Consider the following 288,358-nt stretch of genomic DNA (forward strand, 5'->3'; position numbering starts at 1 on the left):
ATTTACACATTATTTTTTTGTTTTGTGGATCATGGGATAATTTCGTCGTGTGCAGATTGAGACATTATGAGCAGATGAGGGGCTGGGAGGCTTGTAATTTGCAGCGCAAAGCGGCCAGCTGTGGAACAAGAGGATCCATTTGCAGCAGAGACTGTATCCATCAACCACAGACTCACTTAACGATTACACCTGTAGTTGACCGTGTCGGTCCCATATCTGTACAGCAGAGACTCGACCTATCATGGACTTTTCTTCAGCCGGGACAACGAATTCAATTATTTTCAGACGTTTTCATCAGACAAAAGATGATCTCAATGAAACGGACAGGTAAGACTATATTATTTACTCCTTGTGTGAATGGTTTTAATATTTGATAATAACGTGTTACGCTACCAACATACAGTACACTAACTGTATTCAAGAAGGAAACAATATTTTTTTATAAAGCTGATATTTTCAGTCCCTCGTGACATTTTTCAGATTTGAAATGTATGTACCTGTTTCTCAGAAAAAAAAAAACAAAAATAAAAAAAATCTACACTTCCTCATCACTTTTTTCAGATATCACAGATAGTAAAACAATTTATTTATTTATTTATTTTTAATCAGTTGATTACAACCAAAGACCTGGCACAAAAAAGAGAAAAAATTATCATCTCCACCTGCATGCCGGAATCGCCCGCATTATTTATTTATTTATTTAATTATAATCACCATTCTGTGTTCTGAACTCTGCCAGTATCATCACTGTTGTCAGACTGAAGGTTTTCCTCTCCCTCAAGGATTCTTCTCCCTCATTGTCATCTAAATAAGGCTCAAAACGATAAGGCTGTGTCCCCGCAGCTTCTGCAAACACACCTTCAGAAAAAAATTATCCGAAAACAGCTTGACCTCCGCCATGTTTACAATTGATTTGGGTTGAATCAGCAGGTAGCAACAATATGGCTGCGGCTGAGGTCTGAAATAGAGTGCAGGCTTCAGACAGCTGTTGTTTATCCTTCACCTGCAAACTTATCATCGACTTTTATTGTTCAGGATTTTTTTAAATATCAACATTTCATCATATTTAGTGATTATTTGTGCACATTTTTTGGTGTCACCTACACTTTAAGGTTTCTTTTAGGGACTTTTACAAACGTTTGATGAATATTATTAAGAGACGGGTGTAAACGGGGATAAGTGACAGGCTGATTTGCAAAGTTCAATGAGTGTGGTAAAAGGACTGCTCTGAGCGCTTTACAGTGATGCCTCACATTCACCCATTCACACACACTGGGAGCAACTTGGGGATTAAGGACCTTGCCGAAGGGTCCCTAGTGACTTTCATGTCAGGCTGAGGTTTGAATCAAGGATCCTCTGGTCTCAAGGCCAATGCTTAACCACTAGATCATCACCTATCAATTTTACACTGCATCAGGGAAGTATTCAATGTTATGTTCACAATTTATGTTACAGCCTTATTCCAAAATGGAGAAAATTTATTTTTCCCCCTCAACCTTCTGCTCACAACACCCCATAATGACAACATGATTTTTTTTTTTTTTTTAATTTTGCAAAGGTACAATCACATGTACCTAAGTCAGGGGTGGGCAACCAGGGCCGAGACACTGCATGTTTTCCTTGCAACCAATCACCTCAGCAGGTGATTTCATTAATGTTCAGGTGTTTCAGTAGGTGATTTCATTGACAACCAGGTGTTTATGTTCAAGGGAGAAGCTCATCAGCAACCCACCTGCTGAGGTGATTGGTAGCAAGGAAAACCTGCTTCGGCCCTTCATGGCACATGATTGCCCACCCCTGACCTAAGTATTCACACCCTTTGCTCAATACTTTGTTGATGCACCTTTGCCAGCCTCAATTTTTCTTGAATGTGATGCCACAAGCTTGATGCACCTCTCTTTGGGCAGTTTTGCCCATTCCTCTTTGCAGCATCTCCAGCTCCATCAGGTTGGATGGGGAGCGTCGCTGCACAGCCATTTTCACATCTCTTCAGAGGTGTTCAATCAACTTCAGGTCTGGGCTCTGGCTCGGCCACTCAAGGGCATTCACAGAGTTGTCCTGAAGCCACGTCTTTGATATCTTGGCTGTGGGCTTAAGGTCATTGACCTACTGAAAGATCCAGGATGTCTCTGTACATTGCTGCATTCATCTCTCTCTCAATCTTGACTAGTCTCCCAGTTCCTGCCGCTACAAAACATCATCACAGCATGATGCTACCACCACCTTGCTTCACTATAGAGATGGTATTGAGATGGTTGATGAGCGGTGCCTGGTTTTCTCCAAACATGGCACCTGGTATTCACACCATAGAGTTCAATCTTTGTCTCATCAGACCAGAGAATTTTATTTTTCATGATCTGAGAGTCTTCAGGTGGTTTTTGGCAAACTCCAGGTGGGCTGCCATGTGCCTTTTACTAAGGAACGGCTTCCTTCTGGTCACTCTATCATACAGGCCTGATTGGTGGATTGCTGCAAAGATGGTTGTCCTTCTGGAAGGTTCTCATCTCACCGTAGAGAAATGCTGGAGCTCTGACAGTGACTATTGGTTTCTTGGTCACCTCCTTGACTAAGACCCTTCTCTTCTCAGTTCAGACGGGTGGTCAGCTGTAGGAAGAATCCTGGTGGATCTGAACTTTTCCATTTACTTTTCCATTTTCTGTACCCTTCCCCAGATTTGTGCCCCAAGACAATCCTGTCTCAGAGGTCAATAGACAATTCCTTCTCTTCTTTTTTTGCCACTAAGCTCAATTTTGAGCTTAGTGGCAAAAGCTGTGAATACTTATGTCCATGTGATTTGCAAAATTTGCAAAATTCTGAAAAAACAAAAAAACAAACATAAAACAAAACTTCTTTCACATTGTTTTTATGGGCTATTGTGTATAGAATTTTGAGGAAAAAAATACATTTCATCTATAACTTAACAAAATGTGGAAAACGTGAAGTGCTGTGGATACTTTTCAGATGCACTGTATACTACACAGTCATTATATTGGGACACACAGGATTATTTGGTGTTTGTAACACAAATTGAAAATGAGGTTTGTAGCTTCATAACTGATTTGTGGCTTTAATGACAAAAGCAAATAATTGAATTAATTAAACTAAATTTTTAGAAAATCTTGCATTTTATTTTTGTAGTAAGAGGAATGCTTGGACAAATCAAATGATCATGCCTGATGACAAACAACAACAAAAGCAACCACAACAACCGCAAAAAGAAAACCCCCACTTAATTTTTCTCAGAGTTCTAGAGTACTGCAGAGCACTCTATATGTTTAGCCAGGCACAAATGTCGAAATTAGTTATGAATATAAAAAAAACAGTTAAGAATTTATCAATAATTACTATTACAGATGGATTAGTCATCAGTTAGGTGAAGAACCACCAGCACAAATGTTCACATAACTGCATGCATACATTAATAATCACTATTCACACTAGAAACATTTAATTTAGATTCTGTTTCATTGACGCTCTTACCTCTGAGTGCCACATACGGATCCTGTCTTCATCCCTGAGTTTCCACTGTGATTGTGTAAATTTTCCTCGAAGCACATGCACACACACACACACTGTAGTCGTGGCTGCAGCAATGTGACAAGTTCACACTGAGTTGATGAATTTGTGGCCAGCCTGAGAGAACAGCACTTGGAGGTCTCTTCTAGGCCTTGTGAGTCAATGTAGATCTGTTTATCTGCACTGAAATCTCAAATAAACTCTCTGGAAAACCACATAATTGTTCTCAGGTTGGAGTGGCACGTTGGCTTCATTTTACCGTACATGCTTTGTGTGTATGCGAGTGCATCCAACTCCTGTCACATTGTCTGTGTGTCGGAACACTGTAAACTGATCCTTTGTTAGATTAAACAGTCATCATTTCAAAAGATCACATTTTATGGATTAAACTGGGTTGAGAATTTTGTTTGTTTTTTGACTCACGTGTTGAGGGCTAGGCTATGTGAAAAATGAATGACAAGGTTTTCGAAACCTGAAGGGTTTACTCAAGCAAATTCTTAAAACCTGCAACAGCAGCAAGATTTCATGCATGTATATCAGGGGTGCCAGAAAAAATCGATTCATGTACGACAGCGTCCGCACGAGGGAAGGGTCCACCGTGCTTCAAACATTCGTGAGCTACAGCTTAGCATGGCGGACGAGCAAATGGCAAAAGGCAAATGTTTGTGCACATTTTGGGATTTATTATTTGCTGCATAAGAAGGAGCTTGACATGACTTATGCAGTGTACAAAATATGCAAAATGAAAGTCAAGTACTTCGGAAACACTTCAAATCTGCAAGCCGACATGCTACGCCATCACCCAGAGCTAAAAGAGGGGAGCAGCGGTATCTGCCGACTACTGACCAGCGCTTCGCTAAATTGCCAGCCAGCTCCGAATGAACAAAGCAGATTAGTAAATTTACATCTAGAATCACTTGATTAACCTTGTAAAGCTGCATTTTCTTAAACATAAACATTTTTAAGTAATATAACTATTTCTCAGAACTTTTTGAATCGAAAATCGTCACACTAAGAATTGGAATCGAATTGAATCGTGAGTTGTTGTATGATTCACATCCCTAATGTATAGATATATATTTATTTATTTATGTATTTTACACTTGCACTAATTTGTGTAATATTTGTTAAACTGAGAAAGGTCAACACATTTTGTTCCACTCTGTTATAACACACAGGAATATTGCAAAAGTGGGATTGTTCATGGTGATGCTATCTGTTTGTCAGTTATTTTGTTTTGATTGGTTCTTTGTTTGTCTCCCCCCATAGTTGTTTAGTTGTTTATATGCGAATCATTTCATCTACTGAGAGGGAAGTCATAGAATCTCATCCGCTTCATGTTGCAGTATCCAGGGATAAACACAGGCTCATGTACCTCAGGGCAAAAAGGATTTATTGTAGGCAGTTAATGAATACCATCTATTTATGACTTCTGAAGTCATCTTGTGTGAAAATCTCATTATACCACTTTAACAGTTTTCATGACGCCATCTTTCGCATTTCTTGTTTCTTCTTTCCTGGGGTTACACTTTGGAGCCACAAACTTCATTTCACCACACTGCTCAGATTAATCAAAAGCAGTCTTATTTCACAAGTGTTGTTCAGTTGAGTTTTTATACACGCGTGCACGTGGGCATTTCCCCCTGCAGGACTCTGTAAGATGATATCATGATGTTAGCTGCTCATGTTCTCAGCTGTTTCTTCAGGAAATCCAAAATATAGTTCTTACTGCAGAGATGAAGGAGCCAATCTCAAAAAAATAAAATAAACAAATGGAATTAATCATAACATTGAGTGAGAAACATTCAGTAATCATGACTTTGTAATAAAAGCTAAGTGTCTCCTGGGTCTGGGGATAATGAAATCAGTGTATTGAAAACAGGAAACTATATCGAAGAAAATAAATACTATCCTTCAAAAGTAGAAAAGCATTCAGAGCGCCTGCCTCCGCTGAGTTAATAATAAACAACCATCAGTGCCTCCGACAGAGGAGGGCACCATTTCCCTTCAGATCTCTATGATGTCATAAAGTAAGATTCTTGTCATCAAATTCTCTAAACTAGTTTTTGAGATATGCAAAGGACCATGTAACCTAGACTGTCCTCTGTCAGTTGGTGGAGGTAGGGGAAACCGGGGCACGGTGAATCAGTAGCTATCTGACTGCCCCAGACTGAGGAACAAGCTACCTCTTGAATTACGTACTATTCAGGACCTAGCACTTTTTAAATCTAAGTTAAAGACTTATTTATTTAAACTGGCTTTTAACACCTAGTGGGGAGGTGATGTTCTGTTTTTACGTGCTGTTTTAAAATTTTATTGTATATGTGTTTTATTTTTGTGAATTTGTGTTTTTAATGTTAAGTCCTTTGGACACCAGCCGGTGCTGTAAAGTGCTCTATAAATAAATGTTGATTGATTGATTGATCTGCAAAATATATTTGCAGCAGTTATGCCATATTTTTTATGCATAAAGACATCCCCCTTATAAATTTTTTTGTTTTTGGACGCATTAAGGGTAAAACTAAGTGGCAAGTGAAGTCAGTTTTTTCCTATCAAAAGTAAATTTTGTGGATGTCAGTGTCTTTGTATTTATTTCTCACAACAGAGGAAAGGTGGCCCCAAAAATTGTTAAATATTGACAAGTATTATTTGTTGAAGTTTATACATTTATTTATTTATTCCATTTGAACAGAAATTATGACAGTTGTATTTATAATAGTTTCTAAAGGTCTTATATCACTATATAAGACACTCACACATTACATAGCTGGTTTGCTGGATTATAGTTTGTATATATTTAATGCTTTAGAAGAAATCTTTATAATCATGTGTTTTTTCATTATATTCTAAGTTGATTCACTGTGCCTCGAACACTAATTCACGGGGCACAGTGAATCAAAAATTTTTAAATCAATTTTAAACACCTGTAAATGACACTTGGCGAGACATAAATAATATAAATATAATAAATAATATAATATATATCCTTATAAACAATAACTTACTGTATTAAATCCACAATAGAATGACCTAAACCTATGCATAATGTGTTTATGCTGCCACAACACATTTCTGATCCACTGTGCCCCGGCTTCCCCTAACTAGTTTGGGTGCTTGCTACTTTAGTGTTGAACAGGGTTCAAATGTGGTTTTAGGATGGCACGACACATCTGGCTGAGAAGAGCCATTTTGAAATCGGTGACACATATTGACTGCTAGGTCCCTCCTGTACAGTAGTTGGTGCTGTGTTCCACAAAAAGTTCAAATTTTTCCTTAGTAGAAGAAGAAAAATGTTTGAGCCAGTTTTGAATTTGAACACTTTGAACCACAAACTCCTAGTTGTATTGGTGAGTAAACAACTGTTTTCTCATGTCTTAAATTATCTTTCTTAAACTCAAACTGATAGCAAATCTCTACAATTTGGTATAAATTTAATTAAAAATATAAAATACAGCTTCCTGATGGAGTGGTGTCAAGGAGGTTTTTCTTTAAAACAAGACCTGAAAGAGGGCCATAGTTGGGGGGGTCTGGTGGGGTGAAGCCCCCAGAAGAGATTTTTGCCATGCTTAAGCTCCCAGCGTATTTACAGAAAATAGTGTGGCGGACCTAAATGAGATAGTGAGGACTCTTTTTCCAGGCATCTGAGAATGCAAATAAAGAAAATTCTTAAAGTGGAAGGGGGTTAAGATGGCTGTAGTTAGTTGCCCTCCAGAAGCTAAAGATTTTTAGCCATGCTTATGCTCTCCAGAAGCATTTACTGAAAAAAAAAAGTCTGAAGGACCTACCCTTACCAAAAAATAGTACTTATAAGTATATAAAAAGTAAACTAGAAGTATACTTAAAACATACTTGCATATACTACTTTTTGGTAAGGGTAAATGACATGGTGAGATGCTGAAGAGCTTCGCTTGTTCATGTCCGCAACATATACATATTATTAATAATAACAATAATACACAATTTTTCATGAAACACATACATATCCTAAAACCAGATGATCAGATGACAGGGGGTTGGGAAGGTTAGAACTTACCTTTGTGAAGCACTGTGGGGCAACTTACGTTGTGATTTGGCACAATATAAATACATTGAGTTGAATGATCAGTAACTGAATTTTTATGAAGAACATTGCAATGAAATACACTCACAGAAATATTTAATAAGGTATATTGTTTGAATTGCATAATAATTATGTTACCTATGCCATTTATCTTGTATAGGTAACATAATTATTATGCAATTCAAACAATATACTTTATGTATTTTAAATACATACTGTCATTATTATTGATTTAGAGTAATTATATTTTAAAAAGGATTTATTACAGTAATGAATATGCATCATGTAAGGTTTATTTGGTAGGTTTGTATTAAAATGATCTAAAAAAAAAAAGTAAATGGGAATTTGTCATGTAATAAAATTACATAAATCTTAAAAGTTAGGGTTAAATATTTCTGTAAGTGTACAAATGTGGATTGAATTTTTTTTTTTTTTTTTTTTTTGTGAGGTAAAGAGCTAAAATTATGCAGTAATACTGTTTCTAATGCAAACCTCTTAAAAAGAATACACTGGTCTAAATTTAAAAATTAAGGCAATGATTTGTATGAATCTTGTTAAGGAATTTGAACTCAGCTATTACTGAGTAAATAGCAGTTATAGCTCAGTATACTTGATTTACCTCATCCTCCACAAGATTAATTAAATTGAACAAACTTAATTAAAAGGTTTTGGTGTTTTTAAATGGCCAAATTATTTCACTGAAGTTATTCCAACATTTTTTTTCACTTCCATTCTATTTGTGAATGTCCATGAAAAATTGTTCCTTTAATTTTTTTGGACGATTGCTAATTTTTATCACTTTCCTGTTTTATGTGAAATTTATTGTTTTGAGTATCAGTTCTTGAGATTTTCAGACCTGACTGAAGAGAAAATGCTGAAAATGGTCTGTAAAAACCATTTTTTCAGACCATTTTTTTTAGATTTTGCTAATTTCACAGTTCAGTCAGTTTTATTGCTGCATTGCACACATACAAAATAAACCCACAAAAGCGACTGTCTTTTATTTGACACATACTTTGGCAGATGTTCTCCAGCTCAGCATAAGGGGTGAAAGGAAAAAGTTGTCATCAGGGGTTAAAATACATCGTCCACCTGCAAATTCTGTGTCTGTGTTCCTACAGCTGAGTTCCCAATCAGCATGAGGATATGTCTGTCTGCTACATGACCTTTAACCTTGAGCCCTGGCCTCCTGGCAGGCGACCCTGTGACCCTGCACACAGGCTGCCGGGCAGGTGCTGCTGCAGGCGTGCACAGCATTGGGCACTATTAGTGAGCACTGTGCACAATCTCCCCCACTGCCATGATGCGCCCTAAAGCCCCTCTCTAATTACCTCTAATGACATTTGATCTATTTCTAAGTGTTTCAGTGCACACAGCATACACACAATGTGCATACGTCTGGGCTTTGACCTACAGCATGTTTGGAGGATGTGATGTGCTGCACTACAAAATCAAAAAAGGTGCAAAACTTGTAAACAGCCAGATCACAATCAATAGAAATTTGATGTTCCTATATTAAATTATTTACACTCAGAAAAAAATTATTAAAGGTATTGTTTAATAAATGCCAAAATATATTTTTATTAATAATAGGGAGGGGTGGTATTTCAAAAAATTTGGAAATCTATAAATGTTTGCATGAAATATGGAAATATACACGGAATAAACCATAGCAGGATAAATTTTGGGTCATTTGGTTCCAAAAACCCATATGGACGGAGCGTTTGAAAATTTCAAGTAATGCATGTGTCGTATATGTGCTGTTGACATAGAAAACCACTCTGTTGCTTAGAATTAGTTCACTGATTATACTCAACTGATATTCCTGAAATAAAAACTACATAGATTTTGTTTTGTTACAATTGATTGTAAGATATGTACTGAAATTAGTTTTTTTTTTGTCAATTAATCTTAAACACCAGATAGGCTTATTGTTACTATAGAAGTTGAATATAAACTTGGGATTTGAGATTTTCCTTGATATTTTTGGTGATTTTTGAACCCGATATCTTCACTGGCTACATCCATATGGGTTTTTGGAACCAAATGACCCAAAATTTATCCTGCTATGGTTTATTCCGTGTATATTTCCATATTCCATGCAAACATTTATAGATTTCCAAATTCTTTGAAATAACACCCCTCTCTATTATTAACTTCACTTCCTGAAAAGCTAGAGCTGATTTCGAAATGCATGTTTTTTTGTGCCAAAGTGTGGCGTATGGACACTACAATTTCATCATTTGTTAAATGATAAGGCACTGTTATTTAAATATGTGATGCATATATCAACCCAGAACCAACCTGAAATGATCGTGTGTGTGTGTGTTGGGGGTGTGAAGGGCGAGGGAATGGGTGGGTGGGGGGCAGCATATAATTATGTGGTGTTTCTTTATTAGGGAAAATATAACATACTTGAAAATACATACTTGAAAGTTACATACATTACAGCATGGAAGTGAGCTTTGCATTATTTATTGTAACTCTAATACAACCAATTTCTATGTTTGTAGATCAGACTTGCAGCACAAAATATCTTGGTGTACAGACACTACATTTTGTAAACCTGAATTCCAAATCAGCCTTGGTGATTTACACTAAATATCAGTTGTTGCATGTAAATATAATTTTAGTTGTTACTAAAGAAGTTTGAACTTTTCAATGAAATAATATTGCTAAATTAGATCAATGTAAACCATTAAATAGTGTACGGACACTACACTGATTTTTGTGAAATATTAAGGGTCATATTTCTCGAGACATAAATCCAGAATTTATCGAGACAATGATCACAAAATCTGTTTTGATCAATCAAAGTGTCATTGTGTATCAAATAACTGTAATGGTCACTCAGAAATATGCATATTTACTTTAAAACAGAACATTTTCTGTCAGTGACTTGAAAAAGATTGATTTCATAACGGCAAACATGAATACAACAATCGGCCATATCAGCGTTGCTTCTCAGCAATAAGTAAAATACAAATCACACATTATCAATCCAACAACCAAATTTAACTTGCAGAAGTATTAAACATTGTTTGCCGAAGGTTTTCTGCATATAAGATACATTCTTCGTAGTACTTTATGGTTTCTAGTTGTTTAATAATACACCATAATTTGAAAAAGAACATTGCAAATTTCACCAAACTGTGCATTGTGGTTCATTTCAATACCATGAAACTAGCAAACACATGCAAATTGTTCACTGGCAAGACATTAAATTGTAAATCACATATAACAAAGATTTGCTTAACCTGTACCCCTCGATTGTTAATAAGAGATTATTGTACCAAGATGTTGATTTAGATCGTCCATTGTTTTAGAATTTGTCATTCTGGCTGTGTAGTTATTTCACCAACTTTCAGAAAACAGACAAATGCTTCTTTCAGAGCAGAATCTGTTAACATTCACACGCACTGAGCAGGTGACTCACAGGTTAATGTGCTCCTAATTGTGGGGAATCCGAAACATCCTGAAATAACATAATGCAGCACCTGCTGCCTACTTGGCACTTTGAAAAATTCCATCCTTCACCTGTGAAAGCTCTCCGGCAGCCAGCCTCCTCTCCAACAAAGAAGACCCCCCCATACACACACACACACACAGACACACAAAAGCACTGCACACGTGCACATACATCCCTAAGCAGCTGCGTCATTATAAAACTCTTTTGAACTTCACACTGGAAGTCAAATGCCACATGTGTCCGTACAAGACAGATGTAGTGCAGCTGCCTCTTAGCTCCAATTTCATCCGAGTTAAAAACGTTGATGCCTCCCCCTCTTTTCCAAAACACCCCCATCTTCCTGCGGCCTCACCCTCCCATCACACGGAGGCAAGATCCACACCTTTGAAGTCTCATCAGTAAATCAGAACATCTCATGCTGCAGCTGCACACAAATCACAAGTGCAGCGTCGTGCATCTTTCAGCGCTGGGCCGAAGGGTGCATCTTTAATTTTTCGCCTGCAGAACTGCACCTGCTGACGCTCTTGATTTCATATTCGACTTTAAAAGACGACTACAAATTGAAGAACGCTGCAAGATCCTTCTTTTAAAATAGTTCTTGACATTAACTGAATTCAGTTGGCTTGGTTGAAAGCTTCCACTTGTACAAGGCTCAGAACGTGAATGTATTACCTGCAGTGAGTTATAATCTCCTTTAGGTGTCGCTGTTTAACTCAATAAGTGCTTTTCCACAGATGTGCAGCAGCACCTGTACTAAACTGTTGTAATCATTATATTATTGTTCTTTCTAGCCTAATAGGTCAAAATGTCTCAGAGAATTTGACAGATATCCTTGTAACTGTATGTTTGTGAGACCTGGACACTAACCAGTGAACCGGGTATCACTGGTATGAATGTGGGCCAGATGAAGTGAACATTTATTTAAGAAGCAAGTCCCGTGTTTGTGTTAAAAATGTTCAGTGGTGATCAGTCTGGAACCCAACTATTCACAAGAGCTAAACAGCTATACAGTGTAATCGTGTGGGACAAACTCAAAATCTCAAAGAAAACTGCTTCTTGTCACCACTTAATAAGCAAAAATGTCATTAGAAGTTTCCAGTAGAATTGAGGGGCCTCATTTCTGTTGTTTACCTTTATTGATTCATGCTAAGTTGCTACCTGTATAATTAGTCATTATACAAAGGTTCTGTACTTTTTAGTGAGGTGAACGTGCTCCCCGGAGCCTGTGTAGAGTTGCATTGTGCGGGTATCTTGGAGTACACAGGAATGGCTGCGTATGTCACATGCAGGGGGGAAGCTTCATAGACATAAGGAACAGACGCCGCATCGACCGCTGCTGCCTATTGGCGCTGACAAGCCGTGGGGCTGTCATTTTAAACTGGTCATCACCCGTTCCACTCAGTGCTGTTTGGCAGTGCAGCACATTTAATCCATCGTAACTCTCTGATTTTCACGTGTTTTTTCTGCAAACGTCACACATGTAGCTCTGATACAGGACAAATGGTTCATCATATTTTAATATTCATAGTGGGATTAACAGTAATAGTAATTCTGATATAGCCTAGACTGTAGACAAGTATTTTGCAAACACTGTCAACACACACATTATACACATACGAGGTCTGTCAGTAAAGTATAGGTCCTTTTTATTTTTTTTTTAAATCTATATGGATTTCATTCATATGTTTTTACGTCAGACATGCTTGAACCCTCGTGCGCATGCGTGAGTTTTTCCATGCCTGTCGGTGACGTCATTCGCCTGTGAGCACTACTTGTGGGAGGAGTCGTCCAGCCCCTCATCGGAATTCCTTTGTCTGAGAAGTTGCTGAGAGACTGGCGCTTTGTTTGATCAAACTTTTTTCTAAACCTGTGAGGCACATCGAAGTGGACACGGTTCGAAAAATTAAGCTGGTTTTCGGTGAAAATTTTAACGGCTGATGAGAGATTTTGAGGTGATACTGTCGCTTTAAGGACTTCCCACGGAGCGAGACATCGTGCAGCGCTCCCAGGCGCCATCATCAGCCTGTTTCAAGCTGAAAACCTCCACATTTTAGGCTCTATTGATCCAGGACATCGTGAGAGAACAGAGAAGTTTCAGAAGAAGTCGGTTTCAGCATTTTATCCGGATATTCCACTGTTAAAGGAGATTTTTTTAATGAAAGACGTGCGGGCGGATTGCAGCGTCGGCTCGCAGCCGCCGCGACGCTCCGCCACAGGAAAAACACCTCTGTTGGAAGCCTTAAGGACAAGTTGGAACATGTCCAGCTGTTAAACAATTTCTCATATACTCACTCCACTGAAAGCCATCAAAAGCCGCCTGGATTTTACAAATGGTTATCAACACGGAGGTGTTTTTCCTGTGCCGCCGCACCGCGCCGGCTGCGTCCCGACGCGCGGACCCGTCTTTCATTAAAAAAATCTCCTTTAACAGTGGAATATCCGGATAAAATGCTGAAACCAACTTCTTCTGAAACTTCTTTGTTCTCTCACGACGTCCTGGATCAATAGAGCCTGAAATGTGGAGGTTTTCAGCTTGAAACAGGCTGACGACGGCGGCTGAGAGCGCTGAGCGACGTCTCGCATCGTGGGAAGTCCTTAAAGCGACAGTATCACCTCAAAATCTCTCATCAGCCGTTAAAAGTTTCACCGAAAACCAGCTTAATTTTTCGAACCGTGTCCACTTCGATGTGTCTCACAGGTTTAGAAAAAATTTTGATCAAACAAAGCGCCAGTCTCTCAGCAACTTCTCAGACAAAGGAATTCCGACGAGGGGCTGGACGACTCCTCCCACAAGGAGTGCTCACAGGCGAATGACGTCCCCGACAGGCGTGGAAAAACTCACGCATGCGCACGAGGGTTCAAGCATGTCTGACGTAAAAACATATGAATGAAATCCATATAGTTTTTGAAAAAAATAAAAAGGACCTATACTTTATTGACAGACCTCGTGTGTATATATATATATATATATATATATATATATATATATATATATATATATATATATAATTTGTATCAACTGAATATCGGCATTTAAAGCATTTTATTTGTTTGGCCCAACAATTTACTTTTTTCAGGCTTGGAGTTCTCTTTTTTAAGTGTGTGAAAAGATCTTTCAATGGTCTTCACAAACCTGATGACAAGTTGCGGTTATCCCAAAACCTCTAAACCCTTCCTCCCCTTCCTGTTTAGCAATGATTACGAGTCTGTTGGTTCAGATCTTCCATCTGATCTGCAGCCCTGCAACAATCGGAGACACTTCAATTTCAGTACACATGCGCACACACCCACACATGTTCCATTCAGGATAGACACAGCCACTGAGGAGAGACTGTGCAGCCTTCAGACAGAGGCATGTTTCTGTTCTCACATCTGACGTGCACTAAGAATTAGATGCAAATGGAACTGTGATTGTTTCAGGTTCAGCACCAGTTACAGTTTTCACTGGACTTCATAGAGGAGCAATGTAGGAAAAAAACCCTGAAATGGTTAAAAGATGAAACAAACACTATTTCAGTGGTGTGAAATAACTGATTTTTAATGTTTGACACGATGTAAACAGCAGAGTGAGAGTTTTTATGCTAAACCCAGAACAGAACTGCACAGGTTTACAAAGTACAGTGTACCCAAAAAGTATTCACAGCACTTAATTTTTTTTCTACATTTTGTTATGTTACAGCGTTAATCCAGAATGGATGAAATAATTTTTTCCCTCAGAATTCTACACACAATACCCCATAATGACAATGTGAAAAAAGTTCTGTGAGATTCCTGCAAATTTATTAAAAATAAAAAAACTAAAAAAAATCACATGTACAGGGTGTCCCAAAAAAGTGCCACAAAAATAAAGCTATAGAAATCTTTACACTTTTGGATACTGATATCTGTCATATGTCATCTTGAAGCATATCTCAGGAAATTTTATCTCTGGTGTTCATTTTCAATTTCACCTCAGTTTGTCAGAGTTTTGGCATTCACAAGATGTGCCCAGAGGAGCGGTGCACATATTATGTGCACCGCTCGTCTGGTTCAGCCAGATCTCCCTTTGTTAACACTGTGAACAGTTCTATCAGTTTGAAACGTCTTTACAATCCTCCATATTGTCTTTCTGTCTGGAGCTTTTCTACACTTTAAAACATGCTGCTGCATTCAGTTATGTCCACTTGCTACCTCTCTTTAACATAAAGAGCTCTTACAAGTTTTGGATGTTGAACTCAACTTTAGAAGTTGAGTTGTAAAGTGTAGAGTTTTAAAGTGTAGCTCCATCAGGACATCAATTTCTAACTTAAATTGATGGATGGTAGGGGGAAAGCGTGCCAGGATGAGCACCGTGGCCCACTCATCAGAAGACCTGCCGTGTCCCACATTACAAGTCAGTACCTGGGTGGGATGTCTATCCCTCCTAGAGTCTCCACGCATAGATGATCCAGGACTCTTCCTAGAGCTGGCTGCCCATCTAAACAGAGTAATCGGGGCAGAAGGGAGGTGAACAAGAACCCGATGGTCACTCTGTCAGAGCTCCAGCATTTCTCTGTGGAGAGAGAAGAACCTCGCAGAAGGACAACCATCTCTGCAGCAATCCGCCAAAGGCTGTAATTACTACCAAACGTGTATCAACAAAGTATTGAGCAAAGGGAATACTTATGTACATGTGATTCCTTAGTTTTTTATTTTTAATAAATTTGCAGAAATTAAAAAAAAACTTTTTATGTTATTATGGGGTGTTGTGACTAGAATTTTAAGGGGAAAAAAAAAAATTACTCCATTTTGGGCTGCAACATAAAATGTGGAAAAATTGAAGCACTGCGAATACATTCCGGATGCACTATGCACCAACATGAGGTGTACAAATACATACATTTTACTGTACATATTTACAAAAGAAGTCTTTTTAAACATGTTCACAAGCTACTGCATTGACTATTGGATTCATTCTAACAAATACACAACTCCAAACAAATACACAAGCCTTTAAACCATGACACCACCTCATCATTTTCCAATTTTTGGAAGCTCAATTGTTCCCAAATGTCATGAACTTATTTTTGTTACATTCCAGAACTTGTTTACTTATAATTTTTTTTTTCGTCTTGTTTTCCCATCAAAAAGCACTGGGGGCCTTTTTTAAAGACTTAGCTCATTGTCTTGGCCTCAAGTGTATGCGGTCGTGTTTACAGAGAAGTGCTGATATCAACTATTGGAAGACAGACAACAAATGTGTTTACATACACAAAATGTACTCTGATATGGCTGGGGACACACAAATGTTTATTTTAGCGACTGGCATTTGGAAGTACCACATTTTGTTTACAAGAACTGGGATAAATGATAGTTGAAACAAGGTAATATTAATGGGATTCTGAGTCACGTAAACATCTGATTCTCTTTACTGGATGTGTTTTAACAGTCTATGAGAACTCTTCTTAACAAGTACTATCATCAATATTGAAAACTGTGTAATATGTTTTGGAAAACTTAAATCCCCACCAGGGGGTCTTTTCCAGGGGAATTCTGGCTGCTTAAACACAATCGTGCACTAAAGTGGGTGTTCCATTATTCTGTCTTGAGAAGTTAGAGGTGACACCAAACATCTGACACAGCAACTTGAGAAATGTGCACTGCTGTAATTACAGCCATGTGCAGGGGTATTGCTTTCGACCCATGTGTGAACAAAATAACTTGAGTTTTGCCCCAGTTTGGCGGAATGATTGAGAACCAGCTAAAGACAAAGTGATATATATATATATATATATATATATATATATATATATATATATATATATATATATATAAGCACACGTGATTCAAATCCACCAGGTGTTTGAAAAAAAAAAAATTAGGTCTGATACTTTTCTAGAGGTCTGTCAGAAAAGTATCAGACCTAATTTTTTTTTTTCAAACACCTGGTGGATTTGAATCACGTGTGCTTGCATGAGCCAACCTTGAACCTTCGTGCGCATGCGTGAGTTTATTCACGCCTGTCGGTTGCGTCATTCATCTATGAGCAGGCTTTGAGTGAGCACTGGTCCTCCTCCCCCCTCGTCTGATTTTCATTGCGAGGAAAATGTCTGAACGATTGGAGCAGCGCTGAATCAAATTTTTCCAGAAACTGTGAGAGACAGCCAGGTGGAAACCATTCGGAAGATTCAGACGGCTTTCGGTGGCTTTTCAGTCGAGTGAGTATCCGAGAAATTGTGTAAGAGCTGGACATGTCACAACATGTCCTGTGAGACTTCCAACACGAAGGTGCTTTTTGTTCTGCGCCATTAGTGGCTCCATCCCGACACGCGAACCCTCCGCATGTCTTTCATTACAAAATCTTCTTTCACAGTGGAATGTGCCGAAAAAGTGCTGATGTCCACCTCTTCTGCAATTTCTCTGGTAGTCAGACAACATCCCGGATCAACACAGCTTTCACTTTGGAAATGATCTGGTCGTTTCAGCCTGTCGATGGCCTCCGCCATTGTGCGCCATCTTTAAACTGGTTGTAACACTCCTTAATCTGTGTGATGCCCATAGGATCGTCACCGAAAGCCGTCTGAATCTTCCCAATGGTTTCCACCTGGCTGTCTCTCACACTTTCTGGAAAAATTTGATCCTTTCCTTGCAATGAAAATCCAACGAGGGGGGAAGACCAGTGCTCACACAAAGCCTGCTCACAGGCAAATGATGCAACCGACAGGCATGAAAAAAATCACGCATGCACACGAAGGTTCAAGGTTGGCTCATGCAAGCACACGATTCAAATCCATCAGGATTTTGAAAAAAAAAAGTCTGATACTTTTCTAACAGACCTCGTGTGTATATATATATATATATATATATATATATATATATATATATATATATATACAAGGTCTGTATAAGACCTTTTTATTTTTTTCAAAAACCTGATGGATTTGAATCACGTGTGCTTGCATGAGCCAACCTTAAACCTTCGTGCGCATGCATAATTTTTTCATGTCTGTCGATTGCGTCAGTTGCTTGTAAGCAGCCTTACGTCTGTAAGCAGACGGGTGTTGTCTCTTGTCGTTTTTTTCTTTGCAAGGAAATGGCGGAACGACTGGAGCAGCGCGACTGGATGAAATTTTGCCAGAAACTGGGCGACAGCCAGGTGGAAACCAGATTATTCAGACGGCTTTCGGTGACGATGCTATGGGCATCACACAGATTAAGGAGCGGTACAACCGGTTTAAAGACGGCCGCACAACGGTGGAGAGCGAGCCGCGCTACGGGCGGCCATCAACATGCTGAAATGACCAGATAATTTCCAAAGTGAACGCAGTGGTGATGTGGGACCATCGTGTGACTATCCGAGAAATTGCGGAAGAGGTGGACATCAGCACTTTTTCAGCATGTTCCACTGTGACAGAAGATTTTGCCATGAAAAGACTTGCAGCGAAATTCATCGGCACGAAGCTGATGGTGCAGCAAAAGCGCCTTAGTGTTGAAGTCTCACAGGACATGCTGGACTCTGAAAAATGATGCCCACCTCTTCCACCATTCGGAATATTCAGACAGCTTTCGGTGGCTTTTCAGTCGTGTGACTATCCGAGAAATTGTGTTAGAGGTGAGCATGTTCCAGCATGTCCTGTGAGACTTCAACACGAAGGCGCTTTTGCTGCGCCATCAGCTTCGTGGCGAAATTCATCGGCACGAAGCTGATGGCGCAGCAAAAGCTCTTTTCATGGCAAAATCTTCTGTCACAGTGGAATGTGCTGAAAAACTGCTGATGTCCACCTCTTCCGCAATTTCTTGGATAGTCACACGACGGTCCCACATCACCACAGCGTTCACTTTGGAAATGATTTCAGCGTGTTGATGACCGACCGGAGCGTGGCTCGCTCTCCACCGTTGTGCTGCTGTCTTTAAACCGGTTGTACCACTCCTTAATCTGTGTGATGCCCATAGCATCGTCACCGAAAGCCGTCTGAATAATCCGAATGGTTTCCACCTGGCTGTCGCCCAGTTTGTGGCAAAATTTGATGCAGTCGCGCTGCTCCAGTCGTTCCGTCATTTCCTTGCAAAGAAAAAATGACGAGAGACTCCACCCATCCTCACTCAAAGGCTGCTTACAAGCAAATGACGCAACCGACAGGCGTGAAAAAATTCATACATGCGCACAAAGGTTCAAGGTTGGCTCATGCAAGCACATGATTCAAACCCATCAGGTTTTTGAAAAAAATAAAAAGGTCGGATACTTTTCTAACAGACCTCGTGTATGTATGTGTGTATATATATATATATATATATATATATGTATGTATATATACACAGGCGTTACGTGGAATAGTTCCAGAGGAATTGGTTACAGATACACCTGTGGTAACTATTAAACACAAATATCACCTTTTTATTGGTTAGTGGTTACATGACCTCTGCTCTTGGGTGGTTGAAAGGTCAAACTCAAGACATCAACTGTTTAATTCAAACAGTTTGAAGCCAACATGGATTAAACCCAGTGGAATGGTTGTGTGTAAGTCAAGGAAAAAGTAGATCAGTTTTGGGCCAAGTAGGTCAAACGATGTCAAGGCCACTCAAAATCACATAATACTGAATCACAAAGAATTAATTCAATTTTGTTATTTATTTTTTTTTTTTAGCTGCAACCAACATTCCACCAAATTCAACTTTCACCTGGCTGCTGCTGACCTTTCATGAACCAGTGCAAATTGACGGCAACAGAAATGACTTACAACATGTAAAGACCAATTTCTTGACACACACACACACACACACACAACTTTAACAATATACCATGAGTTACACAGAAAAAAAATGATGGCAAATCATTAGTGAGTCTGGCTTTACAAACTACATGTAAACACAGTCAATCTGTGTTTACATGAGCTGCTTCTTGACAAAGTGTGCCGCTACATGCAGTATTGACTAAAATGCAAGACTTCCAGGACCAGGCTGACAGTCGTGAACAAGCATTGTGACCTTCATCAACTTGGAAGAACTCACTTGTAGTTTGCATCTTTCACATCACATAACAAAAGTAATAGTGGAAACATCTTTATTCCTCCTGTGTAAAATGAATGTTGGTGACTGTGGTACTGTTGATAGAACAAGGCCAACAGATTTTCAGAGTTTTAAAACCCTGAAGAAAAGTCTCTGTCACTTTACATCCAATAGCAGAACTTCCCGACCGACCCAACAGCAGCTTTGTCTGAAGAACCTTCTGACCTCCTTTAGCTCACTGTTTTGGCATTACTGTGTGCTTCAGACTCACTGTTGCTATCGGCACCATTTACCACAGCCTTAGGCAATAAACAAGAAAGCCACTGCAGAAAAACTTCACAGCTCCAAACAGCACAAAACATTCAACAAGCTGTTGACAAAAGTTCAATATTAAGATGATTCAGATGATGGCGGAGACCAAACCAAAGCTAAAAGATGTGAATACTGAATATATGTATTCATGAAACAGCCACTTTCCTGGACTGTAAGTCAGTTTTTCTAACTTATTTTGTTGGTCCTGCAACATACTTCAAAGCAATTTATATATATATATATATATATATATATATATATATATATATATAAATACTGTATTAGCATCTATGGCCACAACATGGTACCATCTAAAAGCATGACAAGCTGCTACCGTATACTGATCTGAAGGAGGCACTGTGATCACATTCTGAGGCAGAAGGTGGTGGTAATGCATCATAAAGCTAGATGAGAACTGCTGTGAAACAATAGGAATATGTGAATGAGGACGTACTGGGTCCCAGAGAATGAGTGAAATTAATAAATCATGCTGTCAAACTGAAAGACCATGCTCTTGATTAAAGACAGGGAATACAACCTTCAAACTATTCAGTACTGTACTTGTTTAGATTGTGTTGGACAGCAAGAAGAAACAGAAACAAGGACAGCTATGCTTGAGTGAGGTATACATGTACACACCTAGCTCCAAACAGAGCCACTAAAAAGATGTTTTCATCTGTTTAGTGGCAGCAAGAAGCAGTTTAAGCTTTAGTTCTTTGTGTCTTGTACAATAACATTAATTAGCCTCTTAGCCTGTTTGCAAACAGTGTTTGCATGATAAATAATGCACTAGTTGAATAAATTTTGCTTTGTGTTGCATGAAACAGTAGCACATTTCAAAAATAAATGTGACTTATAGAAATGGCTGTGACGTATATGTTGTTTTTCCCCTCTTCAGAATACAACAGATGCTGCTACTACTACAGTGTAACTTATAGTCCAGAAAATATGGTCAGATAGCTATTATGTCTGCTTGTTGAGTAAAAAGACAATTGTATGGTAAGCAGTTATCTATAAGACATATATATAGATGAAATATTGTTGGTGTTAGCACAGAATTTCCAGAAAAAGTACAAAAACAATGATATTATAAATGAGGAAATATAGACTACATATAACATAATGATGTCTGTTTGCAGTTGGGTTGCAAAAAAAGAATTGTAACTGTGTGGTAAGTAAAATAACAACTTACACACATCTATATTTTACACAGTCTGTGAAGAATACAGGGAGACACGTCCTCTCCCAACAAACAGGCGGTGCTACTATAGCTCATTTTCATTTAATGTGCCAAACATAGAAACAGGCTGTTTTTTACAGAGTATAATTTTTTTTTAGGCTGTATCACCTCGGTGTTTATAGGTTACTATTGTTCACAATATCTGTTTTGACAACAACAGGTAACTTTTATGAGCTTGCTTAAACAGGTACAATACAGCCCATTTAAAAAAAAACCTGATGATCCTGGGGAATCTGTGCCAAAAATATTAAAATTCTTACAAAGCGTTAGTGTGTAAAATCCTGCACAGTGCGAGAGGATTCCGACATCATGACAGCAATTTTTTTTTTTTTAACATACATTTCACCTAGTTGTTTTTCTGTATAACACCAACCATTCCTGTGACCTCTAAGTTGAATGGGACTCACTGCTAGTAGCCTGTATGCTGCTTTAAGTAAGAAAACACATTTAGGTTTCAGCCAACAGCCACAAAATGGTCATCACTAGTGCCTCTTATCTGACGATAAACTGAATCACAACAGCAGACAGAAAACAGGAAAATACTGTTCCAGTGGTGAGCCTGCCGTCGCTTCACACACACATTTTCATTATCTTCACCTTTTCAGTCACTTCAAAGAGGAAAAACATTAAAACATGTACTAACAGGTAAAATGTCAAACACAGGGAGGACAAAGTGCAAATATATTGGCGCTGCTTCATTTTCTTTTCTTGTTTTAACGGCTCCCATTTTTTTTTTTATTTGTAAGTCAGGAACGTGTTAATTTTTCTGCTCCATCTTTTCTGTCAGCGAGCGTACAGATGCCTTCCCTCTGCTCCCTCTGCTCTCGTCTCAGCTCCTGGAACCTTGTCTTTTCAAACCAGACGACCTACTGGGAAGAAAGATGGGGGGGTGGGGGGTCATGAGAACAATAAGACACCGTGACATCCTCTGTTTAAGTATTCACTGTGCAGATGGATTTAAACACATCACGGATATGTGACAAGGCAACATACTTTTTGCCCACACGGACAGATGGACTCACACGGTAATACAAGAAAACACATCAAATCTTGGCTCGAGTCTCCCATGTGCCTTCTGGCAAACTAAAGCTGAAATTTCATGTCTTCCTTCTCTGTGCTACTCCTCTCTGAAGCTGTATATACTAGGGGAGCTACGACCACTACCTTTGCCCCCCCCAGGACTAAACCAAACCAACTTTTTTAGGTTCCTTAGATGACCCCAAAACACAGTCAGGATGTTCCCAAAAATAAAAACTGGCCTCAAGCCAGTTATGCAAGCTGGTATCCAAGATGGCCACCAAAATAGGGTTTTTTTTTTTACTAAAACACCAATGATTTCTGTCATTATTAAGTCTATTGTTTGTTCCTACTATGTATTTTAATGACAAGGGTCTATTGGCGGCCATTTTGGACACCATTTTGAATCTTAAACCCACGAATGAATTTAGTTTAGGCACAAATGAGTTTGCTGTGACCTGCAATGGTCTTCCCATTGAATCTCTGTGATATTTAAGTTGTTTATATGTTGTGTAAAGGTGTCTTAGTGAAAAAACCCTATTTTGGTGGCCATCTTGGATAAATGGCTTGAGGCCAGTTTTTATTTTTGGGAACATCCTGATTGTGTTTTGGGGTCATCTAAGGAACCAACTCTAAGGAACTCTAAGTTATCTAAGGTATCCATTGGTCTGCACCTATAAAACCCCAAGTAGAACAAAAACAACATGTGGCCCGAAGTCTCTCACAACTTTTTTTTTCACTATATAACATGAACAGCCCTATTACATACTCAAACCAGTCTCACAGCATGTCGTGATTCAGCAGCACGAAATATACATTAATCTATTGCTTTGTGGGGTTGGGGGTAGGAGTAGGGTTAGTAATAGTGAGTTTAAAAAACTGTCACAAAAATCTGAATCATTTCGTGATGGGAGCATGAAAAAGGAAATGTGAGACTGGGCTGTACATATAACAGAATCTGCTTTACCTGTCCTCTAGATTATGTCTTTGATCCACTATGTGGACTGATGTATTTGAACCACGGTCCCATGATTATGGGTTGACTGTCTACGATGCACCGCGGACTGGTTTACCAGTAATAACAGCTTTGGGTGTGCACGTCGGTGATGTGGTATCCATATTGACATTATCACACGCGATCACAGTACAGTACAGTTATGTGTTTGTCAGGGGACACTGGTTGACATGTAATCACGTCATGGGTTGGATGTCATTCAGAATCTAGCAGGGAAAGAGCAGACCATGCTGTGCCACGCACCGTAAACAGCTGATTTCCAGAGAGAGAGAGAGAGAGAGAGAAGGGCGTGCGTGCAAAGGGGGTGGGGGGTGGGGCAGGTGGGATTAGAGTCCCTTTATTCACAGAGTAGCGACAACTGAGAACATAGCACCAGTTTGGGGGCAATTGTGCAAGTTTACAACTCAACTCAACTTGTAAAGCTGAGTTCAACATCCAAAACTTGTAAGAGCTCTTTATGTTCAAGAGAGGTACCAAGTGGACATAACTAAACACAGCTGCATGTTTTAGAGTGTACTAAAATATGAGTTTCACTATTCTAGTGGTTGTGAATGTTTTAAAATTATGCGCAATGGGGCAGGGCTTCTTCTACCTGTGCAAATGTCTTTTTGACTGAACTTTGACTTCATGGACATGTTTAATGATTCATTCATTTAATGATACAATAAGGATTTTTTTTTTCAAATAATAAAATAGTTACTGTTTATAGAGCAGCAGGTGTGAGTTTGCTTCAGCCTCAAATTGGTAGCATTTGGAAACACTTTCCTCACATTTTGAAATGTAGAGATGTTCTCTTCTTCCATCTGGACTTCAAATTTTGGTACATTTATTTAGACTAACAAAAGAGGCCCTTTAGAAGCCCATAATGCAAAAGCCTCAGGGGGACCTAAGCATCCCAGAATCCCCGGCTTTAAAAGGTGATTTTTCCATCCCATTACACTGAGAAAAAAATCCTGCTGAGATCCCTGTTAACTGCAACTGCATAAACAAATTGTTGTTGTTAAGTGTTTGAAACATTATGGCAGAACATTTAAGATAAAATTGCGCTATACACTACTTTTGAATTCATTTTTAGATTTTGCATATAACAATGTGATTAATCGTGATTTATCATGGTAAAAATTTTTAATCGTTGCCCAGCTCTAATATATATATACAGTAGTGTTCAGAATAATAGTAGTGCTATGTGACTAAAAAGATTAATCCAGGTTTTGAGTATATTTCTTATTGCTACATGGGAAACAAGGTACCAGTAGATTCAGTAGATTCTCGCAAATCCAACAAGCCCAAGCATTCATGATATGCACACTCTTAAAGCTATGAAATTGGGCTATTAGTAAAAAAAAAAAAAGAAGAAAAGCGGGTGTTTACAATAATAGTAGTGCGGCATTCAGTCAGTGAGTTCGTCAATTTTGTGGAACAAACAGGTGTGAATCAGGTGTCCCCTATTTAAGGATGAAGCCAGCACCTGTTGAACATGCTTTTCTGTTTGAAAGCCTGAGGAAAATGGGAAGTTCAAGACAATGTTCAGAAGAACAGCGTAGTTTGATTAAAAAGTTGATTGGAGAGGGGAAAACTTATACGCAGGTGCAAAAAATTATAGGCTGTTCATCTACAATGATCTCCAATGCTTTAAAATGAACAAAAAAAACCAGAGACGTGTGGAAGAAAACAGAAAACAACCATCAAAATGGATAGAAGAATAACCAGAATGCAAAGGCTCACCCATTGATGAGCTCCAGGATGATCAAAGACAGTCTGGAGTTACCTGTAAGTGCAGTGATAGTTAGACACCTGTGTGAAGCTAATTTACTTGCAAGAATCCCCCGCAAAGTCCCTCTGTTAAATAAAAGATGTACAGAAGAGGTTACAATTTGCCAAAGAACACATCAACTGGCCTAAAGAGAAATGGAGGAATATTTTGTGGACTGATGAGAGTAAAATTGTTCTTTTTGGGTCCAAGGGCCGCAGACAGTTTGTGAGACGACCCCCAAACTCTGAATTCAAGCCACAGTTCACAGTGAAGACAGTGAAGCATGGTGGTGCAAGCATCATGATATGGGCATGTTTCTCCTACTATGGTGTTGGGCCTATATATTGCATACCAGGTATCATGGATCAGTTTGGATATGTCAAAATACTTGAAGAGGTCATGTTGCCTTATGCTGAAGAGGACATGCCCTTGAAATGGGTGTTTCAACAAGACAATGACCCCAAGCACACTAGTAACCGAGCAAAATCTTGGTTCCAAACCAACAAAAGTAATGTTTTGGGGTGGCCTGCCCAATCCCCGGACCTAAATCCAATTGAGAACTTGTGGGGTGAAAAAAAAAGCTGTTTCTGAAGCAAAACCAAGAAATGTGAATGAATTGTGGAATGTTGTTAAAGAATCTTGGAGTGGAATAACAGCTGAAAGTTGCCACAAGTTGGTTGACTCCATGCCTTGCAGATGTGAAGAAATCATGAAAAACTGTGGTTATACAACTAAATACTAGTTTAGTGATTCACAGGATTACTAAAAAAGCAGTTTGAACATAATAGTTTTGAGTTTGTAGTGTCAACAGCAGATGCTACTATTATTGTGAACACTCCGTTTTCTACTTTTTTTTTACTAATAGCCCAATTTCATAGCCTTAATAGTGTGCATATCATGAATGCTTGGTCTTGTTGGATTTGTGAGAATCTAATGAATCTACTGGTACCTTGTTTCCCATGTAACAATAAGAAATATACTCAGAACCTGGATTAATCTTTTTAGTCACATAGCACTACTATTATTCTGAACACTATATACCGGTACAGTAGTGTTCAGAAATGAAATTGGGCTATTAGTAAAAAAAAGTAGAAAAGGGGGTGTTCACAAAAATAGTAGTGTGGCATTCAGTCAGTGAGTTTGTCAATTTTGTGGAACAAACAGGTGTGAATCAGGTGTCCCCTATTTAAGGATGAAGCCAGCACCTGTTCAACATGCTTTTCTCTTTGAAAGCCTGAGGAAAATTGGACGTTCAAAACATTGTTCAGAAGAACAGTGTAGTTTGATTAAACAAGTACTAACCAGATGCTGCGCTGCTTAGCTGTCAAGATGTGATGGGATCAGGCTTACGTGTGGAGTTTGCATGTTCTCCCCGTGTTTGCGTGCATGGTTAGGTGGACTGATTAGGTGGATCTTTAAATTGTCTGTAGGTGTGTGTGTGTGGATTTGTTTGCTTATCTATGTGTGGCCAGCCCAGTCTCATGTATTTTTTTTGTGCTCCCATGACGAAATGAGTCAAATTTTCGTGACGGCGGTATTTTAACTCACTATTACTAACCCTACTCCTTCCCCCAACCCTAACCATATATATATATATATATATATATATATATATATATATATATATATAATTTTGTTTTTTTTTGTTTTTTTTTTATGCATTGCTGTTGGATTGCTACACCTCTAACTAATGTCCATTGTCTTCATGTCCTGTCCATTTTCCTGCGTTACACATTTATTGCAATTTCAGCTTTCGCCTTGTCTAAGAGCCAAGAATAAATGTTCTCAGTTACTTTGGTCAAAGGGGAGGTGCTTCTTAATTGTTCAAATCCTCTTTACAGCCCGTTTCATTGTTTTTGTTTTTTCAAATAGTGAACATAGTGTCTTAAGGCACAAAATTTTATGCTTAGGTACAACAAGGAATGTCAAAGTAATTTTCGGTTAAGACTGAATTAGCTACGAAAAAAAAGCAAAACTCAGTTTATCAGCACCTGCCACGTCCTTATCACAACATCAACGTAAAGTTGACCTGTACACGGAAATGGCTGCATCACAGAGATACAGCGGAAACACTGGAAAGGTAAAACTACTGGTATTACTTGTTCTACCTCCAAATTAAACTTGGTCGTCACTCGCCTGGTTTGTGGTGTTTTCTGTTTAGCAGAGTTTTGCTTATTTTCTACAGAAAACATAAGAACGGAGAGGCTAAAGACACAACTAAATTTGTGTAGCACATTACACAGAGGATGATGTACGTCGCAGTTTAATATCTTTGACATCTGCTTACTAACCCATTTATAACAATAAACACATTTGTTCATTCCACAAACAAGGACATGATGAGAAATATCAGCAATGCTGTTTTGTGACTATATAGCTTGTTAAACCCAATACAAGTATTTTCTTAAATTCAACAAAAATGAAATGAAATGCACACACGCACACCCCCAGTATGATACATTGCAGTAGTTTCTAACTAGATGACTTCAAGGCAGCTGTACAACATTTACTGTAAACCAAGACACCACATGTGGTGAACGTCTGTGACACAGCAGATCTGTGCCGAGAGTGTGCCGTATAGGACGGCACGCTGCATACGTGTCATCAATCACACGGGTGACTGAGTGGGTATGTGTGTGATGGCAAGACAGAGTGAGGGAGAGATAAAAAACGAGATGCCTGGGAGAAAAGGAGATGGGTTATATGGGTTAAGAAGTTAGATTGCTTACAGATGGCTGTCAGTGGAGAACAGAGGTCCTCTGCGGTCCTGTGAGAGTGTGCGTGTGTGTGTGTGTGTGTGCTTGTGTTTGTAGACCTGCACATAAGAGGTTCTGCTTGTGTCGGCTGCAGTTTGTGGGGGTGGGGACGCACAGGTGCACGCCTTGTCAGTTCTTGTTCCGCTCATCGTGAACACCAGTCCAGCTGATTTCACTGCACACTTTGAACGACTCTGCAGGCTTCACTGAGACATTTACTGCAATGTCAACTTCTCTGTTCAATTAGTAAGGCATCACAATATGCCCACGCTTTCATAAATCTAACATTTAGCTTCTATAGGAGTTCGCTAGTGCATGCTTCCACTTACTGTTTGATAGACTGAAATAACATCTTTTATTATATGGCTGCAACACTACGCATGGTTTGACTGGTTGATTACTGGTCGGATATTTTCCCATATAGGACCGGTTTCCATGACAATCAGTCCGAAACACGTATTTTCTTTACAAACAAGAAGCTAAAAATGTGATTAAAAAAAGCAAGTCAGAGATGTACATACTCCATAAATACACCTTGGGGCAACTGTTTGTTGTGATTTGGCGCTATATAAATAAAATTGATTTGATTTGATAAATATCTAAACAGCACACAGATTGAAATCTTACCAGCTGACGATCAGACCATCTGTTAGCAAGTTCTCCATGGAGGTAAAGCAAACAAGTCAGACTACAAGCCAACAGCAGCTTTCATGTTTGGGTGATACTGTAAGTTTGCGTGTTTATACAGTACTGTTCAGAATAATAGTAGTGCTATGTGACTAAAAAGATTAATCCAGGTTTTGAGTATATTTCTTATTGTTACATGGGAAACAAGGTACCAGTAGATTCAGTAGATTCTCACAAATCCAGCAAGACCAAGCATTCATGATATGCACACTCTTAAGGCTATGAAATTGGGCTATTAGTAAAAAAAAAAAAAGAGAAAAGGGGGTGTTCACAATAATAGTAGCATCTGCTGTTGACGCTACAAACTCAAAACTATTATGTTCAAACTGCTTTTTTTAGCAATCCTGTGAATCACTAAAGTAGTATTTAGTTGTATAACCACAGTTTTTCATGATTTCTTCACATCTGCGAGGCATTAATTTTGTTGGTTTGAAACCAAGATTTTGTTCGTTTACTAGTGTGCTTGGGGTCATTGTCTTGTTGAAACACCCATTTCAAGGGCATGTCCTCTTCAGCATAAGGCAACATGACCTCTTCAAGTATTTTGACATATCCAAACTGATCCATGATACCTGGTATGCGATATATAGGCCCAACACCATAGTAGGAGAAACATGCCCATATCATGATGCTTGCACCACCATGCTTCACTGTCTTCACTGTGAACTGTGGCTTGAATTTAGAGTTTGGGGGTCGTCTCACAAACTGTCTGCGGCCCTTGGACCCAAAAAGAACAATTTTACTCTCATCAGTCCACAAAATATTCCTCCATTTCTCTTTAGGCCAGTTGATGTGTTCTTTGGCAAACTGTAACCTCTTCTGCGCATGCCTTTTATTTAACAGAGGGACTTTGCGGGAGATTCTTGCAAATAAATTAGCTTCATACAGGCATCTTCTAACTGTCACAGCACTTACAGGTAACTCCAGACTGTCTTTGATCATCCTGGAGCTGATCAATGGGTGAGCGTTTACCATTCTGGTTATTCTTCTATCCATTTTGATGGTTGTTTTCCGTTTTCTTCCACACGTCTCTGTTTTTTTTTTTTGTCCATTTTAAAGCATTGGAGATCATTGTAGATGAACAGCCTATAATTTTTTGCACCTGCGTATAGGTTTTCCCCTCTCCAATCAACTTTTTAATCAAACTACACTGTTCTTCTGAACAATGTCTTGAACGTCCCATTTTCCTCAGGCTTTCAAAGAGAAAGGCATGTTCAACAGGTGATGGCTTCATCCTTAAATAGGGGACACCTGATTCACACCTGTTTGTTCCACAAATTTGACGAACTCACTGACTGAATGCTACACTACTATTATTGTGAACACCCCCTTAATCTTAATCTTTTTAGTCACATAGCACTACTATTATTCTGAACACTACTGTATATATAACAGCCATATAATAAACAAATTTTTAACCTCACTTGCTTGTTCTGTGTTGGTCTCACTTCGCTCGGTCTATACTCACAACACGTCGGTCTGATATTTCCCCATACAGACCTCAAAGTCAGTTAATAATCCTTTAATATTATAAGACTGCAAGTCTACGTGCGCTCTGATTGGCTGATTTCCGGTCCAATATTTTCACATATCAGACTGTTTACCATGACAATCAGTCGAAACACGTATCCCATTCATTACAAACCAGAAAGCTAAAAACACGATTAGAAAAACTAAGTCGGACATGAACATACTCCATAAATATCTAAACAGCATCAGAAAAAACACACAGATTGAAATCTTACCAGCTAACGACCAGACCATCTGTTAACAAGTCCTTCATGGAAGTGAACAGGTCTACGAGCCCGGATAATTTTCTATCTGTCTCAACCCATCTCTTGGAGGTGGGTTGGCTAGAAAGAATTGGAAGACTTAGAATACGCAGAACAAGTTGGATGGAATGTATTGGAATCAGAATGATTCAAGGACAAAAAAAAAGCGGGGGGGGGGAACAATGATTCAAGGACACTGCTGAATAACCAGCAACATATGGGTAAAAGAAGACAGCAAGCCAATGCTGTGACAAGATAAAGAACCTCAAGGCCAAGTACAAAAAAGTGAAGGATCACAATGCATGAAGCAGAAGAAATGGGCTTGAGCTGGATTGAGTTTGGACGCTTGTGTAAGAAGAGCCAGATTTGAATGACAGGTCTGAACACTATCCGACTAAAAAGTAATCTGGATTGAATCTATCTTGAGCAGGATGGCCAACCCTAATCAGTGCAGGGTCTAAGAGCCCTGGCAGGAATAAAGATTTTTTTTTAAGAGGGCGGTACTAGAAGGACAGGCCATGAGTTTACTACAGATATGACGATTTGAGCTTTAACATCCTGAAAATGTGACTAGATTTTGGAACTGAAGAAAATTTAAAACTCTTAATTCATATATTTTTCACTTTGTGCTCATTTTAACATTTTTTGTACAGATTCAATCAAACGTTGGCCTGAGATCCTTGGTCAAAGGTCAGAGCTTCACCATATCACTGTGATTTCCCTTTTGCTAACCAGTAAAACCAGTCGTTGTGTGGCTATCCTGTAGTAACAGACAAACAAGGCACAAACAGGATTTACTGTGTGCACTATGATCACAGAGGGTTGTTGTTGATATTTGATGACAGTTTGGCATCTCCAGTGTTGTTTAGGTGACTATAATATTTTATACATATACAACCCCTGGCAAAAATTATGGAATCACCAGCAACGGAGGATGTTCATTCAGTTGTTTAATTTTGTAGAAAAAAAGCAGATCACAGACATGACACAAAACTAAAGTCATTTCAAATGGCAACTTTCTGGCTTTAAGAAACACTATAAGAAATCAAGAAAAAAAATTGTGGCAGTCAGTAACGGTTACTTTTTTAGACCAAGCAGAGGGAAAAAAATATGGACTCACTCAATTCTGAGGAATAAATTATGGAATCACCCTGTAAATGTTTAGCCCCAAAACTAATACCTGCATCAAATCAGATCTGCTCGTTAGTCTGCATCTAAAAAGGAGTGATCACACCTTGGAGAGCTGTTGCACCAAGTGGCCTGACATGAATCATGGCTCCAATACGAGAGATGTCAATTGAAACAAAGAGGGTAAATCATCACGCAATGTTGCAAAAGATGTTGGTTGTTCACAGTCAGCTGTGTCTAAACTCTGGACCAAATACAAACAACATGGGAAGGTTGTTAAAGGCAAACATACTGGTAGACCAAGGAAGACATCAAAGCGTCAAGACAAAACTTAAAGCAATATATCTCAAAAATCAAAAATGCAAAACAAAACAAATGAGGAACGAATGGGAGGAAACTGGAGTCAACGTCTGTGACCGAACTGTAAGAAACCGCCTAAAGGAAATGGGATTTACATACAGAAAAGCTATACGAAAGCCATCATTAACACCTAAACAGAAAAAAAACAAGGTTACAATGGGCTAAGGAAAAGCAGTCGTGGACTGTCTGTCTGAGTTATTTTCATTAGTTACTTCATCCAAACCATCAACATGTTTATTAGACCCCATTCCTACCAGGCTGCTCAAGGAAGCCCTACCATTATTTAATGCTTCGATCTTAAATATGATCAATCTATCTTTGTTAGTTGGCTATGTACCACAGGTTTTTAAGGTGGCAGTAATTAAACCATTACTTAAAAAGCCATCACTTGACCCAGCTATCTTAGCTAATTATAGGCCAATCTCCAATCTTCCTTTTCTCTCAAAAATTCTTGAAAGGGTAGTTGTAAAACAGCTAACTGATCATCTGCAGAGGAATGGTCTATTTGAAGAGTTTCAGTCAGGTTTTAGAATTCATCATAGTACAGAAACAGCATTAGTGAAGGTTACAAATGATCTTCTTATGGCCTCGGACAGTGGACGCATCTCTGTGCTTGTTCTGTTAGACCTCAGTGCTGCTTTTGGTACTGTTGACCATAAAATTTTATTACAGAGATTAGAGCATGCCATAGGTATTAAAGGCACTGCGCTGCGGTGGTTTGAATCATATTTGTCTAATAGATTACAATTTGTTCATGTAAATGGGGAATCTTCTTCACAGACTAAAGTTAATTATAGAGTTCCACAAGGTTCTGTGCTAGGACCAATTTTATTCACTTTATACATGCTTCCCTTAGGCAGTATTATTAGACGGTATTGCTTAAATTTTCATTGTTATGCAGATGATACCCAGCTTTATCTATCCATGAAGCCAGAGGACACACACCAATTAGCTAAACTGCAGGATTGTCTTACAGACATAAAGACATGGATGACCTCTAATTTCCTGCTTTTAAACTCAGATAAAACTGAAGTTATTGTACTTGGCCCCACAAATCTTAGAAACATGGTGTCTAACCAGATCCTTACTCTGGATGGCATTACCCTGACCTCTAGTAATACTGTGAGAAATCTTGGAGTCATTTTTGATCAGGATATGTCATTCAAAGCGCATATTAAACAAATATGTAGGACTGCTTTTTTGCATTTACGCAATATCTCTAAAATCAGAAAGGTCTTGTCTCAGAGTGATGCTGAAAAACTAATTCATGCATTTATTTCCTCTAGGCTGGACTATTGTAATTCATTATTATCAGGTTGTCCTAAAAGTTCCCTAAAAAGCCTTCAGTTAATTCAAAATGCTGCAGCTAGAGTACTGACGGGGACTAGAAGGAGAGAGCATATCTCACCCATATTGGCCTCTCTTCATTGGCTTCCTGTTAATTCTAGAATAGAATTTAAAATTCTTCTTCTTACTTATAAGGTTTTGAATAATCAGGTCCCATCTTATCTTAGGGACCTCGTAGTACCATATCACCCCAATAGAGCGCTTCGCTCTCAGACTGCAGGCTTACTTGTAGTTCCTAGGGTTTGTAAGAGTAGAATGGGAGGCAGAGCCTTCAGCTTTCAGGCTCCTCTCCTGTGGAACCAGCTCCCAATTCAGATCAGGGAGACAGACACCCTCTCTACTTTTAAGATTAGGCTTAAAACTTTCCTTTTTGCTAAAGCTTATAGTTAGGGCTGGATCAGGTGACCCTGAACCATCCCTTAGTTATGCTGCTATAGACGTAGACTGCTGGGGGGTTCCCATGATGCACTGTTTCTTTCTCTTTTTGCTCTGTATGCACCACTCTGCATTTAATCATTAGTGATCGATCTCTGCTCCCCTCCACAGCATGTCTTTTTCCTGGTTCTCTCCCTCAGCACCCAACCAGTCCCAGCAGAAGACTGCCCCTCCCTGAGCCTGGTTCTGCTGGAGGTTTCTTCCTGTTAAAAGGGAGTTTTTCCTTCCCACTGTAGCCAAGTGCTTGCTCACAGGGGGTCGTTTTGACCGTTGGGGTTTTACATAATTATTGTATGGCCTTGCCTTACAATATAAAGCGCCTTGGGGCAACTGTTTGTTGTGATTTGGCGCTATATAAAAAAATTGATTGATTGATTGACTGTGGATGACTGGATGAAAGTCATATTCAGTGATGAATCTCGAATCTGCATTGGGCAAGGTGATGATGCTGGAACTTTTGTTTGGTGCCGTTCCAATGAGATTTATAAAGATGACTGCCTGAAGAGAACATGTAAATTTCCACAGTCAGATGATATGGGGCTGCGTGTCAGGTAAAGGCACTGGGGAGATGGCTGTCATTACATCATCAATAAATGCACAAGTTTACGTTGATATTTTGGACACTTTTCTTATCCCATCAATTGAAAGGATGTTTGGGGATGATGAAATCATTTTTCAAGATGATAATGCATCTTGCCATAGAGCAAAAACTGTGAAAACATTCCTTGCAAAAAGACACATAGGGTCAGTGTCATGGCCTGCAAATAGTCCGGATCTTAATCCAACTGAAAATCTTCGGTGGAAGTTGAAGAAAATGGTCCATGACAAGGCTCCAACCTGCAAAGCTGATCTGGCAACAGCAATCAGAGAAAGTTGGAGCCACATTGATGAAGAGTACTGTTTGTCACTCATTAAGTCCATGCTTCAGAGACTGCAAGCTGTTATAAAAACCAGAGGTGGTGCAACAAAATACTAGTGATGTGTTGGAGCGTTCTTTTGTTTTTCATGATTCCATAATTTTTTCCTCAGAATTGAGTGATTCCATATTTTTTCCCTCTGCTTGGTCTAAAAAAGTAACCGTTACTGACTGCCACAATTTTTTTTTTTCCTGATTTCTTATAGTGTTTCTTAAAGCCATAAAGTTGCCATTTGAAATGACTTTAGTTTTGTGTCATGTCTGTGATCTGCTTTTTTTCTACAAAATTAAGCAACTGAATGAACATCCTCCGAGGCCAGTGATTCCATAATTTTTGCCAGGGGTTGTATTTCCCCAAGGGTGTTGACATCCTGTTCTACCTGTTAAGTTAGCAGTACTACAGCATTTCATGATACTGTTTTGCTACTTCTTGCTTTAGCACAGATAATGTCTGTTGTGTGGTACTGAAGCACAGCAACTCAGATGAATCACTTTGCAATTACCATGATCAGAGAAGGGAAAAGTCCTCTACTCCAGTTCAGCAAAGACAGTGTCTGGGCCATTAACAACACAAAGCTCCCCCAGCCTCTCCCCAGACATCTTGGCCCTGCTTGTGATGAAGCGCTGGAAGCAAATCCCATCTAACGGTGAATCGCCTTGCCTCACCTGGGACCAGCTAATAAAGAAGCTTGGCTCCAGGAATCATGATATACCTGTACAGGAGGCAGGCAAGGGAAACGACTGTGCTACGGGGAATGAATATTTCCCGTTAGGACTTGTAGAAAAGAATGTGAAATAAGTAAGGTGGGTGCATTTTCCACTTTGGTAATAAGAACGGTTGCTACACTGATCAGGTGAAGAAGAAGATGATGCTTATCTCAACATCAGTCTTTCTGCTGACTGCACATCAAGCTGATGTCATAGGAATTAGACCTGTGAAGTGTGCAGGAATTACTGCTGGCTCTGAGAGGTCAGGACTCAGGACTCTGTAATGGCCCTACAGCCACAGCGCCAGACCTGCCTGATAATGCCCTCCTTTCTTTCCTGCATAATGACAGACGCAGCCACAGCAAACCTCAAAGGAGTTGATGTAAAACAGTATACAAGACACAAAAACTATCAGACCCTGTGCACATCTATGTCTAAAATATCTGATTCATAGAGTTCTGTAGGTGAGTGGTAGTTTAAAAAAGTCAAACTAATCCTGTAACATTTAAGGTGCATCTGGAAAGTATTCACTACCGCTTCACTTTTTCCACATTTTCTTATGTTACAGCCTTATTCCAAAGTTCTGGAAAAATTTCCCTCAAAATTCTGCTCACAACACCCCATAATGACATGACAATTTTGTTTGTTTGTTTTTTTATTTTTGCAGATTTATTTAAAAAACTAAGCAATCACATGTACATAAGTATTCAAACCCTTTGCCCAGTACTTTGTTGATGTACCTTTAGCAGCAATTACAGCCTCAAATCTTCTTGAACATGATGCCACAAGCTTGGTGCACCTATCTTTGGGCAGGTTTGCCCATTCCTCTTTGCAGCACCTCTCAAGCTCCATCAGGTTGGATGGGGAGCATCAGTGCACATAAAAGGATTAATAAATGGAATAGTTTTGACTGTGTTGAATGTTTGATCTCCAAAGTAAAGGTCAAACAAGGTCGACGTCCATTGGATTCTATGACAGGTGACATATGTTACCCTGTAATGTGATAACTAAGCATGACAGATGGTGCAAACTATTCCTTATTAGAACACTATCAACCCAAACAGTAACTTGCATAATTTTTTACTGAAATTGGAGCAACATTACCAACTGAAATTGACATTTTTCAACATTTTAGATGTTTTTACTCCATAACTCCAGAACATTCCATCATAGATAGCCCCAACTACAAGGTATACTTTTTTGGAATTGTTATGATCAGACAAATATTGTGATATAGTTTTCAATGTGATTGGAGCATTTTTAACTTTTGACCTCTGTGTAATTCTTCATTCACCCTTACCTAGCTACAGCTACCACCCTGGGATGGCTATCATACATTTTTGTGTAGGCCATGGTACCCTGAGGCTGGATTCTAAGTGTTATTTAGTCACATTAAGTGGTACCGAAAACCTGCTTTACTACCATATGTAGTACATAACATTGTCGCTGTCAGCTGTAACCCTGTATGCACTGTGCGCACATTTTTGTCACGGCTTTATTTGTAAAAATCATTCAGTATTACAATAGTAAAAATAGCTTAAATGAAACAACATTTAATGTCTTGATTCAAACATGCTTCGCACAAATGACATCTGTGTTCAGGAAGGAAAGCCTGAAAAACACCGACGTTTTCCATCAGGAAGCACTGTCAGGCAGGCTACAGAACATCATAAAAATGCAACATTCCATTCATTCATCAAAAACATTAACTGCTCCAGTCGTCATGAAAAGAAAACACAACGCAATATTTTTCAAGCGTTTGCACTGAAAGCAGCTCAACTTCTGGCCGAGGGTACAGTTTACTTTCGTCCGCAGGCAGGTTGCCAAGTCTGGGATTTATACACCAGCCTGTTAGGAGGCAAACCGGATTAAGCCATTTCATCCTGTTTTAGCACTTTTCTGGGTCGAGGGCGACCATAGTTCAGCAGTGCACTATGGAATAAACTGTGAGAGCCGCTCCTTGTATGTTTTTGGACGAATACATGCTTTGTCACGCGAGATTTACACATTACTGTGCATGCAAATTGAGAATGTAACAATGGTCTATTTGAGACCCCTAATGCTGGACTGCGGTAAAACAGAGAATAGGACATTGCAATAATCCAGAATGCTGAACAGGTGCAAAGTGCAATACCTTTAATGTAATTCAGGGAACAAGTTCACAGTTTGAATTAATCAACTTTTACCATCATTTTAGTGCTTCATGCCTTTCAATTCCTTACTTTAGATTCACAGATATTTTTACATCTGCCAAGGACATAATAATATCATTGGCATTCATTTATTTATGTCTCTTAGCATGATTATGTCAAAACGGCTGCACGGATTGAGACAAAATTTTCACCACAGATAGATATTAGGCCACAGAAGCCTACGGTCAGGTTTTTGGTCTGTTGGATTGTTTTTGTGTTCTGTCTGCCTCTTGCTCTGTCTTTCGGGTTTGCTTTTCTCTGTCCTGCTTTCTCTTGTCTCTCTCTCTTGGCTCTTGGTGGTGGGTGTTTCTCTCTGTCTGGCCACACCCTGGTTCTGGGAGCTTCTCCACACACCTGTGCTTGATTTGCAGTTAATCACCTGGGTGCTTTATAAGCCTCACAGTTTGCCTTTGTCCCTCGCCAGAACAATGTGCCTAGTGCCTCTTTCCAGCTCAGTTCTCCTATTTTTGCCTTGCTCTGATTGCCTCTTTGTGTTTTTTCTAACACTACCCCAAACTCACATTTCTGAACGCTAAATGCAAAACACGTTGCGCATGCATGTGGAAATGTTTCGGAATATGCACAAATTACAGGTTAACTTTTCGATGATATACAAAACGGTTAATGAGAATGTGGGAGATGTTCAGGGTATGAGTGTGTTTTCTTGATTTGTTTTAACAAAGGGAGAGAAAACATCTGTCAGTGATGACAACGAAAAACCACAAGTATTAGTCACTGAAATGTCCCAGAGTAATGATGGGCTCCAATAATCACCATAAAATTCCAGGTCCAGCTAAGCTACCAGACCTGTTGCTGTCCTGCTGGCTCACTGTGCCAGTGAGCTCAAACACACCATCCTGGACTTCTGTTCCAAATTTCATCTATAATGAGGTTTCCAGTCTGATGAGACAGGATGCCATCGTCTCCAACACTCCACGACGCACGCACGCACGCACACACACACACACACACACACACACACACACACACACACACACACACACACACACACACACACACACACACACACACACACACACACACAAGGTATTCTGATACTTTCAAACACTCACAAAAAAATACATGTAAACGTCTCCAACAACTCTCCAGTGATGCTCCAAAGTGTCCACAGAGCAAAAGGTTTCCTGTCTGCCAAAAGCTTATTGACATAAAGGGATTTAGGTGATTGAAGATCAGGTAGTCACACCCGACCTGCCTCAGGCCAGTCAGAATGGTGCTGTATGCTCTTGTTTCTCCTGCTTCTTTCATGGAAAGTCTGTTTTCTTTTACACGCCTCCTTCTTTCTCAGTCCTCACCAGTTTACCATGCCTGAGTGGCAGCATAATGCACTAAACCATTGAGATATTTACCTCCAGCTCTCAGGCATGAAGGTGAGAGATTGAGCGAGTACAACTTCAGGCGTCAGCTGAATCTGTGCCGATGTCTCCGCCTCAGCTGTTCCAGCACCATGCCTATTTACCCTGGCAGCTGTGCACAAGGTCCAAGAGTCCTAACATTATGCCCACTCACAGCCACTGTTCTCCAAGTGGAGCAGCGTACCAGTGTAAACACATGACCTCAGCGCTTTGTGCTGCTTAAGCATGCCTCAGACCATCATGAACAATGCCAAAGGGACCAATAACCAATAAGAGGGATGGAGACAATGACAAGTCTGAGACAAACTGAAAAATAAGCAACACACTATTGATAGTGGATTCGTATTAAAGTAACCTGAGAGTTTTAATCTCATCAGACATGAGACATACACTCAAATGACAATATTTCTCACAAAACAATAGTGTTTTATGTAATAAAATTATTAGTAACTGTCTGCACTTCTCAGACATTTCTTTATCCGTTAGATCACACTCTGGAATCAAGCTAAATTACTGTGCAATGGTTTCAGGCAGCAGAGAACTTTGATAATAACATATGTGGTGGCTTTCCCCTGAGTCATTGTGGGTCAACAGAAAACCCAATTTGAAATGTCCAAATATTCTTATTAAACAAAAAATCATATGTGAGCTTTTATAACATAACAAATGTTTATTTAAAGAAAGTAATCCGTTATGAAGAAAGAGTTGCCAATGATCACTCAATAATAAAATTAGAAAAACCTAATTAAATACAACCTGATACTTTTGACAACTTTTTGAAATTGTTCCAAATTTATTAAAACAAACAACAACAACAAAAAGAAACCAGGTGTACATAAGTATTCCCACCCTAGGCTCAATACTTTGTTGATGCACCTTTAGCAGCAATTACAGTCTTCTTGAAGATGATGCCACAAGCTTGGTGCACCTATCTTTGGGCAGTTTTGTCCATTCCTTTTGCAGCACCTCTCAAGCTCCATCAGGTTGGATGGGGAGCGTCGGTGTACAGCCATTTTCAGATCTCTCCAGAGATGTTCAATCAGATTCAGGTCTGGGCTCTGGCTGGACCACTCAAGGACATTCACAGAGTTGTCCTGAAGCCACGCCTTTGATATCTTGGCTGTGTGCTTAGGGTCATTGTCCTGCTGAAAGATGAACCGTCATCCCAGTCTGAGGTCAAGAGCACTCTGGAGCAGGTTTTCATCCAGGATTTCTCTGTACATTTCTGCATTAATCTTTCCCTCCATCCCAACTAGTCTCCCAGTTCCTGCCACTGAAAAACATCCCCACAGCATGATGCTGCCACCACCATGCTTCACTGTAGAGATGGTGCCTGGTTTCCACCAAAAACATCTGGCATTCATGCCAAAGAGTTCAATCTTTGTCTCATCAGATGAGAAAATTTGTTTCTCATGGTCTGAGAGTCCTTCAGGTGCCTTTGGCAAACTCCAGGCAGGCTGCCATGTGCTGTTTACTAAGGAGTGGCTATCTTTACACTGTCACCAGTGTGCTTGCTCAGGGGGTTGGTAAGGTTAGACCTTACTCATGTGAAGTGCCTTGAGGCAACTTTGTTGTGATTTGGTGCTATACAAATAAAATAAATTGAAGTGAAGTCCTGTGAATACTTTCCGGATGCATGGGCATATATATATATATATATATATATATATATATATATATATATATATATATATATATATATATTAGGGATGCACCGATCCCGATACCAGTATCGGGTATCAGCCCCTATCCCGTATTTATTTACTTGTACTTGTAATCATAAAACCTCTTCGATACTATGACACCCGATATGCCTTTACAGCAGCGTGTTGTCAACCTCTCAATGGGGGATTTTCAAACACACGTGCCGTAATTTCAGGACTGTACGCCACTACTTTGTTCATATGTTTTGAACACTGTGGCTTAAACAATGATGCGGCCAAATTTATGGACTTTTACAGGCTTTCATGTAATTCACTCATAAAACCCCAATTCCAATTAAGTTGGGACATTGTGTAAAATGGAAATAAAAACAGAAAACAATGATTTGCAAATCCTCTTCAACCTATATTCAATTGAATACACCACAAAGACAAGATATTTAATGTTCAAACTGATAAACTTTGTTGTTTTTGTGCAAATATTTGCTCATTTTGAAATGGATGCCTGCAACACGTTTCAAAAAAGTTGGGACAGGGCAACAAAAGACTGGGAAAGTTGATGAATGCTCAAAGAACACCTAACTGGAAACAGGTGAGTGTCATGATTGGGTATAAAAGGAGCATCCCCAAAAGGCTCAGCCATTCATAAGAAAAGATGGGGCAAGGATCACCACTTTGTGAAGAACTGCATGAAAAAATAGTACAACACTTTAAGAACAATGTTTCTCAACATTCAATTGCAAGGAATTTAGGGATTCCATCATCTACAGTCCATAATATAATGAGAAGAGATTCAGAGAATCTGGAGAACTTTCTACATGTAAGCAGCAAGGCTGAAAACCAACATTGAATGCCCGTGACCTTTGATCCCTCAGGAACCACTGCATTAAAAACCGACATCACTGTGTAAAGGATTTTACCGTGTGGGCTCATGAACACTTCAGAAAACCATTGTCAGTTAACACAGTTCGTCGCTACATCTACAAGTGCAAGTAAAATCTCTACCATGCAAAGCGAAAGCCATAAATCAACAACATCCAGTAACGCCACCGCCTTCTCTGGGCCCGAGCTCATTTGAAATGGACAGACGCAAAGTGGAAAAGTGTGCTGTGGTCTGATGAGTCCACATTTCAAATTGTTTTTTTGGAAATCATGGACATGGTGTCCTCTGGACAAAAGAGGAAAATGACAATCCAGATTGTTATCAGTGCAAAGTTCAAAAGCCAGCATCTGTGATGGTATGGGGGTGCGTTAGTGCCCATGGCATGGGCAACTTACACATTTGTGATGGCACCATCAATGCTGAAAAGTACATCCAGGATTTGGAGCAACACATGCTGCCATCCAAGCAACATCTTTTTCAGGGACACCCATGCTTATTTCAGCAAGACAATGCCAAGCCACATTCTGCACGTTTTACAACAGCGTGGCATCATAGTAAAAGAGTGTGGGTACTAGACTGACCTGCAGTCGCCCATTGAAAATGTGTGGCACATTATGGAGCGCAAAATATGACAATGGAGACCCCGGACTGTTGAACTGAGGTCGCACATCAAGCAAGAATGGGAAAGAATTCCACCTACAAAGCTTCAACAATTAGTGTCCTCACTTCCCAAATGCTTATTGAGTGTTGTTAGAAGGAAAGGTGATGTAACACAGTGGTAAACTTTCCACTGTCCCAGCTTTTTTGAAACGTGTTGCAGGCATCCATTTCAGAATGAGCAAATACTTGCACAAAAACAAAGTTTATCAGTTTGAACATTAAATATCTTGTCTTTGTGATGTATTCAATTGAATATAGGTTGGAGGATTTGCAAATCATTGTATTCTGGTTTTATTTAAATTTTACACAACGCCATTCATTGGAATTAGGGTTGTAAATGTTATAAACTGCAGCTAGAAAAGGCAGTAGATACAGAAAATAAGTACCAATGATATTGCTCTGACTCTGTCTGTTGATATTTCAGGTTTTGTTTTGTTTCTCAATTGCCCTCTCAAGGATCTCATTCCCATTCTCACCCTCTGAAATGCCCAACTTTGATTTACTATTATTTTAAACATTTTTTTCCTTTTTTTGACATTGACTTTATGCAAACTGGCCTCTGCATTTTATCCCCAGGGGGTTGAGAGTTGAAGCTGAATTGTAAGAATAACTCCTTCATTCATGGATGGATGCTGCATTGATTTGAAATTAATTATTGGCTTTTACTTTTGAAATTATTCCAAACAAACTTGAACGTGGTGTGGTACAAAGATTCAAGCTGTAAGGGTGTACCCAAGAGACTGAAACTCAGGAGATTTAGTAATAACAGAGCTGAGGGAGACACTTGTGCTCACATTCTGTTCAAATTTCTTCAATATAAAGAGCTGGCATTATTTTAAAATGTATCTCTCGTCTCAAGTCTCATTTTAAACATCTCACAGAGCTCCAGTAGCCGAAGCAACTTGTCCATTTCATATCCCTGTATGTTGCAGCAGCACCTCTCTGTCCTTATAGGTGTTACATATGACATCTTCAAACTATTGCACAACATGGAAGATCCTCTCAGGCATCACAGCATCCAAGTTGAGTAGGCACTTGGCAACACCTGAGCATAGCTCAGAAGGGCATGGGAAACGATACAAGATGATCAAAGCAGAGCAGTACACCAGGGGCCTCATGTACAAAGGCTGTGTACACACAAAAACCTGGTGTGCATCCATCACCACGCTAACATTGAGATGTATCAAAAGTGAAATGACCATGGACCATGCATCACGCAAAAATCATGGCTGGTGTACACACATTGGTACATTTGTTCCACTGCACACACGTAGAGTTGATGCTGGGAACCGTTAATAGTGTGAAAACAAGAAGTCATCAGAGTGAAGTGCACACCAGAGACACACTTATGAACAATTAAAACACTCACGTGTTTGCAATTATATGTGTGAATATAACAGCATGCGCAAAGTGATGAGAAGAAGAAGAACCTTTATTTGTCATTGTACATACATACAATGAAATGTGTCCTCTGCATTTAACCCATCCTATTTACAGTTAGACACAATCCAACCACTAGGAGGAGTGAGTAACCACAGTCCGGCAACTGGGACTCCAGATGTAGAGATGCTGCCTTGGTCAGGGGCAGAGAAAGGAGCAGACCTTAAATAAGCATGTTTTAATTGTGGAAGGAAACTGGAGTGCCCGGAGGAAACACACACTTACACAAGGAGAATATGCAAACTCCACACAGAAAGGGTGAGAAGTGAACCCACAATCTTCTTGCTGTGAGGCACCAGTGCTAACCACTAATGCACCATGTCACCAAAAATGGCATTAACAATGGCTGCATTAGCATAGTTGGAAGACCTTGCAAATGGTGCAATCCGAGGTGGGCGTGTATTCAGAGAATGCGAGGATGTGGTTGGAAATGACAATAATTGGCTCACAAGCCAATTCCGATTACCAAGGCCAGTGTTACTGGAGTTGCGCACAGAACAGTCATCTGTAGCTCACACTTGGTATAATTTATTTTCTGTGTTCATGTTGACTGATCTGATGGAGGGGGATTTCCAGCTCCAAGGGCCTATTTACAATTTGCATACTTAAATGGGAGGTGGAAAAGGAGGAGCTTGGTACATGTGCATGTGCACTCAATTCCACATTCAGTGGGATGTACAAACAGACCGTGCTTGGATCCATGCGTACGCACACTTCGATAAATCTGAATATTTTTGTGTTTACGCCAGTTTCTGGGTTTTAGCGTATGCCATGTTTCAGTAGGAAATCCATGCGTCTTCGTACATGAGGCCCCAGGACTCAAATACCAGGCAGATGAACCTAACCACAGCCTGGATTGAATACAAGAAAGCCTACAACTCTGCCTCACACATGGATATTGGCGTGGTTGGCACGTTCCAGTTCCTCGTCTCCAGGATTAGATGAGGAACATCCATGAAGAAATCGGAAAGTTGCTCCCCACCCCCACCCCCCAAAATCAGATGCTACAAAAATGTTTCAGACAGCTGAAGAGAGATGGTGTTAAGGAACAGGAGGAGGATATATCATGGAAGGCCAAGCCCCTACATGGGATGTACCATCAACAGATAGAGGAAGAAATGGTGACATCAAGATGTCCTATCAGTGGCTACTAAAAGACAGCACAGAAATTTTTCATCATGGTACCACAAGAACAAGCCCTAAGCACCAGATCCATAGAGGCAGGAGTCTACCACAGCCAACACTACTCAAGTTGCAAGCTGTGCAAAGGTGCCCCAGAGACAGTCCAGCACATAGTAGCAGGATGCAAGATACAAGGTGGAACAGCATACACTGAGAGGCACAAGCAAGTATCAGCAATAGTGTACAAGAACATCTGTGCCACATAGGGAGTATGAGCAATTCCCCAAGTCCCAATGGGAGGCACCACTGAAGGACTTCAAATTCCAGATAAACAAGCAGCTGCTGGCCAGTCAACCAGACATAGTGGTGGTTGATAAGAGAAAGGAAACCGCAGTTGTGATCGATGTGACAATCCTAGCTGAGAGTAACAACAGAAAGAAGGAGCACAACAAAACTGAGAAGTACCAAAGGCTGAAGGCGCAAATGGAGCAGATGTGGAAAGTAAAGTCCAAAGTGGTCCCAGTGGTAATAGGAGCACTAGGAGCTGTAACCCCCAGATTGGAAGAGTGGCTGCAGGAGAACATCAGAGGCCTCTGTCCAGAAGAGTGCAGTCCTCAGAACAGCCAAGATACTGTGCAGAACCCTCAAACTCCCAAGCCTCTGGTTGAGGACCAGAGCTTGAGGAACTCACATACCACCCTCCCCGGGGTGTGAGAGGGAGATACATAGATATGAACAGAACAGGTGTGTTTATGCATTAATAAACACAGAGACTGGACATAAAGAGCACAGACACACAAAGATACACAGACAGCTCACACGGCCAGTGGTTATGTGTAAAATTAAACAGGCTGTTGCCTCAATTAGCTGCACTCCTAACTGACACATCTCTGCCATGTCCCTGTTTATGGATTATAGAATAACTCAGAGCCAGAGGGAAGGTTAGTAAAACTGTCAGTGTGTCTTACGGAACAAATTAGTCCCTTGCCTTATCCCTTGGCTTCCACTCGTGGTTGAGCCACCTGCAAAAAAGAAAAGAGAACACACAAAATATTCAACTCTATACAACTGAAAATCTTCACCTGACGTCAGTAAAATGACAAATGCACCCCGAAGCACATAAATATCTTGCAGTCTTTGTGCTTTCTTAAACTGAAAGTAGCATCGTGTGTAAGTGGACTGTAGCTGGCACATTCCTCTTACTGAAAGCCACGTCCACAGTTGTTCCATGTAATGATCTCTTTTAAGACCAGTCTGTGAATTCATGAGTAGTAACAATTTTCCGGCCCAGACAGTGTCTAATTCTGCTGAGACATTAGTGTTGTCTAAATATCCATCAGACACAGACAGACAGACACACACACACACATAATTTTCCACATCTTTTTATTCCCGGCTGGATTGGCTGTTGAATCAGTTCCTCCCTTACCCTCCTTGTTGATGCCCAGGCAGCCCTTCATCTCGGGCAGGGAAATAGCTCGGTCCTTATTTAGGTCACAGTAGTCAGTGAACTTGCGGGCACATTTCTTAGGTTTGGCTTTTTTCTTCAGGTACCTCTTGAATGGCTTAAGCTCCTTCTTGTTGATATCATGGCTGCCATTGTTGTCCAGCTGAGTGAAGTACCAGTGCACCGCTCTCTCCTCTAAGGTGTGACTGGGATCAGGTTCAGCAAACCTGCAGAGATGCAGGCTGAGTCAGAAAAACAATACATCTAAAACTACAATATCCGGCATCAAGGGAAGTGTCGAAAATATGGATTAAAAATGTTTAACAAAATGTAAAAGTAAACACTTACCTATTTTGGGCTCACTCACTCACTTTGCAGCAAGGACCATGTTGCATGTGATGGATAGCTTTCATCCAAAATAGTGCAGCAAAATGATTTTGTGACTAAAACATGAACTTTGGCACACATATTCTAAATTAATTAATGTTCATTTTCAGATGTGGAGGTATCCTGGACCTGACCGCTAATGACCTACAAGGGTCAATGAAGAATTACACAAGGGTCAAAATTAAAAAAAAAATGTTGCAATCATATTGAAAAGTATACCACGTTGTTTGTCTGATCATAATGATTCCCAAAAGGTATAGTTTAGACTATCCTTGACTGAATGTTATGGAGTCATGGGGAAAAACAGGAAAACCAGTGGCAAAGGTCAATTTCAGTTTGTGCAGGGGTCAAAAGTTAAAGTTGTGCCAATTTTGGTAACAGTGATGCAAATTATTGGTTAACAGTATTAATAAATGGAATAGTTTTGTCTGTGTTGAATACTTGGTCTCCAAAGTAAAGGTCAAACAAGGTTGATGTCCAGTGGATTCTATGACATGTGACATAATGGTACCCCATAATATGATAACTAAGCATAACAGATGTTGCAAACTATTGCTTTTTAAAAACCCTATTAACGCAACCAATAATTTGCATCACTTTTTTTTTACCAAAATTGGAGCAACTTTATCTTTTGACCCCTGTACAAACTGCAATTGACCTTTGTCACCATTTTGCTGTTTTTAACACTATAAATCCATAACAGTCAGTCGTAGATAGTCCATACTATACCTTTTTGGGATCTTAATGATCAGACAAATAATATAGTATACATTTCAATACGAGTGGAACATTTTAAAATTGTGACCCCTGTGTAATTCTTCATTGACCCCTGTTGGTCATTAGAAGTCAGCTCCTGGATACTTCCACATCTGAAAATGAACATTACTTAATTTAGAATATGTATGCCATATTAGGTGCTTTAGTCACAAAATACACCACTAAAGTAGAGGTTTATTTATTTATTTATTTGTTCCTAAATACTGGTGCAAAGTGAGGAGACACCCCTGTCAATGTTCATACCAGGATTTGTCTTTTGCAAGTCCAATGTTGGAATACAATTTTAGTTAAGTCACAGGAGGCTGAAGTACACATTACTTACCTCCCACCACCAGAGGGAGCTGGTGAGTTTATGGCTTGCACCATGTCTGTGGTGAGAGCATCTAATAAGCTTGTAATGAATTCCACTTTCTTCCCCTCTGGGCAGCCTGGTACAAATCAAAGACGAAAAGCACCAAAATTACCCTCAACAACAAATTAGAGTCATTATGGTGAAGTGAAGCTGACGTGCGTCAAAACCCTCAGCAAAGGCCCAGTGTGAAAGACGCACAAATCAACAACCCTGTTCAAAACTTATGCCAATCTATTTGATGAATATCCAGTGTTTCCTAATTGCTGGTGAATCATTATAGGTTTATGCTTAACGGAGATAAAAATCCATTGTTTGGTTGGTTTTAAAAAAACAGTTGAAGCACATGGCCAGAAGTGGAGCAGAGGTGTTGAGAGTGATTTGTTGAGCAGCGCAGACCTGTTAACTTTTATGGCACACCTTGGGAAGCTCGTTTTAGTTGCCCTGATGTACGGTTTTAATAGAATGTCAAACCAGTGCAAATGTTTCCCTCCTAATTGTGTCTGTTAAAGGCGAACTTCAAAAGCAGCTGCATTGTAAACTGATATTCTCATTCCACCTACTTCTTTTCTTGGTACAGTCTTTCTTATGCTCTCTTCTTCAGTCAGTGCACTCTTCCCTTTTCTCCCTTGTGGCCTCCTTGTCCTGGTCTACATTCGCTTTTCATTCCTTTTGTGCTGGCTGCGGGCGTTCTCTGTGAGAGGTGGTCCACAGCATGGCCAGGTGAATTCAATTAGCTTTTCTACGACATGACAAGCTTGCAGGAGCACTGCCTTGCTGCGACTTAATCCAAGTGTTAAATTGGGGCATTATGAAGAGCATACTATTAATGCCCCCTGACACTTGCACAACTTTGATGCCCGCATTTGCACGCCCTATGTCATGCAGGAGAATAAACTCATCATTAAGGAGTGTAGACTGAACGTGAGAGGGGTGCCGGCACATGCAATTGTGCAAAGAGAATTTTGAAATGTTCAAAAAATCTTTCATGCATAAATGCGGTGCAACATTGTGCAGTCTACTCGCCAATACTACGTGCAGCTTCTTCTTTACTCGTCAAGCCGAGTTAAGAAGTGAACAGAGTGAGTGATTGCATCAGTGCACCGCATCAGAGCGCAGCTCGTCTGAACGATTATAATGAGATGTTACATTTATCATAAACATACTTTTACAACTGCACACAAGAAGGAAAGAACATGCGACTGTTTTACCAAGCCATGACAATGTAAACATGACAAATAATTACCTTTTGAGATGGCTCCAAAGGCTTTCTTCAGCTTTCTGCGCGCTTGCAGAGAAAATGATTAATCCACCATGAAATAATTATTTTATATATGCAGCATCCAGTGCACAATGTGTGGCAGCTGGTGGAACAAAGCACAACGTCCAGCTGGGATCACAGCGGGTGGGATCATCACGACGATGTGCGTGCAAGTATGTGCATCAAAGTCATGCAAGTGTCAGGGGGCCTTTATGTCGTATTCACCCTAGTGGCGAGGTGTCAACTGCACCGTGTGATTCACAAGTTGTTGTGTTTTGCACGCTGCTTTGATCTCATTAACCTAAAGACTCCTCTTATTGAAGTAGATTAAACCAGAACTAAAATAAATAAATATCTTGAAAATGTGAATTTCTTAATAGGATTAATCCACCACCAGAGTCTGCAAATAATGACTGCCTGAAATTATGCTTGAAATGATACCTGAATCCCTGTGGGCCATTCTTTATGGGATTTATACCTCTTAACAGATTGAATTTATTTAAAGGTGGTTAAACTACTCAGCTTTTCTATCATGCCAAACATCTTGCAAACACTTGATCTTGTGACTGCATTCGGAAGTTTTGACGCAGCCTGGGATTTGCATGTGAGGCCAAACTAAATTCAAATTTTTCCACTAACAGTACTTAGACAATAAGTGGTGATAAAAACATTGAGTGGAATTCAAACTATATGCAGATAAATCTGCCTCCACTAACACTGCTTCTCTCTTTGGCATCCTTTTGCATGAAGTCAGAGTCACAAGTTTTAGTAACATTATTGTGCTGTGTAGCTTCCTGTGATTAAAAAATTAATATAGTGTACAGTTTATTCATCATTTTATTGTTCATAGTAGTATTAGTATGGGTAGTAGCAACAACAATATTTAATTAATTAAAAATAATTACTTTTATACTAGCCGAAGCAGTGGGTCACCCTTCTGAGTCTGGTCTGCTTGAGGTTGCTTCCTCAAAAAAAAGGCCAGAGGGAGTTTTTCCTGACTACTGTTGCCTATGTGCTTGCTCGGCGGGATGTGATGCGCCTTGTGGAGACTTTGCTGTGATTTGGTACTATATAAATAAATTAAATTGAAATAATTGCTAAGCAATGCAAAGTGAAACTGCTCACAATGTGAAAGCGACTGAAACGTCAGCTGTCTGAAAAAAAAAAGAATAAAGACAAAAATAACACTGGACACTAATAATGTAATGCATTCTGGATAAATCTGGCCTATATGCAATAGCAAGATTCAATTTTGAACCATTTGTACAGGTGGATAATTACTGAGATGTCTCCATTTTTCATAGGAGATCTAAGCCAAAATATATAAAAATAAAAGCTCTATGATCAGGAATTCTTTGAAAATTCCAGATTCCTGGTCCAGACCCAACCTGACCAGCAGAGCTGATGTCTCTTGAAGTTTAGTGTGACTGACCTTTGAGGAGGACCATGACACATTAAAACCTACCATATGTAAAAACTCAGTAGGAGGAATAATTTTTAAATTACACGACAGATAGTTACCATTTGCAATGTCCTTTTCCCGTCCTTGGGGCAAAAAAATCTCCCACTCAGCACATCCTGCAACACCTCACAACACCCACATCTTCCATAAAACATGTCACACATCTGCTGCACAGTCAGGAACCATGCTCCAACTCTGTAAAATCCCCAGATGGTGAATTAAAGTTACAATATAACTTTAAATGATGGTGGGGGAGAGGGGCAAGAACCTTAAGTGAGCACTAAGAAAGGCAATGGAGTATAAGCTGAGGTTAAGACCCCACGTTTAGAGGAGAGTCTCTGATGTGAGAAGCCAACATCATTGTGTAGTTGGCCAATTCTTAAGGAAAATCAGGTGATGAAGAGAAATCCTTAGTATTTGTTTTTCTATCAAAGATGTAAGTTATGCAGATACAGACTTCAAAGAACTTTGTGAAAACCCACTATCGCCATGAAATTCATATAAATAATAAATATAAATTCATAACTATAATTTTTGAACTACAACTGCAAATTAGAAATGACATAAAATGTGCAATCAATAACAATATAAAATGTTAAAAGCATGGCATTTTAGCAAGTATTATGTTGAAATAATTTTTGTGTTTATTATTGAAGACAAGGATGTGCAAATGATAGGCACAGTTAGCTTAGCTTCACCTCAATTTATTTTTGTAGTGGAGCTGTTTTGCGATACTTTGTTTTTAAGTGATTTGGTTACTTTGGTCTTGTTTAATGTTAGGTCTGGGAAGATGCAACAATGCCCCACCTTGCCACATCCACTACACCACAGAACCATGGACAACCAATGAGACATGAACTGGTCAACCCTCATTTCTTAAATGTAGCCATGAACCTGCTGCAGCCAAGTGGAAGATGGGTGTCCCCCTTGGCCTTCTACAGCGGATGGAGACCTCAACGCTGAGGCACGTGCATGCTGGATCATGAGAAATGGACTACATGGCCAAAATATCAAAGCTGAGGTTCCTTCACCACATAAGATATATGCCTCACATGGCTCCTTAAGTAACCGCTTGTTTGACAAAAAGGCATTCCAGCAGTACCCAAGGTTTCTCTGAAGAGACCTAGTATCACAGACATCCAATCACTACCTTAGGTCTATGGTTATGGCCCCTTCCCAAATAGTGTGGACGACGTGTGGACGAAAACAGCGAAACAGCGCAAAACAGTTCGAAATTAGCGCACCACGAAACATCGCGCCAACGAGCAGGCGTGCACAACGCCAGCGCAATGGTGTCTTTCGAGCAGGAACAGCAGCTCATGCTGCTGGAGCTGCTTGCATTGTGTTCCATGGGACGAGCTGCACCACATCGCGCTGCTGATTTGGAGGAAAATGGAATAAAAACCAGCTGTATAATTAGTAAATATCACTGGGTTGATATAAATAATACATAAAGGGGGACGCAATACAGAACTCTGCGGTTAAATAACCCTGGTTTAAAAAAAAAGATCAAAAAGCACAACATTCACAGGATTTGAACCCACACATCCTAATTACCAGGCAGCAACTCTACCACTGCACCACAATCACTGTCTTGTAAAAGGAAGGTGAAATGTCTCTAATCAACAAGCAGATAAATGTATTTTCTCAAAAAAATAAGAAAATTGCTGTGATAACAGACCAAACAGCGTTTGCGACAGTGTATTTCTGCTGATATGTGACTGAAAGTGGCATATTTGTCATACAGTTGGCCTGTCATATGGTCCATGTTTTTATGTTTTCGATGTGAGTACAGCAAGCGTGCGCACACGCGTGTGTCCATCAACACACGGTGCGTGTTCTGCAGCTCTGATGTCCAGATCCAGAGATGTCAACAACTGTCACACTCCCGTCCGTTCAGCGCACTTCGTCCACATTTCGCACTATGTGTGAAGGGGCCCTTAGTGACAATCTCACAATAACACAGTAAGGCAGGAAGCACCAGGACCAACTGAACTTTAATTTTCACCAAACACTTTTGTCCAGTGAACTTATGACTCATACATTAATGTCACTGTCGAGAAAAGAGAAACTCTGTACAAATGTGTCACTTTATATGTTGACTAAAATAAATACTACTTACAACTAACAATAATTCACTCACTCATCTTCAACTGCTTACTCTAATTAAGGGTGATTGTTGTGTGGGCCGCCAGAAGAGGAGGTACTGCTGGCCCACCACCAGAGGGCGCCCTGCCTGAAGTGCGGGCTTCAGGCACGAGAGGGCGCTGCCGCCATGGACACAGCCGGGGTTGACAGCTGTCACTCATCAACTCATGACAGCTGTCACCCATCTCCACTTCATCAATCCACTCCATAAAAGCCGGACGTCATCTCCACCTCGCTGCCGAGATATCATCTACCTGTGAAGGTAATTTCTCTGCTGACTTAAACTTAAATAATAGTCTGAACTCTTTTGCAGCCGTTTCCTGTGGTGTGCCTTATCAGCTGGATTGGCGTTTGGTGTGAACAGCGACGGCTACGCTTCACACCCAATCCAGATAAGTGGTTTAACAGGAGCTGCACGAGTGTGTGATTAGAGGTGGAGGTGACTTTCCACCTTCTGACTGTTTTTGTTACCCACATCTCACTGTTTGTGCTCCTCGCCAGCAGTACCAGATCCAACAGTCGGGGACGGTGATCACCTGGGAATTCGGGACTTGGCGGCTCCAGTATTCACCGGGTTCTGTGGCGGTGGAAATCGTGTGGTTCCGGCTCTTCTCAGGACAGACGTCTTCTATCCTCGAGCCTGCCCACACGTCACCTTTGTGTATTGACTGCTATCAGATTCTGTGATTGTCTGTATAATCGTTGTGCACATTCACAACATTAAATTGTTACCTTTGGCTCATCTATTGACCGTTCATTTGCCCCCCCTGTTGTGGGTCCGTGTCACTACACTTTCCCCAACAGTGATGGAGAAGCTGGAGCCTATCCCAGCAGTCACAGTGCGTGAGGTGGGGTACACCCTGGACAGAACCCCAGTCTGTCGCAGTGTCACATATAGACCAACACATTCACACTCTCACTCGCACACTTATGGACAATTTAAAGTTTCATAATAATAATCCCATTCAATTTATTTGATTTGTATAGCAACAAATCACAACAATACTGTCTTTAGGTGCTTCACACGAGTAAAGTCTAACCTTACCAACCCCCCCGAGCAAGCACACAGGTGATAGTGGGAAGGAAAAACTCTCTCTGGTGATAATGAGGAAGAACCTCAGCAGACCAACCCAGAGGGGTGACCCACTGCTTAGGCCATTCTAACAGGTAGAAGATTTTTACAAATTGTACAAGAATTTCTTAACAAACAGAAAAAACAAGAGAGCACCACAAACAGAGTCCTTAATTGAAACTAAAAGCAGTCCATCTTGGGTCTTTAATCCATAGATGCCCATGTCCAGTACCGGTAGGTTCCAGTAGGTATGACTTCCAGTCACTGGTGCAACAGGCAGGGCATCCTGAGGTCAGTCCGGCACCCTGGGTGCAGGGCCAGGATCTGTCCTTGGTGTTGTCAGTGTCTCAGACAGAGTAGAATCAGTCACTTAGAAATAACTGCTCCTGAGGCATTAACTCACAAGCAGTAAATCAACAGGAAAGAAAAGAGATTATTACTAAGGTGGTCGCCAGCAGCTAGCCCCGTGCTTCACACACAGACCCAGAACTTAGGTAATAATAATAATAATAACAATAATAATAATAATAAATTCTCACTAAAGAACTAGGAAAATATCAGCAGGACAATTCACAATTTCAGTAAAAGCATATTTTACTGATTTTTAACAGGATTGATTACCATAACATTTTTTTTTAAATTACTTCATAATTTGTAGTGTTATTTTAGAAAAAGACAGACAATTTAAAAAAAAAAAATTGGCAAAATGTTTTGGGAGTGTGGCAAAAATTTGATTCACTGCTATCCTTCTGTAGTAGGATAGCAGTGAATCAAAGGATGTTTAAGCAACTTCCTCTGGTATTGGAAGAAGACATTTTATTTGACTTAATCAGTTACACCTATGATAAAATGCTGCTGTTGAACATTTTAAAATTTCAAATTCCTCCTCCTTCAGGATAAAATTTAAGTAGAGTAAAAGATATAAAGTTGTTGCTGCCCAACCTGTGAGGTCTCTGCCTTGGAAGGGATCTTCTGTATCTGAGACCCAAGACCGTGCAGCGTTGTCACACTCCGGTGTCTGATACCTGTTACACAGAGCGGAGATAACAGCATCAATAAAACACAGCTCAACATACAGGAAGAATAAAAGCGTGCTGAATGTGCAAAACACTGACACATCATAGTTACAGCTCATCTACATTAATAGAAGGCTCAACACTACATACAATGCACGTTTGCTTTCACAGGTGTCACAAAAAATCCTAAGCAGATTTTTGATACCATGCAACACAATTACTCCATCAGAAGTACTGATACTTGTCTTCTGATAACAAGCAGTTGTCATCATGCTAGTCCATGGTCCAAGCAGGTTTTCGGTACCACAAGGGGCATAAACAACACTTAGAATTCAGCCTTAGTGTACCATGGCTTACACAAAAATGTATGGTAGCCATCTCAGGGTGGTAGCGATGGTCACATAGGTATCAATGAAGACTTACACAGAGGTCAATATTTAAAAATACTCCAGTCATATTGAGAAATATATTACATTATTTGTCTGATCATAACAATTCCAAAAATGTATAGTTTGGACTAGCTATGACTGAACTCTGGAGTTATGGGGTAAAAACAGCAAAAAATGGTGACAAAGGTCCATTTCAAATTGTACAGGGGTCAAAAGTTAAAGTTGCTCCAATTTTATTAAGAAATGATGCAAATTATTGGTAGAGTTAATAGGGTTTGAAAAATAATAGTTTGCACCATCTGTCATGCTTAGTTATGTTACGGGGTAACATGTCACGTCATAGAATCCAATGGACTTGGATTGTTTGACCTTTACTTTGAAGATCAAACATCCAAAACAGTGGAGAAACTTGTGAAGTGTCACATCAGCTGGTTGATGGTTGGTCTGGTTGAAGATGGCTCCAGAGTACTGGTCCATATAGAACTTGTAGTCTGTCTCCCAGCTGTCTCTTTGTTGCTTCATCAGAGACTTCAGGTTCTCAAGCTGTGTGTGTCTTCACTGGCTTTACCTCTTAACTTAGGTTTCAGGTCCAATAGTGAGTCCAGGGTGCCTGACAGCCTGTGTCTCAGTTCCCCTGGGTTGTGGCACTTTTTCCATTTGTCAATGACTTCAGAAACACTCTTGACACAGTTCTTGTGAGCCCGAATAGGGGCCCTGGCTTTGTCCCAAATTGCCTCAGCTTCTGTGGAGATGACTTCAGCAATGGCAGAGGTGTCATCACTGGCACGTTCAATGCACAAATACCTGTAGCATTGCAATATGGTTCTGATAGTTGGAAGCTGGTGGGCAGGCATTGCAGCCAGGGACAGGCCAACAACATCCTCCCACTCCTCTGCTGAGCTTCCCCTCCTCTTGAACGGTCCTCCTGCATGTTTATTTCTGTCAGAACTACTCTGTCTTTCTTTTCTTTCCCCTTGGATGGGTTGGCATATCTACATCTGTCACAGTACCTCTACCTATCTGAAATATACATTTTACTTTATATTAATTGTGCTCACAAAACATTACATAATCCCTTTTAATTACACTTATGAATAAGTTTAACTTAAACAAAACATGTAGGTATATTGTATGGTAATTTTAAAAGACCATGAAAAAAAGCACTTACTGAATGAACCACACATCTTGACCATAGGAGCAGCACTGATTAATAGTCTCAAAAGCATTGCAGTGACCTCTGTGGTTAAAACCCTCAACTATTCAAGCTTTCTTAGTTGGAAATGTGTTAAAGTAACATAGAAAAAAGTATCAAGCTTTAGTAAGATTTTTATAACATAAAATTGTGAAATGAGTATATTTTTCTATGAAATCAATATAACTTGATGTCAACCTCACACAAATGGACTAAGTAACCATCATAAATGAAACCAGCACCCCCAAAAACCACAGTTTCTGTTCAGATAATAGTGTTTTCTGTTTAATTTTTAAAAAATTTTCTTTTAACGTTTTTTATGCAAAAATGGGTGTTTCGCTGCAAAATACGCTGACGCAAGAAAGGTGGCAGGGGGAGGGGGGTCAAGTCTTGTCCAATTTTGCTGAAAATTTTACTGTTTCATCAGTTCACATGGGAGACAAATTGGTTTATAGAGCAGCAAGCTCTGAGAACTTTTGCAAAAAATGAGACACCCTACTAAGGCTGCATTCTAAGTGTTCTTTCGTCCCCTTAAGTGTTACGGATTAGGTCAAAATTGATGACTGGCTCATGGACGATGCTTTTGCACACATGCATGGAAGCTCTGGCAGACTAAACCAAAAACACATTCCTCTGCTGTTGATCTTTAAAACATTATCGATCTAATAAGCACTCATGAAATAAATTTGATATGCTGTGCGTAAAGCATTGTTTCAAACCCATGACAAACTGTTCTGCATTATGCATGCTATGACTCGCTCTCTCCTGGCTATTGTGTCTGTGCTTCTTGATTAGAATGGAAAATTCAGCATGTGAGTCTTATTTGTCTCAAGTTGTCATTCCTTTTTTCACTTTCATGTTGGCACCAATCCAAAATGGGCTGTCTGATGCGTGATTCTGCAAGTTGCCCTTCCAAGGGATGGGGGGAGCATAAACTGAGCTCTATTCTGTTTCAGGGAATGAATAATCACATGCTTCTCGTGGAGTTTGTCTGAAATGTAGATGAGCATTTGATCTACATTAGCTCTGTCATTCTTTTGAAGGATGATTTCAACTAGCTAGTATTTAAGTGAACAGTCCAATCCAGTATATTTTAAGAAAATGAAGCACAGTGTTTTGTCACCCTTATAAAATTGAAAAATTATGTATCAATGTTGCACACACAGGATGTGAGCTATATTGGTTTCAGCAGGAAAAACAAAAAACCAGCTTTCCCACTTTACTCCTGATGAGGAAATAAAGGATTGCCAAAGCGTGTTGTGAGAAAAAAAATGTTGGCTTTATATGAAAAACTATTCCACTGCTGGCCACTGGGTTTACAGTCCTTCATTTATTTATTTTAAATAGCACTTACAGTGCTGTGAAAAAGTTTTTGTAACCTTGAGTTTTTACATGTTTGAAATTTTTTTAGGACATCAATAAATAAAACAAAAATTCAGGCTTTTATATTAAAATTTCTAAAATTATGCCCTTTAAACTCAGTGAAAAGTAATCGCTACATCATGAATTAAAAGAACTAAAAATCTGGTGCTCCTCACAAGATTTCTGAGAGGAGAGAAAATAATTATCAGAAGAATTGTGCAAGAGCCAAGGACTACATGTACAGAGCTTCAGAAAGACCTGGAACTAGCAGGTACAATTCTTTCACAGAAAACAATAAGTAATACACTCAGTCACCATGGCCTGTATGCACACTCAGCACGCAAGACTCCACTGCTGAAGAAAAAGCACGTTTCATACTGGGAGAAAATAGTCTGGACAGATTAAACCAAAATTGATCTCTTTGGATGCTACAATACACACCATGTGTGGAGGTCAAATGGCACTGCACATCACCCCCAAAAAACACCATACCAACAATGAAGTTTGGAAGTGGGAACATCCTTGAGTGGGGCTGTTTTTCCGCATCTAGCACAAGCAAACTTCATATATTCTTGATAAAAATCTACCAGGATGATGAAGATGAAATGAGGGTGGACATTTCAGCAGGACAACGATCCCAAACACAGAGACAACAAAGCTCTCAGCTGGTGTCAGAGAATGAAAATAAAGCTGCTAGAATGGCCCAGCCAATCACCTGACTTGAATTCAATATAAAATCTATGGAAAGAACTAAAGATCAGACTTTATAAATGAGGTCCACAGAACCTTCAAGATTTGAAGACTGTTTGCGTGGAAGAACGGGCCAAAATTACACCTGAGCAATGCATGGGACTAGTTTCTCCACACAGGAGGCATCTTGAAGCTGTCATTACCAAAAACTTGTACAAAGCATTAAATAAATATCAGTAAGCATGTTCAATAGTTTTATTATGATAAGGGTGCACAAACTTTTTCACAACACTGTATTTCAGGGGTGATTCATTTGGGCCTGAGACTGATCAAAATCTCATATGAAACAAATCCTCAGCATGACAAACATATGCCTTGCATATAATAATGCCTAAGCATCAAGTAAAAAAAAAATACAAATTAGAATTTCAAAGTCTAAACAAATGAGGCTGTGCGAATTCAGTGAAAAATACACTTTACTGGAGATATATACTGTGCTTGACAAAGTATCTCTTGAGTTTATCAATGCTTATGAGTGACTGCGAACATCATTATTAATCTAAGTGCTGGTCTAATCCTTCAAGGGAGCTCTATAAGGCCCAAAGGGTTTCAGATCAGAAGGTCTGTTCTTGCTATAAATCATTAAAAAAGTTTATCCATCCTCAGAAACATGAACTGATCATCAATGTTTGTCATTTGTTCAATTTTCCTGTTGTCTTGTAGCCATCTCTCCACATATGGCTCCAGAAAAAAAGGACTTTAAAAATGGATCTGCCTCTTCTATTTCCCTAAAGCAATATAAAGAGCAGAAAGTGCCATGAAAACAAACCATGCAAAATACTGAGCTAACTGATAGTCCCACTAGGGCTTGAAGCTCACTCCTTTGCCAAATCAAATGGCAACAGAAGCTCGCTGACTCAGAATCTCACAAGAATTATAAGGCGTTAGCTGCCAAAGATTTGAAATGGAATTTGCAGATTTAAGTCACAGACACATTACGTTAAAAACAATTTGAGGATTTTCATTAGTATCTGTACCAACAAAGCTGAACACAGCTCATGTTTTTCATTCATTCTCTATTACTTAGATTTGTATATTAATACAGTTTGATTATTTTAAGAAAGCATATTAATCCATTTGATAGAAAACTGCAGTACTGTAATTTAGGGGTGGTAATAAATAAATACAAAACAAATGCTATTTAGTAGATGGTATTTTTGCCAGTGTGGCAGGTTTCTAAGATAAATAGCATTAATCACAAAACCAAACAAACAAAAAAGGCTTTTTAAGTTTAACTGATAGTTTGGATCAATTTTTTTTTTAAGTACCTGGTAGAGGTTCCTGGAATGGGCCGCCCCGTGTCCACCAGAACACACCAGCAGTAGCCTGTTGACTGGTGGCACTGAACTGCTTTGTAAAGGCCTCCGGGCCCACAGTCTGGGATGAAAATGGCCTCACGTGGGTTCTGCCGAGCCTCATCCAGGGCGCTCTGTCGCTCCTGGTCACAAGAAGGAACTTTCTCTAAAACCATGAAAAACACACTCAATACAGAAACACACAACTGGGAAAGATGAAACAAAGCGATTGAACTGTTCTACTGGTGTGTTGGCGTGTTTCTGTGGCATTTTGTGTTGAGTTCTCTGTAGCGGGTTTGCATATTCAGCACTGCTAATATTGTGTCACATGTGCCGAAAAAAATGCCATGTGTGATCAGAGGAGCAAGAGAGTTCTGTTTATGGGGAATTGTTCAAAAATACAAAGCAGGATTTGTACTACACTTAATCACTGCGATTAACTATAGTGTTTGTAGTTTTTACCCCATATTTTGCAACATAATGTTAGTTTTCTTATAAAATACCAAGTCCCCTTACATGTATGTTCTTAGTACACTAAACAACACTTACATAATCAATTAACAAATTGATTAGCTGATACAAACAACAAAGTCATTTTTGAAATAATTTATTAGATATAAGAAAAATTACCAATTTTGACTTGGTCCAAATTCTTAAATATGAGGATTTGTTCCTTTTCTGTTATATTTGAGATTACCTGAATTTTATTTACTTATTTTGCAAGTTTTGTCTGTACAATACAAAAGACAACAGCCCAGTTTAAGCCACTTTCAATGTGTATTTTAAAAGCAGGTTTGTAATTGTATTTGCTTTAAACATCTCTAAAACAATTTGAAAATCTTACATCAAGAGCATGTTTACCAGACCATTGTTACATTCTCAATGTGTATGCTCTGTAGTGTGTAAATCTCGCGTGACTAAGCGTGAACTCCAACCTCCACTGTCAGCATGGGGTGTGTTAATTGCCTATTTGCCCGAAAAATGTACGAGGAGCGATTCTCACAGCTTATTCCACAGGTTGCTGTTCTAGTATGATCGCCCACGATCCAAAAAAGTGCTCTAACAGGAGGAAACAGCTCTTTATAAAAGGCAGACCTGGCAACACCCCCTAAAAATGAAAGCAAGAAGCTAAGCCCTTGGCCAGAGGTTTTGCTGCTTACATTGCACCTTTTACTAAACCCTTTTTCTAAACCCTTAAAAAGTATTGAGTTGGTGTTTTGTTTTCATGACAACTGGAGAAGTGCACTTTAATGTTTTGAGGAATTAATGGAACGTTGCATTTTTATAGTGTTCTGTAATCTGCCTGACAGCGCTTCGTGATGAAAAAGTCTACTGTTTTTCGGGCTTTCTTCCCAAACACAACCATCATTTGTGTGCTGCACGTTTGAATCAAGACATTAAATGTAGTTTCACATGAGCAATTTTTACTATTGTAATACTGAATGATTTTTACGAATAAAGCCACGACAAAAAATGTGTGCACAGTGCGTACAGGATTACTGCTGATGTTGCCAATATTATTTATTAAAAATATTGTCTTATTGTTCTGATTGTCAGATCTGGGACACGTTTAAGGCACTTTGTCGACCTGTCTTTGGGCAAGTTACAGGCATTTGTCGCAGTGTTATACATAGATTCAGTCATGTCCGTGTAGTTACATGGACATTGCACGTCCACATTAAAAGGCTCTGCTCCCCACAGCGTTCTACATGAGCAACCTGCGGCCATGGTGGAGCAATGCCCTTCCTGTTCCATTTTTCATATGCCATCCACATGCACTGTGAATGTGAGTGTTTTGCCCCTGTCTACAGTTCAACAGAGAATAAAGGAAATAAATGACAAGTCCCCTTGTCCCCTCTGGTTCAGGGGAGACTTACTGCCCCAAGTGGAGGAGTTTAAGTATCTTGGGGTCTGGCTCACAAGTAGGGGTGTAATGGAGCATGAGATCAACAGAAAAAACTACACAGTACAAACTACACACACATCTTGTACAGGACCATTGTGATAAAGAAAGAGCTGAGCCAGAAGTTAAGACTCTCGAGTTAGCAGTCGATTTTTATCCAATTCGCACCTATGGTCACGATCTTTGGGTAATGACTGAAAGTACAAGGTCGCTGATACAAGCTGAGTAAATTAAGTTTCTCCATCAGGCTTATACTCAAGGACAGGGTGAGAAGCGTGAATATCCAGGAGGGACTCTGAGTAGAGCCGCTGCTGCCTCCCATCGAAAGGAGCCAGCTGAAGTGGTTTGGGCATCTGGTGAGGATTCCCACTGGTCATCTCCCTAGGGAAGTCTTCCAGGCACGTCCAATTGGGAGGAGGCCCCATGGAAGACCCAGTACACTCTGGAGGGATTGCATCTCCCAGTTGGCTTGGGAACAGCTTGGGGATTCCTCAGGAAGAGTTCAAGGACTTGGCCAAGGATAGGGAAGTGTGGGATGAGTAGCTTAGTCTGCTGCCACCACGACTACAAAAGTTGTTTCTCTGATACACTAATTTACTCCAATTTGAAGGATTCTTGCAGTCACAGAGAGTTTTTTCTATTAAGTGATATGGCCATGCTGCATCTCAGGTTAAGCCCAAATTCTCACAAATGTCTGGTGCTTGTCTGCATCTGTTACAAGCGTTTTAAGAGTTAAAATCAAAGTAAGAAGATTCTTAGAAACATGCCCCTGTGTGTCAGCCACCACACAAAACCAACCTCTCAGTTATGATACTGTTATTTATTTATTTTATTTTTTTGCTTTGTCTCTTAGTAAAATGCTCTGAATTACAGTTCCTACTGGTCAGCAGTATTTTTTGTTTAAAACTTTTATTGTGAAAAGTCTAAACAGAGAAGTGTTTGTTTTCTTTGTGCTGTAATTGATTGTGAAAGAGACCTTTCTACAACCCCTGGCAATAATTATGGAATCACTGGCCTCGGAGGATGTTCATTCAGTTGCTTAATTTTGTAGAAAAATAAGCAGATCACAGACATGACACAAAACTAAAGTCATTTCAAATGGCAACTTTCTGGCTTTAAGAAACACTATAAGAAATCAGGAAAAATAATTGTGGCAGTCAGTAATGGTTACTTTTTTAGACCAAGCAGAGGGAAAAAACTATGGACTCACTCAATTCTGAGGAATAAATTATGGAATCACCCTGTAAATTTTCATTCCCAAAACTAACACCTGCATCAAATCAGATCTGCTCATTAGTCTGCATCTAAAAAGGAGTGATCACACCTTGGAGAGCTGTTGCACCAAGTGGACTGACATGAGTCATGGCTCCAACACGAGAGATGTCAATTGAAACAAAGGAGAAGATTATCAAACTCTTAAAAGAGGGTAAATCATCACGCAATGTTGCAAAAGATGTTGGTTGTTCACAGTCAGCTGTGTCTAAACTCTGGACCAAATACAAACAACATGGGAAGGTTGTTAAAGGCAAACATACTGGTAGACCAAGGAAGACATCAAAGCGTCAAGACAGAAAAGTTAAAGCAATATGTGTCAAAAATCGAAAACGCACAACAAAACAAATGAGGAACGAATGGGAGGAAACTGGAGTCAAGTAAAGGAAGCAAAGGAAATGGGATTTACATACAGAAAAGCTAAACGAAAGCCATCATTAACACCTAAACAGAAAAAAACAAGGTTACAATGGGCTAAGGAAAAGCAATTGTGGACTGTGGATGACTGGATGAAAGTCATATTCAGTGATGAATCTCAAATCTGCATTGGGCAAGGTGATGATGCTGGAACTTTTGTTTGGTGCCGTTCCAATGAGATTTATAAAGATGGCTGCCTGAAGAGAACATGTAAATTTCCACAGTCATTGATGATATGAGGCTGCATGTCAGGTAAAGGCACTGGGGAGATGGCTGTCATTACATCATCAATAAATGCACAAATTTACGTTTGATATTTTGGACACTTTTCTTATCCCATCAATTGAAAGGATGTTTGGGGATGATGAAATCATTTTTCAAGATGATAATGCATCTTGCCATAGAGCAAAAACTGTGAAACCATCCCTTGCAAAAAGACACATAGTGTCAATGTCATAGCCTGCAAATAGTCCGGATCTTAATCCAATTGAAAATCTTTGGTGGAAGTTGAAGAAAATGGTCCATGACAAAGCTCCAACCTGCAAAGCTGATCTGGCAACAGCAATCAGAGAAAGTTGGAGCCAGATTGATGAAGAGTACTGTTTGTCACTCATTAAGTCCATGCCTCAGAGACTGCAAGCTGTTATAAAAGCCAGAGGTGGTGCAACAAAATACTAGTGATGTGTTGGAGCGTTCTTTTGTTTTTCATGATTCCATAATTTTTTCCTCAGAATTGAGTGATTCCATATTTTTTTCCCTCTGCTTGGTCTAAAAAAGTAACCGTTACTGACTGCCACAATTTTTTTTCCTGATTTCAGCAAAACAGGAGGAAACCACAGAATTAGTGCAAAAAAAACAAAATGAACATCACGTGCAAAAAATGAGGTCAGGAACAGAAAGGTTTTGACAAAAAAGGTGATTTATTTGGAGTGCCTTGCAGATTTTTTTTTATCCTTTTTAAAATAAGTTTTACTTTCTGTGCAAATGCTTTCCCCTATTCTAATCCTAGAATCCTTATCATTCTAGGATTAGTCATTCTCTCCAAATAGAGCTATGTAAGTTATATGTGTGAAAATATGTAATGCACACATTAAAATGAAATGTTTTCCAAACCTAGTGTATTATGTTATTATCATGTATATGTTGAAGTAATTTTCCACAGTAAATCCTCTACTTCTGAGTCCATGACTGACACTGGAATGCTCTGTGACCACAGTATTGTTCACATGAGATTAGACTTTTAATAAAACTCTGAATGAGTTCTTTCTTACTGTGGATTTTATGAAAGCTGACATATCCTGATAAATGTGAACAAATAATTTTTTATCCTTTCTGGTAATGCTAAGGATGATGGAGATGACAGTAGTGGTAGCTTTGGTAACAGGCGTGACGGAGTGATGGTGCGTGTGTAGAGGTTATGTTTCTTCAGTACTGTTGCCAAAGTCAAACTGCACGTCTCTGCACCTCGGGCCCTTTTTCTCCTGCAGAGACTCACACTCAAGTGTTCTTAGCACTGAACTGTGGCTCTGGTCCTCGCCAGCGTTTCTTCACATCCAAATTATTTAGCACTGTTTATTATACAGAGGTTATACTGGCGCCAGGCACTAGGTTCCCCAAAAGAAAAATGTTTTCATACGTATAAATGGGAAAAAGATGGATGCCTGCAGTGTACTATGTAGTTATGTGAAATTAAATCTATAACTCTTCTGCCTGTTTCTATTGAGTTTCTACTCCACTTAGTTTTAGTTTTTTAATTTCTTTTTTAGGTTTACTCAGCTGCTCTGTTTTTTTATTTATTTATTTAATTTAATCTTTATTTAACCACGTTAGTCCCATTGCGAGCGAGATCTCTAAGACCTGGACAATTAATAAACTTTCCAGTTCACCTAACCTGCATGTCTTTAAATGTGGGAGGAAACCGGAGCACACCCACACAAACATGGGGAGAACATGCAAACTCCACACAGAAAGGCTACAGGTGGGAATCAAACCCACGACCTTCTTGGTGTTTGGCAACAGTGCTAACCACTAAGCCACCATGCTACCGTGTTGGAGGGGAACAGGGGCTATCTTCTGTAAATAGAGAGAAAAAATAAAGTACCTACAGAAGAGGAAGACTTTGAAGCTTCCTTCAGCGAGAACTAGTAATGGATAAAATACAACAAATAGCGGGAAGGGGGGTATATTACTTTAGCCTCATCCACAAATTTCCAAATATAATTTTTATAAAACCTTCTGTTATTTCTCAGTTTTTTCTTTTTCTTTGTCGCAAACTGCTCTCACTCTTTCCATCACTCCTTCCACTTCTTCTCACCATACGCCCCCTCCCCCCCCCCCCCCCCACCCCCCCACCCCCCCAGCTCTCACCCCTCTGCACTTCACTCCAATGGCTTTCAGCTGTGGGCTAATCACAGCAATATTGACTGCAGCGTGGATTCTCTGCAGTTAAAACAACAGAAATGTTAGCAATCAGGCTGTAGGTATTTCTGATTAAAAGTGCAACAAAAACACAAAGATAGAGCCCTCACTCAAAAGACATCTCATTTTCAACCCGTGGATACAACTGTCTTACTTTTCACCACACCACATGTTGCCAAGTTTGTTACTGTCATCACTTATTGTCTTGGAAATCACAACACAACTAACCACAGTCCAAAACTGAACACACAAATGAGATTACACAAAACCAAGTTTTTATATGAAACAGCTGATTTTCACAACATCGCATTCTTACATGACATGATCCCATCACCTCTTCAAAGTTTGTCTGTTTTTTTTTTTTTCTTTACCAAAATGGAGGTGTGTCAGCAGAATACACTTTCTGGAAATAAACCTGCCTGTGTGGCACCGCGCCACCACACCAAATAATCACTCAGGATTTGGGGGAGACAGAGAACAATAATAAGAAAAGAAATCGAACTGAGGGACCAAAAGATACAAATAATAGCCTTATAATGATGTCACGATATATCTGTTTACAGTTTTATTTCACATTGACAAACGCAAGACAAAGCAGACTGTCTGCAACACATTTACCTCAGACACATATCTTTGGTGGGAAACTATTCTTTTTCTTTAGTTAAGGAATAACAGTGACAAAACACAAGTATGAGGGAAACCATTCTATCACCCGCAAAGTCAGGTTACAGACAGCAGCTGACGTTAAATGTATTCCTGGGGCCAGACCTCCCAACACTGGATCCCATCTTAGGGTGCTGACACTGCAGAAAGACAGACAGACAAAGGAACATGACGCTAGATACAGTCACATAGTTATTCACCTCGACGCCAATGATATCAGGACGAAGCACTCTGAGGTCACAAAAATGGATATAGAGAGGACTTGTGACTTTTCCAAAAACATGTGTCGGCATCAATTAGTAGTTTCTGGTCCCCTCCCCTCCCAGGGTAATTATGAGGTGTTTAGCAGGCTGACATTGTTAAATAGGTGACTGGTGCAATTTGGTAGACAGCAAGGCTTTAGCTTTATTGATAATTGGCCTTCATTCTGGGGCCGCCACGGCTTGCTGATGCCAGACAGCCTTCACCCTACTAGGGAGGGCGTCGCCATCTTGTCTGTGAACATAGATAAAGCTCTACAGTTAACATTAGGACTTCACGACAGGCCATGGAGCAGGTGATTAGAAACCCTGCAAGGCTTATGACAAATGTGAATGTGGAATCCATTAGCTTAGCGGGGAAATTAGTATAGAAAATCCACTATGGTGATAGTGCAGTTTATCTGCCAGGGAGGGAAATTCGGCAAGTTGAGACTGTGGCCTGTTTCCGCAGACTTGTCCATAAAAATCATAGAGGGATATGCTTTGCAAACGTAATACCCATTACTACAATGGATGACGCTAAAATGAGAATGGCCCATTGGCTGTTCCAGCAATATCAAATATTTCGTGTCCCCTGCTGGATGCCTGGTAACTTCCTATTTTTAAACTCTGATAAGACTGAAATGATAGTTTTTGGTCCAGCGGGGCACTGGCATCAATTCAACCAGCTAGCACTTAGCTTAGGTTTGTGTGTTATACATCATATGGACAAAGTGAGGAACCTTGGGGTAATTTTTGATCATATGTTGTCATTTGACCTCCACATTAAAGAGATTACAAAGACTGCTTTCTTCCATCTGAGAAATATAGGGAAGATTCGTCCCATCCTGTTTATGGCTGATGCTGAGACTCTGATACATGCATTTATCTCTTCAAGATTGGATTATTGTAATGCTCTATTTTCTGGTTTACCGCAGTCCAGCATTAGGGGTCTGTAATTGGTTTAAAATGCTGCTGCCAAACTCTTGACACGAAGCAGAAAGTTTGATCACATTACGCCCATTTTAGCATTCCTTCACTGGCTTCCTGTCTCTGCGAGATCAGATTTTAAGGTTCTGATACTGGCCTATAAAATTGTTCACGGCTGGCACCTCCCTACCTGGCTGACCTGGTTAAGCCCTACATACCGGCTTGGGCCCTGCGCTCGCAAGGTGCAGGTCTTCTTTGTGGTCCTAGGGTGAATAAAAAGTCTGCGTGTCGCAGAGCTTTCTCTTATCGTACCCCTGCTCTGTGGAATGATCTCCCTGTGCACATAAGGCAGTCGCATTCTGCAGAGACTTTTAAATCAAGACTTAAGACCATTTGTTTTCCATGTTTTATCGTTAGTATATTATGTTATGTGTTTTTTTAATTCTTTTTACTCTTTTATGGTTAGTTCTTTTATTATGTTTTTAATCTTTTAATTCATTTTGTTCTGTTTTTCTGAGTTCTGTTGTGTGAAGCATCTTGAGGCGACCTTGTCGTGAGTTGGTGCTATATAAATTAAGAAATTTGAATTTTGTATTTAAATTTTTAAGTCTTAATTTGCTACCTACAACCCGCGTAGAATGTTTCAAACCTAAACCTACTTCCAGGCATTTCATATATGCTACTTTGGAACCAACCCTAAATCCAAGCAGTCCAACTGTCAACCCCACTGATGTCCTTAGTCTGGGTTTCATTAACATAAGATCACTGTCCTCAAATTCATTGCTGACAAATGATCTAGTTATGGATAATCACTTAGATGTGATTGGGTTATGTGAAACCTGGCTTAAACCTACAGCTGCCCTCTCCTTAAATAAGGCCTGCCCACCGGCTTACACATTTAGTCATGTCCCTCATGATGCAAAGCAAGGTGGGCGTGTTGCTCTTATTTATAAATCTAAGTTTAGTTTATTAGCTGTTGGGGGTTACAAATATAACTCGTCTGAACATCTGATTTTCCGCTCTGCCCACAATGCTATGTATTGCCAAGGTCAGAAGAATAAAAATCAGCTGTATTACTTTGTCACTGTATATTGGCCCTCTGGCCCATACTCTAAATTCTTAGATGAATTTGGTGAGTTCATCTCTATCTTGTCGACTAGTGCAGATAACCTTGGTGATTTCAACATTCATATAAATAAGCCTTCTGATCCCCTCTGCAGATCATTTATGGAAATTGTGGATGCTTTAGGATTTCAGCAATGCATTCAGGATTCGACACACATTAGGGGAAATACCCTAGATGTGGTTCTCGCACACGGTATTGCTGTCACAAACATTGACATCATGCCTCTTGCATCTGTGGTCTCTGATCACTCACTTATTAGGTTTACAGTTTTGCTGCCATGTTTAGTGGAACAACAACCTTATTTATCACTGCCATGTAGCATCAACTCCTCAACTATGACTGAACTCAAAGCTAGACTGCCTGATGTCTTAGCTTCACATCTGGCAAATACCCAATCAGTAGACAGACTTGTGGATAGTTTAAACTCAGGTGCTCAAAACTACACTCGACATGATTAAGTCACCTATATTAAAACCACTCCCCCCAAAACACAGTCACCTTGGTTCAATGCTTATTTGCGTGGCCTTAAGCATAAGGTTAGAGGTCTAGAATGGAAATGGCGTAGTTCAAAATTAGAAGTATTCCACCTCGTGTGGTGTGATGCTATCTTAGACTATAAGCATGAACTACTGGCTACAAAGTGGGTCTATTACTCTGATTTGATCAACAAAAACAAGCATAACTCAAAGTTCTTGTCTGACATGGTGGCAACACTTATTCATGAACAAATCAGCCGTTTGTAAGTTGCTCTTCTTTTACAGCACAAGATTTCTTGGATTACTTCTAGAAGAAAATAGACGGCATTAGGTTAAACATATCCCAACATGCCTTAACCCAGCCACTACACCCTGCTATTGAGGTGGGTGCCATTACTGAGGTATTACCTAGATTTACAGAATTTGATAGTATCTCACTAGGCGTGCTGATGAAACCCGTAACATCTACAAAAAGCACAACCTGCTTATTTGATCCTATATCAACAAAACTGTTTAAAGACCTGTGGCCCATCCTTGGGCCGATAGTGCTGGAAATGATCAATCTCTCATTAACCTCTGGATCTGTTCCTAAATGTTTCAAATCTGCAGTGATTAAACCATTACTTAAGAAATCTAATCTTGACCCTAGCATATTGAAAGACTGTAGGCCGATATCAAATCTATCATTTTGCTCTAAAATTCTGGAAAAGGTTGTTTCACAGCAGCTTGTGGACTACCTTACCGAGAATAATCTTTTTGAGCCACTGCAGTCTGCTTTTAGCTCTCAGTAAATGCTATGCTGATGATACTCAATTATACATGCCGATAACTGCTGGTAATTGCATCCAAATAAAATCATTAGAAGATTGCCTTGAATGAGTGAAAAGCTGGATGTCTAGCAATTTCCTACTTTTAAACTCTGATAAAACTGCCATGATGGTTTTTGGTCCAGTGAGACATCGGCATCAATTTGACCAGCTAACGCTTAGCCTAGACTCATGTGTCATACATCACACTGACAAAGAGAGGAACCTTGGGATAATTTCTGATCCTACGTTGTCCTTTGACCTCCACTTTAGAGATATTACGAGGAATGCTTTCTTCCACCTGCGAAATATAGCGAAGATTCATCCCATCCCTACTTAGCTGACCTAAGTAGGGATTGGACGTACCGGCCCGGGCTCTGCGTTTTCAGGGTGCAGGACTACTTTGTGTCCCTAGGGTGAATAAAAAGTCTGCGGGTCACAGAGCTTTCTCCTATCATGCCCCTTTTCTGTGGAATGATTTCCCTGCATCAATAAAACAGTCAGATTCTGTAGAGACTTTCAAGTCCAGACTTAAGATGCACTTATTTTCCCTTTCGTATGGCTAGCATACTGGCATAGTATGTTACTGTGCTTTTTACCCTTTTAATTTCACTTTATTAGGAAACGGAGCGGGACGTGGCGTCAACTTTATCTAAAGTCTGAGTCTTTTAGTGAAGCTTAGGGCTAGTGGCCGGCAAGCAGCATAGTGTTTCTTCTGTTTTTCGTGTTGCTTAATGCTGACAAATTATACTGTACGAGGTCTGTTAGAAAAGTATCCGACCTTTTTATTTTTTTTAAAAACCTGATGGATTTGAATCACGCGTGCTTGCATGAGCCAATTTTTTCACGCCTGTCAATTGCGTCATTTGCTTGTAAGCAGCCTTTGTGTGAGGATGGGTGTAGTCTCTCGTCGTTTATTCTTTGCAAGGAAAATGGCAGAACAACTGGAGCAGCGCGACTGCATCAAATTTTGCCAGAAACTGGGCGACAACCAGGTGGAAACCATTCGGATTATTCAGACGGCTTTCGGTGATGATCCTCATCACACAGATTAAGGAGCGGTACAACCGGTTTAAAGACGTCTGCACAATGATGGAGAGTGAGCCACGCTCCGGTCAGCCATCAACACGCTGAAATGACCAGATCATTTCCAAAGTGAACACTGTGGTGATGCAGGACCGTCGTGTGACTATCCGAGAAATTGCGGAAGAGGTGGACATCAGCACTTTTTCGGCACATTCCACTGTGACAGAAGATTTGGCCATGAAAAGAGTTGCAGCAAAATTCATGCCGATGGCTTCGGCACAAAGCTGATGATGGAGCAAAAGCGCCACCATGTTGAATTCTCACAGGACATGTTGGACTCCGAAAAATGATGCCCACCTCTTCCACCATTCAGAAGATTCAGACGGCTTTCGGTGGCTTCTCAGTCGTGTGACTATCCGAGAAATTGTGGAAGAGGTGAGCATGTCACAACATGTCCTGTGAGGCTTCAACACGGTGGCGCTTTTGCTCCATTAGCAGCTTCGTGCCGAAGTCATCGGCATTAATTTCCCTGCAACTCTTTGCAAGCTGCAACGACGAGAGACTACACCCATCCGCACACAAAGGATACTTACAAGCAAATGACGCAATCAACAGGCGTGAAAAAATTCACGCATGCGCACGAAGGTTCAAGGTTGGCTCATGCAAGCACACGTGATTCAAATCCATCAGGTTTTTGAAAAAAAAAAAAAGGTTGGATACTTTTCTAACAGACCTCGTATTTGTTGTCTTTCCAATGTCTGATTCTGTTTTTTCTCTTTGTTTGAGGTGCGACTCCATCCAGTGATGGGAGTGATGTCTACTTCTGCAACCCTCCCGTCTTGTGAACTGGCAAAATCTCCTGTATATTCGTTTTGTAAATTGTTTTGTCAATTGTGTCAGTAGTATGGCCTAAGCAGAGGGTCACCCATTTGAGTCTGGTCTGCTTGAGGTTTCTTTCTCAAATCAGTTTTTCCTTACCACTGTCGTCTGCGTGCTTGCTCTGGGTGTTGGTAAGGTTAGACCTTACTTGTGTGAAGCGCCTTGAGGCAACTTTGTTATGATTTATATAAATGGAAATAAAATGAAATTGAAAACCAAAATATTCACCAAAAAAAAAAGGTTTGAAGGTTTAATGTGTGTCTGTCCAGCAGCATGGTGGCTTAATGATTAGCACTGTTGCCTCACAGCAAGAATCCTCTAATCCGCTAACCACTAATTATCAAAGCTAACATTTTCATTAGCCGATTAGCTTTCTAGATAACTTTGAAAACCATTAGCGGACCAATTATCTCCCGATAAATTTAGTTCCAATAACTTTTAATGTTTTTTACGTAGCTAATAACATTGATAAACATTTATAATCCCTTTTGCTCCTGTCTGCTATGTATTTTGCAGTAGTGAGGTAGCTAAGAGGAGCTGTAAACTGGAAACGCAAACTCTTAAAATGTACAAAGTGAATATATAACACATATCTGTTAATTTTAATATAATGCACTAATTCTGAAGATTTGAACATTAACACACAGATGCCCAAAGGGATTATGGGTAAACTTAGCCTCCACTCATACTGATTGGTTGACTAATTCATTCTATGTAAAAACCAATACAAGTGAATCAATGTAACGTGTGTGTTGGTGTTGACAAATAAATGTGCTTTTGTAAAATCTGTTTTTTTTTTTTTCATTTGTGTAAAAAAAAAAAAAAAAAAAGCATTTGCAAAACCGAAAAGCCTGTTAAATTGTGATTCAGGTCAAAAACTGTGTGATATAACTGACAAAATGCATAGTACACTGCCATCTACTGGCGACTAGTTATATCACAGTGTTGTCAACCTGAATCACAATTTAACAGATCCGTTGTTACGATGCCTCACGGAGCAACTGATTGATCCATTGTTGTGATGCCTCACGGGGCAACTGACTGATCCATTGTTATGACACCGCACGGAGCCACTAACTCATCGGATGTTATGACACCGCACGGAGCGACTGATTGATCCATTGTTATGACACCACACAGAGCGACTGATTGATCCATTGTTATGACACCGCACAGAGCGACTGATTGATCCATTGTTATGACACCGCACAATGCCGCTAACTGATCAGATGTTATGACACCGCACGGAGTGATTGATTGATCTGTTGTTATGACATCGCACAGAGCAACTGATTGATCTGTTGTTATGACACCACACGGCGCGATTGATTGATCTGTTGTTATGACATCGCACAGAGCAACGGATTGAGCCGTTGTTTTGACTGCACGGCGCGACTGATTGATCGGATGTTATGACACCACACAGAGCGACTGATTGATCTGCTGTTATGATGCCTCACGAAGCGACTAACCGATCGGATGTTATGATGCCTCACGGAGTGATTGATGTGTTGTTATGACACTGCACCGCAAAGTTCAGCAACCAAAATACCAACATTCTGGGCACAATGAACATGTTTTCACAATGATTTAATTTCTTTGTGAGAACGACATCGTTATTCAAGCATTCAAAATGCTATTCCTATTGCCACACAACTCCAACCACACACGAGAAAGTTATTGAAAGGAACTGCGTCTCCCTAACCAGATAGAGTTGTGATGTCATTACGCATGCGCTTAGGCACCATCTAGTGGGATCTTGAAAATCCTCCATTACAATTTAACAGACTTTTCGGCTTTACAAATGCTTTTTTTTTTAACAAATGAAAAAAAATGACATATTTTGCATTTATTATAAACACCAACACACGTTACATTGATTAACTTGTGTTGGTTTTTACATTGAATGAATTAGTCAACCAATCAGTATGAGTGGAGGCTAACTTTACCCATAATCCCTCTGGGCATCTGTGTGTTAATGTTCAAATCTTCAGAATTAGCGCATTATTTTAGAATTAACAGATATGTGTTATTGTACATTTTAAGAGTTTACATTAATGTAGTTATTCTATCTGGATTAATTTGATTTATAAATCAAAACCATAAGTCAAACCTGCTTTCCTTTTCAAGATGTCTACCTCATGGCTGGACCACTGTATGCTGTCAAGGTAAATGACACTTCCCTACAGCAGTGGGCAGGGCGCACAAAGACAGAAGCGCTGACTCATTGGCTGTGTGTGAGTTTGCACTCGCCTTTGATTCTATTAGAAGCTTTGGAGGTGTTTAAACTCAAAACCGGTTTGTTAGTAGTTAAGAGTACGGGAGACAAAATTGTAAATCATCAGTTCATGGTTAGCTGTAGCTTCCGATAAATTTTTAGGCAGTTTATCGGTTTAGCATTATAAAATATACCTTTTCATTTAGCTGATTAGCAGTTATTGAAGCTAACTTTTTGGTTAGTGGTGCCCACCACTGCTCAATTCCCACCTGTGGCCTTTCTGTGTGGAGTTTGCATGTTCTCCCCATGTTTGTGTGGGTGTGCTCTGGTTTCCTCCCACATTTAAAGACATTAGTTTAGGTGAATTGGAAGGTTTATAATTGTCCAGGTGTCCCTTGTAAAAGAGATCTTGACCTCAATGGGACTAACCTGGTTAAATAAAGGTTAAATTCAATTAAAGAAAAGGACGTAGACACCAGACACCCCTTCTTCACCCTGTTGTGGGTCACCCTCGCTGGTGGTCTTGTGATATAGGTGTGTTCTGCCAGCACACGTGGCTGGGGAATGTGCCTGCTTTTCTGGGGCCACAGCCTTGGGACCATGACACTGTGATAGATGGAGTTAACTGATTAGTAACAGATCAAATCATTTGTCTGGTGGCAAAAATGGCCAAATCTGTTGGTTTCCACTGGATTTGGGGCTCTGATGAAATGAGCAGGCAACCACTGAATGTGGTTGTGTAGCTCTTCTGGATGCGAACAGAAGATGAACAGATAACGCACGGATAAAACTACATCTATCGGATGTCCACTCACAAACTAACAAACAAGTACAGGACAAAATGGTAAACAAATGTGCAATCACCAGGGAAGCTCTCCGCCTAATGTCTTATCAAAGTTTTCAGTATGCACAAAACTTTCTGATAGACAATCAGCTGACAAGGAACACATTTAACAATTGAAAAAAGGATTTGTACAGCACTAAAATGGACAGAAACAGATGCCAAAATTTCATATCCTTTACTCATACATTTCCTCAATCCATCACAGTGTGACTTGGACTTTAGTCTTGCCCCCGTGAGTGGTTCAGGTGGGACATTAACCCGATGTATCTGTAGGGTTTTAGCCCTGAACTGCACCGACAGGCAAAATCGACAATGGTATTGATATCGATAAAATCTTTACTCTTTCCATCCCTAGGTGTCTACTGTCAACCAGACCTTTTGAATAACTGTTTTGGACAAGAATAAACACAAAAGGGATAAACATCTTACATCATAATGTTTGTTTTGGAAAACTGAAAAACTGTTTTTTGTAACCATAACCTTGTCCTCTTGTATTCTATTTTATACATTTTAACTAGAGTTGAGTTTTTCTACATTTTGTCCTATTTCCTGTATTTCAGTAGGATCAAACCTTGCGCTAATGTAAACCTATTGCATAGACAGCTACATACATCCCTTGAAAATTTCAACTGTCTCCCAACATTTATAAACACTTTCTTTCACTATAAAATTTTTTGCATGTGTACAATTCCAATATGACAGTCATATCTAAGCAACTGTTGCCATTTACCTAAATGTGGTGTGTCAGATCTAAGGCATTATATCTCTATTCACTACGATGTTCAGGACAGATCAGGTCTGATAGCACTGGTACCTTGTATTGTCAGATCATCACATCAAAGAATCCCCTTGGGTCCTTAATGGCAACCACCAAACCACATGCATGGTGTTGGATTCGCAGGAAGAAAGGAGCTGACTACGACTCCTGGCCTTGCAACATTGGCCACTTTGATGTCTGCAACCTCAGTGAGAATGAGGCTGCTCGAGCTATGCTCTTGCCATGACCTCAGCAAAAGCAACAGATTTTTCTCCACCAAATCCAACCACAGAGTATCCTGGAGGGAATTCCAGATCCCAACACTGGCACCAGCTGGATCTCATCATCATCTGAAGACCCTCCATGAACTGTGTCCTTGTAACCTGCAGTATCACCGTGCTAACTGTGACATCCACCACTCCTTGGTTGACAGCAAGGTGCACCTTCAGTCTAAACAAATCCACCAATCCAAGCAGTAAGGATATTCATGCACCAACACAGCCAGGGCCTCAATCCTTGACCTGTGTGAACACTTTGCCGTCACCACTGAGGAGGCCCTTAAGGACTGCCCAACAAGCTGTGCTGAGATAACATGGAACCACATTCATGATGCCATCTACAAATCCACCCTGGACACCTTCGGCAAGATTGAGAGACAGAACCCAGACTGCATCAAAGCAGGAATTGCTAGAGCCAGCAATCACAATCAAGAGAGCAGCACTGCTCAACTGCATGAGGGAGCCTTCAGAGAAGACACTATCATTGCTGAGAAAGGCCAGAAAGTACTTCCAACAGATTGCTTGACAATTCCCCAATGCCTACTGGCTCAGCCTCTGTCAGAACATTCAGTTCTCAACCGACTGTGGCAACAGCTGCACCATGTTTGATGGCATGAAAAAAGAATTTGGCCCAAACGCCACTAAGCTCGCCCGCCTAAAGTCCACATCTGCCGCCAGCATAACAGGCCAAGGCAAACAGATGAAGAAGTGGGTTGTGCACTACCAGGGGCATTATTCAAGGGAGAACATCATCACCGAAACAACAGCTGAGAATAACATCCTTCTGCCTATCATGGACAAGCTACACATTCCACCTTCTGTAGAACAGCTCAGCAAGGCTATCAACTCATAGCTTGTGGCAAAGCTCTTGAAAATAATGGAATTCCTTCAGGGCATTAAGGTTGGTAAGAACCACTCAACCACTTGCACAAGCTCATACTATAATGCTGGAAGGAAGGGATGGTGCCCCAAGACATGCATGATGCCAACATCATCACGCTCTTCAAGAACAAAGGAGATCACAGCAACTGCAACATCTACCGCAGAATATCACTCTTTACTAACACTGAGAAGACCTTCATCCGAGCAGTATTGAATAGGCTGCAGGCACAGGCAAATGCATTTACCCTGAGGCACAGTGTGGATTCAGAGCTGGAAGACAGACAAATTACATGATCTTTACTCTGAGGCAGCTGCAAGATAAGCGCTGCAAGCAAAGGCAACAGTCGTCATTGAACTGAGAATGTCTTTGATTCAGTCAGCAGGAAAGGTCTCTTCATCCTGTAGAGAATCAGATGTTCTCCTAAGCTCTTGTGCTTGATTATAAGTTTCCATGAGGATATGCAAGACACAATCCAGTACAACAGCTCTTCCTCAGACCCTTTCCCAATCAGCAGTGGGGTGAAGCAAGGGTGTGTGCTTGCTCTGACACTTTTCAGCATGTTCTTTCCTTGCCGCTGTCTCGTGCCTTTAGTCAGTCAGAAGCAGACATTTACCTCCACAGTAGAAGCGATCTGCCTGTTCAACCTTTCATGTCTCCAAGCAAAGGCCAAGGTCTGGAAAGTACTGATCAGGGAGATGCAATTTACAGATGATGCCACCATGACTGTACACACTGTGGAGGTCATACAATGGCCGCTTTGCACATGCACACAGAGACTTTGGTCTCATTATTAGCTTCAGGAAGGCTAAAATTATGGGTAAAGATGTCAGCAGGACTCCACCCTTGAGATGGTTGAGGACTTCATCTACTTTGGCTCCACTAACTCCAGCAACTTCTCCCTTGACACCTGGTTGAACTCATGGTCTCGGCAAGGCAGCAACAGCAATGCCCTGCCTAGGGAAGAGGGCCTGGGACAATCCTTTACAGCTCTCCAACACTAAGATGGAGATGTATCAAGCCTGTGTGCTTGATACATCTTCAAGTATACAGGGTCCATGTTGCTCAATGCTAGAACAGCATGGATCCTGTATGCGCACCAAGAATGCAGACTTGACGCCTTCCACCTATGCTGCATCAGAAGAAGTCTGGGCACTACCTGGTGAGACCGTATCTCAAACAAGAATGTCATGGCCAAGGCAGGAATACCACGCCTGTTTGCCTTGCTCATTCAGGCACTTGCATTGGTTTGGTCATGTCAACCAGATGTAGGATGGCAGAATGTCCAAGTACATGCTGTACGGCGAGCTTGCAACTGGCTCCAGACTTCCATAAAGGCCTGTCCACATTACAAAGATGTCTGCAAATGAGATCTGAAGATCCAGCAAGCTGTAGCTGCAAACAGTAGATGGAGGCTTGTCATCAAGGCAGTTGCCCAGTGAAATGTGGGTCATGGTCATATTGCCATAGCTGATGTTCCCTCACAATACAAGTGATACTCATCATCTGAATGATACAAAGTTATTCAAATGATATCAAAGGGTCCTGGAAAGAGACCATCACAAGGTAGTAGCAAAGACAATACACTGATGCCTTGGCTCACCAGCCGCTTCCAACTCTGTTTTTATTTTCATTATTTTTCTAAAAGTACTTGTTTATTTCTATTTTTAACATGTTTATTTTCTTTGCTGCCACAGAGGAGAGGATGCTAAACTGCATTTCTGTATGAACTTTGTTTTTAAATTGACAATAAAGCTACTGATTGATTGATTCTATTAATAGATCAGAGATGGAACGTCACAGAGACTTCAATCTGCCTCTTCCAGAAACTTCAGAATGTCACCTTTCATTTCAGTCTCTGTTGTAGATGATCTTTGCCTCACAGCCAATCCTAGAGCATGGAGAGTGTCACATGGGTCCGTGTGTCTCTCTCCCACCCCTACTGCTTCAACAGCCTCATTTATAATGCACTGTTGCTCTGTACAAGCATCAGACTGATTCACACTGCCACTACACCCTCATAAATGTTAAAAACTATCAGTCTGAAACCACTTTTTTTTTTTACCACTTTTCACTTTATATTTAGTTGTACAGATAATGGCAATTAAAAAATTATGTAGTTGGGTTTTTTCCAGGATCTACAATTTTTTATTTTTTGTGACGGACTTTCCACTTTTCATCTAATGACATACATATTTATGGACAGAGTGAAGATAGAAAACATCTAGCTGGAAATGGAGAGTTAATTTATTTTAAATTTACTTACACTGACACACAATTTTTTTTTCATATAGTGCACACTTTTGTGAGCCAAAGACTTTGGTTAACCCATTTCTAACACCAGAACAGTTCATCCAGATAATGATTTGAGGAATGTTCAAAAATCGCATTTCTTTTTTTTTTTCAGATTCAGAGCCAAAATATTTTGACATATAATGTTCTCAACAAATATTTGACACTTATTCTGAAAGCTGATATTGTTTACAAGATTTTGATATGCAACAGACGGGCATTATACTAAAATAATGTACCTTAAAATGGTAATATCTTAAGGGCCCCTTCACACATAACACAAAAGAATAAAATCTGCGAATCAAAAATGAAATGGGGAACCACGAAACATTCCACCTGCTGTCATGAGGGACCCATGGTCAGACAGGCGTGCACGATACCTCAGCAACGATTTTATGCACGCTCATGTTCGTGCGCACGAACACAGTGCAAGCACGTGGAACATCATGCACACAGCAGCGGAGGGAAAAATGAATAAAATACCACAATTAATTATACTTCATTCCTGTTAGACAGAGCGGATTTAGCCTCTACCTAGACATACACCAGGAAGTAATAAAATGATGTGGATTACTGTTCTCTCTATCATGTTGTACACGAATTACCTGATGCGCTCCAGCCGGCTGGCTCCCCTGTCATGACGAGAGAAGACATCAGCTGGCATGGCGTGCCTAGCGCACAGTGATCCGCTGCAAATGTGATCTGTGTTTTAATTATTACAATGTGGGGAAATCCCGCAGTGAAATGCGCTTTGCGTTGCGGTGTGCTGATGCAGTGGTCAGCTGAAGCAAAATGTGTTTTAATTTATTTCCACACGAGGACAGCATGCCGACGTCCGCTCCTCACGGTAAAGTTATGCAACTTCATATCCTACAAGCCAGCACAGGTGTTCCGGAGCTATGACTTGCGAGCACAGATATCTGACCAGCTCCATGTCACAGGGGGACACGCCCACCTCTGTTAGCAGATCTCGACAGGTCACAGAAAAAAAAGACTCATTCTCTGTTACTTTGTTCTGTGATTTTGATTTAATGTACGAGGTCTGTCAATAAAGTAACGGTCCTTTTTATTTTTTTCAAAAACTATATGGATTTCATTCATATGTTTTTACGTCAGACATGCTTGAACCCTCGTGCGCATGCGTGAGTTTTTCCACGCCTGTCGGTGACGTCATTCGCCTGTGAGCACTCCTTGTGGGAGGAGTCGTCCAGCCCCTTGTCGGAATTCCTTTGTCTGAGAAGTTGCTGAGAGACTGGCGCTTTGTTTGATCAAAATTTTTTCTACACCTGTGAGACACATCGAAGTGGACACGGTTCGAAAAATTAAGCTGGTTTTCAGTGAAAATTTTAACGGCTGATGAGAGATTTTGAGGTGATTCTGTCGCTTTAAGGACTTCCCACAGTGCGAGACGTCGCTCAGCGCTCTCAGGCGGCGTCATCAGCCTGTTTCAAACTGAAAACCTCCACATTTCAGGCTCTATTGATCCAGGACGTCGTGAGAGAACAGAGAAGTTTCAGAAGAAGTCGGTTTCAGCATTTTATCCGGATATTCCACTGTTAAAGGAGATTTTTTTAATGAAAGACGTGCGGACGGATCCGTGCGTCGGGACGCAGCCGGCGCGGTGCGGCGGCACAGGAAAAACACCTCCGTGTTGATAACCATTTGTAAAATCCAGGCGGCTTTTGATGGCTTTCAGTGGAGTGAGTATATGAGAAATATGAGAAATTGTTTAACAGGCAGGACATGTTCCAACTTGTCCTTAAGGCTTTCAACAGAGGTGTTTTTCCTGTGGCGGAGCGTCGCGGCGGCTGCGTCCCGACGCGCGGACCCGTCCGCATGTCTTTCATTAAAAAGATCTCCTTTAACAGTGGAATATCCGGATAAAATGCTGAAACCGACTTCTTCTGAAACTTCTCTGTTCTCTCACGACGTCCTGGATCAATAGAACCTGAAATGTGGAGGTTTTCAGCTTGAACAGGCTGATGACGGCGGCTGAGAGTGCTGTGCGACGTCTCGCACCGTGGGAAGTCCTTAAAGCGACAGAATCACCTCAAAATCTCTCATCAGCCGTTAAAATTTTCACTGAAAATCAGCTTAATTTTTCGAACCGTGTCCACTTCGATGTGTCTCACAGGTTTAGAAAAAATTTTGATCAAACAAAGCGCCAGTCTCTCAGCAACTTCTCAGACAAAGGAATTCCGACGAGGGGCTGGACGACTCCTCCCACAAGCAGTGCTCACAGGCGAATGACGTCACCGACAGGCGTGGAAAAACTCACGCATGCGCATGAGGGTTCAAGCATGTCTGACGTAAAAACATATGAATGAAATCCATATAGTTTTTGAAAAAAATAAAAAGGACCGTTACTTTATTGACAGACCTCGTATGTATTATTATGTGTTTGTCCTGCATCTGTCTGATGTCTGTGTTTTTAATTTGACACCTGGTGTGCACACCTAGCGTGCATGGTTACATCCAGCTGACAGTCTGCAGTCAGCTGACCGGCACTGTATATCCACAGCAAAGCATATAAGCAAAGCAACTGGACTTCGGGACCTTCAGCCACAGCTGACAATGTTGGATTCATGGTGTGTGTGTGTGTGTGTTGGTGGGGGGACGACACACTCCACAAGCCATTTGTGTTGAGGAGGACGGACAATGCGACACAGTCCACACGCCATTTGTGTGTGTGGGGAGGGGGGGTCGGCACAGTTACACCCATGTGTGATGTTAGGTGACACCACACTCGTGTTGTACTTTTGACAATTTTTCACAGACAGGTCAAATGTGATTGCCTGCTGTCTACTATTGTACCAGGTGTAGGAATAGCCCCGCCTTTTCTAAGTGTGCAGCAAGCGGTGTTGGATGTTTGTATGCGACACCTGGAATTTGGCTGACACCTGCCGAGAGGTGGATCGAATGAGCACGCGCAGGGCATTCACTGTCTTTCGGCCGCTTGTGTGTGCGAATGGTTGTAACAACAGGTGTACAAGGCGTTTGAGGCGTCTCTGATTTTTCACAAATGGCATGCAGTTCCTCCTTCGTGCACTAGTCAGCTTCAATCGTGTTATGTGTGAAGGGGCCCTAAAGTATGGTAAAGTCGAGAAAATGCCCCGAGGACTCAAACTGAAACAGTGACCTAACCCATATCTACAAGATTAGTTCCTGGAGTCTGCTGAGGCAGTCAGTCTTCATTAATATACTGTAAACCTGGAATCCTTTGGCTGTATACGACTTGACACCAGTGATTTGTTTTCTTAAATTCCTCCTGAAAAGCATTTTGTACTTCTGCTGTTTCAAGATTGGAGCATACATAAGTAAATAGTTTGCATACTTGCAGTACCAGTACATGAAAGCTGCCTAAGCGCACACGCACGCACATGCACACGCACACACACACACACACACACACACACACACACACACAAAGATTCAAAGAAAGAAAACAGGGCGTCTGTCTCTCTTTATGATAATATACATCTGCAAACTCACATGAGGCACATTCATGGCTGCATTCAATTACATACAGATGCAGCTGCACTCATGCATTCACGCACGCACACACACACACACACAGATACACACACCCACTGCTTGCATCACATAGGTAATGACATTTCTCCATCCATCGGCTTTGTCACTCGTCCTTTGAGGACATCACATGCTAATGAGAAACAGCAAGTTGGTGTTTCCACAGGAGTTTCAAAGCACTGTCACAGTTAATGTTTCTTTTTTAAAATATGATCCTTGACACTTGCTGACCACTATTTCCCTCTCGAGCAGAGCAATCATTCAAAACACGAACACTTGTGCTTTCATCACTTATGTTAATGCTCTTTTGCAGAAGAACAGAGATAAGCACCTGTAGAGGTGTAAATACATAAGTCAAGTCCAGAATATTCATATGCCCAGAATTCACACAAACAATTTTTTCAAGTTATGCTTCTATTAATAGATCAGAGATGGAATGTCACAGAGACTTCATTCAACCGCTTCCAGAAACTGCGCTGTCACGTCTCGTTTTAGGCCTTGATGTAGATGATCTTTGCCTCACAGCCAATCCAAGAGCCCATAAATTCACACAGACATTTTTTTTTATTCTGCTAAAGGTTTAACCAGTGACACTTGATTTATTCATTTATTTTTATGCCTTTGAGTTTACATATCACTGCTGATAGACATTTATTATTCCGACACTACATACGGCATGTTTTGTCTGTTGCATCACCAGTTATACAGCTTCATGGTGGAATGGCACAGAGAACTTTCTTAAAAGTAGAAGTTAGGTCATTGTATGATTATTGTCCCTGAAGTAAATTAAATAGTCACATCAAACTTCAAACTAATATTCAGTAAGTATTAATTCCATTTGATGATTATGTTGTGGTGTAACTGTAGCATTATTTCACATAAAGTATGTATGGAAATTTACAAAAAGAAATTAATTAAGCCACTATTTATCTTATCACATTTACCTCACATCAACTTTTTATTCTGCAATTGAACACCAAAGTTTAAGACTTCTTTATGATAGTTTAACCCAAACACAAGGCACGTTATTTTCAGCTGTATCATTTTAAAGATATTCAATGTCTGGCAAATCAATCATTTAATAGTGGTGGGCTATCAGAGCCAGCAAGGCCTTCGTGTTATATTTATTTTACAAAAATCATTCCAATTATTTATCCAAGCAAGCCGAGTCAGGTCAGCTGTTCATCAGGTTAACGGGTCAATGCTTCATCAGAACTGTGGAAACATTTCTGAAAGAAGAGTGAAATGTCTTCAAGGAACTAAACAAGTTGAGTTGAGTTGGTCAGCCTCACTTTGGTCAAGTTTGGGGGTGTGGCGTGAGCACTGCTCTTCTATTGGTCATTTGCAAAAGGGATTCCCCGACCTCATTTTTGAAACTTTCCTCAACAGAAACGAACGCAACCACATACTTCTGGTGAAAAGAATACTGTTTTACGCTTCTTGACGCCATTTGCCTACTGCACTATACATTGAGTAACAATGTATATCCTTATTGTCTCATTTCTAGCCATAACATTTTTACTTGATTGGTGTTCATATAAGTAAATGTGGCTATTGTGTGTTTTATTTTGTTTCATTCTGTTAACATTTCTTAACATATCTATTTTTGATGCTGCATTGCGTGATAGTGCGTTTACTTATGGGAGGATAGTTCTGAAGGCCAACACTGGGATTTAATATGTTTAAAAATACTGTTTGAATTGTGTAAGCAGTTTTAACACTTTATTATTTTAATTAGAGCGATTGGTGCACAATTTCACAAGCGCCACTAGCTTAGCTTATGGCAAGCTAAAAGTGGATGCTCTCGTTTCGGCCGAATTTCTAGCCAGTTTCTGGTTATTCTGTGTTAGTACGCACCTGCAGCCGACGTGCTTGATGAATTCCTGCGCAAAAAGTAGTTCCTGTGAGATAATGAGTACATCTCATCTAAATTAATTCTAAAATTTACCAGTAATAAAATTATAACGATAACTGAAGTTTTAAGAGTGGCTGTAATAAATATTTAAGAAACTTAAAGTTTATGAGCAACTTCACCTGCTCAAGCACATTGTAAACATTGACACGATGCAGTTTGTTGCGGAAGAGTTCAGAAAGATACGATTGGAATGGTTTGATGACCATTTACAGTTGGCGATGAAAGACTTGGGTGTTAACTTTGTGTTAAAATCAGAACAAGAAGCTGCACTGAAAGAGATCTATTTGGGAAGAGACACATTCTGTGTGTTGTTGCTCCAACCAGAGGGGCAGGGTGAGCAGGGTGGCGAAAGTAGTCTGGCGAGCTCAATCTGTGGATGCGAGCTATCCCACAATGCCCAAATAGCAGAGATGTCGGTCCAATGAGAGCGGCACTCTGAGCAGGGTGCGCTTGGTGTGCAAAATTTAGCTTATTTTTACCATTTTGATTTCACTTTTTGTGAGGCACATTCTGTGCTGTGCAAGTCATAAAAAGAGTTTGTGCACTTTAAAGTGTGGTAATCAGTATTGTGTCCAATGAATGAAATACATTTGTTGAGGGTGGGGGCACAAAACAAAGTCAATAAGCCCCTTCGTGATCTTAAATAAGTAATTAAGTCCCTAACCATAACCCGCTGCCCAGTGAGGGTATAAAACACATGTTTTAAAAAGATCTGTGAGGGTTTTTTTTTTTGGCATTTTCTGGCCTATAAACTTTACAGATAGTGAGAAAGACAAGAAATAAGGAAAGAGAGATGGGAGGAGGCATATGGTGTGTGCCATTTGTACTTGGAGGTCAGAATTTCCCAGTTATGCCCCCCCCACCAAGAAGACCTCCTGAAGTCGGAATTCCAACTAGTGAACTTGTACATACCCTACATACTCTGAGTTCATAAAGCAGCATGGCTACTACCCAGTGGCAAAAGTCATGAAAGTTGTAGTTTTAACATTTTTAGGACATCTGTATTTTTTGTGTCAAATTTAATAAATCGTGCACAAAGTCCTACCACAGTCTGTAGACATGTTACTGCTATATTTTTATGCTTGAAATACCATGTAATGTATTATAAGCGGGTGCAGGTAATACTGGCTAACCAAACAGCTGTTGCTAACAATGACTGTCCACATCACACAACAAACTGAACTGTAATTTAAAACACCAATCCAACTTCTGGCCTCTTCCATATGGACCCTTTTGTGAACCGAATATTTTTTGTAGCATACTATACAGTGGTCCCTCGCTATATCGCAGTTCACCTTTTGTGGCCTCGCAGTTTCGCAGATTTTTTTTTGTGCAATTTTGCATGCTTCTTCTTTTTTTTTTTAACAGCGCATTGTGTTCTGCGTCTTCATCAGGCAGGCCGGTTGGCATCATCGTGATTGCTCTCACTGCCTCCGAAGTGCTTACCAAGTCTGCAGCCTCTGTAAGCGCTGCAGCGGGCCACTCACACCGCCACACTGTCTGCTGTATGGAGTTGCGGCCAAAATCTGGCAACAGGTCCAGAGACTACGCTCGCTGTTTTGATGCAGAGTGCTCCAGCAGCCCGCAGGGATAGAATTCTTGCGGAAAAATCCGCAGCACTGCATGGTCTCGGTAACCGCAGCCGCAGAGCTCCGTGGCCACTGAGAGAAGTTTGTATCTTTTTAATGACTTGGATTCTTTGCGGGTCCCGCATCCATCCCGCAGCGGTAACACCGGAGGCAGTGAGCGAAGAAAGAGCACACGCATTGTGTTCTGCGTGTGTCTGTTTATAAGAATCTTCTCGCCCAGAAGAAAAAAGAGCGCCAACAACTACCCATAACCATGTTCTTCACTCGGAAAAAGACACCTGCACAGAGGTGTCACTCAGTGGAAAAAGACGCTACAGCGGAACCGGCGCCAGGACGAAGAGGCGCGGTCAGAGGAACTGTGAAATACTGGAGAGTCACTATTAATAATTTCTTATGTGTCCAACCTCGTAGGTTGATCGTTACAATTAAATTTGTTAGTTCTAAAAGCCATCATAATTACTTGTATTTATAGGAAAATATTCTATTTTTATTTCTCAAACAAATGTTTGGGCCTGAAAACAGGTTTTGATCTTTGGTTTCATTCTATAATACTGGACTTATTTTACTACTAAGGTTTGAACTTTGAGTGTTTACACAGGACAGAAAAGTGAGAAAATGGTAATGCCTGTTTGAGAAAAGTGTATAAAGTGTGTAGTGAGGGGTTTTACAGCCTTAAAACATTTATAATAATTGTAAAAAATAACGCTGACTACTTCGCGGACTTCGCTTATCGTGGGTTATTTTTAGAACGTAACTCCCGCGATAAATGAGGGACCACTGTATTCCAAAATCTTAGAGCAATCCAGCTTATGTTCCGACTTGCAGTGCTGTGTGGAAAATGGAACACATTTTAGTTGGGTGTGACGTCATTCCCAGTTACGACTCATGACGTCTGGGGAAAATGGAATGTAGCAACAGAACAAAAGGTTATTCGGGCCAGTATCTAAACATGGAGACACTGTATATCACATCTTATTCTTTTTGAAAAGCACCCTATGCCCCTCAGCCAATAGCACACCAAATTTGGGAGTTTGGGAGCATGCCATAGGTATTAAAGGCACTGCGCTGCGGTGGTTTGAATCATATTTGTCTAATAGATTACAATTTGTTCATGTAAATGGGGAATCTTCTTCACAGACTAAAGTTAATTATGGAGTTCCACAAGGTTCTGTGCTAGGACCAATTTTATTCACTTTATACATGCTTCCCTTAGGCAGTATTATTAGACGGTATTGCTTAAATTTTCATTGTTACGCAGATGATACCCAGCTTTATCTATCCATGAAGCCAAAGGACACACACCAATTAGCTAAACTGCAGGATTGTCTTACAGACATAAAGACATGGATGACCTCTAATTTCCTGCTTTTAAACTCAGATAAAACTGAAGTTATTGTACTTGGCCCCACAAATCTTACAAACATGGTGTCTAACCAGATCCTTACTCTGGATGGCATTACCCTGACCTCTAGTAATACTGTGAGAAATCTTGGAGTCATTTTTGATCAGGATATGTCATTCAAAGCGCATATTAAACAAATATGTAGGACTGCTTTTTTGCATTTACGCAATATCTCTAAAATCAGAAAGGTCTTGTCTCAGAGTGATGCTGAAAAACTAATTCATGCATTTATTTCCTCTAGGCTGGACTATTGTAATTCATTATTATCAGGTTGTCCTAAAAGTTCCCTAAAAAGCCTTCAGTTAATTCAAAATGCTGCAGCTAGAGTACTGACGGGGACTAGAAGGAGAGAGCATATCTCACCCATACTGGCCTCTCTTCATTGGCTTCCTGTTAATTCTAGAATAGAATTTAAAATTCTTCTTCTTACTTATAAGGTTTTGAATAATCAGGTCCCATCTTATCTTAGGGACCTCGTAGTACCATATCACCCCAATAGAGCGCTTCGCTCTCAGACTGCAGGCTTACTTGTAGTTCCTAGGGTTTGTAAGAGTAGAATGGGAGGCAGAGCCTTCAGCTTTCAGGCTCCTCTCCTGTGGAACCAGCTCCCAATTCAGATCAGGGAGACAGACACCCTCTCTACTTTTAAGATTAGGCTTAAAACTTTCCTTTTTGCTAAAGCTTATAGTTAGGGCTGGATCAGGTGACCCTGAACCATCCCTTAGTTATGCTGCTATAGACGTAGACTGCTGGGGGGTTCCCATGATGCACTGTTTCTTTCTCTTTTTGCTCTGTATGCACCACTCTGCATTTAATCATTAGTGATCGATCTCTGCTCTCCTCCACAGCATGTCTTTTTCCTGGTTCTCTCCCTCAGCCCCAACCAGTCCCAGCAGAAGACTGCCCCTCCCTGAGCCTGGTTCTGCTGGAGGTTTCTTCCTGTTAAAAGGGAGTTTTTCCTTCCCACTGTAGCCAAGTGCTTGCTCACAGGGGGTCGTTTTGACCGTTGGGGTTTTACATAATTATTGTATGGCCTTGCCTTGCAATATGAAGCGCCTTGGGGCAACTGTTTGTTGTGATTTGGCGCTATATAAAAAAAATTGATTGATTGATTGATTGATTGATATTATTCAAAACAAATGATATCACATAATTACCAGCAGTGCTCTGAGTGGCCACACAGGTGCCGCTTTTCACACATCAGAGTGAAAGCACAGGTTCAGTTCTCACCTTGCCTCCTGGAGGTGGAGCTGTTCTGCTTATTGTCCTTATATCCCAGCTGTTTAATCCACAGTGTTGGAGCAGTTATCTCTGTAAAAACAGCAGAGTACATATCAGACACGTTCATACATTCATATAGCAAAGTTGCTTTCTTGTAGTTTTATTTAACATCTTCAGTGCTGTGAGCTCTACCAGCAACATCCTATGCAACTTCCCAGTATCTCCTAAAAGAGGAATGGCCAGGCCTGCTTCGGGAGCACACCTGCTCTATTTTCATGCATTCAGTTATGTTGCTTGTGCATCTTTTCTACCACATTTTTCCTTTCCAGTCAACGTTCCATGAATATGCTGAAGATACAGCACTCTGAACAGCCAGCCCTTTGAGCAGTGGCCTTCTGTGGCTTGCCTCCTTGGACAGGGTGTCAGTGAGTGTCTTCTGGACAATTGTCAAGTCAGCAGTCTTTCCCCTAATTGTGGTTGCGTGTACTGAAGCAGACTGAGAGATTCCATGGTATTTATACTGCATAAGTAGTGAGTTACTTAAATTTGAAATGAAATATTCTGTTGCGGTTTGCCTCTGCCTGTGCTCTGATTGTTTGCACCTGTTGTTCCACACTGCTGCTGCCAAGTGACTGATTAGTGCTGAATTTCATAAGGAGCTCGATAGCTAAGAGAGAGCGCCAGATTGTTTTATTCCCTAGTGTTGAACTCTCCACAGTTGTTATATCTGTTCTCCTGGTTTTTATGGTCTTTGCCTGCCTAGTCTTTTGTCCTACCAGTTGCCTGGCCTTGACCTTGAGACTGGTTTCTGACTTTGAGATCTGACAGGCCGCTGAACACCTCGCCTGTTGCCTTCTGACCTCCTGGGTATGACTTGGGCTTTTATATTGACTACTCCATTTGTTCTGCTGATTGGAGAACTTATTCTTCTGGGTAAAGTACATCCAAATGCAGTGAAGATGAGTGTGGGATTGAAAGGACTGATCAAAGTCTGCTGTAGCAAATATGGCCAAAAGACATCTTTACCAAAAACAAAGGTTGACTTCAATTTCCAGTTTTAACAAAGAACTGACTCTTCAGACATTCCTAAGGCTGGGATTTCTTAAGTTAACTCTGTGTTATCAGACTGCACCAAAATTTTCCTAACCTCCATTCTCATTACAAACATTTCCTGGCTGAATTTATGACACCTCGGGAAAATTTTAACAAACAGTCCCAATGGATCAAAGATGCTTGCTCCACAGTGTTCCAGCTAACACCAGTTCAACCAAAATTTATTAGACAGTTTAATGAAATCTGTCCAATTAACATGACGTCCAGACATCAATAGGACACTTTCTACTGATAACATCTCAATAAACCTAGAATCTCAACCAGCCAGCTGGCCAAAGATCAGAGGTCATACAACGCTCAATATACAGTGCATCTGGAAAGTGTTCACAGTGCTTCACTTTTTCCACAATTTATGTTCCAGCCTTAATCCGAAATGGATGAAATTAATTTTTTTTCCCCTCAACATTCTACACACAATAACCCATAACTACAACATGAAAAAAGTTATTCTGAGATTTTTGCAAATTTATGAAAAATAAAACTACGAAATCAGTAGTAAGTCAATCAATCAACTTCAATCAACTTTTTTCTTATATAGCGCCAAATCACAACAAACAGTTGCCCCAAGGCGCTCTATATTGTAAGGCAAGGCCATACAATAATTATGAAAAACCCCAACGGTCAAAACGACCCCCTATGAGCAAGCACTTGGCTACAGTGGGAAGGAAAAACTCCCTTTTAACAGGAAGAAACCTCCAGCAGAACCAGGCTCAGGGAGGGGCAGTCTTCTGCTGAGACTGGTTGGGGCTGAGGGAAAGAACCAGGAAAAAGACATGCTGTGAAGGGGGGCAGAGATCGATCACTAATGATTAAATGCAGAGTGATGCATACGGAGCAAAAAGAGAAAGAAACAGTGCATCATGGGAACCCCCCCACAGTCTACGTCTAAAGCAGCATAACCAAGGGATGGTCCAGGGTCACCTGATCCAGCCCTAACTATAAGCCTTAGCGAAAAGGAAAGTTTTAAGCCTAATCTTAAAAGTAGAGAGGGTATCTGTCTCCCTGATCTGAATTGGGAGCTGGTTCCACAGGAGAGGAGCCTGAAAGCTGAAGGCTCTGCCTCCCATTCTACTCTTACAAACCCTAGGAACTACAAGTAAGCCTGCAGTCTGAGAGCGAAGCGCTCTAATGGGGTAATATGGTACTACGAGGTCCCTAAGATAAGATGGGACCTGATTATTCAAAACCTTATAAGTAAGAAGAAGAATTTTAAATTCTATTCTAGAATTAACAGGAAGCCAATGAAGAGAGGCCAACACGGGTGAGATATGCTCTCTCCTGCTAGTCCCCGTCAGTACTCTAGCTGCAGCATTCTGAACCAACTGAAGGCTTTTTAAGGAACTTTTAGGACAACCTGATAATAATGAATTACAATAGTCCAGCCTAGAGGAAATAAATGCATGAATTAATTTTTCAGCATCACTCTGAGACAAGACCTTTCTGATTTTAGAGATATTGCGTAAATGCAAAAAGGCAGTCCTACATATTTGTTTAATATGCGCTTTGAATGACATATCCTGATCAAAAATGACTCCAACATTTCTCACAGTATTACTAGAGATCAGGGAAATGCCATCCAGAGTAACGATCTGGTTAGACACCATGCTTCTAAGATTTGTGGGGCCAAGTACAAGTCTTCACAGTCTTTGCTATGAAGCTCAAAATTGAGCTCAGGTGCATCCTGTTTCCACTGATCATCCTTGAGATGTTTCTACAGCTTAATTGGAGTCCACCTGGGGAAAATTCAGTTGATTGGACATGATGTGGAAAGACACACGCCTGTCTACTTATAAGGTCCCACAGTTGACAGTGCATGTCAGAGCACAAACCAAGTATGAAGTCAAAGGAATTGTCTGAAGATCTCCGAGACAGGACTGGAAGAAGTTCAGATCCACTAGGACTCTTCCTTGAGCCGGCTGCCCGTCTAAACTGAGCGATAGGGCGGGGGGAAGGAACTTAGTCAGGGAGGTGACCACGAACCTGATGGTCACTCTGTCAGAGCTCCAGCATTCCTCTGTGCTGTGAATTGAAGCCATGACCTTCTTGCTGTGAGGCAACAGTGCTAAGCACTAAGCGACCGTGCTCTTGTGTCCAGTTGAAGACAGATGTTTAATCAATCGTATCCAGAACTTATGACATTCAGATGAAAGACTGATTAATATCGATCAACATGATGATCCTCTGCGTCTAAGCAGGTGGTGCCCTTTGCAAGGTATTTAATTAAATTTCAGATTTAATTAAATATTATCTTAACTTATATTCACTACTCTGGATATTCATACGTAACCTGTGATAATTCACGGTCTGGTCATAATGTTTGTGTGACTTCCTCTCTGATGTGTCAAGGACCCTGTAATTCATCCAGTCTCTGCAGCCAAGGTCAGGCCCTCACTTGATGCCTTCCTAAAGTTATTGCTGAGCCTCCCAGCTTTGATAGGGTAGTCCACAATCAAAGTCTTTTACTCCTTTCAATTTGCCATCACTGCTCTGCACTGGGGTTCAGGTCTTGTTTAACATGACATATTTGAATATTTTAATACATTTGTATTATATTTTGATATGTTTATATTATATTATTGTATTTAGATTTTATTGTTTTATTTTATATTATATTATTATATTTTAATGTTTTGATACATACAGTTATATGTAAAAGTTTGGGCACCCCTGATGATTTCCATGATTTTCCTTTATAAATCATTGGTTGTTTGGATCAGCAATTTCAGTTAAATATATCATATAGCAGACAAACACCGTGATATTTGAGAAGTGAAATTAAGTTTATAGGATTTACAGAAAGTGTGCAATAATTCTTTAAAAAATTAGGCAGGTGCATAAATTTGGGCACCCCAACAGAAAAACATACATACATCAATATTCAGTAGATCCTTCTTTTGTAGAAATAACAGCCTCTAAATGCTTCCTATAGCTTCCAATGAGAATCTGTATTCTGGTTGAAGGTATTTTGGACCATTATACTTTACAAAACATCCCAGGTTTGTTGGTTTCCAAGCATGGACAGCCCACTTAAAATCACACCACAGATTTTCAGTAATATTCAGGTCTGGGGACTGAGATGGCCATTCCATAACATTGTACTTGTTCCTCTGCATGAATGCCTTTGTAGAATTTGAGCCGTGTTTAGGGTCGTCTTGTTGCAAGATCCAGCCCCGGCGCAAATTCAACTTTGTCACTGATTCATGAACATTGTTCTCAAGAATCTGCTGATAGTGAGTGGAATCCATGTGACCCTCAACTTGAACAAGATTCCCAGTACCTGAACTGGCCACACAGCAACATAGCATGATGTAACCACCTCCAAATTTTACTGTAGGTAGCAAGCATTTTTATTGGAATGTTGTGTTCTTTTTCAGTCATGCATACTGCCCCTTGTTATGTCCAAATAACTCAATTTTAGTTTCATCAGTCCACAGCACCTTATTCCAAAATGAAACTGGCCTGTCCACATGTGCTTTAGCATACCTCAAGCAACTCTGTTTGTGGCGTGTATGTAGAAAAGGCTTCCTCTGCATTACTGCATCATACAGCATCTCTTTGTGCAAAGTGCACTGTATAGTTGAATGGCGCACAGAGACACTATCTGCAGCAAGATCATGTTGTAGGTCTTTGAAGCAGGTCTATGGGTTGACTATAACTGTTCTCACCATCCTTCGCTTCAGCTTATCTGAAATTTTTCTTGGCCTGCCACTTCGGGTCTTAACTAGTACTGTGCCTGCAGTCTTCCATTTCCTCACTATGTTTCTCACAGTGGAAACTGACAGCTGAAATCTCTGAGATAGCTTTTTGTATCCTTCCCCTAAACCATGATGTTGAACAATCTTTGTTTTCAGGTCATTTGAGAGTTAGTTAGAGGCTCCCATGTTGCCTCTCATTAGAAGAGATACAAAAAGGGGAAACATTTGCAAATGGCCACCTTAAATACCCTTTCTCATGATTGGATTCACTCATGTAGGGAGGTCAAGGGTCAGTGAGCTTACCAAACCAATTTTGTGTTCCAATAATTAGTGCTAAATGTATTCAAATCAATAAGACATGGGTGCCCAAATTTATGCACCTGCCTAATTTTGTTTAAATAATTATTGCACACTTTCTGTAAATACTAGAAACTTCACTTCACTTCTCAAATATCAGTGTGTTCATGTGTTATATTGTCACCTTCCTAAAATAATGGCCAAAGTCATATTTTCCCAAACATGACTTTGGCCATTATTTTAGGAAGGTGACAATATGATATATTTAACTGAAATTTCTAATCCAGACAACCAATGATTTATAAAGGAAAATCATGACATGGACATAACATTAATAATGTCCAGCAAAAGGCAGAAGTAAAGGATTCTGGGATGCAGTGCCACAATACAAGCAGTGGTTTTATGAGAGTCAAGATTCAAAATAAGGCTGCGCCATCACTGGCTGAATAGGTGTCTGAACCAACTATGTCTGACATCTTTATCATGACTACCTTAAAAAATGTACCTTGCTTTATAAATATCCGGACATACTTGAATGAACATTGCAAACAAGCCACAAAACTGCTTAAAAATACACAAAGGAGTTATGGGATGCTGTGCAGCAAAGGAAATGATTCACAAAGGAACCTTTGGCATTCTAATGCATACACGATGTCCACCTGAAACCACTGAGAACTGTTGTTGGAGAAGGAGAAAGGGAAGCTGTACTTACCATCTCCCTCAGGGGGGACATGAGTCTCCATGGTGGGTGTGGGTTTAGAGCCGTCATCTGGGTTGAGAGTGAGAAAGAAACGGAAAGAGACTACCATTATTGAGGTTAATACAATCTACTCTCCAGAACTGTTGAATGATTGGGATTTGCACATGGCCCGGCCAAGAAAGAAAGAAAGAAAAAGAGAGAGAGACAGACAACACAGACATATAGGTCTTCCTATTAAGTTGTTCCTCACACTAACACACATCCTACATCAACACTGCACAATCAGCATGCACCTTCATAGCCATTCTGCAAAAGTAAAATAACAAAATACATGCATATGAGAATCCCCTCAACCATTAAATAAGTCATCCACTCTTTCAGACATTCGGGCTACTAATATGTTCCCAGTTACTCTACTTGTCTATATCCTGGGACCAGAAACTTCATCTGTCTTATCTCAGTCCACCCAGCTGTAAATGGCTAGTGGCCTTGGCTGGAGAAGAAACCTCTGTAGGACTGGTGTCCCATCCAGACTCAGTCATAGACTCAGGGCCTATATAGGACTTACTTCTTCTACTTCTTTCCCACAAGAGAGCAGTACAGATGTAAGATGTGCTGACTGGAACAGAACCAGGACAGAGGTCCACAACATCTACATTCCAAACAGAGCTGATGGGCTGCTGAGTGAATGAGGAACAGTGAAGTTGATCATTCTTGACTGTCAGAATAACATGCCATACCATCTGCATTGCTAACTACAAAGTGCAGGTCTTGTCTGGGAGCATGTGCTGATGTGGTGAAGCCGCTTCACCAAACTATGGAATCATCTTTGGTCCTGGATGCCAACCAGATAGACAGATAATTGTATATTCTGACCTCTTGAAAGTAGCTACTACTGTATGTGCTGGTGGCAGGTGAAACCGCCGCTGGGGTCCTCAATACTGAGGCAGCTGGATGCTGGGTCATGACCTCACAAATGGACCATGTGGCCAAAATGACACTGCTGATATTCTGTCGCAATGCAGGTGATACACCTCCTCTGGGTCTCCCCAAATAACCATTCTTTGACACACAATCATTCCAGTGGTAAGCAAGGATCCCCTGAAGAGACCTAGTACCAAAGACATCCAGTTGTTCCATTATGTCTTTCTTAACATCTCTTAATCTCAAAGATTGAGGACCTAGAGACATGAAGTCATGGCCGTGATAATTGAATATCTGCAGCTTTGACACTTTCACAGCATACAGATACATTTATGTTGGCCAATTCTAGAAAGACACTGAAAGCTTGGTCTTAGCCTTGATCCAGCACAATCAAGAACCCAGACACAATTCTCACTCAGTTTCTCAAGTGTTGCATTCCGGGCATCCATTCATTCTGTAATGACCGCAGCACTGCATGCAGTCAAAGTCAGTGAACCTTTCTGAGCCAAGAAACACAAGCTTACCCAACACCCAGTCCATACAAGCACTGACACCGTTGGAGCCAAAACACAACCCTGACCAATGCCAGCATTCATACTGCCCCCACTCCACACAGGAGATAGGCTGGCTATGAAATCCAGCAACTTGTTTGGGGTCCCACAAATTTTAAGGATGTTTAGTGTAAGGTTGATAATGCTGGCTATATTACAGTAGTTGAAAGACTGGTAAGTCAATTATCAATATGGAAAAAAAAAAGTATTTTACAACTTACTGGCTAGAATAACATGCAACCAGGTATGAACAGGAATTTTCTTTAACTTTGTGATGCAGAGAGCATTGGCTTGACTACCCTACTGCTGCCAACATCAAATCATAATCACCAATCATAGGGTGTGAGGCAGGTACACCCTGGACAGGATGCCAGTCTGTCGCAGGGGCACATATAGACAAAGAAACACATTCATACCCATACGCAGACCTACAGACAATTTAAAGTTGCCAATACACCTAAGGGCCCAGTCCCACTGGCGTTTAGGAAGATTTGCATATGAATTGTGCCCAAAATTGGTTCATATTCGCTAAACATCCGCTATATCCGTGAAACATGCTTGTATGAGTCGGCCGACATCCACACACGTCCGCAAGTATCCACAGAGGCACGTTTTTCTGTTGCCAGGATTTTTGAGCTGCACAAAATTTTGGTTGCGGATGACATCTGCCTTACATACGCAATACATACACAATCTATGCGCTGTATATCCGCTGTTATCCGCTAATATCCGCAACTGGCGGGCTATTGCAGCTTAGCAGCGGACTGGGACAGTGTGTAAAAGAGATATATAGCATGCCTATCACGTCCACATCACAAACTAAAATAAGTTGTGGCGAATGCATACAGATTGGCCACGAATAAAGCGTTTGTATTACGTCTGCTTTGCATCTGATTTGCGGACAATTTGCGAATGCATAACAAATAGAAATCGACATACCTGCCAGTCATTGCCAGTCCAGCTGTGAAGACGTACAAATGTAGTTATGGGTCCCCAAAGACGTAGTGTGATAGTTGCTGCCATCCAACAACATACCAATCAATGTGTCCAGGTCCAGCAATTGTTCCAGAGGCTGTGGTGTTGGTGGGAACAGTGATGCCGACAGGCCCGAGTGCGCTTCTGTTATGACGGCAATGCAGATGCCGCGCACGCGCAATCCAACCACTTTGCCGCCACACGTGCGCGATGCATTCTCAATACATGCATTATACATCTGTGATTGTTCATCATATATTCGCTATACATTATTAATATATCTGTAATTCATACTGGGACATTTGTCATTTTTGCCCAGTTTTGTTGCGGATGACAACGAGCGCCCGTAATTTGTATACTCAATTCATGCGCAATTAATCCTCTCCCCAGTGGGACCGGGCCTTAACCTGCATGTCTTTGGATGTGGGAGGAAGCCCACGGAAACACGGGGAGAAATGTAAACACCACACAGAAAGGCCACAGGTGGGAATCGATCTCATGACCTTCTCGCTGTGAGGCAACAGTGCTAACCACTAAGCCATTGTGCTGCCCTAAACGGTACTGCATATCTGGGAAAAAAAACCTGTAACATTGTCATAACTGTTTTTTCACTTCAGTGGTCAGATCAAACATAGGAATGTACACTCAGCAGCATGTTGCCATCCCTATGGGGATGACATCTTAGCACCACTTCCATTCCCACTGATGTGGTTTCAGAGTGCATGCATGTCTTGCAGTGACTGGAGTATAGATAATTGTTGTTATTAAATGAACATAATATACATGTTTTGAGGGTGGAATGAAACCACAGTGTCCCAAAAAATCCCAAACAAATACCAGGAGAACAAACGCATGCCACACAGAAAGGAAATACGCATTGGTTGGGACCAAGCCCCTGACCTTCTGGGTGTGAAGCAAGAGGGTAAGCACTGTGGGACCATCACATTCATGAAATGAATATATTCATAAACGTAGCTGAAAAGGTAACAAATTATAATGATAACTGAAAGCTAACTTACATCAAAACAAACTAAACATACAAATAGGCACCCTGTCCATATAGCTTCTTTTTTTTCTGAGCACCAGCATCTGTTTTCATTGCTGTAAATGAGAACAGTGCATATGCAGCTGCCTAGAGAAAAAGTCGTACACACAGCATCTCTTTTCCGGAGTGCTTTGCATTTTTTGCATGGCTGCTCCGAGCACTTAAATTGAAAATTTTCAAGTAATTGTGGGGTTGAGTTCACAACATGATAATAGAACCAATACAAACTAAGCAGCTGGATGCAATTCACACCTCTTTTTTAACTGTTATGTTTTAATGTTCACAGTAGCTTCTTAGCTTATCAAAACAGATTCAGTGATTGCTAGCAAGCTTTTTATGCATTTCTCAGTGTATATCACATATCGTTGCTCTGACTGGTTGTAGGTCTATCCAACTGCATCCAGAAGCATTTAGCCCTCAAGCAACCAAGTGGGGTCATTTATGATCCAGGGCATGTGTTTTTATGCACCATTTTTCTCATTTTAATCAGAAAAAAGTTTCTTACCATGAATTTGTCAATCTATTTGTCCTACATTTGTTCACAGAATTTTGCAAGGATCGGCCAATCCTTGTGGCATGTATAATCCAAACGTGTGTGAGATCACTTATGACCCTGAGAAGAACTATGAGATTTTCGACAAAGTACTGTGGATCACACACTGCAGCCGATCTGCTCTGTGTCAGCCTGATCCCGTCAGATCTCAGAAGCTAAGCAGTGCGAGGCCTGGTTAGTACTTGGATGGGAGACCTCTTTGGAACACCAGCGGCTGTGTGTTTTTCTATCAGTTACACTGGAGTTGCGTCAGGAAGGACATCCGGTGTAAAACTTGTGCCAAATCCCAATGCGGATCTGGCTGCATCTGACCCCGAACAAAACAGAAACAGCTGAATGGACAACAACAACAACTGTGAATCACACACTACTTCTTTCCCGGTTAGAACATCTTACTGGCATTCAGGGTACTGCACTTGAGTGGTTTAGATCGTATTTGGCCAAAAGGAGTTTTTCTGTTCTGATTGGTGACCTCTCCTCATCAACTGCTCCTCTGTGTTGTGGAATGCCACAGGATTCTATTCTTGGGTCTATTCTATTTTCTTTGTACATTTTGCCAAGTGAGCATATTACACCTGTCCTGTACGCACTCCACTGACTTCCAGTTCGTTTTAGAATTGATTTTAAGGTTTGTAATGCACTTTATAAATAAATGTTGACTGATAGATTGATTGATTGACTGATTATGGCTTCAAATGGCATTTTAATTTGCCAACTCTAATCATTATATTTTTTATGTTTTGTAAGGAAGAATGGCCAACAGACCTAGAATAGTAAGATTTACAGCTGCACAGGCATTGAAACTGATTCTTGATGTCCAGAGTGAGGATGAAAAGGATGATGGACAAATATATTAGAGAGTGAAATATATATGAAGAACCCTAAAACAATCATTGATATAGAAGTATTCCAATATAAATTCAATGGGTCATAAATAACCCCACTTGCTCATATGAGGTGCTAAAATAGCTTGGTCACTTGAGGGTTAATTGTGCATCTGTTAGTAAAGCCCCGTCACACATAGCAAGAATGTGGAGGAACCATGCCCAAAACTGCAAATATTGCCATAATCCGACACAGTCGGTAGGAAAAGAGACATGGTCAGCTGTGTCGTAATGCATCCAGATTACCGCGCATGTGTGGGGCTGCAATTATCAATCAGCTGTATGTGTGTGTGTGTGTGTGTGTATATATGCGCCACTAAGCACGTGAGGTGCGCTCTTAGTGCCACTGGACAGCTTCACTGAAAGTTTGATGGCAGTGTGCCATGCTGTCCCCTGCATCAGACGTAGCATTTCCAGTGAACTTTAATTCTTTTTTGCTCACTTCAAGAGCATAACACAACTCTTGACAACGTGATGGTTGGATTATCACATGGGAAATAATTTTGATTTGGGGTGAGAGAATTTTAACCACAGGCTGCCGGTTTCGGCTTCACGTCCACGTCCGCGCTGTGAAAGGTGAGATTCATGTTTATTAATGGTGTAACAGCCTGACACAACAGTTCCATGTCATATCTCCTACAGAGTTATGGTCTAGTTATGATCTACTTATGATCACCTTAGAGTTAGAAGGTGATCGTGATCACGGATCACAAGGTGAGATCCGTTTAGTTCCAAGCCTGACGTGTGCAATAACGTGTTACTGCGCATCACAGAGATGCACAGCTGCCCATGTTATATACAGTTATGATGGAGACAATACTGGCATTATTTAAGTCACCCATGGGAAGGAATGGACAAATATCTGTACTGTAAGATCTAGTGTAGATAAAAGTGCCTGTCCAGATTTGTGGCGGTGTGCGCACAGTAGTGCACGGAGCTTTCAGTTTGATAGCCGCTGTTCACGTTCACTGTACAGTTCCACTGTACAGTTCCTTTGCGCTCTGGTGGGGGGAGTGGACATTATTATACATGGCACGTACAGGTCATACCGGCAGGCTTTGCCGTGCCAGATCCATCTCGAGGTTCCCTCATATGCGCTCAAATCACTTCGGATCCCATTTTGCTGCCTTCGGAATATGTAAATTGGTGTCAGATGGTCTTCAAATTACACATGGACCGCCGTCGGATAGGTGTCCCATCTCAACTGCACCCGGAGGGTTTTGAATATGTGCGTCACACTCTGGGCCGCCTGCCGATTTTGACCATCTGTGTGGACTTCCACAGATGACTGTCAAAACGTTTTGGAAATGAAATCCGACACGTTTCGGATATGCACCAATTCATGATTCTGACGCCATTCTGCATGATTCCGACTATGCGTGACGGGGGTATAATGCATCTTGGAAATTGATAATGAACTGTAGAGTCTGACTATCCAAGGGTAGATTTGTCTGTTGCCCGGTTAGTTTATCTTAATAAAACTATTTGTGCAACATTTGACACTTTCACAGTTAGTCTGAATCTATACAATTAGATCCAGACTAACAACATAATAAGAATGACAAAAGACTGATATTTAGAGGGAAAATTCCCCAAAATATCAAAATCACATTTTACATTCTTTTCTTCTTTTTAAAACATAATAAAATATATATATATATATATATATATATATATATATATATATATATATATATATATATATATTGTGATAAACAGACAATATTTCATCTCTCTCTTGGACAACTATAAATGCAATTTCCTAAAATACTTACCCATGTGTTGTTTTGTAGCATCTGGAACATTCCTTAGGAAATGATTCAATCAAATGCAAACCACAGTGAATTTTGATGTTTACAGTTGTTCTATAAATCCCAAACCACATGCAGTGTCAAACATTGTTTGCTAGACTGATCTCACAACAATAGAAATTTTGGCAGAAATCGTCATAACTCAACATTCTCGTAGCAGCAGATATAAGAACATTTACAATATTCACATACCTGTTTAAAATGTTTTAGACTCCTGTCATTTTTTAAGAACAATCTGTTTTTGTATTCTATGCACATTAAAAATTGCAACAACTGCAGTACTTGGCAAACAGTACTTCAACCAAGTGCAAGTCAGTGATTCTGCAAAGACATGATACTGAACTATTCTAAGGGTCCCTTCACACTTAGTACGAATAAGTACAAATCAGGGCGAATCACAGTGAAACAGCTCATATGAGCGAACCATGAAAACATCGAGCCGGCATCAGGAAGGACACGTGGTCGGGCAGATGTCACTGCCAGCAGCTAAAGCATGTGTAACCACATCGCACCGCTGCTGTGGAAAAACAGAAATACATGCCACCCGGCCCAACACACGTCCTGTCGACAGCGCGCCGCAGGACAGGCACCGCATCATGTAGAACAGAGCTCACGTGGGTGATGTGACATTCAGATCACCCACTGTGTGCTAAGATCTGACTGTCCATTTCACCTGGGGCAGCCTGTCAATGTGCGCCCTGTGCGCTCGCTCCATGCAGCGCATCGCAACTGCATTTCTAAGTTTTTATGTATGTCCACATGATGACAGGAAGCAGACAAAGTGGACAGTTGTAAGTTCATGTCCTTCAAAACACGGTATGTGTTCCCCAGCAGGGACGTCCAGAACCAGAGGTCTCAACAGCTGTAGCTGTCGGCGGACACGCCCCGTGTCAGGTCAGCGCACACACTAATGTGTCACTCTCTGTAATGTGATGATTATTTTTTAGTTATCTGTTATGTAATTGTGTATGTAGGTAGTGTAGTACTTACTAATATACCTGTCCTAACTGTGGTCTGTGTGTTTGTACTGTGACACATCCTGTGCACTGGGCCGTCGGTTGTGTCTGTGGTCAGCAGCTGGAAGGTGCCTCCCATGCTGTCTGCACTCTGACCTGTCTGTTCGGCCCCGCATGTGTTCATGTCTGTACATACATATAAGCATTTTATACAAGTGTGCCCCCCTCACACGCCACATGTGTAAGGGGGAGCGGGGGGTGTGAAACACACATATGTCACATGTGTTTTGGGGGGGGAGCGGGGGACGCAACACGCGTGCGAGACACATGCACCACATGTGTGTTGCTTTCTGCAATGCCACACTCGTGGGGGCACTTAGACAAATTTCACATCCAGCTCAAAAGTGATCGTCTGCTGACTGTTTTTGTGCTAACAGCATGAATGGCCCCACATTTTCTAAGTGTCAGGCGAGCAGTGCTGGATGTTGATGTGTGTCACCTGGAATTTGGCCGACACCTGCCGCGAGAAGGTTTGAATGAGCTCTCACAGGGCGCACACTGTCTTTCAGCCACTGGTGTGCATGAACAGTTGTAGAGACAGGTGTACAAGGCGTTGGAGGCAGCTCCAATTTTTCATGAACGGCATGCAATTCCTCCTTCATGCGCTATTCAGCTTAAATCGTGTTATGTGTGAAGGGGCCTTATACGTTACATTAATTTATCTTCTCAAGTTCAGTCAACTTAAAATTTATATTAAGATTGCACTAACCTTTTGAAGTTGAAACAAAAATTCTATTTTTTACAGTGCTTTGGAAGTAGGAAACAGCAAAAGAGTAACAGAAATCCTCTTGGGAGGATGCATTTAATTCTGAGTTTCATGGCTTTTTCCCACACTGTGTTGAATGTCGGGATCATCTCCTCCATGTTAGGTGTAGACACTGTTCTGTTGCCATAGTGATCTCTGATTCAGATTTGCTAACGAGAGAAGCAGCAAGTTTTCTTGCAGCTAAAGAGCTGGATTTTGGATGGAAAAAGGAAGCGATAGAGAAGGGAAATGACAAAGGAAAGAGATCCTACTGGGAGAGGTAGGCGAAACAGAGGGATTTTGGTGAAATGTGGATGACTCATGAAAGCTCTGATGGACAAACTCCTCTTACAGACCTGGGCATTTTAAATGATCTCATTTTTGGACTCATTGCTTACACCTTACAGGAGCTGGATGTTAAATCTGCATGTTCACAGAGGTCAGTGATTCTGATAAGACCTCTTTGCATTTTATTTACAAATAAAATGCAAAGTTTCTGAATTTTATGCAAAGTGGTTATTTTCTGGAGTCACGGGCAATGCACCAGATGACAGCAGCAGAGAGTAAACTGGAGTGTTTTCAATGAAATAATTGCATTAATAATGCAATATTTATAATAATAACTGCATTGTTTACAGTGAAAGAACATAATCCACAGCAGGCTGAGAAGATGGTCTGCACAGTGCGACCGCACTTTCCAGAAAAACTTAAAACTTTCAACTTTTACTGTACACTGTAGTGACTAGCACAGAAGCTGCATTAATCAGGTAATCATGAATAATTAGTTTGATATTACAGAAGAATGAAGCAGCAGCATCACAACTGACTTTTAAAAATGATCACAGCCTAAACTTATTTTAATATAACACTGTGCAAAACAATAAAACTCTGTGTTGCTTTTCACTTAAGTAAATTGTTGTCAGCTCTGCTGCTGCTGACAACAGTTTTCTGCTTTAATTACCATTTTTCTATTGTCAGAAAATGTGGGGGCTTCTAGGTGTGTGTTACAAGTGAAAAGGAAGCCAAAATCTTAATGGTGAGAATACATCAACCACTGCAGAAAGGTTCACTGCAAAAAGGGGGTGTCTAAAAACAAGATAAAAACCCTAAATCTGATGGAAAAGGTACTCCAAACAAGTCCATGCAGCAAGACAATTTCACCTGACAAGATTCTTGAATTAAGATTGTTAAATCTAGAAATGTTGAACCCTTAAAATAAAAAAATTAACTCTTAAAACAAGATAAATCTAAGGTTTTTTTTCTTGGTAAGAATCAAATAATTTGCAGTGCTGGAACCAACCACAGAACGCTACTGTGCTTTGGAACAGCTCAGAAACCAACAATCTTGATGTGAACAGGTAAATTACCCAGTATGCCAACGCGGCATGACTCGGCAAGGTCAATAAAAAGCACTAACTCCCCACTTTTACATATTTTTGTCTTTTATAGCATCACATCAAAATTTCAACAATAACTTAAAAGGGTGTTTAATCACAAAGTCACACCTAATCTTTACGGTTTAAAAATTAAACTATAATAATAATAATAATAATAATAATGTCAGAAAAAACACAATCTGGTGGATTGCAGAAGACCTTTAGAGTGTCTTGAACAATTAAAACAAATTAAATGCTATTCACATCATTTGGATGTGGGCAATAAGAAAGAGACTGTTTGAAACACTCCAACGGCAGGTTTCCAGATGACATAATGAGTTAAGAGCAATTTCTATAACCATCTCTATGAATGTCTTGAATTGTTTATTTACTGAGTTATTTTTACATGTTCCGAAAGCAGATCGTAAGAAAAAATGCGTGCACACTATGTTAAGCACTTCTTAAGGTGAGCTGTCCATGGTGCTGATTAGACTTTGAAGGCATACTAAGGTACACTATTTTCTTCTAAAATTGTGATGTTTTTCAGAATGGAAAAAAAAAAACCTATAATTTAAAGTGCATATCACAAATAAATAAAATGTCAAATGAGCTGACTATTCTAAATAAATAAAGAATTATGAAAACATTGATGTATTTCATTTTATTTTTGGAGCTATATGCCCTTGGAGAAATTAGCTTGATTTTACCTGCCTCTGATAAATTCTCAGGAACCTCAAGCTGTGAGTAATTTGAATTTTGGTGACATCATCTCAGGTCATGCCCACAAAATGAATGGGGGAAAACAAAATTTTTACAGTGTGAAATCAGTGTTTTTGTGGACTTTGATGGTTAAAATGTGTATTTTGCAAGGATGGAACCATATGACTAGTGTTGCTTATTAGGTGGACAGATAGATAATATTGTGAGAAAGAAAGTGATATTTTTTAGTTCATCTCGTACAAACAGCACACATGAAGCCCAGCACAGTGTGAGAAAGGTCTTCAGAACATGGATCTAACCACAGATTTTATCCTTTCCTTTCATGTGGCCAGGAGAAAATTCTTAACAAAGCATGTTTCCTCTCCCAAAAATGGGGAATGGCCATGTTCGTGGTTTGCGCCATGGTGTCGCACCATGTTAAGCTAAGTGCTACCAGTAGTCCCAGTGTCAGTGACACCGGATCTGCAGGCTGATGAAGGAACGTTGTTTTTCTGTGGAGCGGCACACAGTGGAACAATAATCCTACATGACTGTGTGTGTGTGTGTGTGTGTGTGTGTGTGTGTGTGTGTGTGTGTGTGTGTGTGTGTGTGTGTGTGTGTGTGTGTGTGTGTGTGTGTGTGTGTGTGTGTGTGTGTGTGTGAACACAGCACAGCAGGAGTGAAATCTGAGATGTATGTAATTGTCAGTGTTGGGGAAAGTAACTTTGGAAAGTTACTTCATTAGTTAATCTATACAGTTATATTTTACAGTTACTTCTTACATTTACTTCATTAGCATCTGCGGACACCTTGTCAGCAGCTGCTGAATGTAATTAATAAAGTTACTCATAATCTAATTTGGTTATTTTTAAGATTTAGTACTCAGAAAAGTAACTATTAGTTACTTTGCTGATTAGTTACTTTTCTGATTGCTCAATCTTACGAGTAACCAAGTTAGATTACTCGTTACCTTATTAGTTACATTACTTATTAGTTGCAAGTTTTCTGCAGATTCTAATAAAGTAATTGCATAAAGCTGCTAATGAAGTAACTGCACAAAGCACCTGTATAAAGCAACTAAAAAAGTAACTAAAAAAGTAACTTGTCAAAGTTACTTTCCACAACACTGGTAATCGTTATTAGTGAGTCTTATTGAGAGGTATGTGATTTTTTTTTTAATACACCGCAGGTTACAAAGTAGCAGAGATGGACATTTGTTGATCACAAAATACAATAATTTGATTCGAAAGCCAAAGTAAAGCCAAATTAAAGCCATATTACATTTGGAGACAAAAAAACCCAACCCAGATTGACTGTTTGTACTGGAGTAAGTCATGAAGTGGACACAGGTGGAGTGACCTTCAGGCAGCACCTTAGGTTATGTCACTATTTTGGCTAAAAATAGCTCTGAAATTGTGTGCATTTTCCAGATGCTATAGGGATCATTTTTATCAGGTACATTAGGACTTGCACAAGTTAAAGAGTTGGAAGTAATGTTATGTGGGCCGCTGAAGAGGAGGTACTGCTGGCCCACTACCACCACTGGGCGCCAGACCCAGAAGAAGTGACAGCTGTCATTCATCCCCTGCACCAGCTGTCACTCGTTCATCATCATCATCACCATCATAAATGCCGGACTGCAACTCCACCTCCTCGCCGAGAAATCGACTACCGAGAGGTAATTTCTCTGCTGACTGACACATTGTGTAACCAACTGAACTTCTGTTGCAGCCGTTTTCCTGAAGTGTTGCCTTGTCTGGAGGATTGGCGTTTGGTGTGAGAGTGACGGCTTCACCTCGCACCCCATCCCAGATAAGTGGTAGATCAGGAGCTGCACGAGTGTGTGTGATTTGGAGGTGGAGGTGCTCCCTCCTAACTGTGTACAGACTGTAGACCACTGAGTGTACGGATTTACACTCATTCATCTTGTCTCTGCTTTTTGCCAGCAGTACCAGGGTCGACAGCCGAAGACAGAGGTCACCTGGGGATTCGGGACTTGGCGGCTCCGGTGTTCTTCAGACCGTTGGTGGTGGAGGCCGTGTGGGACGCGGCCTCTCTCTCGTCGGGGTCTTCTATCTTCGAGCCTGCCCACACGTCACCTGGTGTTAACTGACTTTGCAATTTCTGTGTATTTAGTTGTGTATTGTCACAACAGTAAATTGTTACATTTTGGCTTACTCATTGTCCGTTCATTTGCGCCCCCTGTTGTGGGTCCGTGCTACGACACCTTCCCAACAGGATTTCTCGGCCAATCGTCATGGATTCCGAGGGGCGTCAGCTCAAGCGTGAACGGCCAATGGCAGAGCCAGGAGCGCAGGCGTCAGCGGGAGGCGTGTTGGGTGAGCTGCAGCAGATCTTAACCGCCTTCACGGCTCGGTTGGATTTAGTGACCGAGCAGAATGTCCTCCTTAATCGGAGAGTGGAGGCTCTCGCCGCCAGGGTGGAAGCGCACGATCAGGGCGCTGCTGCAGCTCCTCCTCTGGCTGGTCCTGGGCCTGAATCAGACGTACCACTGGTCGTTCAACAAACCCCCCCACCATCCCCTGAAGCTTACATAAGCCCTCCGGAACCGTACGGGGGCTGTGTCGAGACGTGCGCGGACTTCCTCATGCAGTGTTCGCTCGTCTTTTCACAGCGCCCTGTCATGTACGCATCAGACGCTAGCCGGGTAGCTTATGTTATTAATCTGCTTCGAGGAGAGGCACGCGCATGGGCTACGGCACTTTGGGAGCAGAATTCACGGCTCCTAACGTCTTATACTGGGTTTGTACGGGAGTTCAAACAAGTGTTTGATCATCCCAACAGAGGCAAGACCGCTTCAAACGTGCTGCTGTCGATAAGACAGGGGCGCCGTAGCGCAGCCGAGTATGCAGTCGACTTCCGCATCGCGGCAGCGAGGTCCGGCTGGAATAACGTTGCGCTCCGCGCCACCTTCGTAAATGGACTGTCACCGGTCCTCAAGGAGCACCTACTGGCTAAGGAGGAACCGCGGGATTTTGACGGGCTTGTCGATTTGGTTATACGCTTAGACAACCGTTTGAATGAGCATCGTCGGGAGCAGGCCGGGGGGCGTGACCGGGTACGAGCCGTCCCTCCCCCTTCCGGTTCCGACAAGGCGACGTCGTCCCCACGCTTCACTGCCAGAGAGCCCCATGGGGCTACAGCTCCCCCTGCTGAGGAGGCTATGGACACGAGCAGGGCCAAAGTAAGATTAACTGACAGACAAAGGAGACTGGCCCGCGGGGAGTGTTTTGTCTGCGGCTCTTGTGAGCACATGCAGAGGGACTGCCCTGAACGGTCAAACTACAAACGCCCGTCCTTAGAATCTGGGCTAAGGGTGGGCCATAACACACACGTGGAAAGACCCCGCAGATCAGCACGAATCCCAGTAACAATCCTTTGTGAGGAGTTAACCCTTCACGCCCCAGCACTAATAGACACGGGGTCAGAAGGGAATCTGCTGGACAGCAGATGGGCAAAGGAAGTAGGGCTCCCTCTGGTGGCTCTGCCGGCACCATTGCAGGTGCGAGCACTAGATGGCACTCTTCTTCCATTAATCACACATCAGACACAACCAGTGACCTTGGTTGTATCTGGGAATCACAGGGAGGAGATAGTGTTCCATGTAACACCATCTACCTCCCGAGTGATTTTGGGTTTTCCATGGATGGTGAAGCACAATCCCCAGGTCGATTGGCCGTCCGGGGTTGTGACGCAGTGGAGCGAAACCTACCACCGGGAGTGTTTAGGATCCTCGGTTCCCCCCGGCACTACAGCTAATGAGGAGGTCAAAGTTCCCCCCAATCTATCGGCGGTGCCAGAGGAGTACCATGATCTTGCTGACGTTTTCAGCAAAGATCTGGCGCTCACTCTTCCTCCGCACCGACCGTATGATTGTGCCATCGATTTAGTCCCGGGCGTTGAGTACCCGTCCAGTAGGTTGTACAACCTCTCACGTCCAGAACGCGAATCAATGGAGACCTACATCCGGGACTCCTTAGCTGCCGGGCTGATCCGGAACTCCACCTCCCCGATGGGTGCTGGTTTCTTTTTTGTGGGCAAGAAAGACGGCGGACTCCGTCCATGCATTGATTACAGAGGGCTGAACGAGATCACGGTTCGCAACCGATACCCGTTACCTCTGTTGGATTCAGTGTTCACGCCCCTGCACGGAGCCCAAATCTTTACGAAATTGGATCTTAGAAATGCGTACCACCTGGTTCGGATCCGGAAGGGAGACGAATAGAAGACGGCATTCAACACCCCGTTAGGTCACTTCGAGTACCTGGTCATGCCGTTCGGCCTCACTAACGCCCCCGCGACGTTCCAAGCTTTGGTAAACGACGTCTTGCGGGACTTCCTGCATCGGTTCGTCTTCGTATATCTGGACGACATACTCATCTTTTCCCCGGACCCTGAGACCCATGTCCAGCATGTACGTCAGGTCCTACAGCGGTTGTTGGAGAACCGGCTGTTTGTGAAGGGCGAGAAGTGCGAGTTCCACCGCACTTCTTTGTCCTTCCTGGGGTTCATCATCTCCTCCAACTCCGTCGCCCCTGATCCGGCTAAGGTTGCGGCGGTGAGAGATTGGCCCCAACCAACAAGCCGCAGGAAACTACAGCAGTTCCTCGGCTTTGCAAATTTTTACAGGAGGTTCATCAAAGGTTACAGTCAGGTAGTTAGCCCCCTGACTGCCCTGACCTCCACCAAGGTCCCCTTCACCTGGTCGGATCGGTGCGAAGCCGCGTTCCAGGAGTTGAAACGCCGGTTCTCGACTGCGCCAGTTCTGGTGCAGCCTGATCCTGATCGCCAGTACGTAGTAGAAGTGGACGCCTCTGACTCAGGGATAGGAGCCGTGCTGTCCCAGAGCGTGGAGGCTGATAAAGTTCTCCATCCTTGTGCCTTTTATTCCCGCAGGTTGACCCCAGCTGAACGGAACTATGATGTTGGCAATCGGGAACTTCTTGCGGTGAAGGAGGCTCTTGAAGAGTGGAGACACCTGCTGGAGGTGGCTTCGTTGCCCTTCGCGGTTTTCACTGACCATCGGAACCTGGAGTACATCCGGACCGCCAAGCGGCTGAACCCCAGGCAAGCCCGCTGGTCTCTGTTCTTTGGGCGCTTTGACTTCCGGATTACATATCGCCCCGGGACCAAGAACCAAAAATCAGACGCCTTGTCCCGGGTGCACGAAGAAGAAGCCAAAGCGGGGCTGTCGAACCCCACCGAGACCATCATCCCCGAGTCCACTGTCGTGGCCGCCCTTACCTGGGACGTGGAGAAGACCGTCCGGGAGGCCCTGACCAGGAGCCCGGACCCGGGGACTGGCCCCAAGGACAGACTGTACGTCCCACCAGAGGCAAGAGCTGCCGTATTGGACTTCTGTCACGGGTCCAAGCTCTCCTGTCATCCCGGAGTGCGTAGGACCGTGGCAGTAGTCCAGCAGCGCTTCTGGTGGGCGTCCCTGGAAACCGACGTCCGGGACTACATCCAGGCCTGTACCATCTGCGCCAGGGGCAAGGCAGACCATCGGAGGACGACGGGCCTCCTCCAACCCCTGCCAGTGCCTCATCGCCCCTGGTCTCACATCGGCCTGGATTTCATCACGGGCCTCCCGCTGTCCCAGGGCAACACCGTAATCCTCACGATAGTGGACCGGTTCTCCAAGGCGGCCCACTTCGTGGCCCTCCCGAAGCTCCCGACGGCCCAGGAGACAGCAGACCTCCTGGTTCACCACGTCTTGCGGCTGCATGGGATACCGTCGGACATCGTCTCGGATCGTGGTCCCCAGTTCTCTTCACAGGTGTGGAAGAGTTTCTGCAAAGAGCTGGGGGCCACCGTGAGTCTCTCGTCCGGGTACCACCCCCAGACCAACGGCCAGGCAGAGCGGGCCAACCAGGAGTTGACTTCAGTTGACTGTGTTAGACCACAGAGCCAGCTGTCCATTATTTAAAGGACTGGTAGTCAGAGGTGGGCAACACTGACTTCAGTGAGTAAAGGTCCTCCCATGTATTGTTTCCACCTGTGCACCTAAATCAGGCGATTTCACTGATTAGCTCATTCACCTGCCTGAAGAGTTTATCAAAAGTCTCAAACCGGTTCCAGAAAGGTCCAAGAAGGTGCAGGTTTCTGTGCAACCACCCACTCCAGCAGGTGATTTCACTGATTAACATCATTTTAAGCAGGTGGAATCAGTTAATCAGTGAAATCGCCTGCTGGAGTGGGTGGTTGCACAAAAACCTGCACCCTCTTGGTCCTTTCTGGAACCAGTTTGAGACCTCTCGAATCCACTGAATGGGACAAATATGTGGTAGGACCTTTACTCACTGAAGGCAGAGTTACCCACCTCTGTTAGTAGTTCAATTTCTCTTAGTGTATAAACGTAAGCCAGAGAAAGGTGAAGAACAAAGTTCTTGTTGTGAGCATGTACAGTAGAATGTCCAGCAATTTGACAATTTGTTTTAAAATAATGCATGACAAGTAACAGTAGTTTATAAGATTTGAAGTCAAATTTACTCACACAGAGTAACATTTAATGTCAAAAACAAGAGGATACACTCAGTGAAATTTATTTTGAATATATGCAAGGAAAAAGTTACAGACCTTTGTGCAAAATACATTAAGCAATGTATGTCTCTGATTTGGACTTTCAGTGATCCAGCTGGACCAGCTGTTTGTCTGATGATGGAAGTTGATCCGGCCTGACACTAAGTAACTATTTTTGATTTTTTTTTTGTGGAAATTCACACAATCTATTACAGACCTACAGTAAGATTTTTTTTTTCCTTTCAAATCTTTCAAACTTGATCATGTACAGGGTTTGGGTTGTTTAACAGGAGCTACCTGTGAATATTTTAACAAATTAATGTGCTGTATTATGTCTATTCTTCAATAGTGTTTTCAGTTTCAGTCATATCATCAGGGTAACATTAACTTGGAGTCCTTAGTATGTAAATTATTAATGAGTACCTAATTGTGTCATTTCTCCTCCACATGAATAGGGACTTTGCACAAACAGGTCAAACAACATTTACAATGTTTTCTCTGTGTATCTGTCAACCATACAAACATTCCATAAGATGCTTGCGCACACAGCATTCAGCAGATCTCAACTCACCTTTTCTACCAGAGTTCGGAGGCCCCGGTGGTTTATCGGTTACTGACCCTGGAAAAAAATAATAAATAAATAGGACATCAACGTTGTCATGAAAAGAAGACCTCAAATGCTTCTCCAGTGCTGATTTGATTCTAATTATATGTATGTTTTAGGAGGAAAAAAGAAAAACATCTATAAATTATTTTCTTACGTGAAGTGAAAAGGAGATGTTTTAGGCTTCAAAAATTACAGCACAATTTAAATTGTTTTATAGAATGCAATAATTAATGGTTATTTTCTATAGTTGCCTTCAGTTTAAAATTAACACAAGTCCTGAGGATAAAAGATAACAGTATAATGTCCACTCACACCGCCTCTTAGTTAGCCGATTAAAAGGTTGCATTGATTCTGTTACATTCTGTTGAATGTATGCACACATCGAAACATTGATATTGCCGCTTTACTTTACTACTGACCATTAAATCTGAGAGATGTATAGTTCATCATCTTTGGAAAACAGACATTATTAGAAAAAGTTTATTTTAGATTTCCAAATGCCATTGTCATTTTGTGCATGCAGGTAGCTGGGTCAAGCATGTACAAATGTATGGAGTCAACAAGCAAAATTAGACAATGCAACCAATTAAAATAGAAGAAATTTTGAGCGAAGGACATTTACTACCTGACACTCTACTTGTCCCAGATGATTGATTTGGGTCAAATGTCATTTAGGATATTCACTGTCATTTGACAAGAAAAGGAGAGCAGGGCATTGACCGAAACTCGCTGTAAATGGTCAGGTTGTAGTACTAGTATCATTGAGGCCATTGGAGCTTTAAATACAGTACATGCCTTTGGAAAAAACAATGAAGATATTGGATCTTATGCAAGACAGAAGAAAAGACAAGGCAGAGAGTATGTGTCGCATCATAAGCAACATCTCAGCCCAATGTACGGTGCATCCAGAAAGTATTCACAGTGCTTATGTTACAGCCTTATTCCAAAATGGAGTAAATTTATTTTTTTCCTCAAAATTCTACTCACAACACCCCATAATGACAATATGAAAAAGCTTTTTTTATCTTTGTAAATTTATTTATTTATTTATTTTAAAGCTCCATCAGGTTGGATGGAAAGCGCCAGTGCACACCCATTTTCAGATCTCTCCAGAGACGTTCAGTCGGATTCACATCTGGGCTCTGGCTGGACATTCACAGAGTTGTCCTGAAGTCATTCTTTTGATATCTTGGCTGTGTGCTTAAGGTCACTGTCCTGCTGACAGATGGACCGTTGTCCCAATCTGAGATCAAGAGCGGTCTGGAGCAGGTTTTCATCCAGGAAGTCTCTGTATATTGCTCCATTCATCTTTCCTTCCATCCTGACTAGTCTCCCAGTTCCTGCTGCTGAAAAACATCCCCACAGCATGATGCTGCTACCACCAAAGTCCCTCTGATGATACTGAGGAAAAACCCTCAAGCCAACCAGACTCAAAGGGGTGACCCACTGCTTTGGCCATTCTAACAGTTACAAGGTTTTTACCGTTTTTGCCAAGCTGAAGAAATTTATTTACTTATTTATTTATTTATTTATTATAAAAATGTCAAAACTGTGCCTTTTTCTATATTTCTTATCCTGTGTCTTACATTTTACAGCAGAGAGCTTATTGTGTGGCATAACAATGGCTGTACTGATTTTGCACATGCAAGATTTGATAATTCCACAAAAGCATAACCATAATAATCACTAACAAAGTGGGGAAAAAAGAAAAATGACAATCCATAGTCAGTGGTGCTTGAACCAGCCTTGACGCCACAGAATGCTACCAAAGTAACAACAATAAAAGTTTCTACATTTGTTACCTCTCCTACTCCAGCCTATAAAAGATCTACTGTACTGCAATTTTATAAATAATGCTAAATTAAACAAACAAGAAATAAGACTGTGATTAACATGTGCGGTATCACTGTAGGTCAGATGCAGACTGTGCTGTCTTATGCATGATAAAGACTTTGACATACCTCTATTAAAGACTTTTTTAAGCTTGTGGATGATACATATGTATCATCCACAAGCGTACTAGTGTTTCCATTCCAGTACCTGAACACACCGGGGTCCTGTTGTGCACAGAGGAGCCACTCACTGGCTTGCCATCAGTGGTGACACACCAGCAGTAACCTGTTAAAGTATGGCACTGGACCTGCAGAAGCACATACAAACAACAAAAATACATTTTTATTTATTTTTTAAAATTACAACAATATGCTTGATTTGTTTGCTTGATCACACATCAAACAAAAAAACTGTACAGTAGATAGACTGCAATTATATCACTCTAATATAGGTAGATGCTCAAAGCACTTTATGGTGATCTTGTGTCAGGATTCTGCCATGCAAGGCATTCAACTTCATATACATTTGAAGCTTGCACAAGGGCACTTCAGTGACAGTGACTGAATGGATGCAAGATTGAACCTACATATAACACTGTGGGTATAAAGTCTGCTTCTCAAACTTTTGGCCACCAGTTCATGTATTTCAGTATGAAAGACATTTGATACAGCAGTACTACAACCCCTGGCAATAATTATGGAATCACCGGCCTCTGAGGATGTTCATTCAGTTGTTTAAGTTTTGTAGAAAAAAAGCAGATCAAAGACATGACACTAAACTAAAGTCATTTCAAATGGCAACTTTCTGGCTTTAAGAAACACTATAAGAAATCAAGAAAAAAAGATTGTGGCAGTCAGTAACGGTTACTTTTGTAGACCAAGCAGAGGAAAAAAATATGGAATCACTCAATTCTGAGGAATAAATTATGGAATCACCCTGTAAATTTTCATCCCCAAAACTAACACCTACATCAAATCAGATCTGTTCGTTGACATTGACCCTATGCCATGACATTGACCCTATGTGTCTTTTTGCAAGGAATGTTTTCACAGTTTTTGCTCTATGGCAAGATGCATTATCATCTTGAAAAATGATTTCATCATCCCCAAACATCCTTTCAGTTGTCCAAAATATCAACGTAAACTTGTGCATTTATTGATGATGTGATGACAGCCATCTCCCCAGTGCCTTTACCTGACATGCAGCCCCATATCATCAATGACTGTGGAAATTTACATGTTCTCTTCAGGCAGTCATCTTTATAAATCCCACTGGAACGGCACCAAACAAAAGTTCCAGCATCATCACCTTGCCCAATGCAGATTCGAGATTCATCACTGAATATGACTTTCATCCAGTCATCCACAGTCCACGATTGCTTTTCCTTAGCCCATTGTAACCTTGTTTTTTTCTGTTTAGGTGTTAATGATGGCTTTCGTTTAGCTTTTCTGTATGTAAATCCCATTTCCTTTAGGCGGTTTCTTACAGTTCGGTCACAGACGTTGACTCCAGTTTACTCCCATTCATTCCTCATTTGTTTTGTTGTGCATTTTTCGATTTATGAGACATATTGCTTTAGGTTTTCTGTCTTGATGCTTTGATGTCTTCCTTGGTCTACCAGTATGTTTGCCTTTAACAACCTTCCCATGTTGTTTGTATTTGGTCCAGAGTTTAGACACAGCTGACTGTGATCAACCAACATCTTTTGCAACATTGCGTGATGATTTACCCTCTTTTAAGAGTTTGATAATCCTCTCCTTTGTTTCAGTTGACATCTCTCGTGTTGGAGCCATGATTCATGTCAGTCCACTTGGTGCAACAGCTCTCCAAGGTGTGATCACTCCTTTTTAGATGCAGACTAACGAGCAGATCTGATTTGATGCAGGTGTTAGGTGTTTTTGGGATGAAAATTTACAGGGTGATTCCATAATTTATTCCTCAGAATTGAGTGAGTCCATATTTTTTTCCTCTGCTTGGTCTACAAAAGTAACCGTTACTGACTGCCACAATCTTTTTTTCTTGATTTCTTATAGTGTTTCTTAAAGCCAGAAAGTTGCCATTTGAAATGACTTTAGTTTTGTGTCATGTCTGTGATCTGCTTTTTTTCTACAAAATTAAACAACTGAATGAACATCCTCCGAGGCCAGTGATTCCATAATTATTGCCAGGGGTTGTATTAGGAAAATATAACAAAAAAAGAAAGGGAAAATTAAGACTTAACATATAGGTAAGTGCATGTTCTGACAATACTGTGTTGTGCTTTTATTCTATTATGTTAGTATGGCCATAGCAGATGGTCACCCCACTGAGTCTGGTCTGCTTTAGGTTTCTTCCTATAATAACAATGTGGGGGGAGTATTTCTTACCACTGTCCGTGTGCTTGCTCATTGAGGTTTAGACCTTGCTCATGTGTGTTGCACCTTGAGATAACCAGCTATGATTTGATGCTGTATAAAAAACTGAACTGAACTGAGCGAAGCCAGAGACTAAACCTGACCTGAGCAAATGTCCCATCCTCGTTGCATTGTGGTACAAACATGGACTCCTGGGGACTTCTTGCTTGCTCCAGAGCCTGTGTCCTCTCAACACGACACTTCGACTGACCGGCATCTGTAACTTATTGAAAAGACAGTTTGTAGAGATCTCTGAAGAATCTCTATGTCTGCATCACTCACACCTACGGTCAATTTAAAGTCATCAATTCACCTAACCTGCATGTCTTTGGAAGTTGGATGAAGCCAAAATCAGAAGGAACCCACACAAACACAGGGAGAACTTGCAAACCCTACATCGAAAGGACCGGATCGGAACCAAACCCAAGACCTTCTTGCTGTGAAGCAACAGTGCTAACCACTAAGATCCCATTTAAACTGGGGTTGGCAATCTGGCTCAAGCCGGATTCTGACCCAAATCGACACTATTTGGATTTAAGTCGGATTGTTTTCTTTAAAAAAAGTGGGTTGAGCCAGATTTGAGCTCCGGCTTGCTCGAGGGTGATGATGTCAGATTTCCTCACTATGATTTTGTATAATCATAGGAGAGGTGGGTTGAGCTGCATATGAACAGGATTTTGCAAAGTCTGAACACAAATGACGCTAGAATCCGGCTAGTTCAATGATGATGATGTCAGACTTCGTCACTACGTTCGTGTGCTAACACTGTTCTCTCCACTGTGGCGGCTTTCAGTGCGGCTGCAGCAGCGAGGACAGCAAACAACCTCCTTCCTCTGCGGCGCTTTCTCACCAAGAGAAATGGCGGGTTGTGCTTTTGATGTTCAAACATGTTCTAACTGTCCAAATCCACCCCGACCCCCCACCCCACACACACACACACACACACACACACACACACACACACACACACACACATGCACATGCATCTCGCGGTGCGTGTGTGGTTGTACGGCGGCGTGTCTCGATGGGTGGTACATCTCTTGCACACATGCTCCAACCATCCAGATCCCCCAACACACACCTGCACTGAGAAGCCTAGATCCAGCCCCCCACACACACACACATACACACACAAACACACACACAGATTTGAAAAACAGGTCTGAACGCCATCCGTCGAGAAAGCAATCCAGATTGAATCTGGTTTGAGCCAGATTGCCAAACCCAGTCTGAACGGGGTTTACGTCACCATGTTGCCCCATTCATTCTTTACTAATTACAATAAATTTCGCTTGTAATAACTTGGTGTTGAGTTCACTTCACTTGCTACTGGTGGTTGGCTCTCACTGCGGTATTGTATCACTTCCTGTTCCGGAGCACAGCGGTGTTTTTCTGTATCTGTTAGCTGTTTAATCTGCGCAGTTAGATTGATCTAGTTATCTAGATTACGATTTGTTTCCCATTGTAATCTTTACGTGCCTTAACTAAAGCACTCATTCTGCTGAATCACCTCTAAATTATTTACACATTATTCACTTTGCGTGTTTTTAGGAATCCGCTAGCTTAGCGTAGCTACTAGCTCTTAGCCGATTTAGCATGGCGGCTTCTCCTGTCTCTCCCGCACTTTTCTGCTCTGGGTGTGAAATGTTTAGTTATTCCTCGGCCTCCTTTAGCAGTAATGGTACTTGTAATAAGTGTAGCTTATTCGTAGCTTTGGAGGCCAGGCTGGGCGAATTGGAGACTCGGCTCCGCACCGTGGAAAATTCTACAGCTAGCCAGGCCCCTGTAGTCGGTGCGGACCAAGGTAGCTTAGCCGCCGTTAGTTCCCCTCTGGCAGATCCCGAGCAGCCGGGAAAGCAGGCTGACTGGGTGACTGTGAGGAGGAAGCGTAGCCCTAAACAGAAGCCCCGTGTACACCGCCAACCCGTTCACATTTCTAACCGTTTTTCCCCTCTCGACGACACACCCGCCGAGGATCAAACTCTGGTTATTGGCGACTCTGTTTTGAGAAATGTGAAGTTAGCGACACCAGCAACCATAGTCAATTGTCTTCCGGGGGCCAGAGCAGGCGACATTGAAGGAAATTTGAAACTGCTGGTTAAGGCTAAGCGTAAATTTGGTAAGATTGTAATTCACGTCGGCAGTAATGACACCCGGTTACGCCAATCGGAGGTCACTAAAATTAACATTAAATCGGTGTGTAACTTTGCAAAAACAATGTCGGACTCTGTAGTTTTCTCTGGGCCCCTCCCCAATCAGACCGGGAGTGACATGTTTAGCCGCATGTTCTCCTTGAATTGCTGGCTGTCTGAGTGGTGTCCAAAAAATGAGGTGGGCTTCATAGATAATTGGCAAAGCTTCTGGGGAAAACCTGGTCTTGTTAGGAGAGACGGCATCCATCCCACTTTGGATGGAGCAGCTCTCATTTCTAGAAATCTGGCTAATTTTCTTAAATCCTCCAAACCGTGACTATCCAGGGTTGGGACCAGGAAGCAGAGTTGTAGTCTTACACACCTCTCTGCAGCTTCTCTCCCCCTGCCATCCCCTCATTACCCCATCCCCGTAGAGACGGTGCCTGCTCCCAGACTACCAATAACCAGCAAAAATCTATTTAAGCATAAAAATTCAAAAAGAAAAAATAATATAGCACCTTCTACTGCACCACAGACTAAAACAGTTAAATGTGGTCTATTAAACATTAGGTCTCTCTCTTCTAAGTCCCTGTTGGTAAATGATATAATAATTGATCAACATATTGATTTATTCTGCCTAACAGAAACCTGGTTACAGCAGGATGAATATGTTAGTTTAAATGAGTCAACACCCCCGAGTCACACTAACTGTCAGAATGCTCGTAGCACGGGCCGGGGCGGTGGATTAGCAGCAATCTTCCATTCCAGCTTATTAATTAATCAAAAACCCAGACAGAGCTTTAATTCATTTGAAAGCTTGTCTCTTAGTCTTGTCCATCCAAATTGGAAGTCCCAAAAACCAGTTTTATTTGTTATTATCTATCGTCCACCTGGTCGTTACTGTGAGTTTCTCTGTGAATTTTCAGACCTTTTGTCTGACTTAGTGCTTAGCTCAGATAAGATAATTATAGTGGGCGATTTTAACATCCACACAGATGCTGAGAATGACAGCCTCAACACTGCATTTAATCTATTATTAGACTCTATTGGCTTTGCTCAAAAAGTAAATGAGTCCACCCACCACTTTAATCATATCTTAGATCTTGTTCTGACTTATGGTATGGAAATAGAAGACTTAACAGTATTCCCTGAAAACTCCCTTCTGTCTGATCATTTTTTAATAACATTTACATTTACTCTGATGGACTACCCAGCAGTAGGGAATAAGTTTCATTACACTAGAAGTCTTTCAGAAAGCGCTGTAACTAGGTTTAAGGATATGATTCCTTCTTTATGTTCTCTAATGCCATATAACAACACAGTGCAGAGTAGCTACCTAAACTCTGTAAGGGAGATAGAGTATCTCGTCAATAGTTTTACATCCTCATTGAAGACAACTTTGGATGCTGTAGCTCCTCTGAAAAAGAGAGCTTTAAATCAGAAGTGTCTGACTCCATGGTATAACTCTCAAACTCGTAGCTTAAAGCAGATAACCCGTAAGTTGGAGAGGAAATGGCGTCTCACTAATTTAGAAGATCTTCACTTAGCCTGGAAAAAGAGTCTGTTGCTCTATAAAAAAGCCCTCCGTAAAGCTAGGACATCTTTCTACTCATCACTAATTGAAGAAAATAAGAACAACCCCAGGTTTCTTTTCAGCACTGTAGCCAGGCTGACAAAGAGTCAGAGCTCTATTGAGCTGAGTATTCCATTATCTTTAACTAGTAATGAGTTCATGACTTTCTTTGCTAACAAAATTTTAACTATTAGAGAAAAAATTACTCATAACCATCCCAAAGACGTATCGTTATCTTTGGCTGCTTTCAGTGATGCCGGTATTTGGTTAGACTCTTTCTCTCCGATTGTTCTGTCTGAGTTATTTTCATTAGTTACTTCATCCAAACCATCAACATGTTTATTAGACCCCATTCCTACCAGGCTGCTCAAGGAAGCCCTACCATTATTTAATGCTTCGATCTTAAATATGATCAATCTATCTTTGTTAGTTGGCTATGTACCACAGGCTTTTAAGGTGGCAGTAATTAAACCATTACTTAAAAAGCCATCACTTGACCCAGCTATCTTAGCTAATTATAGGCCAATCTCCAACCTTCCTTTTCTCTCAAAAATTCTTGAAAGGGTAGTTGTAAAACAGCTAACTGATCATCTGCAGAGGAATGGTCTATTTGAAGAGTTTCAGTCAGGTTTTAGAATTCATCATAGTACAGAAACAGCATTAGTGAAGGTTACAAATGATCTTCTTATGGCCTCGGACAGTGGACTCATCTCTGTGCTTGTTCTGTTAGACCTCAGTGCTGCTTTTGATACTGTTGACCATAAAATTTTATTACAGAGATTAGAGCATGCCATAGGTATTAAAGGCACTGCGCTGCGGTGGTTTGAATCATATTTGTCTAATAGATTACAATTTGTTCATGTAAATGGGGAATCTTCTTCACAGACTAAAGTTAATTATGGAGTTCCACAAGGTTCTGTGCTAGGACCAATTTTATTCACTTTATATATGCTTCCCTTAGGCAGTATTATTAGACGGTATTGCTTAAATTTTCATTGTTACGCAGATGATACCCAGCTTTATCTATCCATGAAGCCAGAGGACACACACCAATTAGCTAAACTGCAGGATTGTCTTACAGACATAAAGACATGGATGACCTCTAATTTCCTGCTTTTAAACTCAGATAAAACTGAAGTTATTGTTCTTGGCCCCACAAATCTTAGAAACATGGTGTCTAACCAGATCCTTACTCTGGATGGCATTACCCTGACCTCTAGTAATACTGTGAGAAATCTTGGAGTCATTTTTGATCAGGATATGTCATTCAAAGCGCATATTAAACAAATATGTAGGACTGCTTTTTTGCATTTACGCAATATCTCTAAAATCAGAAAGGTCTTGTCTCAGAGTGATGCTGAAAAACTAATTCATGCATTTATTTCCTCTAGGCTGGACTATTGTAATTCATTATTATCAGGTTGTCCTAAAAGTTCCCTAAAAAGCCTTCAGTTAATTCAAAATGCTGCAGCTAGAGTGCTGACGGGGACTAGAAGGAGAGAGCATATCTCACCCATATTGGCCTCTCTTCATTGGCTTCCTGTTAATTCTAGAATAGAATTTAAAATTCTTCTTCTTACTTATAAGGTTTTGAATAATCAGGTCCCATCTTATCTTAGGGACCTCATAGTACCATATCACCCCAATAGAGCGCTTCGCTCTCAGACTGCAGGCTTACTTGTAGTTCCTAGGGTTTGTAAGAGTAGAATGGGAGGCAGAGCCTTCAGCTTTCAGGCTCCTCTCCTGTGGAACCAGCTCCCAATTCAGATCAGGGAGACAGACACCCTCTCTACTTTTAAGATTAGGCTTAAAACTTTCCTTTTTGCTAAAGCTTATAGTTAGGGCTGGATCAGGTGACCCTGAACCATCCCTTAGTTATGCTGCTATAGACGTAGACTGCTGGGGGGTTCCCATGATGCACTGTTTCTTTCTCTTTTTGCTCTGTATGCACCACTCTGCATTTAATCATTAGTGATCGATCTCTGCTCCCCTCCACAGCATGTCTTTTTCCTGGTTCTCTCCCTCAGCCCCAACCAGTCCCAGCAGAAGACTGCCCCTCCCTGAGCCTGGTTCTGCTGGAGGTTTCTTCCTGTTAAAAGGGAGTTTTTCCTTCCCACTGTAGCCAAGTGCTTGCTCACAGGGGGTCGTTTTGACCGTTGGGGTTTTACATCATTATTGTATGGCCTTGCCTTACAATATAAAGCGCCTTGGGGCAACTGTTTGTTGTGATTTGGCGCTATATAAAAAAAAAATTGATTGAAATTGATTGACTTCCTGTCTTCCATTCTGTGTTCCCAGTTGGGAAACAATAATATTAAGGCGGAACCCAAAACCAGAAACGTTAAAATACCAATGATGTTCAGGACCACTCAAGTGAAAAGAAACTAATCTGCATTTGAAGCCCTGTTTTAAAAGCCATTCAGAAAAAATGAACAGATTCCTTGTCAAATTACACTTCCAGGAGCATTGTGGTTTCCACTCATCATTACAACAGACAAGGTGTTAAAAACACAGAGTAAAGCATCGTGCTATTTCAGTGGAAACCAAGCTGGCATTGCTGAAGCTCTGATGAGTGAAACCTGGTCTTAAGGCAGATGTGAAAGCGGGAATGAAGTATGCTTCACACCAGCTATTGCACTCACAGCTTCTGTTGAGCTGGACTTCATTTTTCAACAGTTCTGTTTATAAATTCACACCAGCGGAGCTGACCAGTGACACCACAGTCCTCTACCTCTTGGCAAACCTTTTTCTTACATAAATAAAAGTTTTTAAAAAGTAACCTGTGGATCTGACAGACAGACACGCTGTCTACTCCAGAGTTTAGGACTGGCAGAGCCAAAACTGACTGATGATGTCATCACGGCATGGTTACATGATTTATAAATGTGGACCTCATCTGAGTATAGTCAGTCTGACTTTAGAGACAAGGGTAATTCAGCCTTTTGGTATAGGTCCAGCAGAAACAGTCCTGTGTCTCAGTGAATACTCATTTAAAGGATTCTGCTTTATGGAAATGTAAAAACATGTGCATGATCAGAGGATGTTGGTAGTGTTTTTGTTATGTCTTGCCTTGTGGCTGTCTGAGCTTGCTTGTTAGTTGTGGTAAGGCAGCCCTACAGAGACATTAAAAGCCCTGTTTTTCTTTAATTATGTTTGACAGGCAAACTAATGAAATAAAGAAGGGCATAGTAAAAATGTCATCTAATTTTCAATGTAGTCATCTAATTTTAACCAGAGACATTTTATACTCTGGAGGTGTTATCAGGTTACAAAAATAGTGTTTTCTGTTTTAGAAGTGTTTATTTCTCACTAGCTTTTACATAATATGTAATATTATATTTACACACAAACGAAATGAAGTTTGCTCATAGCCGGCGGCACGAGGGGGCGTTTGGGGGCGACGCCCCCTCACGTCATCAACCTCGCCCCCTCGGATGTTAGAGTTATCAAAAAAATAAAAAAGAAAGAAAAAGAAATACTGGAAAATATAGCAAAATATTAGTTATTCAATAATATCACGTATTTAACAAATAAACCAAATTAATTAACTAAAGTAATTAATTTTAAAACAAATGGATATGGCGTGTGTCTGTGTTCAAGGGATTTGATAGGTTGAGGATTGCGCTTGTCAGTGCGGCAGAGGGCGGTGCGTTTCCAACGCGTCGTGACGTCACACGCGTCGCTTCGGAAGCAGCAAGGGGGCAGAGATTGCTATGACACACTCTGGCTGTTTCCACAATCTGAAAAAAGTTCAGCAATCGCCGTCTTGAACTTCGGTCGCCTGAACCACAAAAAAACCTTTAAAAAACAGCAGTAGAACGATTCTCCTATCACCCTGCTGGGAGAAGCTTTTTTCAGCTACTTTTCGGAGTGACACCGACCGAGGGAGGACTTACGACTTGGTGGGATATCGATCGAACCGCGACAGCGGGCCGACCCACACGGAGAAGCCCGCCTTCAGGCATCATCACTGGGCAGAGCGATCCAGGCTGCCGGGGTGATGGAGCAAACCCACTCAGTCCGAAATCTCCCACTTTTTGGATATATGCAAAGTCCCAGTTTGCCCAACGGACTTTAGTTCTGCAGCTTTACTGAGGTGAGAATAATGTAAAAATAAAACGTGACGTTTATTGAACTGTGAAGGTTTAATGATCGGCTAACGTTAGCTTAGCCTTTTAGCACAGTTGATCTGAGTGAACACTTTAATTTGTAAATGGTTCAGTCTTTTTTATTTTTACCAAATAAAGCTACAGCTTTTTTCAAACACCACAAAAGCTCAACTTTAAATAACTTATTTTTTCAGGCGTTTTTTTTTTTTTTCATCGTTTTGTGCCTTTTTTTTTTCCTTTTTTATATATACTCAACAAAAATATAAACGCAACACTTTTGGTTTTGCTCCCATTTTGTATGAGATGAACTCAAAGATCTAAAACTTTTTCCACATACACAATATCACCATTTCCCTCAAATATTGTTCACAAACCAGTCGAAATCTGTGATAGTGAGCACTTCTCCTTTGCTGAGATAATCCATCCCACCTCACAGGTGTGCCATACCAAGATCCTGATTAGACACCATGATTAGTGCACAGGTGTGCCTTAGACTGCCCACAATAAAAGGCCACTCTGAAAGGTGCAGTTTTGTTTTATTGGGGGGGGATACCAGTCAGTATATGGTGTGACCACCATTTGCCTCATGCAGTGCAACACATCTCCTTCGCATCATCCGTGAAGAGAACACCTCACCAACGTGCCCAACGGCAGCGAATGTGAGCATTTGCCCACTCAAATTGGTTACGACGACGAACTGGAGTCAGGTCGAGACCCCGATGAGGACGACGAGCATGCAGATGAGCTTTCCTGAGACGGTTTCTGACAGTTTGTGCAGAAATTCTTTGGTTATGCAAACCGATTGTTCCAGCAGCTGTCCGAGTGGCTGGTCTCAGACGATCTTGGAGGTGAACATGCTGGATGTGGAGGTCCTGGGCTGGTGTGGTTACACGTGGTCTGCGGTTGTGAGGCTGGTTGGATGTAGTGCCAAATTCTCTGAAACGCCTTTGGAGATGGCTTATGGTAGAGAAATGAACATTCAATACACGAGCAACAGCTCTGGTTGACATTCCTGCTGTCAGCATGCCAATTGCACGCTCCCTCAAATCTTGCGACATCTGTGGCATTGTGCTGTGTGATAAAACTGCATCTTTCAGAGTGGCCTTTTATTGTGGACAGTCTAAGGCACACCTGTGCACTAATCATGGTGTCTAATCAGCATCTTGATATGGCACACCTGTGAGGTGGGATGGATTATCTCAGCAAAGGAGAAGTGCTCACTATCACAGATTTAGACTGGTTTGTGAACAATATTTGAGAGAAATGGTGATATTGTATATGTGGAAAAAGTTTTAGATCTTTGAGTTCATCGCATACAAAATGGGAGCAAAACCAAAAGTGTTGCGTTTATATTTTTGTTGAGTTTATATTTAAAGAAATATTTTTATTTGTCCCAATCAGGAACATTTGCTGTGCAGACAACCACACTTCCATTGATGAGCTGAACACCACAAAGTCCAGTTGAAAGAAAACATCTCTGCTCTTCAGCAACACCACCAGAGTTCAAAGCTGCAGAAGAGACCTTCATCTGGTCCCGAGAATCCAGCAGAACATCACCTGCTTCTAAATAAAAGGCTCTTTGAACAGCAACTATTTTATTATTTTTAAATAAGCTGTTTCATTTTATATTTTAACAATAAATGAACGGATCATTAAAAATGTCCACGAATCAAAGTCAAAAGACATTTGCACAAGTAGAAGCTCTCCACTTATTGTGCTCAAGTTCATATTTTAGAAATGACTCTGTCCTGATAACATTAATGGCAATTACATATTTTGACGAAATTACAAGTTTAAATGACTATTAAAAAAATTCATCATGAGGTTTATGTCACAGAAATCCTACTTTACAATCACACTGCAGTCATTGTTAAATTATTTCCTTTTGCATTTATAATAAACGTTTGTATTTATTTAGTGTTTGTTTTTCTGGTTGAAATGAGATATAAATAATCTACCAGACTTAAAAAATATACAAGTTTCCATGTTATTTTATTTGTCTAAAAATAAATGTCTGAGCTTCCTTATGTTAAACAAGAAATTATCTAATCTGAAATAACAGGTGGTTTTAATTTACAGATGAAAGGTTTCTAAAGAACCATTTATTGATTTATTTAGCTATTTTAATTACAAGTGTTCTAAATTTTTTTAAACAGTAATCAGAAATTCTGAGGTAACAAACAACAACAAAAAAACATTTCCAAGGATTTTTCTTCAGAAAACTGAATGAGCAGTCCTGTCACACGTTAATGTTTTGTACAGATCAGTGGTTTCTGCACCAATCGGATTGGTCCGATCCATTTTGTACAGATCAGTGGTTTTTGCCAGGAGTCTTCCGTGTTTTGGCCCGATGTGTCGTTCCTATTGGACAACACGAAGGTACGTCACAGCTCAGAGTGTCGAAAGTTGGCACACCTCATCTCGACAGAACACCGGCTCTGTGTGGTATGCAGGAGATCACTTGACCGAGGGTCTATACATTCAAATAATAATTTAAAAAATACTGTCATCACTCTTTACTCTTAGTCAGTCTCTTACAACGGCGCAGCCTAAATACATGAGCTTTCCAGGAGCGCACCCAATTCATTACGCACGCTCAGAGGCACGTCCCCTCCGGTGCGCACTTCTTTTTGGGGGGGAGGGGAGCGACCCCGCCCCCTGTGATAAACTCATCACCCCCTTAATATTTTTTTTCTGGCGCCGGGACTGAGTTTGCTACACCACTCAGCCACCTTGTTGCCCTTTAGAAAATGTATGAGAAACATATTAGATTTATACAGAAAAAAGCTGTTTCATAACATTTTCTGCCTTCTTGGATTATTTTGCCCGATCGAGCAGCCAGCTGATGTCACTCTGAATTTCTCTACTCTGATTGGCTTTCGCTGTGTGCTTCAAGCATCCCTCGCACAAGTCAGAGGAAGCCCCCAAGTGATCTATGACATCACTATGGTCACTACAATAGACTGTATGGGTTGCTGCCAAAAGTAGCTCAAGACAGTCTGTTTGTTTAAAATTTTTCCCTTCAGGAGAAATAATTTTTAACTTTTTCCAGACAACACAAATTTTGATCATATTGGCAATGTCATATTATGAATCAAAGGCTAATAAATAAAATAAGTGGTGCCGAAGAAAATGTTTTTATAACAAATCTTAAAAAACCCAAAGGCTGTACACTATTAATCATTCCTGAATGCAAACCATTTTCCATTGGTTTGTGAGCTGTCCACACAAATTAAGCGAATGTTACATGACAATAAAACAGATCTGCTGCATCTACAATAATTGCATGAGCTTTGCCTGGCTTCAGTTTTTTTGGATCACTGCTGATATTATGAAACAAAACCATGTTTTACTCTGCAGTGGGAATAACAATCATTCCAAAGATGTATTTATTTGGTACTGCTCTTTTTCTGGTAGCTGGGGGGAAAGGGATTAAAAAGGGCCAACCTTTACTCTCGACATAGCAATCTTTGCTGTAGATCAGTTGCAAACCCTTGTGAGTCTGGTCTATAAAAATATAAGCCGATAGAGATGAAAAATGAAAAATATCTTTATCAAAACTTTCTAATGTTCACTGACCTAACTGCAATATCTTGAAAATAAATCTCAAGCAAACTGATGTATTTTTGTTTTTCCCTGATTTTTAAGTTTGAAATATATACTCCTGATGGTGAGATGAGGTTACAAGGTTACAATAAAAAAAATGGTTCAAATTTGATTGTGATTTTGAAGCTTACTGAGTATGCACAATGCAAATAAAAAAATGCAGTGACTCCAACATTTACTTTGACTTCTGCTTCATTGGGTACAGTATGAAATAATGATTTGTTTGGTCAACTTTATATAATTTATAAATATACTTCCACTCCTGCATTTCAGGCTTGCAAAAGTTAAAAAAAGTTGGGACTGAGAAAATTTAGGGCTAGTAATAAGGTAGACAAAAATAAATAAATTGAATAATGATCTTATTTCAAACAGGTGATGTCAACAGGTGACTGAAATCATGATTTGGTACAAACGCAGTATCCATGAAAAGGAGCAAAGATGGGCAAAGGATCTGTCAACAAACGCAAGAGAAATTTATTGATTTTTTTTTTTAAATTTTAAATAATGTTCCTCAAATAAAGACTGTTACACATTTCTCCCTGTACACTGCATAATATCATTCAACAATATGGAGAAATTTTGGTGCATAAAGAGCAAGTCTGCAAACTGAAGCTGAACACCCGTGATCTTTGATCCCTCTGATGGACTGCATCAAGAACAGTCATCCATCAATAGCTGATAAAACCCCAGGGGCAAGAGATTACTTTGGGAAACCTCTGTCAAGCACTACAATGCAGACTCACATCCCTGTGGGAAAAAAGCTTTTTGTTAGGGCCCCTTCACATATAATACGACGTTGGGCGAAAGAAGCAGAAACCAGAAGAAAATCCGCGAACCAAATGGGGTTACATTCCACCTGCTGTCAGGAGGGACACACGGTGGGACAGGCGTGCACGATACCGCGGCGACGGTTTCATGCACACTCGTGTTGGCGCACACGAACACAGTGCGAGCATGTGGAAAGTCACACACATACCAGCGCAGCAAAAAATTTTTAAAAACCCCACAATTTATAATACTTCATTCCTGTTATAAAGAGCAGATTTAGCATCCACCTAGACGTACACCAGGAAGTAATGAAATGATGTGGATTACTGTTCTCTCTTTCATGTTTAACATGAATTACCTGATGCGCTTGTCTCATGAAGAGCCAGCTGACTCCCGTCTCATGAAGAGTCGGCTCCCATGTGTGATGAACACATCAGCTGGCATGGCGTGTCCCGCACGCAGTGATCTGCTGCAAATATTATATGTGTTTTAATTATTACAAAGTGACACGCACCTCACAGGGGCATCCCATAGGGTGATATCCTGCATGGCACGATATTCACCAGCATTGCGGAGCGCTGATGTGGTGGTCAGCTGAAGCAATAGTAAGTCCCTTCGGCTGCTCCCTTGTTTGCACTCGGGGTCACCACAGCAAATCCAAGGTGGAGCTGCATGTTTAATTGGCACAGGTTTTACGCCGGATGCCCTTCCTGACGCAACTCCACATTACATGGAGAAATGTGGCAGGGGTGGGATTTGAACCCGTAACCTTCTGAACTGAAACCAAGCGCATTAACCACTTGGCCACCACCCCTGTGCTTTAAATTATTTCCACATGAGGACAGCATGCCGACGTCCGCTCCTCATGGTAAAGTTATGCGACTTCATATCCTACAAGCCAGTACAGGTGTTCCGCAGCTATGACTTGCGAGCACAGATATCTGAACAACTGCAGGTCACAGGGGGACATGTCCACCTTTGTATGCAGACCTCACCTGTGCACAGAAAATAAGGCCCACTCTCTGTGCCTTCATGCTGTGATTTTTATTTTATGTATGTATTATTATGTGTTTGTCCTGCATCTGTCTGATGTCTGTGTTGGTAATGTAACACCTTGCGTGCACGGTCACGTCCAGCTGACAGTCGGCGATCAGCTGATATGCGCTATATGTCCAAAATAAAGCGTATGGGCAAAGGAATCACAAATGAATGAGTTCATGCCTTTACCCTTATTTGTTTTATGTAATCTCCACTCTTTATGTCTATCATGTAAACTACAATTTATGTGGTAGAAGTGACATGAGCCTGTCCGACCGGCTCATTAATTTCACACTGTGCCACGCGCTCAGACGCTGGCCGGTCCTCATGTGATCGTGTCGGTCCATAATTATCAGTATGTCATGCGGGCATGAGCGTTCATCCACACATGTGCATTGCATGTTCACCAGCTGAGTTGCAGCGCTCAGCGGTCAGCTGTTTCAGCAGTGCACTGCGCTGGACAGCAACCGGACTCCAGGAACCTCAGCCACAACTGACAATGTTGGATTTATGGTGTGTGTGTGTGGGGGGGCACTCCACAAGCCATGTGTGTTTGGGGGAAGGACGATGACTACACACTCCACAGGCCATTTGTGTGTGTGTTGGGGGGGAGCGTTCGGCACAGTCACGCCCATGTGTATTGTTAAGTTACGCCACACTCGTGTGGCACTTAGACAGTTTTCCACAAACAACTCAAATGTGGTCACCTGCTGTTTACTCTTGTGCACAGAGTGCAAATAGCCCCGCCTTTTCTAAGTGTCCAGCGAGTGGTGTTGAATGTTCGTTCGTATGCAACACCTGGAATTTGGCCGACACCTGCTGAGAGAGGGATCGAATGGGCACTCACATGGCACTCGTTGTCTTTCAGCCACTGGTGTGAGTGAATAGTTGTCATGACAATGTACAGAGCATTTGAGGCGTCTGATTTTTCACAAGTGGCATTTGACTCCTCCTTCATGTGCCATTCTGCCTCAATTGTGTTATGTGTGAAGGGGCCCTTACCTTTGTCCAGGAGCTGCATCAACGTCTCTGGGCTAGGAGGTGTCTGTGTGGACCATTACCCAGTGGAAACTTGTATTGTGGTCAGATAACTCGGTATTCTCAAATGGACACTGTGTGCTCCAGACCAAAGACGAAAAGGACCAACTAAACTCTAATCGGCACAGCGTTCCCTCTGGAATTTTACTATAGACAGAGGGTAGCCTTACCCTCATTTTTAGCATTTAGAGGGTTTTTTCACCCACACTTTAGGGTTTTAGAGGGCAATGGCTAATCGGTCTGTATTAGCAATGGCTAATTGGTCTGTAAGCAGAATAATTGTGTTTACTTGAATTCCTCTCACATTTGTTAAGCCATGGTCCCACCAAATAATGAACAGTGAATAATGAGCCACGCAACATGTTTGTTTTTTTTTTGGTACGAGAGGAGGCATTAGTGTGGGGCAGTTTGTGTGCAAGGTACTACAAGGACAAGTGAGGATTTTAGAGACATGTTTGTGGTGAGGACGAGGCTGTTAAAAGCACTATCTGAGCACCTGGCAGCTATGAGGAGTGGACATGTTATTTTGGACAGGCTCAGCCCTCTTGCGCACTGCCATTCCATCTGCTTTGTGCGTCGGATGTTGTATATAAAATAATTATTTTGTCACTCGGGAGGAGCTCGGAGTCGAGCTGCTGCTCCTCCACGTCGAAAGGAGCCAGTTGAGGTGGCTCGGGCATCTTTTCCGGATGCCCCCTGGACGCCTCGCTGGAGAGGTGTTCCGGGCACGTCCCATCGGGAGGAAGCCCCGGGGAAGACCCAGGACACGCTGGGGGACTACGTCTCTCGGCTGGCTTGGGAACGCCTTGGGGTTCCCCCGGAGGAGCTGGGGGAGGTGTGTGTGGATCAGGAGGTCTGGGCGGCTTTGCTTGATCTGCTGCCCCCGTGACCCGACTCCGGATAAAGCGGAAGAAAATGGATGGATGGATGGATGGATGGATGGATGGATGGATGGATGGATGGATGGATGGATGGATGGATGGATGGATGGATTAATCATTTTCTGTCAAAGCTTGGCAGTTGAAAACACCTCTAATCACTTCTGGAATCACAGAGGACTGTTTCATCTGGACCCTTTTTTTCTCTCTCCTGGAGAACGCATTTGGAACAGCTTAACCCCTTAAGCCCTAGAGCCTATTTCACCAAAATCACATACCCATACATTATGATTTATTTCTCGGCTTGTACAAGGTCAAAAATGCAAAGGTTTGGATCAGATAAAGGACAGGTCCTAGGGGTTGTTGTGGATGCAAAAAATTGAAAGTAATAATATTTGGTAGGAGTAAATGAGGTTTTTTTTCCAAAAAAATGAATTCCAGTTTAGGTCTTTATTTGCTTGGTGTTTCAGCTGTGGTTAGTTGATATGTGATTGAAGTGGATACTTTTGGAGAGGAGACTTCGCTTGACATTTTGTTGTATAATACGTGTATGTTGGTGTCAGCATTGGTTAGTTATGAGTGTTCAAATGTTCCAAAACAGGGCAAGTCCCCAATTTTGGGGACTCTAGAGTTTAAGAGGTTAAAAGGTAAGTATTTGTAATGTTTTTATTGTAACAGCTTGGTAAAACAGTTGCATGTTCATTCCTTCTTGCAGCTGTAACAGTATGTTTATGATAGATTTAGCATCGTTATGGATCAGATGAGCTCCGCTGTGTGTGCACACTGGCACAATGACTCGCACTCAAGACAAGCATTTACGCAAAACGCCAGCTCGCAAACAAACAAACACATTCACACCAGCACGTATACCTACGGACACTTTAAAGTTTCCAATCCACCTAACCTGGATGAACCCACGCAAACAGGGAGTTAAATTTTTCAATACCATCCCAGCAACTAATCGACCCTGTGTATTCCTTATCCCATCACGGCAGAAGCTAAGCAGTCAGTCCTGATTAGTATTTGGATGGGAGACCTCTTCAGAAGACCAGGGACTGTATGCGCTTCTCCAGATGAAACTAGGGTTGCACCAAGAAAGGCATCCAGTGTCAAACTTGTACAGATCTCTTTTGGATCCACTGTGGCATCCCTCTACATATGGCAGCAACCAACAGATGACCAACAACATCTGACATACCATCCCAACTTTTCTAATTTGAAGATGTACAAAGAACAATTCAATTAAACCAAATCAGCTTGTCTTATTATCCACTCATGTTGGCCTGATGTTATTTGAGTGAGGTTACTGGTCTTCACCTTTGAGCTCCACGTCCCTCCCCCCTGATGAAGAGGTCGGTGCCAGAGCTGCAGGGGACTGGCCAATTCTCCCCCAATTTTTACCTACAAAACAAAATCGAGATAAATAAATCACAATCACAGTTGCATCACAATAAACATGCTGTGGCTATATTTACTCATTAACTACACATTATGTATACTGCATCATAATATGAACCATTTTAATAGATCAGGCAGTGTTTGATAGCATGTGCTGGTACTATGCATTACCCATCCACCAATACATATATTCAATACACCAAGTGCACATTAAGTTTGCATTAGCCTCTGAAACATCTGTGTGCAATAATTTCAGAGGTGTGTTCAATTTTATTGTAAATAAAAATGTGTTCATGCATAAAATCTCATCTCTTCCACTTTATTTCAATTAAAGTTGGAGTATTGTCAAGTGATAAATACAATTCTGAGCAGACTGTTCAACATTTAAGGGTCAACAGCTGAGAAGTATTACACTCAAGAACATCATTGAGTATAAATATAACAAATAAAGATGAATAACAAACTTCAACAAAAGGATGATATTTCCTGAATTTACAAATGTATTTGGCAACCAACTCAAATTTCCTGAAAACAGCTGGACAGATTACTCATTACAAGGCAGTTTTAAGATTACAGAAGGTGACGTATGTTATGCTGGGATTATACACCAAAAGTAGCATTCATTTCTCACCTCGACACCGACTGCGGTGTGCCAGTGTCAGTGTCCGATCTTTGCAGCGTGCCCTCTGAAGCTCACAGCTGCTCTCATAACTTTGACCATCTGATCCACACACTGGCTTTCCCTGTACCCGTGAACAGATGATCCCACAGTGGTTGTCTCTGTCTCCGATCAGCCACTGCAACATACAGAAACAATACAGTAACAACATTTATCGGTGAGGCAGTACAGCAAGAAAGATGTATGGGTTAGTGGGATAGACCATCCCACTAACCCAGTAATAACTCAAAACCCAAAAAATACTGTCATTTTTACATCTCCAATTTAAAGAGACATAATGAGGACAAACTGACTAAAACCACATCACAGCAATCAAAAAGTCAACAACATTGTTTAGCCTATAGACTTGTCTGCCGCCGACTGGATGGAATGCCAGCCTTCCTGTGAGCTAATAACTTAAAAGGCAACTTTTATTTATAGACATTTTTCTGGTTGAACTTTTCACTTGGGACAAAAACTACTATATTGGCCCAGTATTGGGCCAATATAATAGTAGACAAAATAATAGTAGCCAATAGTAGGCAAGTATAATAGTAGACAAAAACTATTATATTGGCCCAATATTGATTTAGAATGCTAAGAGTACCAAGGGCTAAACAGCTGTATAATGTAAGCATACAGGGCAAGCTAACAATCTCAAGGTAAGGTTAGTTCTTACTTGTGTGAAGCGCCTTGAGGCAACTTTGTTGTGACCTGGCACTATATAAATGAAATAAATAAATAAAATAAAAATAAATAAAATGCCTGGTAGCATGGAGAAGGTTTGTACAGAGGATATGAAATAATAATAATAATAATAATAATAATAATAATCTTTATTTAACCAAATAGAAGCCCACTGAGATTGAAACTTCTTTTACAAGGGTGTCCATGCCAAGAAAGGCTGCAGCACATGTCATAATGGACAGATTAACATCATCATGAGAACATTGATAACAAATAAAACACAAAATATGATCATAAAATGGTCAGATTCCGTAGAGACTTTCAAGTCCAGACTAAAGATGCATCTATTCTCCCTCTCTTATGACTAGCATACCGGTGTAGTATAGAATTATGCTGCCTCTCCTTTTAATTCCTATTATTATCAATGGAACATGTCACAGTCTCACCATTTCTAAATTCCGGGTCCGTCAGTGAAACACAGGGTTAGCTGCCGGCAACCACATTAATAATCTCTCTGCTTCTCTGTTGATTTACTGCTGGTGAATTAATGCCTTAGGTGCAGTTATTTCCGGCCGACTGATTTTGCTCTTTTTCTCACTGTCCAAGACACTGACTAGACCTTTAACAGATCCTGGCCCTGCATCACAGGATGTTTTACTGATCCCAGAAGGCCCTACACTTCCAGGACTTACCTATTCACCCACCTAAAGACCCATGATGGACTGCTTTTTTATTTCAATTCAGGATTCTGTTTCTGTTACTCTTGTGTTTTTTTTTTTGTTGTTGTTGTTTCTGTTTCTTCTGTGTATATAAAGAAATTCTTGCAAATTTGTGAAAAACCTTGAGACAACAATGTTGTGATTTGGCGGGATATAAATGAAATAAATTGAAATGAATTGTACAGAGGATATGGGCAGTTTTACCTCAGTAAATGGAAAGAAACTTTTTAAAATGACTGATTATGCTGGAAGTGACATGCAGTGCCTTGCAAAAGTATTTGGCTCCTTGGTATTTCACACATTTTAATTTATTTATGCCATGTCAAATACAAAAAGTAAATCAGGCTTCTCAATCTACAAAATTCAAAAATTATCTTCCTTAAACTCAAACTCAAATCAAATCTCTACCATTTGATATAAATCAATTAAAAATATAAAAGCTGAGATGATGGGTTGCATAGGTTGTGGGCACCTTTTGGTATAATACCTGTAAATAATCAGTTTTATTGCCAGTTTTCTTCAGACAAGTCAGGGGATGGATACATGAACATTTCCAAGTCACTGAATATGTCTTGGACTTTATTTACATCAGTTTTGAAGAAATGCAAACAGTATGGCACTCTATGGTAAATCTGCATGGAGTAGACAGTTCTCAAAAACTGAGTGACTGTGCAAGCAGGAAAAAAATGAGGGCAGACACCAAGACAACCCAGAGGTTACAGGCTTATGTAACTGTGATTGGAGAAATTGTGCACAGTGCATGTGTTGCATTTTGCATCACCAGTTATACAGCTTCATGATGAAGTGGTATAGAGGAGGATTTTCTTGCACCAAAACATCCAATCTAGGCTTGCATCTCATATGTACCTTCTGGCAAATTTATCACAATGTTTCCCCAAAACAATTTTCAGGCCCACTAGTACTCACTGGGAGAAAAAAACATTTGATTGGTGATAGGCATTGTGTGCCATTAAATAAAATAATAAAAATAATAAGACAATTATTTATTGTGTTATTATTATATCTTATTATATATTATATCTTATTATATCTAATTAGGGGAGGTGATGGTCTAGTGGTTAAGGCGTTGGGCTTGAGACCAGAGGATCATCTGTTCAAATCCCCGCCTCACCCGAAAATCACTAAGGGCTCTTGGGCAAGGTCCTTAATCCTCTAGTTGCTCCCGGTGTGTAGTGAGCACCTTGTATGGCAGCACCCTCACATCGGGGTGAATGTGAGGCATTATTTGTAAAGCGCTTTGAGCATCTGATGCAAATGGAAAAGCGCTATATAAATGCAGTCCATTTATTTAACATTTACAATTAACACTATGTGAAATCACTTAAAAAAATTATTAAGATTGTGTTTTGAGGGAAATTCATATATAGCGCTGGCGATGCACTGAAATTACTGACATCAAATTAAATAATACTTGTCATTATTTTGTTAAAAAAATGTCTCGCAAACCGCTGGTCCTATAATACAGTAGGTAAAAGACTGTATTGGTATCACCAAATACTTCTGTCTAGGGACCTCATAACAAGTACTTCCCAGGATCCAGAGACAGGAATGTCACTGCCGAGATAGGTACATCTCTCTATGAGTTCAAGGAGCTCAGTGGATAAGGAGCTGGTCTGGCAATATTGGCCCACGCTATCGGACTGTGTCCAGACTGGCATTCCATCCAGGGATAAGCATTGGCAGCAATGTGCCTCATACAGGACCTACTTCTCCAAGTTAAACACTTTCACTGTACTACATTTCTGATTGCCTAGTCCAGGAAGTCATTGATCTTCCTTGATCTAGGAAAATAACAAATGCAGACACTCCTCACTCAGCTTCCCAAGTGCTGCAATCAGGGTATCCATGGACTGTGCAAAGATCACAGGATTGTCCATAAACTCAAGTCTTTGTTTATATGCTCTGCTATAAGCTTTACTCAAGCTTGAATGTGTCACTTTTTGAGCTGGGGCTTTTTTCTTGGATGAGCACCTCTCCGTCCATGGTGATGTTAACCTTGAACAAAAGTAATCCGAGATGTCTGACATGTGCCAAAGGTTGACGGGGTCTCAAAATAAAAGATATGTGATTCACATCATGACCCGGACTTTACCTGGATCCTGATTTCACAACACAATGGGGTAACTGCATACTGATCCAGAATGATCCGACTGATCAAGATGTTGCAATCTGATATTTAATTCACAAGCTCAAACGAAATTGTGTCTTCCTGATCTTGGTTTTACATCGTGATGTCATATCCGTGAAGTAGTTTTGATGCAATCCTTAAAAGTCTACAAAGTGAAATCATCCAGACCCAGACCCAGATCACCTCAAACATTTAATGGAGTCTTCGTAGGCCTAACACCAATGTGTGGCGAAAATTTGGTGAAAATCCATTAAGTAGTTTTGACATAATCCACAAAATCCGACAAAGTGAAGCATACAATTTGAAATCGTGATCCAGAATCCGGATCCAGATCACCTCCATGCCCTAATATATATCTGTGGTGAAAACTTCATCAAAATCTGTGCAGTAGTTTTGATGTAATCCTGCTAACAGACAGACAGACAAATAAATAAATAAATGCTGATGATTTTATTACATCCTTGGCAGACATAAATATAAAAATAAAATATAGAGAATGACACTGGTGTTCCAGTACCTATGCCTTATTGGTTCTTTGGTTATTCCTGACCATCCAACCCATTTCTGTCTCAACTAGGGGTGACAGTTTAGGTCTTCTTCCAGACCGTGGCAATGTGGCTACACCTCCCAATAAGTTGCACTTGTTGTATGTCAAACTGATTATCTCGGATTCTGCAGTAGTGTAGAACTGTCTCCAACAGTCATTCCTGACTTGTATGTACATTTGTGATCTATTTCTATCTGCACTGAGCTCTTTGGACTTTCCCATCATACTGTGTGTTGGTAAGTGTCATGAGTGCTGCCAAACAAGCTGTTGGCATGGAGAAGCCACCAGCTCCACCAGTCAATCATGACCACCAATATGAAGTTGAAAGGCCTTTCAAATATAAAAAAACAAAAAAAAAACAAAACACAACTGTCAGTACTGCTGAATTCATTAAAGTGGTTGTATGTATACTTTTCACCAGTGTGATTTCAGAACCCCCCCCCCCCCCCCCCACACACACACACACACAACTAAATACTTGTTTTTACCCCTGCTGTTATATAATCATTCTGTCCTAGAAAAAGAACAGTTTAAGCAATCATTGAAAGGCCAAATTGTCATGACTGTCATGCCCAATATGAGTGTATGTAAACCTTTGCCACAATTGTTTAGTATTCTGACAGAGCAGGGTGGTGGCCAAGCTGCTTGTATGCTTGCTTCCAAAGCAGAAGATTTCTGGTTCAAGACCATAAGGAAGGGCATCCAGTGTAAAACCGATGCCAAATTGACATGTAGATTCATCTCAGATCTGGTGTAGAGAACCCAAGTATATAAAAACAGGGAGAAGCCAAATTAAGTTATTATGGGACTCTAAGGGCCCCTTCACACATAGTGCAAATACATACAACTCAGGTCAACTCATCGCGGTACAGCTCGTATGAGCGCACCACAAAACACCAAAAACCAGCTGCATAATTAATGAATATCACTGGGTTGACATAAATAATACATAAAAGGGGACGCAATACAGAACCCTGCGGTTAAATAACCCTGGTTTAATAAAAAAAAAATGCCACTCACAGGATTTGAACCCACACACTCTGATTACCAGATGGAAACTGCACTACAATCACTGTCTTGTAACAGGTGCGTATAATGGCTAAAATCAATAAGCAGATAAACGTATTTTCTAAATAAAAAAGAAAAAAGTGCTGTGATAACTGACCAAACACCGTTTGGTACGTCATATTTCTGCTGATTTGTGACTGAAAGTGGCATATTTGTCATACTGTTGGCTTGTCTGTGTCCTGCAGCGCACTGCTCACAGCCCTCACTGCCTGACACGTGTGTCCTCTCAGACATGACATTCAGATCACCTGCTGCATGAACCACACGTACATGTGTTGGAGCGAGCGCGCAAAACACACACATACACGTGTTGTGGTGTGCCGAAACTCTGGCACACCGCATGTACAACTTCACAGTCGTGGGGCACTTAGACAAATTTCACTGCCAGCACAACAATGGCTGTCTGCTGACTGTTGTCGTGTTAACAGTACGAATGGCCATGCATTTTCTAAGTGTGTGTGTCACCCGGGATTTGGCCGACACTTGCCGTAAGAGGGATCAATGGGTTGACACAGTGCACACTCTGTCTTTCAGCCACTGGTGTGCGCAAATAGATGTAGCAACAGGTGTACAAGGCAGCTGTAATTTTACACGTTTTGCACACGATTCCTGCTTCATGCACACTTTATGCGCAAATCGACCAAATTCGCACTATGCGTGAAGGGGCCCTAACAGATGGTCTTTAAGAGTGACTCCACAAGCAGCCAATCAAATTGCTTACATGTGCTGATTACCGTGTGATCAGCAAAGGCATTTGATGCTCAAGTTTGAGGCTTTGTAATCAGTGTAACTGAACACAGCTAAAGTCCAGCTCTGTTATTTCAGGTGAAGAGTGCCGTGCACAAATAATCACGACTTGGTTCCATCTTTTTCTCTGCATTTCCTGCTGACAGTTGAGGCATATAGTCCGATTTTTTTTCTTTTCATTTTCTTAACCATTATGGGAACATTACCTTTGTAAGCAAACAATTATGAGAACCACTGCTCATTCCCCTAAAATATGATTTAATAAACACCCAAACTGATTTTAGGTTCGGGGGATTAATTTGACCCACTCAGGTCATGCAGGGTGTCACCCACCCTCCACTTCTTTATATCCATATATGGGTTAGTTGTGACACAGGCAGAGTAAATTGACTCCCAGACCATCAAATTTTGGACTTCATTATTGCCTCTTCCGGGTCTCAATTAAAAAAAAAAAAAAAAATCGATGGGTGACGTCACTAGAAGTTTGTCCAATATATTATATTTATATATATATTGCAAATGTTGCGAGCACGATCAGATGGCAGTGCAACCTCATCTTCAAATGGGTTTCTGGCACGAGCGTCACGGGAATGTAGATTCCATGTGCTGTGCCCGAATGAATATGTGCGACTGCTGTACAAGGCATTCGAGTGCGGCTCCAATTTTCCATGAGTGCCATTCGAATCCTCCTTCAGTGCCATTCTGTCTCAATAGTGTTATGTGTGAAGGGGCCCTTAATATGGGAAATAAAATAAAGACAGCAGACTGGCCTATCAAGGTGGCTGTGAAGCCTTGTTGCTAATTACAAGGTGCTGGTGCCCACTTTTGTAGGTTCATTTAATGTTTCCAGCATTTTGAATTAAAAAATTGCTTTCTGAAGCAAATGTTTCATTTGGTTGAAAGTTAAAGAGCCTTGTTTTAGTGTAGTATTTGTGGAGTATGTGAGAGGTGTTAAAACCTAAAATCCATCCAGTTAGCTGTGTCTTTGGCGGAACGTACAGAGCGCACGCTTCTGTTTGCACCTCCTGTGTCGAAGTTGTGCAATTTCATGTTGGTGTCCCATTTTAAAATATTAAATTACAGGCTTGCTTTTAAGACAACACCCACATCCAAAATTAAATGGAAGAGAAGGAGAAGGAAGGGTTCAGCCTTTCATAGTTTCCTTTTCATTTTTCCACTTGTTTGCAGTATCATTTGCAGTACAGTGTACTTATAAGGACAGCATATGCATTACAGGCTTTCTCCATACTAATTATCAGGCAGATGGGATTATCTCAGCCTTTTAAAATGTACAAACCCATAAATAATTAACCCTGCCTTTAGTAGACAAATTTCATTGGCCTGGTACCTCTATGTTTGGCTCACTCTTATACCCATTTTTCTATTCCATTTGTGGGTTTGTGATGATGTCAGGAACTCCTTGTGATTAATGACACCAGGATGTCTGAGAAGGTCTTTATATGCATGTGTATTTCTATGTATGTATCTGAGGGATGGCACATGTGATGCGCTTCTTGCATCAATCACGTAGCACTTTCCACATAAATAAGAGTTTGTCTCATCATTTTGTCTGTGTGTCCTCCTTCTAACTGGCACTGTACAGGCCTGTAGTCAGAGTGGTGAAGGGTTGGAAACCCCTGAGAAAAGTCCCACTTTGGCATATTATAAAGACATTTTTGCACATAACAATACAATTAACAATAAGCATAAGAAGAATAATTAGGATCAATGTATTTTTGTCATGGTGGATTTGTGGTTAGTACTGATGGGGCGATTCCCACCTGTGGCCTTTCTGTGTGTGTGGAGTTTACATGTTCTCCTCATGTTTGCATGGGTTCCCTCCGGGTGCTCCGGTTTTCTCCCACGTACAAAGACACGCAGGTTAGATTAATTGGAAACTTTCAATTGTCCGTAGCTGTGTGTGTGGGTGTAAATGTATTTGCTTGTTTATATGTGGCCCTGCAACAGACTGGCATCCTGTCCAGGATGTACCCCGCCTCACGCCCTGTGACTGCTGGGATAGGCTCCAACCCCCCGTGAAACTTAACTGAAGTAAACAGTTGAAGATGAGTGAGTGTGAGTGAGTAGTTTTGTCAACTAAAATGCCATTCAGTCACTATTATTCTTTAATTTTACTACTACAAAGCTGAAATGCTAAGTGGAATTAATGAGCCATAAGAAATCTATTTTTATATATAAAAACAAATAAATAAATAAAAGCATCAAGGAGCAGCTTGGATTGCAGGTTTTTTTCTTAATGCATGCTGTTAAATTGTCAAGCATATACATTGAATCAATTTTAATGTACTTATATTGGGTTAATTTGGAAGTACTGCAAATTATACAGGATTTTTTTTGAGGCTCAATAACATTTAGTTTAATCGATGAATCTGTAAAAAGAGTTGATAGATTAATTGTTAGAAAAATGGTTCTTTGTGGCAGCTAGATTATTGTACACAGCAAATTTAGCATAGTAAAATATAATTGGTCCCCGACTCCAAATAGAGTTAAAGTAACTCTGTCAGTGTCAAATCAACTCTGTCATTGTATAAGTAATTCAGAGTTAAACAACTTGATTCACAATTGGGCAGCACAGTCTTGTTTGAGAACGGGCACTAACGAGTTAAAATATGACGCATATGACGCAATAATCTTGCATCCAGGGACAGCCCTCGTATGTCCCACCAGAAACATGGCATTTTCTCTGAGTTTTGGAGCAAATTACACGGGAAACAAAGTGAAAATGCCAAGAAAAAGTGACAATGCAGTGGAAAGTGATTTGTTGTGGTTTGTTTATGACCCAGAGCTCAAACATGTCGATGCAATTGTGCAGGCAAGAGACCACAGCTACTCTAGCTAGAGCTAGAGTAGCTGTGGTCTCTCGGAGGAGTAACTGTGGAGGCTAAAATGTACCGACACGACCTCTCTCATTTGTCTTGTCTTCCCTTCTCCACTGGGAACCAAAAAAACTGCACTTTCGGGACTGCTTCGGTGATCCCACAATATCATACAGGAGTTCAAACGAGACTGCGCTGCCCTATAGATCTGATTTAACTGTGCTTGGAGTGGGACCGAATGTAGTCCTGTCAGTGTTGTTTACTCTGCAAAATTTACTCTGTAACAACAGGATGAACTGAAAATGTGTGCTCTGTATGGTTTTATTTTTGGAATTTGAGGGGAAAGCTGAACTGAAACTTGACTTTGTTTACGTTTGGTCCATACAGTCATTACCTCCACCAACGAAAATCTTGGAATATTGGAAAAATGCCTATCTTTAACATCAAATCAAATCAAATCAATTTTATTTATATAGAGCCAAATCACAACAAACAGTTGCCCCAAGGCACTTTATATTGTAAGGCAAAAGCCATACAATAATTACGGAAAAACCCCAACGGTCAAAACGACCCAGCATCACTCTGAGACAAGACCTTTCTAATTTTAGAGATATTGCGCAAATGCAAAAAAGCAGTCCTACATATTTGCTTAATATGCGCATTGAATGACATATCCTGATCAAAAATGACTCCAAGATTTCTCACAGTATTACTAGAGGTCAGGGTAATGCCATCCAGAGTAAGGATCTGGTTAGACACCATGTTTCTAAGATTTGTGGGGCCAAGTACAATAACTTCAGTTTTATCTGAATTTAAAAGCAGGAAATTAGAGGTCATCCATGTCTTTATGTCTGTAAGACAATCCTGCAGTTTAGCTAATTGGTGTGTGTCCTCTGGCTTCATGGATAGATAAAGCTGGGTATCATCTGCGTAACAATGAAAATTTAAGCAATGCTGTCTAATAATACTGCCTAAGGGCATGTATAAAGTGAATAAAATTGGTCCTAGCACAGAACCTTGTGGAACTCCATAATTAACCTTAGTCTGTGAAGAAGATTCCCCATTTACATGAACAAATTGTAATCTATTAGATAAATATGATTCAAACCACCGCAGCGCAGTGCCTTTAATACCTATGGCATGCTCTAATCTCTGTAATAAAATTTTATAGTCAACAGTATCAAAAGCAGCACTGAGGTCTAACAGGACAAGCACAGAGATGAGTCCACTGTCTGAGGCCAAAAGATCATTTGTAACCTTCACTAATGCTGTTTCTGTACGATGATGAATTCTAAAACCTGACTGAAACTCTTCAAATAGACCATTCCTCTGCGGATGATCAGTTAGCTGTTTTACAACTACCCTTTCAAGAATTTTTGAGAGAAAAGGAAGGTTGGAGATTGGCCTATAATTAGCTAAGATAGCTGGGTCAAGTGATGGCTTTTTAAGTAATGGTTTAATTACTGCCACCTTAAAAGCCTGTGGTACATAGCCAACTAATAAAGATAGCTTGATCATATTTAAGATCGAAGCATTAATTAATGGTAGGGCTTCCTTGAGCAGCCTGGTAGGAATGGGGTCTAATAGACATGTTGATGGTTTGGAGGAAGTAACTAATGAAAATAAGTCAGACAGAACAATCGGAGAGAAAGAGTCTAACCAAATACCGGCATCACTGAAAGCAGCCAAAGATAACAATATGTCTTTGGGATGGTTATGAGTAATTTTTTCTCTAATAGTTAAAATTTTATTAGCAAAGAAAGTCATGAAGTCATTACTAGTTAAAGTTAAAGGAATACTCAGCTCAATAGAGCTCTGACTCTTTGTCAGCCTGGCTACAGTGCTGAAAAGAAACCTGGGGTTGTTCTTATTTTCTTCAATAAGTGATGAGTAGTAAGATGTCCTAGCTTTACGGAGGGCTTTTTTATAGAGCAACAGACTCTTTTTCCAGGCTAAGTGAAGATCTTCTAAATTAGTGAGACGCCATTTCCTCTCCAACTTATGGGTTATCTGCTTTAAGCTGTGAGTTTGTGAGTTATACCACGGAGTCAGGCACTTCTGATTTAAGGCTCTCTTTTTCAGAGGAGCTACAGCATCCAAAGTTGTCCTCAATGAGGATGTAAAACTATTGACGAGATAATCTATCTTACTCACAGAGTTTAGGTAGCTACTCTGCCCTGTGTTGGTATATGGCATTGGAGAACATAAAGAAGGAATCATATCCTTAAACCTAGTTACAGCGCTTTCTGAAAGACTTCTACTGTAATGAAACTTATTCCCCACTGCTGGGTAGTCCATCAGAGTAAATGTAAATGTTATTAAGAAATGATCAGACAGAAGGGGGTTTTCAGGGAATACTATTAAGTCTTCAATTTCCATAGCATAAGTCAGAACAAGATCTAAGGTATGATTAAAGTGGTGGGTGGACTCATTTAAATTTTGAGCAAAGCCAATCGAGTCTAACAATAGATTAAATGCAGTGTTGAGACTGTCATTCTCAGCATGTGTGTGGATTTAATGTATATTTTATATTATATCTTAATCAAACAAACCCCAATCATGCTCATATTTGAAAGTGAGGTGCAATCTGGCACTCAATATCACCTGACAAAGTTTGATCTGGATCTGATCTGGAATGTGGATTTTGTGGACATTTGAATTTAATATTGAAAAGCCCATTTGGTGTACATTTTACATTATATCTCAATCAAAAGTGCCTCAATCACTCTCATATTTGAAAGTGAGGTGTAAAATGGCACTCTCAATGAATAGACTAAGTTTAATCCACATCTGATCCGTATTGTGGATTTAGCGGATATTTAATTTTAAATGTAAAACGGTAAATAGACTGCATTTATATAGCGCTTTTTCCATTTGCATCAGATGCTCAAAACGCTTTACAATAATACCTCACATTCACCCCGATGTCACGGTGCTGCCATACAAGGCACTCACTACACACTGGAAGCAGCTAGGGGATTAAGGACCTTGCCCAAAGGACCTTAGTGATTTTCCGGTCAGGCTGGGATTTTAACATTGAAAAACCCTTTTGATCTATATTTTTTTTGTATTGTATTTTAGCTTATGAAAAGCCACTTCTAACAGGACTTTGACCTTGAAAATGTTTTCCGAGTTAAAAATTTGTGGAATTGGAAACTAGTGTTGGTGGAGATTTGCGCTCTATAAGCGCGATGCTCTAGTTCTTTATATATTGATTTGTAACACTTCCACTGTTTGACAACTGTTGTTTTTCCTCCCCATTAGCTTTTTAAGTTGGCATGCATAAAACTTTTAGTTTGGAGTTACAGTCTTTTTTTTCTCAATCACTTGTTGTAGGTCAGAACAAATTGTCACTGCCGGTAAAAAAAAAAAAAAAAAAAAAGAATAAAGAGAGGTTTTCATAAATGACGTGCGGGTTGCTCAACTGGAGTTCCATTTCACTTATTTTATTGTGTGCATCTGGCTGAGATGTGTGTTAGGGGAATTTGGCTTGTTAAATGTGAGAATCTTTGTGCTCATTGTTTTCCAGTAAAGATATCAGAACCAAACTTTAACTCTGGCGTTTTTGGGCTCAGCTAATCTTTCCTGGTAGGCCATCAAAAACAAAACAAACGAACAAACAAAAAAAAGCCAAGCGTGTATCGTTCCTCTTTTTGTTTCATGCTTATTTCATAATGCTGAATATATGCATTTGTCCTTGTTCTCTTTGCTTTCAGTATGTAATTTGAAGAGCGGGCCTGTCAACTGTTAAAGTGAGATTATTCTCACAGGAGCACATTCAATACTCCATTATGCTGTTTGGCTTCTTTGCAGATCTTTGATGTCCTGTATTTTACCTTATGATGTAAAACTTTTTCAGTGATCTTTAGCAGGAGCATACGAGTGCATTCCTCCCCACAGGTTTTGGCAATTAATGATATTTTGGACCATATGCTTCTCAGTAAATCCAGCAATAAGCTCCAATTACACGTTAGTGTGTTTAGACATGTTTGTTTGGTTTTGATTATGACACGTCGGGCAGGAATCAGTCCGGGCCATTACTGGTGTACAGGATGGGCTGTTTCCTCTCAGGATATGTCAGATTTTTTTAATACCGCAGCAGCTGATTACTGTCAAACAGTCCTGTATCAAACAATAACCCAGAGGAATTCTTGGTGATTATCTTTACTTCCCTAATTGGTGAGATGGGGAGGGGTTTACCACGTCAAGACACTAAAGAACGTACTTAGAAATATGAAACATCCACATAAAGTATGTAAATGTTGTAAAACTGTGATGTGTTTGTACTATTTCACTAAAGACGTACCTCGGCCTTCTGGTTGTTCTTGCTTGTTATGAATGTTATTTTATGATATCATTGGGGGAAATAATGAGAGTTGTGGTCCTGTACGGCCTGTGCAGCCAGCCTGTCATTACAGCCTGTAGCAACTCTGGATCAGAACTGTGAGGTGGTGCAGAACAAAATCAGTATCAACAGATTCAACAGGTTTACTCATATATTTTCATTTGTTGGAATGTTGAATGGAATGTCAAGTCTTTCAATTTATGCAAATATTCTTACAGTTGCACTCATTAGTTATATATTAGTACACTGCAGCAATGTAATATTCAACCTGCTCTCACGGCAAGTCGTGATTCAGCAGCACGAAATATACATTAATCTATTGGTTTGTGATATTGTGACGAAAAGCGCCTCATTTTCGCACGGCAGCGTGAATTCATTCTAATTCAATCCATGATGGCTGCACAAAATTGGGGGGGGGTCGGGGTGGTTATAGTTAGGTTGGGGAAAGGAGTAGGATTAGGTTATCTTTAAGGTTAGGGTTGGGGGTAGGAGTAGGGTTAGTAATAGTGAATTAAAAAAAAAAAAACATCACAAAAATTTGACTCATTTCATGACGGGAGCATGAAAAAAAAAAACGTGAGACTGGGCTGTAATATTATTCCTCAGGGACTGATTGGTGTTTTTAGATCAGGTAGTACATTCTTATTTATTGTCGTCCTTAATTCTAACAATGATGGCAAGCCCAAGTATCTCAGGTATGCCAAGAATTTTGCACGAATATAAAAATTTATATAGATTACATGTACTCATCAGAATCTAGTCAAATGCAAGATAAGCAGCAAAATTTTGAGCACATGAGAATTGAAATTTTGAAATTTTCACTTTCTTTCATTTTCTACCACTTATCTAGGTCCGGATCCCAGAACAAGCAGCTCATCCCACACTTCCCTATCCTCAGTCAAGTCCTGTAACTATTCCCAGGGGATCCTGAGGCGTTCTCAGGCCATCTGTAAAATATAAGCGTAAGTGTGTCCTGGGTCTTTCCTAGGGTCTCATTGCAGTTGGCCGTGCCTGGAAGACTTTATGAGAGAGACAGCCAGGGGGCATCCTCACCAAATGTCTGAACCACCTCAGCTAGCTCCTTTGATGCGAAGAAGCAGTGGCTTTACTCCAGGTCCTTCCCAGAGAGTCACACTTCTCACCTGGTCTAGGAGTGTAAGCCCAGATACTCAACAGTGGAATCTCATTTCTCCAACTTGTGTTCAAGACCTTATTCTTTTGGTCATTACCCAAAGTTCATGACCATTTGAGGATAGGAGCGTAAATGGACTGGTAAATTGAGAGTCTTGCCTTCTAGCTTGCCACCTATCAATCTCCCATTCCAACCCACTCCCACTCCTGAGCAAGACTCCGAGATACTTAAATTCCTCCACTTGGGGCAATAACTCTCCCATTCCAAAGTTTTCAAAGGGAAATAATTAGATTTTCTTTTTTATTAATGTATCATACTGTGTGATATTGAATTAGCAGGGGTGGTGGCCAAGTAGTTAGTGCGCTTGGTTTCAGTGCGGAAGGTTCAATGGTTCAAACCCCACCCCTGCCACATTTCTCCATGTAATGTGGTATTGTGTCAGGAAGGGCAGCCGGCATAAAACGTGTGCCAATTCAACATGCAGATTGACCTTGGATTTGCTGTGGCGACCCTGAGTGCAAACAAGGGAGTGACTGAAGGGACTTGCTTTTTTTACTGAGTGATATTGAATTCATATGTACAATTCCATGTAAGCTGTTTCATGGATTTCATTGAAACATCACACAATGGTAGCATGCCATGTGACGATGTTCATAAAGGGAAGTAATTTTGGTTTGACGTCTTCTAGGGGAGAAAATAGCACTTTTGTTGTTGTTTTTAAATGCATTATATTTTTCAGTTCCATTTACAGAGGTTGACCTGTTTGTTATTTCAGACATTTCCACATAATGAATGCAAGCAACTACACTGACCCAAACTCCCAACACAGCACCCATGTTTATTCATGTACAAACAATAATAACATGCAAATATAAACTTGAGTCAATGCAGAAATGACAAAAAGCTGTTATACACTTTTCTAACATTATCAATAAATTATAATAGGCGGACAGTTCATTTGCACAAGTCAAAGTGTGGATTCAGATCATCAAACCCAGAATCTTGTGGGGCCACCTCTGGCACCACACAGAGCTTGAATTTTGTGATGCAGAGAGGTGATCAGCTGTTGGTTTTTGCCTGCTTTATTCTGTTCTCTTGCATCTTGGATGGTTCTGGATCACATATCCTCACACGATGATCCAGAATATCCCAAAGATCTTGGGAATATGGGGTCCATCCAAGTCACAAAATATATTTTGTCTCAGTAGCCATCTAATTTAAGATATGTTCACATAAAAACTGTTGCAGCCTGTTACTGTTGCAGTCAAACATACCGACAGCTCCTTCTCATGATGATTTTGACCTCATTGTACTATAACCAAACATGATGTCAAACAATGCCAAGTGATCTTTAAACACAACAACGTTGTGCCTAATTATAGGGAAATTTGGTAAGGATTGTGTTTAGAATTCTACTCCAACTTGGTCAAGTGGCAAAAAAAAATCTACTTGTACAATCAAATGGAATGAGCTTGAGAAAAAAAAGAAACTAAACACAGTCAAATTTTATTGCCCTTAGGATGTTAGCATCGTGGCATGAACAGAAATCATTAATACAGTTTTTGAGAAAAAATATTTGACATTTTTGGGTGTTGCGTTGGAAGTCTGGATCAGTGTAGAATGGGAGCGTGGTTGGGCGTCATTTTGTGAGCTTGATCACGGATTTCCAGTTTCATTTAATGTAGGTGATAAAGCTACAAAACTACTTCCTTTCAGCCAACCCGCAATTTATAATAAAATCTGGATGTAGCAATCAGGTTTATGCAGTCATTTTACTGTAAGTGATCACTGGGAACTTTTTTCCATTCATGCTGCCCTCAGTCAGTCCTGTCAGTTTTCTCCAGAGTAAATCAGAATAGGTCTTGACTGGCCTCATTTAGAAATACATGAATTTGAATTTATAAAGCAAGAATGCGTGTATCTCATGCATTCTTTAGCTCATGCGTGCATACATTTTTTTTGAGAGCAAGTTAAACCCGATATGGTGAATAGTAAAAGAAAAATAATGGGAGACATAATTTTAACATAAAACAGAACAGCCACTGTCACAGAACTTGAATCTTTTATCATTAAAATGAAATTTTTGTTCATCCCCACACTCCTATATTAATAAGTGCAACTTAACATTGACGAAGTGGATTCTAAATAATCAAATGTGAACCTTTTTTTAATCAGCCATTTATTTAGTTACTCACTTTGTTCAATCTAGCTGTTGTAATTAGTTGTGGATCGCCTTGGTCATTTTCCACCTTAGTGGCTTCTCTTTTGTTTGTTATTCCAGAAATGAGACCACCAAACAAAACATATTTCCTTTTCTCAGTTTTGTACTCAGTGAGAATGCGCTTCTTCTGTATTTTTTTTTTCTATGTTTTCTGCTCTGCGACAGAACGGCTCCCTCTTGACAAACACACAGGTTGTCACAGGGGCTGTCTACACCCATTTATGGGAAATTATGTTCAGCAAAAGAAGGCTTGCGCTTGTACGTACACTCCCGTGATGATTGACATTTATGAAGGAGAACATATATACACACAGTTTATAATGCCAGTGAAAAAAAGATGAGTATCCACATTTCTTTTTTTGTGTGTACACTCAGTTTTAGTCATGATTCTTCTCAGAGTTTTATAAATTTGGCCCCACACTCTGTGAGCATGTTTCTTCGTGGAGAAATGGAATTGCATCAGGTATGTCATCTGGTGTAAAACTTGAGCCAAATCCCACTGTGGATCTGTACCAAATGCCCTGTGGTGATCCCAAGCAACAGGGGCTTGTAAATTGTTTAGCCTTATCATATGGTGGACGTACACCCATGTACAAAGACATATTCCCTTTTTAGTTCTTTGGACCAAGGTCCATAGGACTAATGCCATCAAGATTTGTGTACACTGTGCGCCATCCGATGATTTTCTGAAAAACATTCATAGACTTTTTCTGAAATTTGGTACAAACAGCCCTCGGGGGACTGTCTGGTCATGATAAATTGGACTTTTCTGACAGAATCCCTTTGGGCCCCCCAAGGCCCCTCAAAAAAGTAAGGCAAAAGGCTATACACCCAACCGTTGGGCAGATAAGTCATACACCGAACATTACACACCCAACCGTTGGGCAGATAAATATAATGTCTTATCTTATTCGCCCAAGAGTGATCGTGTATTTGACACGTGCATCTAAACCAGGAGTTCCCAAAGTGGGGTACGCGTACCCCTGGGGGTACGTGAGGGGAGCGCAGGGGGTACGCGAGAAATTTTCAAAAAATAAAAACAACAACAAAGATTTATACTACACATAAATAGACAGACTCTCGGGCTACCAAATAATACACATGAAAATACTACCATCTAGTGTTCAACAAAATTATTGCATTGTCAAAGCAGTAGGGCGGGACGATAGGTGTGACTTCCGAGAGTGATGAATCCAACACCTGTCAATCAACGCCGCATTGGCTCGACAACGTTGAGGCAGCTAAAATGGACAGGTGGCTAAAAAAGAAAAAATCTCCATCCAGAGAGATATTCGCGGTTACAACCCCCAGGTCAACAGTAGAGGATGCACCAGCCAGCAACAATATTACACCGGACAATACTTTGACCCGCAATGTTAGCAGCGGTGCTTCTGTTGCTAGCCAGGCTGCTCCTAGCTCCCTGGCTATGGACAGCGATGACGGGTCGGGTGCTTCACTTTGTGTTGAGGGGAAGGACATTGCCACAGATTGAGAAACTAAAAGACGCAAATATGACGAGAGCTACATTTCCCTGGGATTTACTTCTATCAATACTGGTGGATTTTCATGACCACAGTGTGTTATTTGTGCAAGAGTACTGTCTCATAATTCGATGAAGCCTTCATTGTTGAGAAGACATTTAGAAACTAAACATTCCCATTTGAAAGACAAGCCACTGGATTATTTTGAGCGGCAATTGAAATCCCTTCATACAAGTAAAACGTGCTTAAAGGAGACGGATAATGATCGCAAAAACTGACTAAAAGCATCCTTCATGGTGAGTTATAGAGTGGCTAAAACTAGTAAGCCACACACTATAGCGGAGGACTTGATATTACCTGCTGCCTCAGATATAGTTGGGACAATGCTGGGGGGAAAAGGCTAAAAAAAACTATTCAGACAATGCCCTCATCAAACAACACCATCTCTCGGCGGATCTCTGAAATGGCAGAAAACATCCTAAAACAGCTACTACAGCGCATACTTGCAGGTGGATTTTACGACAGCTGGACGAGTCCACAGATGTTGCAGGTCTGGCACATCTGCTTGTGTATGTGCGATACATTCATGAAGGGACAATTAAAGAGGACATGCTTTTCTGTAAACCTTTGGAAATGAGGACAACAGCAGAAGAAATTTTCACAATGCTGGACACCTTTGTCAATTCGCATGGACTTAAGTGGACTCAATGTGTGGGTATATGTACTGACAGCGCAAAAGCTATGACAGGGAGGCACAGTGGCGTGGTTACGCGTGGGCAGGCGGCGGCGCCCGATGCCACTTGGGTGCATTGCAGTATACACAGAGAAGCCCTTGCTTCAAAGGGCATGCCCATAAGTCTGAAAAACGTTTTGGACGCAACAGTGAAAATGGTGAACTTTGTAAAAGCCTGGCCCACGAACTCTCGCATATTTTCTGCTTTATGCAGCGAAATGGGAAGTGAACATGAGACATTATTACTACACACAGAGGTACGCTGGCTCTCAAGGGGCAAAGTTTTGACATGTTTCTTTGAACTCCGTGATGAACTTAAGATTTTCTTCTGTGACCATCATTTTGAACTCTCAGAACAGTTGCACAATCAAGAGTTTCTTACACATCTGGCTTATCTGTGTGATATATTTTCTCGTTTGAATGAACTGAATCTTGGACTCCAAGGACTTTCCGCAACCATATTTAATGTTCAAGATAAAGTTGAGGCCATGATAAAGAAGTTAAACCTCTGGGCAAATTGCATGGACAACAACAAAACTGAGACCTTTCCTTTGCTGCATGACTTTTTGTGCGTAAATGAGCTTGCATTGACAAAATGTGTGAACCGTGACATTACTTCGCACCTTGGTGAACTGGCTGCACAACTACGCCGGTATTTCCCGGAGTCTGATGGATCAGATCTATGGATACGCCACCCGTTTAGATCTGTGCCTGTAAACTTACTGAGAGCAGATCAGGAGAGTCTTATTGAGATCGCCACAGATGGAGCCTTAAAGGTTGAATTTAATCAGAAATCACTGCCAGATTTCTGGATCAGACTACTCACAGAGCAACCTGTGCTAGCCAAACGAGCTGTGAAGACTTTGATGCCCTTTGATACTACTTATTTGTGTGAAAGTGGATTTTCAGCTCTCACAAATATGAAAACAGAGTACAGGGCAAGACTTTGTGCTGAAAATGACTTAAGACTCAGACTTTCACCTATTACACCAGATCTAACAGAGTTGTGTGCCTCTTTCCAAGCACATCCTTCGCATTAAAAGTGTGGAGAGTTGGAATACTGTTCAAAAAACTTGATAAATGTTAAGAGTTTCGAATAAAAATTCACAGGTTCAAAAGTGTTGTCTGATAATTCTGCAATTCTTTAATATATCAATATATGATAAAGTAGTAGCATGTGTTCTCTAATAACCTTTTTTTTATTATTGAAAAAAATCAGGGTGAGTAGGGGGTACTTGAGTTGAACTCAGAAGTCTGAAGGGGTACGCAAGTGAAGAAAGTTTGGGAACCACTGATCTAAACGACGTTTTTTACACCACTTTTTAAGGCTCTATTGTGGCGTATGTTTGACACATTTAACGGTGCTGTCTTTAATTACTGCGATAACACCGCAATGGATCAAAACAGACAAATTTCATAAGCATTTTGAACGGAAGCCTGTTAATGATGACGAGACAGTTTTTGTGTTGTGTGGGCCGCTGAAGAGGAGGTACTGCTGGCCCACCACCACCAGAGGGCACCCGGCCTGGAGTGCGGGCTCCAGGCACAAGAGGGCGCTGCCGCCTCACAGGAGCCGCCGGGGTGACAGCTGTCACTCATCACCTATGACAGCTGTCACCAATCATCTGATCTTCATCTGTATATCAGCAGGACGACATCTCCACCTCTTTGCCGAGATATCGCTATTCTTAGGAGGTAACGAGCTCAGCCGATTGACTTATCTTTCTGACAGCAGAATATTGTTGCTTTGTGTTTTTGACAGCAGAGTGAGTGCTTGCAGCTGGAGACCGAGTTGGACTTTTCTCCTACCTGTTGATAAGTAACCATACTCCTGCATTTACCAGCTTTTTTTGATGAGAGGTGGAGGTGGATTTTCCCACCATACGTGTTGCTGGGTGTAAACCCACCTACATCTAACTGTTTTTGTTCCTCGCCATCAGTACCAGATCCGACAAGCGGAGGCAGTGACCACCTGGGAGTTCGGGACTTGGCGGCTCCAGTATTCCCGGGGGTCGGTGGCGGAGGAAATCGTGTGGTTCCGGTTCTGCTTTGGACAGACGTCTCTTATCTTCGAGCCTGCCCACATGACACGTTCTGTACATTGACTTAATTGCATACTATTGTGACCTGCCGTGTTTGTTGTGCTCATTCACAACAGTAAAGTGTTGTTATTTGACTTCCTCCATTGTCCGTTCATTTGCGCCCCCTGTTGTGGGTCCGTGTTCCTACACTTTCACAACAGGATATCTCGGCCAGCGTCATGGACCCCGAGGGGCGTCACCCGGCTGTTGAACGGCCAATGGAAGAGCAGGGCACACAGGCGTCTGCAGGAGGCATGATCGGTGAGTTGCAGCGAATCCTCACCGCTTTTACTGCTCAGTTGGATCTAATGACCGAGCAGAACGTCCTCCTTAACCGCAGGGTGGAGGCTCTCGCCGCGCAGGTGGAAGCGCGCCCCCAGGGCGCTACTGCGGCTCCCCCTCCTGTCGATCCTGTGCACAACAGTGACGTTCCACAGGTCGTTCAACGACCCCTCCCACCTTCCCCTGAAGCATACATAAGCCCTCCGGAGCCGTACGGGGGTTGTGTGGAGACGTGCGCGGACTTTCTTATGCAGTGTTTGCTCGTCTTCGCACAACGTCCCGTCATGTACGCGACTGATGCTAGTAAGATAGCTTATGTGATTAATCTGCTTCGCGGTGAGGCACGCGCTTGGGCTACAGCGCTCTGGGAACAAAATTCACGGCTCCTTCTGACATACGATGGGTTTGTGAGGGAGTTCAGAACAGTGTTCGATCACCCAAATAGAGGAGAGACCGCTTCAGCCGTGCTGCTGTCAATGAGACAGGGGCGCCGGAGCGCAGCTGCTTATGCAGTCGACTTCCGCATCGCGGCTGCGAGGTCCGGCTGGAATAGCACTGCCCTCCGTGCAGCCTTCGTAAACGGACTGTCGTTGGTCCTGAAGGAGCACCTGGTGGCTAAGGACGAACCGCGGGATTTAGACGGGCTTATCGATCTCGTTATACGGCTAGACAATCGGCTAGAAGAACGCCGTCGGGAACGAGACGAAGGGCGTGGCCGGGCACACGCCGTCCCTCCTCCTTCCGGTTCTGACCGAGTTCCGCCCTCCCCACACTCCACGGCCTCTACGCTCCGTGTGGTTACAGCTCCCCCTGCTGACGAAGCTATGGACACGAGCAGGGCCACATTTAGGCCACCAGATAGACAAAGGAGGCTGGTCCGCGGAGCGTGCTTTGTTTGTGGCTCGATAGAGCATCAAGTGAGAGACTGCCCCGAGCGGTTAAACACCAACGCCCGCCCCTAGAAACTGGGCTAAGGGTGGGCCAAGACATTCACGTGGGACATACCCATATTGCCACACGACTCCCAGTTACGATCCTTTATGGGGATTTAACCCTTCAGGCCCCAGCACTGGTGGACACGGGCTCTGAAGGGAATCTGCTAGACAGCAGATGGGCCAGGGAGGCAGGGCTCCCTCTAGTGGCGCTTACTTCGCCAGTGCAGGTGCGGGCACTAGATGGCTCCCTACTCCCTCTAATCACACACAAGACACCACCAGTAACTCTGGTGGTGTCAGGAAACCACCGGGAGGAGATCGAGCTTTTTGTGACTCCTTCCACCTCCCGCGTGATTCTCGGGTTCCCCTGGATGTTAAAACACAATCCCCGGATCGATTGGCCGTCCGGGGTAGTGGTTCAGTGGAGCGAAACCTGCCATCGGGTATGTTTAGGTTCCTCGGTTCCTCCCGGTTCCCAGGCTAGGGAGGAGGTCAGAGTCCCGCCCAATCTAGCGACGGTGCCGGTGGAGTACCATGACCTTATGGATGTGTTCAGTAAGGATCTGGCGCTCACCCTTCCCCCGCACCGTCCGTACGATTGTGCCATTGATTTGGTTCCAGGCGTTGAGTTCCCGTCCAGCAGGCTGTACAACCTCTCACGACCTGAGTGCGAATCAATGGAGACCTACATCCGGGGCTCTTTAGCTGCCGGGTTGATCCGGAATTCTACCTCCCCGATGGGTGCAGGTTTCTTTTTTGTGGGAAAAAAAGATGGCGGGCTCCGTCCATGCATTGATTACAGGGGGCTGAACAAAATCACGGTTCGTAACCGATACCCGTTGCCCTTGTTGGATTCAGTGTTCACGCCCCTGCATGGAGCCCAAATATTCACTAAGCTGGATCTGAGAAATGCGTATCACCTGGTTCGGATCCGGAAGGGAGACGAGTGGAAGACGGCATTCAACACCCCGTTAGGTCACTTTGAGTACCTGGTCATGCCGTTCGGCCTTACAAACGCCCCCGCGACGTTCCAAGCATTAGTTAATGATGTCTTGCGGGATTTCCTGCACCGATTCGTCTTCGTATATCTGGACGATATACTCATCTTTTCTCCGGATCCTGAGACCCATGTCCGGCATGTACGTCAGGTCCTGCAGCGGTTGTTGGAGAACCAGCTGTTTGTGAAGGGCGAGAAGTGTGAGTTTCACCGCACTTCTTTGTCCTTCCTGGGATTTATCATCTCCCCCAACTCCGTCGCTCCTGATCCGGCCAAGGTTGCGGCGGTGAGAGACTGGCCCCAACCAACAAGCCGTAGGAAGCTGCAACAGTTCCTCGGCTTTGCAAATTTTTACAGGAGGTTCATTAAGGGCTACAGTCAGGTAGTTAGCCCCCTGACAGCCCTGACCTCTCCAAAAGTCCCCTTCACCTGGTTGGATCGGTGCGATGCCGCGTTCAAGGAGTTGAAACGGCGCTTCTCGTCTGCACCCGTTCTGGTGCAGCCCGATCCTAGTCGCCAGTTTGTGGTTGAAGTGGACGCCTCAGACTCTGGGATAGGAGCTGTGCTTTCCCAGAGCGGAGAGACCGATAAGGTTCTTCACCCGTGTGCCTACTTTTCCCGCAGGTTGATCCCGGCAGAACGGAACTATGACGTCGGCAATAGAGAACTCCTTGCGGTGAAAGAGGCTCTTGAAGAGTGGAGACATCTGTTGGAGGGAACGTCCGTGCCATTCACGGTTTTCACTGACCACCGGAACCTGGAGTATATCAGGACCGCCAAGCGGCTGAACCCCAGGCAAGCCCGCTGGTCACTGTTCCTCGGCCGTTTTGACTTCCGGATCACCTACCGCCCCGGGACCAAAAACCAGAGATCGGATGCCTTGTCCCGGGTGCATGAAGACGAAGTCAAAACTGGGTTGTCGGATCCACCGGAACCTATCATCCCGGAGTCCGCTATCGTGGCCACCCTCACCTGGGACGTGGAGAAGACCGTCCGGGAGGCCCTGGCACGGAGCCCGGACCCCGGAACCGGGCCGAAGAACAAACTTTACGTCCCACCAGAAGCCAGGGCTGCAGTCTTGGACTTCTGTCACAGCTCCAAGTTCTCCTGTCATCCGGGGGTGCGGAGAACTGTGGCAGTTGTCCGGCAGCGCTTCTGGTGGGCGTCCCTGGAGGCCGACGTCCGGGATTATATCCAGGCCTTCACCACCTGCGCCAGGGGCAAGGCCGACCACCGCAGGGCACCGGGACTGCTCCAGCCGCTGCCTGTACCTCATCGCCCCTGGTCCCACATCGGCCTGGATTTTGTCACGGGCATCCCGCCGTCCCAGGGCAACACCACCATCCTCACGATAGTGGACCGGTTCTCCAAGGCGGCCCACTTCGTGGCCCTCCCGAAGCTCCCGACGGCCCAGGAGACAGCAGACCTCCTGGTTCACCACGTCGTCCGGCTGCATGGCATTCCAACAGACATCGTCTCCGATCGCGGCCCCCAGTTCTCCTCACAGGTCTGGAGGAGCTTCTGCCGGGAACTGGGGGCCACGGTGAGTCTCTCGTCCGGGTACCACCCTCAGACCAACGGGCAGGCAGAACGGGCCAATCAGGAATTGGAACAGGCCCTGCGCTGCGTGACGGCAGCGCACCCGGCGGCCTGGAGTACCCATTTGGCCTGGATCGAGTACGCCCATAACAGCCAGGTGTCTTCTGCCACCGGCCTCTCCCCTTTTGAGGTGTGTCTGGGGTAAAAGCCCCCGTTGTTTCCGGTGGTGGAGGGAGAGGTCGGTGTGCCCTCGGTCCAGGCCCACCTGCGGAAGTGCCGTCGGGTGTGGCGCGCTGCCCGTTCTGCCTTGCTGAAGGCCCGGACGAGGGCAAAAGCCCATGCAGACCGCCGGCGGTCCCCGGCCCCTGCCTACCAGCCAGGGCAGGAGGTGTGGTTATCAACAAAGGACATCCCCCTCCAAGTGGACTCCCCTAAACTGCAGGACCGTTACATCGGTCCCTTCAAGATACTCAAGGTCATCAGTCCAGCCGCAGTGAGGCTTCAGCTTCCGGCCTCACTGCGGATCCATCCGGTTTTCCATGTGTCCCATGTAAAACCGCATCACACCTCACCCCTCTGTGCTCCTGGACCGGCACCGCCTCCTGCCCAGATCGTCGATGGAGAGCTGGCTTGGACTGTGCGCCGGCTCTTGGATGTCCGTCGGATGGGCCGGGGCTTCCAGTATTTGGTGGACTGGGAGGGGTACGGACCGGAAGAACGCTCCTGGGTGAAGAGGAGCTTCATCCTGGACCCGGCCCTCCTGGCCGATTTCTACCGCCGCCACCCGGACAAGCCTGGTCGGGCGCCAGGAGGCGCCCGTTGAGGGGGGGGTCCTGTTGTGTGGGCCGCTTAAGAGGAGGTACTGCTGGCCCACCACCACCAGAGGGCACCCGGCCTGGAGTGCGGGCTCCAGGCACAAGAGGGCGCTGCCGCCTCACAGGAGCCGCCGGGGTGACAGCTGTCACTCATCACCTATGACAGCTGTCACCAATCATCTGATCTTCATCTGTATATCAGCAGGACGACATCTCCACCTCTTTGCCGAGATATCGCTATTCTTAGGAGGTAACGAGCTCAGCCGATTGACTTATCTTTCTGACAGCAGAATATTGTTGCTTTGTGTTTTTGACAGCAGAGTGAGTGCTTGCAGCTGGAGACCGAGTTGGACTTTTCTCCTACCTGTTGATAAGTAACCATACTCCTGCATTTACCAGCTTTTTTTGATGAGAGGTGGAGGTGGATTTTCCCACCATACGTGTTGCTGGGTGTAAACCCACCTACATCTAACTGTTTTTGTTCCTCGCCAGCAGTACCAGATCCGACAAGCGGAGGCAGTGACCACCTGGGAGTTCGGGACTTGGCGGCTCCAGTATTCCCGGGGTTCGGTGGCGGAGGAAATCGTGTGGTTCCGGTTCTGCTTTGGACAGACGTCTCTTATCTTCGAGCCTGCCCACATGACACGTTCTGTACATTGACTTCATTGCATACTATTGTGACCTGCCGTGTTTGTTGTGCTCATTCACAACAGTAAAGTGTTGTTATTTGACTTCCTCCATTGTCCGTTCATTTGCGCCCCCTGTTGTGGGTCCGTGTTCCTACACTTTCACAACATTTTGAACAAAATGCTGCTTGTTGGCTGTAAGATCGTGTTAATTTGACACAGTTCCCTGGGTGTGATGAGCCAAACAGAACCGCCTTTTTTCCCCTCCCACGTTGAAACCAGAAGTGAGCTTACAAGCGCGATCATTTGTCGGTTGTGGTTGGGCGTATATGCTTGCATATTTACTTTATTGAACCAACAGTTGGGCATATAGCCACTCCGAAAAAGTAAACCATTTCATGTGAATACGCACAAAAGAATTATACCTTAGGTGTAGTTTTTCAGGCCGACTGATTCAGCTTTTTATCCTCTCTGTCCGAGGTCTAGATGATGTCATGAAGTCAGCGGCTGGATTTGACAACTGCATGTTGTGCTATCTTCTGTTTTGTAAAACTTTGTAAAATCTTGTTAAGCCCTGGTCCCACTGAATAATGAATGATAAATAATGAGCCACGTAACATGTTTTTTGGTACGAGTGGCGTTATTCAACAAACGTGGGAGAATAGCTCTTACAGGCTCTTAGAGGCATAATATTCGGCTAACAAGGCTCATCTCTGAGCTTGGTACTAATTTTCATAAGTTCAAAATTTAGCAAAAACAGTGTGGGGCAGTTTGTGTATGAGGTACTACGAGGACAAACGAGGATGTTTGAGAAATGTTAGTGGTGAGGACAAGGCTGTTAGAAACCCATTATCTGAGTAAGTGGTGGGTACGATGACAGGACAGGCTATTTTGTACAGGCTATTTTGGCTCCTCACTCTTGCGTACTTTGTCGTGACAGTCCCACCCGCTTTGTGCGCTGGATGCTGTATATAAAATAATTATTTTGTTGCAGGTTAATCATTTTCACTCAGAGTTTGGCTGTTGGAAACACCTCTAGTCATTTCTGGAAGCACAGATGGCCATTTCATCTGCAGCTTTTCTTTCCTCTCTCTCATGTGCTGTATGAGATGGAGAGTGTACAGCCTAAATTATTTGTAATGTTTATATTGTAATGCCATGGTAAAACAGCTGCATGTTTGTTCCTTATGTATGAGCAGCTGTAAAAGTATGTTTATGATAGATTTAACATCTCGTTATAATTGATCAGGTGAGCTGCGCTGTGTGCACTGATGCAATCACTCGCACTCACTTGCATTGTTCTTAACTGTTTGCGCAATGTTCATATACGTGGCTCATTATTCAAATAATCACTGAAATTTCTCACAAATCCATATGTGGCTCATTATTCAGGGCTTTATTATTTAGTGGGACCAAAGCTTTACTGATAGAATGACCTAAGCAGTGGGTCACCCCTTTGAGTCTGGTCTGCTTGAGGTTTCTTCCTCAATATCATCAGAGGGAGTTTTTCTTTACCACTGTCACCTGTGTGCCTGCTCTAGGGGTTGGTAAGGTTAGACCTTACTTATGTGAAACGCAATGAGGCAGCTTTGTTGTGATTTGGCGCTATATAAACTAATTCATTTGATATTAAATTGAAATTGGAGGATTCAGTGAATTTTTTTGCATGCTTATTACAGCTGAGTCAAATGCTCCAATACAACTATCTAGTGTTTAGATTATATTTTATTGTCCTTTAACAAAACTTTTAAAATTTCAATCTCAGAATCAAGTTAAAGTGTCAACCATGAACTGTTCTTGATCCAGACATTTTATCTTCTGCAGTCTCCAGTGTCACTGTTGTGGGAGGAGGCTGTGGGTGGGAAAGGATGACTAAGAAATGACTGTGTGGGAGACAAGTAGGAGTGTTTATTTCTACTTACTGGACAATTCATCCCCAAAATTGGTGAGTTACTGCTTTATTATGACAGTGGAAGTTGAAGGACTCGATCCATTAAGGTTGTGAGTCAGGGATGGGGAGGATGAGTTGTGTTGGGTCAGTCTGTGGGCACAGGGCAGACTTTGTGGCTCTAAAAATGGATTCTGAACCTGGACAAGTGACCATATAGTCTTCATTAATCTGTTTATACTGATTTAACAGCTCAACAGCTAAACTGTTTTTGTCTTCAGTGTTTTTTTAGTTGCAGAAAATGTTCATCTTCTTCTTTTAGTAGAACTGTGCTTTCGTCTGACTCCATTCAATTCTTACTGGCCTTTACCAAAGCCAAGAGAAGGACACGCAAGTTAGAAATTAAATGATGTGCTATGTTTTCCTCTCTGTCTGCAGTTTCTCATAAAGATCCACATCATGATTTAGTTTTACTCTGAGCTGTTTGACAAGAAGATTTTTGTTTTACTAGGCTGCTGTGCCAAGGCTGAAATCACATTAAACTGTCTGTCTTGTTCTGGACGTATTGTTACGACAAGCCAAGCTGGATTTGTGTCGGACTACATCACGTAAAGCATTGCTCCCCTTTGTTTAAATTTGCCTTTCTAAAAAAATTTCTAATAAATTTGATTGAGGAGTTAAAGCAGTCAATGTTATTACTCCATGTTTGGCTTAAAGGTATTTTAACAGTTACATTGTTATATCTGGGGATCAAACATATGGACCTCCAGTTTCACACTACTTTTTCAACTTTTCCTCCTGATTTTCCTGGGGGGGGACTTTCATACTACTGAAAGTCATCAAACCCAGTGTGACAGGTTTTGGGTTGTTTTTTTTTTTTTTTTTTGGTAAAACTTTATTTTTAAAATAAGGCTGGAATATTTTTCTTATGTTTTTACATCATTTCAAATTTTTCCCAATTTTCCGTTTCAATAACTACAAACAAAAAACAAAGATAGCCTCAATAAGTGTAGTAAAAGTGAAAAGACAAGCGTAAGCATACACCTTAAATTGGGATCCGTGTAATATAATATTGTTTGTATTTCATAATCATTGATGCAAATGATGTCTAAGACATATTCAGTGGCTTGGAAATGTTCATGTGTCCATCCTCTGTCTTGTCTAAAAAAAAAGGCTTTAAAAGTGATGATTTGCTGTAAATTCATCAAAGGCTGCCTGTTGGGAAAGTGTAGTGACACGGACCCACAACAGGGGGCGTAAATGAACGGACAATGGAAGGAGTCAAATTATAACACTTTACTGTTGTGAATGACACAACCAAACACAGCAGATTACAGAATGTGCAAAAGTCAATCAATAAAGTTGTCGTGTGGGCAGGCTCGACGATAGGAGACGCCCGTCTGGAAACGAACCGGAACCACACGATTTCCACTGCCACCGAACCCGAGGAATACTGGAGCCGCCAAGTCCCGAAGTCCCCAGGTGGCCACCTTCACGGCGTGTCGGATCTGGTACTGCTGGCAGAAAGCAAACACAGTCAAAGGTGGGTGTGTGAACACCCAGTAACAATCCTGGTGGGAATTCCACCTCCACCTCTCACTCAATACGTTGCAGCGATCCCTCAGAGGAAAAAGAGTGCCGTCTTGCACAGCCTCCACAAAAAGGACCGGTACTCCTGCAAACACTCACAATAAACTGATTTACAAAATACCACAAAAAGGCTGAGGATATTACCTCTGGTAGAAGATGATATCTCGGCAGTGTGGTGGAGGTGTCTTCCTGCTTTTATTCCAGATGTGGATTGGATGATTAGTGACAGCTGTCACGGATGATGGGTGACAGCTGTCACCACGGCTTGTTCCTGAGGCGGCAGCGCCCTCTCGTGCCTGAAGCCCGCACTTCAGGCAGGGCGCCCTCTGGTGGTGGGCCAGCAGTACCTCCTCTTCTGGCAGCCCACACAACACTGCCAGTAATTTCACGCATTCATTTTATGTCTGTGTTTGTTTTCTTCCACTGTTGTTGTTGCTATATAACTTTGGACATTTTATTAAATATTCTGATTCTACAAAATTGTTTATTTTGCATTTATTTCTAAACATATTTTAAATTCTACACTTATAAAACAGGGGTGCCAATAATTTTGATGCAAGAATTGCCTAATTCATCCTCTCACTCATATCATAAAACATCAAAGTCTTTCATATTCATAGCTGCCGCATCAGCACCCTCGCAACATCCAAGCGTAATTGCATACACGTCCTATGAATTGTCAATGACTTCATGCCAAGATTTTGTGTCTGAATGTTCACAGTTGTCATAACTGTCATCTCTGGCAGCAATTAATCATTCTAAAAAATTTTATATTTTGTGTATTTTCTCTAAAATAAAACGTCTTAATAATTTTGATTCCTCACAGAATATAATACTTACACAGCTTCTCTTGTACTGTATTTATCAGGATGCTCCTGCAACATAGTTATGGTGTCTGTAAAGTAAGATCTGTTTTATTTATTTATTTGCACTCACATTTCCCTAGACCCCTTCAAAGAGCAGTTAGTTGATTAGTTTGAAGAAAGTCAAATTTTCCAAGAACATAGTGTCACCAGTTGATATTTAATGTATGATTTTATTGGCAGTAGTAAGAGAGCAAAATGGGTGGAAAGGCAAGAGAACTGAGACAGGGAGACTATGAGGTATGTTTCTTTTTAGCAGTCTGCCACCTTAAAAAAAAAACAGCGGTTGTAATACCGGTATAAAAGGACAGTGGATCTTCAGTATTGTTGCCATACTGCTAATTAGTTTACAGAAAATTAGATGTAAACTTATGTATATGAGAGCCAGCTGTACACCAGCTCACCCTTGACATCATCGGTTTGGCTTTGTTACACTTTGCTGTTCATTTCTGTCTGATTGCTTGCGATAAATTTGGAGAAAATTTGTTTCCAAGCAACATATTTGATGTTATTCAAAATACACTTGGTTTAGTTGGCAAAGAGAGATGTTTTGTGGCTGTGTACACACAGATATTTCTTCTGTAAAAAGCAAAGAGCAGGTAGCTCAGTGGAACAAGGACTTGGATTCCTGGTCAGTCTATCTTCCGGTGTCCTTGGACAAGACAATATATCTGCATTATCCCAATCTTCCCAGATCTAAATGGGTAGTGGCATTGAAAGAAGAAGTACCCTGTGTTGGATCGAAGTCCCAACCACTGGGAGTTACAGACTCTCGGCACCAGCACCAGTGGGTCTTTGGTCCTACATACAACCCCTGGCAAAAATTATGGAATCACCGGCCTCGGAGGATGTTCATTCTGTTGTTTAATTTTGTAGAAAAAAGCAGATCACAGACATGACACAAAACTAAAGTCATTTCAAATGGCAACTTTCTGGCTTTAAGAAACACTATAAGAAATCAAGAAAAAAAGATTGTGGCAGTCAGTAACGGTTACTTTTTTAGATCAAGCAGAGGAAAAAAATATGGACTCACTCAATTCTGAGGAATAAATTATGGAATCACCCTGTAAATTTTCATCCCCAAAACTAACACCTGCATCAAATCACATCTGCTTGTTAGTCTGCATCTAAAAAGGAGTGATCACACCTTGGAGAGCTGTTGCACCAAGTGGACTGACATGAATCATGGCTCCAACACGAGAGATGTCAATTGAAACAAAGGAGAGGATTATCAAACTTTTAAAAGAGGGTAAATCATCACGCAATGTTGCAAAAGATGTTGGTTGTTCACAGTCAGCTGTGTCTAAACTCTGGACCAAATACAAACAACATGGGAAGGTTGTTAAAGGCAAACATACTGGTAGACCAAGGAAGACATCAAAGCGTCAAGACAGAAAACTTAAAGCAATATGTCTCAAAAATCGAAAATGCACAACAAAACAAATGAGGAACGAATGGGAGGAAACTGGAGTCAATGTCTGTGACCGAACTGTAAGAAACCGCCTAAAGGAAATGGGATTTACATACAGAAAAGCTAAACGAAAGCCATCATTAACACCTAAACAGAAAAAAACAAGGTTACAATGGGCTAAAGAAAAGCAATCGTGGACTGTGGATGACTGGATGAAAGTCATATTCAGTGATGAATCTCGAATCTGCATTGGGCAAGGTGATGATGCTGGAACTTTTGTTTGGTGCCGTTCCAATGAGATTTATAAAGATGACTGCCTGAAGAGAACATGTAAATTTCCACAGTCATTGATGATATGGGGCTGCATGTCAGGTAAAGGCAATGGGGAGATGGCTGTCATTACATCATCAATAAATGCACAAGTTTACGTTGATATTTTGGACACTTTTCTGATGTTTGAGGACGATGAAATCATTTTTCAAGAAGATAATGCATCTTGCCATAGAGCAAAAACTGTGAAAACATTCCTTGCAAAAAGACATATAGGGTCAATTTCATGACATAGGGTCAATGTCAACAAGCAGATGTGATTTGATGCAGGTGTTAGTTTTTTGCCAGGGGTTGTAGGACTTACTTCCACTGATGAGCATAGGCAAGTGAAGGATGGAAAATACACCCTTTCATTCTGGCAACATGACTTTTTTCCCACCTTCTTCCTTCCGTACCTGCTCTTAATTAGATCTCCTCTGAATCCAAGAGACCTTGGGTGAAAACTGCACTTGGGGAGAGTTTTTAGTATTCACCTGCTCGAGGAATGCTTTTGCTTTTACAACACAGTATGTGTGTGCAACACAAAAGGTAAGCCATTGTTCATGAGAGAAATCCAGGGCAACATGTGGCTGTTTTATATGGTCGAAACCTTTACAATTGGCTCAGGTGCACTGCTGGGATACTGTTAGCAGCAAAGGATTCTGGTGCTGCTCACAGCACACCTATTCACTTTCTTCATACACACACAACTCAATCTTTTTGGCAAAGGACTATGCTGTTCTGAAATCCTTTACACTTAAATAAATTTGAGTGAGCCATGAAGCCAAGAGTCATTACAGCTGTCAGAGAGAGGGCTGTCTTCCAATGCTACAGGAAAATCATCTCACTCGTGGATCATGAGGAAAGATGTAAGGGGAAGTGGGCTGTTCAGAATGTGGTTTGACACTTAATCAAGCTTCAACTTGTCATCACCTGAAGATCAATTAGAAGAATTAGCCTCTAGTTTTAACATTAATGTTGAGCAGCTCATACCCATGTTACAGGAGCCTAAACAAAGGCAGACACTGCCTGAAAACAGTTGAAGTTCATCAAAAAGTTTTGGGCAAAAAGCAGGAAACCCATGAGTCCACTTTGGACATTTTGTTGGCTTAATCTCAGATTCAAATGAATGTAGTCGTTGTTCAAATGGAAAGAAAGAAAGAAAGAAAGAAAGAAAGAAAGAAAGAAAGAAAGAAAGAAAGAAAGAAAGAAAGAAAGAAAGAAAGAAAGAAAGAAAGAAAGAAAGAAAGAAAGAAAGAAAGAAAGAAAGAAAGAAAGAAAGAGAAAGAAAGAAAAGATTTTTTAATTAGGTTTAGGTTTCATTCATTCATTCTTTTTCTATATCCCCTTATTCCAATAAGGGTCATGGGGTGACAAGGCTGTTACGAAATAGAATCCTTTCCATTTTGGAGGGGTCAGGTCTGGGAGCACACGCCACACCACAGAAGTACAACCACCCTGGTAGAAAACCGCTCCATCCCCACCTGCCGAAAGTAATCAATGGACGTATTTGGCACAGCCAGATGAAACATGGGCGTCCCTTTGGCCTTTTCCAGTAGGTGCCACATGGCCAAAATATTGTAGCTGACATTCTCTCACAATACCTCACTTGAGTCTTCCTAATGCTGCTTTACATGTCGGCTGTGAGCGGCAGATGTTAAACAGGATGTTCCATTATTTTCAATGAGAGAATCGATCGAAAAATTTTGTGAACCACAATGACACTTGGCATCAAAAGTTTAAAATTGTCAAAGTTCACTGTTTACCACAGTGACAAGGACAATCCAGATGTTGTTTTATCTTTAATACAGACAAAAAACAGACAGGGAGAGATGGATTATTTAAGTGCAGAGAGTCACATGGATTTAATCAGATAAACATGAATAATTTTTGTGACATTACAGAGCCGAATTAATATTATTATATATATATTATATTATATTATTAATTATATTATTATTATATTTATTCTCACAAAAAACTGACCTTTTAAGATGCTGTCAGAGTCAGGCCTTCCTCTTTTCATTGTAAAGGTGTGCAAAATGCTAAAACTCAGCTTTAAGTTAAGCAAATGTCATTAGCACTAAAATATGATGGCACCTCACTTCATCACCTACAGTCTGGTGGAGCAGGAATTCAGCTATCACGAACATTGTGATGGTTTTTCTGCCACCGACGTGAACGCACCATTAGTAACATCATTTGATAGTGGTACCCAGGGATTCCCCAACCAGACCTCGTATCAAAGACATCCAGTCGCTGCCTTGGGTCAGTGGTTACGAGCCCAAGGCTCATAGAAACACAGTAAGACAGAAAGCACCAGGATCCTGAAGACTTTGACCTTCATTGTCCTACAAAACGACTTCATGTCTCCATAAGCTCTTTCCAGGCATGTCTAAATGTCAAAGGTCAAAGACCCAGAGACATGAATGTCACTGCCGGAATATGTGAATTAGAGGCTCACATTTTTTCGGGAATCCCACGGGTCATGGAATTCCCGTGGAATTCCTGCGGGATGGGAGTCAACTGTACTATTTATCATGTGATTGGGACGGTACAGGATTAAAAGTTAGCAGGAGTGGGTGGGAGCGGGAACCAAGGTTTTAGGCAGTGAGCCGTCCTGCCGTCATTTCGGCAATCAATTTTCAAAAAAGTCGCCGGAAAAATAGCGGGCAGCTTTGCTTAAAGCCGTCTAAAATTAGGACTGAGTTCAATCGCATGGAGAGAGTGTGTGCTGAGCACAGAATGAAGGAACACATTACAAGAAACAAACTGTGGCTCTGAATTTATTTCTACCTGGACTGTTTTTAAGGTACGTCCTGTTCACACCATGTGCGTGTGTTGGTGACAGTTATACTGAAATTATGAGATGAAATAAACAAGTCAAAATGAGAATATTGGAATGAATGTTATAAAAATCACACACACGTGTTTAAAAAAAAACCTGATGTGGAGAAACTCTGCAGTGATGTTCAGAAGCAGAAATGACATAAAGCAGCTGGGAACTCTGAACTTTAACAGGCTGTTATTTTCCAAAGATAATTATTGTAGATGACTTAGTGTAGCTGTTTTATATTCAAGTGCAAAACATGACTGAGGAGGATAAAAAAGAGGAAATGAACTCTCGTCACAATAAAAATACAAGCTGCTGATTTTTATTTTTCAAAGTTATTAAGCTGCAGCTCTGCATTTCATTTATTTCAAAGTAAGTTAACTCTTATTATTTTCAAAAATCATGAGAGTCAAATCAGTCTGCATTGTTCAGTTTTTCCTGCACGTTTGTGTATTTTTTTGCTTCTTCATAACAGTTTGATGTTTGCGTTTGTTCTACAAAGTTAGAAAAAAAATAAAATGTTAACACTTTTCTTTATAGCAGTTCTGTAATTTCAGAAATGCAACAGAAACAACCACAAATCAGAAAAATTAAGATAAAAATAAAAATGTTGCACTATTCTCAGTTTCTCCATTCACACCCACAGAAGCCAAAAGTTCTTCCAGAGTTGTGTCTTGGTGGCTTCCCTCACTTGTCTTCTTCCAGCATGGACATTTAGTTTTTGAGAACTGCCTACCTGACACCAGAGGTGTCAAGTAATGAAGTACAAATAATGGAGTAAAGTATAGATACCTAAAAAGTGTACTTTACTGTACTTAAGTACACTTTTTAGGTATCTATACTTTACTCCATTACTTATTTTTCTGCCTACTTCTGACTTCTACTCATTACATTTTCACACAAGTATCTGTACTTTCTATTCCTTACATTTTTAAAACAAACAGCCTCGTTACTCTTGGCTTCAGTTTAATGTTTATATATATATATATATTTCACGTCATGTGCGCCTGTAATCAACTTTTCTGCAGCACGGCTTTGCTTTGAACCGTGAACCAATCGAAGCAGTGGTTCGCAGATTGAAGCAATGCTTCGACCTATTGCGTCGTTTATTCTTTCTTTCTTTCGCTTAATTTTCCCCCGCTAAAACCCTAAAGAGCATATTTCTGTGAGTATTATTTACCTTTTTTACTAGATGTATTTTTATAACTTAAAAACGGGAGCGACGCTAACGCGTTAGCATGTCTATGGCATTTTCAATGTTAAAACTTAGCATTAAGCAATTGCAGCTCTCATCATGTTCGGGTGCATTTGTTTTCAAATTGTAATATTTCTTACATTTATTTTTGTTTATATATTAATAATCTAATGATTATTATATACAATTTTAGAGAAAGAGGCAAAAAGAATCTGAATAGAAACACAACAGAAAATATAAAAGCAACTAACAATGAACATACATAAATACATACATACATACATAAATAAATAAGTGTTTCCTGTGAACACCTAGTGACTCTTACACCTCCACTTCATCCCTGTCTTATTTAATGACAGTTTGTTTTGGTCAAACCATATTTTCAATTTGTTAATTTCTTCAGTGATTTTCTCCAGAACTATCTGCCAAACTAGAAAACTGCTGCATCCTAGTAAGAGCAGAATACTACTGGAATGAATCTGAATAAGGAAAGTTGTGTTTTTTTGGGAGGGGTTCTTTTTTTGGGGGGGGGGGGTGGGGGGGTTTCCTTGCAGTTTATTGTCTGGAATAGTCCCAGATTGCATTTCAGAGCTTCTAGAATTGAAACATTTTCGTGCAGTTGGTGTTGGGGGGTAATTTGGGATTTTGGGTCTTGGGCCACATGTAGAACGAATCAGTTTTTAAATTAAGCTTTCAATTCATATAGTGGCATCTACCTTTTTTTTTTTTTTTTTTTAAAGGTTACTTTATACTTTTATACTTTAAGTAGGTTTTGGAGCACATACTTTTTCACTTTTACTTGAGTAAAGAGGTCAAGTTGATACTTCAACTTTTACCAGAGTGTTTTTAAACTGCAGTATCTATACTTCTACTTAAGTAACAAATGTGTGTACTTTTGACACCACTGCCTGACACAGATTTACCATAAAGTACCACACTGTTTGTATTTCTGAATGACTGATATAAATAAAGTCTAACAAATATTCAGTGAGTTGGAAATGTTCATGTATTTATCCTCTGACATTTCTCAAGAAAACTGGCTGTAAAAATTATTCATGAATTCTTAAATTTAGAATAAACTGCCCTGTCCCAACCTTTTTTTTTCTTGGAAAATGCTGTAGGCCTTAAATGTAGGAATGGATATACGAGTATATTACGTATATTAACAGAAAATAAATAAAAATAAAGCTGACCACACAAAACATGAAATATGTTGGTTTCATATAGTCTGCAGTTACAGAAACAGAAGTCAAAGTAAACGCCAGGATCATTGCGTGTCCACCACAACCACATTTTCAGTGGTGGGCACAGATAACCAAAAAATTAACTTTGATAACAGATAATCAGATAACTGAAAAATGATCTTCGATAAAGATAAAACAATAAACCACCCAAAAATGTATCGGAAGTTACAGATAAATTTAATAGCTTCTAGTAATATTAAAAGTAACAACAGACCCAAACAATGAGACCACACTTTTTTCTTTCAACATTCTGCTCCTGCTGGAAGCTCTTGTTTACTACAGCGCTCCCAGCACAGAGGCACTCTGCGAGCAACCCTAAAGCCAGCTCTCTATCAATTACAATGCTCCGGTCAGTGGAGGTCTTGAAAAATAAAGTCATGCTGAGTTATGGTTTTGATTTATAAATAACATTAATACCGATAGAATAACTCCATTAATGTCAATTCTGTCATTTGTACAAAGTTAAAATATAACATATATCTTTTAATGTTGAATAATGCACTAATTCTGAGGTTTTGTAACAAACAGACAGATCGCAAAGGAGTCTGGGTAAAAGTGCCTCTGCTAAACACTGATTGGTTCAGTCATTCATTATGTAAACCAACATGTTAATGTGACGTCTGTCGTGTGTTGGCGTTTAAAGATAAATGTGCTTTTGTAAAATATTCCATTTTTTATTTGTAAAAACAGGCATTTTAAGGAGCCCTGCAAGTGTCATCGCAAAATGTTTTGCATGTGGAGAGAATGTGCGCACGTTTTATGATGTTGTAAAATGTGCTTTACACTGTGCGAGATGATTTTTCATGCAGGAATTTTTTGGACCGAGTTTCAGGTTAATCGTGCGTCCTGCATTGTGTAGTGTACATGGAGTATCAAGCTGCGGTCAACATCTGACGACCACATCCTGATCGCCAATCGTATGGTCGAATGAGAATCAAACCTGTTTGATATATTATTGTGGTCGGCGGCCGTCATGAGGGTTTCCTGCTGCTGATAGCATCCAAACGCTTGCACTGTGTCTGTGCAAACACTGCAGAGCTGTCTTGTAATGTTATTATTATTATTATTTTGCTGTTGTTTTGTTTTGTTTTTAAACTTCGTAAAAAAAAAATAAAAAAAAAAAGCCATTTGCAAAGCCAAAAAGTTGATTTGACAATCATCTGATATAACCGGGGTCAAAATAAATAGAACACTGCCATCTACTGGTTCCCAGACGCTTAGTACTTAGGGCGAATACTGCCATGAACACTACTGGCCAGTCGATGCTAGATGGCAGTAGAGGCCTTGAAAACAAAATTCCAGATAATCCCTGTCTGCTACATTTAAAATGCGTGGAATTTAACAAACGCAAATATAAAACCAACGTCTATAAACGCAGAGAATATATTCAAGAGAGTTTTAGGTACTAGAGTTTAATGCTGTTGTCCGTGGAGCCTGAACAGAGTGTCTGAAATGCATCTGTCCTGTCGTGAACGTGAGATTACATCATCCTACCCATAATGCACTGCGGAGCACAGCATGTGCTCACAAAACCTTAAAAATTAGCACATTACTTTAAAACTAAAACATATATCTGATATTTTCACTTTATAAAACTTCAGACATGACAGTAATTTTAAATAACTTGTCCAAAATTAGTTTGGTTAAAATTTGAACCATAAATTAAAAATGTATGCCTCTGGATGACTTAGGTGATATTGCCAACATATCGGTATGGTGTTAAAAGAAATGGTTTTTTTTGGGGGGGGGGGGGGGCGTTTCTCCTTTGTCTGTAGAGGATTGAGATGCTTTTCGTACAAGCAGTTCTCTTCTGTTATAACTGTGCATTGGGTTGAACTGATTTTAAATTTTAAAAATGCTTGTCACTGTTCGGCTTTGTTTATCGGTTGAAAAGTTATCGGATAATAATTAATCGGAAGATAATTGGTCCAATAATGGTTTTTAAAGTTATCTAAAAAATATAATCCGATAATGAAAACATTGTCTTCGATAATTATCTGTTATTGGATTATCAGAAGTGTGCCCACCACTGCACATTTTGAAAAACTATAAGACCACAGGCCATGCATTATTTATGTTTTGTGTCTTTTACTGAAGTTTTTTTTTTATTTGGATTTAGGCAATGAAGTGCCTCCCTGTATTACCACAAATGAACTGTTTCTGTTGTGATATCTTCTGAAATAAAACTGCAGAACATAAAGTAATCTAAAAAAGAATGGGGAGAAGATCAAATCAAATTTGGTGTATTACCTAAAAATTAAAAGAAGGAAAAAATGGGAGCGGTACAGGAGCGGGAGTCATTCTGAATGGGAGCGGGATGGGAGTGGGAGTCATTTTACCAGGAGTGGGATGGGACAGGAATTTGTCTGTGGGAGCAGGATGGGACAGGAGTGAAAATCTACTCCCGTGTCATCCTCTAATGTGAATGTCTTGACAACTTCAACACGTTCACTCACTGAAACACCAGGGCCCGTATTCACAAAGCAGCCTAAGGCTAAAAGTAGTTCTTAGTGACATCATTCTAAGAAAAATCTCAGAATTCCTCGAATTCTAAGACATTTCTTAGGGCCCCTTCACACATAGCGCGAATAAAGTACAACTCGGGGCAACTCAGAGCAAAACAGCTCTTATGACTGAACCACGAAACATTGCGCCGACAGGCAGGCATGCACGATACCGGTGCAACGGTTCATGCACGTGGGAACACAGTGCCAGCAGCTGCACGACATGGTTACACATTGTGCAGCTGCTGTGAAGAAAAACTAAATAAATACATTCTACAAAGGTTTTGTGCACGCAGGAACACAACAGCTTTTTACAGCAGCTGCGTGATGTGGTTACACGTCAGGCAGCTGCTGCAATTAAAAAAAAAAATTTAAATGACATGCTCTGATTACCTTTTCCTTTTCCTTTGATAAGATAAAAGTTGTTCACAGAGGATCTTGGGCCTTAAGAAAGCTCCTAAGGTGAAAACTGTTAAGAGGAAGGAGGAGAGCTTTTAAGAAGCCTAAGAGTGTCTTAATTAGACAAGACAGTGGAAAGACAGAGAGGAAGGAGAGACATTCTCTCTATATTGAACGGCAGTGATTCAGTAACACGCTACCGGCTTGATCATGCAGAGATAACGGTTGTGGCTGACCTCATTAGGAATGAGCTTACTTTTCCCACCCAGCGTAGTAACACAAAAACACCTGAAATGAAGTCATTACAACATTGCGATACCTGGCTACAGGAAAAATGGAAATTACATGTCATTTCTATAACATTCATACAATTATTAATATCAAAGTAAGGGATGTCAGCAGCTGTAGCCTAAATGGTAGCCTGCAACACTCACTTGTTTGAGAAGAACTTGGCTAGTGTGCTGCAGTCTCCGCTCTCGCTTTGGATTGCAGCATGTGCCAGCGCTACTCACACTCGTCGCTTGTATGCAATTACCAGCATGGAGAGCAAACATAACAATAAGCTAATCAATATAATAATCGGCATGTGAATGAGGTACATTCAAACATTTAGAACCTGTGTAACAATTCATTTAATTTTGCTGTTTCATCATCATGACTTGAAATTATTTTCACAATTACACATTTCTTAATACAGTTCAGGTCCATTGATAACTAGGAGCGCAAAGTGCATTTGTTTTTTTCCTCTTTCCTTTTTTGTGACAACCAATCACAGCCCTTAGAAGACTACATCTTACCTAACAACGGCGTTAACCCCACCGCCTCATAAAGATAAAAGTTTCTGTCCACTCCTCACTCATAGTTGGTCTCAGACACATCCTGGATCACTGTTAGGCTAAGATTCCTTGCTAGGACTCTTTAGGCTAAGTTTGGAGTTAGGGCTGGGCGATATGACCTAAAATTCATATTGCAGTATAAATTGACTCACTTCACAGTAACGGTATATATTGCGATATAAGCGTAAGTGTAAAACTTATAATGGAAGTGTTTCTGAATGGGTTATATAGCCCATTAGCAAAGCTAAATTGATTTAAAAAATTTAAATAAAAAACAACAAAAAAACAAAAACATATAATTTACACGCAACAAAAATCTAAATGCAACACTTTTGGTTTTGCTCCCATTTTTTATGAGATGAACTCAAAGATCTATAACTTTTTCCACATACACAATATCACCATTTCCCTCAAATATTGTTCACAAACCAGTCTAAATCTGTGATAGTGAGCACTTCTCCTTTGCTGAGATAATCCATCCCACCTCACAGGTGTGCCATATCAAGATGCTGATTAGACACCATGATTAGTGCGCAGGTGTGCCTTAGACTGCCCACAATAAAAGGCCACTCTGAAAGGTGCAGTTTTATCACACAGCACAATGCCACAGATGTCGCAAGATTTGAGGGAGCGTGAAATTGGCATGCTGACAGCAGGAATGTCAACCAGAGCTGTTGCTCATGTATTGAATGTTCATTTCTCTACCATAAGCCGTCTCCAAAGGCGTTTCAGAGAATTTGGCAGTACATCCAACCAGCCTCACAACCGCAGACCACGTGTAACCACACCAGCCCAGGACCTCCACATCCAGCATGTTCACCTCCAAGATCGTCTGAGACCAGCCACTCGGACAGCTGCTGAAACAATCGGTTTGCATAACCAAAGAATTTCTGCACAAACTGTCAGAAACTGTCTCAGGGAAGCTCATCTGCATGCTCGTCGTCCTCATCGGGGTCTCGACCTGACTCCAGTTCGTCGTCGTAACCGACTTGAGTGGGCAAATGCTCACATTTGCTGGCATTTGGCACGTTGGAGAGGTGTTCTCTTCACGGATGAATCCCGGTTCACACTGTTCAGGGCAGATGGCAGACAGCGTGTGTGGCGTCGTGTGGGTGAGCGGTTTTCTGATGTCAATGTTGTGGATCGAGTGGCCCATGGTGGCGGTGGGGTTATGGTATGGGCAGGCGTCTGTTATGGACGAAGAACACAGGTGCAAACAGAAGCCCCGTGTACACCGCCAACCCGTTCACATCTCTAACCATTTTTCTAACCATTTTTCCCCACTCGGCGACACACCCGCCAAGGAACAAACTCTGGTTATTGGCGACTCTGTTTTGAGAAATGTGAAGTTAGCGACACGAGCAACCATAGTCAATTGTCTTCCGGGGGCCAGAGCAGGCGACATTGAAGCAAATTTGAAACTGCTGGCTAAGGCTAAGCGTAAATTTGGTAAGATTGTAATTCACGTCGGCAGTAATGACACCCGGTTACGCCGATCGGAGGTCACTAAAATTAACATTGAATCGGTGTGTAACTTTGCAAAAACAACGTTGGACTCTGTAGTTTTCTCTGGGCCCCTCCCCAATCGGACCTGGAGTGACATGTTTAGCCGCATGTTCTCCCTGAATTGCTGGCTGTCTGAGTGGTGTCCAAAAAATAAGGTGGGCTTCATAGATAATTGGCAAAGCTTCTGGGGAAAACCTGGTCTTGTTAGAAGAGACGGCATCCATCCCACTTTGGATGGAGCAGCTCTCATTTCTAGAAATCTGGCCAATTTTCTTAAATCCTCCAAACCGTGACTATCCAGGGTTGGGACCAGGAAGCAGAGTTGTAGTCTTACACGCCTCTCTGCAGCTTCTCTCCCCCTGCCATCCCCTCATTACCCCATCCCCGTAGAGACGGTGCCTGCTCCCAGACCACCAATAACCAGCAAAAATCTATTTAAGCATAAAAATTCAAAAAGAAAAATAATATAGCACCTTCAACTGCACCACAGACTAAAACAGTTAAATGTGGTCTATTAAACATTAGATCTCTCTCTTCTAAGTCCCTGTTAGTAAATGATATAATAATTGATCAACATATTGGTTTATTCTGCCTTACAGAAACCTGGTTACAGCAGGATGAATATGTTAGTTTAAATGAGTCAACACCCCCAAGTCACACTAACTGCCAGAACGCTCGTAGCACGGGCCGAGGTGGAGGATTAGCAGCAATCTTCCACTCCAGCTTATTAATTAATCAAAAACCCAGACAGAGCTTTAATTCATTTGAAAGCTTGTCTCTTAGTCTTGTCCATCCAAATTGGAAGTCCCAAAAACCAGTTTTATTTGTTGTTATCTATCGTCCACCTGGTCGTTACTGTGAGTTTCTCTGTGAATTTTCGGACCTTTTGTCTGACTTAGTGCTTAGCTCAGATAAGATAATTATAGTGGGCGATTTTAACATCCACACAGATGCTGAGAATGACAGCCTCAACACTGCATTTAATCTACTGTTAGACTCGATTGGCTTTGCTCAAAATGTAAATGAGTCCACCCACCACTTTAATCATACTTTAGATCTTGTTCTGACTTATGGTATGGAAACTGAAGACTTAACAGTATTCCCTGAAAACCCCCTTCTGTCTGATCATTTCTTAATAACATTTACATTTACTCTGATGGACTACCCAGCAGTGGGGAATAAGTTTCATTACAGTAGAAGTCTTTCAGAAAGCGCTGTAACTAGGTTTAAGGATATGATTCCTTCTTTATGTTCTCCAATGCCATATACCAACACAGGGCAGAGTAGCTTCCTAAACTCTGTGAGTGAGATAGATTATCTCGTCAATAGTTTTATATCCTCATTGAGGACAACTTTGGATGCTGTAGCTCCTCTGAAAAAGAGAGCCCTAAATCAGAAGTGCCTGACTCCGTGGTATAACTCACAAACTCGCAGCTTAAAGCAGATAACCCGTAAGTTGGAGAGGAAATGGCGTCTCACTAATTTAGAAGATCTTCACTTAGCCTGGAAAAAGAGTCTGTTGCTCTATGAAAAAAAGCCCTCCGTAAAGCTAGGACATCTTACTACTCATCACTAATTGAAGAAAATAAGAACAACCCCAGGTTTCTTTTCAGCACTGTAGCCAGGCTGACAAAGAGTCAGAGCTCTATTGAGCCGAGTATTCCTTTAAATTTAACTAGTAATGACTTCATGACTTTCTTTGCTAATAAAATTTTAACTATTAGAGAAAAAATTACTCATAACCATCCCAAAGACATATCATTCTCTTTGGCTGCTTTCAGTGATGCCGGTATTTGGTTAGACTCTTTCTCTCCGATTGTTCTGTCTGAGTTATTTTCATTAGTTACTTCCTCCAAACCATCAACATGTCTATTAGACCCCATTCCTACCAGGCTGCTCAAGGAAGCCCTACCATTAATTAATGCTTCGATCTTAAATATGATCAATCTGTCTTTATTAGTTGGCTATGTACCACAGGCTTTTAAGGTGGCAGTAATTAAACCATTACTTAAAAAGCCATCACTTGACCCAGCTATCTTAGCTAATTATAGGCCAATCTCCAACCTTCCTTTTCTCTCAAAAATTCTTGAAAGGGTAGTTGTAAAACAGCTAACTGATCATCTGCAGAGGAATGGTCTATTTGAAGAGTTTCAGTCAGGGTTTAGAATTCATCATAGTACAGAAACAGCATTAGTGAAGGTTACAAATGATCTTCTTATGGCCTCAGACAGTGGACTCATCTCTGTGCTTGTTCTGTTACACCTCAGTGCTGCTTTGGATACTGTTAACCATAAAATTTTATTACAGAGATTAGAGCATGCCATAGGTATTAAAGGACACACACCAATTAGCTAAACTGCAGGATTGTCTTACAGACATAAAGACATGGATGACCTCTAATTTCCTGCTTTTAAACTCAGATAAAACTGAAGTTATTGTACTTGGCCCCACAAATCTTAGAAACATGGTGTCTAACCAGATCCTTACTCTGGATGGCATTACCCTGACCTCTAGTAATACTGTGAGAAATCTTGGAGTCATTTTTGATCAGGATATGTCATTCAATGCACATATTAAACAAATATGTAGGACTGCTTTTTTGCATTTGCGCGATACCTCTAAAATTAGAAAGGTCTTGTCTCAGAGTGATGCTGAAAAACTAATTCATGCATTTATTTCCTCTAGGCTGGACTACTGTAATTCATTATTATCAGGCTGTCCTAAAAGTTCCCTGAAAAGCCTTCAGTTAATTCAAAATGCTGCAGCTAGAGTACTGACAGGGACTAGAAGGAGAGAGCATATCTCACCCATATTGGCCTCTCTTCATTGGCTTCCTGTTAATTCTAGAATAGAATTTAAAATTCTTCTTCTTACTTATAAGGTTTTGAATAATCAGGTCCCATCTTATCTTAGGGACCTCATAGTACCATATCACCCCAATAGAGCGCTTCGCGCTCAGACTGCAGGCTTATTTGTAGTTCCTAGGGTTTGTAAGAGTAGAATGGGAGGCAGAGCCTTCAGCTTTCAGGCTCCTCTCCTGTGGAACCAGCTCCCAATTCGGATCAGGGAGACAGACACCCTCTCTACTTTTAAGATTAGGCTTAAAACTTTCCTTTTTGCTAAAGCTTATAGTTAGGGCTGGATCAGGTGACCCTGAACCATCCCTTAGTTATGCTGCTATAGACTTAGACTGATGGGAGGTTCCCATGATGCACTGAGTGTTTCTTTCTCTTTTTGCTCTGTATGCATCACTCTGCATTTAATCATTAGTGATTGATCTCTGCTCCCCTCCACAGCATGTCTTTTTCCTGTTTCTCTCCCTCAGCCCCAACCAGTCCCAGCAGAAGACTGCCCCTCCCTGAGCCTGGTTCTGCTGGAGGTTTCTTCCTGTTAAAAGGGAGTTTTTCCTTCCCACTGTCGCCAAGTGCTTGCTCACAGGGGGTCATTTTGACCGTTGGGGTTTTTCCGTAATTATTGTATGGCTTTGCCTTACAATATAAAGCGCCTGTTTGTTGTGATTTGGCGCTATATAAATAAAATTGATTTGATTTGATTGTGTATGTGGAAAAAGTTTTAGATCTTTGAGTTCATCTCATACACAATGGGAGCAAAACCAAAAGTGTTGCGTTTATATTTTTGTTGAGTGTAATTTTGAGAACACTTATTGTGCAGATCTCAAAACTACAGTTACAATTTGCCAGAAGGTACATCTAAGATGCTAACCTAGATTTGATGTTTTGGTGAAAGAATTAAATACATTTATTTATTGTTGGGTCAGTGGCTGATGTTTCATCTCTTGAACACTAGATAACACTCCCGCTCCAATGCATGAACCATTTTCAGGATGGAGGCATTTCCTCATTTTCAAAACACAACAGGAAATCCCCCCAAAAAAACAAAACAAAAAAGTACTAAATTTACTCATATTTGAAGTCAGTCTGATTTTGTCTTTCTGCTCCGGTTAAAAAAAATCCTTGCGCTATTTAACATGGCGCTTTCTTAACTGTTTGATTCAGGTCATGACGGAGCGTCGCCTCCGCCCGAAGTGTCCACTGAAATAAACAACAGCTTTGCAAATATTGGCCATTGCTGGCTTAGCTTTTCGGTGTTCAGTGACAGAACTCCTCAGTGCATGCCTGTTTGCTTAATTAGAAGAATTAGCTTTTAGTTTTAACATTACTGTCAGGGCAGCCACTGATTTGGCAAAGATCACAGCATCATCTATAGGGTTGAGGTCAGTAAACCTTTGGGGAGGATTCAGCTAAAGCGAGATTGCAGTCTCGTTTGAACCCCTGCATGATATCGTGGGATAGCTTGCACAAACACGGGAGAGACCAGCACAAACCATTCGGCCTGGATCAGTAAACTTAAAGGCATACTCGCCACCACCTAGTGGACATGCCGGGTTAAGATGTGCTGGTTTAAAATTGTTTACGCTGCAACCCCCATCCTCCAAATGGTTTGTGCTGACACTCACACACTCTGCCCGGGGATTAGTCGCTCCCTACAAACAGCACCACTTCTAACGGAAAAATGGTGTACTGTTTTGTTTTCAGATGCAATCACCGAAGCAGCCGTGAAAAGTGCCGGGGGTTTTTTCGGTTCTCAGTGGAGAAAGGAAAACAAGGCAAATGGGAGAGGTCGTGTCGCTAAGTTTTAGCCTACACAGCTAGCCAGAGTAGCATTCGACATGCCTCGACATGTTTGAGCTCTGGGTCATAAACAAACCGTGTGTGTGTGTGTGTGTGTGTGGAATGGGTCTGTACGGGCCAAAGCAGACATATTAGTGGGTCATGGGTGCTGTGTTTAAAGCCTCTCGTGTTGTGCAATAACTCTCTTCTGTGCTTTATGTAGTAATTTTTTTAAAGACTTTTTTAAAACTTTGTCGAAGTCTGTTTGTCATTTATCCTGTGGCTGATTTAAAAGCAGGACTCTGTGTGAAATTATGCTTCCTTTTGGGGAAAACAGCCACAGAAACTGTCACGATGATTAAGAAAACATTTAGGAGTGAAGCCATAAGAAAAACAGAAACAGTTTCAAGATTAATGAGTGGATTAAATTGTTTGAAAAGAGGTGACATGTCTGACAATGAATGCACTCCTATTTCTACCTTGCTGCTCACCACAATTGTGTGTCTGTTGCGTTGCCACACACACAAAGCAATTACTCGATGTGGAGGTACTTCAGTGATAAGCCAAAATGTTCAGTTTCACACACTGCAATGTGTGAAATGAGAACAATAATAAGAAAAAAATTTGAGAAAATCAGCAGCCTTTAAATATGAAATAAATTTTTTGATATGGATGCACACACCTGAACTGCCCAGCAGGCAGTGTTGCCACAGTTACTTTGAAAAAGTAATCCAATTACTGATTACTGATTATTCCTTGAAAAAGTAACTTAGTTACTTTACTGATTACTCAATTGGAAAAGTAACTAAGTTAGATTACTAGTTACTTTTTTAGTTACTTTCCGCAGCTGCCGACAACAACCCTCTGCCACCTCAACATGACAATGATACCTGTTTTGCCAAAAGTCACTTTATAGTCACCCTTTCTTGACTTCAATGAAAATAAATACTTGTTTTATAAAAAGTAAAATAAAGACCTCTTTCTTGACCTCATATTTAACTGTTGACAGCACTGTAACAGTAAAACTTGCAATTTCTAACCTACATTGTTTATAAATGTAACTATTAAATTCTAACATTTTTCTAACATTTAAATTCTCTCTAAACATTTTACTTGTCGAAATTATTATTATTTTTATAATATTTTTATATGTATTTTTTATAAGTATTATTATTATTATTATAAGTAGTATTAGTAGTTGTAGTAAAAAAACGGCTTCATCTAGGGGTGTTGTGGGGGGGGCACATCCCTGCCCCACGCCCCATTCCATCTGGATTCGCCCCTGGTTTGGCGTTTGAGCACGAAGAATGAATAACATTTATTTATGCAGAACACATGACCAGATTTACAGGTAAGAAAGTTTTACTGCGTTTTCACATCATGTGCTCCTCAGAAAGAGAGTTTAGGTGCATTTGAGTGGAAAATAGTGTTAGTTGTTGACGCGTCGCAGAGGATCAACTGTTTTTAGCAGCAGATATGGAGCGGCTCAGCTCAGAATTCTAAATAAAGTAAAAAAAGTATAAAAAATGTCTTTGTAAAGCTCAGTGCAGATGTGCTGTTGTCACCGCCAGTGTTGCCACAGTTACTTTGAAAAAGTAATCCAATTACTGATTACTGATTACTCCTTGAAAAAGTAACTTAGTTACTTTACTGATTACTCAATTGTAAAAGTAACTAAGTTAGATTACTAGTTACTTTTTTAGTTACTTTCCCAGCTGTCGACAACAACCCACGTCAACATGACAATGATACCTGTTTTGCCAAAACTCACTTTATAGTCACCCTTTCTTGACTTCAATGAAAATAAATACTTGTTTTATAAAAAGTAAAATAAAGACCTCTTTCTCGACCTCATATTTAACTGTTGACAGCACTGTAACAGTAAAACTTGCAATTTCAAACCTACATTGTTTATAAATGTAACTATTAAATTCTAACATTTTTCTAACATTTAAATTCTCTCTAAACATTTTACTTGTTGAAATTATTATTATTTTAAGCAATATTAGTAGTTGTAGTAAAAAACGGCTTCAAAACTGGACCTTTAATCTAGGGCTGTTGTGGGGGGGGGGGGGGGGGCACATCCCTCCCCCACGCCCCCATCCCATCTGGATTCGCCCCTGCTTTGGCGTTTGAGCACAAAGAATGGATAACATTTATTTATGCAGAAAACAGGACCAGATTTACAGGTAAGAAAGTTTTATTGCGTTTTCACATCATGTGGTCCTCAGAAAGAGAGTTTAGGTGCATTTGAGTGGAAAATAGTGTTAGTTGTTGATGCGTCATGGAGGATCAGCTGTTTTTAACGAGACGATACGGAGCGGCTCAGCTTTAAATAAAGGAGGAAAAAAGTATAAAAATGTCTTCGTAAAGCTCAGTGCAGGTGTGCTGATCACCGCCCTTTAAGAGGTGAGGACGAGTCGAGCAGCTGCAAAAAACCCGCGGATGAAAAGCTCACAGCTCACTGAAAGTGGAACGTTCAGTCGAACCCCGACCTCCTGCCCACGGACCAAGTTTAATGCTGCTATCGACTCACAATGAAAAATAATAGTAACGCACAGTGACATGGAGAAGTAACTTTAATCTGATTACTGACTTGGAAAGATTAACGCGTTAGATTACTCGTTACTAAAAGAAGTGGTCAGATTAGAGTAACGCGTTACTAAGTAACGCGTTACCGGCATCACTGGTCACCACGCTTTAAGAGGTGAGGATGATCGTAGCTGCTCCAAAAAACTGCGGATGAAAAGCTCACAGTTCGCTTAAAGTGGGCAGTGCAGTTGAACCCCGATCTCCTGCCCACGGACAAAGTTTAATGCTGCTATCGACCCACAATGCAAAAATAATAGTAACGCACAGTGACTTGGAGAAGTAACTTTAATCTGATTACTGATTTGGAAAGATTAACGCATTAGATTACTCGTTACTAAAAAAAAGTGGTTAGATTAGAGTAACACGTTACCGGCATCACTGCCAGCAGGTGTAAGTGTTCAGCAAGTGACAGAACAACACATGATGTGTTCCTTTGTGGGTAATAAAATAATGTTTGAAACATGGATGTTTTAAAGGTTTAAAGAGGTTTTTGAGCAGTTTTTAAAGTTTGCCATGAGTAATTTGCAATACTAACAAATGTTCTGTTGTCATCCACAATCATGCACTCTACCCATCCTTTATTTCTGTTTTTACTTTCCTATTCTGTTGTATATTTCATCCCGTATTTGCCATTGTAGCGAGCATCATGTTTCTTCCCACCGTTGGGTGCTTAAAGGGGAACGGTTGTCAATGAGGGGTTTGTTACTTTTGTAATCTGAAATATTTGATTTAGTAGAGAGAAGTTTGCCAAACCAGAAGAAGTGTTGGGAAAGTGTAGGTACACGGACCCACAACAGGGGGCGCAAATGAACGGACAATGGAGGAAGTCAAATAACAACACTTTACTGTTGTGAATGGGCACAACAAATACAACAGATTACAACAATGGACAAAAAGCCAAATCACAAAAGGTGTCGTGTGGGCAGGCTCGAAGATAGGAGACGTCTGTCCAAAGCAGAACCGGAACCACACGATTTCCTCCGCCACCAGACCCGGGAATACTGGAGCCGCCAAGTCCCGAATTCCCAGGTGGCCACTGCCTCCGCGTGTCGGACCTGGTACTGCTGGCGAGGAACAAAGAAACAATTAAATGTGGGCGCGTTTGCACCCAGCAATCCGCACAGCAGGAAAACTACCTCCACCTCTCGTTGGAAAAGGAGTCTGTTATACAACGCACAAAAGTCACAAAAGGTTACTGTCACACAGTTAGCTGAGAATGTTACCTTCCAGGTAGAACGATATCTCAGCAAAGAGGTGGAGACGTCGTCCTGCTGATGTACCCCTGCTGATTGGTAACAGCTGTTGCAGGTGATGCGTGACAGCTGTCACCCTGGCTGCTCCTGTGAGGCGGCTGCGCCCTCTGGTGCCTGGAGCCCGCACTCCAGGCAGGGCGCCCTCTGGTGGTGGGCCAGCAGTACCTCCTCTTCTGGCGGCCCACACAACAGGACCCCCCCCTCAACGGGCGCCTCCTGGCGCCCTACCAGGCTTGTCCGGGTGGCGGCGGTAGAAATCGGCCAGGAGGGCCGGGTCCAGGATGAAGCTCCTCTTCACCCAGGAGCGTTCTTCGGGGCCATACCCCTCCCAGTCCACCAAATACTGGAAGCCCCGGCCCATCCTACGGACATCCAAAAGCCGGCGTACAGTCCAAGCCGGCTCGCCATCGATGATCCGGGCAGGAGGCGGCGCCGGACCCGGAGTACAGAGGGGTGAGGAGTGATGAGGTTTAATCCGGGACACATGAAACACAGGATGGATCCGCAGTGAGGCCGGCAGCTGAAGCCTCACTGCGGCTGGACTGATGACCTTCAGGATCTTGAATGGGCCGATGTAACGGTCCTGTAACTTGGGGGAGTCCACTTTGAGGGGGATGTCCTTTGTGGATAACCACACCTCCTGCCCTGGCTGATACGCAGGGGCCGGGGTCCGCCGACGGTCTGCATGGGCTTTTGCCCTCATCCGGGCCTTTAGCAAAGCAGAACGGGTGGCACGCCACACCCGACGGCACTTCCGTAGGTGGGCCTGGACCGAGGGCACACCGACCTCTCCCTCAACCACCGGAAACAACGGGGGCTGATACCCCAGACATACCTCAAAAGGGGAGAGGCCGGTGGCTGAAGACACCTGGCTGTTATGGGCATACTCGATCCAGGCCAAATGGGTACTCCAGGCCGCCGGGTGTGCGGCAGTCACGCAGCGCAAGGGCTGCTCCACCTCCTGGTTTACCCGTTCTGCTTGCCCGTTGGTCTGAGGGTGGTACCCGGACGAGAGACTCACCGTGGCCCCCAGTTCCCGGCAGAAGCTCCTCCAGACTTGCGAGGAGAACTGGGGACCGCGATCGGAGACGATGTCTGTTGGAATCCCATGCAGCCGGACGACGTGGTGGACCAGGAGGTCCGCTGTCTCCTGGGCTGTTGGGAGCTTCGGGAGGGCCACGAAGTGGGCTGCCTTGGAGAATCGGTCCACTATCGTGAGGATGGTGGTGTTACCCTGGGACGGCGGGAGGCCCGTGACAAAATCCAGGCCGATGTGGGACCAGGGGCGATGAGGCACAGGCAGCGGCTGGAGTAGACCTGATGCCCTGCGATGGTCAGCCTTGCCCCTGGCGCAGGTGGTGCAGGCCTGGATATAATCCCGGACGTCGGCCTCTAGGGACGCCCACCAGAAGCGCTGCCGGACAACTGCCACGGTTCTTCGCACCCCTGGATGACAGGAGAGCTTGGAGCCGTGACAGAAGTCCAGGACTGCAGCCCTAGCCTCTGGTGGGACGTATAGTTTGTTCTTCGGCCCAGTTCCGGGGTCCGGGCTTCGTGCCAGGGCCTCCCGGACGGTTCTCTCTACGTCCCAGGTGAGGGTGGCCACAATAGTGGACTCCGGGATGATGGGTTCCGGTGGATCCGACAACTCCGCTTTGACTTCATCTTCATGTACCCGGGACAAGGCATCCGATCTCTGGTTCTTGGTCCCGGGACGGTAGGTGATCCGGAAGTCAAAACGGCCGAAGAACAGTGACCAGCGGGCTTGCCTGGGGTTCAGCCGCTTGGCGGTCCTGATATACTCCAGGTTCCGGTGGTCAGTGAAAACCGTGAATGGCACGGACGTTCCCTCCAACAGATGTCTCCACTCTTCAAGAGCCTCTTTCACCGCACGGAGTTCTCGATTGCCGACGTCATAGTTCCGTTCGGCCGGGGTCAACCTGCGGGAAAAATAGGCACACGGGTGAAGGACCTTATCGGTCTTCCCGCTCTGGGAAAGCACGGCTCCTATCCCTGAGTCCGAGGCGTCCACTTCAACCACTAACTGGCGACTAGGATCGGGCTGCACCAGAACGGGTGCAGACGAGAAGCGCCGTTTCAACTCCTTGAACGCGGCATCGCAACGATCCGACCAGGTGAAGGGGACTTTTGGTGAGGTCAGGGCTGTCAGGGGGCTAACTACCTGACTGTAGCCCTTAATGAACCTCCTGTAGAAATTTGCAAAGCCGAGGAACTGTTGCAGCTTCCTACGGCTAGTGGGTTGGGGCCAGTCTCTCACCGCCGCAACCTTGGCCGGATCAGGAGCGACGGAGTTGGGGGAGATGATAAACCCCAGGAAGGACAAAGATGTGCGGTGAAACTCACACTTCTCGCCCTTCACAAACAGCCGGTTCTCCAACAACCGCTGCAGGACCTGACGTACATGCCGGACATGAGCCTCAGGATCCGGAGAAAAGATGAGTATATCGTCTAGCTATACGAAGATGAATCGGTGCAGGAAATCCCGCAAGACATCATTAACTAATGCTTGGAACGTCGCGGGGGCGTTTGTGAGGCCGAACGGCATGACCAGGTACTCAAAGTGACCTAATGGGGTGTTGAATGCCGTCTTCCATTCGTCTCCCTTCCAGATCCGAACCAGGTGATACGCATTTCTAAGATCCAGCTTAGTAAAGATTTTGGCTCCATGCAGGGGGGTGAACACGGAATCTAATAATGGCAACGGGTATCGGTTGCGAACCGTAATCTCATTCAGCCCCCTGTAATCAATACATGGACGAAGTCCGCCATCTTTCTTGCCCACAAAAAAGAAACCTGCCCCCATCGGGGAGGTGGAGTTCCGGATCAGCCCGGCAGCTAATGAGTCTCGGATGTAGGTCTCCATTGATTCACGCTCAGGTCGTGAGAGGTTGTACAGCCTGCTGGACGGGAACTCAGCGCCTGGAACCAAATCAATGGCACAATCGTACGGACGGTGCGGGGGAAGGGTGAGTGCCAGATCCTTGCTGAAGACGTCAGCAAGATCGTGGTACTCAACCGGCACTGCCGTCAGATTGGGAGGGACTTTGACCTCCTCCTTAGCCTGGGAACCGGGAGGAACCGAGGATCCTAAACACACCCGATGGCAGGTTTCGCTCCACTGAACCACCACCCCAGATGGCCAATCGATCCGGGGATTGTGCTTTAACATCCATGGGATGCCCAAAATCACGCAGGAGGTAGAAGGAGTTACAAAAAACTCAATCTCCTCCCGGTGGTTTCCAGACACCACCAGAGTTACTGGTTGTGTCTTGTGTGTGAGTAAAGGGAGGAGGGTGCCATCTAGTGCCCGCACCTGCAATGGCGAAGGAAGCGCCACCAGAGGGAGCCCTACCTCCTTTGCCCATCTGCTGTCTAGCAGATTCCCTTCTGACCCCGTGTCCACCAGTGCTCGGGCTTGAAGGGTTAAATCCCCGCTCAGGATTGTGATTGGGAGTCATGTGGCAATTTGTGTGTGTCTCACTTGAATGTCTTGACCCCCCCTTAGCCCAGTCTCTAAGGGTGAGTGTTGACATTTTGGCCATTTGGGGCAGTCTCTCTGTGTGTGCTCTGTTGAGCTGCAGAGAAAACACTCTCCACGGATCAGCCTCCCCATTTTGGCCCTGTGCGTTTCCCTAACAATGTCACCAGGGGGAGCTGTTGCCCCACAAAGCGCTGCGGCTGTGGAGCGTGGGGAGGGTGGCCCCTTTTCGAACCCGGAAGGGAGAGGGGCGGCGCGTATCCGGTCACGTCCTTCGCCTCGCTCCCGACAGCGTTCCTCTAACCGATTGTCTAATCGTATAACGAGATCAATAAGCCCGTCTAAATCCCGCGGTTCGTCCTTGGCCACCAGGAGCTCCTTCAGGACCAACGATAGTCCGTTTACGAAGGCGGCACGGAGGGCAGTGTTATTCCAGCCGGACCTCGCAACCGCGATGCGGAAGTCGACTGCATAAACAGCTGCGCTCCGGCGCCCCTGTCTCATTGACAGCAGCACGGCTGAAGCGGTCTCTCCTCTATTTGGGTGATCGAACACTGTTCTGAACTCCCTCACAAACCCATCATATATCAGAAGGAGCCGTGAATTTTGCTCCCAAAGCGCTGTAGCCCAAGCGCGTGCCTTGCCGCGAAGCAGATTAATTACATAAGCTATCTTACTAGCATCAGTCGCGTACATGACGGGACGTTGTGCGAAGACGAGCGAACACTGCATAAGAAAGTCCGCGCATGTCTCCACACAACCCCGTACGGCTCCGGAGGGCTTATGTATGCTTCAGGGGAAGGTGGGAGGGGTCGTTGAACGACCTGTGGAACATCACTGTTGCGCACAGGATCGACAGGAGGGGGAGCCGCAGCAGCGCCCTGAGGGCGCGCTTCCACCTGCGCGGCGAGAGCCTCCACCCTGCGGTTAAGGAGGACGTTCTGCTCGGTCATCAGATCCAGCCGAGCCGTAAAAGCGGTGAGGATTCGCTGCAACTCACCGATCATTCCTCCTGCAGACGCCTGTGCGCCCTGCTCTTCCATTGGCCGTTCAACAGCCGGTTGACGCCCCACGGGGTCCATGACGTTGGCCGAGATATCCTGTTGGGAAAGTGTAGGTACACGGACCCACAACAGGGGGCGCAAATGAACGGACAATGGAGGAAGTCAAATAACAACACTTTACTGTTGTGAATGGGCACAACAAATACAACAGATTACAACAATGGACAAAAAGCCAAATCACAAAAGGTGTCGTGTGGGCAGGCTCGAAGATAGGAGACGTCTGTCCAAAGCAGAACCGGAACCACACGATTTCCTCCGCCACCAGACCCGGGAATACTGGAGCCGCCAAGTCCCGAATTCCCAGGTGGCCACTGCCTCCGCGTGTCGGACCTGGTACTGCTGGCGAGGAACAAAGAAACAATTAAATGTGGGCGCGTTTGCACCCAGCAATCCGCACGGCAGGAAAACTACCTCCACCTCTCGTTGGAAAAGGAGTCTGTTATACAACGCACAAAAGTCACAAAAGGTTACTGTCACACAGTTAGCTGAGAATGTTACCTTCCAGGTAGAACGATATCTCGGCAAAGAGGTGGAGGTGTCGTCCTGCTGATGTACCCCTGCTGATTGGTAACAGCTGTTGCAGGTGATGCGTGACAGCTGTCACCCTGGCTGCTCCTGTGAGGCGGCTGCGCCCTCTGGTGCCTGGAGCCCGCACTCCAGGCAGGGCGCCCTCTGGTGGTGGGCCAGCAGTACCTCCTCTTCTGGCGGCCCACACAACAAGAAGACTATGATATAGTGCCTTGCAAAAGTATTGGGCCCCTTGGTATTTCACACATTTTAATTTATGCCATTTCAAATACAAAAAGTAAATCAGGCTTCTCAATATAAAAAAAATCTAAAATGATCTTCCTTAAACTCAAACTCAAAGCAAATCTCTACAACCTAATATAAATTAATTAAAATATAAAAGTCAAGATGCATAAGTAATGGACCCCTTTGGTATAATAAAATAATCAGCTTTATTTACAGTTTTCTTCAGACAAGTCAGAGGATGGATACATGAACATTTCCAAGTCACTGAAGATGTCTTGGACTTTATTTACATCAATTATGAAAAAATACAAACAGTATAGCTATACGGTGATTATGTATGGAGTAAACAGTTCTCAAAAACTGAGTGACTGTGCAAGAAAGAGAAGAGTGAGGAAAGCCACCAAGACACCCAGACAACCCTGAAGAATTGATAGGGTTCTGTGGCCATGACTGGAGAAATTGCACATAGTGCATGTTTTGCATTTTATATCACCAGTTATACAGCTTCATAATGAAGTGGAGCAGATAGATTTTCTTTCACCAAAACATCAAATCTAGGCTTGCAGCTCAGATGTATCTTCTGGCAAATTGTAGCTGAACTTTCAGGTCTTCTTGTTAAGAAAATTCTCCTCTATGCCACTTCATCATGAAACCGTGTGTGTTTGTGGAACTTTTAACATCAAAATTATTTTTACACCTTTGATTTTTCTTATGGTTAGCATGGTGGATTAGTGGTTAACACTGTTGCCTCACAGCAAGAAAGTCATGGGTTTGATTCCCACCTTTCTGTGTGGACTTTGCACGTTCTCCTTGTGTTTACGTGGGTTCCCTCCGGGTGCTCCAGCTTACTCCCACATCCAAAGACTTGCAGGTTAGGTGAATTGGAAACTTTAAATTGTCCGTAAGTGTGCGTGCGGGTGTGCATTTCTTTGTTTGTCTATATGTGGCCCTGCGATAGACTGGCTCCTGTCCAGGGTGTACTCCACCTCATGCGCTATGACTGCTGGGATAGCCTCCAGCTTCCCCATGACCCTTAAATACCTTCACCAACAAAGTTGGTGGAGGTAATGTTATTGCCCCTGTTTGTCTGTTTGTGAACAGCCTGGAACTCACAACTTTTCCATATATCGTTATGAAATTTTTTACTGAATATTAATATCCTGATAGGCAAGAAGTGTTTCAGTTTGCAAGGTCCTGAGTCAAAGGGCAAAGTCAGGAAAAATCTTGAAAAATTGGAAAAATCCCTATGTTTAACAATAAACAAATTTTCAGAAATTCCTAATTCCTAAATTTCTTTCATATTTGAGAGCTCCATTTCATGTACGTATATTTTACTATTGATTATATCTTAAACAAACATGCCCCAATCACTTACATGTTTGAAAATGAAGTGCAGACTGGCACTCACTATCACCTGACAAAGTTTGATCCGGATCTGATCCGGATTGTGGATTTTGTGGACATTTGAATTTAATATAGAAAAAGCCCATTTGATCTACATTTTGAATTATATACGTATATCAATCAAAAGTGCCTAAATCACTCTAATGTGTGACAACGAGATGTAAAGTGGCACTCTTAATGAATAGACTAAATCTGATCTGTATTGCAGATTTAGCAGATATTTGATTTTAACATTGAAAAGCACTTTTGATCTATATTTTGTATTATATTTTATCTTATAAAAAGCCACTTCTAACAGGACTTTGACCTTGAAAATGTTTTCCAAGGTAGAAATTTGTGGAATTGGAAACTAGCGTTGGCGGAGGCTTGCACTCTATGAGTGCGGTGCTGTAGTTGGAGTAAGCGCTTGAAGATGTGTGTGTGATTTTTCTCGTAAAAAACTCAAAATTCACAAAAACCTCCTTTCTTTCAAATTTCTGCAGAGTAACTAAGACTTACAATCTCACAGACTCACAGTCATAAAGTGCATATACACCTGTGCCCATCCTTTAGCTTGCATCAACACACGTGTGCACTCGCAGACCTCTCGCACCTGCACCGTGACTATGATCTTCCTCACATGAATAAAAAATGTTTTCCTGCTTTTGGAACCAGGACTCTACTTTGCCAGGCTGAAGGTATGCCATCTTGGCCAGCTCATCACTCCGCTCTGTGTGTTTGTTTTTTAATACATTTATGAGTCCACACTGATGCTGTCAGAAAAGTATGCAGCTCACTGCTTATCTCTTTGTATCACTGTTGCTAACAAGTTGTTTTTTTTAACTAACACCTGCCTCATTAAAAAATAAATTAAAAATCTACATTTTTACCATCCATAGAAGACCTGATGTGATATCTGGCATTAGTTGGTTTCTTGGTCGATGATTATACACATTCTTTTCAGCTTCATGAAACATAATGAAATGATCAACCTTATTAAGGGTAAGAACTTATTACATGTTGGTGATGATCAGATTCCATATCTTGCAGTGTAGATCACACTTTTCTTCTAAAAAGAGAGATAAGACATTTTTCAGCATTTTAAATATTTTCTCAGTGACTGATATATTGATTTTTATGGTCTGTCACTCATGTATATCTCACAACGGACATTAATCAATTAATTAAATTTTGCAGAGATTGTAGCTACTAATCTGGATATGTTTCAGTGAAATATAAATTTGTACAAGTGTGATAATGAAGTTGCCATATTTCAAGTAACAGAGTTTAAACAAATGATTACATTGTAAAAATAATGAAAATTTTCACCATTGTTTGACCTTGGTAGAGGTATGAACCATGGTTCAAATTACAGGGGGTACAGGGGGGAGCTGACCCTGAGGTAAGACATGGAGGCTTTTAAAAGCGTTAAAATCAAGAGGATTTTTTTTTTTGGGGGGGGGGGGGGGGGGGTCCAAAACATGTATACATCCTTCATACATTTAATTGGAAATATTTCAATATAGTTACCATATTCACAACCCATAGAATCTTATAATACACAAGAAATACCCCTAAAGTGGACCATGCCACTTCTGGCTGCCTCACTCCCATTATTGCAATGGCTACTTTAAAGACCCCCCCCCCCCCCCCCCCCATGTCACATGAGGTTCACTGTCAAAGATGTTCACTGTTGCTGGTTTGAAAGTCAGCTGCACCCATCTCAACATATTAGAATTGATTTAAAGCTAGCGTTATTTGATACTGACACAGATGCACTGCTGACCCAAATGTGCATCGTCAAACCTTAAACCTGAGGAAGATCTTAGCAAGATATAAATTACAATAGTACGTTTCATCACAATCCATAAGGTACTGCATAAAATAGGTTTCAGAGACTCTGCCCCGAATGGTCTCAATTATAATTGAAGCATGCCCAATGTCAGTCTTGTCCAAGGTCTTCGTGAGGTGACAGTGTGTACAAAGTTTCATCTTTGTAAAAATATTGCATTTATTGTGACCAGATGTCACACACACATAGACAGACAGATGTATACCTTAAAGAGTGTTTCTTAAACCTGCTCTACCTTCATCAATGTAGGTGTAAATGCTAGTACACAAACATTTTTTTGGTTAATCTTCTCAAAGTGGATGGAAGAACAAGTATCTTTTTCTTTCTGGATTTTAAAAATAGTAATTTTTCGTAAAGATTTGAAAATGTAGACCGATACATTACATAACAAATAATTTAAAATCATTTAAAATTGAGCATTGAACTGAATAGTTGTAAGAACTGAATCTTTATACCTAAACTAAGGCCCCATTTTTTATATAAAAAAAAGCATGTTTATAATCTCTGCCCACATGCCAAATCAGCCTGCATCATTTTTTTTTTATTTCATTTTTTTTTTGTTTGTTTGTTTTTGCAAATTTCATTGACGGTGGTACAGCTGATTCAAGAACCAGCATGCCCACTAGATGGCAAGTATGCTTTGACCGAAGACAGCCAGTTTACCGACCCGGGCCCAGAACTTTCTGCTTGACAACGGAGGTAGCTTGGATGCTAAGTACAACGGTTCCAAGGTGAATTTTTCCTCAGGGAGTTGTAGCTCTATACTGACACATTCTATTCTGTGTGCCTTCTGGCAAACTGTAGCTGAAATTTCACATCTTCTTCTGAAGAAAATCCTTCTCACTTGTATCAGAGAAAACTAACAAATAAATAAATAACATTTTTAAAAAATTAAATAAATTAACCCTCCATCACTTTTTTCTGATGTTAAGGATGATAGACTAACGCTTTTTTTATAGAGCCTAATGAGAAATGTGAATTCAAAGGTGCCTAGACAGTTTCCATCAAACTGCACTTTTGTAACTGTCTGAAACATAAATAGTCTCCCTGTTTTGATAATTCCCTGAAATTCTTGAACTTGTGCACCTACTGCACCATGGATCCTCAGGGTAAATGACAGATAACCAGTGCTATCCAGTGAAGTTAGCTCAGGCTTTTAAACCTGGTATCAATGTGGAAAGCGGGGGTGTGAAATCTGGCATTACGGCAGCACTGAGCAATGTTAAAAGTATCTTCTCCGGTGTGAGCGGACAAGAGTTTGTTCTTGTTCCTGAGACAGCTCAAGCAGAAGATGGAGTAGATGGACAGAGTCATTTACATATAGGTGATAAAGGTGATGCAAACGCTTTGATTCGTTCATAGACTCAGAGCAAGCTTCCAGCATTTCATCACTACTTTTGTAACAATCATTTGTCTCAAAAATGCCAAATTTCCAGTAAGTACAAAGCAGCCTTATTTTATCATTTGACCACCCTGTAGTTTGGAGTTTATCCAATGTGCCATTTCAAAGGGTTTCATAAGGCCCAGTGTGAGTTCTTAACACCAACGAGGCTTTTGAAGTGCTTTAAACAGAAAAAAGTTTGTCTTGCAACAGTAAGATATTGCCTTTGATAGTTTTTGTTAAAATGTCATTTTACTTGTGACGTTACCATTGTGTGGCAAACCACAAATCTGCCCCCTGCAAGAGGTACAAGACATACACAAATATAAATGATACACATGCATATACAATGCATCTAGAAAGTATTCACAGTGCTTCGCTTTTTCCACATTTTGTTGTGTTACAGCCTTATTCCAAAATGGATGAAATTCACTTTTTCCCCCTCAAGATTCTACACACAATACCCCATAATGACAATGTGAAAAAGATGTGAGATTTTAGCAAATGTATTCAAAATAAAAAAATTTAAAAATCACATTAACAGCCTTTGCCACGAAGCACAAAACTGACCTCAGGTGCATCCTGTTTCTACTGTTCATTGTTATGACCGGGCCTACTGGCCAAGCTTCCAAAGCCTCTGCTCTTACCTAGTGCTCAAATATAACAACCAAAAACAGTGGTCTTACCTAAACTCCTAAATAAGAAACAGGAGAAAACTATCAAAATAACATGTCTTCTCACCCCTGCTAACAAAAGAGATTGGACTGCTTTACAAAAACGAGTAGTTACAAAATGTATAAAAAAGAATACAAAAAGATTAACAAAAGAAAGACAAGTGTCCTCAGACACACACTCAATTGGGAGCAGAAAGAGGGTGGAGCACTGGAGGTTGATTTCAGCCTCCCTTATAAAGCAGGGGTCTTCATTGCTGGACCAATCAGCTGGCACCATCTCTACAAGCTCAGCTAAAACAAGAGACTCACAGCACACAGAATAAGCAGCACCTTACCTAGGTGGGGAGGGCAAATACACTTATATACCACAAACAGAACTACGTACATATAACCTCAGGGTCATAACATCACCCTTGAGATGTTTCTACAGCTTAACTGGAGTCCACCTGGGTTAAATTCAGATGATTGGACATGATTTGGAAAGGCACACACCTGTCTACATATAAGGTCCCACAGTTGACAGTGCATGTCAGAGCACAAACCAAGCATGAAGTCAAAGGAATTGTCTGTAGAAATCTGAAACAGGATTGGCGCAAGGCAAATCTGGGTAAGGAGACAGAAACATTTCTGCTGCTTTGAAGGTCCCAATGAGCACTGTGGCCTCCATCATCCGTAAATGGAAGATGTTCGGCTCCACCAGAATTCTTCATAGAGCTGGCTGCTCATCTAAACTGAGTGATCGGGGAGAATGGCCAGAGAGAGTGGCCAGGAATGGAGTCAGGGAGGTGACCAAGAACCCGATGGTCACTCTATAAGAGCTCCAGCATTCCTCTGTGGAGAGAGGAGAACGTTCCAGAAGGACAACCATTTCTGCAGCAATCCACCAATCAGGCCTGTATAGTAGAGTGACCAGACGGAAGCCAATCCTTAGTAAAAGGCACATAACAGCCCACCTGGAGTTTGCCAAAAAGCACCTGTATGACTCTCAGACCATGAGAAACAAAATTCTCTGGTCTGATGAGACAAAGATTCAACTTTTTGGTGTGAATGCCAGGCGTCATGTTTGGAGGAAGCCAGGCACCATCCCTACAGTGAAACATGGTGGTGGCAGCATCATGCTGTGGAGATGTTTTTCAACAGCAGAAACTGGGAGACCAGTCAGGATTGAGGGAAAGATGAATGCAGCAATGTACAGAGACATCCTGGATGAAAACCTGCTCCATCAGACTGGGGTGGCGGGCCATCTGTCAGCAGGACAATGACCCTAAGCACACAGCCAAGATATCAAAGGAGTAGCTTCAGGACAACTCTATGAATGTCCTTGAGTGGCCCTGCCAGAGCCCAGACCTGAATCCAATTGAACTTCTCTGGGGAGATCTGAAAATGGCTGTACACCGACGCTCCCCATCCAACCAGATGGAGCTTGAGGAGTGCTGCAAAGAGGAATGGGCAAAACTGCCCAAAGATTGGTGCTCCAAGCCTGTGGCATCATAGTCGAGAAGACTTGAGGCTGTAATTACTGCCAAAACTGCATCAACAAAGTGTTGAGCAAAGGGTTTGAATTCTTATGCACAAGTGATTTCTTAGTTTTTTATTTATAATAAATTTGCAAAAAAAAATTAACAAAAAAACTACTTTATTCATGCTGTCATTATCAGGTGTTGTGAGTAGAATTTTAAGAGTAAAATGAATTTACTCCATTTTGGAATAAGGCTGTAACATAACAAAATGTGGAAAAAGTGAAGTGCTGTGTGTGTGTGTGTGTGTGTGTGTGTGTGTGTGTGTGTGTGTGTGTGTGTGTGTGTGTGTGTGTGTGTGTGTGTGTGTGTGTGTGTGTGTGTGTGTGTGTGTGTGTGTGTGTGTGTGTGTGTGTGTGTGTGTGTGTGCCTACACATGCACACATGCCTTTCTGTGTGTGTGGGGTGCATCCATGTGCAGCCTTCAGTCTATATGATAACAGAATATGATGTCGATTATCAACTTTTTTAAAGAGACAGTAGGGGTGATGGCCAAGCTGTTAAGTGCACTTGTTTACGGTGTGGAAACTTCCTGGTTCAAACCCACCCCTGCCCATTCTCTGTACAACATGGAATTGCATCAGGAACAGCATGCGATTTAAAACGTGTGCCACATCAACATGCAGATCCACCGTGGATCTGCTGTGGTGGCCACGGGTAAAAGGGAGAAGCCAAAGGGACTTACTTACTTGTATTTTTAAAGGTGGGGGTTTATCTGGAAAACTAAAGCAATGGCTCATAATGACAAACTCAGTATGGAATGTATTTCAAAATAAATGCTGTATTGACTTTGGAAATGCCTTGTCAGTTACAAAATAATTTGCAGCAGCACCATGATTTCCTCACCTCACAGTTCGAATAGGTAACTGCACTGCTTGATAGGACTGTGGAAGCCTGTTTTGCCAGGAGAAACTGTTTTCTTACAATTATGAAATTGTGATCATCCACAGCCAAGTCAAAATTATGAAAGAAATTACAATCCTGACATCCATAAATCATGCTATACTCTACTACTGAATGAAATGATGAGGAAATACTAAGCTGTGATTATGACATAATAAGATATAACAACAAGGTCATGTCTGATAATCACAAGATATTGTCATAATTATCAGGTAATAATTCTTAATCATCAGATGCTAAATTCCACTTATTATTTAATAAAGTATAACAATGATATGGTGACTGACATGCTGAAATATAGTTAATAAATAATGAGCAAAAATACTGACATGCTGAGTGATATCCATGAAATACCACATCAGATAAAATAACCCATAATCATGACACATATTAAGTCATTGCCATAAGTTATAATAATGAGACATTAAAGCGTAATAATATTACACTGGATCACAGTTATTAGATGCTAAGTCAGTTAAAACAGATAATCATGCTGTCATCATCATGAGTTAAAATCAGGAGATCCTTACAAATAAAATCACAATTATGAGCTCAGTGAATAAAGTCATAATTATGAGGTAATTATCATCAGAGCACAACTATAAATTATTATGCTAAATCCTGCTTATGAGGTGCCAAGTCATAATAACAAAATATTAAGTTCAAATTTTGAAATGATTACAAGATAGCAATCAACAATTAGGCAACAAGTCCTAATTATAAACTGGGATAAGTCCTACTCAGAAAATACAGCTATAAGAGGCAAGACAAGAAATACATGAATATCAAACAGATATCAAATTACATTGCTTAACAATGTTTATTGTAAGTATGAAACCTCCTTGTGTTATTTATTAGGCCATAGCTGCAGCTTAATATATCACAGTTCTGACTGATTAGCTCAAATGTGTTAGCATCTCTAATTATAACTTATCTGAATTTTGTAAATATTTCACCCAATGTCCTGTCAGTTTTTCACGAACCCTATCGCCACATTTATGTTTCCATTTCTACTTGATTAAAAAAAATACATATATATGAATTTATTTAATACTGTTCTGCCTCAGTAATTACAAAAATATGTCATCTTTGAACTGATTTCTCTCACACATTTTTAAACATTTTCTAAAGGTAATGTCACAATCACAATTACTTTTATTTATTATTTATTTATTTATTGTCTAATGTCCAAGTAAAGTGACAGCTGACAGTTTTAGGATTAATGCGTAAACAGTGCGCAGGTTTGTACTCACCCGTGTTCCAGCCGCTTTCTGTGCGCAGACTTGCGGCAGATTAAAGACAACCAGAAGCACCAAAAAGTGAGAAAAGGTGAAAACGAGCAAAGTTGGCGCTGACATCATGGAGCCTGGAGAAACTTTTTCTTCAGACACGTCCAAAAAGTTTTGGAGGGGAAGGAAAAAAAAAAAAACACTTTCTCTACTTCTCCAGTAAGTCTTCGCACAGCGCCATTTAGCGGGGTGATGATTTTATCCGCTGCGGGAGGGAGAGCTGCTCATCACGGTTTCCACAGGTTCACTCACCCGTCCTGTCCATTGCGCCTTCATTTAAAAGCGAGGGCGGAGCCTGCGGGCGCTGACTGACACCGCCGCTGTCCAATAGCGATGAGCAGGTAGCGATAAGGCCACGCCCTTTTGATAGAGCTGCTGTGGTCAGTCAGCAGCTGCAGGGACGTAGTCTTTCAAAATGATGGGGTCAAATTTGAGCTTCTCATCCCCATTCACAGGCACATAATGCTCGAGAATAGAGCGCCGTCCTGCTGCGGTGACATTTAACTTGTGTGCTCGGGTTACGATGGAAAACGTCTATTGAGTAAAGTCAATTGCTGTCACACGCACAGCAGGAGTCCGCCTGTGATTCTAACATTCAGCTCTGTTCAGACTGTTGCTGCCATGAAAATTCAGCAGCTGATTGGAGCAAAACTGGTATCTATAGCAGTGTTCCCTAATTATTATAAATTATTTAATCAATGTTTTAAAAGTAAACTAACTTTAATTAATAATTTGATACTGAGTTCCATGTTTTTGTACTTTGAAGAAACAGCACCCCACTGACACTTTTAAAGAGGCCATATTATGCATAATTTTTTGTAATTCACCTTTTGCAACTCCATATGCCTGTGGTTTTATATTAGATTTTTCAAAGTCCTACAATTCTTTGATTGTGCATGCAGAAATGCCCATGCTGTAAGCAAAGGTTTGGCCTGGCTGAAACGGCTTGTTGTAGATGTTTGTGACATATGTACCAGCAGTATATATCTGAGCTCGAGACGTACCCATTGGAGGCCTCTCAGTGTCATTGCAAAATGTTTTGCATGTTGAAAGAATGTGCACTCATTTTACTACATTGTGCGCTCATTTTGCTAAATTGTGCACACGTTTCATTAAAGTGTGCTCTCATTTTACTATACTGCACAATATGCTATATTGTGATCTTGTTTTACTATATTGTGCTCTCGTTTTGGTATATTGTGTGCACATTTTCATATATTGTGATCTTGTGTTACTCGGTCATTTTACTATAGTAATTCAGGGGCTCAATTAAAGGAAAACATGCATGTTTTATTCAAACAAGGGCTCAATTAAAGGAAAACGTGTGCACGAATTATCACGGCCAGGAAAAAAAAAGTGCGCATGTTTCATGAATTCAAGAGTTCAATGCACGTGTGCACATTTTATTAATTCGAGAGCTCAATTATCACAGCCAGAAAAAAAAAATCACTTTAAGTGACCTCTCCCGAATTCCGTAAATCACGCACGTCTTCTCTGTGAGAAAAAAGCAAACTCCCCTTCTATATAGAGTTGGCTTGAAAAGGAGGTGCTTTTTCCATTAGACAGGCAGATTATTTGTCAGAGACCTGAAAATGGGACCTTTTTAGGATGGGTCACCTCAGTGTCCATGGGGAAACTTTAGTAGTTGTTTTTAGGACACCTGGTGACCTTTATCAGTATGGTGAAAATATGTAATATGTATTATCTATATTATAATAGCTACGTGGCTTCTGCATGTGTGTATGCGTACGTGTGTGTGTGTATGGCTTCGATCACAGAGTAATTGGGGAGTGCTGACATTTGCCGTTTGGTATGCTTATGTGTTTTGGGTCAACTATAAACACTGCAAAAATGGAAAGTTGATAGGACTAATATTTTTGGAGAAATTAGGGATATTAATTGACAACAGTGAACAAGGCCATTGTGATGGAAGGCACCATGGGAGTTCAGGGTTTTTGGGGTTTTAAATGTTGTTATTGTAGTTTGTGTTAGTTTAACAGTGTTGTTAGTGTTACTGAGTTATTGTGTTTTTGTAGTTCAATTGGTTTAGTCAGTTTAGTTAAGTGTAATTTTGCTGTTACCCTGAGTAGGAAGTGTTGTGCCTTTGATGTCTTCTGCCACTGTCTCTGTTTGTGGATGTGTAAAAATAAAGCCACTTGCTTGGGGCAGAATGCAGAAAAGACAAAAAGCTCTGGCTCGGTTTTCATTCTTCTGGGCAGCTCGCACAATATATCAAAAATGAAGTGGTGTCTGTGCAAATGTATGCATGCCTGTGCATGTACTTCGATCATGGACAAACTGGGTAAAGCTGACATAACGTTTGGTTTGCTTATGTATTTTGGGTCAAGAATGAACTGCAACAAAACAAAACATTGATAGGACTAATATTTTTGGATAAACTACAGATATTAGCCAACAACACTGAACAATGGACATTGATAATTACATTCTGGACTCACGCCATTCTAGCAGGGGGTGGTAACTCATCTGTGTATTAAAAGCGAAGTAGTGTCTGTGTATGCATGTGTGTATGCATTATTTTATTTAGTAAGTTCAGTGTAAGTACATAATATAATTATAAGAATGTTAAAAAATACATGGATGATGCAAAAAGGTGAAAACACTTATGTCCATTGTTGTCCATTTAAAAATCAAATGACAAAAAGAAGTAATAATAAAATAATAGTAGTAATAATAGTAATAATAATAATAAGAGTATGTATATGATACCAAGAACCTAAACAATTTATAAATACATTAAGACAGTAAATAAACATTAAAAAATTACATAATTAGGAAATAAAAGGGTTGAGTTCTTCTTCTAAAAATTATTGAGGTCTAAGGTCTAAGGTTCTAAAAACATTCTAGACTCACATTGCATAATTTATTACCATCCTTGAAAAATGTCAGCTACCTATTTTATAAACACTACCCAATCTACAGCACGTGGATCCCCACCAGCAATGTGCTAGTTATTATTATTGTTGTTGTCGCTGATGTTATTAAAAAAAAAAATCACTATAAAATTTGATTGTGGAAATGAAACCAAATGTCCCAGTGTGCACTAAAGATTTAGAAAATAAAATTAAGTTTAAGTCCAAATTACATTTTGCATGTTTAACATGAATAATTACAATCTTAACTAGAAGCACTCAGAGAGTGCAAACTTCCACCAAGGCCATGGGGTCACTGACGCCATAACATCTACACTCCGTGGAATCATTGAACCTAAAAAAGTCTAACGATGTTTGCTCAGTAGTAAAAAAAAGTTTCATCTGCTGTGACTGGATAGCATGTATCGTTAGCACTTGGCATCACAGTTTATTGCAACTTGCACCTTTCCCAGAAGCTACTGTCATCTGAGCACTGATATTGATATTGCATGTGCTTATAGACAAAAACAAATAAGAGACAAAATTCAATGTATTATTCAACTAAACTGCAAATATATGAATTTTTTTTTTACATTTATGAAACACTTCTCTAAACAAGGCCATAGGGTCACTGACTCTAAAGAGATTCCCTCCTTGGCACAGTGATCTATTTCTTTTTGTCTCTTTCTCTAAAATTGTATATAATAATCATTAGATTATTAATATATAAACAAAAATAAATTTAAGAAATATTACAATTTGAAAACAAATGCACCCTAACATGATGACAGCTGCAACTGCTTAATGCTAACTTTTAACATTGAAAATGCCATAGACATGCTAACGCGTTAGCATAGGGATCCGGATCGTGATCCGGATCACCACTAAAATTTAATCACTTGTTCCTCTTGTCATTTCCAACCAATCCACAAAATTTCATCAAAATGTGTTCAAAACTTTTTGAGTTATCCTGCTGACAGACAGACAGACAAACAAACAAACAAACCAGACCGAAAACATAACCTCCTTGGCGGAGGTAAATATAACTTCCATTGTCTATATGTGACCCTGCGACAAACTGGCGTCCTGTCCAGGGTGTACCCACCTCACGCCCTATGACTGCTGGGATAGGCTCCAGCCCCCCTGTGACCCTTAACTGGAGTAAGCTGGTGTGGAAAATGAGTGTCTTCTCTTCCATTAGTACAGAAACAACTATGTACCTATAATGATTTCAGCATCTGTTTGCACTGAAAGGCAGACGCTGCATGATACCATCCTACATGTGCATTAAATGTAACTGCAGAATTGTGTAATAGATTTGAATATATAGTGCAGCAGATAACAGAATATTTGCAGAGGAATCCTTCAAATCTGGTTACAAGCACCAAAGTTTGACTGTCTATACCTTTTGGTACATATTTTAGAAAAATAACGTTAGCTATTTGAATTTTCAATAGGGGCCAAGAAGGGGTCAAATGAAGAACTTCATAGGGGTCAAAAAATATTCCAATCATATTGAAAGCTATGTGTCTGATCACAAAGATTCCAAAAAGGTATAGTATGGACAATCTGTGACTGAATGTTCTGGAGTTATGGGGTAAAAACAGCAAGCATGGCAATAAAGGTCACTTTCAGTTTGTACAGGGGTCAAAAGTTAAAGTTGCTCCAATTATGGTAAAACATGATGCAAATTATTGGTTGAGTTAGTAGGATTTTTAAAAGGAATAGTTTGCACTATGTGTCATGCTTAGTTATCATGTTACGGGGTTACATATGTCACGTGTCATAGAATCCAATGGACGTCGACATTGTTTGACCTTTACATTGGAGACCAAACATTCAGCAGAGTCAGAACTATTCCATTTGTTAATCCTATTAGTTCAACAAATAATTTGCACCACGTTTTACCAAAACTGGAGCAATTTTAACTTTTGACCCCTGTACAAACTGAAACTGACCTTTGTCACCATTCTTGCTGTTTTTAACCCCATAACTCCAGAACATTCAGTTATAGATCGTCGAAACTATACCTTTTTGGAATCATTGTCATTAGATACATAATGTGGTATCACTTTCTATATGATTGGAACATTTTTTAATTTTGACCCTGTGCAATTCTTCAATTAACTCCTACTTGGCCCACTATTGAAAATTCAAAGGGCTAAAATTATTTTTCTACAATATGTATCAAAAGGTATACAAGGTCAAATTTTGATGCTTGTAACCAGATTTGAACGATTCTTACAGTTATCTGCTGTACTAATAGTGATTAAAGCACCCTACAGTAATTGGATTCCATAGAACTGATTTCATGTCCTTATTCATTGTGATTTGTTCATCTCTTTCTGCCATTTTGCTTTTAGGATTTATGCTTTTGTGAAAGGGTATTAAAAAGAAGGAAGAGACCAAACAGCTCCAAAGAGGGTAAGCAATTGAAGTGTGTGTGTGTGTGTGTGTGTGTGTGTGTGTGTGTGTGTGTGTGTGTGTGTGTGTGTGTGTGTGTGTGTGTGTGTGTGTGTGTGTGTGTGTGTGTGTGTGTGTAGCCCCCAGAACACAGAAACAGGTCTTTTAAGAGCTGAAAAGGGCAGGCCTGCCACCCCGCCCCCTCTTCCCCTTCGCTCAGTCTTCGTCCCCCTGTAGATATTTTTTAATTGTTGACTATGACAGTTCAGCGGCTTTTTGAGTGCCTCACTGAAGAGCTTGTAATTAGAGCTATTGAGCTGCTGGAATTGGCACAATTAGGGTCAGCATTAATGATATCTGTGTGTTCAGAGTTCATTGAGAGGGTATTTTTCTCAGGAGTGATGACGAGAGTTTGTAAAGAGGGTCAGGTCAAGTGGAAAAAAGAAACACAGTACATAAAGGGAGGAAAAAAAAAACGAGGCCTTGGCAAAACAGTGAACTATCTGAGTTTTTTGTTGGACCACCTCAGAGATCGCACATCTCAGCGTGGCATCTGTGCCAGCTGGTCCACTCGGGTCCTGGGTCAAGTGCAGAAATGCTGTGGGAGGTAAGCATGAGGTGGGCGTCGCTTGGAATGTTAACGAGATCCGTTTATATCTGCCCCTCCCTTTTTTTCATGCCTGCACTCCCTCACGGTTTAACCCTCCATCCCTGACCACCAGGTTTTCTGGGGTGTAAAGCTGTTGTCGACAAAGCACGGCTACACACTTTAATTCTGTTGTCATTTGGCCGAGCATGAAAGAAAACTTCTGACATGAATATCAACAAAGGAGTGAATCAACGCTGAAAAGAAGTTTGCTTTCCAATTACTGCGGCGGTTCTTCCAAAGATGCCCTTCAGTTGCGATCACCCCACCAGCTGAAAATTGTGGGCACAGCAACAGACAGAGCAAGACAATGGCCACCCGGAGATCTGACAACCAGCAGGGAGGATTCAATACAGATGTTCAACCAGGTGTTGATGTCAGTTGTAGATGCCAAGATGTTGATAAGTTTACCATTGACAAGTGACGCTTTTCTGCAGAAAGCCTTTACAAAGTACAGTTCAGGGGTTTGGACCTTTGACCTTTTATATTTAAAGGTAACTTGGGCTTTGACTTGCGCTTTGGGTGTGTCAAAACTTAAACGTGATTTTTAATACAGTTTCTACACCATCTTGACATTTAGGGAATAACCCTGTTGAGTCTGATGATTTGCGGACGTTCATGCTTGATTACGGTTGCAACCGTAATCAAGCATGAACGTCCCCAAATCATCAGACACAATGGTGTTATTCCCATTCTAATCCAGTTCCATCATTTGCATGGTTTATTTTTCTGTAGGTAATTTGGTCTGCAAGGCTTACTGTCAAGGCAACATCTTTCAAACAGCAGTCAGGGCGCGGAGTAATCCATCAAATGGGAGATGGTAATTCTGTATCAGAATCCCCATCAATACTTTCGTATGGTCGCTTAAATTCATCCATTTGGGCATCGTCGTCATGAGGCGGCATCATGAGGCAATCTCCCACAACACATATACCTAATGATATTTCTGAACTAATTTTCATTTTAGCGTACTGGAAGCTTTTGTCTGTTTTGCTTGTTTGGATTTATCATCTTCAAGTCATGAATGTATTGTGGGTATAACATAAATTCATCCAATCAGAGCATCAACTGTCATTTACTTTAAGATGAAGAGTACCAGGATGCAAGTGAGAGGTTTTCTGGTGAGCTAATAGAATATCACCAATCTGTCATTGCCTGCCAGTGGACAACAACCACCAAAGCACCCTGAGGTGAAGAAATTAAGCTATAAGATGAAGTTTTGCATTTTAGCACAAGTGTTTACCTTTATTTCATTTAATGGGTGTTTTCAATTCACTTTCATTGTTTTTGTTACAGTATATACAGTGGGGACAATAAGTATTTGACCCCCTGTCAGTTTTGCAGGTTTTCCCACCTACAAAGAATGGAGAGGTCTGTAATTTTTATCGTAGGTACACTTCAACTGTGAGAGACAGAATCTAAAGAAAATCCAGAAAATCACATTGTATGATTTTTAAATAATTAATTTGCATTTTATTGCATGGAATAAGTATTTGACCCCCTAGAAAAACAGAGCTTAACAATTGGTACGGAAACATTTGTCTGCCATTACAGAGGTCAGACGTTTCCTGTAGTTCTTGACCAGGTTTGCACACACTGCAACAGGGATTTTTGTCCACTCCTCCATACAGATCTCCTCCAAATCTTTCAGGTTTGGAGTTTCAGCTCCCTCCAAAGATTTTCTATTGAGTTCAGGTCTGGAGACTGGCCAGGCCACTCCAGGACCTTGAAATGCTTCTTACGGAGCCCCTCCTTAGTTGCCCTGGCTGTGTGTTTGGGGTCATTGTCATGCTAGAAGACCCAGCCATGACCCATCTTCAATGCTCTTACTGAGGGAAGAAGGTTGTTTGCCAAAATCTTGCAATACGTGACCCCATCCATCCTCCCTTCAATACGGTGCAGTCATCCTGTCCCCTTTGCAGAAGAGCACCCCAGAGTATAATGTTTCCACCCCCATGCTTCATGGTTGGGATGGTTTTCTTGGGGTTGTTCTCATCCTCTAAACATGGTAAGTGGAATTGATTCCAAAAAGTGGGGAAAGCCTGCTAAACTGACAAGGGATCAAATACTTATTTTCCCCACTGTATAGTCACCTGCAACAGTGGGTGCCGGATGTGGTACGACACACCATCAACTACACCAAGAATATTAAGTACATATGCCACAATAGCTGTGTATTTCTAAGAAAGTGAAATGAAAGAAAGATAGAGACAGACAGAACTCTATCTTTCTCTCATGTGCATGTTTTTAAAAGTGTTGCACCTCACTAAAGTGCTGCTTTGACTTACAGAGTTCTTCTGTGGCATGGTGAGTTTGCAAAATGAAGCAGTGATGTTACCGAAAAATGTCTACATTATTTTCTGATTTTTATCATACATTTGTGACTTTTATCTCAGGCAATTTCTGAGGGTTTTTTTCTCTCAAAAGTGATCTAGGAAAATACTTTCTCATAAATACCGTATATGTTTTTTTTCCCTTCCTCCCACTTTGTGTCTTAATTCGTCCCCCAGCATGGCCATGATACATCATTATACAAATACACTGTCACAGGTGAGAGGATAATTCATATTTTGATTGTTGATAATGTAGCACGTCTGAGTGTGACATTATTTAACTATCACAAATGGACCATGCTGGACTCATATTTTCCAGACTGTAAGTTGAGGTTATTTTATTAGTTTGAGAAGTCCTGTGACTTATATTCCAAACTGACATATATATCAAAAAAGAGGGGTGTAACAGTACAAAATAAAAAATAATTTTAAAAAAATCATGGTTCGGTACATTTTCAGTACAGTGGAACAAAGAAGCACAACATTAAAGATATTAAGCTTGTGTTTTTGAGGCTATTGTGTGGCTGAATATTCTTTCCAGACTGTTACAAACTCCACTGGTTCACCAAAGAGCGCAGCATCATCCGCAGAGTCAGAAAACCTTTCCTGTAATTAGGCATGTAATGTAGTTTCATGAGCTTAAAGGGGAACAGAAACGCTTTTTGAGAATTTGTTTGTGCATTCCTTAAAAAATTAAGACTTATTCATACACTTGCGGAATGTTTGAGCACAGTGTAGATAATATTATTTGAATCAAATTTGCTGCTAAATTGATATGTAAATGGCCATTGGCTGAAGTCAGTGGAGGGCACGTCCGGGTGATGTCACTGGTTGGGGTCTCCTCTCCTGGGGACGAGTGCAGTTTACTGAGCTCGCTCATTGAAGTTCTATTAGTCTCGTCAAGAAACAAGTGGAATATGCCGGAAAGCTGCGCATGTTGGCAAAGACACAAACGGAGGAACAAGGAGACGATATGTCCTTCCATAAGTAAGTGGTTTTGGTTCTTCTTGTCACTTTGTCTGTGAAATTTGGTTGATAAACAGGTGTATATTTCCTGCCTGTGCCTTACACACACCACTCACACACAGAGATGTGCACACACACCACTGACTTTATGAATGAAACTCAGTCAATAAAGGATAACTGTATAAAAATATAATATATATATATGTTTCGTAATGGTTTTAGGAGCCGCGCTGTGCTTTTGCGAGTGTTTTTCTGAGTGTGTTTATTCACGAATCCCCATTGAACATGCATTAATATGCAGGAACTTTGTCAATATTTTGCCTGGTTAGGAGGCATCATGTCGCTGTCCATGAAGGGACGTTCGTGTTTAGTGGGCAGCATTGGGAGTGCGGACTCTAGTAGTCATATATAACCTCTTTGGTGCCTCTGGCAGGAAATCTCAGAACGAGACTCATCCTCCCCCCAACCAGTGACGTCACCCGCCTGACCTGCATAAATGGCGGCAGCCAGTCGACATCAAAGCCTCTCAGACCACGACTAAAACAAGGTTTTCTGTAGATGTTTTATGGTCTTTAGTGTTTCTTGAACTATCAAAAGAATGCATTTTTTGTGTTTATTCATGCTATAAATAATCCATGGGTGTTTCTGTTCCCCTTTAACATGTTCCCTGATCCACCATGGAAAATACACATGTGCGCAGCTAATCAGACAAAAGAAATATTTTGAAAATGTCACGTTGGTCTGTCAGAATTTATAATGGGCTTTTTTTTCCTAGATTGCTTCACTAACCTGATTTATATAGAAACTATTCAACAGGGAAAAATAGTTCTAGCCACAATTTGAAACATGTCAAAAACATACATTGCGACATGCATGATCTTGAACTTGTTAATAGCAGAGAGGATGATATTTCTTACAAAGTTGTTATTGCTCAGTGAAATCAAACACAATTACAGAGTAGAATGAAAGACAGCCAGAGGAGGAGGAGGCTGGGCGAGGATCTGAATAGAAAAATCAGAGGTCATATACGAGAAAGCCCTCTCCTTTTTAAGTGTCATCTGGATTTCATTTCATGAATTCCACATATTTTACATCTACTGGCTGCAATTTTCACTAGCTCCTGAAAACAAGGAGCTGAAGTGCAGCCTTTGGCTGGAAGAAAGTCTCGGGACCTGCACTCTTATTCTAGTACACTTCAAACAGGACAGTGACGATTGTGCAGAAACACGCACAGTAACATATAAATAAGTCCATGAAGCCAAATGATCATTATGTTATTATGTGAAGGATTTTTATGCAGTGAGAGAAGCAGTGCAAGACAAAGTGGCAACAGAGAGTCACAAGTGTGAAAAGGACTATTGAGTCTGGACCGGGGTGTCCCGCACCTGCGCTGTCTATTCACCCCACTGTTTACACACTGTCATCCACAATTAATACCTCCTGGGGACGGGGCCGCCTGCCCTCCACAGGGCCCCTGGACCCATCCAGAGCCCTTATGGATGCCTAATTGAGCATACCACTCTCCTGATTGAATTAACAGCTCTGTCTCTGGGACCTTTTCCCCTTGCAACATGAAGGGGGCCTATTCCATAGCCGAGTGGGACCCCTGTACCGTCCCACAGAAGACAGAGTGGTTGGAGGAGGAGGGGGAGGAGGGGTGGCTGGCAAAAGCAAAGGGACAGAAGGGGGAGTTGTTGAAAGTGTCTAGAAAACGTGTCCCTTTCTATTGGCAAACCAGGCTGGAAATGTGAACTGGGGGCAAAGAAAGGTCTCAGGCTTCACAGGACCAGTGAGTTCCAGCAGGGCAGCGAGTGTGAGGGATGAACTCACACTGAAAGGATACGACTGTGAGGAGACACACACACACACACACACACACACACAGCTGCATGCAATACACGTTCAAGCACTTGCCACCACAAGTGTAATTATAAAGTTTGATGCAGACCAGTAAAGTCTCAAATAGCCAGAATATTGTAACAGTAATCCACATGTATTGTATTTGGCGCTCATCTTAAAAACCTATTACAGCAAAAGAAAAAATAGAAAGCAGTTCCCTGAACATATTATAATGTACTAAATGTTCAATAACAGTAATAAAGAAGCGTTCAACAAATTAAAAGTGAAATGATCATCTTATAATTGAATTCAATACATAATTTTATTGAATTGTGCAAAAGTCTGTGAGTGAGTGAATGAGATAGTCCATCCTAGGTTCTGTAGATGCAACCCAGTCTCACAGCATGCCGTGATTCAGCAGCACAAAATATACATTAATCTATTGGTTTGTTATATTGTGACGAAAAGCGCCTCATTTTCGTCACGGCAACACAAATTCATTCTAATACATTCCGTGACGGCTGCACGAAATTAAAAGTGAAGCGGTGGGAATGGGGTGGTCATGGTTGGGGGAAGGAGTAGGGTTAGGTTATGGTTAAGGTTAGGGTTGGGGGTAGGAGTAGGGTTAGTAATAGTGAGTTTAAAAAAAAGTCACGAAAATTTGACTCATTTCGTGACAGGAACACAAAAAACATGAGACTGAGCTGTGCAGACGATAACTAAAAAAAAACAACAAATGCTATCATCTTATAGTTTTCATGTGACGTATCAGTCACATGATTTTCGTGCCCGCGGCCATTTGGATTACGACGCAGTGGCTGCTGCAATATGCTACGTGCATTTGGCGAACAATTGCAGAAGCTTCAACAATGGTCAACTTTTGTACTGTCGTCGGGTGTTCAAACAGATGTAATAAAAATGAGGCAGGTCGCTCATTTTACAGGCTACCAGCAGTCATTGTGCATCAAGCAGTGGAGTGTTACAAGCTTTCTAAGCGACGCAGAGAGACCTGGCTCAGCAGAATAGGCAGAGCAGATCTGAAGGAAGCTTTAATATGGCTAGAACCAAGCAGACCGCCCGTAAATCCAAAGCTAAAGCTGCCCGGAAGAGCACGCCGGCTACCGTCGGTGTGAAGAAGCCTCACCGTTACAGGCCCAACACCATGGTGCTGAGAGAGATCCGCCGCTATCAGAAACCCACTGAGTTGCTGATCCACAAGCTGCCCTTCCAGCGCCTGGTGAGAGAAATCGCTCAGGACTTCAAGATGACCTCTGCTTTCAGAGCTCCACTGTGATGCTCTGCAGGAGGCCAGCAAGGCTGACCTGGTCGGCAGCTTGCAGATCAGCAGCTCGGTGGATTCTGATAGCGGAAGATCTCTCTCAGTGCCACGGTGCCGGGCCTGTAATGGTGAGGCTTCGTCACAGCGACGGAGCCGGAGCACTATTCCTGGCGGCTTTGGTAGCCAGCTGCTTCCTCTGAGATTTTCCTCCAGTGGATTTACGAGCAGTCCGCTTGGTTCTGGCCATATTAAGCTTACGCTGTGAAACTGCCGGCCACTTCATTACATTGTCATTAAATTCACTATCCGGTATAACATACGGATCCACTGAACCAACTGCAACACATCGAACACAATAAACAGCTTTATCACGAGGGTTTAAAGCTGTGTAATAAGCTTTCATACTCTTTATTTTCTTTCATACGCCAGCCACATAGTAATCCAACATGGAGATGGTAACTGTTCCACAGCAAATCGGTCATGTGATTGAAAACTCTCTATAACTCACCAAATTAAAAAGAACACAAAACAAGGATGAAGTGACTAGTGGGAAGTAAACGTTGATGCACCGACTTAATCCCAAAAGCAACTTTGTTTTGCCTATGCAATATCTCATATGTGTGTCTGCTCCGCCCACACATTAGCATCAGCTAACAAGTGGAATTAAGCAAGCATCCCCATCCACTGGCAGAATCTTGATACAACAGGATGAGAAAGCAAAACCAGAATTAAAGAATAGATAGAATGTGTGCTTGTGGATTGTCGAAGGTTTTTCATTTGTACTGCAATGACTAACTTCAAACAGTGCTTCAAAACATTTTGAAACCTTTGACAAACTCGTTTTGAATAATGGAGTCCATAAAAGGAATATAACAATACAAAATACACAATAGAAGAGGGAAGTACAACCCCAATTCCAATGAAGTTGGGACGTTGTGTAAAATGTAAATAAAAACAGAATACAATGATTTGCAAATCCTCTTCAACCTATATTCAATTGAATACACCACAAAGACAAGAAATTTAATGTTCAAAGTGATAAACTTTATTGTATTTGTGCAAATATTTGATTCATTTTGAAATAGATACCTGCAGGACGTTTCAAAAAAGCTGGGACAGTGGTATGTTTACCACTGTGTTACATCACCTTTCCTTCTAACAACACTCAATAAGCATTTGGGAACTGAGGACACTAATTGTTGAAGCTTTGTAGGTGGAAATCTTTCCCATTTTTGCTTGATGTACGACTTCAGTTGTTTAACATTCCGGGGTCTTAGTTGTCGTATTTTGCGTTTCATAATGCGCCACACATTTTCAATGGGCGACAGGTCTGGACTGCAGGCAGGCCAGTCTAGTACCCACACTCTTTTACTATGAAGCCGCGCTGTTGTAACACGTGCAGAATGTGGCTTGGCATTGTCTTGCTGAAATAAGCAGGGACATCTCTGCTTGGATGGCAACATGTGTTGCTCCAAAACCTGGATGTACCTTTCAGCATTGATGTGCCATCACAGATGTGTAAGTTGCCCATGCCATGGGCACTAACACGCCCCCATACCATCACAGATGCTGGCTTTTGAACTTTGCACTGGTAACAATCTGGATGGTCTTTTTCCTCTTTTGTCCGGAGGACACGACGTCCATGATTTCCAAAAACAATTTAAAATGTGGACTCATCAGACCACAGCACACTTTCCTACTTTGCGTCTCTCCATTTCAAATGAGCTCGGGCCCAGAGAAGGCGGCGGCATTTCTGGATGTTGTTGATGTATGGCTTTCACTTTGCATGGTAGAGTTTTTACTTGCACTTGTAGATGTAGCAACGAACTGTGTATTCCTGAGCCCACGCAGTAAGATCCTTTACACAATGTCGGTTTTTAATGCAGTGGTGCCTGAGGGATCAAAGGTCACGGGCATTCAGTGTTGGTTTTCGGCCTTGCCACTTATGTGTAGAAAGTTCTCCAGATTCTCTGAATCTTCTGATTATATTATGGACTGTAGATGATGGAATCCCTCAATTCCTTGCAATTGAACATTGAGAAGCATTGTTCTTAAACTGTTGGACTATTTTTTCATGCAGTTGTTCACAAAGTGGTGATCCTCACCCCACCTTTGCTTGTGAATGGCTGAGCCTTTTGGGGATGCTCCTTTTATACCCCATCATGACACTCACAATTCGTGTCCTCAGTTCCCAAACACTTATTGAGTGTTGTTAGAAGGAAAGGTGATGTAACACAATGGTAAACATACCACTCTCCCAGCATTTTGAAACATGTTACAGGCATCCATTTCAACATGAGCAAATATTTGCACAAAAACAATAACGTTTATCAGTTTGAACATTAAATATCTTGTCTTTGTGGTGTATTCAATTGAATATAGGTTGAAGAGGATTTGCAAATCATTGTATTCTGTTTTATTTACATTTTACACAACGTCCCTATTTCACTGGAATTGGGGTTGTGAAACAGGAATTAAAGAAGAGCTTGTATTGTTCTTAAAAATAAAATAAGTGAAATTCTTCCTTTTAATATTCACTTCCATTTGTTGCATTATGTTATAAAATACAATTCATATGCTTTCATCAAACCATTTGGTTTGATGAAATTATATGGGCAGCATTACATGAAAAAAAATGCTGTGCTCCAACAAAGCACTCCTATGGTTTCCTCTTGGCATGAAACACTGCAATAGAAGTAAAATATAATAATGTGGAAACTCACAAGCACTCCAGAGAGGTGGAAATATGCTGTCATACTGTGTCCTCGATTTGCAGCTCTGTAAAATAGATTGCTGTGTCTTTATCTGTACTTGTAAAAGTTCAGCACACGTGTAGACTCTAAAAGAGAAATAAAACAGATGAATTCATCTCAGCTGAGCCTGCTGACAATCGGTCAGAGAGCCAAAATTGCTGTTTGTCTTTGAATGTTTGGTTTTAGTTTATCTGTTGGCTTTGGCTGGACCTACTGTACAAAACCTCACTTACTCCTCACTTATTACATTTTTATATACATTTTTTGTAACTGTGCAATTTCAAACATGGTTGGTATACCTTGTATGCTGAGAATCAACCTCCTGTTCCTGGAAGAATATGGTTTTGAGCTAGCAAGCAACTCCTTGAATTGTATTTTATTTGCTGATGATACGACTGTGTTCTGCAGTGGGGATCATTTGGGACAGCTTTTGGATATGATGGAGAAGGAACTACAGAAATTCAAACAATGGATTGATCCAAACAACTTATCACTTAATCTCGATAAAGTGCATTATATTTGGAAATGAGCCTAGAAATTCAAGTCAAAATTTAACAATACATGATGTTGATGTTGAAATTGAAACTGTAACTGAAACAAAATTTCTTAGAGTTATTATGGATGATAAATTAACCTGGAAAACACATAAATTATGTTAAATCTAAAATGTCAAAATCCATTCCAATTCTGTATAAAGCCCAAGAGTTCCTCTCTCAATAATCACTAACTACTTTATATTATTCATTAATAGCTCCATATATGACATATTGCATTGAGGTTTGGGGAAACATATATAAAACAAACACTAATTCCATATTTTGCATATATATTGCAAAAGAAAGCCATACTTACCGTGAGCCAACTCACGATTTATCTGTTTAAGCATTCTGAAATTCAAAGATTTAGTTGATTATATTGCAATATGCAAACCATGTACAAAGCAAAAAACAAATTTCTACCTCAACATGTCCAAAATCTGTTTAGAATGAAGGACTCCAGGTATAATTTGAGAGGAACATTATTATTATTTGATAAACCAAGGACTCAAACTACTGTTAAAAAATAAATACAATAAATAAATAAATAAAATATGCAAAGGGAATAAATATTTGGAACAACTGGCCTGAAAATATTAAATTATGTGGTAGTTGATTTTAAAAGACTTTATAAAAATAATATAATTTCTCATTACAGTCTGGACAATTAGGTTTATTGATTTTATACTATTACTTTTGGATTGTGAATTGTGTACTATTATTTATTTTGTTGTGATGAGAAATTTAAGTTCACTGATTAATTTCAAATGTTTGTGTTTTGTTCTTTTTGTATTTGTTGTCATGGAGTATATTTTCTTAAGGTAAAAAACTTTTGCTTCTGCCTACACCATTTCGGTCACATTGGATACTGAAAAATCAGGTTTTTGTTTTTGTTTTGTTTTTTTGTGCCGAGGAGTTTTATTATTTTGTGTGCCGAAATAAATTAATTAATTCATTATTCATACATACTAGTTCAGCAAAAGATTTATTCTTCTTTATGCAAATAAGTGGTTATTTCTGGGCTCATACTGTGGATGGAGACGAATGGTATAAAAATAATAAATGTTTATAAGTGTAGTGTAAGAATATTTGTATGATTTGAAAGATGGAACGTGCCATTCAACAAGCTGAGTTGACTCATGCATTCCAAATGAAAATATTATTTCCATTGCATGAATGGAAAATATTCATTATTTGATTTATATGATACCTAAATACATCCACATCATTTTATTTATTTGATTGAGCAAAATATAGGGGACAAAAATGCACAGTAAATAGTGCATACAGTAATTGTATGGTAGTGATGTCACTAATATAATGGGACAAACATTAAATGTCACATGACATCCACCATGTGGGTTGGTGGCCAAGTGGTTGCATGTGGTTGTCAACAGTGTGTAAAGTTTCCTTTCAAGCCCATTCTTCATGTCAGGAAGGGCACCCGTCTTAACACTAGTGCCAAATCAAAATGCAGATCCACTTGAAATCTACTGTGGTGACCCAGAGTGGAAAAAAGGGGAGAAGCCAAAGGGACTTACTTATGTGACATACAATCCACCAATCACATAATACATATTAAACCCCACTGTAACTAAAAAAAAAAATTAAAAAAAAAAAAGTAGTAAAGAGCCAGACTAAGCAGAGAGGGAGTGTTGGTTCATTCTCTGTAGAAAATACCATTATGCCACTAAATCTTTATGTAGAAAATTCTTATTATCTGTTACAGTAATGTTCAGTATTTCATTGGCAGTACCTTAATCATTCTTGTCTTAAACATTACAAAAGTCTTACTGCGAGGAAAAATTCTGTCCTGTCAGTTATTGGAGCTAACAAAGATGCTGGCCATGATTACGAGGTGTGTGCTCCCTGAATGCCCTCCAAATCAGACCACTCCACCAAAAAATGTAACCACGATGTAGGTTTGGGCAAGAGAGAACTGATGAAAGAGTGATCCCCAATTAAATGTTATGTCTATTTATTTACATTAATACTCCTGTGAAGACATGTGGATGAAAGTGTGTGGCAGTTCTTGGGTTTTGGCACCAGCACACTGCAGCCTTGTGGAGGACGTTCTCTGATCTCCATCACTACCCTCAACGGCTCACCTCTTGATGAACCCCCAGTCATGCTTTGGTGATGAGCATGGCCTTCCAAAAACAAATACAATAACAAATAATAAAAAAAATCTGTCACATACCCTCGCACCAGTGAACTGTGCAACAACCAGACCGTGGCCCCCTCTCCTCCCAGACACCCCCCCCCCCCCCCCAGTTAACAAGCCAGTCAGCACACTCCCTGCTGTCACCGGGCAACGTCCGTTAAAGTTGGCCTGTCCCTCAGGCCGGATCAGGAGTTTAGTGGGTCATCATCACTGTGAGGTTCCTCCAGTTATTGAATTCTTATCCACTGTGACTGGACCAAACCAGAGCAGCACCTTGTGACGAAACTGCTTTCAGTGATTTTTTTTTTATTTATTATTATTAATTAATTAATTTGACCTTCTAGAAATCATACTACTAACTAAAAGGTGCTCAGAGAGCACACGCCTGCACCACAGTCATGCTCCATTGGTCTGTGCTTTATCAAGGAGAAGAGCAGAAGGGGGCGCTGTTTCTTCAAAGTAAAGAAGGAATTTTTTCATTTCTACCTTCGCTGAGTTCTTGTTTGACAAATTGTTTTTGTATATTTTCAGAAAGATTTATCATATATAGCCTGATACATTTCAAAACTACATTAGAACTACGATTCAATTGTTTTATTTCTTACTTACTTCTATTAAGGGCCTTTGATGAGGAAGATGGTACTCATGGCCTATATAACACTACTAGAATTCTTCTTCTTCTGACTTCTCTTGATTTTCATATTGATGATAACAGTAATCCTAACAAAGCAAAGTTGCGAACTTCCGACTTCAGAAAAGCTTGTGTTCATTGATCAATTCAAAACAACATGGATGCCCTGTTGTGTGTGGGCCGCTGAAGAGGAGGTACTGCTGGCCCATCACCACCAGAGGGCGCCCTGCCTGGAGTGCGGGCTCCAGGCACCAGAGGGCGCCGCCGCCTGATGAGAGCAGCCAGGATGACAGCTGTCACCCATTACTGGACACAGCTGACTTCACTCAGTACGGAGGTATATCAGCAGGACAGCGTCTCCACCTCAGTGCCGAGATATCACCTTGAGTTTAAGGTAATCACCTCTGCAACAGATACTGTATCTTTGTGACAATACTTTATAAACTTTTCAGGACAGCGGAAGGCCAAGTGTTCGGATAAGTACTCACCTTTCCTGCTTCAGTGTGACAAGAGGTGGAGGCGGCTTTGCCCCTCTCATCTACTGGGTGCGGTCGCATCCCAACCTGTGTGTTTGTGTTCTTTCCCGCCAGCAGTACCGGATCCGACGAGCGGAGGCAGTGGCCACCTGGGAATTCGGGACTTGGCGGTTCCAGTACTTCTGGGTTTCGGTGGCAGAGGAGATCTGGGTGGTTCCGGTTCAACTAGGACGGACGTCTCCTACCTTCGGGCCTGCCCACAAGACACCAGCAGATTTCGGCTTACAAATTGCTAATTGTTGTATCAGTTGTGCTATTTTCACAACAGTAAAACTTGTTCTTACTTTTCTCCATTGTCCGTTCATTGCGCCCCCTGTTGTGGGTCCGTGTACCTACACTTTCACAACATGCCCACAGCGACATATTTGTGCTTTGTTGTCTTATGGCGTTTTAAGGCCACATTGAGTTTTTTTTTTTTGTTAAGACTTTGAGAATAAAGTCATAATATTACAAGAATAAAGTCATAATTTTGTGAGAATAAAGTCAAAATATTACAAGAATAAAGGCAGAATATTATGAGAATAAAGTCAGAATATTACGAGAATAAAATCATAACATTACAAGAATAAAGTCATAATATTACGAGAATAAAGTTGTAATTTTATGAGAATAAAGTCAAAAGATTACAAGAATAAATTCGTAATATTATGAGAATAAAGTTGTAATTTTATGAGGAAAATAACGTAATATTACAAGAATACTGTTGTATTTATACGAGCAAAAAGCTCAATTCCGGATATTAAACCTTAACAGCACACAAAACAGCCTCTGTGACAATCTCCTCTGTGGTGCCATGTTATTTTTCCAGCTCAGAGGGCAGCTCATATTGATAAAAATAAAGTTGTAGCTTGTTGTCTACCTTCCTGAGGTTAGAAACTAGTGCTGTTTGCTTTTCTACAAAGTTGCTCTTAAGATTTATTGAGCCGTGAACTTCAAATCTCTAAATATCTTTCCAACTTTATGGGAGTCAATGCCATAGGCTTTAGTTTATGAGTCCACATGCCATATAGCATTGGGACACCGACACTGGAGATGTCGACACTGTGCCTGCCGTAGCTCCACTCCTTCTGGATCCAAAATCTTGATTATCAATCTGATTGTTTCTTGAGGAACCACATGCAGAGGAACAAGTATACAATGTTCTGGAATGGCCATCTCAGTCCCCAGACCTGAATCAATCTGTGGTGTGATTTTAAGTGTCCATGCTCAGAAACCAACAAACCTGAGATGTTTTGTAAAGAAGAATGGTCCAAAATACCTTCAACCAGAATCCAGATTCTCATTGGAAGCTATAGGATGTGTGTGTTATTTCTGCAAAAGGAGGATCTACTAAATTTTGATGTATTTTTTCTGTTGGGGTGCCCAAATTTATGCACCTGAGTAATTTTGTTTAAAGAATTATTGCACACTTTCTGTAAATCCTATAAACTTCATTTCACGTCTCAAATATCACTGTGTTTGTCTGCTATATGATATATTTAACTCAAATTGCTGATCCAACCAACCAATGATTTATAAAGGAAAATCATGGAAATCATCATGGGTGCCCAAACTTTTGCATACAACTGTATATAAAACATTTTAGACACCTGAGATCAGGATCTCGTAATTATGAGGTCTTTTCACATAATTATGAGATCCTGAGCTTATAATTGAGATCTTTTCTCGTAATTATGAGATCTGCGGTGTAATAATTTTTTTATCCAGTGAAAGCAATATGCTTCCGTAGAAGCATATTGCTTTCACTGGATAAAAAAATGAGATCTTTCCTCATAATTACGAGATCTTTTCTCGTAATTACGAGATCAGTGGTCTAATTTTTGCAATATGCTTCCGTAGTATTACATGTACTGAATCCTTTAAAGTAGCAGTAATACCAAAATTATTGCAACTCCAGCACACACAGACAGAAACTGCCTCATTTGCTACTCACACATGGACAGAGACTGAAAGCATGAGGTACATTTATTATTCAGTCCCATGTACAGTAAAACTCACCTAAACCGGCATCGTATAAACCAGATATCCAGTCCCAAAGTTTTTGTATTGTTTTCCATGTAATAAACACAGTATATAGCAGATTTTGTACAATGGATTTTTCGCTCACATTGGATAAAATGTCCCGTCCAATCGCAATGTATTTCCATTAAAACCTTTGCATGTGGGACCGGAGTCATTTCTGTGATTAAAAGACCTTTTTTTTTTTTTTTTCACACCGTGCTCAGACTCGCAGCCGCAGCCTGATGCGCACGTCATGCTGCTGCAGGCTGCAGGCTGCACAGTGAAAGCAGCAAAGTTTGCTGCTTCACTTACATTTTGATAATGGGTCGAATACATTTGGCAGAAAAAAATTTTAGAGGAAATTTTGACCCGTCATTAAATGAGGCACAGGTCCTATTTCAGGATTCCCGTAGATGTTTGGCGCCTCCTGACTGTAACTAATCTGTTACATACATCTCGCTCACATCAGATAAAATGCCCTGTCCGATCGCAATGTATTTCCATTAAAAACCCTGAGCAGTCTGGATGTGCAGCGGTACAAATTAAAATTCAGCTCCGACATTCGCAAATTTGAGGAAAGTGGGACCAGAGTCATTTCTGTAATTAAAAGTCCGACCATTTATTTTTTTCAAACTGTGTTCAGATTGGGACCTGAAGCCTGACGTGCACCTGTTAAATCAGACACACATTTTCTGCTTTCACCCTTCGTCTGCCATCATATTATAATAGTTTTTACAGTGCGCGCTGATTACAAATGGATCAGAAAAGTCGACAAATTTACAGCACAAAGTCGATAAAAGAGTAAATTGTTCAGTTTACGTTTGATTTGGAGGTGATGACTGTAGAAAGAAAAGCTTGTTGAGGGTCAAATTAGTCCAGAATAAAACATAATCCAGAGACGGAGAACTTTAAACCTGTCACGCGTGTCATTGCATGACACAGAGTTACAGCTGTGCAGCTGCATAAATCAGGCTTTAAATTACACTCAACAAAAATATAAATGCAACACTTTTGGTTTTGCTCCCATTTTGTATGAGATGAAATCAAAGATGTAAACCTTTTTCCACATACACAATATCACCATTTCCCTCAAATATTGTTCACAAACCAGTCTAAATCTGTGATAGTGAGCACTTTGCTGAGATAATCCATCCCACCTCACAGGTGTCCCATATCAAGATGCTGATTAGACACCATGATTAGTGCACAGGTGTGCCTTAGACTGCCCACAATAAAAGGCCACTCTGAAAGGTGCAGTTTTATCACACAGCACAATGCCACAGATGTCACAAGATTTGAGGGAGCGTGCAATTGGCATGCTGACAGCAGGAATGTCAACCAGAGCTGTTGCTCATGTATTGAATGTTCATTTCTCTACCATAAGCCGTCTCCAAAGGCGTTTCAGAGAATTTGGCAGTACATCCAACCAGCCTCACAACCGCAAACCACGTGTAACCACACCAGCCCAGGACCTCCACATCCAGCATGTTCACCTCCAAGATCGTCTGAGACCAGCCACTCGGACAGCTGCTGAAACAATTGGTTTGCATAACCAAAGAATTTCTGCACAAACTGTCAGAAACTGTCTCAGGGAAGCTCATCTGCATGCTCGTTGTCCTCATCGGGGTTTCGACCTGACTCCAGTTCGTCGTCGTAACCGACTTGAGTGGGCAAATGCTCACATTCGCTGGCGTTTGGCACGTTGGAGAGGTGTTCTCTTCACGGATGAATCCCGGTTCACACTGTTCAAGGCAGATAGCAGACAGCGTGTGTGGCGTCGTGTGGGTGAGCGGTTTTCTGATGTCAATGTTGTGGATCGAGTGGCCCATGGTGGCGGTGGGGTTATGGTATGGGCAGGCGTCTGTTATGGACGAAGAACACAGGTGCATTTTATTGATGGCATTTTGAATGCACAGAGATACCGTGACGAGATCCTGAGGCCCATTGTTGTGCCATACATCCAAGAACATCACCTCATGTTGCAGCAGGATAATGCACGGCCCCATGTTGCAAGGATCTGTACACAATTCTTGGAAGCTGAAAATGTCCCAGTTCTTGCATGGCTGGCATACTCACCGGACATGTCACCCATTGAGCATGTTTTGGATGCTCTGGACCGGCGTATACGACAGCGTGTACCAGTTCCTGCCAATATCCAGCAACTTCGCACAGCCATTGAAGAGGAGTGGACCAACATTCCACAGGCCACAATTGACAACCTGATCAACTCTATGCGAAGGAGATGTGTTGCACTGCATGAGGCAAATGGTGGTCACACCAGATACTGACTGGTAACCCCCCCCCCCCCCAATAAAACAAAACTGCACCTTTCAGAGTGGCCTTTTATTGTGGACAGTCTAAGGCACACCTGTGCACTAATCATGGTGTCTAATCAGCATCTTGGTATGGCACACCTGTGAGGTGGGATGGATTATCTCAGCAAAGAAGAAGTGCTCACTATCACAGATTTAGACTTGTTTGTGAACAATATTTGAGGGAAATGGTGATATTGTGTATGTGGAAAAAGTTTTAGATCTTTGAGTTCATCTCATACAAAATGGGAGCAAAACCAAAAGTGTTGCGTTTATATTTTTGTTGAGTGTAATTAAATAAATCATCTTAAATTGTAAATTTATGTAAATTTTATAGCTTAAATATTTTTATATTAACGTATTTTGATCATACTTGTACCTGAATGTGCTGCTGTATGTGATTAAATGATTTTTAAAAAATGTTGAAAACATTAAAGGTTCATTCGGTGATTCGGCGCAGTTGGAAGCAAAATAGCGCCATGTTCTGAGCTGACGCGATCCACTCGGGCAGGTCTTTTCTACAGCTCGACCCTATCTAGTAAATCTGTGGTTGACGCCACTCTCTCTCATCAAGGCACTCTACGTGAAACTGTTCTGAAACAGAAATCAACATATTTGTGTGGCAGTGGGATGACCAGAAAAAAAAAAAAGTGGTAACACTAGGTGGCGACAATGCGCCATCAAGTAGTTGTGTCCCCACATGATGCAGCATTTTGGTACTTTATTTTGACATTACAATCACTTTTGCACATAACTTTAACAAGCTCACTACAAGAACCAGCATAGAACCTGCCAATTAACAGAATAAGTGAATAAGTGACATCACAGGACTGTTGTCTTTATCAAGATAAAATATCTCCTAATGAAAGTTGAGCAGTGAAAATAATGTGGGTCCTTTTTAAATATAAAATTGCAGGAGGGAAACAATTTGCTTCATGCTAGCAGCAGCAGGCAAAACTTAATCTAGTCATGTCCACCATGAACATATTTACATTTCAGCAGCTGTGGTGTCACACAGTGCTGGTGAAATATTAATTTTAATCCAATTACAATTACATTTGTTCCACAAATCTGATTGATTAATCAGGTGAGATTTACGACCATAAAATATCGCATTGACGGTGGCAAAATATTCAACCGTTTCACATGTAATGTATTACTTCGTGCGCTGATCGCTTTGCTACACAGATGTCAATAATGGTGCTGCCAGCTGAGAGAGAGAGAATCTGGTGGCTGATGACGCTGTTGCTACGGTAAGCTTCGCCAACCAAATAACTTACAGAAAAATAAACCGTGCAAACAATGAAATTGGATTTGAATGGGAATAACTCCCTTGCAACCCCATTGCAAACTCAATTTACAACCGTAAATGTTGTATGGCTGGGGGTGCCTGGCTGCCTTTTGTTTCTGTTTTCTGTTCTGTCTTTTGTTTTTCCTTCCAGGTGGTTTGCGTTCAGGACTGAGTGGCTGTGTGGCTGAGCTATTAGGACCTCACCCTGATCACCTGAGGCTGGTCATGTGTAGCTCGTCAGGACTCACAGCTGTGGTGCATCTATATGGATTGGAGCATGGTGGCATTTAAGTCTGGAGTACACAGTGTGCATTGGCCAGAGACTCGACCTTGTGACCAGATGGGTGAGATCATCGTCTTGAGAGCCATCTCATCATCATGGATGCAGAGACCGTCCAGGTTTGATGCCATGCTCTATGAAAGAGGAGGGGGTGAGGTCTCACGCTCGTCAGCACACTTCCTGAGGTACGTTAGGTTTTGTGACTAACATTAGTACAGTCAGTAAATGTGGTGTCCCTCACACCTTATTATATTGAGCTGTTATGTTAGTCGTTTAATCAGCTTCCACTGCAGTGAGGAATGTGAACTGTGTGTTCCATGCCTGCAGGGTGGGAAGCTGATTAGTGATTAAGCCAGGAAGTGTTTGCTGTTTATGTACACCTTTGAGTGGTCTCTCTGTGTGTGGAGTGTGGACTCACATGATGGTTTCTTCTTTCACAGACTCGGTTTGTCGCGGCCACCTGGGGGGTGTCGGCGGGGTCCTTGGGTCCAAACTGTTTCTGGCTCCAGACCGTTAGTGCTGCTGGGAGCACACCGGCATTCCACCACGCCAGACCGCGCACTTATTTGTTTGTATTTTGCACGTCACTGTTATGTCATTAAATTTTGTTATCCTTTGTACCGTGCTCTGCTTATTTCATACTGGGTCCTTCAAACGCTGGTCGGTTCTCCGTCCTGCGTCCGACACATAACAGTAAAATCCAACATTAACATCCACAAATCATCAGACACAACAGGGTTATTCCCTAAATGTGTAGTTTGATGTAAGGTCTGAGTCGACGTTGGCTCACCATCACATATGAAACACCTTTTTTCAAAAAAATAATTAAAGTCCAGACATACAGTATGTGATGTCTGAAACTGAATGTACAGCTGTAATGCTGCCACTTACATTTTTCCTACTTCACCATCTCCAAAATGTGTGCACAATTTGTGTACAGACATGCATATTTTGTCATCTATGCGCACAACATTGTTATACGTAAGGCCCTAAGTCTCTGAGTTTTTAGTAATTAATGTATGTATTCATGTTCTCCTTTTATTGTTTTCTGATTAGTATTTCAGTCTCAGTGGGGAAAAGCAGGTTTAGCCGCATCCATTTAGGCACACTACATCCATACAGACACATGCGGCAGTTTAACGCTTCGTCTGCAGCTCAGGCGCTGATTGGTTACGCAGAAAAAGCTGCGGTAATAAATGAGGTTATACTCCCCTCTGCTGGCTGCTTTGAAGCACTACAGTTATTGACATAGACTGGTATAAAACGCCACAGATTTTTTTTTGTATCTATTTTTAGTTATGCTACATAGTTGTAAATTGTCTTAACGTCACTTTGTAGTTTTACTGCAGAGATGCAAACATTACATGTGTTAAAGCAGCTTTTTAATGCGCGCAGTGACGTTCAGAGCAGCAGACGTGCGCTTGGTTTATCGGCACGGAGCAGGCGGTGTTTGCGTCCGAGGCGGGCGGAGCTAAAGCTCGCACAGATGCTGGAGAGCAGGTGCTGACGTTTAGCGGATCAGATGGATGTTTTATAAACAGCTGGGCGTAGAAACGCTGAAAAAGTACATTTGACTCATTGACTGCTGCGTATCTAGTTGTGTTGTGAAATCGATGCGATTTCCGGTTGAGCGCCGCTGTGATGCTCCGTCGCTGAGACCCTTTAAGACCTGATATTATGCGGGAACCGAGCGGGATTGGACGGACTGAAGGGCGACAAAGCATCGGTTTGGAAAACACTTCGGAACCTGGCAGGTCAGTTGTGTTTTTACGTGGTGCGTCACGTCACATCCACTCATCCAGCAGGCATGAAAGAGTGAATGTTGACTGTGTCACCCTGATTCAGAGTGGTCCATGAGGAGAAAGTAAGATGTTTGTCCTCATACAGAGAATCGGAGGCCTGCAGTGGAACCACGATGGAACCAGAGGTGGGCGGATCGATCCTAATATCGATAATATCTATACCAACGCTGGTATTGATATTGAACGATCCTCGTGTAAAAAGATCGATACTCAAGCTTTTTTCTCTCCCGCACACACTGACTGCTGCACACGCAGATTCATCAAAGTCTACTCTCTGTCTGTAAGAGCAGCGCTGCGCTGTCACACAACACAGAGCAGGTCACCCTTGTATTGTGGTTTGTAAGCCCTCTAGCTCAGGAGATTTTGTTTTAAGTTGTGTTGAGTGATTTTTTTTAAACAAAAATGTTGATTGTGATAATAAAGTGTTTTGTTCTCACATACGTTTGGTGAAATTCTATCCTACGTTTTTTGGGATCCTTTGGATCTATGAAGCTTAAATATGAAAAAGTATCAGTATCTGTATTGATATTGACGATACTGGGCCTGTATTTACTTGGTATCAGATCAATACCAAAATGCAAAGTGAAGGTAGGGTGGACCAATTTCTAGAGGGGACCGTTTGGTTGGCAACACCGCAGTTGATATACTGCAGGTGATGGTGAGTGACGGCTGTGATGATCAGCTCCGCAGCATGCTGCCTGGAAAACAGACAGAAAAAGAGGCAGGAACCAAGGTGATGCACAACATTTCCCTCATTAAACAAGAAATTTAAAAGCAAACTAAAAGTAAAAAGCCAACAAAGAAATTATGAGCGATGAAGAGGACGCTCCCATGTAATCAGTGTGGCCAAGTTGTAGCACAAACAGGGATTTGGAATTTTTTATGTGTTGATAAAGCGATAAGTCCAATGTGATTTAATACCAAAACACCTTGAATTCTTACAGGTTTGGTTGATGCTTTTGCCAAACATGTCGCTGTTTCCGCAATGCCCTTTGATGGTCATAGTCAAAAGGGGGAGCATCTCAAGTCTGCTGAGTCCAACTCCTGGGGAGAAGTTCTCACAGACAGACTGGGAGCGTGTGGTCATTGCTGTACACCATCACTAGGGATGCCCCATGGACTATACAAGGAGTGTCAAGTCTGCCAGCTTGCATGCGTCTTAGTCGAACCTAATTATTTCTTGATGCTGGTAGTGCCAACAAGGCCTGTCTCTGCCTTGACGGTCAGCTTCTTGATATTCCCGCTGTGCTTTCCAATGTGTCCAAAACATCTCACCGTCCTTCTGATGACATCCAGGAAACTTGGAGTCACACTAATCTATTGCATAATATTTGCTTTGGATCTGTGTCAAACTGTAGTCACACTTCCAGTTTGTAACACATGTAGTACATTGCAGTTAATAAAATCAGTGCTTTAACCAGCTGAATTTTTGGTAGCCACGTCACTGTCTTTGCCAATGCATAATCTAACTTGGATTTTCTTCTGACATCCACCAGTGTTCCTGATCTACAAACATTAATATACTGTTACCTAATAAGAATAGCTTTATGAAGCTATTCTTCACTGTACTGTACTATACTGTTTTTATAGTACAGTACTGTAAAAACAGGTTAGGTGAATTGGAAACTTTCTAATTGCCCAGGTCTCCCTCGCAAAAGACATCTCAATTTCAATGGGACTAACCTAGTTAAATAAAGGTTAAATTAAAAAAGAATAAACATTTGTGTCTGTGAGTCTTGAATTGGCTGCCTTTTGATGATGTATGCTTGCAGTAAGAGTGCACGTGACTTTTTGTCCTTGATGGGTAGAAGTCACAGTATAACCAACTAAATACACCACTACAGCCTTGTTTGCATCTTAGTAGAAATCATTTATTTGCTTATAAAGCATTTGTAGGTTGATTGCGTGATGTAGAGTGGAAAATGTCGTGGTGCCTAGTAACGCTCCCAAAAATAGATTCCCTGCTAACGGACTGTGGTGTTGTTTTTCCCCTGAAGGGAAAATGTCTCATCTGGTGTAAAATCATTGAGTGCATGAATATGTGTGCATGCATGCATGCATGTGCTTGTGGACCTGGGTTATGACCCTCCCCCACTGACTGCATCCTTCCAGAACTGCAGATGAATGCTATAATCTCCCTTCTTTTTTTATGCACCTCCCCTCATTCGTCACACAAACCCCCTCCATCATTTCCCGTCTGCAGAATTGGCCAACGATGGTGGACCCCTCAGAGCCTGAGGAGCAGAATAAGTGTAAAGGCCCACAGCCCGATGCACCAACTGTGGCCATTGAAGACTCTCGGTTGTCAGAAGAGGGTGATGGCGCCACAACAGAGGAGGATGGAGATGCTGGGTTTGAGACACCACCCACTGGTAGTTCTGAGCCGAGTCCCTGCCATGCTGCATCCCCAGCAAGGCCAGTGGCTGCCTCTCAGGATAGCCCGCCTCAGCAATCACAGACTCAAACTGACACAGATCTAGCACCCAAAATGCACCTGGACCTGTACAACTTTGACTCACCAGCTGCAGAGGGAAGCCGCTATGTGTTAACAAGCCCTTGCTCTTTGGAGGCATGTGCTCGATGTGGAGTCAAACCTGTGGAGCTCCTGCCCCGGCCATTGTCTGACTTTGCTCGGGAGGCTCCTGGCCGCTCCATGCGTGTTGCAACAGGGCTGTTTGAAGTCTATGAGCGGGACAGGCATGCTAAACTCAGGCAGTGCAGGGAGGAGAGGGAGAGGATTGTCCGAGAGGAAAAGAGAAGACTCTTACAAGCAGCAGTCAACAGTAACAGCATCACTGTGTCTTCCTCAATGGAGATGCAGCAGCAGCACAAAAGTTCTTCTGGTTCCACTCATCCTCCTAAATCTGGAGCAGTGGCCTCTTGTACAACAGCAGGTCCAACCTCTAAAAAAGGCACTGCTGTTTTAAGTACCTCACCTAAAGCTTTCCATACAGGATCTACTCAGTCCTCAAAAAATGGTTTGTCCTCTGAGAGTGTTTTCCATAGATCTGCCAAGCATCCACTAACTTCATCATGTGAACAAGTAAAAACTCCACCACCGGTTTCATCCGGCCCTCCACCTACAGTCACGAAGTCCTCTGGCAGTAAATCTTCTAACACATTCCCCAGATCAACTCCCAAACCCCCCTCCTTTACCAGAGCAAATACTACTTTACCATCATCAGTGTCGAAGCCCGCAGTCCACAGCTCTGGAAAGCCTCATAATGGTGTAATGGGAGGACCGTTCTCCCACCACAATGGACACTTTGGATTTCATTCCAAAGTTCGAGGAAAAAGCCATTCACTAGAGTCTTTGCAGCGTAGGATGGATACTGTATGCTCTTCCACCTCTGCCACTACAACTACATGCACCTCATCAGAGTCAGGTGCCTCCTCTTCTTACAGTTGGGATGGAGCCCGAGATCACTGGGCTAAAGTCTCCAGTCCACGAGCTCGCACTCTGGCCACTTTCAACTCCCTGATGGGCCGCAGCCTCAGTCTCGGTGACCTGAGCCACTCTCCTCAGACAACACAGAAAGTTGAGCGCATAGTCAAGGAGGTAAAACGTAGAGGCCTGAAGGCCGTGTCAGAGCGTGATCGCAAGATCGCAGCTTTGATGCTTGCCAGATACCAGGAAGAAGACATCATGAGCCAGACTCGTTACGTGGCTCATCTTCAGTGGGACAGTGAACGGCGCATGGAGGAGCTTCGAAGAGAGCAGGAAGAAAGAGAGAAGCAGCGCACAGTACTTGAATGCCAGCGAGTGTGGCAGGCTCAGGTATCAACACGCCAGCGGAGGCTTAGCCGGCAGGAACAGGAGTCTGCAGCCGCCAAGCTCCGCCAGGCTGAAGAGAATGAGGAGCGGTGGCGCGAGCTTGCGGAGCAACAGGAGCGCAGTCGTCTTCAGAGACTTCAGCAGGTAGCGCGAGAGGAGAAGCATAAGAAAGCACTTCAGGAGCAGAATTTGAAGTCCCTGGAGGAGGAGAGGGCAGCCATGCTGGAGCAGGAGAGGCTGCTCCTCAAAGAGAAGCTCACGATGGCTGAGCTCAAGAGGCAGGAGAAGGAACACCAAGCCCAGGAGGAGAGACGGGGATTGAACAAGGCGGAGAAGCGAAGGCACGCTGCCCTGATACAGGAGATCGCCCGCCGAGAGCAAGAGGAGAGGGAGGAGGCTCGAAGAGCGGTGGATCAGAAACTCAGCCGCTCACTTGAGAATTATGAACACATAGTTGAGCGGCGCGGGCAGGAGCTGAAGGAAAAGGCCAAGCGTGAGGAGAAGCAGATCCAGAAGGCACGTAAGGCAGCAGAGAAACGTGAGAGGCAGCAGCAGCAGCTGCTGGAGGCCCGGCAGAAGGAGGCAGAGAAACGGGCACAGCAGGCTGCTTTAGTGGCAGAGGAGCACGCCAAAGAAAAGGCCCAACGTGCCGTGCAGAGCCGGCAGGAGAAGGAGCGGCTTCAGAAGCTCAACAGACAACGTGTGGAAGATGAGGAGAAGCAGAGGCGACTGGAGCTGCTCCAGTCCATTGAGCGAAAGTTGGAGAAAAGCGAGCAGATCTTCAGGGAGAAACGCGCCGTGCTGGAAAGCGCCCGATCTGTGGCCCGAGCTTCTTTTCATGTGCGGGACAAGGTCCGGGAAGAGACCAATATGCGCACTTTTGATAAAATGGCCCTGGAAGCCCAACTTAAAGCCAACCTAGATGAGAAATAAGCCTGTGGGTGTGTTGCGGACTCCTTACTTCAGGTCACCTGCTTGATTCCAGGCCCTCATCTCTCTCACCAGAAACAACCACCGTGTTTACGCCGACATGTTTTCCTCTCTCATACCTTTCACCATCACTTGGGATAATCACATTTTTAGACTTTTTTTTTTTTTTTTTTTTTTTGAACAAATCCCATCAGAACAAAACTGGTTTTTAATGACAGAACTACAAAATATATCAGGCAAATGAAAAATCAGCCTGTGTGGGACGTACGATAAACTTTATTTTAGATGAGCGCAGAGTCAGCTGTGTGCTGTTTCAGCACAATCCTCTGCCTCCATCAACTACTGGACTGAAAGCTGTTCAGGAATGAAGAGAATCGTTGTTTACCAGCAGCCACAGCTCCATGACGACTGCAGCGGCTTTTAAGGGAGCACTTTTGTAAAGGAGAGGATGGGGGGGCGCAGAATATAAGTGGCTTTAGACGCCCTGAGCAAAGGAAGGATGATGTCTTTGTTCACTCACTGTGACACTGCTTGGTGATTGTGCGGCGAACGCTCCAGGCTGGACACCAAACTGCTGACAGTGCGGCACAGGACAGGTTCAGGCACCAACCTGGTGCTGGTGAAGCATCACAGGACGCAGGGCCGGTCTTCCTCCCCCTGTCTCTCCTCCTCATGTCACACTGCAGTAATCAGCTACGTGCTCAGAGAAACCGTCACTTCCTGTGTCAACCGCTGTCGATCTGTTTGTGCTGCCTGGTGCCTGTGTCAGCATCAACAGGTATGAGTTTTTATTGCATAGTTAGTTGGACATCATACTTCCTAAATGCTTGCATTAAAGGGGTCACATGATTCAGGTTAGTGGCTTAGTGGTCAGCACTGTTGCCTCACATCAAGAAGGTCATAGGATCGATTGTCTTTGGATGTGGGAGGAAGCCGGAGCACCCAGAGGGAACCCACGCAAACACAGGGAGAACAGGCAAACTCCACACAGAAAGGCCACAGGTGGGAATCGATCCCATGACCTTTTTGCTGTGAGGCAACAGTGCTAACCACTAATCCACCATGCCGCCCATGTGTCAGTCTATTGGGTAAAAAAAAGCACACACACACACTCATCTTCAACTGCTTAGTCCAATGCCGCGTTCACACCGGGCGCGATCAGACGCTACAAATTCACAGGGGTCGCGTGACGACAGACGCGCCTCCTTCGTCCGGTGTGTCTCTCTACTTGGGTGGACTTTCACTACGAAAATTCGCCCCGGTGCGTCATCAAATAGGAGGAGCTTCCATTCCGCTCGGCATCAAGTCATCATGATGGACCTTGATCACACGGAGCGAGTTGTTGTGAAAAGCTCCCAATACAGAGAGTATCATTATTTGCTGCAGGAGCTGCGTCTGGATGACGGCGGCTTTCAGCGGTCCTTCCGCCTCTGCGGGACCCAGTTTGAGGACCAACTCGTGCGCGCACACGTAAAAAAAAGAGTCCGCGGCTTGCTGTGAGGCTGTTCCTCGCTCTTTCCCAAAAAAACTCTGTTATAATTGTGTCTAGAAACCAGTCACCATTTGCTTTATTATACATCTGTGTAGTTAATAAGTAAAATAATCTCCATGGACGATTCCCTCGCGCGCGCATGTAAAATAAAAATAAAAAGAAACTCCACTCCCCCTGCTGTGGGGCTGCTGCTCGCTCCAAAAACTCTCTCGTAATTGTGAAATAAAGGACAAAAGAGACATAAGTCCTGCTCACAGGCTGCTACCAGATACAGGACATGTTCACATCTTCAGTCAAACTCCAGACATCTCCACGTCACTACATATCCATTTCCTGATTGGTCATCGCGGCGCAAAGAGACGAAAAAGTTCAGATTTTTCAACTTGGGGAGGAGGGCAACACGACGTGACGCCACGCAATATTGCGCTACAAACGCACAAAACGCTCAAAATCGCTTCACTCGCGTCCATCACGTCGCGCTGCACGGTTTGGCGCCAAAACGCGTCATTACATAGGAATTACATGGCAACCTGTGGCTGCAGTCGCTCGTGTCGCGCCCGGTGTGAACGCAGCGCAAGGGTCACAGGGGGCTGGAGCCTATCTCAGCAGTCATAGAGCGCAAGGTGGGAAGCACCCAGAACAGGACGCTAGTCTATCGCAGGGCCATAGACAAACAAACACATTCACACCCACTTGCACACCTATGGCCAATTTAAAGATTTCAATCCACCTAACCCGCATGTCTTTGGATGTGGGAGGAAACCGGAGCACTCGCAAACACGGGGAGAACATGCAAACTCCACACAGAAAGGCCACAGGCGGGAATAGAACCCATGACCTTCTTGCTGTGAGGCAACATTGCTAACCACTAATCCACCGTGCCACCCATGTGTCAGTCTATTGGTTAAAAAAAGGCATATCCTGAAAATTTCAGCTCAGTTGTAAGATTTTCCAGTTTATGGTGGAGGTTTACATTTTTGCCAGTTTTTCAGATTTTTGTGCCTGTGAGATGAAATGCCATGGTTAGGGCCCAAATAAAAAAAACAAAAAAAAACAAAACCTTGATCGTACCCCTTTGAAACTTGCTGTACAGATTAAACCAAATATGCAGAATTCAAATTTATAGTCAGAATAAGTGAACAAAGTATGTTAAAGGAGCTGTGATACCTAAAATTTAGGTTTTCATTAAATATTATCCATGTTTGCAAGGGGATTCTTACAACAAAATGTATTTAAAGAGGAACTATGCAACATTTTTACTTTATTAATTTTACAGAATCTCATAGCAGAAAATCAGCCTTGCAGCTTTGGGGACACTGAGCTAGTGTCCTTTGAATGAAAGACTCAGATCTTGCGAGAAACACAAACTGTTTTATGGCACTCCAACACAAGTCCCCCTATTGAGGCACCAAGGAAGTATCAGCTATAAGAACAAGCCAATGAAGGCTTTATTTCTTATATGTTGATCGTTGTGGCAGAGTCCCGATCTTTAGCCAGGCCCTGTAACTTCCTGAGGAATCCTGAGGCATTCCCACGCCATCTGAGAGATATAATCCCTCCGGCCATGTCCCAAGTCTTCCTGGGGCCTCCTCCAAGTTGGACTTGCCTGAAAGACCTCCCTATGGAGACGACCAGGGGGCATCCTCTCCAGATGCCTGAACCACCTTAGCTTGCTCCTTTTTTTTAATGGGTAGGAGCAGCAATTCTCCAAGTCCCTCCCAGATATTTGAACTTCTCATTCCATTCCTGAGTGAAAGCTTGGATACCCTACGGAGGAGCGTTATTTCCACCCAAAAACTCATGACCATAGGTGAGAATAGGAGTGTAAATCGAGAACCTTGCCCTCCAGCTTCACTCATTTCTACATCAACAGCCAATTTTGATTTGTGGGACTTGGAGGACATTTAAACGGAAAAAGCACATAAACCTGATTTTGTGCACTATGACCCCTTTAAAACACAACAATCCTCCATCATGCTGATCCTGATTTGACCATGCAGAAAAGCTGGTGTGTATGTAGCGCCAGCATGTAGTCAGCCAAAGACCTTTGGCTGCACTAATCCTTCAATCTCTCAGCTAAAAAAGGGGGATACACATGCATTTTGGCCCTCAAATGTAGCTGTTGCCATGGCAATAAGGATAGAGCAGCAGGCAGTGCAGGAGTGTGTGGGAATGTGAGAGGGCCGCCTGTGGGGAACCGGCTGTCTGGCATGTACTTTTGCAGGATGTTGGTGACAAACCTGTTTTCGATTAGCATCTGTGGCACGATGCACCACACAGTCAGGGAGAAAACCCGTTAACTAGTAACTCACAGGATCATGTGTGGCCATCCCACTCTGCTCACGAGGTCGACAGGACAGTCACATTTGTGACAGAAGACAGTTTGTATTTGCAAGGTTGGATACTTAAAGTTATTCCCTGCAATCAGCAGGGAATGCATAGGCTTTTCTGGGTAGATACAAGTGAGGACCAGTGAACCTCCTGTGTTGGGCCACATTGGCATCTTTTAACATGCAAAATAAAATAAAGACAAATGAAAGTACAGTGGAACCTCGGTTTTACAACTTAATTGGTTCCTAAATGTTGTTCTTAAACTGAAACCAATTTTCCCATAAGAAACTATGTAAAATAGATTAATCTGTTCCAGGCCCCAAAAAGAACATCATGTTTATAATTTTTAACATATAATTTTAACAATAACATTTCATGCATAAAAGGCAGACAAAATACAAGGAATATGCATAGTATCTTATACAAAACACTGTATAGTAATTATAATAAAATAGACTATTTAAATTCACCTTATCTGTACAGATGAGAATGCTAATAGCATTAGCACTTGTAGTTGTCGGTAGCTTCACCCGTTAGCACCACTTAATGTGTGATTACAGGAAAAATATACGGCTCATAATTTTTAATGTCCACAACAAAGTAAACCGTTAGAACCACTGTGCAGTCCCCAAAAATATGATTTAATCAACATCTGAAGACATTTCTTGTTTCTTCTTCTTCTTTTGAGTTTATTGGCAGATTACAGCCCAACACGGTGCATTACCGCCACCTACTGCAGCTGAGGTGTTTGTGAACCAAGACTTTGTTCAAAAAGTGATGCATTTTTCGTTCAAAATACATGTTGTTAAACCGAGTTGTTGTAAAACCAAGGTTTCGCCATATCAAGTTGCTCATGAATCTTTGCTGCTAATCACAGGCTCCTGTTGTCCACTGGAGGCCGCTGTTGTTTGTCCATTCTGTTAATAAATGAATCGGTCTGAAAACTGCAGCACAGTTGTTTTTACATTTTCCAGTAAACATCAAGAGTGTTTCAGTGTCCTAAAAACCGTCAAGCGATTAATAACCGTGTTCACAGATGAATGTGATAACTGATTTGCCTAACGCTTAAGAATTAAATCATTAATTGCACATTATACAAATCAAATAAAGAATATATAACAATTCTGATTCCTACATTTGCCATTTAACAGTCAAAGCCACAGAAATCCAACAGGAATTCAGTTTATGTTAACAGATAAATGCAAATGAAGACCGCTTGGGTAAAAGTGTGTGTGTATGTGTGTATATATATATATATATATATATATATATATATATATATATATAATTTTTTTTTTTTTCCCAATTCCAAGTTGTGTTTTGTCATTATGATTTATGACCAATAAGAAGCATTCTCATTATTATGACTAATTTTGGGGTAGTAACCTTCATCATCAGGCTTATGAGAAATGTTCTCTTAATTTAACCCTGACATACTACTAGAAGTAAAGTTTTTGTTTTTCATCTACTCATTAGAGTGCATACCTCTGTCAACAGCTCAAAAATGCATTTATCATTGTTTACAATAAAAAAATAATGAAATTAAAATTTCATGATCCCTTTGCTTTGTAAAGATGTGCATCAAAATTTAATAGTACTGAATCTGTTCAGGGCAGCACAGTGGTTCAGTGGTTAGTACTGTTGCGTCACCACCACCCCCAGGTCCTGTCTGTGTGGAGTTTGCATGTTCTCCCCATGTTCAAAGACATGTAGGTTAAGGTGAATTGGAAAATTTAAATTAACCATATGTGAGAGTGTGAATGAGTTTGTCTGTCTATATGTGCGAGCCCTGTGATAGACTGGCGTCCTGTCCAGGGTGTACCCCACCCCACGACCCTTAATTGGAATAAGCGGGTTCAGAAAATTAAGAAAAATCATGCCAGGTTTGAATTTAAACCTGCAAAACCACTCAAAATATGTGTCCTCCCAACTCCAGGAACACTTAAATGAAATAAGGGGGTTTAAAAAAAATGGATGGATAGGTCTGTTCAGTTTCATGAAAACTGGTTCAAGTAGCATGACCTCTCTTGCAATTTAAAAAAAAAAAAAAAATTTCTGCCGGAACGGCTGTGGGACTTTAATGGTTTCTATTTTGGACTTTTTATGAAAATCGGCTCAGTAGATTCTGAGTAATCCAGGTAATAATCCAGTCAACAGATGCAGGTCAGAACATGACCTCCTAAGTGGAGCGACAGTAATTATGAGAAAACCTAATACAATTTCATCAACATTTGTCTGGTTGTTCCTCTACTCCTCCCAGGTCCTTTTGCTAATTTCTTCCTACATGGTATGTCTAAGGATGCCGACCGCGAAACTGCCCTTAATTCATTTTGGCAAAGGTCACATTGCCGTAGTCCTTACTATCTTCATGCCCATGGGTGCTATGACACAGTTCAATATAAGGTGGATTTTGCACTGGCAGTTATTGCACATGAAGTTAGTATTCTTTTAAAATGTAGAGCCAGTTTATGAATTTTTTTTTTTTTTTTTTTTTGCAGGTCCTCAGGATGATGAACAGCATGGTGGTTTTCCAGACAATCCAGCTCTGTCGGTCCTTGTCGTGTTGTAGGTGGAATTATTGTGCGTTTGTAACAAGCGATAGCAAAGTGAGATAAAACTCTCTCCTCTGACAGATCCCTGCTTTTACAGACTTTTGCTGAATTTTTAATCGCTCACAGTGCCATCTGGTGAGCACCTGTGCATAGGGACTGCTGGCTCTCTGTCCGATAAGAAGTCTACATAAATCACAGCTGCACTTGGTTAAAAACAGCTTTATTAGCATCAAGACATGCCGTTCAGTCCACACTACTCCAGTCACTTGTTCCTCCCCTTATTAACTCCACATGTGGGCTTTTGTCATTTTATTGTTCTCATTTGTACCTGGTCATAAAATGTAAATTACTTTCTGAATGCTCATATCCTGTTTGACTGTTTTTCTCATTCCTTTCTTGATAATCATCCAGATCTCTGCACACAATTAAATATTAAAACCAAGCATTTTTCAAGATGGAACTGCATTGTCTTTGCTATGAATTGCTTTTTTCACGCCCTAAAAAAAAATCACCTAAAAATGTTTCAAACCTCAGAAATGGTAAAAGGATCTTGTTTTCAAGACAGTGCAAAACTCAGGATTTTGTGGAAATTATTTTAGTGCTTGGTGCGAAGGTTGCATGGGCTTTTAAACAGTCACTAACAATAAAAATATCTGAACTAATTTCCATAACGTTAACCAGCATCCGGTATATTAGTATGTGCCTGAAATTTGACTTTGACCTCTGAGTTTGATCAGTGACCAATCGTAAGCAAGATCACATCACTTCTTCCTATCCGTGGCCCAATATTCCTGGGAAGTATGATCAGAAATTAAGTTTCTTAAGATATCTGGCTAAAAATCATAATTACATAGAGACCAAGGTGGACCACAACAGTGTACAGCTCCAGCAGAGTCACTAATAATGATTATAAAAACCTGATTAAATATAACCTGATTTTCTCATTAATTGCAGAATTAACATAAATTATACTCTTCAAGATGAAAAGATAAATCATTTTACTATATATATATATATATATATATGTGTGTGTATATATATGTGTGTGTGTGTGTGTGTGTATAAAATAAGTGAAATTATGTGCATTAACATTACTGTACATGATACTAGCCATAACTTTGGAGATATCAGATTTTTCTTGTTTTTAACCACTGTCACATTTTAAAGTACTATAGTTGTACAATTTCAAACTCTAGAAAAAAGGCATACTATAATAGTAATGCAAAAAAAGTTATTTATATAAGTGAAATTATGTGCCTTAACATTACTGTACACAATACTAGCCATAACTTTGGAGATATCAGATTTTTTTTTTTTTTTTTTTTTAACCACTGTCACATTTTAAAGTACTATAGTTGTACAAATCAAACTCTAGAAAAAAGGCATACTATAATAGTAATGCTAAAAAAGTTATATAAAGACCTTTCAAGTAGCCATTATGATTTTACATTTAAAAAAAAAAAAAAGTTTTCATTATTTAAAAAAAATTAAGGTTTGGAAGCTTTTACTAAATAATTCAGATATTTATTCAGTCACTATGAAACACATTCAGATATAGAATCAAAATACATTCAAACCCGTGTCCAAACTTATGATCTTTTAATATAATGTAAAATGTTTAATATGATTGTTTTGTAGCTTTTGCTTGAAACTAAAAATGCCAGCGGATACATTGTGTGAACTTGTTTATGTTATTAGTGGGATGTTTTGGGTGGGCATTCCATTACTCAAAAAACACACACAAAGAAGTTCTCCACTTTCGGATGGCCACGCTGTCACCACGTCACTCATTCCTCTGTGTTGCTGGCGGAGTCCTTCCGAGTCATGATCTTGTACGCGCTCTCTCTGAAGCTGGTGTCAGAGGTCAGACGCCGGGCCGTCGCTCTCAGCTCCTCCATGCTGCCGCCATCTGTGTGGGACTCAGCAAACGATTTGGATTGTTTCACTGCACAGAAGCAGGTCGAGAGCAACAGCATGGTTTCTCTCTGGGATCAGGAGTCTGTGAGCACATTGCTATGTGAATACAAAGCTGTAATATTTAGCAAAATCTCATGTACTCCCACTGCAACATGTGTGAGTGATATTCAGCGCTGGAGCTGCAGCAACACAATGTTAAATTGATTTAACACAGTTTGAATTTGTTCATAAATGCTGTATGCTTCCAGCGAGTAAGTGCTCCTCACGATGTGATGTTCACACTTACACCAGTGGCGTCTGGAGGCTCTCCTCTGGATTCTGCAGCTCTTGATTCTGCGTGCAGCAGCTTTGTGCAGATACACAGCATTCTTCATTATAGCAGGAAGCTTCGCGTCAATCTCTGCTGCACAGATGCACTCCTCAAAGAATTCTGATGAAACACACGTAATAAGGCGTTTGTGCTACAGCACAAACCACTTTTGGCAGTTTTTTGGTGCTGAATTTGATATGAATATGTTTCAGTATTATATAATTGTGTCGGCTGAATGGACTTAGACTAATGGTGCACTATTTGTAGTGTCCCAGCTCATGTTGCTGGTTAAGACACCAAAGCTCCCAGAAGTGAAGCAATGCAGCAGCAAGATGAGGGTTGCAGTGAGTGTTACCTACAGGGTGACCCACAAAAAACCCAGAACACATAAAAATTGTAATAAGGTCCATTAAATTCCTTGAAATTTGCTGGACTTAATCCTCAGTCTGTGTACGATCACTCCCCAAAGCTTCAGTTATCTTGGTCGCTTTGCATAAAAGTCATGTTCTTTGATGACATAACAGGCCTGGAGGCCTGTTTCACCAACAAATCATACAATTTGGAGCATATTTTGGAAAGAAGATGACTTTTATGCAAAGCAACCAAAATAACGGAAACTTTGGGGAATTTTCTTCACCCCCATTTTTATTAATTCATTTTTGCTACTTCAACCCTTCATAAGTGTTTGTTTTCAGCTATGGAACTTAATAAAACATTTTAATATCTAATGACCTGCATTAGCTTGCTGAAAGGTTTTAAAATATGACCCCTTTAAATCTGTTTCAGGGGTTGGTGATTTTAAATTCATAAAATGGTAAAAATTTCTGGATGAAAGAAAATTCTTCGAGCAAATAGACATTAGAACAGTGTTTTTGTTTGTCATGTACTAAAAAAGGACAGGTAAATTTTGAGTTATTGATCAGCCCTGCTTTTAAGACTAATTTTTTTCACTAGACAAGTAAAACCTTTTATAATGAACTGAGGCACAGCAAATTAAAATTTAACATTTGATAGTAGAGAAGCTTGAATCTTCGACTGGACTGGGTTGCTTGACGCGAGGACGTTTCGCTTCAAATCGCAGAAGCTTCCTCAGCTAAAATTCTTGCTCTGGTGGTCTGACTTCTGTCTTGACTCTTGTAGAGAAGAATAAACAAGAAGTCACAAAAGCTGGAATTTTAAACCTAACCAGACCCCTTCTACCGAAAGGCAGACTGCTATAGGCTGGTGACTAAACAATAGCTCTAATTAGCACCTATTGTGCTCTAATTAGCACCCTCCTAATGACAGGGCAGCTGTCCCTCTCCTGATGGCTCCCTTGACAACTCTGCTAATGACGTGAATGACTCATTACCATGAACAAAAGACTGAAACTGCTTTGACCTGAGTACCCCATTGTAAACGGGGGATAAAGCGTGTCTCAGACCCCCTAAGGCTGGGTTTCAAACGTTTCACAAAGAATGCCTCCTTGACCCCTCTCTCAAACCATTTCTTCTCTCTGGCTAATATTTTAACTTCCTTGTCCTCAAACGTGTGGTTAGTGTCTTTAAGGTGGAGATGAACTGCAGACTGAGGTCCACTGGCGCCCTCTCTGCGGTGCTGGTATAGCCTTTTGTGTAAAGGTTGCTTAGTCTCACCTATGTAGTGTTCGTTACAGTTTTGCTGACATCTGATAGAATACACTACATTGCTCTGTTTGTAACTAGGGATCCTGTCCTTAGGGTGAACTAATTTGTTCAATTGTTTCATCTGCCTGGAGCTGGAGGCAGATGAAACAATTGTGTCTTTTGATGTGACTTCGTTGTTCACCTGCATCCTCACCGCTGAGGCTGTCTCAGCTGTGAGGCAGAGACTGCTGGAGGATGTGTCTCTACTTGAAAGGACCAAACTCACACCAGACCACATCTGCCAGCTCTTGGAGATCTGTCTTAACACCACGTATTTCCTGTTTAGGGGGAATTACTACAGGCAGATTCATGGCTGTGCAATGGGGTCTCCGGTATCCCCCATTGTGGCCAATCTGTACATGGAGCGAGTGGAGAAGACAGCCTTGACGTCTTTCACGGACATCTCTCCCAGTCACTGGTTAGATATGTTGATGACACATGGGTTAAAATCAAGCAACAGGAAGTTGAGGACTTTACAGAACACATCAACTCGGTGGACGCCAATATCAAGTTCACACGTGAGGATGCCAGACACAATCATTTGGCCTTCTTGGACTGTGATGTTACGATTGGAGAGAACAGGCAGTTCCAGACAGGGGTTTACAGAAAACCAACTCACTGACCAATATCTGCTCTTTGGCTCAAACCACCCCCTTGAACACAAGCTCGGGGTGATCAGGACGCTTCAACACAGAGCCCTACAGGTGCCCACAACTGCAGAGGGAAGGGCTAAAGAACAACAACTTGTCCGGAAGGCCCTCACAGTATGTGGGTACCCACGATGGTCCCTGGACAAAGTGCAGAAGTCCCAGAGAACAAAGATCAGATAGACAGGAGACGGAGACAAGAAGAAGAGTGTCTCTCCCTTATTTAGCATGAGTAGGGGAAAAACTACAGAGGATCTTCAGACAGCACAAAATCCCAATTTACTTTAAACCGGTTAACACCTTGAGACAGAAATTAGTTCACCCTAAGGACAGGATCCCTAGTTACAAACAGAGCAATGTAGTGTATTCTGTCAGATGTCAGGAAAACTGTAACGAACACTACATAGGTGAGAGTAAGCAACCTTTACACAAAAGGCTATACCAGCACCGCAGAGAGGGCGCCAGTGGACCTCAGTCTGCAGTTCATCTCCACCTTAAAGACACTAACCACACGTTTGAGGACAAGGAAGTTAAAATATTAGCCAGAGAGAAGAAATGGTTTGAGAGAGGGGTCAAGCAGGCATTCTTTGTGAAACGTTTGAAACCCAGCCTTAACCGGGGAGGTGGGTCTGAGACACGCTTTATCCCCTGTTTACAATGGGGTACTCAGGTCAAAGCAGTTTCAGTCTTTTGTTCATGGTAATGAGTCATTCACGTCATCAGCAGAGTCGTCAAGGGAGCCATCAGGAGAGGGACAGCTGCCCTGTCATTAGGAGGGTGCTAACTAGAGCTATTGTTTAATCACCAGCCTATAGCAGTCTGCCTCTCGGTAGGAGGGGTCTGGTTAGGTTTAAAACTCCAGCTTTTGTGACTTCTTGATTATTCTTCTCTAAAAGAGTCAAGACAGAAGTCAGACCACCAGAGCAAGAATTTTAGCTGAGGAAGCTTCTGCGATTTGAAGCGAAATGTCCTCGCGTCAAGCAACCCAGTCCAGTTGAAGATTCAAGCTTCTCTATTATGGAAACCACCTGGACAACTGAGAGCCGACACAGAAACTTTAACATTTGATTTTACCAGGTACCTTAAAGAAGAAAGTCATTCATATGATTGTCCCATGAATCTTTGCGGGTTTTGTTTTTTGTTTTTTTTTTGCCAACAGTCAATTTGTAATACATATTCTGTGCAGCAGAGGGCAATCAATTACGTGTAAGGCCGCGTTCACACCGGACGACACGCGAGCGACGGCGGCGACAGGTTGCCATGTAATCCCTATGAAAGGATGCATTGTGGCGCCACAAAAGTCCAAGCCACGCAATGCGACACGAAGGACACGAATGAAGCGATTTTGAGCGACTGGTGCGTTTGTGGCACGATATCTCGTCGCTTTGCCCTCCTCCCCAAGTTGAAAAATCTGAACTTTTTCATTTTGTCGCATTGCAATGACCAATCGGGGACTGGATATGTAGTGATGTGGAGATGTCTGGAGTTTATACTTGATGTGGACATGTCCTGTCTGGCAGCCAGCCTGTGAGCAGGACTTATGTCCCTTTTGTCCTTTATTTCACAATTATGACAGAGTGTGAGGGGAGAGTGAGCAGCAGCGGCAGCAGCAAAAAAATTTTTTTCACGTGCGCGCGTGAACGAATCGTCCGTGAAGATTATTTTATTTATTAACTACACAGACGTATAATAAAACAAATGGTGACTGGTTTATAACGCAATTATGACACAGTTTGAGGGAAGAGCGAGTAGCAGCACCGCAGCAGCAGCCAGTTTTTTTTTTCACGTGTTCGCATGAACGACTCATCCATAAAGATAATTTTATTAACTACACAGATGTATAATAAAACAAATGGTTACTGGTTTATAACACAATTATGACAGAGTTGGAGGGGAGAGCGAGCAGCAGCACCGCAGCAGCAGCCAGTTTTTTAAAAAAAATTTTATTATTCACATGTGTGCACACGAACGGGACAGGAGGTCCTCAAAGTGGGTCCTGGAGAGGTGGAAGTCCCGCTGAAAGCGGCCGTCATCCAGACGCAGCTCCTGCAGCAAATAATGAAATTCCCTGAATTGGGAACGTCTCATGATGATGTTGTGAACCCAGGGACGGTGCTGCTTGCGACGTTTATCAGCTTTCCAGAACAAATAGAGCACAACAACTCGCTCTGTGTGATCAAGGTCAGGCATGTTGACTTGACGGTGAGCGGAATGGAAGCTCTTCCTATTTGATGATGCATTGGAGCGAATTTTCGCAGCGAAAGCAGAGCGACACACCGGGCGATGGCGGCGCGTCCCTCACCTGGCGAAGGATGCAAATTTGTGGCGTCGCGTGTCGTCCGGTGTGAATGCGGCATAAGACACCAGTGAAGCTGTCTGCATCATCCTCACTACACTGCAGGCTGTGCTGAAGTCTGTTTGCCTCCGTCTGTATACATTAACTCAGATACACTCACTTAGTAAATGCAATTTTATGTCCGACTGCAAAATCCTAATGTTCTTTGACTGTGATTCTGACAAACCACAGTGTGCAGTCTAACAGGCAAAGAAAGCATCACTCATTCAATTTTTCTCAAATTATTTTTGAATGTCAAGACTTGAGTGCAAACCAAAAGTGCACAAATGGATTGTATTGGCCGTCACTGACGGGGGCGTCGGTACTCACGCTTCAGCTGCCCGACGTCGCCCTTCATCCTCTCGTCTCTCTCCTTGGTGCGCTCCATTGTGTTCAGACCTTTCTCCAGATCCTGCAGAGCCTCCTCAGCCTGCTTCAGCCTCTTCTCCAGCTCCAGCCGAGATTCAATCTCTGCCTGCCGCAAATACATAGCATGTTTATGATGTGAAAACTGGGAATATGTGGATGTGAAAATGACAACATCAATATTGGCACCGTTGTTCTCTTTAGGTAGCCAATTAGTGCACCCCTTATTCAGAGTACTGCGATCTTAGGGGCCATACTAAAATATGAAATGGAGCAAAATGGGGATTGATAATCATGAAATGGGGTAAAATGTAACAAAATTGAGCAGGGTGAACCAGACTGACTCCAAATTAGTAGTTTTATTTAATTGGTTGGCTTTTTTGTTTGTTTGTTTGTTTGTTTTGTGAGATGCGCTCAATACATGTAGTAGGGGCAGGTGCACCATCTGGCATTCAAGAGATGAAACGTCAGTCAGTGGGTCAGTCTGCTGCATTTCGCTACGTTTTAGACCCATTTCATTATCAGTCCCCATTTCACTTAAAAATAATTAAATAAAAGTGCTTCACTGAATCATATTTAAAAATATTTGGAGTCAGTCTGGGTCAGTCTGCACCATTTTGTTACAGTTTACCCCCATTTCATGATTATCAGGCTCCAATTTGCAACATTTCATCCATTTCGTGCAACCCCAATTCCACTGAAGTTGGGACCTTGTGTAAAATGTAAATAAAAACAGAATACAATGATTTGATAATCCTCTTCAACCTATATTCAATTTAATAGACCACAAATACAAGATATTCAATATTCAAACTGATAGACCTTGTTTTTGTGCAAATATTTGCTCATTTTGCAATGGATGCCTGCAACACATTTCAAAAAAGTTGGGACGGGACAACAAAAGACTGGGAAAATTGATGAATGCTCAAAGAACACCTAAATGGAAACAGGTGAGTGTCATGATTGGGTTTAAACGGAGCATCCCCAAAAGGCTCAGCCATTTGAGGATGTGAGGATCACCACTTTGTGAACAACTACGTGAAAAAATAGTCCAACAGTTTAAGAACAATGTTTCTCAATGTTCAATTGCAAGGAATTTAGGGATTCCATCATCTACAGTCCATAATATAATCAGATGGTTCAGAGAATCTGGAGAACTTTATACACGTACACACAACATTGAATGCCCATGACCTTCGATCCCTCAGGCGGCACTGCATTAAAAACAGACATTGTGTGAAGGCTATTACTGCGTGGGCTCAGGAATATTTCAAAACCATTGTCAGTTGACAGAGTTTGTCACTACGTCTACAAGTGCAAGTTAAAACTCTACCATGCAAAGCGAAAGCCATACATCAACAACATCCAGAAATGCCGCCGCCTTCTCTGGGCCCGAGCTCATTTGAAATGGATAGACGGAAAGTGGAAAAATGTGCTGTGGTCTGATGAGTCCACATTTCAAATTATTTTTGGAAATCATGGACGTTGTGTTCTCCGGACAAAAGAGGAAAAAGACCATCCAGATTGTTACCAGTGCAAAGTTCAAAAGCCAGCATCTGTGATGGTATGGGAGTGTGTTAGTGCCCATGGCATGGGCAACTTACACATCTGTGATGGCACCATCAATGCTGAAAGGTACATCCAGGTTTTGGAGCAACACATGCTGCCATCCAAGCAACATCTTTTTCAGGGACATTCCTGCTTATTTCAGCAAGACAATGCCAAGCCACATTCTGCACGTGTTACAACAGCATGGCTTCGTAGTTAAAGAGTGCGGATACTAGACTGGCCTGCCTGCAGTCCAGACCTGTCGCCCATTGAGATGTGTGGCGCATTATGAAGCCCAAAATACGACAACAGAGACCCTGGACTGTTGAACAACTGAAGTCATACATCAAGCAAGAATGGGAAAGAATTCACCTGCAAAGCTTCAACAATTAGTGTCCTCAGTTCCCAAATGCTTATTGAGTGTTGTTAGAAGGAAAGGTGATGTAACACAGTGGTAAACATACCACTGTCCCAGCTTTTTTGAAACATGCTGCAGGCATCCATTTCAAAATGAGCAAATATTTTCACAAAAACAAAGTTTATTAGTTTGAACATTAAATATCTTGTCTTTGTGGTGTATTCAACCGAATATAGGTTGAAGAGGATTTGCAAATCATTGTATTCTGTTTTTATTTACATTTTACACAACGATCCTCAATATATTATGTGCTTGAACTGATAATTTAACATTTTGTTGTAAAATCATGCTTGCTCAGCCAAACCTATCCTACAGGGAAAAAAATACATTATTGTTCATAATGTTCATGCAGCATTTTACTGATCAGATCAGATGAGATACGTTCTACTGCAAACAGAACTAACTGAGAGATGATGTGTGTCTGACTGGCTGTTAATCACATTTTGAGAAAATATGTTAAAAGGAAATTTTAGCGCAGAAGGTTCCTGGTTCAAACCCCACCCCTGCCACAGTTCACCATGTAATGTGGAGTTGTATCAGGAAGGGCATCTGGCGTAAAACTTGTGCCAAATCAACATGCAGACCTTGGATCTGCTGTGACGACCCCGAGTGAAAACAAGGGAACGGCCGAATGGGCTTACTTTTTATGTTAATTATTCTAGGTTGAGAAAATTTATGCAACTCTGTTTTCCTTGGAAATGTCCTTTTGAAAACACCATAAAAAGCATTGCCCTAAAAGCAGAATCTATATCATTTAAAAAAAAAGAAGACTACTCGGTGACCTTTAAAAACAGAGTGTTGTTTGGCTGCAGAGCGGATGAGTCATGTTGTGTTACCTTGAGCTCAGACTCGGTCTGCTGCTTGTCCACGGTGAGCTGAGACAGCGATTGCTGCAGCGTCTGCGCCTGCAGCGAGTAATAGTTGCTCTCCTGCTGGAGCACTTTAGCACGCTGCTCGTTCTCCCTCAGCCTGTGTAACAGAGTAAACATCATGCATGCTACCATTCTGTCAAATCACACTGATGCACAACACACACAGAAAAAAAAAGTACAGTATGGCAGTACAGTATATACAAAGGTGACAAACGAAAGGAAAAATCTGAATAAATTGACTGGAGAAACCATCCAGAGTAAATTATGCTAATCACATGCTCCAGACCTCAAGCCATCTGAACACCTATGGGAGTGTTTGGAACAACATGTTAGAGATTATCGTCAAAACACCAAGTTAGGGAACATCTTTTGGAAGAATGTTTTTTTTTTTTTTTTCATCTCTCCAGTAGAGTTCCCACAGACTTGTGGAATCAGTACCCAGTGTTGGGGAAAGTAACTTTGGTAAGTTACTTCATTAGTTAATCTATACAGTTATATTTTACAGTTACTTCTTACATTTACTTCATTAGCAGCTGCGGACACCTTGTCGGCAGCTGCTGAATGTAATTAATAAAGTGACTCATAATCTAATTTGGTTATTTTTAAGATTTAGTACTCAGAAAAGTAACTATTAGTTACTTTGCTGATTAGTTACTTTTCTGATTGCTCAATCTTACGAGTAACCAAGTTAGATTACTCGTTACCTTATTAGTTGCAAGTTTTCTGCAGATTCTAATAAAGTAATTGCATAAAGCTGCTAATGAAGTAACTGCATAAAGCACCTGTATAAAGCAACTAAAAAGTAACTAAAAAAGTAACTTGTCAAAGTTACTTTCCACAACACTGTCAGTACCATGGAGCACTGGCGAGTGAAAGATAGGGCCCTTCATATTTATATTAATTTAATTGGTCACCTGTCTGTATTTATGACCTGTATCTGTCCGATGGAACATTAGCTGGACTATTCAGATGCTAATGAAGTGATTTTCACTAAATCTATTCAAAATTCTAAATGCTGGGTCAGATGTGGAATAAAAACATTAGATTATGGTGATTCTTTAAAAAGCTGAAATCATGTGAAACCCTGTTTCACAGCCTTCAGTGATATGAGTGGCCCGTGGAGGGGAAAATTTTTTTTTTTTTTTTTTTTCATGACGTTGGGCCTGCTGCACCTAATGGGGGGGTCTGAGGGACCTCCCCCAGAAAATGTTGAAATATTACATGCAATCGGTGCAATTAATAAGCCAGCCCCAAATGAGAGCTAATCCTCAGAGCCATATCAGTCATAAAACCATATTTCCCCAAGATGACAGAACTATAATTAAGTCTGTCACATGGATTAGAATATGGTGTTATTTCTATTCCATAAGACCACATAATCACATTGGACTGTTATTGTTCTCTCTTTGCATTTAACTAAACATCTGACTTCAGCAATTTGTGCTTTTATAACAGCTGATAGTGTCTTAACATGAACAAAAAAGTAAAGCCGCACCTACTGTTCATCACGTTAACATATATCACTTGTAGTTGTCAGGAACGTGGATTTGGGTTTAAATTTGATTCTTACTTATATAAATAATTTTTAAATGCAGTGCTGACGTCAGCATTTCTGGGATACTGACAATTTGCCTGTCAAGCAAAACGACGCACAAACTTTTTTCACATCAATATTTGATATTTAGATCATGTTAAATATCTGTCATATTTTCCTCCAGTTGGATATTTCATACCCATGTAACAGAAGAACCATAAAATGCAGATTTAGCAGGCTAACATATCGAGTTTGCACATGGGTGCAATGTGGTGGGGGATAGGGGGGACATGTCCCCCACCTTTTCAACCGGGGGGACAGAATATGGTATGTCCCCCCCACCTTCTGACATATATGTGTGTACTTGAAACATGCTATGCCAGTCTTATGTGCAAACCATGTCAGTCTTATGTGCAAAACCATGTCAGAATAGTATCTTTGTTTCTGCAAGTTTGTATTTTTAGCAGCATTGACTTGTTTACAACACCTGTTTCTTGTTTGTCACATTCGGAATTTTCTGGGACGGCATTTGCCCAGATTTGAAACCAAAAATAGTTGCCTCTAGGGACTAGTGTCTACACATAAGTATCAATGGACCATATGCTAATTTACTAAATTCTGAAAGTTAGAAAAGGAAATCAGAAAAGCTATCTGGGACCTCAGAAAGCCCACCTGAAATTATTGCTTGATCTTCAAAATCAGTCTATGCAAGCGAAATTATGTTCAGTATGAGTGTTGTCATTAGTGCCACTTCAAAAATTAAATTCATGATAAGTAATTTATCCTAAACTTATGATCTGTTGTTTTTTTTTTTTCAAACTTAGGCAAAAACAAATCTTGAGAAAAAAAATACAGTATGCGATAGTTAATAATTATTAAGAGCCTGTTCTTTCATATTTATGAATACATTTTACCACATTGCAGTTTTTTTTTTGTTTTTTTTTTTATGAAAACTTAACCTATCATTCTTTTTGAGTTCTACACATGTGGTGATACCTTATTTACACCAGGATGTTAATAAAATCAATGCTGGCTATTCTCAGAATAAAGTACTTATCCACTTATCCACAGTTCGTGCCTTCTCCTGTCAGTGGAAGCAGTTCCGCCAGGCTTAGAAGCTAAGCCACATGACCAGGCCAGGAGGAGCTGGACTTGGTTGCCAGAGGCTATTTGAGATGCATACCATATGGGAGCACTTTTTAGGGAGTGGGAACTTGTCCCTACCATGGGGTCTTTTTTTTTTTTTTTAAGTACATAAAGTCAGTGCATGGCATCATGGACTACATTGTCGCAATTTTGGACTCCAATTTAAAGTTCGTGTTGGATGTTAAGCACCAGTGGAACATTAAAATGTAAGTCCCTTTTCTAATGTTTAGAATTTAATAAAATATCAAATGGCAAGTGATCTATTTTAGCCGTTATAGAAAACAAATAATGAATGTTTTTTATTCTTTCAGTGGCACGAATATTTCATGAAATGTTCATACCATTCATAAACCACTTAATACCACTCATAAACATTCATTATTACGTCCACCAAGGACGTAATAAAATCATCTGCATTTATTTATTTGTCTGTCTGTTAGCAGGATTACATCAAAACTACTGCATGGATTTTGATGAAACTTTCACCACTAATAGATATTAGACCATGGAAGAACCCATTAAATTTTGGAGGTGATCCAAATCTGGATTCTGGATCAAGATTTCACTTTATATAGGCTTTGAAGGATTATGTCAAAACTACTTCACGGATTCTCACCAAATTTTCACCACGGATACGTATTAGGCCATGGAAGACTCCATTAAATTTTGGAGGTGATCCAAATCCTGGATTAAGGTTTCACTTTATATAGGCTTTGAAGGATTATGTCAAAACTACTTCACGGATTCTCACCAAAATTTCACCACGGATACATATTAGGCCATGGAAGACTCCATTAAATTTTGGAGGTGATCTGGATCCAGATCCAGATTCTGGATCAAGGTTCACTTTATATAGGCTTTGAAAGATTATGTCAAAACTACTTCACAGATTCTCAGCAAATTTGCACCACAGATAGATATTACTCCGTGGAAGACTCCACTGAATTTTGGAGGTGATCCGAATCCAGATTGGTGGATGTCAGAAATCTCTGATTGCTCTTGTTTGTATACTACTATATTTTTGAACAAAAAAAAAAATACTAGAGTAAATAGTTATTCTCAATTGTTAGTTTCAGTTCAATTTGGTTCTGGAGGCCTGCCGCTGTGTGCATCAGCCAAAGAATGAGCGTAATGGAAAACATCAGGATATGGATGTTACATTTGAACATTAGTGCTGCACCATCTGCCTGTAACCTCCCATTTACTGCTGATCAGACAGACACTTGCTCAGGGATCAATACACATTTCCACTAGTAGTTACATCACATGTCCATTAGCAGAGAATGTTTGACCGTTAAAATGCCAAACATCTGTCATACAGAACAACATGAACACAGAACATCTTGAAGTTGGTTTTGCGTGATTAGTTTCTCATGTCTTAAAGAAAAGTGTATGTATATTAAAATATTCAGGGATTTTAAAAAGCATTTTTTTAAGTTGGTTTGCTTTTGCTGATGTTCTTTCTTTGAGTGCTTCTGACTCACTTGTCCTCAGCCTGCTCCTTCTCTGTCAGCAGGAGCTTCATGTGCTCTTCAATGTGGTGCAGATCCTGCAAGAGATCCACCTCCACCAAATTCCCTGCAGCGTTCTCGGGCAGCTTGCATGCTGACACTGCGCTCTCCTGCTCCTCCTTCTTCTGATCCTCATTCTGCTCCTTCACCCGGAGCAGCTGCAGGGTTCGCTGCTTCTCCTGAGACAATTCCTGTGGAAGAGTTCAGTCAGAATCAGTTAATCAGTGAATTCACCTGCTGGAGTGGGTGGTTGCACAGAAAACCTGCACCTTCTTGGCCCTTTCTGGAACCGGTTTGAGACCTCTGAGTCAGACGTTATCTAGGCCGACTTTTGGCGCTGCACTTCAGCATTGCTGATTTAACATATGAACACAGTGTTGCACGTCCCGCTGTATTAAAACCGAGCTTGAAATTTGTCTTATAAAGTTGATGGCATATTGATGGTTTCACACATATACATAAGTAGAAGCAGCGTATGTGCTGGTGGACGTACGGTTCATCCGGAAAGTATTCACAGCGCTTCACTTCATGTTACAGCCTTATTAGAAAATAAAGTAAATAAATGTTTTCCCCTCCAACTTCTACTCACAACACCCCATAATGACAATGTGAAAAAAGTGTTTTGTTTTTTTAGATTTTTGCAAATTGATTAAAAAACCTAAATTACATGTACATAAGTATTCACAGCCTTTGCCATGGAGCTCAAAATTGAGCTCAGGTGCATCCTGTTTCCACTGATCATCCTTGAGATGTTTCTACAATTTAACTAGAGTCCACCTGGGGTAAATTCAGTTTATCGGACATGATTTGGAAAGACACACATCTGTCTGCATATGAAGTCCCACAGTTGATAGTGTATGTCAGAGCACAAACCAAGCATGAAGTCAAAGGAATTGTCTGTAGAACTCCGAGACAGGATTGTCTTAAGACGCAAATCTGGGGAAGGGTACGGAAACATTTCTGCTGCTTTGAAGGTCCCAGTGAGCACAGTGGCCTCCATCATCTGCAAATGCAAGAGGTTCATATCCACCAGGACTCTTCCTAGAGCTGGCCGCCCATCTAAACTGAGCGAATGAAGGAGAAGGACCTTAGTTGGGGAGGTGATCAAGAACCCCATGGTCACTCTGTCAGAGCTCCAGCATTCCTCTGTAGGAAGAGGAGAACCTTCCAGACAGTTTCTTCCACCTCTGCAGCAATCGACCAATCAGGCCTGTATGGTACAGTGACCAGACGGAAGCCACTCCTTAGTAAAAGGCACATGGCAGTCCACCTGGAGTTTCCCAAAAGGCACCTGAAGGATTGTCAGATCATGAGAAACAACATTCTTTGGCCTGATGAGACAAAGATTTAACTCTTTGGCCTGACTGCCAGGTATCATGTTTGGAGGAAACTAGGCACCATCCCTACAGTGAAACATGGTGGTGGTAGCATCATGCTGTGGGGATGTTTTTCAGCAGCAGGAACTGGGAGACTAGTCGGGATTGAGGGAAAGATAAATGAAACAATGTACAGAGACATCCTGGATGAAAACCTGCTCCAGAGCGCTCTTGACCTCAGACTGTGGTGACGGTGCAGCTTTCAGCAGGACAATGACCCTAAGCACACAGTCAAGATATCAAAGAAGTGGCTTCAGGACAACTCTGTGAATGTTCTTGAGTGGCCCAGCCAGAGCCCAGACCTGAATCTGATTGAACATCTCTGGAACATTGATGGAGCTTGAGAGGTGCTGCAAAGAGAAATGGGTAAAACTGCCCAAAAATAGGTGCACCAAGCTTGTGGCATCATATTCAAAAAGGCTCGAGGCTGTAATTACTGCCAAAGGTCAACAAAGTATTGAGCAAAGGGTGTGAATACTTATGGACATGCAATTTCTTAGTTTTTTTTATGTTTAATAAATTTCCAAAAATTTCCAAAAAAAAAACAAAAAAAAAAAAGTTTTTCCCATGTTGTCATTATGGGGTGCTGTGAGTAGAATTTTAAGGGGGAAAAAATAATTTACTCCTTCTTTGTCTTTCGGCTGTTCCCGTTAGGGGTCGCCACAGCAGATCAATCGTTTCCATCTCACCCTGTTCTCTGTATCTTCCTCTGTCACACCAACCACCTGCATGTCCTCTCTCAGCACATCCATGAACCTCCTCTTTGGTCTCCCTCTTCTCCTCCTGCCTGGTGGCTCCATCCTCAGCATCCTTGTAGTTGTAGTCTTACACACCTCTCTGCAGCTTCTCTCCCCCTGCCATCCTCTCATTACCCCATCCCCGTAGAGACGGTGCCTGCTCCCAGAACACCAACAACCAGTAAAAATCTATTTAAGCATAAAAATTCAAAAAGAAAAAATAATATAGCACCTTCAACTGCACCACAGACTAAAACAGTTAAATGTGGTCTATTAAACATTAGATCTCTCTCTTCTACAACCCCTGGCAAAAATTATGGAATCACCGGCCTCGGAGGATGATCATTCAGTTGTTTAATTTTGTAGAAAAAAAGCGGATCACAGACATGACACAAAATTAAAGTCATTTCAAATGGCAACTTTCTGGCTTTAAGAAACACTATAAGAAATCAAGAAAAAAGATTGTGGCAGTCAGTAACTGTTACTTTTTTAGACAAAGCAGAGGAAAAAAAATATGGAATCACTCAATTCTGAGGAAAAAATTATGGAATCACCCTGTAAATTTTCATCCCCAAAACTAACACCTGCATCAAATCACATCTGCTCGTTGATATTGACCCTGTGCCATGACATTGACATGCAGACTAATGAGCAGATCTGATTTGATGCAGGTGTTAGTTTTGGGGATGAAAATTTACAGGGTGATTCCATAATTTATTCCTCAGAATTGAGTGATTCCATATTTTTTTCCTCTGCTTGGTCTAAAAAAGTAACCGTTACTGACTGCCACAATCTTTTTTTCTTGATTTCTTATAGTGTTTCTTAAAGCCAGAAAGTTGCCATTTGAAATGACTTTAGTTTTGTGTCATGTCTGTGATCTGCTTTTTTTCTACAAAATTAAACAACTGAATGAACATCCTCTGAGGCCGGTGATTCCATAATTTTTGCCAGGGGTTGTAAGTCCCTGTTAGTAAATGATATAATAATTGATCAACATATTGATTTATTCTGCCTTACAGAAACCTGGTTACAGCAGGATGAATATGTTAGTTTAAATGAGTCAACACCCCCGAGTCACACTAACTGCCAGAACGCTCGTAGCACGGGCCGAGGTGGAGGATTAGCAGCAGTCTTCCACTCCAGCTTATTAATTAACCAAAAACCCAGACAGAGCTTTAATTGATTTGAAAGCTTGACTCTTAGTCTTGTCCATCCAAATTGGAATTCCCAAAAACCAGTTTTATTTGTTGTTATCTATCGTCCTCCTGGTCGTTACTGTGAGTTTCTCTGTGAATTTTCGGACCTTTTTTCTGACTTAGTGCTTAGCTCAGATAAGATAATTATAGTGGGCGATTTTAACATCCACACAGATGCTGAGAATGACAGCCTCAACACTGCATTTAATCTATTGTTAGACTCGATTGGCTTTGCTCAAAATGTAAATGAGTCCACCCACCACTTTAATCATACCTTAGATCTTGTTCTGACTTATGGTATGGAAATTGAAGACTTAACAGTATTCCCTGAAAACCCCCTTCTGTCTGATCATTTCTTAATAACATTTACATTTACTCTGATGGACTACCCAGCAGTGGGGAATAAGTTTCATTACAGTAGAAGTCTTTCAGAAAACGTTGTAACTAGGTTTAAGGATATGATTCCTTCTTTATGTTCTCCAATGCCGTATACCAACACAGGGCAGAATAGCTACCTAAACTCTGTGAGTGAGATAGATTATCTCGTCAATAGTTTTATATCCTCATTGAGGACAACTTTGCATGCTGTAGCTCCTCTGAAAAAGAGAGCCTTAAATCAGAAGTGCCTGACTCCGTGGTATAACTCACAAACTCGCAGCTTAAAGCAGATAACCCGTAAGTTGGAGAGGAAATGGCGTCTCACTAATTTAGAAGATCTTCACTTAGCCTGGAAAAAGAGTCTGTTGCTCTATAAAAAAGCCCTCCGTAAAGCTAGGACATCTTACTACTCATCACTAATTGAAGAAAATAAGAACAACCCCAGGTTTCTTTTCAGCACTGTAGCCAGGCTGACAAAGAGTCAGAGCTCTATTGAGCCGAGTATTCCTTTAACTTTAACTAGTAATGACTTCATGACTTTCTTTGCTAATAAAATTTTAACTATTAGAGAAAAAATTACTCATAACCATCCCAAAGACATATCGTTCTCTTTGGCTGCTTTCAGTGATGCCGGTATTTGGTTAGACTCTTTCTCTCCGATTGTTCTGTCTGAGTTATTTTCATTAGTTACTTCCTCCAAACCATCAACATGTCTAATAGACCCCATTCCTACCAGGCTGCTCAAGGAAGCCCTACCATTAATTAATGCTTCAATCTTAAATATGATCAATCTGTCTTTATTAGTTGGCTATGTACCACAGGCTTTTAAGGTGGCAGTAATTAAACCATTACTTAAAAAGCCATCACTTGACCCAGCTATCTTAGCTAATTATAGGCCAATCTCCAACCTTCCTTTTCTCTCAAAAATTCTTGAAAGGGTAGTTGTAAAACAGCTAACTGATCATCTGCAGAGGAATGGTCTATTTGAAGAGTTTCAGTCAGGGTTTAGAATTCATCATAGTACAGAAACAGCATTAGTGAAGGTTACAAATGATCTTCTTATGGCCTCAGACAGTGGACTCATCTCTGTGCTTGTTCTGTTAGACCTCAGTGCTGCTTTTGATACTGTTGACCATAAAATTTTATTACAGAGATTAGAGCATGCCATAGGTATTAAAGGCACTGCGCTGCGGTGGTTTCAATCATATTTATCTAATAGATTACAATTTGTTCATGTAAATGGGAATCTTCTTCACAGACTAAGGTTAATTATGGAGTTCCACAAGGTTCTGTGCTAGGACCAATTTTATTCACTTTATACATGCTTCCCTTAGGCAGTATTATTAGACAGCATTGCTTAAATTTTCATTGTTACGCAGATGATACCCATCTTTATCTATCCATGAAGCCAGAGGACACACACCAATTAGCTAAACTGCAGGATTGTCTTACAGATATAAAGACATGGATGACCTCTAATTTCCTGCTTTTAAACTCAGATAAAACTGAAGTTATTGTACTTGGCCCCACAAATCTTAGAAACATGGTGTCTAACCAGATCCTTACTCTGGATGGCATTACCCTGACCTCTAGTAATACTGTGAGAAATCTTGGAGTCATTTTTTATCAGGATATGTCATTCAATGCACATATTAAACAAATATGAAGGACTGCTTTTTTGCATTTGTGCAATATCTCTAAAATTAGAAAGGTCTTGTCTCAGAGTGATGCTGAAAAACTAATTCATGCATTTATTTCCTCTAGGCTGGACTATTGTAATTCATTATTATCAGGTTGTCCTAAAAGTTCCCTGAAAAGCTTTCAGTTAATTCAAAATGCTGCAGCTAGAGTACTGACGGGGACTAGAAGGAGAGAGCATATCTCACCCATATTGGCCTCTCTTCATTGGCTTCCTGTTAATTCTAGAATAGAATTTAAAATTATTCTTCTTACTTATAAGGTTTTGAATAATCAGGTCCCATCTTATCTTAGGGACCTCATAGTACCATATCAACCCAATAGAGCGCTTCAGACTGCAGGCTTACTTGTAGTTCCTAGGGTTTGTAAGAGTAGAATGGGAGGCAGAGCCTTCAGCTTTCAGGCTCCTCTCCTCTGGAACCAGCTCCCAGTTCGGATCAGGGAGACAGACACCCTCTCTACTTTTAAGATTAGGCTTAAAACTTTCCTTTTTGGTAAAGCTTATAGTTGGGGCTGGATCAGGTGACCCTGAACCATCCCTTAGTTATGCTGCTATAGACTTAGACTGCTGGGGGGTTCCCATGATGCACTGAGTGTTTCTCTTTTTGCTCTGTATGCACCACTCTGCATTTAATCATTAGTGATTGATCTGTGCTCCCCTCCACAGCATGTCTTTCTCCTGGTTTTCTCCCTCAGCCCCAACCAGTCCCAGCAGAAGACTGCCCCTCCCTGAGCCTGGTTCTGCTGGAGGTTTCTTCCTGTTAAAAGGGAGTTTTTCCTTCCCACTGTCGCCAAGTGCTTGCTCACAGGGGGTCGTTTTGACAGTTGGGTTTTTCTGTAATTATTGTATGGCTTTGCCTTGCAATATGAAGCGCCTTGGGGCAACTGTTTGTTGTGATTTGGCGCTATATAAATGAAATTGATTTGATTTGATCCTTCTCCCTATATACCCTGGGTCCCTCCTCTGCACATGTCCAAACCATCTCAATCTCACCTCTCTGACTTTGTCTCCAAACCGTCCCACCTGAGCTGTCCCTCTGATATGTTCATTCCTAATCTTGTCCATTCTTGTCACTCCCAAAGAGAATCTCAACATCTTCAGTTCTGCCACCTCCAGCTCTGCCTCCTGTCTTTTTGTTAGTGCCACTGTCTCTAAATCATACAACATAGCTGGTCTCACTACTGTTTTGTAAACTTTCCCCTTCACTCTTGCTGATATTCTTCGGTCACAAATCACTCCTGCCACCTTTCTCCACCCACTCCACCCTGCCTGCACTCTCTTCTTCACCTCTCTACCACACTCTCCATTACTTTGAACAGTTGACCCCAAATATTTAAACTCATCTACTTTCACCACTTCTACTCCTTGTAACTGCACTATTCCACTGGGCTCCCTCTCGTTCACACACATGTACTCAGTCTTGCTTCTACTGACTTTCATTCCCCTTCTCTCCAAAGCATATCTCCACTTCTCCAGACTAGACTCAACTTGCTCTCTACTCTCACTACAGATCACAATGTCATCTGCAAACATCATAGTTATGGGGACTCCTGTCTGATCTCATCTGTCAACCTGTCCATCACCACTGCAAACAAGAAAGGACTCAGAGCTGATCCTTGGTGTAATCCCACCTCCACCTTGAATGAGTCTGTCATTCCAACTGCGCATCTCACCACTGTCACACTATTCTTGTACATGTCCTGCACTATCCTAACATACTTCTCTGCCACTCCAGACTTCCCCATACAATGCCACAACTCTTCTCTTGGCACCCTATCATAAGCTTTTTCTAAGTCCACAAACACACAATGTAACTCTTTCTGTCCTTCTCTGTACTTTTCCAACAGTATTCTCAGAGCAAACATTGCATCTGTAGTGCTCTTTCTCGGCATGAAACCATATTGCTGCTCACAGATCTTGACCTGTTTTCTAAGCCTAGCTTCTACTACTCTTTCCCATAACTTCATGCTGTGGCTGATCAGCTTTATGCCTCTGTAGTTACTGCAGCTCTGCACATCACCCTTATTCTTGAAAATAGGAACCAGCACACTTCGTCTCCACTCCTCAGGCATCCTCTCACTTTCCAAGATTTTATTAAACAATCTGGTTAGAAACTCTACTGCCATCTCTCCTAGACATTTCCATGCCTCCATTGGAATGTCATCTGGACCAACTGCCTTTCCACTCTTCATCCTCTTCATAGCAGCCCTCACTTCTTCCTTGATAATCTCTTTTACTTCCTGATTTACTCTCGCCACATCATCCAGCCTTTTCTCTCGCTCATTTTCTTTATTCATCAACTCTTCAAAATATTCCCTCCACCTTCTCAGCACACACTCCTCACTTGTCAGCACATTACCATGTGCATCTTTACCACCCTAACCTGCTGCACATCCTTTCCAGCTCTGTCCCTTTGTCTGGCCAATCGGTACAAGTCCTTTTCTCCTTCCTTACTATTCAACTTCTTGTACAGCTCGCAATATGCCTTTTCCTTTGCTTTTGCCACTTCTCGCATTACGCCGCTTCTCCTTGTACTCCTGTCTACTTTCTTCATCTCTCCGACTATCCCAAAACTTTTTCGCCAACCTCTTTCTCCTTATCCTTTCCTGGACCTCTTCATTCCACCACCAAGTCTCCTTGTCTTCCTTCCACTGTCCAGATGTCATACCCAGTACTGCCCTAGCTGTCTCCCTCACCACATCTGCAGTACTTTTCCAGTTGTCTAAAATTGCTTCCCCTCCAACTAGTGCTTCTCTCACCTGCTCGCTAAATTTCACACAACAGTCTTCCTCCTTCAGCTTCCACCATCTGATCCTTTGTTGAGCTCTCACTCTCTTCTTCTTCTTTACCTCTAAAGTCATCCTACAAACAACCATCCTATGCTGTCTAGTGACACTCTCTCCTGCTACCACCTTACAGTCTGTGATTTCTTTTAGCTTGCATCTCCTATAAAGAATGTAGTCCACCTGTGTGCACCTTCCTCCACTCTTATATGTTACCCTGTGCTCCTCCCTTTTCTTAAAGTAGGTATTCACCACAGCCATTTCCATCCTTTTTGCAAAATCAACTACCATCTGTCCTTCCCCATTCCTATCCTTGATACCATATCTACCCATTACTTCCTCATCACCTCTGTTCCCTTCACCAACATGCCCATTGAAGTCTGCTCCTATCACCACTCTTTCATGCTTGGGCACACTCTCCACCACCTCATCTAATACACTCCAGAAATCTTCTTTCTCCTTCATCTCACAACCTACCTGTGGGGCATATGCACTGATGATATTCATCATCACCCCTTCAATTTCCAACTTCACACTCATCACCCTGTCAGACACTCGCTTAACCTCCAACACACTTTTAACATACTCTTCCTTTAAAATGACCCCAACACCATTTCACTTCCTGTCCTCACCATGGTACAACAACTTGTACCCACCGCCAATGCTCCTGCTCTTACTTCCCTTCCACTTGGTCTCTTGCACACACAATATGTCTACCTTTCTCCTCTCCATCATATCAGTCAGCTCTCTCCCTTTACCAGTCATACTACCAACATTCAAAGTCCCCACTCTCATTTCCACCCTTCTAGTTTTCTTCTTCTCCCGCTGTTCGTGGCAACGTTTTCCTCCTCTTCTTCGTTGTCTTCGCCCAGCAGTAGCCCAATTTCCACCGGCACCCTGTTGGGCAATAGCACCGGTGGCGGACGTTGTTAACCCGGGCCGTGACCTATCCAGTATGGGAATTTGATTCTGAGTCTGCATAGTTGGGTAATTTACTCCATTTTGGAATAAGTCTGTAACATAACAAAATGTAGAAAAAGTGAAGCACTGTGAATACTTTCTGGATGCACTGTATGACTCAAAAACAAGATGTTTCCAAAACTGCATTATCGAAAAACAAGTCCTGATACCTTCCTTAAATTTTCCTTCTTAAGTGGTTGTATCTTATATTAAGTGTAGATTACATCTTTTGAGTAGAAATTAGACTTGGTAAGATTTGGCATTTTTGCAGTGTCCTTGACAGGAAAAACATTGATTAAATCTGGAGTTATTCCAACTTTGCTTGCATGTTGGAACCACCAGCTGAAATTTGTAATTTCTCATGAAACTCTTCATCTCCTGCAGGAATATATACTGAAGAGCAACACAGCAGCAATGCAAAGCCCATAACAACAGACACACAACAGTTTCATGCAGCGTGCGTGCGTGCGTGCGTGTGTGCGTGCGTGCGTGCGTGCGTGCGTGCGTGCGTGCGTGCGTGCGTGCGTGTGTGTGTGTGTGTGTGTGTGTGTGTGTGTGTGTGTGTGTGTGTGTATACCTCGATGGACTTCTGCAGGAGGACAGTCAGGCTGCTCAGCTGCTCCTTCTCTGTCTCCACACCGCTCAGCGACTGCGCCGTGCCCTCCAGGTCTCTGCACACAAACACACAACGCTAACGACATCTCTTGTGCACTCACATGCAAATGCAGCAATAGATTAGAAAGCAATCAAAATAAAAGCATGACTGATTTTTTTACAGTTTGATTTGCTCCTGCTCTGCTTTCAGCTCCAGCACCACCTCCTCAAATTTGACCTTCTCCTCCTCCAAAATCTGGTTCAGACGCTCCAGCTCCTGCACATAAACACACACACACACACACACACACACACACACACACACACACACACACACACACACACACACACACACACACACACACACACACACACACACACACACACACACACATTAAACCATTTCCAGCACAGATAGAAAGTAAACTACAGCTGAAATATTTTCTCCTTATCAGTATGTGAGGAATATTTTAAAGAAACAAACATACAACCCCTGGCAATAACTATGGAATCACCAGCCTCAGAGGATGTTCATTCAGTTGTTTAATTTTGTAGAAAAAAAAAGCAGATCATAGACATGACACAAAACTAGTCATTTCAAATGGCAACTTTCTGGCTTTAAGAAACACTACAAGAAATCAGGAAAAAAAATTGTGGCAGTCAGTAAGGGTTACTTTTTTAGATCAAGCAGAGGGAAAAAAATATGGACTCACTCAATTCTGAGGAAAAAATTATGGAATCACCCTGTAAATTTTCATCCCCAAAACTAACACCTGCATCAAATCACATCTGCTCGTTAGTCTGCATCTAAAAAGGAGTGATCACACCTTGGAGAGCTGTTGCACCAAGTGGACTGACATGAATCATGGCTCCAACACGAGAGATGTCAATTGAAACAAAGGAGAGGATTATCAAACTCTTAAAAGAGGGTAAATCATCACGCAATGTTGCAAAAGATGTTGGTTGTTCACAGTCAGCTGTGTCTAAACTCTGGACCAAATACAAACAACATGGGAAGGTTATTAAAGGCAAACATACTGGTAGACCAAGGAAGACATCAAAGCGTCAAGACAGAAAACTTAAAGCAATATGTCTCAAAAATCGAAAATGCACAACAAAACAAATGAGGAACGAATGGGAGGAAACTGGAGTCAACGTCTGTGACCGAACTGTAAGAAACCGCCTAAAGGAAATGGGATTTACATACAGAAAAGCTAAACGAAAGCCATCATTAACACCTAAACAGAAAAAAACAAGGTTTCAATGGGCTAAGGAAAAGCAATCGTGGACTGTGGATGACTGAATGAAAGTCATATTCAGTGATGAATCTCGAATCTGCATTGGGCAAGGTGATGATGCTGGAACTTTTGTTTGGTGCAGTTCCAATGAGATTTATAAAGATGACTGCCTGAAGAGAACATGTAAATTTCCACAGTCATTGATGATATGGGGCTGCATGTCAGGTAAAGGCACTGGGGAGATGGCTGTCATTACATCATCAATAAATGCACAAGTTTACGTTGATATTTTGGACACTTTTCTTATCCCATCAATTGAAAGGATGTTTGGGGATGATGAAATCATTTTTCAAGATGATAATGCATCTTGCCATAGAGCAAAAACTGTGAAAACATTCCTTGCAAAAAGACACACAGGGTCAATGTCATGGCCTGCAAATAGTCCAGATCTTAATCCAAATGAAAATCTTTGGTGGAAGTTGAAGAAAATGGTCCATGACAAGGCTCCAACCTGCAAAGCTGATCTGGCAACAGCAATCAGAGAAAGTTGGAGCCAGATCGATGAAGAGTACTGTTTGTCACTCATTAAGTCAATGCCTCAGAGACTGCAAGCTGTTATAAAAGCCAGAGGTGGTGCAACAAAATACTAGTGATGTGATGGAGCGTTCTGTTGTTTTTCATGATTACATAATTTTTTTCCTCAGAATTGAGTGATTCCATATTTTTTTCCCTCTGCTTGGTCTAAAAAAGTAACCGTTACTGACTGCCACAATTTTTTTTTTCCTGATTTCTTATAGTGTTTCTTAAAGCCATAAAGTTGCCATTTGAAATGACTTTAGTTTTGTGTCATGTCTGTGATCTGCTTTTTTTCTACAAAATTAAACAACTGAATGAACATCCTCCGAGGCCGGTGATTCCATAATTATTGCCAGGGGTTGTAAAAGGGGAGGAGTCAAGAAATGTTCTTTCATTATTAATACATGATAAAATGTCTGAATACAAATGATTTTTGGTGAAAAGGGTGAGATTTGTTTTGATGCTGTTCTACATAAGAGGGCACAGTCCCATCATATTATTTATTTATCCATTAATTTATCATGACTATTATCATTATTACTTGTTTCTATAAACTACATAAAGCTGCATGGATAAGGAGCTGGCCTGCCAATATGAAGACCTGGGTTCGAATCTCACTCATACTACCTTTCCTGTCTGCTTGGATGAGACAATCTACATTGTATCAGTCCACCCAGCTGTAAATGGGGACTGGTCTTGACTGGGGAAGTCACCGTTTGATGTTATGGAATCCATAGATAAGCACAGGCCTCACGGCCTGTATAGACTTACTTGTATAAAATACACTCGCCAGCCACTTTATTAGGTACGCCTTGCTTGTACTGAGTTGGACCCCCTTATGCCTTCACAACTGCCTTAATTCTTTGTAGCATAGATTCAACAAGGTGTTGGAAACAGTCCTCATAGCTGTTGGTCCATATTGACGTGAGACCATCACACAATCGCCCATTCAACCACTCTGCCCATTCTCCTCTGACCTCTGACATCAACAAGGCATTTTTTGTCCGCACAACTGCCACTCACTGGATACCTTCTCTTTTTTGGACCATTCTCTGTAAACCCTAGAGATGGTTGTGTGTGTGAAAATCCAGCCCGTCTGGCATCAACAACCATGCCATGTTCAAAGTCACTTAAATCCCCTTTCTTCTCCATTATGATGCTCAGTTTGAACTTCATCAAGTCGTCTTCACCACGTCTAGATGCCTAAATGCACTAAGTTGCTGCCATGTGATTGGCTGATTAGCTATTTGTGTTAACAAGCAATTGAACATGTGTACCTAATAAAGTGGTCAGTGAGTACACCTTAGTAGAACTTGTTGAAACCTGGTGAAAATGTTCAGTCTTGTATTGAAATCCAAATAAAATATGCAGATCTGGGAAATTTAAAAACAGTGAAAAGTTGGCATGCATGGGATTAATGAAGTCAGCCAGTGAGTCCTCAGAGTTTCAGTTAGTAACGCTGCAAAAACAACTGCATATTCAGCTCAGAAAGTTTGGGTTTTGATAGATGTAGGTGAGGACCAAGGAACCACCTATTTTTGGCAGCATCTTTTAACATGCAAAAATAAAATATAGACAGACAGGCTTATCAAGGTGCTAATCATAGGGCCCTGGTGGCCACCGTTTCTTGTTTTATAAAGCCTATTTTGAGTCAAACGTACCATAAAATATGTGGAAAAAATACAGGTGTACCCTAAACTCAGAAATGTGATGAGTGAAAAATGTCAGTAATTAACTTTCTGTTTTATCCAAACTTGCTGACAAAGTTGGTTTGTGCAAAAACATGTGGTCATGTTGTGTTGGCACAGTAACTTAAAAAGTAACTAATAAAGTAACTTTTCAAAGTAACTGTCTAATGGGTGTATTTCTATTTTTAAAATTCTAAATATTATGCACTTAAAGCTTACTAAGTAACACTGTCACAAAGTGCACCAACATATATGTATTTCAGTTTGGTTTTCAAAATAAAAGCCTTCATTTTTGAGTTCAAATCTCTTTTGCATTCCGAGAAAGTAAAAGCTGCAGTTGCAGTAAGTTACAGTGCACGTGAGTTACAGTACTTCTGTCTGCGCTCTCTGATGGCTGAGCTCCTCAGTCTCCTCCATCAGCTTATCTGCAGAAAGAAAAAAAAAACGGCAGCAGCACGTGACATAACTGTACTTGTTAAAGCGACTGGTTTATAGACGTGAGGTATTGTTTACCGAGGTACTCCTGCTTCTCCTTGGCCAGCTGCAGCCCCTGAGCCTCTAGGCTCTCAATCATGGCCTCCCCCAGCTGGGCATTCTTCCACGTGCTGTTTGGTTTGGACATAACCAAAGATGTGAACGTCTTATTCGATCATTGTGTCATGAAGCCATCCATAGTGTTTGTTACTTAATTGGCTCTAATCCCTTCAGAAGGGGATTATTTTAAATGGAATCCTCACACTTTCCCAGACTCCTGCAGCATCTCCATCCACTGGACCTGCTCGTCCTCAGACTCAGCAGCCAACACGATGGTACCCTGGAGGGCGACACACACAGTATCTGACGTCAGCATCTCTCTGTAAGGAGGCTGCCATGGAAAACGGGTGATAAGTCTCCACCCCGCCCCAACCCTCGCTCACATCCTCCACGCTGAGTAGCAGCTATACCCCCCTCAGGCTGACAATGCAAAGTACACGCAACAGACACACAAAAATACCCATCTTGTTCTGTCCATCAAAGCTATAAACAAACAGGGTGTGTACAAAGTCTGACAGCTTTAATGCATCACTTACAGACTGACCTGACAAATAACTATTTGTAGTGCATCATATTAGTTGCTACATACAATATTCAGCCCAGGAAGCAACCACACTGTCGCCAAACAGCTCAAACGTGGTGCGTATTACTACTTTTAATCCCATACAAAGGTAGGATGAAAATGGAAGAAAGATGATCAAATTCCATCTAACATGTCATATCTGGTTGAACTCTCTTAATTCTGTTGTCAAATTATTTACAAGGTTAATGGGTCCAATAGAACACTTTGCTAGCAAAAGACAAACTCAGCAAAATACTTCAAAATACAAAATATTTCCATTACACAGATCTCAATGTTCTATTCGACCCAATTGATCATTTTCCCTGAAAATGTCCTGAAAGGCCCTTTTGACTTTTAACCCCAACTGACTGACCCCTTGTTGTATTGTAGACAGTGACATGTCAGCAAAAGTATTGGAAATGTATTTTTGGACATTAAATAAATAACGATAGGATGTTTTTTCTTTAAAAAAAAATCACAACCAAATAACTGATTTTCTGTTTATGATGCTGTAACACAGACAGGCAATGATTTTGTACAAGGTGACCCCCCAAAAAACCCTAGAACCCATAAAAATTGTAATTAATAGAGGATGATTGGAACAATAGTCTTTCCCAAGGCTGTCTTGGTCAATCAAGGAAAAGACATTTTGCCTGGAGGCCTATGTCACCAACAAAACATACCAATTGTAGCATAATTTTGAAAGAACATGACTTTTATGCAAAGCAACCAAGATAATACTAGTTTAAAAGTGTAGACTTAATCAAAGCAAGTTAATTTACATGATTAGACTCAGTTTCACAAATATTATGAGTTCTCAGTTTAACGACCTGTGAGAGAATGTCAGAAAGAAACTGATGTTATTAGAGAAAGTTCTTATGCCCATTTCTAAAATATTAGGTGTTGTCAGGAGAATAACTTCTTGAAATTTGCTGGACGTTTGCAGGATTTATTACAATTTTTATGGGTTCTGGCGAGGGGGGGTTGAGTCACCCTATATGTTTGGAATAACTAGACATGAAAATAAAAGTCTATATGTCCAAAATGTTGCTTGGGAGGAATATGAGGCAGAGCACTGTGGGAAACATTCTAGTAGCTATTTGACCTTTTTCTGCTCAGCAGGCTGTTTTTTTCTTTAGTTAGGTTTTCAGTGGGCTAATGAAGAAAAAAGGTTCATGAAATGTGGTACAAATGACCTACTGATGGGGAAAAGAAAACAGATGGTCTGGTACACTGGACGATGGCCAGTGGACAGGGCTGTACACCCACAACGACTGACACTTGGTTTTCATACTTGAGCCTTGGAATAGGGAACCTTGCCTCTCTGGTAGGGAGGGAGTCCAAACTGGTGCAGAAGGTTGAACGATATTAACTGGAGAGACTTGAGCTCACCTCCACACACAGCATGGGCTCTGGAAGCAAACTCAGGAGAGAGCATGGACTCTCCCGAGTTGTCCAGGATGAGATGTGCCGAGTGGGTGTGGGGATACTCACTAGTACCTGGCTGCCCAGTGAAGTTATTTTGGGTTTCCCTCAGAGTGTCCAGCTTTCTAGGTGGGATCCTGCAAGAGATTCCTGCTGGGGACTACCTAGGTCTACTAGAGGACTTAACTCCTCATGAAACCTTCAGGGAAAGGAGCCAGCTGAGGTGGTTTGACCATCTGGTGAGGATGCCTCCTGGTTGTCTCCCTAGGGACGTCTTCCAGACACGTCCGACTGGGAGGAGGCCTCTGGTTATACCCAGTACATGCTGGAGGGATTACGTCTCCCAGCTGGCATGGGAACGACTTGGGATCCCCCAGGAAGAATTAAAGGACTTGGTCGAGGATAATGAAGTTTGGGATGACCTGCTTGGTCTGCCGCCACTGTGACAGAGACCTGGATAAGCAGCAGAAAATGAATACTGCTGGAATTTTTAAAGATTTCCTCTGTCGTGGCATGACCAAAAATAATGACTATTTTAATATAAAATATTGGCAACAAGCAACTCAACAATGTCTAGAAAATTCAACAGAATGATCTGGATCTGGATATAATTCTGGATCAAGTTTTTCGGTGAAAAAAAAAGGCAAATTGTAAAGATGCTTCTTATTAAAAGCATCCAATAATATACAATTTACATCAACTTGTGCAGTAATAATATTTGTTGGAGTTAGTGCTCGTTGAATACTTTGCATTTTTAATAAATTATAACCTCGTGCAAATGCGATTACTACACGTTGCAGTCATGAATAAACAGATGACACCGTGTCACCAATTTTGCTTAAATTTGGTGTATCACTGCATTATGCGATCTGTTATTGGTGGAAATAATCTCTGCAGGCAATATCTGGCAGGATCTTACAGTAAAATCTTCCAGGTTGATGGCGATGGCAAAAGGCATCCCCATGTCCTCGCTGGTTGTCACCACACACCCTCCCAAAGGAATGACTCCCTGAGACAAACGGAATCATACAGTTATTCATGCGACTGTGATGTTCTCCGTCTGTTTTGTTCAGCGTGCACATAAAGGCCAAAGAGGAACATGAACTAGAAGGTCTGATTTGCATAAGGATTTCACGCTGCCTCCTCCTCCTCTACACATGGACTCAGATGAGGTAGTGAAGCTCACCTTTGGGTGGATGTTGAAGTACCTGTTGGTCTCAAAGTTCCTCCGCTCGCTGTCTGCATAGTACAGCAAGAAACTGTCTTTGATGATGAAGAACCTTTGCAGTGAGGAAGACAAAGACATCAGCAGTGACACTGAGAGATCGAAAACAATAATCTCCTCATTTGTCTTTAATACATTAAATACATGGTGCCTCTTGTGTGGCTTCTTGTGGAATCTTAAATGAACTGCGATGAAAAATCTAAATTTCTAAACAAAAATTAGAAATTAGGTGTGTTACTGAAACATGGTTATCCTACAGTAGATTTTGCTAACATTTGCACAGTCTGCACTAACCTTAACCAGTCTGCACTTTATTTTATTGACAATCTTACCATTGACAACTGATGCTTTTCTCCAATTCAGTGATTTTGACCTTTAACCCCAAAATCAATGGGATTCTTCGGGTCACTATGCCTAACAAACATGCCACATTTGGTGAAAATCAGGCAATTCGGAAAGATGTTATTGTGCTCACAAGATTTTAGCACACTCCAATGACCTTGACATTTGACCTTTTGACCCGAAAGCTAATAGGCTTCTTTGGGTGAATATACTTAAAACACGTGCTAGATTTGGTCACAATAAAGGGCTTTACAAAAGAAGCTAATGTGCTCATAAAATGTGTTTACAAGGAATGCTCTAGTGACCTTGACATTTGACCTTTTGACCCGAAAGCTAATAGGCTTCTTTGAGTAAATATACTTAAAACACATGCTAAATTTGGTCACAATAAAGGGGGTTACAAAAGAAGCTAATGTGCTCATAAAATGTGTTTACAAGGAATGCTCCAGTGACCTTGACATTTGACCTTTTGACTCGAAAGCTAATAGGCTTCTTTGGGTAAATATACTTAAAACACGTGCAAAATTTGGTCACAATAAAGGGGGTTACAAAAGAAGCTAATGTGCTCATAAAATGTGTTTACAAGGAACGCTCCAGTGACCTTGACCTTTTGGACCCTTGACCCCAAAATCAATTATCTTCTTGGGATCACCATGCAAAATGCACATGCAAAGGTTGGTGACAATCAAGCAGTTTGGAAAGAAGTTATTGCATTCACAATATTTCAACAAAGTATCTTCCAGTGACCTTGACCTTTGACTGCAATGTCAATAGGGTTCATGGGTTCAATGTACCTAAAACATGTAGAAAGTTTGATGACAATCGGCAGTTAAAAAGACATTGTACTCACAAGATTTTTATAAATATTTTTCAGTGAGATTGACCTTTGGCCTTTTTGACAAAATCAACAGGATTACTATGTGTAATACACATACCAAGGGTGATAACAATCAGGTCAATACAACTGAATTTATCTTGCTCATAAGTGACATGTTGCATGCACGACTGCTGACTGAGTGACGTCTAGTCCACTAGCTGCACCGCGGGAACAATAACGTAACTTCAGGATAAGCCACAGTTAATTTGATGGCCTGGATAATGACGCAAAATATGTCATTTAATGAAATTAGAGGCTGCTGGATTAGAATCACATCCTTAAAAGCAGCCAGCAGATATGTGGCAGTCCAACCACAAAAACATGCACAAATGTGGGAAATAATAACACACTGGATCACTAACAAAGTGCAGATTCCTGGAGAGTAGATTTACATTGTGTGCTGCATTTCCATGTTTCCAGTGAATGAGCCAATAGCCGAGCTTATGCTTATATGACAGATTTCAATCAATTTATTTATAAAGCACTTTAATCTTTTGACTCACGGTGATGACTGGGTCATTTGGTTGATATGCTGGAGTGCAGGTCAGAATGACAAGAAGGCCAATTCTTTGAACTCATGGTTCAGAGTCTCCGGTGGAACAATAAGAACATGAAGCTCTCAGTTCTTGATGTTATTTCCATCCTAACAGGTTGAATAGTAAAAAAATTTCAAACACTTTATGTATCTTTTTGATCTTCTTTATAAAATAACCAGAAGTATTAACAGAGTATGTGGAATTCAGAGGAGAGGTTATGGGTTGGTTAGAGCAGTGGTTCTCAATCCCAGTCCTTTGGGACCGCAACCCTGCATATTTTTCATCTCTTCCTACTCTACAGTAAGTCCCTTTGGCTGCTCCCTTGTTTTGTACTTGGGGTCGCCACAGCAAATCCAAGGTGGATCTGTGTGTTAAATTGGCACAAATTTTACACTGGATGCCCTTCCTGACGCAACTCCACATTAAATGGAGAAATGTGGTAGGGGTGAGATTCGAACCGGGAACCTTCCGCACTGAAACCAAGTGCATTAACCACTTGGCCACCACCCCTACACTTCCTACTCTACAGTATTTACCTTTTATTACTGTCTCAGCTATGACATGTCTCTGGTTCATCAGCCTTTTAAGATCAAGAGGCATCTAGGAAGAGCTTATAGTCATGAGGTTCCCGGAGAGAGATGCTTGGCAATGTAGATATCTTTGCAGAAGAATGAAGGTCCGAGACTTTGAGAGAGTTCTGGTGCAAAGGCAATGACTCGATATCTTTGGTAGTAGGTTTCTTTGGAGGATCCTTGGGTACCGCAGGAATGACTATCAAACAAATGGTTATTTCACGAGGACTATCACTTGCATTGTAAGGGACTGTCAACTATGACATTTTGGCCAAGTGGCAAATATGCAGGTGTCTCAGTGTTGAGGACCCCAGTCGCTAGCAAAGGCCAAGGGGATGCACACATTTCATCTGACTGCAACAGATGTCTGGTTAGTTCCAAGAGATCCAAGACAATTCCATAGTGTGATGGATGCGGCAACGCACGGCACTAGTGCACGCTCCCTGGCCTGACATGCATTCAAACATACGGCATACAAATTGCTTTGCAATTAAAAGATCATTTAAATAAACAATGTTGTTGTGAAATATCCACCAATATCTGAAATAGCTCCAATATCTGTTGTCCCTTCTTTGCTTTTTTTTTGCAGATCTTCTTAAATAGTTAAAAACAAACCCTTTTGTGGAGCATTTTGTCTGTCGTCAATAGTTTGTCCACAGTAGGATGCAATTACAACACAGTCATGTCACATTCATCACTCTGTTGCTCAAAGCTTCTCGAGCTAGTTACCGTAGTTTGTTGTAGAGCAGGTAGCTCAGTGGGATAAGGTGTTAGGCTACCAATATGTAGACCTGGGTTGGATTCCCAGTCATCCATCTCTGTCCTTAGAGAAGTCACATCTTCTGCACTGTCCCAGTCCACCCAACTGTAAATGGGTACCCATTCTCAGTACTCATCTCATCTGGACTCTGATCTGCTTTGTGGAATAGAATCCAGGAATAAACACAGGCACCAGTGGTCCTCATATATGTGTTTTAGACACACAATTGGGGTGCAGAGAGACTTGTTGACTGAAAATCTGAACTTTACCAAACAGGAACAGATTTGATAGGTAAACAGTACTCTTATAATTCCACTTTCACACATTTCCTTCAACACTACACTTTGTAAAATGACCGTATCGTTTTCTGCAGCAACACTGACAAAATACTTTACATGAAATCAAAAGAAGATAATCAGCTCAGACAGGAGGAGTGATGTATCATGCTCACCTGCGTGACCACTTGGCTGACGGGCGTCCAATGGGCCTCTTCCACAGCACGCCGTGCAGCTGCACCTTGGTGCTGATGTCCAACACGTCAGAGTCTGAGTGCTCCATGGACGACCAGGACGAGAGCAGAGAGTTTCTGGACGAAGAGGTGAACATTCTGTCTGTCTGTCTGAGGAGGGGGGACAAGTCAATTATAATTAACCTAATGATATACACACAGAGCAACGGGCTTCAATATCAAACAGGAAGAGTGCCACATAAATCCCGATAACTCAGCAGGGCGGAACCAGGCAGCCGTCAATACATCGCGGTCATCAGCTGGAGGCGAGTGAACAGGAGAGAGGAAAACAGGGATGAGAGAGGGAGGGAGGTGAGAGGAGCTTTAGGAGTGAGTTGCCAAATCTGAGGCCGGGTCAATAGATTCTAGCCGTTAAAAGCTGCCGTTCATATTACTGTAGTTGCAGGATGCATCGCTCTGCAGCTCTTGGCAGGGACGAACCGCTTCCTCCATCACTCGGTCCAGAGGTGCATTAGAACATCTGCAGCAGAAAAAGGGCGGTCAGTCATTAACATACAGCTCAGGGTCATAAGTGTCAGGACATTCACAGGACATGTGTCAGAACGGACAGAAAACAGATCACAAAAATACTGACAGCTCAGCAGCAACATCCACCACAGAGAAACCTTTGAGCCGACAAACGGGATCCTGCCAGTTTGTCAGACGGGCTTCAGGGTGAAAATGTTTCACAAAAAGTATCAGGTGCATTTCCTTTAAAAAAGAAAAAAAAAAAAACAGTTGTAAAGCTGACTCATAGTGCAGCAGATAACAGAATTAGAGAGGAATCCTTCAAATCTGGAAACAAGCACCAAAGTTGGCACAAATACTCCTTAGACATTACTCTTTTGAAAAAACTGGGTATCCACTTGAATTTTCAGTAGGCGGCCAGGTAGGGGTCAATTGAAGAATTACACAGGGGTCAAATCTATGACTGAATGTTATGGAGTTATGGGGTAAAAACAGCAAGAATGGTAACAAAGGTCAGCATTAGTTTGTACAGGGGTCAGATGTTAAAGTTGCTCTAAATATTGTAAAATGTGATGCAAATTATTGGTTGAGTTAATAGGCTTTTAAAAAGGAATAGTTTGCATTATGTGTCATGCTTAGTTATCATGTTACAGGGTAACATATGTCACATGTCATAGAATCCAGTGGACGTCGACATTACTCTACCTTTACCTTGCAGACCAAGCATTCAACACAGTCAAAACTATTTCATTTATTAATCCTATTAGTTCAACCAATAATTTGCACCACTTTTTACCAAAATTGGAGCAACTTTAACTTTTGACCCCTGTACAAACTGAAATTGACCTTTGTCACCATTCTTGTTGTTTTTACCACATAACTCCATAACATTCGGTCATAGATAGTCCAAACTATACCTTTTTGGTATCGTTGTGATCAGACAAATAATGTGGTATAGCTTTCAATATGATTGAAACATTTTTAAATTTTGACCCCTGTGTAATTCTTCAATTGACCCCTACCTGGCCGCCTACTGAAAATTCAAGTGGATACTCAGGTTTTTAAAAAGAGTAATGTTTGAGGAGTATGTGTTCCAATTTTGGTGCTTGTTTCCAGAAATGAACAATTGTTACAGTTATCTGTTCCACTATCAGATTTTGTTTTTTGCACTGATGGATGGATGGATAAAGTAAGGTCATGACCCCACAACATGGAGACTAATTTTAACAAAAACTGCATCAAGCGTGCCAAAGTATCAGGCATGTAGAGAAACTATATTCACCAACAATTTAAAAAAATCATAAGCCATTTCCATAAAATAAATCACTTTTCAATATATTAGGATGTGTCTGGAAATTTGACCTCTGACCTTGAGAGCTGACTGATCCAAAAAAAAAAAAAAAAAAATCTAATAATTTTTCTCCAATCACAACCCCAGTTTACCTGCCAGGTTTAAGCAAAAACATAGTTGCATCAAAACCAAAGTGATCACAAGAATGCAAACCTCCAGCAGCATCACTCATAAAAATTATCCTTGTTTTGTCATAAAATCTGCACAGATTGCGAGTGACATTAAATTGAAGTTTGCCATAAATATTAAGTTTTATGGCATCAAACTATACAAATAAAACAAACTAATACACATTAAAGAGTTAAGACAGGAAAAGGTTTGGGATCCACTGAGGTGATATATTCCTATTCAAATTTAGTAGTTGGGGAAAAAAGGAAAATACGGCAGCACTGTACTGTTAACGGCAAGATTTTGAATGACTATTGATCAAATATATATATATATATATATATATATAAAACCACCATGAATTCACCTTATAAACTGCTACAGTACAAACAGGACTGGGTATTAATAGATTTTATTTTATTTTTAAATTGTACCAGTGCTGTTCACAAAAAGTATGCTTTTCTACTTTTCTATAAGTAACAGCGGCCTCCAGTGGCCACCAGGACACAGTGATTAGCATCAAGGCTTCACAAGCATCTCCAGAGGCCTTTCATTGCAATCATGCACATGTTCTGGTCATTGTGCATTTTAAAAAATACCAATATGACCAAAAATTGGAGGTGCACCACATTTGCTCTACTCATCACAGGAAATATGACAAAATGAAGAAAATTTCTCAAACAGCCTGGTTTAATTTCATCTACGCAACATACTGTCACAGAAGAATGCTACCCGAATAACAATTTTCAGAACTGTGATTAATGAAGAGTTGTAGAATCTATAAATGGTAAATGGGCTGCATTTATATAGCACATTACCATCTGCATCAGACGCTCAAAGCGCTTTACAATTATGCCTCAAATTCACCCTGATGTCAAGGTGCTGCCATACAAGGCGCTCACTACACACCAGGAGCAAGACCTTGATTGGGTCACCTTGAGTGATTTTCCAGTCAGGCAGGGATTTGAACCAAGGATCTCCTGGTGTCAAGCCCAACAACTTAACCACTAGACCATCACCTCCCCCAATCTATCTAGTAATCTAATCTAGTAATATAATTACTTTAACAAGCGTCCAATGTGATGGTGTGTGATCATTTCTGGTGCTACACACATTTTGCTTTATACTTAAAGTACTGCAGTTCAAAACCCAGCCCTAATCCCAGATTTCAACCAAATCCCAACATTCCTCTCCTTCAAACAGGAGCCTCCAAATAGCCCCGACATGTCGTTTTTAGTGCGAGGAGAAGGTCCTCTGGTTTGAGCTGACGAGCTGCAACGCTTCACTTAAGAAGCAAACGAGCTGTTTGTCAACAAATGTGCAAGAAAAATTGATTTTTAAAAACAATGCTCCTGAAATAAAGGAAGGGATTTGCATATTTCACCCTCTAAAGCAGTTTCTCAAACTTTTTCTGTCCAAGAGCAACTCAACCAATTACAAATAAAACGACAGGTCACCTAACTCCACAAATATCTAAAAATAGGTCTGCTTACTAGTCCAACAGTATATTACTATTACACTTTAAGATGTTTTTTAAAAAGTCTGTTAAACACTTTCAAATTAAATTTTTTACTTTACCAATATATTCAAGGACCACAAGGGGTTGCTCACAGGCCACTCTGCCCTGTAGGCTGCCCTACAGTGTATAACATCATTAAACAAGTCAAGGAATCTGGAAGAATAATTTCACCCGTGGTCTGCAATCCCTCAAACGGTACCGCACCAAGATTCATCATTCATCAATAGCTGATATAACGACATGGGCAAGAGATAACATTGGGAAACCTTTTCAAGCACTACAATATACACTAGAAGTACCAGAGTGGTGCCAACTTCTTCATGACCAAGGTGGTGCCAAATGGCAGCTGTAAACAGCCCAGCTTGTCACCAGTTATGTAAATGAGGCCACTGCGCTCTAGTCAGCGGGGGGTTAGGGAGAAGGACAGAAATACCAAATTGCTTTACAGTAAAAAAGACAAACACCAAATAAAAACAATTATAATAAATAAAATGGCACTTATTCTAAATTTTTACTAATTCCACCCCTCAAAGGACCAGATAGTCTGAACAATGTTGAGAATATTTTTTTATATTTTTTTGTAATTGTTTGGTCAAGGTTTTGTTTTTTACAAAAAGAGGCCCAAAAACAAATAAAAAAAATAATTAAAAAGTTTAAAATTAGTTTCAGTACATTTGTAACAAGTAACACTAAAGATAGAACCCAAGTATATAAAAAACAGATGTTTAATGACGAAGATATTCATGAAACAAATGTAACTCCTGCTCATAACATTGTTATGGTTCGATCAATTTTTCAAAAATAATTTTCCTAAAAGTGAACGCATATCCGAAAATTCAGCCCATTAGATAAAAATATGACAGAGATATGCAACGGCAAAGTGGCCTCTGGGGTCCATATGGACCCCAGGGGAACACAAGGGTTAATTTTAATTTTTACGATATGGAACAGTAGTAGTAAGAGGTCGACACAGTTTATGTTTGCATTCTTGGTGAAATTTATTGCTTACAGATTGTCTGAACATACTTGGCACTGCCACAACATCTCCTTTCTGCACTTGCCACATGTGAACTTGTTACAAGAAACACAACGCTTAGTGGCATGGTTTTTCTTGCAGCAACACTTCACCTGGCACAATGCCCTTGTCCCTGTGTCAGGTGTGGCTGGTTGTTGCTGAAGGTTTTCCTGATTCACCTCCTTGGCTGCCATATGACACTGTGCAAGCTCGCTTGCAAGCTCCACCAAGAAGTCCATCCGTCTCTCCTTGACCCCAGTGCATGCCTGATAAAGCACATGTGCATTCAGTGCTGCAATGTCAATCATGTTGTAAAACACAGCGACTGGCCAACGCCGTGTTCCTGAACGTACAGTGTACTTTCGCACCATCTGCTCCATGACATCCACACCGCATTTCATGCTGTTGTAGTCGGTGAGTGTGTTAGGCTTTTTTTTTCGGGTATCCCCAGTCTCCACCACACTGTGCATGCTACTGAGGATGCAGACAGTCTTTCTCTGTTTGGGCGCATAAACAGTCAATGTGGCACCAGAGGTTGAAAACACCTGTGTGCTGAATTCCTTGCGGTTCAAAGTCTTTTTGGCAGAGTCTGGAAGCTCACGGCGAATCTTATTTACTGTGCCAAGAAGGGTGGTCTTCCGGCTGAGCAGTTGTTGTGCTAGTGACAATGAAGTAAAAAAATTGTTTGTGGTAACGGTTCTTCCTTTGTCCATAAATGGTTCCAGAAGCTTCATCACCACATTTTCCGATAGTCTCTCCCCTGTGGGACAACTGGGGTCTTTACCAAGATATGGGATGATGTTGCATACATACTTGGATTTCAGGTCACATGCCACCCAGAACTTTATGCCAAACTTGTCAGGTTTTGTTGCAATGTACTGCAGGAAACAGCAGCGAGTCTTAGTTGGAAAAAGTTGCTCATCTATGGTGATGTGCCTTCCTGGGTTGTAAGAAGTGATGCAGTTGGCAACAAAAGACCCCCAAACGTCAGAGACTGCAGCAAACCGGTCATTCGCTACACGTTCACAGCGTGTGTCCCTGTCATCGAAGCGTAGGTGTCGCATGATGTCCTGGAAGCGGTTTCGAGCCATAATCTTGTTGATCAGGGGCACTCCCAATTTTGCTGACCATGCATCATGCAGCGCTGGAAGGTGGACAATCCCTCGGAGGAGGAGGATGGCAATGAACGCCATTAGTTCAGGAAGGGCTATGAACCAGATTCCATGCTGTGTCTGGCGTGCATGCTGGACAGTCCACTCCTGAATGGTCTGAAGCATTTCCACAGTTATGAAACAGAGGAAACTCTGTAAGCGACTCGACACCTTTGTTCTGGCCAAAGCAGTTGGCTCTCCATCTGTGGCGTGACATTCAATTGGGCTGTGCTGCAGAGGCCTTCCGATCTGTTCTTCACGCCACACTGTGCCGTCTTTTGCCGTCTCTGTCAGCCACTCGTGTGTCTCCATGCGACCTCTCTTTTCTGAAGGTGACGAAGTCTCCTCATCTATAGGGTGATCACGTTTTTGAGATTTGATTAGTGAAATGTTGAAATAATGTGAAATTGACACAAAGATATTATTTGAATTATAATTCCAAAACATCTCAAGTATGCCTCCTTTGTATTGATTTAGGATTGTTTTCACACTGCAAAGTGACATATTGATTAGTCAAAATAGCTCAGATTAAGATGATTTTACCTTAATTTGAGTAATTTTGACTTGTCAAGAAAAAAAATATTTGCCAGTGGGGTATAAGACATTTTCACTTAAATTTAGACCAAAAAAATCTCAGCTACTGGAAATAAGACGTTTTTGCTTAAACTGTCGTAAAACCTAAGTAAAAAAAACTCTTATTGAGACATTTTGTCTTATTTTAAGAAAAAAATATCTTACCCCATTGGCAAATATTTTTTTCTTGACATGTCAAAATTACTCAAATTAAGATAAAATAATCTTTTTTTTTTTCTTTTTTTTTTTTTTAGCAATTTTAACTTATCAAAATGTTAATTTTTGCAGTGCATTTCTAACTAAAACACAACTGCCATAATCAGCTAACGAAAATAGCAAATTTAGGAAATCTTACCAGAAGAAATTTCAGAGTCGGAACTCAGCACAAGGGTTATTTCTTCTCCATCAGAGTCACGGGGGTTGACGTGGTCGAGGATCATGTCCAAAGCCTGCTTGTTGTAAACTTTCGGCATCTTTGCTTCTCAGTCAACAGAGTCAGTGAAAGATGTGTCGTGAGCTGGCGATTTATCCACCTGCCCTGGAACCGCAGTGAAATTAGTTTTACGTTGGATATTCGACGGACATTCGCTCCGGTTTGCTCCGGTTTACCCTATTCTTTGCTGCGGGTAAACGTCGTCTTTGTTCCGTCTACAGAGCGACTCTGAGCAAGCTGCTCCAACATTTCAAGTGCGCCATATTGCAGACGCTAAAGTAAACAAGCGGAGACAGAAGACCGCTACGGCGAGTACCAACTTCCTGTTTTCAAAATAAAAAAGGTGGGATATTCAAACCAGAGATGTTGTGTTGAAAGCTGTTGAGCTAAAATGCTAATATGTACATTTAAAAAATTTAAAATATGAACAGATTTTAAAAGCAACAACAAGAGGTGTATCTCATGCAGCCAGTGGAGCACTATGATTCCACACTGATTTTGAGTCAATTGATCACATGACCTGGAAGCTGTTGAGCTAAAATGCTAATATTTACATATAAAAATGAATTAAAAATATGAACAGATTTTAAAAGCAACAACAAGAGGTGTATCTCATGCAGCCAGTGGAGCACTATGATTCCACACTGATTTTGAGTCAATTGATCACATGACCTGGAAGCTATTGACCTAAAATGCTAATATTTACATATAAAAATGAATTAAAAATATGAACAGATTTTAAAAGCAACAACAAGAGGTGTATCTCATGCAGCCAGTGGAGCACTATGATTCCACACTGATTTTGAGTCAATTGATCACATGACCTGGAAGCTGTTGACCTAAAATGCTAATATTTACATATAAAATGAATTAAAAATATGAACAGATTTTAAAAGCAACAACAAGAGGTGTATCTCATGCAGCCAGTGGAGCACTATGATTCCACACTGATTTTGAGTCAATTGATCACATGACCTGGAAGCTATTGACCTAAAATGCTAATATTTACATATAAAAATGAATTAAAAATATGAACAGATTTAAAATGCAAAAACAAGAGGTGTACGTATCTCTTGCAGCCAGTGGAGCACTATGATTCCACATGGATTTTGAGTCAATTGATCACATGACATGGAAGCTATTGACCTAAAATGCTAATATTTACATATAAAAATGAATTAAAAATATGAACAGATTTAAAATGCAAAAACAAGAGGTGTACGTATCTCTTGCAGCCAGTGGAGCACTATGATTCCACATGGATTTTGAGTCAATTGATCACATGACATGGAAGCTATTGACCTAAAATGCTAATGTTTACATATAAAATTAATTAAAAAAATATGAACATTTAAAATGCAAAAACAGGAGGTGTATTTCTTGCAGCCAGTGGAGCACTATGATTCCACAAGGATTTTGAATCAATTGATCACATGACCTGGAAGCTATTGACCTAAAATGCTAATATTTACATATAAAAATGAATTAAAAATATGAACAGATTTAAAATGCAAAAACAAGAGGTGTACGTATCTCTTGCAGCCAGTGGAACACTATGATTCCACACTGATTTTGAGTCAACTGATCACCTTTGGGTTCCCAGTGGAGATGTCATGTCGGTAATTGTTAGCCTACACAGCTAACTAGAGTAGCTCTGTTCTCTTGCCTGCAAAACCGCCTCGACAAGTTTGTGCTCCGTATCATAAACAAACTGCAACACATGTCCACTTTCCCACCGCATCATCACTTTTTCTTTGCATTTTCACTTTGTTTGCATGTAATGTGCCCAAAAACCCACTGAATATATGCCACAGATGGTCCCCCAGAAGTAGAGAAATTACAACCCCAATTCCAATGAAGTTGGACGTTGTGTGAAATGTAAATAAAAACAGAATACAATGATTTGCAAATCCTCTTCAACCTATATTCGGTTGACTACACCACAAAGAAAAGATATTTAATGTTTCAACTGATAGACCTTTTTGTGCAAATATTTGCTCATTTTGAAATGGATGCCTGCAACACATTTCAAAAAAGCTGGGAGAGAGGCAACAAAAGACTGGGAAAGTTGATGAATGCTCAAAGAACACCTGTTTGGAACATTCCACAGGTGAACAGGTTAATTCCAAACAGGTGAGTGTCATGATTGGGTATTAAAGGAGCATCCCCAAAAGGCTTGGCCATTCACAAGCAACGATGGGGCGAGGGTCACCACTTTGTGAACAACTGCGTGAAAAAATAGTCCAACAGTTTAAGAACAATGTTTCTCAAAGTTCAGTTGCAAGGAATTTATGGATTCCTTCATCAACAGTCCGTAATATAATCAGAAGATTTAGAGAATCTGGAGAACTTTCTATGGAAGCGGCAAGGCCAAAAACCAACATTGAATGCCCGTGACCTTCGATCCCTCAGGCGGCACTGCATTAAAAACCATTCAGGATGTAAATAGAGTACTTGAAAGATGGGAACGTGATTTTGCAGACGTATCTGCAGGAAATAGCACAGAGACTGAATTTGATGAAGAATTTTACCATGAGATTTGTACAAAGAAAAAACAGCTTGAAAAGAACATGAGAGATTTGTCATATTCATCAAACTCATTTTTGAATTCCCCATTTACACTGACCGAAGTTGAGGAGGTCTTGATCTCTGTTAAGAAGGGACAAGCGTGTGGGGTGGATGATATCCCTAATGAAATCTTAAAAACACCAAATTTGTTGCAATCTCTGTACAATCTAGTGCAAAAATGTTTCGAAAGTGGTCTCATACCATCTGTTTGGTACAAGTCGATAATTAAACCCATACCAAAGTCTGTAAAGAAAGACCCTAAAGTTCCTATGAACTATAGGAGAATACGTCTGATGAGTGTTCTCAACAACAGATTAAATCACTACCTTGAGTCTTCAAACTTGATGGAGGATGAGGAGAATGGTTTCCACAAAGCAAGAGCCTGTATCGATCACATATATACAATTTCTACTGTTATCAGAGCAAGAATTCAGGAGGGAAAATCAACTTTTGCATGTTATATTGACTTCCAAAAGGCATTCGATTGGATAGACAGAGATCTCCTTGCATACAGACTTATTGAAGCTGGGGAGGACGGTAAGTTCTACGAAGCACTTACGACATTATATAAATTGCCTGTGGCATGCGTCCAACTTAATGAACACAACACACAATGGTTCCCTACTCCTTTCGGAGTTAAGCAGGGTGATATTTTGTCCCCAACTTTATTTGTGTTGTATGTTAATGATCTTGCAAAACTAGTGAAAGAATCTGGGCTTGGAGTTAGGATAGATGATACAACACTTAGCATACTGCTCTATGCTGATGATATTGTTTTATAGCTGAGACTGAAGACCATCTCCAGGAAATGTTGAATTTAGTAACAAAATGGTGTTCTCGATGAAGACTAATGATAAATCAGACAAAAACACAAATCATTCACTTTAGGAAACATGGTACTAAACAAAGTACTTGAATTTATGTTTGGAAAAGTGAAGCTGGAGTATGCAAGCTCCTACAAATACTTGGGTCTCTATTTAGATCAACATTTAACTTTTACTCCTGGTACTACTATACTTGCTGATGCAGCAGGGAGGGCTTTAGGAGGAATACTTGGCAAAGTTAAATGTTTAAAGGACCTAGGGTACCAAACATACTCTGCACTTTTTGATGCATGTGTTTGTCCTATATTGGACTACGCTGCAAGAGTATGGGGTTTTAAAAACTATGACAGAAGCCTTGTTATTCAAAATAGGGCCATCCGCTGCTTTCTTGATGTTCACCGCTTTGCACCCACCTCTGCAATCAATGGTGACATGGGCTGGATACCATGTGAGGTTAGGTGGAAGGGAGCTATGGTGGCACTCTGGAACAGGCTAGTGAGTATGCCTGATGACAGGATCACAAAGAAGGTTGCTAGATGGGACATAAGTAATTGAGGTCCCTGGAGCAAAGATTTATTTAAAAATTTTTGTGACTCAGAGCAGGAACATGTTTTCTTGAATATGCTCAAATGTGATATAAGGCTCATCAAAGATGTACTGTTCTCTATGAGCAAAACTGGTTCTCTGATCTATGGATAAAACCAAAGCTGCGAATGTATGTGTTGATCAAAGAAACATTCTCGCCTGAAAAATAGGTAACTCTACCTCTTACACGGTTCCAGAGGTCTATGTGTGCCCAGGTTAGAGCTGGGATTCTAGCTTTGTCTATTGAAACGGGCTGATACCGTGCTATTCCAGAAGAAGACAGAATTTGCTTGTTGTGTGACTTACATGAAATAGAGAATGAGGCTCACTTTATATTTTACTGCCCATTCTATGATAACCTGCGCCACGCTCTTTTTGTTAAAATGTAAAATAAGAGACCGGATATCATCTGGGAAAGAGATGAAATTAAACTTAAATGGTTATTTACAGAGGGTGTGTTTAAAATTGCGTCATTCTTACAGCAGGCATGGAAAAGACGTAAATATTCCATTTATGTATAAGAGAAAGTGTATGTATATTGTGGAAATATGTAATGTTCCTTTTTAGATGACTGTAAGATTAAATATCTTTATGGTTGTAATGAGATTAAATTACTCTATGTAGTGTATGTAATACTGTTGTTATGGTGTCTTATAAGCCCATGTGGGCTGCGCGACCTGTGGTCGCATGACACGTTAATAAACTTTCATTCATTCATTCATTCGGTATGTCAAAAAGAAAAAGATTAAATCTATCAAAAGCCCTTTATTTTATTGTACCTTACGTTCTTCAGTGTGAACAAGAATATACTCTTAAAGAAGATCATATTATTTATGGCCCCTTCACACATAGTGTGAAGTTTGGACGGCGTTTATACGAAAACTGCGAAACAGCGAGAAACAGTTCGAAATTAGTTCACGAAACATCGCGCCAACAGGCAGGTGTCCACGAACCCGGTGCAAGAGTTCATGCACGCACCGGTGTCTTTCGAGCAGGAACGATGCCAGGTGCAGCACGTGGTGCTGCTAGTGTTGTATAAATAACAAAATAAAAACCAGCCGGTATGTGTGGAACCAAATCGCACCGCTTATGTGGAACAATTTTTTTTTTTTTTTAAAGAGAAAAACACATCACCCACTGGATGCGAACTCACACCTTTCAAAAGCTCTGGTTGCCAGTCAGCAACTTTACCACTGAGCTACAGACCTGTTCTTTGAAAGCTGTGGGATTCTGCTTCATATCAGGAATGATATGGAAGTATTACAAAAAAATTTTTTTAATCCCGCACCATATAAAAACACTGCATTTATCAAGTGAGCAATACAAATATGATCCATTCAGTTCCTCTGTAAATGATCCATGAAAATTCAGTAAGGTATATCTTATATATTATATTCCAATTCTAAGGTGGAACTATGCCAGTATACAAAGGTATATCTAAATATCTAAAAAGGAAGAGTAAAATAGGAGAGTAGAAAAGAGTAGAGTAGAGCCACTTAGGTGCCTGGTCTTGAGAACCAGGGATGGTGGTCACAGACATGCACCCACTACTCCACCCATCGGAAAACTGAACGCTGGTACAGGACAGTGTTGATGCCCTTTTTGACATTGCAACCACAAATGCATTTATCTTGCATCATGAGATCAGTAGTGTCAACCAAGTGCAGCCCATGACACACAAGGTCTTTATGGAGGAGCTGGTGTGTCAACTGTGTGGCACAGACAAAACAGGTGTCCCACAGAACAGGAGCCAGAACCATGTTCTTGTGCCAATTGTGACAGGCACAGATCCTCACCAAAAGGCTACAAAAGGCAGACTGTGGTACCAACGGTGTCTTCAGGTGGACAACAACAGGAGTGACACACTGTGGAAGTGTCAGGCCTGCCATGTGCCCCTCTGTGTTGTGTTGGACAGGATTTTTTTTTTTTTTTTTGTCCTGTCCATTGTACACATATTTTGGAAATTTACCAATTATATTTACATTCTAAATCTTATTTTGACATCTGAATGTTTTCTAAATAGTTTAGCATTAGCATTTCCTGCGCTATATTTGTACATATGATTTTGAAATTCTAAATCTTATTGTGAAATCTGACTGTACAAAAAATGACTGAAGCATTTCCTCTATTTATGTAAATAGTTGTACATTTGTACATGTTTTTGAAAGTTACAATTTATATTTACATTTGATTTTATGAAAAATGATTCATTATATACGTTTGTGGTTTTCACAGTAAAAAAATAAATAAATAAACAAGGCTTTTTAAAAGTAAATTATAAAGGTAAAACCAAAAGTAGTCAAAAACAGCAAATTATACCCTGGACTTCAGAGGGTTATAGAACAATTAAATCTTTTACCCAAAAAATGTATAAAAGATTGAGGTTAAGCCCTCTTGAGCCAGTGTTTCATGAGCTTCAGTTTGAAGGTTTGGTTAGAGTTTATTCACAGGCTCAAAGGAGAACTGAAAAACTGTGAATGCAAAATTCAGTAATGAGGAACAAAGCAAACATCAGCACAGGGGCCACATGAGCAGGGTCCAAGTAGACTGAGAGGTGATAACGTCTGAGGACAGGTGCATCCAAATCAACAAACCAAAATGACAACAATTTAAAACCAAATGACACCAGAGGACAAGGAGAGATCATGATATCAAGTTCAGAGTCAAGCTTCATTCATTTTATTGCTAAAAAAAATAAATAAATAAAAACATTTGTACAACTATTTACATTACTTTGGTTTCACAAAAACAATATATTGGGCGTTTGTCCAGAGGCTGGGCGTCTTTTGGTCAGATGAACCTGATGGGGAAAAAAACACAAACAGAAGAAGTTAAGAATCACAGAAAGTTAAGTCTGGTCATGTGACTGAAACATGCTGGCTGCCTTCACTTTTACATTGTATTAATAATCAAATAAATACTGTCGGTTGTCAGTCACAATTTGACTGTTGCTGCTTTAAAATCTCAGCTTTAGACTGTGTAACAGATCTTAAGAATAATAATAATAATAATAATAATAATAATCCAATCAGACAGTGAAAAAAGTCACTCAGGCGTTCTGAGCAACGTCCTTCATCACAAAGTTATTCCAGAATAAAAACTTTGCTGCCAGACATAAACTGACCTGGAGCTTGTCCATGGTCTGTCCCAGGCTGGGAAAACCTGCTCACTGCTCTGTTCCACATCCTGTTCAGGAGTTTCATTCTGGGGAAAAAAACAATAACATTTGCCTTCAGTTTTTTCATCAACAAGGTTGAATTCCTTCTGAAATGTGCTGGTTTTACTTACCGTGACAGTGCAGTGACAGCAACTACAGCAGATCGAAATCGAGCGAGGGGACTGAGCCTGGAGATCCAGTGAGGTGAAGGTCGTGACACCATTTCAGCGAGGAGATCTCCTACCTCTTGTTCATGCGCCTGGTGTTTTTTGACCTCATACTGCAGGAAGCTCTTCTGATGAGCCAGAGCTTTCCTGCGGCTCTCAGCACGGAGATAACGCTCATACAAACGCTGCATCTGCAAACCAAAAACAGAACTGGTCATTGTTTTGTTCCTCTGACAAATAAACGTGGGAAACTATAGTTTCATTTTAAAGACTCAACATAACTGCTAAAAACATAACTATTAAAAAGTTTTTGGATTCCACATGAACTGCAAATACTCTGTGAGCTGCTGTTTTAACTGGTGGGACACACAGCGGGTCAGCCCCCTGAGACCCACCAGCAGGAACCGACTGCTGAACAAACAAAGACATATAAGACGGCAGCACAGCCCATCAACATCTAACAAGTCTTTAGCAGCCAGTGAAGAGAGGGCACTGGGGTATTGACAAATTTCCAGATTCTAATCAAAACTGGAGCCGTCAGATTTTGAATCATTTGTAGACATTTCATGCTGTTGTGCCGTAAACCAGAAAACGGTGCATCAGAATAATTAATTCTGGAGGACACAAAAGCACAAATCAAGGTCTCAGTATCTGTCAGAGATGGGATTAGTCTAATTCCTGCAATTTTAGGAAAATAATGGGCGGTTTTAGCAGTCTCTCAAAACACACTGATGGGGGGATGTAAAAAAACAGTGAGTGTGCTGAATGTGTGACAGCTTACCTGGTCACTGTTGGAACTCTGATTCTGTTCCTTCTTCTCAATCCGCTCCTGCATCTCCATCACTCTGTCCTTCAGCATGTGTACCCCCTCCTTCAGCTGTAACAGCTCTCTGCCTTGGAGGTCCGAGTGTTCTCGCTCCTCCTCCAAATCCCAGCTGACTTGCTCGTTCTGCTCCTTCAGTGTCTCTATCAAAGCACAAAGTTGGATTTTGGCCTCCTGCTCCCTGTTCAACTCGTCTTTCCACTTTTTCTCCTCCTCTTCCCACCTCCTTCTACTCTGCAGTAGATCAGCCCTTGTTTTTTCCACCATGTCTGCTTGTTCCTCCCGCTGCCTTCGCTCCTGTTCTAACTGGGCCTTCAGGTCATCCAGCTGCCTGCACAAACTGTCTCTCTCTTGACCCAGTTGTCTAACACCATCACTAAACTTGGACTGAATGTCAACTATGTGACATTCACCTTCAGTCAGGTGACCCTTCAGCTGACGCATCTGTTGGATCATCTGATCCTTTTCACGGGCTGAATGTTGCCGTTCATATTCCAGCTCTTTCTTCGTTTTGGCCAGATGTTTTTGCAGCAGCATCCTCTGAGACTGTTCATTTTGGAGTTGCTGTCTCAGGATGCTGCAGGCCGCTCTCTCCTGCTCCAGCTGACCTTGCAGAGCTGTGACCTCTGAGGTCAGAGAAGGATGGGAAGGTGGCCGGTCACTATGGTCCAGGAGGCTGGAGCCATCACCAGACTGATGCAGGTTGTGGACACTAATATCTGAGTCACTGTCTTTTCTGATAAAAGGGGCAAGTTTCTTAGCCAGAGCATCCATTTTCTTGTTTTCTTCATAAACAATGTCCAACAGGTTCTGTAAAAGGAGCCACAAGATATGTTGGAAAAATTTTAAGCATTTGTGTCAAATTACATTTCTACTAAATATGCATTTGGAGCCCACCTGAATTTCAGGTGACACTTGTATGTGTCTCATGCTGCTGGAAGCTCTGGACTTGCTTTCTGCCTTTTCCTTCTCTTTTCTGAACTGTGTGCTCAGTTTTGAAGTCACATCTGAAACACAAGATTTATGTTGAATTTATTCAAGTATACAAAACAGTGGCACAGGTGAGACATTTTGGGATGCAACACTTACTGCTGTCATATCCATCAGTGGTCCAGTCGGATGTTGACCTGGAACACATGGAAACACGTGGAGATGGAGGAGCTGTTTGGTCCAGTGGGTCAAACTCGTCCACCTAGAAGAAGTTTTTTTTTTTTTTATTTGGTCATTTTTGAAGCAATGTTAGTGATTGGCAACATTAAAATCTGCACATTAGAAACAATCCAAAGAATAATCATTTATTTTTTAATTGACATGTAGGCAAATGTTTAACTCACATACTTTGTCAGCATCTCATGAATTGAGCATGAATATGACTGTACTTGACATAAAATACAGACTGGCAGAAAAACAAAGAAGAATCTGCCCAGAGACCAGAGTCTGTCTGTACCACAAAACCATGTTCCATTAGGTTCACATCCAGATCACCACACAGTAAATACCAAGAGTCCAAAGACTCAGATATCCACATACAAATATCTGAGCATCTGTGCAGTGACACTTTGACTCCATAAGGGAATGAATATCACTGTTGACACGACTCAACAGTTCCAACAAAAGTTCATTTGTGAGCTATATTTTTATTTCATACAATAATAATCATTTTTCTGTAAGTGTCCTGGCCAGTGGAATACCACACAAACACTTACAAATGATCATGCAATATTCAAATGATTGTAAAACACAAATCCTCATACACTCAACAAAAATATAAACGCAACACTTTTGGTTTTGCTCCCATTTTGTATGAGATGAACTCAAAGATCTAAAACTTTTTCCACATACACAATATCACCATTTCCCTCAAATACTGTTCACAAACCAGTCTAAATCTGTGATAGTGAGCACTTCTCCTTTGCTGAGATAATCCATCCCACCTCACAGGTGTGCCATATCAAGATGCTGATTAGACACCATGATTAGTGCACAGGTGTGCCTTAGACTGCCCACAATA

At 41.3% G+C, this 288,358-nt stretch overlaps 4 protein-coding genes and 2 long non-coding RNA genes across 12 annotated transcripts; 2 read left to right on the forward strand and 4 right to left on the reverse strand.

Annotated features, from left to right (window-relative positions):
* Positions 1–22,245: 22,245 nt before the first annotated feature.
* smoc1 (SPARC related modular calcium binding 1) lies at positions 22,246–199,290 on the reverse strand. 6 transcript variants are annotated; one of them, XM_034195206.1, is made up of 14 exons: positions 199,011–199,290; positions 133,710–133,875; positions 132,998–133,081; positions 116,643–116,755; positions 114,353–114,452; positions 112,277–112,324; positions 94,596–94,685; positions 88,788–88,868; positions 59,670–59,862; positions 54,635–54,717; positions 47,723–47,828; positions 46,219–46,463; positions 45,778–45,811; positions 22,246–22,430 (listed from the first exon to the last, which is right to left on the reverse strand). In XM_034195206.1, exons 1-14 carry the CDS (start codon positions 199,116–199,118, stop codon positions 22,391–22,393), a joined length of 1,491 nt encoding a protein of 496 aa, XP_034051097.1. In that variant the 5' UTR covers positions 199,119–199,290; the 3' UTR covers positions 22,246–22,390. The 6 variants fall into 6 exon arrangements, with proteins under 6 accessions (XP_034051097.1, XP_034051099.1, XP_034051096.1 ...); XM_034195208.1 differs by having other exon boundaries at positions 94,596–94,652; positions 116,643–116,761; XM_034195205.1 differs by having other exon boundaries at positions 22,246–22,427; positions 116,643–116,761.
* LOC117531996 lies at positions 38,933–44,422 on the reverse strand. The gene is made up of 3 exons (XR_004566763.1): positions 44,262–44,422; positions 43,883–43,887; positions 38,933–38,944 (listed from the first exon to the last, which is right to left on the reverse strand). It is a non-coding gene; the product is annotated as an uncharacterized LOC117531996 (long non-coding RNA).
* Positions 199,291–225,333: 26,043 nt separating the features above from the next.
* Positions 225,334–230,573, forward strand: ccdc177 (coiled-coil domain containing 177). Its single transcript, XM_034195233.1, has 2 exons — positions 225,334–225,643; positions 227,895–230,573. Exon 2 carries the CDS (start codon positions 227,907–227,909, stop codon positions 230,397–230,399), a length of 2,493 nt encoding a protein of 830 aa, XP_034051124.1. The 5' UTR covers positions 225,334–225,643; positions 227,895–227,906; the 3' UTR covers positions 230,400–230,573.
* Positions 230,574–231,023: 450 nt separating this feature from the next.
* Positions 231,024–237,231, forward strand: LOC117532017. The gene is made up of 2 exons (XR_004566765.1): positions 231,024–231,174; positions 236,718–237,231. It is a non-coding gene; the product is annotated as an uncharacterized LOC117532017 (long non-coding RNA).
* A 1,070-nt stretch (positions 237,232–238,301) lies between these two features.
* Positions 238,302–271,737, reverse strand: plekhd1 (pleckstrin homology domain containing, family D (with coiled-coil domains) member 1). The gene is made up of 13 exons (XM_034159503.1): positions 271,549–271,737; positions 267,972–268,065; positions 267,705–267,794; positions 265,002–265,078; positions 264,778–264,869; positions 264,637–264,689; positions 260,945–261,039; positions 260,746–260,839; positions 251,013–251,230; positions 246,813–246,945; positions 243,975–244,119; positions 238,975–239,118; positions 238,302–238,716 (listed from the first exon to the last, which is right to left on the reverse strand). Exons 1-13 carry the CDS (start codon positions 271,701–271,703, stop codon positions 238,559–238,561), a joined length of 1,548 nt encoding a protein of 515 aa, XP_034015394.1. The 5' UTR covers positions 271,704–271,737; the 3' UTR covers positions 238,302–238,558.
* A 269-nt stretch (positions 271,738–272,006) lies between these two features.
* LOC117500737 lies at positions 272,007–278,478 on the reverse strand. 2 transcript variants are annotated; one of them, XM_034159502.1, is made up of 3 exons: positions 278,146–278,478; positions 276,180–277,567; positions 272,007–272,086 (listed from the first exon to the last, which is right to left on the reverse strand). In XM_034159502.1, the coding sequence occupies exons 1-3, from the start codon at positions 278,261–278,263 to the stop codon at positions 272,078–272,080; spliced, it is 1,515 nt and encodes a 504-aa protein (XP_034015393.1). In that variant the 5' UTR covers positions 278,264–278,478; the 3' UTR covers positions 272,007–272,077. The 2 variants fall into 2 exon arrangements, with proteins under 2 accessions (XP_034015393.1, XP_034015392.1); XM_034159501.1 differs by lacking the exon at positions 272,007–272,086 and having other exon boundaries at positions 275,866–277,567.
* Between the last annotated feature and the right edge of the window lie 9,880 nt (positions 278,479–288,358).

This window comes from Thalassophryne amazonica, chromosome 19, assembly GCF_902500255.1.
Source record: "Thalassophryne amazonica chromosome 19, fThaAma1.1, whole genome shotgun sequence".
Classification (NCBI taxonomy): domain Eukaryota; kingdom Metazoa; phylum Chordata; class Actinopteri; order Batrachoidiformes; family Batrachoididae; genus Thalassophryne; species Thalassophryne amazonica.

Bases quoted from the DNA above. Each gene is read 5' to 3' on its own strand.
- plekhd1 (XM_034159503.1), bottom strand. From the start codon at position 271,703: ATGTTCACCTCTTCGTCCAGAAACTCTCTGCTCTCGTCCTGGTCGTCC. The intron at 260,840-260,944 runs GTAAAAAAATCA...GTTTGTGTGCAG, and splicing joins GAGCAGGAGCAAATCAAACT to AGACCTGGAGGGCACGGCGC. The intron at 238,717-238,974 runs GTAAGTGTGAAC...GCTTCTGTGCAG, and splicing joins AGCCTCCAGACGCCACTGGT to TGAAACAATCCAAATCGTTT.
- LOC117500737 (XM_034159501.1), bottom strand. From the start codon at position 278,263: ATGCCGAAAGTTTACAACAAGCAGGCTTTGGACATGATCCTCGACCAC. The intron at 277,568-278,145 runs GTAAGATTTCCT...ATCACCCTATAG, and splicing joins CGACTCTGAAATTTCTTCTG to ATGAGGAGACTTCGTCACCT.
- smoc1 (XM_034195202.1), bottom strand. From the start codon at position 199,118: ATGATGTCAGCGCCAACTTTGCTCGTTTTCACCTTTTCTCACTTTTTG. The intron at 133,876-199,010 runs GTGAGTACAAAC...TGTATGTTGCAG, and splicing joins AGAAAGCGGCTGGAACACGG to TGGCTGATCGGAGACAGAGA. The intron at 133,082-133,709 runs GTGAGAAATGAA...TTTGTTTTGTAG, and splicing joins ACACCGCAGTCGGTGTCGAG to GTAAAAATTGGGGGAGAATT.
- ccdc177 (XM_034195233.1), top strand. From the start codon at position 227,907: ATGGTGGACCCCTCAGAGCCTGAGGAGCAGAATAAGTGTAAAGGCCCA.